This window comes from Diadema antillarum, unplaced genomic scaffold, assembly GCF_040938485.1.
Source record: "Diadema antillarum isolate AM-2024a unplaced genomic scaffold, OU_Dant_1.0 seq00000368_RagTag, whole genome shotgun sequence".
Lineage (NCBI taxonomy): Eukaryota > Metazoa > Echinodermata > Echinoidea > Diadematoida > Diadematidae > Diadema > Diadema antillarum.
In genome coordinates this window covers 3,065,267-3,348,418 of record NW_027271369.1, presented here as the reverse complement: position 1 = coordinate 3,348,418, position 283,152 = coordinate 3,065,267, and the positions used below count along the sequence as shown (strand labels likewise).

The following is a 283,152-nucleotide window of genomic DNA, read 5'->3' as shown; positions in this document are numbered from 1 at the left end:
GAAAAGAAACGAAATACAGGTATCACATCATGTTTTTGCTATCGTATCGATCTATAGTTATGCCTTTTTCATGTGGTATGGATTATAAATGACTTTAAAGCAAATCCCTACATATTTTTTTTTTTTGACAACTGATACGTAAGTTTCGTTCCCTATGGAGGATTTTTATCACCTTGATTGCAGATTGACGTACACGTGTAATGTCTATTCAAGATTATCTAAGGTTAATCAGTTATTGTAATAGATTACATGATATCGTCTTAAATGACCAATGTTATAATATTTTGTGAAAATATATTGAAAAAAAGTGTGCGTGTGTGTTATAACCATGTAACGGTAAAGGCATGGCTCACACATGAGATAAGTAATAACGTTCGACTTTTGGCTCTTGATGAGTCTTTAAGATTGTGGAAAATCATAGAAAAAAGGCATATTAGAGGCCTGTTTCAAAAGTACTGACGAATAATCGTCGCCCCCTGCATGCCCTGTGTGTATCTTTGTGTGCAGTGTAGTAGCATAATTTTTGAAGAGACAGCCGATAATCTGTGTACCTTTTACTAACAAAAATTTTTTCCTATTGATATCATCTTTTAATAATAATTTTATGGTAATCTAGGGCGAAACCAAGCAGTAATGAACTTAACTTAACTTATGATATACTGTTGTATTTTCTCCTCTGAGTGTTTTATTTGACTTCCTCCATGATTAGTCTTTTGGGGGGTTTTCTGGTATATAGAGTTATGTTCTCAGTCTGTATAACTTTTACTCAATATTTTTAAGATGAATTTCTTGATCATTTCACATCGTCAGCTCTGTCTCAAGGTGTGTCAGCTTAGTCCATCTTTACTTCTGTATTCCTAGCCTCCTTCTCACATAATCATTATCTTCCTGTCTGTCTATGTCGTTCTCCTCTCACTTTTCCAATGTCCCTCTCTCTGCTCTGACTCCGTCTTTTTATCTTTCTCTCTTCTGTAGTTCAGTCTCTCTCGCTTTTCTGCCTTTTCCTCTTTCATACGATCTCTTTCTATCTCTCCCTTTCTTTTTCTATCTATATGTCTCTGTCTCTCTGTCAGTTTGTCTGTTTGTCGTGCTGGTGTAGACTTCTCCCTTCACGATGTTCTCTAACCCAGATAATTCTGTCCTCTCGCCATCCTCCCTCTCCAAGGTTAGAATGATGGATTCCTCCGAGTTCCTCTGGGGGTCCCTCCGCTTCTCGACGTCGTCTCGTGACCATATTTTGGCCACTCGACCGCCAAGTCGAGCCCCATTCAGAGTCCCCTCCACGCTACGATATGCGGCGTGATACGCGAGCTGCCGATTTACGCACTGAATATTGATTGATCTGCGAGATTGGACAACTCGGCTCCGAAGTCACGACCAGAGCAGGTGAATTTTCTGTCTTTCCCTCTCTCCCCCCCCCCTCTCTCTCTCATGTGTGTGTGTGTGTGTGTGTGTGTGTGTGTGTGTGTGTGTGTGTGTGTGTGTGTGTGTTTCGATGTGATAAAAGTTCTCCCCTGTAGCGAATGATCGCACTATCTCTTTAAGGTTTTTGTTTGAAAAAATCTGTGCCTTTGAAAGAAAAGTCGTCAATTTTTTGTTTAACATCTGCAACGAAAGCTTAACATTTGTGAGAAAATGACGGTTATAACTGTGTGTGAAAGACTCTTTACTTTTGCGTAGGATCCTGGGCGTTGTTTCTTCTTCTTTTCAACACCTGCTCAAGGGATGGGAGCACCTTGGACAAAAAGCACGCTGTTACCCCCTCCCCTTCCTTATGTCATTACTCATATTGTCAATTTATGTTATAAAACCGTAAAATATTATACTATCATTATTAAAGGACATTCAGGACATCGATGCGTAGCATAGAAACAAGAAGACAATGTAGAATATAATGACGTACATGCAAGTGTTAGTTCCAGTAGTTAATGGAAGAATGACTATTGAAAGAACAGAGTTCTTGGAAGGTGGTTATTCGAGAAATCCGAGAGGTGATCACAATGAACATAAACACAGATTTTTATATCCCTGCATGTGTAATAGATATGCTTTTTAGTGAGACCCTCCATTTCCATTCCCATCCTTAATTTGCTTGTACTATATGCATATATATTTGGGGAAAAGAAATACAACTGTGTCTTCTTCACTGTTACTCATTTTCGCGTGTATTTTGTCAATTTACGTTTTTGCAATAATTGCAAATATGGTGTTCTGCTTGTACATTGTATATACTTTCTCTGTTTATTTTATGGAAATAAAAATAAATTTGAATCTTGAATCTTGAATCTTGAATAGATTGGATATTATGTGTTTTGACAAATGCTTTGTATCGAATTAATGCGAATTCCAATACAATCTTATGAATTTAATCATCATTTCATATTCATACAACTCTTCATCATACAACAGCGCGGGATATACAAGCACAGCCTAGCAATGAAAGTACATGTATTTAAACCGAAAGGCATTAGGCTAAATGTGATTGATGTTTTCATAACGAGCACAGTTCAGGCATATAACAATACAATTAGAGTCTTTATCAATTCAAAATGAGAAAACCGGACAGACCCACAAGGGATATTGATGAAAAAAGACGCTGTTGAACTCCAAGTTACACTAAAACATTTAGATTTTGACTGAGGTGATTTTTCTTTGTTTGTATCGTGTTGTGTTATGCCAGTAGTCTCTTCTAGTGTTGACGGAAAGTCACTCCAAACTTTGCAAATCGCATTATAACGACCAATGAAGCGCCCTTTGCTTCCTGTGCCACAGGAAAAGCCTTTCCCATGTGAGTGATCGAAAGAGCTCGAGTCCACGTCTCGCTAGGAGACTCTTGTCTCTTTGTAGCTGAAGGGAAGCTTAGGGCGAGATTCTGTTTTCTCCAGGTCAGGATAGCTTCTGATATGCATTCGACGGCACTCTCCGGGCCGATCCGAGCGGCGGGGAATTTATTCGTAGGGCCCTTGACGAGCTCGTAATTATTCCGATAAGTCGGGCTGTGGTCGGTCGTGGAGAGGGCCAAGCGGGCTGGGCAACCATCCGCGGGGAGATAGTGATCCGACAACGACAACACTCGGCGGTGAGAAACGCGCCTGAGTTGGGCCACTTGAACACGAGTTTACGTGGCTTAAGGAGTCAGCGAGAACAGTCGCAGAGAGAGTATTATACGCCAGTAAAAACATTCATTAGGGGGGCGAAGAGCCTATGGCGCGAATAGAAAGGCAGCAAGAAAAAGAAGACAGCTATGAGAAGAGAAAATAATGTACCATACTATATTCGCTGTTTTAAGGAATATCTTCCCCTAATTCAAACAACAAGCATGATGGATGTCAAGCAATGCAAAATCAAGACTTATTATCTGAGCTGGTTCGTACCCTTAAAAAGGAACCTGCGCAGATGATGAACGTCAAGAAAACCCTGCACTTGTCTAACTATATGTTTTTTGAGGAATAAAGACATGTTTAGCATTAGTGGAAATGTTAAAAGCCGAAAAGCGCATAACAAGCGGAGAATGCATTCTATCATTATTCTATCTATAAGTTTATGGAATGATTTTACCAGGAGATAAAGCCCAAAATCTAAATGTTTTAGAGAGAGAGAGAGAGAGAGAGAGTCTAAGGAAGTACCATACTCGATCTATACATGTGCAATCACTTTATCTCATGTTCATGCTCATGATAATCTAATTATGGAAATTATTATGTATATATCGATATTCACACATACACACATAAAAAGGAGAGAAAAATGAGAGACACAAACAGACAGAGGGGAGAGGGGCTGAAGTACAAGCATGACAAGAATGTAATAATTAAAAAGCATGAGTATCGGGGATCGATGTAAATGACTATAAATCCATGTTTCGTCTACCGTATAGATGAGTCTTTGTTTCCCCGACACATGATTTAAAGACTCATCTACGGTAGACGAGGGAACGTAAAGAGACGGAAAGAATGTGATATGTACAGAGTTTAGTTCTCATTGGTAGCTTAAATGGTCAGTATTATTCTTCCGCGCTCATCTGCACCTCAGCTTGTCATGACCATAGAATTTTACTGACTACCCACCACTAACCGCCCACAGTGGCATACAGCTCATCAACGATGTATTTTCTATTTCATCTTATACTTCACCTGAGAGTGACAACAGACTCGCAGTGACTACAGCTCTCATAGATATTCTTGCAGAGCAAGTAACAATAATAACAGGTTGTTTTATGTTTTATCCTTCAATAGTTTTATAAGTCTCCTATTATGATAACGGCCAAAACGATTCCATGGGTAAAGGAATCGAGCTATGCAGCCAAAAATTATATTATCTTGGATGTAGCTAATGTGTATTCTTGATGGCACCAGGAAACTGTCAGCACATTTCTGACATACCTGATTCATTCTTGGCTTAGCAGGTGTTACAAAATTTCATTGGGTGATGAAACCAAATGAGTTAGTTATCGATGAAAGTGTAATGCTTTGTGATTAGTTTCAGTCATAGCTTTACTCGAAGTCTCTTAAACTTCCCATCTATGATGGACTATTAAAAGTGAAAACTGCCTATGATGGGCAAGATAATTATACAATGTCTTAACCACCTTACGATGCGCTGTTTGAGAACTTAAGTCGCTACCTTTTTAATGGTAGTACATTTAAGTTGGTTGTATAAAATATACGTCGGGTGAACGTTAGTGTCCTTTTATGTCATTAGAATTTCAAGTGATGTTTGTGCAGTGAAATGTAAATTATGGAAATGTTTTGATTGCCCAAACAGACAAAGATGATGATTTAGATCATAGCGAGGTATAAATGTTGCTCAAAATGGTTTGACAGACAATTTCACGGTGATGAGGTGGGGTTTGTGTGTGTGTGTGTGCGTGTGTATGTGTGTACTTTTTCCCCTGAAAGCTCTCCAAGAGAAGAGACTAATGTTATGGCGTTGACACCCCGTTAGAACCCCAATATATCCATTGCTCAAACAGACACAGCAGCAAACCGTTAGCCCGTGACTCACAAAATGGGTCATGGACAAATATTTCTTAAGCAAATGTGTACGCAGAGAATCAAAAGTACTTTGCTTCGTTCTCCCTGCTCTCTCGTCTCTGCCCCTCCTTCTCAACGATCTGACATCGTTTATTTTTGTAATTTGTTGTTACCGAAATGATTTGTCAGGAATTAAGGTTCCTCAATAGAGCGGGCAAGTGGCATGGGAGGGGGTGCGTGTGTGTCTCTGGGGACCGGGACTGGTGTCCCGGAAAGTTTCGGCAAAGCTGTAAGTCGATGCACTCTTGTGGAAAAAGATGGAGGGAGGGAGGGAAGGAGAGAATGAGAGGAGGTTTAGAGAGGGAGAGGACTTGTGGTAGGCTTCATTTACAGGAGGAGCGATTGATCGCTAGCTCACAATACCCCTCTCCTGCTGCAGTGTCAAAGAACTCATAACAATGGAGCACCGGCTGGCTGTAAATGTTTACCCGGGCAAATCCATTTATTTCGCGTGTTGATCCCGACCCCGGGTCTTTTAGTGCTTATGTTGTTTAGGTGTTAAACCCCCCACAATAATTACCATGTCTTTTTGCAGGTGTGACGCAGTAATCGGAGAGTGTCAGTCATTCGCTGGCTGCCAAAGAATCTATTGATCGCGAGAAAATCCTCACCGTAAGCTAGTTTTCTTTGCACGACCGAGTCTTCTTTCATTGGTAACATAAAGCAAACACTTTGTTCCCTAATATCGGAGTATTAAATACTCCTTTCTGTTCGGCACACATAACAGTTATATACATACACCATTACCAGGGAGCGGCGAAAGGGGTGTAGGACACTAAAGACTCTTCGGCGCATTTAAATTAAATCTCGACTCTCGCCGTAAGAGTGTGAAAATAAATAGAATATGAGAAAGGCTTCGGTACTTTGGCATTTCATGCACGTTATCGAAGCGTCGTATTTTTCAATTGGCGGAACGGGTTAGATGTAAATCGGAGAAGGTTTGATCGCAGGGAAGATAGATTCAAGATGGCGGTCGCGTCTTGAGAGTGGAGGAGTGAGAGCGGCGGCTCGCGCATGGCTGCAAGCCAAGAGAGAGGCCCAGTTCTGGAGAGGCGGGATGAGTGCATGGAGACACCGTCACCCGGCCCCTCTGCCCATCTCACTTTCAGGTGTTAAAACGCATTACGCTGCTTGATCGCCATTACTGCGCAGAGCACGCGCCCGATTGTCACTTAAAGAGCCATTACCGCTTCCGCCCCGGCCCGCTCCCGGCCCGCCGGTACGCGGATCAGTTTCTCAAGAGCTTCTCACTCGGTGCTCCATGAAATGGCTGCTTTCTTTCCGGAATCAAGCAGCGACTTCGCGCGTCTTGGCCGTTGACCGGCCGTCTTCACTGCTTTCGAGTGGGGTACATACAATGCTGCCTGCATACGGAATGCATCTGAGCGGGGGCTCCTTCAAAGAAGAAATGAGGGAAAGATTCTGGAGGAGAAAAGAAATAGAAGCGAAAAAATGAATCAAGCCTCGGGCTAATCATCACGCCCAATTCAAAGGGCATCGAAATCATATTAAATCCCAATCTGAAATGAGGGTTTCCAGTGAATCTGCTGCCAGTATCCGTTACCAGCTGAAAGGCGCGGTTAGCCGTGGCATCCACGACCGGCGCTTGAACAAATCTTATCCGTAAACTAGGATAAGTCCACCGCACGTTGTCAATCACTGAATTTTAAAAAGGCGAGAGTAAATTTGCAGACCCGTCGATGGTGGGCCGCATGTTCCAGTTTGAAGGGGGTTTAAGCCTGGTATCCCTTTTCACCACACCCGAATCGAGTGCAGAGCCACTGTTCCCGCCGCAAAGTCTACATCAGGCAGGTGCGAGTAGCACACAGACGTTGACTCAGAATGTGGGACTGTTTCGAACAGTCTGATGCAACCATCTTACCCCTAGAAACCCAACAATGAGTCATCGCAAAACTTACAAAGCTACGTATAGCATCTCGATAAACCACTTATCATTCTCTCATCTTATAGTGCTGTCAGTTATTTTAACCGTACGCAATATGAGAACACTTTTGCAGTAAAAACAGCTGTTTCTTAGACTACCGAGTTGAAAAGTTGAGCCGACAAGCGCGTCAACCTTTAGTAACCCTCCCCTACCCCTGTGACTTTAGAAAACATTGGCTGATGTTAGAAAGGAGGCTGTGTTCAAACTGTAGTGGGAGAATGATCCAAACGTATCGGAGCGGCCTCATGGCCAGACGGCATCGAGAATGGAAATTGTGGCGGGAAAAATATCAACTACGTGCTCACACGCAATATACCTGAATGTGATCCAACGAAGTTTGTACGCTTACTTGCTTTCTAATTCTGTTCTTTCAGACACATTTCCAAATATTCATGAAAGCATGCTGTTTCCAAAGAGGTTAACAGCACTTCAGAACATTGGTTCTTTATGTGGCTACTCACAGAGGATGTAGAGGGTTTTCGCCATGTTTCATTATCGCGAAATCACGTTAAAGAACGGTATGAGTTAACCCTTTCGTGATAAGAAGAGGGACATTTATGATCATTATCATGTACATCCCAAAATGTTATGCCAAAAGTCCGTCAAAGCATGAGATAACTGTAGTAAAACATGGAAGAAATTACCGCCAAAGTCTGACAAAGGATGAGGTAACCATGGTTATACTGTCTAAGGTACATTGCCCAGGCATCGGTAACTACGACAAGTTCGTCCCGGCAGCGCTAGAGGTCTCTGATCTTCAGGAGTTTAACTTCATAAGTTCGCACTCGAAGGTGTAACGAAATCCTCGGCTAACGACATTTCCTCTTCGCACTACTATCAGTTACCTTCCACAGGAAAACATGAGACACTAAATGTCACTTCGCATTCACAGTGAGAAAAGTTCCCGCCCGAATGTCATTTGGGAAGAAAAGGAACTCTTCTTTTCCCCACCAGGAATGGCTTTACACGTCGGAAAGCACTCACCGGTATAGAATTGCTATTGGAGGATCACTCACTCACGCGCGCTTGCGCGTACGAACGCACACACACCTGAAAATACGCATTTAGACGTGAACACGTCATGTACAGCTATGATTACCTCTCTTTCCCTCCCCTCCCTCTCCGTCTCTCTAGCACACACATACGCACAAACACACACATACACACACACACACACACACCTAGAATTATAGATATTTATATAATATACGTAATTATGTGTATACTATTATGAGCATATATACTGTTTAGATAAATACTTCTCGGCGATTGGTCATAATGCAACCACATGATCAACTAATGGAGCGAGGATGGAAATCATTACGTTGCGGGCAGTGACAGCACGTCAGGAGGGAAAAAAATCCAGAATTTGACTGGCCGGCGGGGCTATAATGGAGGCCATTATGATAATGATACAACAAATGTTGCCTTGTCCATCGTGGTAATGATAACACTTGGTAGCCCCTTGGGAGCTATATACATTTCCTGACGCGCGCAGCTCTTCGGGAAAATGTAATCTCTTCGGGAAAAATATTAGTTCCTCGGGGACGTCAAGTGTTATCATAGTTGTTCCCAATTACGTATATCATATTGTATGTTATGTAAACAGTATGTATGTGTGTATGGGCATATAAATATAATAATCAATAATGATTATCTTCAAAGCACTATCTTGGAATGTATGGACAACAAATACATATTAAAATACATTGCTTTTTAAGTCATTGTAAGTGGTTACGCCCAGGCCAAAAGGCCTAGGTAAAATAGAATGACATGAGAGCAATTTATGCAGCTGGTGTGTTGCTTAGTCTAAACTGGTGAATGACAGAACATGTACCACTAATGATTTGCTCCAGTTAATAAAGTGTTTAAAAAATTCCCGTACAATCGTTGCAAGAAACATTATTACACTGCATTTATGTCACGTGATACGGAGTGATCAATGATAGGCAAAGTTATGAAATGCATATTTACAATACGTGGATATATATATACATATATATATAACACATTAATTTGTTTATGATAGCATGTAAGATGAAGTTGAAAAGGTTTCTGGAACCTTCTTGAAGAGTGGATGGTTTTTCTTTCGTGAAAGATAAAATAATATTTTATCCATAAATGAATGAGCCTCCTATCTTCTTTCATCTCTTCCCAACACATGGAGAGGTATTGAACACATAAATTTTCCCTTTGTACGTAATTGTTATGATGAATTCATTTCTATTATTCACGTCTCTGGAAAATTGTACCTGACACTTCAAAGCAATAATTGTTTCTACAGAAATACTCGTTCGCTATTTTCGATTGCTATATCATAACTCAAATAGCAGGCGACATTTAAAGGGGTTGATTCGGAAAAGAAAATCTGCCTGGAATTTACACGTGTACATGAATTTATGTGAAGTGTTACATACGGAGTATGTCTGACTAGTCTCTAAAGAGCGGAGTCTGATAAAGACGAATAAAGGGGCGCCTTTCTGTAGAGGAGTCGAGTGGAAAGGTTGATTAACCGGTATCGATTAAGGGGTCAAGTGCAGTGTGAACGCATTCGCGCCATTCGCCGCTAAATGGGGATGTGGATTGACAGTCGACACTCTACCGGAATGTTGCCCGGCTTCAATTGATCAACAATAACCGACCATTAGCCGCAATATACTATGCCATTGATCCGAAGGGCCCTCTCGGGCAAAACAGAAAGAATTTACCTTGCAGGGAAACCTCGCGAAATCCGCTCCTTTTCGTACCTTTTTCATTCCTTTCTCCTTTGAATTGTCAAAAAGGAAAACTACGAATTAGAGGAACAGCACATTCAGCTTTCCTCTAACACAACGTTCGAAAAGGTCTGGCAATACTGATAAAATCGTGCCGAATTTTTTTTTTTCAAAGATCTTTTGATGTGTTTTAGCTTTTTTTTAAATGTAGTTAAAGGTTGTCTGACATTTGTCGATATATTTTTACCTCGCGCTATACAATGAGCAAGTTTTCATATCAATCGCAACCATAAAAATAACCACCTGCTGCTGTGTTATCAATTATCTTAAAAGTATGAGTTCAGTCTTCATCGATATTAATCTTGGTGGACTTCATTTGAATTAACGAGAAAGAATGTTGGTACAACAATACTTCAGTCATTGGGTGACGTGTAAATGCACTGACATTCTTCTTGAATTACTTGAATTGCAAAACCGAGCAAAAATGAAATAAGAAATAAAAACAGCATCTTCTGTCCGTAATTCATCGCACTATAACATGGCTGTGAACTGCCATATTACATAACGTGCCAAGAGCAACTCATTATGTAATGTTCTCAATTCAAAACATGTAAAAAAATATGACGTGGTCCAAGGTTAAGAGCATTCCCCTAATCTAACACCTATAGGCCGCATTCCTTTAAAGGTTCACATGCGTTTTATTTCATTATTCTTTCTCTCTCTTTTTTTTTTTTGGGGGGGGGGGCTAGAAGGGGAGGGGCATTGACAGACTAGAACTATGTACAATGGAGTCAGCATTACATTGCAGTGGTGACAAACAGAGGGGATAGCAAAAAAAAAAAAGAAATGCAGAGAAAAGAACCACCAATAATGCGATTTTGATTCCCTGAAAGAGCCTGAATGGCTTAATCCGATCAAGGTATTGCAACAACACGTTTCGACCATAATCCGTATCGAAGCCCCCGGCTACTGTCAGATTAAAACCTCCATATAACCGCATAATTTTTATTACTATTTTTTCATGTCTTTACTTTTTTAAGGTGGTGGTGGTGGTGGTGGTGGGGGGGGGGGGGTCATTGAAGAACAGCCGTCGCTTTTGTATCAACAGTTCTCGACACAGCCCAAATATGATTTCTGAGTAAGAGAGCTACCACAGGAACCCATCTTATTGAATAAAGAAACCTTGTACATCCTGCTGTTCGCACCCTTGCGCCTGTATTGATATACTCATGTGAATCCCTGCCCGATTCTCACTTTGTTCTTTTGCTTATGCTTTCTATATCTTACTGAAATGTGTTCGATTCTTGTTTGCTTCAATCCAGTAAGGTCAATGACATACTGGAGATACTTTAGATGTCTACATCAGAAAAAGCTACTTCTCTCAGTGGTAAAGAATTATCTTGTCTCCCATGCATAAACGTTCGGCTGTATGATGACTACTGGCCACCGTACCATCTGGTTGCTGAATTCCTGATGGACTCCCAAGTTTGGCAAAAGGCGTAATGATAATGATAATAGTGATAATAATAATAATAGATATCACTTCTTCCTTATTCACCTTCAAACGTAAATTAAAACAGTTATTACTTAGTGGATACACACTACCAAGCTTTTAGCAACCTTTTTATGCTCTCAGTCTTTTGTCCTTGTCCGCAGCACCAAGTTATTCAAGTTATTTCATGGTACCGATACATCTTTTAATAATATAGCATTTTTGTTATTCAAACACTGCGAGATTTGTATGCAGTCTGGTTTGTGCGATACCTATGTGGTTTCATTAGTTTATTACTCATCGATTTTTTTGTACTGTTGTAATTTTAGTTGGTCAAGACAAACATATCCATTCTCCGTGTAAAATTATATGCCTATGAACTCGGGAACCTACAGTTTTACAAGCTTGAAAGCTTTTATGTAGGCCCAATCATATTTCTTATACTTATTAGTGACATTTTCACACGATATGACCATGTACATTTGTGTCAAGTATATTTTCTTTTTCTTTTTCTTCTACAATCAAAAGACATGATTGTATATATTTTGTATTCTTGTTTTGTTGTCAATAATTTTGTAATCTCATCATTGAGAAAATGGAAATGGAAATATGAAAATAAATTTGAACTGAATTTGAATAATGATAATGATAATAATAATAATGATAATAATGTATTATCATCATTACCATTATTATTATTATTGTTGTTATTATTATTATTACTATTATTATTATTATTATTATTATTATTATTATTGTCATTATTATTATTATTGTTGTTGTTATTATTATTACTATTATTATTATTATTATTATTATTATTATTATAATTGTTATTGTTATCAAAAACCATAATCATATATATAATCTTGCAAAAAGTTGAAAGCTGAATCCTCACCTCAATCAATATTATACCATCTCTTTAAAGTGCAATTTTACTCCATGCTCAAGTAAATTGCATGAATATACACCTTGATAAATCAGGCCAACAAAAACTACAAATAAAACGGGATACAGAATAAGAAAGTTATGGAGTCAAAGGTATTGCCGTTGCTAATTAATCTATACCAACAACATTACGTTAAGATACTTGTGTGTACAAACACAAAGGAGGAATCGTGGGGGGATGGTATCACTGTCCCTTCTGATTTTCATCCATATTCCTTTTGATGTCATATTTTTTCAATTCAATTCATTTTATTTTTATTCTCTTTTCCAACAAAAGATAACATAGAGTATGCTACGAATGATCTAATATGCATTTGACTGTATAAAATTAACTGATTATTAACAAATAAAGATAATACATGGATACCGGCAAAATACAAAGTTGTGTCTATGGAGAAAAAAAAGAACTGTGAAGTTCACTAAAGAGCATGCAAGTATATTGTGAACCACTCAAAGAATACATTCTATGAGAGTGCTGCATTGCAAATGCTTACACCAAATAATTCAAAACAGAAACAGAACAAAATAGGAAAAACACAACAGGATGACATGACTGTAGGGTATACATTATTTTTTTCTACAAACTTCCATGGTCAGCAAAATAACTGTCACGTCTTTACTTACTACTATTTCGCTCTCTGCAAAATAAATCGGAACACATTTGACGTCACATCATCACATCACATCTGATGCGGAAGTAGAGGACTGGTCCTGTAGTGTTCCTGTTTCAACATTCATATTGCATTCACACAAATGTTCAGGATGGCAGGGATCTATATGCAAAAACAAAGGCACCAAACGTTTCATGCCATTACCATCTGGTGCCTGAACAATGAATGCAGTGAAAACGACTTTCTTGCACCCCTCCCCCATATCTCTATCTATCTCTCTCTGCTCGGCTCTGCTCTGTTCTGTTCTGATGTCTTTGAATGTATCATGTAGTCAGATGGTGTCCATGATATAAGGTGCCGGATTGGTTGTTTTGTTTTATTTGTTGTGGGTGTTTTGTTGTTCTTTTCCTTCATAGAATGTGAAATACTGTATGCCTGCCCATCATTTCCTTTCTGATCCGACATTCCCAGCTTTTTTATTCTCCGTGATCGAATTTTTATTGAGAGAATAGCACTACCTCTCAAACACCCCGTAATCACGTCATCATCGACGGAAAGAATTTCCGGCAAGGCCAAAAATCAATGTTATTACAGACAAGAGGATATCGCAGACATAGCGGAATCGTAATGCCAAGATTCCGGCGGATTTGGGCACTGCAGACAATAGCGCTCGGCGCGGCCTAGTCCCACACGTATCGATTCGTGGTGGAGATTTTGGCACCTTCACGGCCCGTGACTAAAGCCGCACCTGCTATGGCGAGACAGCCGAGCTAGCCGCTTGCCCTTGCCCCCTCCGTCCTGCTTGCTTTGACAAGATTGGGAAGAGAGCGAGAGGGAGAGAGAATGAAAGAAAAGAAATGGAATGAATTATGTCTGCATAAAGGCTTGAAAAAAAAAATCGCCGGCGGATATACGAGTTATGTGAGTTTCATTGAATAGTTGAAACCAGATCTCTGGAGAGCGGTTCAATTGTGAGCTGGGTAAGTTTAGAGTGAACATGAATAGGAGCAGAGAGCTGTGTAATTGGGAGCTTGTTTACCCGCATTGTACTTGTGATTTAATTCTCTCTCGTTACCGGCACGTCATCTTCATTTTGGGGCGGAGTAAAGCAATTGATGTGGTTTATATGGGGTGACAACGACAAGTAGGCCTACAGGATGTTGGCAATGAGGGCAAGAACTAGAAAAAAAAAAAGATTATTGTATAAAATTAATGATATCATGTGGCGGAGGCAAATATATAGCTACATTGTTCAAGATTTGATCACACTATGATATTATGTTTTATAGCACTAATTTTTGATACAGTTTGTTGCTGATCGTGCTTCGTCTTATCGGGTAAAAGGAAATGTTGAAGAATTTGGTAATCATTGTGAACAACGAATTGATTCCGATTAGCATGAAAATACAATTATTAGAAGTAAAGCTGAAGATGAAAGTGCACATAGAACCTGATAATGTTCTCAGATTACGTCTGGTAGCTCTGTTATTAAAAGAAATGTTGAAGAATCACTGATTCATTGAGTGATATACGTTTTTAAAGCTCTATTTTCCAGTGGATCACCCTTTTCCCTCATCATATATTGTTTACTTTTCGGTCAACTCTGCAAATTATGCATTATTTCTCGTATATCATTTATCTTATTTGTAATATCCCTAATGACTCACCTTGTGCTAATAACGTGCTTCTCACATAATATTATTATCAAAACAGTTTGATTTATAGAATGTATTTTTGTATGATGTTACGCTTTTGTCAGATACAAATAAATATAATTAAATTGAAAAAAAAATGAGAATTGAAGTCTAGATTTTATTATGAATGGTAAGTCGAGAGAAAATAGTAAACAAAACTCGTAACAAATCAATATCATTATCTACGACATTCTATAGCATTTGCATTGAATTCGACACAATTTTCCCAGAGAAGATCAAACTCCGATGCATTTTTCGTGACTGGTTAATGCTACGATTTGTAAACTCTACTTGGATGAAGAAAAAAAGGCAACAAAAGACGATATATATCTTTATTTTACTGTTTAAGTATGTTTACGATATGATATAATAGTTACGATGCATATCCACATACGTGCGCGTAGAGTGTAATGCAAGCACAGCGTAACTTGAAAATTGTGGTTTTGTATCTCTTATGAATTATGAATATTCTATTCATGCTCCTACATAGACAATACGATTAAAAAAGCTGAAATGAGGTCTATATAACCTTCTTCCTTCAAAACAACAACAGCCACCTCAAAGATTGATAGAAACAAACAGCCCAAGAGCAAACCACAATTTTATTCAAACTTTCTAGTAATACAGATAGTAGAGACTCATTCTGGTCGGTTCAGGATGTGATTACGGTGGAAATTGCCCTGCTCAGTTCAACGAGCCGTTAGCCGCACAATGTACAGCAATTTGTCGCCGACTTGCCGATCAATTACTCACCCCATAAACCCGGTCCTTTTCAGATCAGTGTTGTCCTACAAAAGCAACCAAAGCAATCAAATATTTTACTCAGGTCTCACTCCACCCCTACCCCTCTGTCTCTTTTGCTGTTTCTCTCTTTATGCTCTTATTCTCTCTCGGAGCAGCTTGAAATTTGAACAACCAAACTTTGGGAAATCAAAAGAAACAGAAATCTCACGGGCATGCTACGACAAATATTAGCGCAATGTGGCATGACAGTTACTATTATAGCCCCTACGTATCATATCAATCGCAAACTGTCGTATTAGTATCAATGTGTGTGATATATGTTATTTTTTTCCCTTGAATCTCCTCCTTCTAATTCAACGGATGGTTGAGTGCTATAGGCTGATTATAATCTTCCAGGTTTCGAGGAGATTTCAAGGACTGTTGTTTAAAGAAGGCAAATCATGCATTTTCTTTGGTTCAATCTTATTTTGCCAAAAGTGATTGATTGCGATTTCAGCACGCTGATGGTTTCAACACGTTGTTGTAGTTTTTTTTTATTACTTTCAGTCACATCTAAATTCAGTTGTGGTTTTATTTTTATCTTTTTACCTAAAGTTTTAAATAATAGGAGCAAGTATGGATTCTTCATCACAAGTCATGGATAATCGTCAGTCATTGGTCGTAGGTTCTCGTCTCCCTGTCTTTTTGTTTCTTCTTCACGTTAGCGACGAGTTAACATTCAAAGGTCTCAGAAATCAAGTCATGGTGATGTATTGTGTATAATATGTGCTTGCGGGCTCACGCACGGGCTGGAAAAGGGAAAACTCTTCATCGATCTCCGCCATTCTACCTTCTCAGGATCCCGCAATTCACGCGGGCTTTGCAATCGTTTCAGATCATCGAGTCTCAGATACAGCAAGTCTTAGATTGGTAGCCTTCCAAACGATCGATTTGAGAGTAAGTGGAGAAACCGGAAAAAAAGCCGTATATGAGAGAATTATTCTCAACATTATAGTGTAGGAAGGAGCGAGAGTCTGGCTATAAACGGTTAATGTGTTGACAGAATGACAACAACAAAACATTATTTTGTACGCTAGATGTAGCTCTCTACTACAGCGTCATTTCGAACCAGAAGAAAGGAGGAATACCTGCTGCGTACTTGCTCGCAGACAGAATTACACAATAATAATAATGTCATATTCTGGCGTCATCTCTGATCGTCAAATCTAGCGCAAACTCTGTATAGTTTGGCGTCATGGTCAACAGCATCCTGCGTTCTTGTTGCTAAAGAAAGGTGGTAGAAAAAACAGCAAACACTGAGGTAGGTGTTTAGGTGAAGTACCGTGTCTACGTAACCGGCGATAGAAACGGGCGCCTCTCTTTACCTTTTCTTTCACAAAATATGACAGCAAACGGGCGAGCGAAACTGACAGTTTCACAATTTCCTCATTCGATTCGTCTTAGGGTCCCCAGATATCTAAAAAAATACAACATTTCCAAGCCTTTGGATATTTCGATTATTTCTTCTAATACATATTCTGGAAAAGGAAAGAAATCATCCATTAACATAATATTCACAGTACCGGAAAGACATAATTGACAAATCAGTCTATTCTGATTTTTATGTCTAAAAGCCAGAGATCAAAAGTGGGATGTAACTACAAACATAAAATGTTGACTACACACACTCAGAAAAGTGGTTGACAGGTATTTCGTAATTATCTTATTGGAAATATGAAAAGCATTTCATATCCATATTAACGTGTGTAAAATTTTGTGCACATTTGACTCATTATCACAAGAGGGTTAACGTGATCTTTAGTCATAAAAGAATTGATATATACTTCTCGGATGGAATGTGAACCTTGTTAGAGGTACGCCCATGCATCTCATGTATTAAGCATAGTTATCGGTTATACGTCCATTTTAGGTTCACCAAGCATGCCAGGCCTCAAGCTTGAAAACTGAGCGTGAGATGTACATGACAAACTTGTTTTGCACCACATCGACGTAATGTACATAGCTTGTAAGCATGTGACTTGTTAACACCCTTTTAATTTTCCTCTTTGTTTATCATTGTATGTAGATATTTTTACACAATATACACATGCATGCATAATGTATTAACAAATACGGTTAATCATAATCTTTATCTCTTCACACTGAAATGAATAAAAAAATGTTTCTGTGAATTTGAAAACGTTTCCGGTATTTCCTAGGTCCATTGCAGACATGGCAGGATATCCTATTCTGGCATCAGACAGGTACACAATGTAGGCATATGCCGAAAATTTACCCCCCCCCCCCAAAAAAAAAAAAAAAAAAATCATTTAAGCAAATGAAATCCCTTTATCAACCCTTTGTTTTCTACTTACAAAAATGTGTATCGAGCCATCTTTCTGCTCTGAGGAATTATACAGATTGGTTTATAAACAGCAGACTCAAATATTCTCATTAATGATATTGTTTGCATAATTCTTCTTAATAAACATATACAAACACAGGCACACACACAAACCCATTTCTAAAAGAAAAAAATACAGACAATACTTTTGTATACGTACAATTATTCAGATATTAATTCATAACAATCTTTCCAGATAATGAAAGTTCCGCTGAGGTATGCCGTACAATTTCTTTGAATCATACATTTTGTATATGACAGAAAACGGAAAGACGAAAACAAAGTATAAGATTGACAGTTTCGAGAAAGTCTGATGACATGATAAAGCATCATTCGGCTTTCATTTATATTAAACTTCTAACAATCTGATCTGTTTAATAATATTCAAATGGATAACATTTGCAAATTGAGAGTAACAGTTAAACTATATCATTTTGAGAGCTTCAGCATCCAGTGAGTGATAAGAATTCAAACTTTGCTCAAACCCTTTTAGAATCACGTCATCATTAATATACATTTGCTTTATAGAATCTTGTCGTCAACTGGTCTTATCGTGTTGCGAACGAAAAAGCAAAAGTCAGAGAACGAACCAGGAAATAAAAAGTTTTATGTCAAACTTTGAAATCACAAGGCAAACCGATGGTGAGAAAAACCTTTACATGGAGACGAAAACTCGTGTTGATTTTGACGATGTGTTTCTAAGGAACCAAACAGAAACAAAACACGGACCTTATGAATACGAACAAGAAGAGGAGGGTAGCTACGTTTTACATGGAGATATTTTCGTCAATCATTGTCATTTCTCGCGTGTGAATCTTCACCACGCATTTTGATCGCTGGGAATAATGGTTATTTTCTTCCAAAGATGACATTATGATAACTATACGTGGAAACGCCACCTCCGTCAAGGAGGAGGTGGGATTAGAGACCGATCACACGTTCCCCATTTTTGTCCTCCTTTTAACCTCGCCTTCGAGTCGACAGAAAAACGCAAAAACGGGGGAGGAAGCTAAAATAAGAGCCTGAATAGAGATTTTGATAGCCCGTTGTTCACCCGGTTTGCTACTCCCCGCATTGTGGTTTGACCATGGCCTAAAAACCGCAAGGTCTAAAAAGCTTCTTTGTAGTGGACTGATCATCATCATCATTATTATTCTTTGCCTTGAAGAAATTTTGTCCCCTCAACAATACAACGAGAACAATAAAGCGCCAACTCGATTTTGTTTGTGTCTGCTTCCATCAGAGACTGATGTTGCAAGACCCTTTTAGAAAGTCAGAAAGAAATCACGCAGAACATTCTCGATCTTACATAGAACCTTTTCAATTCTTTGATTTCTTTTTCTCTGAGGAAGAAGATTTTGCATAATCGCGTTAAAAGAAAGTGAGAGCAAAAATTAAGTAATGTTGCAGAAAAAAAAGTATGTAAAACATGGAGAGAATATCGGTACAGACCACATCTAACCTAAACGTTTGAAAGAGTCATCTTGACAGAGTATTATAGGGAACTTATTACCCTTGTGTAGCAGATAAAACGTTTTTTCGTTTGAAAATCGCATAAGAGCCAATGATTCATTATGTTCCAAAAATATGATAAAATATGCAATGTGTGTGTGTGTTCTTTTTTTAACAGTTAGTGCTTCTTCTCGGTCTATTGCTTTCCACCTAGAGTAAGCATTCTTTTTAAAGGCATGTTAAGAAGTTTATTTAGAACCTGACTATATCATGATGCATGATTTACTTTCTGAACAAATTATTTTCATAGAATTTGATAATCACCAATAACATCATTTACTACTGATCCATGACTAGGAAGATGTTTGAGTTTAATTGCCTAATACTATTGCCTAAATAACGACAAATCAAAGAGTGACAATTGCTTACAAAAAGATCAGTAGAAAAAAACAACACACAAATCAGTAATCAAAGACAGAAAAAACCTCTCTCTCAGACATCGCAATTATAGAACACGGAGCCCTTTTTCCCTTATGGTATCAGCATTGAAAATGACAATATTTATGTAGCATTCAAACCGATATTCATACAATGTGCGTGTTTTTTATGTGTGTGTGTTTAATTGTTTGTTTATTGTCTGGCGAGATATTTGCGATGTTTGTCCGATTTAAGGGGCTCCTGCGATGAGGAGGCATTGTTCGTAATTATTTTAACATGCAAAGAAGAATGAAAATAGGTGAAACCACGACGGCTTTCTCCCTCGACCTAGTTTGATGGGACACAGGGGTGAAGACAAGACAGGCGTCAGGGGATGTCGCCCCCTAGTCGGCTGATTGGTGGAAGTAATACCGGATGCCTGTCTTGCTTAGCCACCACTGGACACAAAAGATCCACTTATAGGGGTAGGATTATTCCAAATGTACCCAAAATAGGAAACTAGCAGGCAAGCGCCAAACTTCTTCTCATCGAACATCCGACTCATACATGAATTCCGAATGACTTCATGTAAACTATGTTGCTAGCAATACCTTTTTCATTGTGAGTTGGGAATTCACTTGTGATATGTAGCTTTTTAGTCTTGATGATTTTGAGGGACGGCGCACAAGACTCACCCCCTTATCGAGTCGATCAGTCCATATATTCAAAAGTGTCGGAGTTAATGAGGCGAAGCAGATGTGACTCCACCCCTTTCTAATGTTTGACAGAGAGTGAGTGGCTGTTGATTTTTGTTGTGCGACAGGCCGTCCGCGCTCGCGCGTGTATGTGAGGAAACGTGGATAGTACGCCGTCACACCGCCGTTGGTTTGGGGAGAAAACTAGATGAAGGACCGCTAACTTGCACCACAAATAGTCTGGCTGTCTTTGACTTAATACCCAACTCTCTGGAAGAAGGTTACTCTAACTTGTGTACCCATTTACCTTTGTCAGCGTCGACTAGAGAACACAGCTTCTGGTACAACAATTGCAAAGTCTTGGACGTACTAATTAACTAGCATCTCATACATCGCTTGACAGGTAAGTTCCAGCAATTTAATCAGCTGTAATTTCGTTTCCGAACTGGGGCAGGGAAACTTATAACAAAATTCCTTCCTGTTTCTGCGATAGAAGCGTTATGATTGTAATGATAATGCTTGGTAGAACATTACATATTTTCTGTTTCGCGTCTTGATGGCAAACAAGTTACCAAAGATTTGTATTAAATTAGAAGAAATGATTTTTGGCTCTCTTCTGTCTTATTTTTTGGTGCATTTCCTACAAGCAGATGCAATGAAGCGCACGCGGCCGCTGCGTCTTTACCAATGCTCTCTCCACCATCCCTCCCTTTCCAGCGACTTAACGAACCATGGTCAAAAGGAAAGCAACAAAAGAAGCGAAGAAACCGCTAAAACAATTAGTCTTCATTTGATTCTTGAAGCTAACGCGTCGGGGACGGTCATGGACGATTCTGGCGAATGATATTACTATTTCTTTCTCTTTTCTTAAAGACGATGATTCTGCGTTAAATATTCGAGAGAGAGACACCCGAGGCGAGGCTAATTGAATCGAATCTAATTTGGCCTACCTGTTTTCTTCCTCAGATAATATCATTACGTGCATTTGAGACATGTCAGCGATATAATTTACAAAGATGCAGCGGTATATGTAAGAGAGAAACAAACCGGCACCGAATTGGCGAACGCCGTTATTATGTACACTCTTAAATTCTCTTGCGAAGATGTCATCTTTGTGCAGTTTATGCGAGTGCATTTTCAACCTGGCAGAGATAAGTCTAACCAACAGTCAACTAAAAGAGTCAAAGAATCAAAATCTTAAATCGATTGTTTAATCAATTACCAAGCTGATGTCTTGATATTTGTTGTCTTTGTCAATTAATCCTTTTCTTTTATAGATGATAATCACCAAAAGATAATTAACTCCGTGTTGGTTCCAAATTCAAGATACAAGATCTCGTTTGAAGACCTTTCCAAACAAATGACAGAGACAGTTCGATTATATCACAACTGAATATTGCATGTTGATATTACAAACGACGTCTTCGACAAAAATGTACATAATAATCAATATGATTACTCGAACGCTTGCCTCACTTCACTGCAAATAGTTTAAGTCTGTCTTAATTCACAGGCTATTGTAGATCTAAAAGTCTCAAAGACTGTTTGTTAGTCGTGCAAGCGAGACATTCACATAGCTCATTTAAAGTGAATACAAATTCATTCAAAAAATGAATGTTCGACTTATTGATTTCAGGTATATAATAACAATTGATGGTAAGCATGTAATATGTTTGTTTGACAAAAGAAATATGAAATCTGTATACCTTTGTTTTTGTTTTGTGATGTTTTTGTATTTCTGGTAGCTTTTTGATTAGAGGAGAAGATCACCCAGATATTCAAACAGACACGTTTCGTCATCATCGCTTTCCTGTTCCATCTATAAATCATTTGATAATTCAGCGATATTCGTATTTCATCACCATGCCTTTCACAATGGTATATATTATGTAGCATAACAAAGCAGGCGCAAGTTTGAAAAGGACGTTAGAAACTTATATGGTTTGTCCTTATTGACTGCAAAGGCAAGATGAGAATTTAACAAAACAAGATTTTTATTTTTGCCATGGAACAGGTTTTTTTTAATACCCAGTTAATCAGTTCCTCCCTTGTGATGGGTCTACTGTATCTTAAAAGAATAGTTTGTACTATAAGAAGGCGTATATTATTGTGAGAGCATGAAAATATATAAACTTGACTTTGTTGAATCTCATTTTTACAAATTCACGTGAATGTCACACCAGTTTTTCATTTCTAATCACTTAAAGTTGCTCCGTATCCGCCGAAACAGAATGATACATCATACTTTCAAGGTTTAGTGCAACGTAGATATAGTTTCAGTTTCTTTATCTTGGATTATGATAATGGAATCTATGATTATCACAGCTCCTCCTCTTTCAGTCTACATCGATGACACAGTACTCCAGTAAAGTGGCATTTCAACGGGAAATCGATACCACATGTCAGACTGTTTTTCCCTTGTGCGAAATTCTAATATAGGCATGTTATCCGATAGGTATTAAAATATGCATATGCTTACACTTCATCTCCATAGAAGGCAGTTACCAGCACTGTCAGTGCGTATTATGGGTATATCCACAAATTGATATAATATCACGAGGGCCCTTTTCAGCAGTTATGGCCCTGTTGTGTACACAGGCTATTAGCTATCAAACATACCGCTCAAATGGTTGTGTGCCGAGAGCTACGGCGAGACGAGCCGCCGAGCGGGGCGACACGTTTAGCAACCCGCATGCAGTGCCGGGCATATTTGCCAAACGAGAAAGACCCCTCAAGAAATATGACAAGTGGCTCTTTTTTGCTTCTGCTATGCAACTCGGCTGTATAAACTCTTCAACAAATGCTTCTTCTATAAACAAAACGAAGTGTTTAATCTACTGATTCTGATTGGAAGTAATTAGTATGAGCATTGTGGCTTGTAGGCTTTAGAGGAGTAAGTCGCTTGGAGGGGGCGCTGCGGTGTGGTTGTAATCGCACGTGCATTTATAATACTTGTTGAGTTCCTTTCTGCTACCAATCGGCCGTGGCGTGTTCGAGGGGCGGTCATTTATCCACCAACCAGCGGTGGGTATACGCACTCTCTTCCCATCTCTCAGGCGACTTACAAACCACCGGTTATCTCATGCGTCTCACAACCAGTCACATTAATATCCGCATATATACCAAAGTATCTACTGTTTACGTCATTTGAATACCAAACCTAGTGCCTTGATTCTGTAACAGCGTGGAAAGAAAGCCATTTTCGAGCTTTGTCTTATTTTGTCTCCCAACACCACCATCACAGCGCCTTACGTGCCTAGAACCAGGCAGTCATGCAGCACTTCGGTGGATACAACCCGGCGGCTCTGGGCGCCATGTACAGCATGCACCAACAGGCTCTGCAGATGCAGGCCGGCTACCGACCCTCGACTCACGCCCTCTCTCTGGCGGAGCGTCTTGCAGGTTAGTACTCGACGCCCGTGAACCACGGGGTAAAATAGAGCTATATTTACATCATCCAGTCGGTTGAATAACTTGTTGATTCTCTCAAAATGATAGACGGCATACTTCTCTTTCTTATTCAACAGATCGTGGAATAAAAAAGCAGATGCACTTTACGAATTTCACCTTCATTTGAGAAGATCTCTTCATGCAACTTTTGTGGCAATCAACTATACGTTAATGTGCGTATACTAAAAAGCAGTCACAACGAAAGCAAGTTCATTTCTTGTGCTTTAAATCAAAAGGTTAGATAGTTATCTAGGAATTAACACGCTCAATGTTTCATTTCATCAGGCACCACACCCGATTAGATTAAACTTGTATCTACTTTAGAAATATTTGTCGCTGTGTCAGCAGCATTCAAACATAAGATTATTTTGTGATGACGCATCGGCGAAAACTTTTGTTGTTTGTTGATCATCAATCACGTGTGCCGTACTTTTCAGTGATAACGATCTTTATAATGGTTCCTGGAAGAGTCGTATCGTTGTGTAAATTTTGACAGAATCATCACAAACATCAATGACATTGTTGTAAACAAATATTAAGTTAAATATGTATGCTTCATTCACCGATTTTGGGTTAAATGTGCATTACCGTTCTGTCTCCTCAGAGAGGGAAATGAAAAAATTAAACTTACCTAACTGTCCGATGCGGAATAAATTGTGCTTGTATCTCTAAATACCTTGGGGGCTTTGAAATTCAAATGGATATTCAAACAGTTGTTTTCATTTTACATTAAAAAATCGAAACCCACGAAACCTCTGAAAAATTACTCAAAACATTTGCAGAAGAAAATTTCTCTATCTTTAAAATTTTGATTTTCAAATTCGTATTTGCATGTGTGTGTGTGTGTGTGTGTGTGTGCTACCGTAGTTTGGTATACTAAAAACATAATTTGCTTTTAAACCGACGATGTGATTTGGTTACGTTATCATTGTGTGTTTAGTCAAAGATGCAAACTTTTTCATTCATTCTTTCATTTTGTACAAAATATAAAGCAATACAATCATGACAAAAACAGATAATGTTCAGACCAGGACTCATGACAGGCTTGGAACTCATATTCTTACATTAAAAAAAAAAGCACATTGACAACTGTGACATGTCGAAATATTTATCTGAAAGACACACACAAGCACAAAATAATCACAACAGAATATGCATATCCATAGTTCATTTACAGATTGACAGAAGACATAAACCTAAAATATGCTGTGAAATTATGATAAAAAAGAAAAGCATTATCCCCTGTTGATTCATAAAACGTTAAACAAAAACTAATAGAGGCAACTCGCACATATATTTCTTTTACTATCGATGTTGTCGTTTTTAGCTGGAATCAGGAGAGATAATATTGGGTCTTGATGTGTTAAGTGTTGTCTAACTATAGATTGGATAAAGTGTGGCTATGACATTACAGCTGTTTAGAGAAATGTAAAAATAGATGCCCTACCAAAATCTCATTAGCAAATTTTGGAAAGGGCTTTATACTTCTCCGTTCCGCCAAGATGACGCAATATTTTCATTTGATTTTTTTTTCAATTAAGGGTCAAAAACTTTGTCTGTGTAAATACCATGTCGATTGTTCACAACAGCATATTCTGATCAAGATTGTTTTAAAGGTGCATTTAGATATTATATGCATGCATAAGCCATAAATTCTTTGTAAAAGGGGGATAAGTCTAGGATGTACTTGAAATTAGTTTTGTTTTCCAAACTGTTCATTACAAATTAAGAGTGGAAGCTGTCTATTCGCAGACGCATAATGTAATTTCTATACATAAGCTGGATGGCAACTCAATTCAATTTTACCTCAGAAACATCGAATCTCAATTCTGATTTTTATCTAAGCCTGATGTAGTTTATGTTCACGCTAATATCAATTTATAGTGGCTGTTTTATATACGTCCTACATCTAGCTGGTTCTCTCTCCGAGATACGTATTCGCGAAATAGATCTCAAAGTGGCGTAAAGATTTATCTGCAGACAAGTTTGAGGGGTAAACGAAATATAAGCAGAATTAAAAAGAAAATGTGTGTGTGTTTTCGGATTAATGAAATCAAAATGGACTCACACATCTAACTTCTTATTACACTGTTGTGTGTGATTGTCTGTGATTTTGAGTGGAAACGTAAATTACGAGGAAATTATGACATTCTATCGTCTCGAAAGTACAGTTACATTCAATATTGGAGTGCAGTTGCGTTGAACTATCTTTTCTTTTAAACTCTTCAACTCTTAAAGTCGGAATTGATTTCACACCAGAAGCCTCGTCTTGCCCTCCTCGTGTGTCCGTATGTGTTATTACATCATCAAAACTTTCCGTTTGTAATGCCTTGATTACAAGCGGGAAAATGTTTCATCATTCCATCATTTTGGCGCAATGTGTGATAATGCCAGCAAGACAATTGAGGAGGAATTGAAATTCAAGTAACTGATCCCTAGTAGGATTGTCCATCCATAAACATGAATTACAATGAAACAAAAGATGGTGAATTCGGAAAACTCTGCAAAGTCAGCATTTCTATTCCACATTCAAGAATATTTATGCTTTTTTTTTTTAAATGTCCTTCCTTTATTTTCCTCATCCCTCGTAAATTGTGCGTCTTTTTTTGGAGAAAAAAAAATGGACGTCGGCGCTATGAATTTACCGACACAAAGAAAGTGATTGTAAGTTGGAAACTGTCGCTGTGTTCGACAGGTGTTAGCGGTCGAAATCCAATGAAATTCTAAACCCCTTATGGCAGGCTTAAATAATATTAAGCCGGTTTAATCCGACCCGATTTAAGCCTAAACTTATTAATCAGTCTCTTCATGTGTAAGAAAAAGGAGCGAGGGTGAAACAAGAAGAGGGGCTGTAAGCGGTTTTCAATGGTCTTGTTTCATGCCCTGCAAGTCGTGCGTTTGATACACCTCGCCATATGCTCAGCACGTTTTTCGTCTCCGGATAGCGGAAAAACGCCTCGCCGATCAGCGGTACTGCCCGCTGCAAGATTAACCCATGGGACCATGCCGCACATCGCAAAACCGTTGCGTTTGAGCAGTGGATAGCTTTATTGCCCATTTTTCCCCGCTGCTTTTTTTTTTCTTCTTGTTCCCTTTTTTTTTCTTGAAAAGGGGTGGACACTTGTGCGTTTTTCTTCTCCTCTTTCAGTCTTCTTTTTTTTTTTTCGTGGAGTAAATAGTGTCGAGTTTGATTTCAGAATCGCTTAATGCGCGTAGATTGTTGGCTTTTGTGCAACGATATCGGTTGTTTGGCGGGGGTGCTGTATGTATCTTGATCATTGTAAAGCTGATGTAAAGATTGCTAATGGGCGAGTGATTTGTGTTGGGTGTGCCCATGGTCCCACTGCGAGAAGGCGACATGTCAGAGTAACATGTACATCGTGACTCACGTCAAGGGGCAACCTGACACGTACTTGTGGCAGGGAAAGGCATGGATGCAGGGTCGTGCAGGGCTAGGCGAGGGGGTAAAAAAAACCCACAGATGAATGGTATGAACCATGTAGAAGAATGGAATGACTAATCTGAAAGAGACAACTACTTGATTAGCAGGAGGAGTACTAGGGATATGGTTTGTATTGGGTCGGCGATGATAGGAGAGATGTATCGGCTACGGGGCTGGACTGGAGATTGATGCATCCCTTTCAGTGTGTTATCCCCACCCTCTTAAAAATTACAACATTGTCTGTCCACAGTGAATTAATATCATCAGTTTCAGTGACCATCCCCATAAGCAAAAACAAAACAAAACATATAAAAAAAAGAAGAAACACAAAGCTGTTTAGGTAAGTGGAGAAGACCCTTAATTCTCTCAAAACGTGAAGAGTTGAATAATTGAGGAATTTTGTCATGGTGATACGATGTAATCGCTCTGATTGTGGTGGTGTTAGTTGCACAGGAAATGGAGTTTCCCGCGTCACACAAACAACGACCATGGGGGGAAATCTGGGATGAATTGGCTGAGAAAAGCCTTCGACTTGCTCAATTTAATACCCCGCCACTAATGAATTGGATGATTGATTGGTGTCGTTAGCAAAGCCGCAACAAGCAGTCATCACTACATCGTTTATGACGCCTTGATGGATCAGGAGCTCTCAGTTTTTCTCTTTTAAGTATAATACATTATCAAGACCGACATGAGATCAATCTTAGGGCCTCCCCAAATCTCAACAATTACCATTACCAAGCATTGAGATGTTGTGGTATTTTACTGTAGTGTTACTCTGACATGTCGCCTTCTCGCAGTGGGACCATGGGCACACCCAACATGTCAAGGTAAAATCTTTAGACGTTACAGACGATATGTTTATACTTCCATCAAACAGTAATTGTATTTTTTTCCTGATTATGCACGTACATACTGTACTCTCTTACTCAACTCCATTCACATGCACACACACATACACACACACACACACACACTTACATGATATATATAATGTATATGTCAATTTGTATAAGACATTTATATAAACCATCGGAAAGAATATATTGGTTAGTAATGCTGTAAATCCCACAATGTCTGTCATCGACGTTAATATCACATCATTTCGCCAGGTGATTTCGTACAACGATCAACGTCAATGTAATATCGGCACATAAAAGGAATTACACCATCCTATCGTTCATTTGTGTATAATTATTTTCACTGAGTGGGAGACGGACATTATGATGGGCTAATGAGCCTTCACTGAATTAGATTAGAATCCCTCAAAGGCCGTGTTAAAAGATGAAGAATCGTTGGTACTCGGAGGAATTTAGAGAAAGGGAGGGAAAAAAGAAGAGAGAAGGTTCAGAGCAGAGAGAAGGGAATTTGGTGAAGCGATCGAGACACCTTCGATTTGAATAATGCATAATCATCTCCCTTCCTCTCCTTTCATTGTTCCCAAAGCAGACATCATCTTGGAAGCGCGCTACGGGGCCCACCGCAAGCAACGGCGCAGCCGCACTGCGTTCACCAACCAGCAGCTCGCGGCGCTCGAGAAAACGTTCGCAAAGACGCATTACCCGGATGTTGTCATGCGGGAACGACTGGCCATGTGCACCAACCTGCCTGAAGCAAGAATACAAGTGAGTCCAACAAGAGTTTTAGAAGAGCTGAGCTTGATTAAATGGGACGAAAATAAAGTTTAATCACTGGTTTGTTGATAAAATATGAAAGTGTGTCCCTTTTATTCGAGTATCTGTCCGATTTCACTGTTCTCATGGTTCTTATGGAATGGTCACATTGCGAAAGAAAGTTACGGCAAGTCGACAAACATGCGCAACATTTTTTTTTTTCCAGCGTCGCTTTATCTTTGGCGAGCACATTTTGTATCATCACCATGTCGTCTTTTTTTTCATTTTGTTTCATGACTATACACATACATCTAATTGCAAATTTAAAAAAAAAAATCAGCAAAATGGTCAAATGGTCAAATTTTCTTTAAGAACATCGGATGAAAGGATTTCTATACCTTTATTCATGATCATAACAGTGTTTTCCATCCGATTGTTGGCAATCATGTCACGATGTGTTTCTCGAGACACTAGCAATGTTCAAATGTTTCCTACACTGCTCCACTATGCTTAGTGGCGATGATTATGAAAATCACTTTGTTCTGTTTCAAAGGTGTGTAAATAAATTACCACAGTGCATGATTTTCCTTGGGAATTTAGAGAACAGAAGTTTGTTGAAGATCATTCAGATGACATGTGTTGTAATTTAACCGTCGGCCACCAAGAGCAACTTATCGAAAGATGACGTTTAAAAAGAAATGTTTGATCACCACTTCGTATTAAAATATTCAGCCAATCATACGCTCATGCTCTATCGACCCTATTGTTCATGTATCAGCTCAAGTCTTTGACCAAATTCAGAGTTACTTCCGCCATTAGACCATGCTCAGGGTTTTAGTAAAGCACGTTGAAATGCATACATTTTGCCGTTTTGTTATTGATACGTCTTATCTAGATTTGAGAAGTAATAGAATATTTTTTTGGCGACGAAATTGTTGTCATTGACACTTGCCAATTATGTGATGTATAGTAACATATATTTATGCTGTAAACGTATTATCATTTATCTCATACATACAACAAACCATGTTCGTATTATGACAGGTCTGGTTCAAGAATCGACGAGCAAAGTTCAGGAAGCAGCAGAGGAACAAATCTATCAACGACTGCGACGACGATTCCCACAGCAATGCCGACAAGACGGAGACCGAGTCGATGGCACCCGAGACCACAAAACTCACTGACGAAGACCTCGACGACAAGTGCCGACGACACCCGACGGAATTCGGCCGTGACCACTTCCGCAGTGCTATGATTTCTTCGCACTCCGATGATGTCATATCAAGGGACTGCGATGTCGATGTCGATGTAGATGGAAGTGAAAAGGACGATGACGAGGAGGAGGACGATGTTCGCGGTACTGAGAGTGACATGGAGAAAAATCGGAGCGACGAGAGGACGCGGTTGTCGAAGAAGGAGGACGACATCGATCGGTCGTCGATTTGCAGCGGATCCAACGAGAAAGACGGGGACTCGTTTTCGGTTTCGTCACCGGCTTCTACGTCTCAAGACAGTAAGTTTCTTTGTTTGTTTATTTGTTTATTTATTTTTATTTTTTTCACAGCTCCCTTTCCGTCAATGATCACCATTCATTTGCCGAATGATTTTTTTTTCATCTGCTGGTACAACGTGATCATGGTGACATGCATGTACACAATAATAATTGATTATAATGAAATACAAAAGTGATTACAAGTGAAAATTTAATTCGAGTTTGTCGGAGTGTTCATTTTGTTACCTTTCTTACTAATATCGTGACTTCAGTGTTTTCGCTTTGGTTTTAAGCACCTTTTATATCTCACATTTTACTCTCCAGAAGCAACAGACAAATATGAGACGAGCTCGGCTTCGGGACTCGAAACGATCACGACCAAGTCGGCTCTGAACCTGCCTGCTTTCCGTCCCCCGTTTCTCGATGTCAGCACTGGCGGCTTCTTCCCGCGATCGACCTTTGGAGCGCCGCTCGGCTATCTTCCGGGCTTCGACCGTCATCCCTCCATGCTTCCCGCGGCCTTCTTCAGCGCGCATCATCTACCGACAGCCCTGAACTGGCCTTCCGCGCCCTCAGTGTTGCACTCGGCGGTCTCTTCCCCTGTCGTGGGGCACAGCGTGCACGCCAGCAGCATCGAGAGTCTACGCATGCGCGCTAAGCAGCACGCTGCTGCTCTCGGCGTAAACATGAGTGACTAACATTGAACACGTGATAAGGAATTGCTTCATTTTCTTTCGGGAATGCAATTCTTACATTGTAATTTGAGAAAATATTCGAAAAACTATTTCACAAAGGAGGGAGAGAAAGAGAAAGACAGTTGCCAATCTGTCACTAAGACCACACTGATCTACCTATGTCTTTGTGACCGCCACTCGATATTGGACATTCTGTGATTCATCGCACGATTTTCTAGGTCACATAAAAGTTGACGTAAATCACCACTTGCTTGCTTTTAATGTAATGTTCCATTCACATAATAGGAAAATAATGTCAGAGTTAATAATGTACATTAAGAAGAGTTTGTTTTTGCTAGAACACCTCAGACCTTAACAACTTCTTTAAAAAGTTCTCCTGCTGTTGTTTTCTTCTTTTAGTGTAATTTAGAGGAAAGGGATACTTTTTGACCGCTTTAACTGCCACTGAATATTTCACATATCATCTCGTACAAAGAGTTTATATCAAACTATCTCTGGGAAAAAAAAAAGAGAAATCATGCTAGCTTTTCGTTCTCTGCAGAAAAAGAGCAATTAGTGTCGTACTTTTAGACAGTTGAAGATGAAGAAGACCGAAACCACACGTTTAGTAACTTTGGGGGAATTGATAGCTAAAAATATCATCGAGCGTTTCTTTGTTACATATGTTTGTTGATTATTTTGTAGTCTTACAGTTACGGCTGTAAGTGATATAATCTATCTAAAAGTTATTCTTGTGTGAAATATAATTTCGTCCGTCAGACTTATCTGTATGTGAAATCACGCATAGGTGTGTTTATATATATTATATAAATATATGTATATACAGCACCTGTGTATGCGTCCCTTGTGTACATAAGTACATAAAATATTTCTGTAAATGTTTGTATATATTTGGCAAATGCAGATTGCTAATAATTTAAGAGACATGTAGAATAAAACATAGTATACTATTAAAGAATAGCTGTCGAGTATCGCCCAGGTTTTGTACGTGGTTGACGTATGCCAAACAAAAGTAATTACATTCCGGAAGATTCTTCAGACACACAAACCATTATGATTATGATGGTGCACCATTAACATATTTACACAAACGTAGTGAACTCACAAGGCAATAATGAGTCAGGACATATGAAACAATTAAAGGAAACGGTAGGGCCTAATTACCCATCAAAATTCAAAGGCAGATTAGTTGATACCCGATACGGGATCTCTAGACAACTGAGCACCAGGGGGGTGTTTCACCAACGAGTTCGTCGGAGGTTTTCACCGACAAATTTGAAAAGCTACTGAAATCCTTGCGTCTGATTGGCTGATTGCAAATTTGTCGGTGAAAACCTCCGACGAACTCGTTGATGAAACGCCCCCCAGGAATATATATATAATGATATAATTATTTACATAATGTGTAATACAATTATACAATTGTATGCATATTACATTATATATATATATATATATATATATATATATATATATATATATATATATACATATATATACATATATATATATACATATATACATATATGTATATATATCATTATGTAATTACTTATAAATGATTACATGCAAACAGCGTTTTATGATAAAATTGACAAATGAAAGCAGTAAAGCAGGAACATTTCTTTGAAAGTGAAGTGAGAAAAATGTTAATGATATGAACACAATTCTTTGGACACATTTTGAAAAATCAATGTACATATTAATATCTCAATTTATGTAAATACGTGTTATATATATATATATACATATATATATATACTATATACACATACATATATACATGCAATAATCATTAATTGTATGTATATATGTATGTGTATACATGTGTTCGTGTGCGTGTATGTGTGTTTTGTTTGAGAAAGAGAGATGATATAAGTAAAATGAACGAAGAAAATTCAGAGAGGAAAATGATAGATTCCACGGTTTTACCAGGATGAAGTCGTCTAAAGCACCAACTATGGCAAACATCTCATATTATGTCAAATTATCTAATGGTTGATTGTCTTTCAGATAGAGATCTATCACCCTTTTCTTAAGTGACTACTACAGCCAATTTTGATGAGGATTTTAATTTCCTGAATTAATACACAGCATCTCATAATTTCATTTCAATTCCAATTCCCATGAGAAATTTAACTACTGGTTTCCAACCTCATGTAAATTTACATGTTGCTGTCATAATCAGGGTGGTAGTAGTAACAGCAAATAGTTAGTGTAGTTATAGCAGAAGAAGCAGAAACATATCTATTTATGGCGATTGGAGCCGATGGTAGCATGTAAATAGTTTAATTTTGGTAAAATCAAATGTTTTGTACATGTCTTACACTGCGAGTGTATTTATGTGTCTTTACTATCTACATTCTGCCATGACAACCCTTCCGTATGCTATTTCTTAATTTCTATCTTGACTCCTGGCTTTCTGATATTCTCTTCTCAAAATCCATTTAGTTGTTCCCACTGGAATGATTGATACCTTTCATCCTTTACATCTTCGTTGTTTTGTCATCCTCTTTAAAACACACGTGGGGTCTCTAAATGCCTAAGCCCTTTTGTCAAGAGATCAAAACTTCACGAAAAGCAGTTCAATCTCACAAATATAATCACAACGTTTAAAAGCCTTTCTCTAACTGCTCTCTTTTTGAACTCAGCAACTGAGTCAACACGAGGGTCACGCCCCTTCCTACTGGTCTGCTGATTAACAGCGTTAAGCCCCTCTTCCGATCCTACGGAGGGTAAACATATACCCCTCTCTACCACTCTCCCCTCTCTCGCAATGTCCACAACTTCACCGGGACTAGACAATACCCATCTAATAGCCTTAAACCTAACCAATACCCCCTTTTTAACAGTTGGGTGCTAAGAATCACCACCATTTGTTCAAAAGGGTCGAGACAACAATCCGGCGTTACGTCCATCCGATTTCTTCTTTTATTCTATTCAGAACCTAATTGACTTTCAAGAGCAATCCCAACCAGGGACCCACTCACGCTAGGTGAGCGCTAATCCCGGCTCTAGTATTTGCTCCCGACTTTGCTAACAGTTAGCTTCTAATTTGACATGACTTTTGTAATTATTCCTCTCTTTTTTGTCATTCCTTCTCGCCTGCTGTTAGCCACCCGTCAGCTCTTCACCACACAAAAACCCAACAATGCTCCCTAAATTCGTCATCAAACAATGACGAGGTCCCACGAATACACAAAGAAGTTAGCTAGCCTTCCATGAGGTAGCTTAAACGAGCACCATGATAAAGACAAGAACTGTCCAATATGGAGAGTATAATACACTTTTATCACGAATTTCAGACATCAATCTAGCTCGCTTTGAAATTATGACAATATTTAGATAGATTAATAAATAGCTTGATTTATCAGGTAATGTACTTATGAATTTATGGATGAATTGGTTTTCATTTGTTCATCATGGTTGTTTGGTCGTTTATCCGTTTATTTTTAAAGTCATTTAGTATCTTTATATGTACTTGCTGATCTATCTATCTATCTATCTATCTATCTATCTATCTATCTATCTATCTATTTTTTGTTTATCAATCTGTATATCTATTCATTTGATTATGATAAGTGTGTTAGTCAGTACTCTTAGCTAAATCATTTAGGGCTTTCATGTCAGCCATTGTTTTTCATTTATTCTGTGCATAAAAAACAAAGGTTGACGAAAAATACATTTCAAAACAGCCACACGAACACAAAAGTTATATGAAAACATCGGCATCATTATGATTAAAAAAATGTACATCTCATCTGATCATAATACTCGTAAAAATGTTCTTTATAGAAACGTTGACACATGACGGCATCAAAAACTTGGGAAACCTACTGATAAAACGTCTAAAATGATATTAAAAATATAATTTGATGATTTCTTACTTTAAACATCAATGAACGAAGTGCAGTGCAATGTATTTCGCCCAAGCTATTTGAATATTCATTAAAAAATTATCAACAATATGTCAAGCTGATAATCGAGAGACTTGCTTGTTGTGTAATAACAACCAACTGAACAAATGCACAAATTGATTTCAGTATTGATGTAGAAAATAAGTTTACGTTGGAAATAAGAACATCTCAAAAAATGAAACGTTTTGCAACTCTACTTATTTTAAGATGACAATCTGAAAGGGTGGTGAAAAGGTTCAGATTAAGCATGATGAATGAATTAGGATAAATATATACAAATAAGTTACCTATAGAGTGTCATGGTAACCTGTTAACTCTCTCTAACTGTGTATAGTAAACTATCACGAGAGGAAAAAGTTGTGAAAATTTTGTAGCTCAAAGAGCCGAAGAAAAGACAATAATTCATCCGTTAAAAAAAAAAATCAGCCGATTTGGAAACCTTCGAAAGGAACGAAAAATAAGATACAAAAGTGTATTCAGCATTTCGTCTCACGAGGGGGGGGGGGAGCACGTCAGCGTAAACTTACACGAATTGTACTTTGCAAGGTGTTCATGATTGATGTTCTAAATCAAACACTTTTCAGTATACGTGTGTATGAAAAAGGTTCAATTCACTTGGATGATACATCAGGAAAGGTGACGACAATAACGGAGATGAAGATGACGGGGGCAGTACAGATCGATGTCATCACAAACCAGCATCATAATCATCATCATCGTCATTAATATCGTATCGCAACTAATGATGATGATGGTGGTGGAGATGACGTTGATGGTAAAGATGATGTCGATGATGTCAGAGTACGATGATGATGCAGACGATGCTGACCACGTTAATGGTGATGCTTTGATGATGTTCAAGTTTCATGATGCTGTAATAATTTGACTCCAGTTTCAAGAAAATATGTATATGATGAAAGATAGGTATAATACATTTGAACAGAATCACATATGAATTAGTTTATCATTTGTTACTGTTAAAAAGGACAATTTATACACTGTTTCTGATGTATCGATAAATGTATGAATACGTTATAGTCCTACGCGACGTCGGAGTGAGTGACGACATATTCCGAATCATATATACTATTTGCTTCATCCGACACTAAAATCGAGGCATAGTCAATAGCATAGGCTCTAACCAACGTGTCTTTTTGTCCAAATCGTCTATAATCACGAACATAGAGGGGAGGAATCTGATAGATCGGCCGTTTAGGATCTTTCGATTTTTCTTCGGTCCATATTTGAGGACGCTTCCATGTGTCGCATAAAAAAATGCACCTGCAAATTGACTGTCCTTCCCTTAATCTTTCCCTCCACAGAATTGACAGACCAAGTTAAATACACACTCACACATTTTGTTCTGGAGTTTGAATAGGAAGTCTTGGTAAGAGGGATTATGTTCTGGCCTACAAACATTGTAAATAGCGGTTTTAGTTGCTACGCACTATATTTCTACGTAGCCTTCACTGGGAGAAAAAGACCCTTCTTCCATCAGAAGCAGTAAGACTCGGGTTCAATTCAATTCAATTCAATTCAATTCAATTCAATTCAATTCAATTCAATTCAATTCAATTCAATTCAATTCAATTCAATTCAACTCAATCCAATTCATTTCTATTTTATTTCCATCCAACAAAAGGTAATAAACAACACGAATTATATATTTGAAAAATTATACATCGTTTAACAATTTGTAAGGGTTGGATGGGATTGGGCAAGAGGAGTTTCTTTGTATGCTCATTCCCACTGCCTGTTTGTCTCTTCGGTGTGTGTACAAGAACAAAAAAGTGATTTCTCTTTTATTCTCTACCTACGATTTTCATAGAACAGTTTTTGAAATTGTTTCAGAGTTTAGAGAAGGACAGTGTGTAAAGTGATCAAGGTGTTCTGAGTCAAATCGGTATCCATGGCGCAAATATTTCATTCCAATAATTACGTCCTTGTGGCTGAACAGCATCCAGCATACTTTCAAGAACTTCGTTGAAATAATCATCAGCTCGCCCTTCTTCCTGAACGAGAGGAAATGCACAGCCAAGACAACCAGGGACAACCAGGGGACATCTTTTGTCGGAGCGGGTCTCCTTCCTGGGAGGCCCACGGTTAACAAACATTAGGCAGTTTCTGCGGATGGTAGGGCTTATCCGTCAATATTGACAGTTTAAACGCAGCCTAACGAAATGCGAAGCGCCTCCCACCCATCTCTCCCCGGAGTACGGCATCACTTGGGGCTTGGTGGCGGTAAGGATGTAGGAAAGAGAAGGAGGGCGGGGGAAGAGGAAACGACTTATTTATCTCTGTTACTGATCAAGGATACATTGTACACCACGTAGCACTAAGAAGTGTCAATCTTTATATTCCTGATATTTAGGACAGGACACTCTTATAAAGGGAAGGGTGGGGCATGACACGCAGTGAAATGTACAAAGGTGTCAGTTTCCTGCTCTGACCAACTGAGTACCAATACAATGTGTCAGGTGCTTTATGTCTTGTGTATTGTACCTAAACATTCCATTCTCACGAGTATGCATCGAATACAATACAACTATTGACAGGTAAACGGTCATCGTTCTCTAAACACCAACTTGGCTATTATATAAAATAGGCTCTTCTGCTTCGAACCACCCTCGCCATGTTAACCACATGCACTGACGTCACAACTAGAACAAGAATCCCCTGTTTAATACAAAAACCATAAATCTCAAACTTCCTCTAGGAACGTTCCCGCTTTCCTCTCATCAAACAAAGTATTCTTCCTTTTGCCGCACTCTCTACAACCAGACAAACGAGGAGGATGAATCGTCGTGTCACATCCAAGCTGCGCATGCGCGCCTGCGTATTGGCCTCTCAAGAGTCAACTTCACTTCGCCAGTCAGGCCCTTTTAATGTCACTTCGGCATCAACGGCCCAAGTGTATGCTCCAGGGGAGATTATCATCAATATTTGCACAATAATTACCAAAGTTTGACTTCCCTTTCCGCGCTGACACGCTGGTATTAGCTTACGATTTTGACGAGATTTGCTTAATTGTATTGGTCTCTACTCGAGTCGCCATATTGATAATTCCAATCGCATTCCAATATGGTATTCTATCGGGGAATGCCATCGCGAAAGGTCTGGCCATCGTTAATTATTTACGATTCAAACTATATTTGGGGAAAAAAAGAGAGACTTAAAGGATAGACAAGTCCATCTGTAGACACTATTTTTTCAGTAACTTGTGCTTCTCGGCTAGTGGCAATACATAGTTTACTTTGTTTGTGCTTCAAATTTGTCATTCCTTTTCGATTCTTTTATTGATGGATTGGCAATACCTTACTTTTTATAATACAAATTAAAGGGATTGTATCGTTTTTGTTGAGATGGGGAATTCAGATTTTAACGTTCTCAGAAATAATTAGCAACCACCTTTGAAATATTAAAGAACATATAGCATTCTAAGAAGAAGGAATATGTTTACTTGAGTGAAATCAGTTTTGATATGGTTGAGTAAAACAAAGTGGTCCTAAGAAAGGTGGGTCCCACCTTATATTAGGACATCTTTGATTTGGGATATCACAGCCATTTCAAACCAATTTTCATCGAATCTTCTTAGAATTTTATGCTCTTTCATATTTAATAAGAAGTTTCATAAGAGGTTTCTCATTATCTCACAAAAAAGCTGGAAACCTATTTCTCAACCAAACCTGTACCAACCATCGCATTTTAATGCTCATTTCTATATGTTGATTGTGTGGAATCATTCCTTAGATTTGAAAACATCATATTCAAATGAGTACGTTAGTACATGTACCTACTACGTGCTCCGGCATTAGATACGACACACACTCATAAACATAAACACTTAGCGGTTAGAGGGTAAGAAGTGAGACAGCGAGAGGGAATGACGAAAAAGGAGAGAGAGAAAAATAATGTGCGGGTGAGTGCGTGTGTGTGCGTGTGTGTGTGTGTGTGTGTGTGTGTGTGTGTGTGTGTGTGTGTGGGTGGGTGGGTGTGTATGTGTGTGTGTGTGTGTGAGTGTTTTGTTTTCTCATTAGCAATCACCATTACACGTGCAATACATCATCATGCGATAGTCACCTATAATTGCTGAGTTGAGAATCAGTTGGTATGGAATGAGAGTGGGATGGAGGCGAAGATGTTGTGATTTACAACCAGAATGTTATGGTGTTTGTTCTGAGCTCAGACTTCTCTCTGTACCCTCAAGTTTGGGAGTAATCTCTGACTCATAGCTATCCCTGTAAATCACTGCAGTTTAGGATTAGTTTGACTCATACCGTCTTCAGCTTTCTCAGATGTACGTGAGGGGAGAATTGTGATGGGTTTTTGAGGATCTTGTCCCAATTCAAAGTTGTCAGTAATCATGGTAATTCGGCGGCAAGAGTTGGACGCTACACGTGCAAAGTTGCGTTTTGATTCCACAAGATGCAAAGAAAACCCCATAAAAACTTTTGAGAAATACCTTCTAGATCAACAAAATTGCCTTATTGTTTAAAGAAATTTAATAGGAAAACCACTGTGATATGTATGTATATATATACATATAAATATATATATGTATTATATATATATAAATTAATGTATTATATATATATATATATATATATATATATATATATATATACACCATGTACATATTCATACGTTGGTTGATGTGTGAGTGTGTGTGCTATCTCATGAAGCTTTCCATGTTTGATTTGACTTTAATAGTTGTTGCCAACTTGTGTTTGAACTTTGAACGTTGAACAGCTGGATGGTGTTTAGAGGATATCATGACGGAGGTATTTACATACGAGAAGAAGAAAAAATCTACTCTTCCCAAATGATTGTCAATTTCTTCCATTTAAAAAAAAATCACACCACAAGATAAAAAGAAAACAAAACATGCATATCACATCAGGTGAATAGATAAGCGCATCGTGACACTTGACATTCTCCGCAGATCTTTAGTTATATGTTGATAAGAACAGAGCCGGTACCAGTACCTATCGGGATCCGTTTTACTTGCTCAAACGTGACCCTTACTCCAAATGCTCAATGCCTTCTTTGAAGTAATTTTGAGATCATGGTGATGCTGTATTTTGGACGGCTTCCTAAGACCTCAAACCTTGCTACGATCTCCTATATCTCAGTGTGTTTGGTCACATTTCCTATTGTCCCTTTCTACCTGTTTATATGCATTGATATCGCAGATATTTTTTCTTGAAGCAATGATAAAAGTCATCACACATTTGCCAGTTATAAAGTTTCGTCACACTGTTTCAAAAGAATAATCATGAATATTTGAATTATTGCAGACTTCCGACAGACTACCTTGGGTGAAATAACACAAAAGCACCTCAGCGAAGGAAGTGGAGTGACAAACAAGAAATTAGTCATATCGCAGTTTGTGGTTCGTTGTCAAAGTCCGGTACAATACAGCTACCGATATGCGTCATTGGTCGTTTAATATGTTATGTCGACCGTGTAATTCCATTTTCCTAATGCGTCCTTCCTACTTTTCTGGTGCCCTTATACCCTTATATTGAGGACTTATCCTGCCAACACATCGAGCGTCTGTCAGTAACATTTGATAATCCGAAACTTGTAACCATCATGTAACGTAAAAAGAGCTCAATTTCCCCCAACACACGCCAGGCCGTCTCTGTTATCCACGCCTGGACAGCGTCGTGCGTATTCCGTGTAACTGACAGATTAACGTGAAATGTAATTCATTCAAATTTACGTACCTATTCTTTATCGTCGTACAATATCAGAAACTATTTTTGTCTTCTGTCTGCTGATCACGTTTCTTTCCAGTGAATCTGAGAAGATATAATCGCAGCATGCCATTAGCTAAATCGAATTCTGGCGGGATTTTCATCCCTGCTGACGACAAAACGCCTTTCTCTTTTCTCTACCTAATCGAATCCACTTTCGAAAGCGGTCGTGATTCCCTGCTAACACTGCATGCGCACGTTTAACCAAAGAAACGTGTTCAGTTTAATCGCAAATCATTGCGATGTTGTTTATTTAACACAACGTTTTATCGGAATTAACAATCAAATTAATTGACATGATTTCTAAGGTCGCGTTGAGTTACAGACGGCCGTTCTGTTCTCGGGCACTTCTTTCTCCGCCTCTGAGATTGGTCGCGTGCGGGCGGCTGCCGGGTTTAGTTAACGCGCGATTTACCAGCATGCAGACACAATGACAAGACCGAACACTTCAACAGTGGTGAACGAAGGGAGGGACACGGTGAAAGGTTCGGTGAAGAAGAAGCTTATGATACGGCCCGCAAGCTATCAACGCCAATTATTACATAGTGCTAGAACAATATTTTAAGCTCATCATTTTCATGAAACGCGAACGAGAGATTTGTTCTGCAGAAGTCTGTAATATCAGAGGAAGTGTGGTCAAGTCCCCGCAAAGGCGATAGCGCGGTGCACTACCTACCAACTGCCACCAGCACGGCACACAATTCAAGATTGATATGAAAATGACTTAATTTGATAGCCAGGGAAGCTATAAGGGGAAGAATGGGACCTATGCAAACATTCTAGTGAAGTTTCATGCGGCCTTAATGGAATTACGGAATACTGAGGTTCCTTGGAAGGGGCAGCGACGGGGGTGCGCGGATGTCGCCAGCCCGTAACAACCAGAGTGTGTTTAATCTGTAAGTTTAGATTTTAATGTTAGAGATACTTGAAGCTGTTTCCGTTTGGGGGCGGAGGCGGGGGGAATGTCAGACGCGTTTCCCTCGGCTCGATCTGAGCAACTATTGATGGCCTTCCATTAGGATAATAACATATTAGCTGGAATTAAGTAACAGTAAACATGCGACAAACTCCTCACTGGTTATCGATGGATGAGCATACAGTCCCATTTTGAGAACCAACAAAGTGTCCCTCTCAATCTCGGGTCTTTTACTCTCTCCTCCTTGGTTGTACCCCTCCCCCCCTTTCTCTATCACTCTATCTCTCTTATCCTCTCATTTCTGCCAGTCCTTCTCTCTGTTTTCCTCTCCATCTTTCTTTCTATCTTTATCTCATGCTCTCGATTTTATACCAACAATGTCGTTTCTACTTTCTTCCTCCCTCTCTTTTCTACTTTGGGTCTCGCTCACTCATTCTCTCTCTCTCTCTCTCTCTCTTGTTTTTCTGTCTGTCTGTCTATCTATCTATTCATTTTTCTGTCTTAATATCTATTCACCTATGATATCTAACCATGTATGTAGGTGTGTGTGCATGTATGTATAGGCCTATGTATGTATGTATGTATGTATGTTTGTATGTATGTATGTTTGTATGTATGTATGTTTATATGTATGTATGTATGTATGTATGTATGTACTATCTATCTATATCTACGTATGTATGTATGTATGTATCTATGTATATGTATGTATGTATATATGTATGTATGTATGTATGTATGTGTATGTGTGTATGTATCTATCTATGTATGTATCTATCTATCTTACTAGCTGATATCTTTCCATCTTTCCATGCATCTATTATGAATTATGGATCTATCTTTCAATCCGTCTCGATATCATGAGTCATAAAAAAAGTGAGTATTGACATCTCCTTACTTGTCTGTTTATTCGTTCTGCTTATTTTTTTTCAGTCGTTAATCAGCTTTCGTTTCAATCGAACATGTGCTTTGCTCGTTTTGTTTTCAGACAGACGGCTTTAGTGTTTGTGTCCCTCGTTATTATAATCATATCGTGATAGGAAAGATGCTATAATAGGCATTGTCGCAAATGCTCAGAGTTGAATGATGTATACAGCACAATAAACACTAAATTAGTTGTCGTAATTGTTAAAGATCCGAAATGCTAAAACTTTCTGTAACAAAACATACAATGATGGCAGAATCGATCCAGTCATTGAATGCAAAAAAAAAAAAGGACAAACAGACTCTTGGAAAGGGATAAGAGGTATAAACTACAAAGAACAGAAAATGGTTATAGTTTGCTTTTGATCTGAAACGAAAAGTTAGAACAAAGATTTGTTGTTGTTGTTTTTCTGCTCGCGCGCGCTTAGATACAGACCTTTACACTTAACTGATGTAACTTTTTTTTCTGTATATAAAGTTAACCATATGTTCACTTTATGATATTTCTTCCATTTTCCTGTTTCTTCTTTTTTCCCTCTCTTAACCCTTGTCTCTTCCAGCCCGGTCTCATTCTACCCTCGTTCCCAACATCCCCTGGTCCCCCCTTAATGGCGCCACTTCCGTTCCTCGCCATCTTGTGCCGATCTCATCATCTAAGCCCACGTCCTACTGGTGATCAATGGATGGTGGAAGGTACTTAGAGGGTAATAAACGTCCAATGATTCTTATCGAGTTGCCTTTTAACTAAAGCGCTACTTCTTCCCCATATTCTCCAGATCGAGGGTACGGAGAAGAGTCAGGGAGACCGGTAGAGATAGAATGGGAGAGAGCGAGGGAGAGAAAGGAAGAGAAAGATAGGAGGCGCTGTAAGAGCCATCAACAACTTCTCCAGGAGAAAACACGGCGGCGGCGGTGGCGGCTGCAAGCGGTAGCGCCTGCTTCGCTGGTTGGACCTCATTGATCGGATGCGGCGCTGAGTGTAAACAAAATCTCGAGTCTCATACTCCGTGCATTGCTGCGCATAAAAGGCGACAATCTACGCGTCAAAGCTCTTCATTTCCAGCCAATCTCGAAACATTTTTCTCTTGACTGTGACTTCCTCATTCTCCCTCTCTCTTTTAATTCTCTCTTTAGTTTCTTTTTTTTTCTCATCGAGGCAAGTTGCTGGAGCGGCGGTTAGGAGCTGCGAACCGACCGGAAACGCATTACACAGCTCCGCATGCTATCAAGCAGCCTCTCTCGGGTCAAAACAGTTAGTAACTCTTCAACGAGAATGTATCTCCTCAGAAAGTGTTGTCTACTTTTAGCACACGTCTTGATATCATTCACCCCTCCCCTCTCCATCCCCCACCCCAACCAGCTCTAGTAGCTTTTAAAAGCATTTCACCCATCCAACTGCATATACTTCGCACATACATCATAACACTCCATGATGAGGATAAAGACGTCAGACTGTAAATAATCCGTGTGACAGAATTATGTGAAAACAGGGTTAACGTATGCCCAGAGTGGTCCAGCGACACTTATGGCGTCATGAGCAATTTGCTCCCAAAAAGAGGACAAAATTATGAGTCATTTTTAACTGTGAGAACTGCTTTCATGTTGATGCCTATGTGCCACTTACTCAAACAAGAAAATAATGGAAAAGGCGTTGAGGCAATTAGTATTTGGATGGATTTCCTGTTAGAGAACAATAGAAGCCACATCAGTTGAAAGGAGGTAAACCCAGAGGAAGAAGTTTAATGTAATTGTGTAACGTGTTCTCACACCACCTGATGTCATGTTAATAACAATATTTCATTTTTGGCAGCAACGCAAGGATATTTAGTTAGTCTTGTTGATCGATAAAGTCATTTTAATCGCAAGCATCGAGGTGATGAAAGCGATATAGCCCGGTATCATTGAAAGCAGTTAACGCAAAGTTTGCATAACCGACTTATGTCAATCAGCCATTTCACACGTCATATCTAACGCACCTTTTTTTTTCTGAACAAAATTGGGTGGAATTATTTCATCACTAATATAGAGGAAAATTCAGAATTCATGAAGTGATGATTATTTTTCATTATGAAAGATCAAAGACATCATAGCAAACTTAACATCAAGGTGACAGTTCGTATCGAACAAATTAGTTAATCTAGTTATCTAGAATGTTTTAGAGTCATTAAAGTTATAACAGTTATAAAAGTCACACTACATAATTGCATATCCGTTCACTCTATTTTCCTCTATTGCAGTGCTGTGTTGCTTTTGAATGTATATTATAAATGCTTTACTGAAATAGCACTTTTGTTAGAAATGAAAATAAATGCAATGAAATGAAATCAAATGAAATCAAACCATATCAAATCAAATCAAATCAAATCAAATCAAATCAAATTTCAGTTTGAGAGTTAGAGACTCCCGACTTCACCTCATGGGTTGGGAACATTTCAAATCTTACCTCAAATCTAAGTTAGAGTTTTAGTGGTCTGAATGGCAAAAAACAAAAACAAAAACTTATAATGACATCTAAAAAATTAAGACTTCTAAGAAACAAACTGACTCCCAATCCTTTATTTTACATGCACTGTTTTGGTGCGTCCCGAATAACTATATTGAGGTTTGTCTCTCGTCAGGTGGTAAACACAAGCTTGCTAACACAGGCTTGCAAATACAAAAGATAAACATCACATAGATGTCAAAAACACAATGAGAAAGCCGTTTATCTTTATCAATAATCATTTTTGTCATCAGCATTGCCATAATCAATACGGAAGCCATTGAAAGAAATTAATGTTTGAGACAAACATTGTCCCCAATCCTTTGCAATTGGCACATACGTAGGTAACCAAAACGAAAGGTGAGTGTTCTCTTTTGTCAATACATTTGAAAAATTAAAAAACAGCAGTATGGTGGACATGTCTCTCTGTGTGAATTGCGACAAAACCGGCTGTACGTGTAAACTTTTTGCTAACATCCATCATTTTGTCCACTGATTTCTCATGAGACTAATAGCCCGATCAAGAAGCAGGCGAGTAGAGCCATTAAGCCCCCGTTCCACTATGCCGTTCTCGCTACGATTTGACAATTTTCTCAGGTCGGGAAGGATCGGGTAAAACCTCAGCCGATCTGGACACAGTACGATGTTAGAACGCTCTAAGTACGCTGCAGTTACGACTACCAAGTGCTTGCTACGCTCTTACTACGATGATCGGGAATGAGACATTACGATCTCTGCCGCTGCCGGTACGCTTTAGAACGATGTAGCTACGCTGTTAGTGCGATGTTGCCGATGTTATCCGATCGATGCACGCTGCATCTACGCTCCGAACGATCTATACGATCTTATCACGCTCTTACCCCGTTCAGAGAGCTGAAAAGTGCCCGATGTGCCCCGATGTACCCCGATTCGACTGTCGGTCTGCAGTCAGTCAACTTTTATTAGCATGCAGAACCGAAGAAATATACTGTGGACCTCGAAGAGGCTCCTTAACTCACGGTTCTTTTGCAGCAATGCATTGTATAAACAAAGACGTGCTGATTTTTCCAAGGCTTTTTCTTGATGTCCTTGCTTTTATAGTCCGTCTTCCTCCAGTTGTAGATGATTTCATATTCTACTGAATTCTGCTATGTCCTCTTCCTCCTCTTTCAGCATCACGTGGAGTCTCTCTTTCTTCGCCTTTTGGGGCTGCTTCGCTGCTTTCTTCTCTTCTTTTTCTTCATCTCTTCTTCTTCTTCGAAAATTACAGCTAAAATTACTTCCCGTTCTTGTGCCGATGTTACTACGCTCAGAAAGACCTTGTTACGCTCATCCCGCTGCGTTTACGCCGTCACTACACTCTCCCCGCTGCGTTTACGCTGTCACTACGCTCGCCCCGCTTGCCGTACGATTAAAAATATGCCAATTTTGATCGGGGAGATCGGGAAGAAATTTTGAACCGGTTCAAAATTTCTTCCCGATCTGAAAAAATGCCCGCTCCAACCCCGACCTCCACACGCTGCTGCTACGATGCTTCCGATCTGCGTACGCTCTTGCCGCTCTCTCCCGATCTGCTAGATCGGGACAGATCGGGGTCCAAAATCGTGATAGTGGAACGGGGGCTTTAGATTGTTAGAGCGGCAGTCTCTTTACTAGAACCCGTTATGTACAGACATCGCCCGCGCTGCAGCAATAATCATTGTCACTCTGCGATAGAATGTCATTATCAGAAGAAATGTGTGAAAGAGATTTAATAGAGAGAAGGAGATACAGTGTCCTTCAATCTGATCATTTCTTACTAATGATATCATCGTTTCTATCAAACCAATTGAATGGGGAGGATTTTCCCTTCTATTAGTTCTGCGGTGGATCCCCGTAAAGCAATTCACAGGAATTGAGATATTAGTTGCTCATCTTCTCGCATCCGGTGACACAGTGAGCCATTAGTTTCGAACGAGTTCTGTCTATTTTGAGTTCAATAATAATGTTCAAAAGTTAGAGAAAGAAAAGAGAAAGAAATAAATTAAGATAGCAACATTGTTCAAAAAGTTGTCTCCTGCATGCAAATCAAGCAATGCTTAAGCTGTAGCCCTTCTGCGTTATTCACTGCATCACTGATATGTTCTGTCGTACATTGTAAAGGCAATGAAGAAACTGTATTGCTGTATATTCTAAAGGTAATGAAGAAACTTACTTTGGTAGCAATTAATGTTTATGTATATCCATTTATATAAGTATGGTACCATCAATGTACACCTGTATATGATACATGTGTATGTATCTGCACGAGCAATGATTTAATGCAGGAACCAATAAAATCAAATCAAATCAAAAGATCACTTTGCAGTCATTTTGGTGGAATATCATCATTTCTGGTCGGATCGAACTTTATCGGTGATGTCGTCTTATGTGGTCTTCAGTTAAAACAACATGACTGCTAGATATTATGAGGACGAGCGCAAATATCCACCATAATTATCTAAATGCTTCGTAATGCAACAAAATGTATTATGTATATAAACATTATATGTGAACATGTAAACATATGGATATCATGCACTGATTTCACACAGGGTCATGCATCCTCTGTGTGCGCGATATTTCTTTAAAGCAGTTCTAAAACATTAAAGGGATGATATAGTTTTGGCTTTGAAGTTCAAGTTTCCAACCTTTGTGTGAGATAATGAGAAACCTGACGTGTGTATTTTCTTCAATTTGTCTCCCTCTACAATTCACTCCTCAACCTTCACCTCTCTGATTTATATTAACCCTCTTATGATATATTAAAGAGCACACAAACTTAAGAGAAATTCAATTTTTTTTTTGATGAAAATTGGTTTTGAAATGGTTGAGATATCCCAAAATAAACACATAAAGAGGTTCCAAATGAAAGATGGGACCCACCTTTTATTAGGACCACTTTGTTTTACTTTGATTATTGATATCTCGTCCAAATAAACTTTGAATTCCTCTGATAATTGTATAATCTTTAATAGTCCATAAGAGGTTTTTAATTATCTCACAAAAGGTTAAAATCTGAATCCCCCATCTCACCCAAAGCTTTACCATCCCTTTAATGTGAGTAAGGTATGACAGGAAAGAGATTTTTTAACCTTCATAAATGTGGCCTCAATCATGAATCCTCTTCTTTCTTTTCTCTTCCTTTCTTCTTTCTGTTCTTCTTTTTTTGGGACTGTTTTTCAGGAATGCTTTTTGATTTTCTGTATCTTTACCCTTCAGTGCAAGGCTTCCCCAGCCATAATGTCAGCTTCAGGAGTATAGTCCTCCAACCATTGTGCGTCAGGTGGGAGAAAATTGGGTCAGAGTCTAATCTTCGATCCCATCCCTGAGCCCTAGCTCACGGTGTGACCCGATTAGATGTCACTGTACACCACCTCTACCTTCCTCACAAGTTCTCCTTTTGACCCCACCCCATCACCCCTCCCCGAAAAGCGCTCAACTTGTTGAGTCTGTTCTAGATTCCACAGTCCCATTTGGCCGAGCTCTTTCACCTTTCACCTTCACGCCCTCTTTTAATTCTCTTCTTCCTTAACCTACACCCATGATAGCTGTCCTCTTCTCCAACCCAAACGTGTGTGCGTCCGTCAAGCATAGACATCATTCTTGTCAAAATCTTCGCCGTTTGTTTCGTCTTCAGTTGACGATAACTATCATTTACTGAAACTTTGCGTGTTTGTTAGTTATTGTTGCCTTTATGCGTCTATTTTTCGACTAAACCAAGGAGGAATGCCTGCTTGACTAAGCGTAACCTGCTGATCTAATGACTGTCTAAATGCACAGCTTCTTCCTCTTGTGATGTGCTGCAGAATCATCGTCTGCCATTTTTCGTCATCCCCACTCTTTGTTCTCCCTGAGAATGTCGTCGTCATTATGTATGCCAACACCTGGAAGACGCTTGTGAAGGGTGTTAATGTGTTATCCTGGAGTAACCCGCCTAACCTGGGTAGCCATTTAAATGAACCCTACCTGCCAGATCACCTTTGCAAATTCACCTTCAGTAAAAAAATTCTATGCCCGGGAAACTTTCCACGCCTGGTTCGCTCCCCCTCCCCTTCCCTCTCCCCTCTCACTTTTTCTCCCACTTTCTCTCTGTGCTTGCTTTCTGGACCTCCTCGGGGACTTGTTCCTAATCCATTGGCTCTAATCCAGGCGACAATAACCAAGTCTTCTCTGATTACCGAACTTAACTCCGCCAAATTACAAAAATACCTCCAAAATTTCTATCAAAACGGGGGTTCTCTAGCTATCAGTGGGCCCGCCGCTCCAGAGAGCGCTATAGATGATGCTGTTTTCTTACGAAGCCTTGGTCAGCCGTAGGGTTCCCTTTCCAATCTGCGAGTTACTAATCCTTGTTGGCACAAACTAAACACAGCGGAGGATCTGGTGGACTTCTTTTCCATTGCAGCATTAGCCAACCATCTCGTCCCTCACAGGTAATACTCTTGTTAATCCCCTTTCCTTTTCCTGGGGCAGCTTGTGGGGTGGCTGTCTCCCTATTCAGGCCCAAACCCGTACTAATATTTACAGTGGGCTGTTTTCTCGTCTTACCTTTCCTGCAAGCTCAGTGAAAGGACTCGGCTTTGCATTCAGAAGGGGAGAAAAGCCCCATTCATGCTCAATGTTTACCCCTTACTACATCGTCAACAGCAGGCTTTAAATTGCAATTAAGCGGGTAAATAGGGTTTAGCTACCGCCCGGCCTGTCAATCTCACTTCCAGTATACTGTAATGGCTTTAATGCTAACACTTAAACAATTCCATTCAATAAGTTTGAAAAAACGCGTAATTTGATAAAGTCCCCTTTCTAATACCGCGGTCTTTATCCCCCCGTCCATGTTATCTTTCTGGTTGGGAATGAAACGGAATCTTTCTGACACCCGGCTCCCCTTCATTTTGTGGAGCATTGACCCGCTTTAACCCCCTTCCATCTGCACAACCTCCCTCGAAAACAGTCATCGCAGGTGCGAAAGGACGGATTAAGCATTCTACCAGCCGCGGCGGATTAACCAGTATTAATCGAAATTAGCCTGGCATCCAAATCACGAATGCTAACAGAAGCCCTACAAACGAGAACTTAATAAAACCACATGTGCCAAGTACACGTGATGGTAGCAGCCTAAAATATTGATAACGGACAAATCGACTTCAGTTATCTCCAAGGCGATGACAACACAAACAAAGAGCAACAAAGTTGGATGCTGAGAAGCTTTCTGTATCTCCGTGGTGAGATACTCCGCATCATTCCATCTTGTCCTTGCATCCATCATCCTACACACATTATCTATGTTGGTGTCACTAGGCTACCGTTGCTAGGCGTCAGCAGGCATCTTAGATTCCATGACAGTCACTGGGTTGTCCTCACCGCTGTTCATCTGAGGTTAGCATCTTCTTGCACGCATTGTGGATAATCTTGCCTGGTGTACCTGACAACGAGTTGTAAACTCATTACATAATGGACGTTGTAGATATCCCTTTTTAACCTATTACAAAGACAAATATCATCTTTATAATATGAAGCCTAATGTTCTTGATGTCAGGTTATTAAAGTCATCTGTGAAAATGTTCGATCAAAAGTGACAATATCTGCATTCTGCAGCCAGTATTGTGAATTGTTTCGTTACATACATACGTATGTAGCAGACGGAACTTAAACGTAAGTGTTGATTTAGGTATATCATGTAAACATCAGAACTTATATATAAATATATATATATAATTATATATATATATATAAATATATATATATATAATTACACATATATATAAATATATATATATAATTACATATATATATATATACGAATATAATGAAATATATGCATTTCTTTAGTATACATACCCTAAGCCAAAACGTACTTACTGTTTTCTGTTCAGCTGATCTAGATTCCACATTGCACAAACAATATTGGACTCTGTGTGACGTCGAAGGCTTATAAAGCAACGTTGTGCTTCTCATGTTTCGAAAAGTTACTCGTCAATTTGCAATTTTTCTCTTTGAGTGTGATGCTCCAACACACATCCTTACCCTCGGTTTGTTTATTCTTTGTTAAAGGAATGGTACAGTATTGATGGAGATGAAAATTGGGCTTTAACTTTTTTTGCGAGACACCAAGAAAACACTTATGAAATAGTACAGAGCATACCGTTTTAAGAGGAATTCAAAGTTTATTTGATAACAATCGGGTTTGGAATAGCTAAAACATCCAAAAACAAGGTAAAACAAAACGATCGTAATAAAAGGTGGGTCCCACACTTTATTAGGATCGCTCTGTTTTGGATATCTCGGCCATTTCAAAACCAATTTTCATCAAATAAACATTGAATTCCTCTTGGAATTACATGCTCTTTCACATTTTATAAGAGGTTTCTCATTATCTCACCAAAAAATTATAAAAACCTGAAGTTGAGTCTCAACCAAAACTATACGATCCCTTTAAAAAAAGGCAAGTTAACTTGATAGAAATGTTCACTTCATGGTTAGACCTAAAACGATTGAGCTGTACGTTACAGACGGATTACGTCCTGAATTCCACTCCGGCACAGGATTCCGATTCATTCACCAACGCTGCTTGTTGATGTGCATTCTTCTAATACGGAGACTGGTGCCGAGTGATCCTTGACTGTTAGCATGTATCACACGCGTGTGCCCGACGACTCTAGCCATGTTTGCTCGCATACGCAAGGTGAGAAACTCTTCAGTCCAGACGTTACAACGAAAGTAAGACATTAATGTTCCTAAGCTACAAGGCTAGACGTATCATTTTCACCGAACAATGGGGCCAATTCGGTTTGTACACAGTCCTGTGCGGACATGGTGTCATTTTCAATTGAGATTTGTCGCAGCGAAGTTTTCAGAGGGAGAAGGAGAAAAAGGAGAGCCTTAACCACGTTGCTAGGAACGAAAAACACGACCGAGGCGTGCGTGAATTGATAGCCGCTGTCACTGTGATACCAGCGGCCTTCGTTGGGTGTGAAGAGCGGCAGCTTACGGACCAGGGCGTCACCACACCGAGCCCACGGCCTTAAACTTAGGAAAATATCGGTAAATAATAGCCAGTTTAGCCGGCCGCGATCCTCTCCCTTCGATTTCTCTGCATTCTCTTCTTCTGCTGTCATGGCTGTATTGTTTATTCTGTGAGTAGGGTTATAGATGAGGCAGACATTTGGGGGAGGTTCCCACGCCGACCCGTCCAGCCTAGCTTTTCTTGTAGGCCTCGGTCTGGTGTGCGAGACCAAGGTCTAGTGGAAGGCTGCACGGCGCGTGAAAGGGATGCGTACAACAATCGGAATAACGAGCCGGCCTCGCTCGCTCGGAGCCGGCGAGTCGCGGGCAACGTGAGCGACAGACAGTGGTTGTCAAGCCCATGTTCTTCGCACGTTGTGCTTTCATACAGGTGTCGCTTCACACTGTTCTTTTATCCGTTCCCATTTTCACAGTCGTACATGATATGCCCCATTTGACCCTGTAACTCGGTGATGGCTCAACGGGCGCCCGATGGGGCCTCAAGTTCCCTATTGAGTTTGTGAAATCATCGGATCATAAGCCGTCGCACATCATTACAGAAAAACCAAGACCAACTCCAGCCGCAGCGTCCTTTGTTATCAAAACCTCCAGCAAACAGTCGGAACGGAAATAAAGAAACCTACAACAATGACAACAACAAGAAACGCATTTTCGAAAGAAATAAGGGGAGTGACTGAATCCGGGTAATCCAGATTTGGCTGGATTTTCTCACGAGTTGCCATCTCTCGCACATTTGTTGTTTGTCCGTCGTTTTCATGCGACCATGCACCCACTGCTCGTTGACGATCCATAGCGCAAGCAGTTTGATTGATGTAAAAAATTAGCCATGCATGATTCTCTTGCACTTATACACCCCTTAGCCCTAGCTGCTGTAACTGATGTGCACCGTTCGTGAACAAAACAAATTGCCCAGTTGTTTATGTCTCATTTGTTTCCAGCCATGTGCAGCCAATATTTACATCAGGGTAAGTTTTGACTTCGTGTAAACAAGAACACGTGTGAAGCATTTTATTCCGCAGATAGATTGTGATGTATGTCTCCATCAAGAAAGACAGGATAATTATTTCTTACACAGCTCTGCAGAGAAAACAAAGAAATGTGTTTTCAAAGTGCACATAGTCCTTTGTTATTAGCTTTACACTCCTTCGAGCCAAAACCGGCAGCACTACCAGCACTAACGTTGGTGTGAAGTGAAAGAAAAAATGCGCATGGATATTTCCTATAAGCCTCTTTTTCGTCTTTTAAGTTAAAGGTCACATTATGAATATATGCCAATGAATCAAGAATGTGCACAATTTTCATACACAAACCTATGGACAGGAGATGAACGTGGCACACAGTGGGTTAAGGGTAAAACTGGTATGCCCGTTTATCAATAGCAAATTTAAAGTTTCGGTGCAACCAGCGCTGGATGAGAAGACCACTACAATTTGTGACGTCACGTATGGAAAACACGATATAGAAAAAAGAAAAGATATTTCCAGAAAATGTCTTTTTTTGTTTTAACGGGTGTGTCCAGTTCTGGTTGAGGCGAGGATTTAGCTTTTAACGTTTTGCGAGATATTCAGAAACCACTCTATGAGACGTCAAAGAGCATGCAATTTTAAGGGGTATCAAAAGTTTATTTGATGAAAGTCGGTTTGAAATGGCTGAGATATCCAAAAACAAGGTGAAACAAAGAGAGCATAATAAAAGGCGTAGCCTGTCGCCTTTTATTATTATCATCACTTTTTTGGACATCTCGGCCATTTGAAAACCAATTTTCATCAAACAAACGTTGAATCCTTCTTAAAATTACATGCTCTTTCATATTTCATAAGAGGTGTCTCATTATCTCACTTAGGAATGTTCAAAACATGAATCCCCACCTCAACCAGTACTGTACAGTCCCTTTAAATGTAAGGTAAATATTCCTTTTACTTGTTACTGGCATACATGTCTTAAGAGTAATATTAGTCCTCGTGGTATCTGAAAGAGGTACTCTTTCATTATGCTAGAAAAGTTAAGATATGTTTAATTATCTTCATATTTTCTTCAAATCGCTGTCCATACCTGACGTCACAAAATGTTCCAGTGTTCTCATCCAGCGATGACGGCACCATTTTTTTTTTTAGATCGTAACATTTCAAAGGATCGTCCCATTCTCAAACTTTCACTGATTTGCTCGCTGCTATTATTGCTGCATTCATCCATATATACACACGCATAATGATAATAATGATCAATACCGATTATATTTACCTTAGAACAATCATTCATATATCATGAATAGGCCTATAACATATTTACCTTAGCGTTGTAAAAATTCGAAGAATAGATGAAGATGTAGAAAATCCTGTAATCTCCCTGCGAAGCAAACTAGACATATACTCGTACCTAACATCTGACTCGTCTTTTTTAATAATGGAAGTTCCTTTCCAAAAAGAATGTCTTTTCCAACTTGAGAATTTAGCAGTGGCATATTCAATGAAAGTGGACTTTCTAAAAAAAAAAAATCAAAGACATTTGGCAAAATGGATTCTATATTTCATGCCACCAATACAATAACACTCAAGTTTTTCCATTACACAACGTCAGTGATATGAATGTGTATTAGTGAATCCTTAAATTCAGCTTGAGAATTAAGGGGTAGTGTAAATGTGAATATTTTCTTGCGAGTAATTTTTCGCGATTGGCTGGGTAAGATGAATTTCAGGTGTTTTTAATTCTGCGGAAACAAGACATTCATTAAATTTTGTGGCACATAACTTATGACGTTCAAAAATATTCGCGTCTTTGTATTTTCGCGCTGGTTTCTGATCTGACGACATGCAGGAAAATTTGTACACGGCGAAAATTTCCACTTTTTACCAGACATTTCCCTGCAGTATGTCTTGGTCGAGAAACGAGAGTATTTGAAGTCGGCTTATAGTTGGCTTATTCCCCCTTCTCCGAAGGACAATATATATAAGCCACTTTCTGCTACACCAGTATCCATTGCTACCTTGGCATTCACAATAAACAAATGATAATACAATAATTTCAGGCTTTATTGAAGTAGCTACCCTCACGTATTCACGTGGGCTGGCACCATGATTTTAATATACAGTTTTAAACAATGACGCATAACTGTCTTACACACATGCATTTCATGCTGTATAATAAAAGTTAGTGTAAGAATGTGTGTAATTGCCATTCAATAGCAAGCAGCAAACCAGCTGGATTTCATATCACGTGACCTGACACATAGGATGAAAACACACAAACACGCACACACACAAACACAGACACAGACACACACACACACGACAAAAGCAATCAGAAGCAATGCCAACAGCAAAATGATAGACAGAACAATCCTTACAAATCTTTCCAATCTAGTGAGATTCTATTTTAGATTATGGGAGTTGCATTGAAGCAGAAACATTTGGCGAAAATAAAGAGAGAGCTAGAAGGAAGGAGAGAGATTGGGATTTTACAAAGATTCAGAGCTCCTAAAGTTGTCCTTGTATGAAATAAAATTGATGACAGACTTCACTTGAGTTCACTTCTGAGTAGTTCAGTCAGTAATCCTGGACATAGTGACCAGGAGACCCGTGGAGTTTGCACTTGTTTGCTGTCTGCGAGATGTCAGCGCCTAACTCCCGCGCATAACAAATCATTTAATCGATAGATTAATTGTGCTAGAACGATTCCAAATCGCCCCATGCAATTCCCTTGATCGATCATTCGCCTCAATCGCCTTGCGTCTTATTTGATTATGGCCAAACCCGATACGCGCTGGATTGGAAGCGCGGGTTCAAATTACTCTCCGATTGTTCACTTCTCCTACTTGATGCACTCTTAATTCATACAGAAAGACTTGAGGGAGAAATCCGTGAAAAGTTGGAAATGGAATTAGACAGAGGGAGGAAGGGGGGAAAAAAGCGCGAGGAAAACAATCAGGCAGACAGTCGAATTAGCATAGCACGCATTGAGTGCGTTTCAACCAATTACCTAATCCGCAGTCAACGTTAAGCAGATGAGGATGCGCCGCACCGTGGGTGATGAATCGACTGAATGTGAATTGGTCTCTAATTTTTCCCTCCTCTTCCTTCCTTCCCTCTCGTCTCTTTCTTTTCTTCTAAAATTGAAAAACAAGGGAGAAGAGGGATGGAGATTTTTCTCAACTATATTTACGTCTTCCCAGAACCTTTATCGACTAAATTCCCCGTCTAACTAGCCTAGCGTATTTTGTTATCCCCGCATTGTCAGCTTAGCTTCTCTGATTTCACGTTAACGATCAATTGAATATTCATGATTATGCAAATTTCAGTATTCACCCCGCAAACTGAAAACCGAACTGTTTATTTGCTAGGTATCAGCTCTGCATCGCGTTCACTTGATTCGGGCTATTTGGCTGTTTCTCGGCATTGTTGACTCTTTTCTACGACAAGTCTCGGGTAGCAATTGAGAGCATGGTATGAGGAATGTATGCAGCGCTTTGGTCGAGATTCATAATAGTTTTAGAGGGACGGGCAAGATGACTCGTTTGCGTGCACGATGACTCAAATTTAAAGACCCTCCTTGATTTCGTATCATGACCTTGAAAAATAACCTGCAAAGGCTATGATAAGACTATGGTAAAGATGGATTTAAAAAAAAAATCGACAGACGCCATGAATATCTGTGATAGGAAACGAATACATTTTCGTTTAATCACCGACATTATTTAGTGCAAGATTGAAATTGTCCTCTACATATCCCAGGAGATATCTATAGTAAAACCATGATTTACCACATAACAAAATAATGTGTAGTTAGTCTTGGCTCTCTGCTGATTTTAATAGAAATAAACACATTCAGAGCTCCTAAATTGTATCTTTCTACCATATTCGATGCTATATTGCGATGGTACATAAAGGTATGCTTTTGTTAACCATTCCGTTTCCATGTCACAAAGAAGAACTTCATCGGTTGATGTCTAAAGCGTGCAAAACTGTGGATGTTTAATCATTTGCCGTGTAGGAAACAGACATGGAGCTGATCAGCAGCACACTATACGTATAAGACACTTCGTTCATATCTTACGTAGATAGCCGCCCCGCGTGCGACCTAAGTTGCTATGGAACGTGTTGGACTGTCGTTCAGCTCCAAGAAGGTAATTTACAGGAAAGTAATAATCATACAAATCTCTCTCTCTCTCTCTCTCTCTCTCTCTCTCTCCCTCTCTTTCTATATTTATCTACTCTATCTACCTCCCATTTATCTTTCTACGTTACAGTGTGAGTAGGGAAGTGAGCTTACATATGTGGTTGAATGTACGAATCCCTGGTGTATGAAATTTTGTCTCAACCGTTTTGATTATAAGTTTAACTATAACAACACGCTGATACTGAAAAATTTGTCACTCCATGATGATTTCAAGACTTGGAGAGCTAACTACCTCTGGAAAAAAAAACAGTCGATAAGGAACATGTGCACAACGTTGAGGGGGCTGTTTTGTCCACGCTATTCGCACTCTTCCTTTCCTTTCGTGGTCGGAGACTTTGGTAGTATTTTTATACAGAGTAATATCGTGGAGATAGTTGAGCAACCACCGAGATTAGCGAAAAAGCTGACCAATTCATCTTGACACCAGCGTAAATCTGCAACCATGCATCTATCTAAAACGGTAAAATTTTGTGAGAAACATGGAATACTAAGCACTTATGAGATGGTGGGAGACGGTTGTATAGCATTCTTTATCTTGCTATTGTATGAGTTTTATAAGACCTTGGATAATTTGAATCTTATTGTGATGTCACATAATATAAACCCTCACATGAACACATTTTTTCATACGATATGGGCATCCGAATATCATGTGAAGTTTGCACACTCTGATTCTATAATATACTATTGAGTTTATACATGTACATGTACCTGCATAATTACTGTATGTACTTCGCGTGTTCTATTTATATGGCGTCAAATTTCATGAAAGGGACAATAACTTATGTACCTGTCTTTGTTACATTAAATCTGACGAAGGCCCGAGGCCCGAAAGCTTATTAGAGGGTTTATATGCGTTACAGCGACGTCCCCTGGTGTTATTTATTCTGCTGTCATCACATACAAAGTTAAGACACCATCCCCGCAATATATGTTTGTGATTTTGAGCTACCTGCTGCCGCTACTATGTACATATAATTGTATACGTACAGTATAAGTATATGAATATATGTCCATAATTATAGTATGGAATTATACGATATATATATATATATATATATATATATATATATATACATACATATTTATATGTACGTATATATATGGTATGTATTTATATATCTATACTTTATACATGTACATACATACACGTATCTGTATAATAAGAGAGAGAGAGAGAGAGAGAGATATGAAGACAGACAGACAGACAGAAAGACATATCTACTGTATATACCGACAAGTTTATGCACGTTTATTTTCTGTCTTGATATTCTTTGCTTGTGTTGGGTCACATTCTTCGCTGGTAGTCTTTCTCCAGAGCCATTCTATCGGGATGTCATCAGAGTGAGCATAGATGGACAACATAGGCATGCCGGGAAGACCGAACACAGCCTTGGTTCTGTTACCTTTTACAATGGTTATGCCTAATAAATGTGAACAGTTTGTTTTTGCTTAAACTAAATGTTTTCAGCATGAATACAATCTTAATCATATTGTTTGTTTGCTTGTTTTTGACTCATCAATCGTCCCCACTGTCATGTTTACATTTTTAGCATCTTAAAAAAAATGACAATCTGTCAAGTTTACTTTAGCACTACTTTACACAGCTTTTAGGTATGATTCAATTTCTTTGATGAATTTCTCAATTATGCACAATGTTCATGGAGATATCTGTTTCCTTTAATTCACTTCCGAATAGATCATATAGATAGGTGGATGAGAATGAAGTATCGTAGCCTAAAGACCCCCTCTTTCCTGCTGTTGCCATGTTGGAATATGAAATAATACCAACTCCCCCTCCCTCCATTTAGGGGAAGGGGTGTCATTTCACATATGATATCCCCCGCGCGTATTTGCCAAACGTCACTGATATTCAACGGAAGACACAACTCTGCCCAGAGGAGATTCTCTAACTGTGTACGTCAGCGGAGTGTAATATCATGGGAGTTTGTGCATCCGGCTGCGCGCCCGCCTCTCTCCCTACCCGCTCCTTACCAGAGAGACGGGCGCAGAAAATCATCGGAGTCCGGGGATCAATGTTACAAGGCATGTATGTAAACACGATAATGGCCTTCTTGGTATAAAGCTCACCATCCGCCACTGTCTACCCCTCCTCGTTTCGATAGTTTTATTCTCCGTTTATCGATTTTATGTGCTCGTTTCGCGGTTTAAAAAACGTATTTTGTGATATACCAAGAAGATGAGAGAAAATACTCTTCTCCGTCTCTCTCTCTCTCTCCTTCTCCTCCCCCTCCATGCGCTCGCTCATCGTCTTTGGTCACTGGTGTTGATTCAAGACGGTGTTTTATTTCTAATATTGCAAAGTAAGCAAACGTTAATGCAGACGGTATGCTCAATATTGACCTGAGGCGACGTGTTCAGTTCCTCCTTCGCGCTCTTCTCTTTTTCTTTTTCTTCTTTTTCTTTCTTTCTTTCTTTCTTTCTTTCTTCTTCTTCTTCTTCTTCTTCTTCTTCTTCTTCTTCTTCTTCTTCTTCTATTAAAGTCCGTTAATATGCTCTCTATAAAAACCCAGTGATGTTTTATCGTTTATTGTAAAATGGCACCTTCCCCCAATAGTTTTGTAGTCATTCGAAACAATTTGACAAGTAAACCTGCCATATTTTGTGGCCCCGCTTAGGCGACGAAACAACACATGCTTAAATCAATATTTTGTGTTTTTATTTCAAAATAATATTCTTTCTTGCAACTTACCTACACATAATATATAGCACGTACTGGGTTAAATTGGTGTTGTTTAAAGTATAGGCATGCTTATATTGCATATGTGACCGTGCACCTCAAAACAAACAAAAAGTCGCCAGACATGAATTTTTAGTTAAGACCATATTCTGAAAGAGCAGACTTTAAGCTTTAAAATGATGTATAACTCATATCAAATGGCCTCTCCTAACCTATCTAAATATTGGAAAGAAAGCACAAACTCAGGAAAAGCATAAACTGAGAAAAGAGGCTCTGAAGTACAGTGTCTATTCAAGCGCTTAATTTTTACCAAACCGTGGTGGCTGTGCGATGAATGGGACAAAAAACAGGAAGTAAACCACCAGAGTAACAACAATGAAGGGATTATCAGATTAAACTGGAATTAAACGTGCCTCATAACACATTCTGTCCATAATTAAAGCCAACTTTCAAAGCAGTAGCATTATCCTTTCAAAAGTTATTAGAGTTGAAAGTGAAGAGTGTGGACAAGGTTTTTCAGAAATGAATAAGGGATTCTAAAAACAAACCTAATCACACTATTCTACCAAAAATGTTCGAGATTAACTGCTAAAAAACACACTTTCCTGCCCGTTTTGTGATACCAAACTTTAGCACAATGTAAAAGAAGACCCGCTCTTTCAGAAAATATGAAAAAGTCAAGATCGGCTAGGTTGACCCATTTCACTTATGTTCAGTCCTCACGCAAAATCAGTGTGTGCGACTTAATGTTCGTTTTGAGGTGCACGGTCACATATAGTATATTAAGTATATATGGTATATATTGTAGTATATAGTATATAGTATATAACATTTGATATACAATACACAATATACATATTGTGTTATATATATATATATATATATATATATATATATATATTTAAATAGATATAGATATATGTATAAACACACGAATTCTATCTTTATTCAGTCATTCATTTCATTTTCTGTTATCACGTATTAAATGACTTCCCACTCCATTTAGTCTATACGATAAGAACAAAATATTTCATAAAGCGGCATCACTATAACCTATCTCTGTTCCCTATATTTCATTATGTTTCAGTTATCATGTCTGTTTTGAACAGAGGCAATTGTAAGTCGTGTTCAGTTTCACTAACAATATATACAACAACGAATAATTTCTCAAGTACTTTTTGAGGACACAGTGTGCAAAATACACAATGAAATAAACCTATGCCTCGTTCCATTCAATTAAAGCCCTGACAGCAGAAAATCAAGCCATGTGAAAAAATAATGGTTGAAAGAGAATTTCGAAACTTCTCCAAAGCAATTAGATATATATCTGTACAAATCCACATGTTTTAGGAAACTAAAGTGGGAGTTTGAGAAAGAAGTAAAAGGAGAGAAAAACTTGACAGCGGTTCATCAAATCTATGGCCTTAATTTGAAAAGAGATGCTTGAGGTCCGTCGAGGCCTTTCGAAAATTTTCCATCAGTGTTCGCGTCCTAGTGTAGAGATAATGTCATAACTGCATTGTGTTATCATCGGTAGTTGATTGAATCAAACAGACGAGAAATTACTGGAATCAGCAAAGGGCGGGAAAATGGGCAACTCTCCAATTCGGAGACGGCGCGCCACGGAGGGCTGCATGAGCGTATCACAAGCAGCATTATAAACCTACTTACAAAACACTGATTACATTACTGCTCGCACGTTCGAATCACCGAAAGGCTTTCTGGCGGAAAACCGCCGGATTGGCTGCGAGCACAGAGAGCAGAAGAAATGAAGAGGGAGAAGGAGAAGGAATAAGAGGAGGCGAATTCGCCTTCAATCGGCGTGGTTCGTTTGATTAGATTATAGAATAATTCTGGTACCGAAATGGTCTCTTTTTCACAGCACTCTGTTGAGAGAAAGCGATCTGAGAGAGGCAAATTATACATGCCTAGAGAGCGGATCAATCGTCTAGATTGAATTAGGAAAAGTTGAAGTCGGTTCCCGTCAACCCGAGTTGAACGTGCGACGTTTCCCAAACCGAGACTACAGGATATGCCAAAAGAAACCAGTGCTAGCTTAAGGGGGCTTTCGCGTATCGCGTAGAATGTCTGCAATTATATCATCTTGTTTCCTTCAAGAAAATCACTCTCTTGGCAAAATTGATCCAAGTTTCTATTAGGTAAGATGATTATTTATTTTTTCTCTCTTTTTGCCGCCCAAGTTCAAGAACCTAACAATATCCCAGGTAAAGCAAGGCGTCTCTTTGCATTGAGGTTCCGGGAACAAACTTCTTCACAACGAATCCGTCCAGCATAATATTTCAGAAGTTTGAAACCACGTGACCCTCAGCATGGAGGTACAAACAAAGGCAGTATTTTTACATGAAAAGGGGTAAACAAATGTATGCGCCATCTTCCTCGCTAAACGTCTTGCATACTCTTTTTATTTAATTTCCCTCTCTGCGCTATCTCTCTCTCTCCGCATCTCTCCTATCTCTCTCTCTCTCTCTTTCTATCTCTTAGCATTTACATATATTTCTCGCTCTCTTTCTATCTCTTAGTATTATTCTATCATCTATTCTCCCTTGTTTTCAACCCCTATCGCTCGTGATGTCACCACCAACCGCGCCATTTTCCCTCCCCTGCCACCCAAGTCTTGGAGTGCACCTTAACAACCATCGCTGCTGAAACTATCGGTACCCCCTATGATTCTCACGCATGGAAGGGCAATCAACTTAACAACCTTTTACCCCCAGCTTTCCCCTCCTTTCTTACTCCATCAATTTTCCTTTTTCAATGTCTTCCTATCATACCCATCTCTCTCACATTCTTTCATCCTTCGCTCTTAGTCTCGATTATCCACTTCTGTGACATACGACATTATATTCCTTCTCTCTCTTCTTCTTTTTTTTTTCAAGGGCTTCTCCCAAAAACTTCTTGTTTCACTCCTTCTTCTTGTTTCTTTTTCACCTTTTTCCATAAACCAATTAGATGACGACGATTTGTCGATCGGCTTTTAGAACTTGTCAATTCGATCATGCCATTTTAGCGCAGTTTAACCAAATGCAATAAGAGGTGTAGAATATCGGCACATAATAGCATTGACATGAATCAGACCTGTAACAGAACACCCGAGTGTCAGTGACTGCGGCGATAATGGTGTTTGTCGCGGTTTGATCTTTTATTGTCATCGGGGAAAATTAAATCTGATACCATTATTTTTCCTCACTTCGTTTTTTTCTCTCTGTGAGAGGGGTGAGGGAGTCGAGATGAAAAGAGTGAAAAGTAATTTGGTAAAAGAAGTCCTCAGTACACAACGTTAATCAGATTTCTATCCGCTGGTCTCCGTAGAACCATAAACCTTGTTATCTTCACTTTTCCTCTCTTCCCCCTTCTTTTCACTCCTCATCTCTCAGTCTGAATCAAATTCATGTCCAAGTTGTTGGACTGCCCTTTTGTTGTTTGACAGAGGAGAAGAGGAATACCGTCCCAGAAGAGAAAGAGTCGGTGGATTGTCTTAGCCCTTAGCAACGATTTCCCTTTCGCAGGTTGAGGTTTCGGTCATTCTTTTGTTCGTTTGATGACAAGAAGGATGGGTTAAACTCTGGCCTAAGCTTATTTTATCTTCGTCTTCTTTGATTTTCATGTTTTTTATTGCTGTAAAAATAGCACAAAGCATGTCAGATGGCGTTGTCAATAAATAAAACCATTATGATGTCTACTCTTGCACGTATTTGCTGAACTCCAGGTAACCGGAATGACACAACGGAGTAACAAATTTTGTACTCCCGTAATGCAACGCATCTATGCAAATAAGTTTATGTTAACTCTGAAATGCACTTCATTTCAGAGAGAACAATGCCATTTAAATGATTTCATTCAATAAGTACAAAATAACACTCCTTTCTTTGAAGCCTGGACGGACTTAGGGTGATATATAGTCAGTAAAAAGGGCAGACACTATCTGTTTGGCAAGATGTAGACACAGGTAATACTGTATAACACTTTTGTTGCTCTGCCCCCATAATTATCATCCCATAGTTTATGAATATGACTCACAATCAACACAATAACAGGTCATTACGTAATGCAAAGTTTAATATCAAACTCTGAGATACCATTTTCTATTCTTTGTTTTCTTGTCTTTCTTTTTTTGTTGGGGGGGGGGGGGGTCTGTGCAGTAACAAGTGACACTACTACGAATGTCATGTCATATCTACTGAAGACCCTACATCACTGCTTTTTTTACTTCAATTCTTTGATTCGATACAACTGTCGGAGTGTTGCATTTCTTACATCACTCTTCTCTGGAATCATTAAACAATGAACTCCCCTTTCCCACGAGTCGATTCAACCCTTTTAAGTGACCCTGATTTCGGGTTTATTTTGTCCATTCGAAAGAAAGGAGGGAAAATGCGGGGAGAATGAAAGAAAAGAATACAGCGTGAAAAGGGATGCAATGTGACGTGTACGCAGGAAAACAAGCTCCCTCAATGGTTATATTCTTATCTAGACGACAGTGGGTAATGTCACGCCGACCCGGGAGCGAACGGCGCAGCCACTCGACGTTGAACCGCAGAAAGGCACGGGCTAATGCTTACTTTATGGCGTGTGCTAATTATTAATGAGGTGTTTTAGTGCTGTATCGATCTGCGTAAGTGGGAGAAAGCCTCTCGCCAATCTACTAGAGCGGGAAGCCATGAGTAAAATTCGATTCGCAACTCGGCAGAAAGACCCTTTTTCGCTCTTTCTTCAGCTCCCATCCTTCTCTCCATTTCTCTCTCTGCCTTTCTCAAAGTATTGAATTTGAGTTCGTCTTCCTGCCCAATGCTGGATAAGTAACATCATTGATAGCGAGGGTTACGTTTTTGTTTTTTGGAGTGTTTATTGGGCACACGCGAGCTTGTCGCGTAGCTATCCAGGATTCATTACGTTTCCATCAATAATTCTTCTGAAATCGTTTCTGACTTCTAGCTGTATCGGCATCTATAATTCAGGACTCGCTGCAAAGTCTAGAGTTACAGAGGATATACTTCGCAAAACGAGACAAAACGATGGGAAGGCTTTCTCCAGGACCTTTGTTTTTTGTCGCAATTCTAAAATTGGAATGAATACTTCATACCTGCTCGTATTGACCTCCTGGAAAAGAAAGAACTTTTGCTTCCAAAAATCAATGCAGTCCCTCTCTGGGGGAATGGCTGGAAATATGAAGTATTAGAAAAAAGATATTGCAAGAGAATGGGTAACAAATCTATTGTATGTCCTTGAGATTGGAGTGTATCTATTTAAAGTTTCTCTTACTCTCTCTCTCTCTCTCTCTCTCTCTGTATATATATATTTTCTCTATATATCTATACATTTATCTCTATATATTTATACATTTATCTATCTTGTCATCTATCCATTTATCTATCTATCTATTTGTCTATCTATCTATTAATCTATCCATCTATCTATCTATCTATTCATCTATTTGTCTATCTATCTGTCTATCTATCTATCTGTCTATCTATTCATTTGTCTATATATCCATTATCTATCTATCTCTTGTCTGTAACTGCTCTCACGAAAACTCTTCCCGAAAGTCAAATAATCAACAGAGAAGTTATGTGGTTTGATTCAGGGGAAGATAATATGAGTCACCCGATATGTTATTATGAACTTTTGTTATATAAAAGCACATTTAAATACGATTGATCAATACATTTATAGAAAGACGGAGCAGATTTATTTATTTTATTTATTTATTCAGTCTTATTTAGAAAACAGGGTAGTCTTTTCAGAGCCAAAAGGCATGCTTTAAAAAAGAGCCCTGTTAACATGAATATACAATACATATCGGAACTTATTATTTGCACAGTGTAAAAAAAAAGATATTACGACAAAACCAAAATATTCCAAGTCAAACACAATAACAACTAAACAGGAAAAACAAACAAACAGAGACAATCAAACTAAACTCATAACAGAACAAGATACTACATAACAAGACAGGGTAACCAACGTGCAGACTAAGACTAAGAATAAGACTAAGAGTTGGTATTATTTGAATCTCTTAAACACATACCAATCTTGCACTAATTTTAAAATTAAACCGATCAAATTCTAGTATTTGTAAAGATGAAGTGTTGACCTGTCATGCCTATGCTGCTATTTACCTTCGTTTGCTAAAACATCAAAGATATTAAGAGGCATCACATATTTTCACATATTTTCCGCGGAATTTTCCTAAATTCACTTTTTTAAGTCTCAGCTAGCGATGTAATGTCTTGTCAACCAACATGGAGAGTTTCTACTGTTTGCAGATCGTTACAAGAAAGTTTTGCCAGTTGACAGACTTAATGATTGTTATGCAGATTCCTGGAAGACTTACAACAGCACAAAGTGCCGTAAAAAAAGGAAAACACAGGATAGGTCAAACAAAGTCGTCACAATAATGTTTCCTTTCTCAGGGCGCCCTCAACGAGTCAAAGAAACGACAGCATTGTACGACGATAATAAAAGTGTGACAGGCCTATATTCAGAAACTGGGATCAGTTCAAGCATTTCGATGTCGTATAAGTTATTATAGTAAATAGTGCTTTAAATAGCAAGATTTTTGATTGGTCAGATTAATACCACGTGACGTGCATAAATTTTGTTTTATAAAATGGGTTCAAGAATGTAGCCAATTGGAAGCGCTGAAATGAGTTACGTGTGCGTGCATTATTTTCTTACTAACATGCACGGCCGTGCAAAAAAGCGTAAAGTCACTGACGTCACAGTGTTTACACTAGCAGTGCACACTCAATCAGTTATTACAAGTGCGTCGCGGGCTACTATACGCGCTGTCAATCCTGTAAACAGCTTCTAGTTCGGGCTGCCAGCCGGCCTTTCTTGTGCATAACATGTGGCGTATATCGCGTACGTATACTCTTATACGTACAGTACTTATATGTGCGGGATTTCAGAGTGCGACGTGCGTAAATGTTTGGGACGAACATCTTCGAACATCTTGACTTTTGAGCGAGTGCTACATGTAGCTGACTGGTATTGACCCACAAAGGTACATGAAAAATGCTGTTAGTTTTCAACCCATTTTATAAAGCAAATAATACACAGGTGTGAGTTCGTGACGTTAGTGGAGATGCAGCTCACTCTCGGGTATTTACAATGTAGTGCAACATGCACTCAGCTTCGCCTCGTGCATGTTTCACAATTGTAAATACCCTCGAGTGCGCTACACTTCCACTAACGCACTCTCACCTGTGTATTATTTGTATAATAGTGCACGATGAATATAAGTATTTTGCACTACTGCGTAGTCATGGCGTACGTACAGTCGTAGTCCGTTTCGGTAGTACTGATACATGTACTACTCATACGCGAACAAAACTTGTAGTACACACATGTGATGGGTGTATTGCTACGAGCGTGCTAGCGCTTCATACACACTTCGCCTATACGCTGCAGCCACGCAGCGTATAAGGCGTAGTCACAATGACGTGTATAAGCGCAGAACAGGTTTCCGTGCGTACGCTCGGTCGGTATAGAGTAGTCGGTAAATACGCAACATCACAACTTTACGTTGTCCTATGTATAAGGACAAGCAGTCTGAACTGAAAGCCCCATTTTACTGGGTCGTAACTCAACAGTGGAACGTATCCGTTCTATTTTGTATTTGCGTATTTTATTTTTGAGGAAACACAGGCTTGGTTCTTCATGGACCGTGCAGGGTACGTAGTCGTAATAAGCTGAAATTCTGATTGTTTGTGTAGAATCTTCGGAACTAACGGTCCTGGCCTAGACCACCCTAGAGCTAGAAAAATAAGTGTTAAAAATACACTTTATTTATTATAACAAAGAGTACATGCTCTTTCATGCGCTGTCCTGCCCAATATACACTCCAAATGCCCAATTCGCCCTCGTGCAGTTCTAATTGTGCATTTGTCGCGCATATAATCTAGTACAGTGCATTCAAAGTAATGATAATGATGATGATAATAATAATAACAATGATAATAAGAAGAAGAATAAATAACACTTATATAGCGCTTAATACTTCTAAGCGCATTAATCCGAAAACAAAATTAAGATACAGCATTATACATTACATATAGCAGCAACAACAACAAACATTAGGATCGAGTAAACAGATAAGTTTTCAGCAATGATTTAAACTTATCATCACTTTCGGCTTTTCGAATATAAAGAGGGAGTTTGTTCCAAAGAGATGGAGAAATGACAGAAAAAGCCCTATCGCCATAACGGGGACAGTCATGATAAAAAGAAGCACACACACACACACACACACACACACATGTATATATATATATATATATATACAGTCAAACCTGCCTTAGCGGCCACCTCTCTATAGCGGCCACCTGTCTATAGCGGCCACTGAAAAATCCCCCCGAGAGAAAAGCCATGTTAAAGACCCTGTGTATAGCGGCCACCTGTCTAACGCGGCCAGCGGCCACAAATTTTGTTTCCCGCGGTAGATTTTAACCTGTCTATAGCGGCCAAAAACCCGATGGAGCCGTAGCCGAGCTGATAATTCAGGGTGTTTTTCTGCTTTTTAGCCGTGCCAGTCATTTCTGGGCAACATTCAGTGATCGCCACCGTTGCATTCATCACTTATTCAGTCACAACAATGCACTAATTCATGACTGTGCACATGCTACATCTAGTGTACTGTGCAACAATTTCATAAACACCGGCATTGTTCTATGCATGATACACACGTGTGCATACGTACACACATAAATGTACATGTATATACAACGATGATACATGTACATGTAGGCAATGCACACAAAGTTGGATTACCTGTCTATAGCGGCCACCTGTCTATAACGGCCACTTTTTCCGTATCCCTTGGGTGGCCGCTATAGACAGGTTTGACTGTATATATATATATATATATATATATATATATATTATATATATATATACACACGGTGATTCTATCCATCTATGAAGAGTGCTCGATATCCTCAAAGGAAGAGCTTTAGACAGAAGTATTGATTGCCTGATGATTGCGCCTCATGGAGGTGACATGAAACTCCGAGTAGCAATAAATACGGATGAACCTGCTGTCAACCGAGTGAACTTGTTCCAATACTTATATATATATATATATATATATATATATATATATATATATATATATATATATATATATATGAATACATATATACATATACACATATATATATACATATACATATATATATATACATTATATGTATATCAATGTATATATATGTATATATACATATATATACATATATATACATATATATAATACGCGCTCATAAAACGTTACATGTTAATACACTTATTTTCATGATGATACGGGGATGTTCTAGACGTTTAACTATACGCTTGCAGTTTCTTATCATCTCAGAGGAATTGCACGAAGTAAGCCTTCCAATAATGATGTCGAGATTGTTGGCTTGCGATTGAATAATTCAAGACCTGCTTACAGACAGCTTTAGGTGCAACCTTTCTTTCTCCATACTTTAAAAGATCTTGATTGTCTTTTTTGTTTTGTTTAAGCTCATTTGATCGTTTTCTGCTTTTTAGGCAGTGACATCCCGTAATGCAGAACTATAGACAGTTGTCCTAAGATTCAAAGATATTACAAAAAAAGTCTAATCAAATTTTCTCATTGAGGTATGATCAAAACTGCTACATTTTTTTTCTTCTCAGAATTGAACGATGGTTCTGTTTTGCTGTTATTGTTGCTGTTCAACCGTAGGAAAGAAACGCGCTGCACATTTTAAACAGTCGTCAGACCACAGTAGCTTCACGATGAAATTGTAAAAACCAACTGAGCAGGGAGATAAGAAATTGAGAGGGAGGTAAGGACAACATTCAGGACCCAAAGAGGGGCATAGAAAATAGAGAAGTTTCCCTCCTATTAACAAAACAAGACCGATACAGCGTAAAATGTCCTTGTTTATAATCCAATAATGCATTCAGCCTCATTACCCCGCGCTGGTGCGATTTTGTTAGCGGTTATGGCGCAAACAATATGTCATATGGGACGTTGTTTGAACTAGGCGCGGGGGACTCGCGCTCGTGTTCTTTGTATCGCAAATCGCGCAGACGACTCCAGCCTTTTGACTTCGGAGGAGCGCGCGCATTTTCCGCCAACAATGTAATCAAGGCGAGCGCACATCGTTCGTGGGACATCACGCTGTTTCCTGCCTTGTTACTCCTCAATGCTTCGAATAAGCTAGGCCTTTAAGTTTAAGCCACCACCCACGGCGAAGTCATCATGTAAAGTTGTCAGATCAATCCATTTCGTCCAAGGAAAACGGCGCTCTTGCTTCTTCTTCCTCTGCCGAAAATTTTCTAATTTTTAATTCGCCGTTTCATCCATGATGTAGCCATTATAATTCACCTTCGATTCTGGAGATGCTAGCCTTCTGCTCCCTTGGCACCAACAATAACCGCTAGGCGTTCCGCCACAATAGCCCGATTTAATACATTGTCACTTTGAGGCGACCCCATCCCCTTTCATTAACTTCTTTCCGCTTTATAATCGCAGTTACTCCATTCTAAGACGCTTTAGTCATACTTTACTAATTAAATTTGACAGACGATTTTATCGTCTCTCAAAAAATTAGACTTTTAGCGAACAGTCCAATTTCTGATGCAATAATGACATTAGGTAAATGTCTACAATTACTTCCTCCCTAATGAAGTTGGAGCTGGCATCTTGATAGCAGAGTAACAATTTTGTAGCGTCTAGTCATTTGCAGGGGACTACCACAATCACGGGAAACTATCACAGAAGTATCGAGATTATTTACTCTACACATTTTTGTACAAAGTGTGGTAACCACACATAATTGAATTGGAATATTATTTGCAAAGTCTGATAGGTAGTCCTCATACAAATTTGAAAATGAGTACGTTTTATATGCTGAGGGACTGAGAAACATAAAATGTGCGTATATAGTCATACACCTAATACATGTACATAAGTGTGATCCACACAAGTCTGTAATACATACAGAATACAATGCTGTAAACGTGCAGAACATCCATCCATCACAAACAAGATTTCGAACATGCATGACAGACATTGATATACTTTGCACAATGTTTATCTTCTCAAAAACTTCGCGGCTCTGGAATTAAGACCAGATTTCCATCATTGAGATTGATGTCAGAGTTTCGCTCACTTGATGAACATGGACAATTATGAATGGGATAGATGTTTTCTTATAGGTTGAACAATCAACTCGCATGAGGGGTTTCGCGCTCCTTGCTGGGCAACATATAATACAAGAACTTTCCTTTAAGTAAGCAGTCCAGACTTTCGGCAAGGTTTGTTTGAATATTGCATTTGTAATGCGAAAGACAAGTCCCAACTTTTAAGCCGAAAACCGCATCCGAAAAACCACGAACTGTAATGTTTTATGGAATGTCAAATGAAGAAGCGAAGAAAATCAAAGTCTGAATGAGAAACAGAAAGAGCAGGAAGTGAACGACATTTTACGCAAAAATGAGCAACATTTTACGATAAAAAAAACCACACACAACTTAATGCTAACATGATGAATTCTTCTGAACCTGGATTAATGCGACATTTTCATTAAGTGATTGCAATTTGTAAGATTGGTTGTTAACGGTGTGGAATAACAATGAGTGTCAAGAGCTTTGTATACTGCATCCATGCAGTAGATGGCCAACTTCGTACACATAATGCTGAGAATGGACAAAGAGGGCGCCGTTTCTCTCAAAATGTTTTCTTTGAATATTTTTTTTTTTTACCGGGAGATCCCCAAAATCAACTGATGGATACATGGTCACAGGCAGGAGTGAGTTAAACGCGAAAGCGAAGCTATGGACCCTCGGATTGGCGGGACTATAACTCTGGCTATCAGCCCGGGGATATTTTCAGCGAACCTGTCGGGGTTGACGTGAGACGAATAAGGCACCCACCTACTGAGCTGATTAGAGTGGGCAGGAAAAGCGATGTCTGATGCCATTTTCATTCCGTCAGCCTCATTCAACTCAATTATATAAGTCAATACGCCTTTCTCGTCTTTTACAAGTGCTTGCTATTTTTTTTATTCTTCTTGACGTTCGGAATCGAATACGAAATCACGTTGGAATTCTTTATTTTTGTCAATCATGGTACGTTGTCCCCCCTACGTTCTTACTATCCTTGGCAATGCTAGTGAAAGACTCTCTTTTTGTTCTGAGAGAACGAAAACATCATTTAGTGGATTAACACCCCCAGCACTTTGGCTTTGCCCTAACATGTCCTGCCAAGTAATGGGAGACTTCGTTTTCTATCTATGTAATCACTCATCATCCATCGTTCCCCCCCCCCCCGTCCTCCCTCTCCCCCTCTCTCATCCCTTCCTCTTATTCTCTCTCTCTCTCTCTCTCCCGGCATCTCGTTCCTTCTCTCTTTCTAATTTTATCTCTTAACCCTTCTGCTTCCATCTCTTCTGATTTCAAAAGTCATTCTCCGTCACTTAATTGTTTTCTACATTGCAATCGATGGTTATGCAAGCTAAGTCAATGCAATATGAAGTGCTTGGATACGTTTTGCACTGTTTACGCCCATGAGACAATTTTATTCACAATTAATAACAAAGTGCGTAATCTGAATTCGAGTAACTCACAAGACCGAGGATCATTAACCTTAAGAAACTTATAACACTAAAGACCCTATTAATATATAACGTCTGTTGTCTAAAACAATTCATATAGTGTCAATTGTACTCACTCCCGCTGCAAGAAATAGTTTGCTTAATTTTTTTTTCTTTTTTTTATGAGAGGTCGGGTACCTTCTCCGAATGGCGATTGATTGAAGAAAATGTAAAATGATAATGTTTCCCAGTGTGTTGTTTACAAAAATCACAATATCCAGGTGGATACTCACCTCAGAAAATTTGTGGATTATGAAGAAGTACGTACCAAATTACGAGAAGACGTATAGGTTTTTGTAGTGGATTATCATTGTTTTTGGAATCGAATTGAGGATTTTTTTTTTACTACGAATATAGGATGACTTTGGATATAATGTTTCTTCTTTTTCTCGACACCTTAATATATAATAATGTTCCCTCATTCGAACTCGAAAAAAAAAAAGAGATGAAAAGGAAATAACAATAATCGTTGTATACAGACATATCCAAATAGCAGCGGTAGTCCAGAAATGCAGGAATCTCTTTATATATAATATTATAGTATCAACTTTTATGTTTGTCTCTAACTAAAACACTCTAATGTGGTAATATCGACAGCAATCTCTCTAAATCATCATAACAAATATCGTTACATCATAAACAAGAAAGTTATATATTGTGCTTGTTTTCAATCGCTCACTTAATCCATGAATACAACAAAATGCTCACTTTGATTTGTTAAGCAATCCATTTTTTTTTTTTTGGTTACAAATTGATGACATTTATTCATTTAGCTTGCAAACTCATAACTTGTTTGATTATCACTATAATATACGTAAAATATTGAAGCAGTTAATGTTGTCATAGCCACATTGTTTACATATTGCAATCCACGGCCATCTAATCACAACGAAAACTGTTATTCTTTTGGATGTTCATTTGCTGCAAAGCTAATTCATAATCGAAACCAACAAGAAGGCAAGCGACAAGACAAAATAACATAATAATCATTGCGAACTTGATCCGTCGCGGTTTTTGCGTTGAATTTGATACAACTGAATAAGAACTGTTTGCATTATTAATCATATTTATCAAATTAAGTGTTAAAAACAAGCACATGGGAGCTTCAGGGACCACTGACTGCCTACATCACGTCTCTATCAACATGTCCGCAGCGAGAGACGCGCAGTAAGTCACCACGATCCGGTAACCCCACGGCAGCTATCGTAATTGGTATTAATTTCATCCAATTATCTATCTCGTTAACATAATAATGATTACCGGATAGCCCCTGCAGAGGACACGAAGACAACCACCAATCATCTCAGATGCTCCTTTTCTCTTGGAAGTTCAGCTTTGACACGGTGTTCTTTACTATACGTCAAAGGAGACTAATTCCGAACGACGGCCAGATCCGAAGTGATACCACTAGTATGGAGCGATGCGCCCACTTCTCCTCTCGCTTTTTGGCGCGTTTGTTCCTTCTTCCCGGAACGTCTATTAACTGTCCGCTTAATTCCCGCTGACTTCTTACAGGAGGACCCGGCGGGGAACGTGCAAATCAATTCATCTAAATCATCAAATTCGGTGAAAGGAAAGGGTTAGTGTACGAATGGGTGATTACTTTCCTCCCTCTCTTACGGATAGGTCCATTTCAACATTATCTCCCTATGTGGTAAAATCGCAACTATTACTACCGCCTCTCTGTGCAAATTGTGAAATATAATCACGACAGTTCTTAACGCCTTTGGGTATGAGACACCATCAGAATTAGTAGATTGCCATTTTGTTCTTTTTGTCGTATTCTTCCTCCGATTATGCTGTAGCCCGCATTTACTAAACTTGGAAATAATCGTAGCGAACATATTTCTTTTTTTCTAATCTTTCTTCATAGACACTTCAAGTTTCATGTGTTGTTGTTGTTTTTTTTAACTTGCATCGCACATGGTTTCTTCCAGAGTTCTGAGTCTAACCAAACCCTCCTTCAAAAGGCGTAGAAACAAAAGGTAACTCTGATGTAGATTTTTTTTTTCAATCTTGTCAGGTTTCTTATGATTCCCTGCAGTATAATAATCATGTGACATCCTTGAACAATGAAAAAAAAAATAAGTTGACAAACTCATGAACGTATCAAACACATTGTTAGCATGCTACCATCATTCGAAAAGCGTCTTCAAACAACGAAAAGGAAAGAGAAGCAACAATAGAAAGTTAGGTCATAGTGTAAACGGCATTACAGTGTATTGAATATCTAGGATATTCGATACCGACTGTAGAGTATAGCGGAGAGAGAGAGAGAGAGAGGGGGGGGGGGGGAGGAGGGAAGTAGACAGCAGCATCGCCAATACTCTTGTGCCGTGATCATCCGTCCTTTTAAACTACGTGTGAAAAGAATGGAAATGGCGAGGCGTTCTGGAATTAAGTGTACCAAACCTCTTACCATCTTAAAGCTCGTTCGGAATAACTTCGAGAAAATAATGGCAGAGCGTGACCGAAAGAGAAAATTTCCATCGATTAGATATTTGAAAGGCAGGTAATTCAATCAATTCTTACTCGCCACACGTTAAGCTAATGAAATTAGTCGCTGGGTACTGGCTCGCTGAGTCGAGATTTAGCGTCGAATTTCGTCCGGCTATGCAAGGCGCCAGACATGGGGGGCAAATTGTTAAGGTATACACTCGACTCGAGACCCGCGCTCCTAATCGCTCGCTCATGCTACCTGACAGTGGCAATAGGGCCCGGCTCCACACGATTTGTCTTTCTCATTCCCCCCTTAGTTCTTGTCATTGAATGTCGTCTTCCCCTGCCTCCCTCTCTCTCTTTCATCTGATTTCGTCAGTCTTTTCCCTCCTTCAGCCACCTTCTTGGGCTAAGAATCTCGAGAATGGATAATTGTGTACACGAGCTGGTACCACGCTCTAGATGGAGATCAGACGGAGGTAGCAATAATGCCCGATGTTGGTAATGATATCGGCAAACAACGATCTGTGGTGCCTTATCATGAACGGTGTAGAATTCTCCCCCTGGTGACGAAATCGAATGAGAAAAGGAAGACAGAAGAGCGAGAGGGACCAGAGCTGTGATTTTGAATGCTTGGATAGCTTCGCCATGTAATATATCTCAGGATAATCTGAGCTTGGAAAATATGTGTCAGAAGAGCGAACCCACTAAAAGGCGCCAATAACTTATTTGAAAACAGATGCGACCTCTGTGATGACTAAAACTGTGCTGACTACGTCGCAAACATTTTAACAGCGTCTTGGCGCTCAATGACTTTATCATCAATCGTCTACGGCGAAATATGTTATGTTGTTTCACCATGCAGCTGTGCTGTAGCTCAATGGTTTCACTAAAGGCAGATATAGAAACGTCGCGAAGACGAGAAAGGGAAAGTTGGGGAATAGGTGTGAGCAAGGATCATTTTCATCCCCATTCTTCCCCTCACTTCGAGCCAAATTTGAGAGCCTACCATCAACCCTTCGTACTGTATCTATGATCTTCTAGCCTAAGAAAGAAGCCACAAATACAGTATTTCTGACTCACTTCCACAGCCACCACAGGCATGCTTGCTGTAGACACCTTCAGCAAAAATCACCAAGAATATCTAAAAAAATCTAAGTCCCCATTTGATGTAAACTAGAGCAACACTAAACAAATTCTAGTCGTGTCCAGGGAGCAACACGCCGATTCCTTTCTCAGTTTATTTCCTTCTCATCTTCTCACTTCCTCTCTTCTTTCTTTCTTTCTTTCTTTCTTTCTTTCTTTCATTTCGTTTTCCTTTTTATATTTTCTCTTTCTATGTTGAATATTCTTTCTGACATTTGTCTGACATTTCTTACATATCTCATGTTAAGGTACATGTATGATGGGGGAAATGTGTTTTCAATAATACCCTACAAAACAATACTCTAACCTCTCTCGAGAGCAAGTAAAGTTTTCAGTGAGCTGCGTTTGGTAGATTATCTAAGTACCCTTAAAATTTACTTTACATGTCCACTCATATCAATGTCCTACTTACTATTACCGTATATTATAGTCCCCACGACTATGAGAGAAGCCTACATCTTCTGTAAGGCTTGATTGTGTGTGTTTTTTAAGGCTCAGAGTGCAACGAGGTTTTGAAAGGCAGGTAAGTAAAAGATAGCAATGGTGATGACGAGGATAATGACAATTATGACAATAGTAAGTAAAAGATAGCAATGGTGATAATGATGATGATGATGACAATTATGACAATTATGAAAATAGTGAGTAAAAATAGCAATGGTGATGATGATGACGATGACAATTATGACAATAGTGAGTAAACTATAGCAATGGTGATAATGACGATAACAATACTATAACAATAGTGAGTAAAATTGCAATGGTGAAGATGACATGTCAATTATGACAATAGTGAGTAAAAATAGACAATAGTGAGTAAAAATAGCAATGGTGATGATGAAAAAGATGACAATTATGACAATAGGGAGTAAAAGATCGCAATGGTGATGATGATGATGATGATGACAATTATTATGACAATAGTGAGTAAAAGATAGCAATGGTGATGATGAGGATGATGACAATTATGACAATAGTAAGTAAAAGACAGCAATGGTGATAATGATGATGATGATGACAATTATGACAATAGTGAGTAAAAATAGCAATGGTGATGATGATGACGATGACAATTATGACAATAGTGAGTAAACTATAGCAATGGTGATAATGACGATAACAATACTATAACAATAGTGAGTAAAATTGCAATGGTGAAGATGACATGTGAATTATGACAATAGTGAGTAAAAATAGACAATAGTGAGTAAAAATAGCAATGGTGATGATGAAAAAGATGACAATTATGACAATAGGGAGTGAAAGATCGCAATGGTGATGATGATGATGATGATGACAATTATTATGACAATAGTGAGTAAAAGATAGCAATGGTGATGATGAGGATGATGACAATTATGACAATAGTAAGTAAAAGACAGCAATGGTGATAATGATGATGATGATGATGACAATTATGACAATTATGACAATAGTGAGTAAAAATAGCAATGGTGATGATGAGGATGATGACAATTATGACAATAGTGAGTAAAATATGGCAATGGTGATGATGACGATAACAATAATATGACAATAGTGAGGAAAAAAAATGCAATGGTGATGATGATGACGATGACAGTTGTGATATAGTGAGTAATAGAAAGTAATCGTGTTGATGATGGCGAGGACAATTACGACAATAACAATGATAGTTATACAATAGCCATAGGTGGAATTAGCTTTTACAGCGAATAAGTATGTATCAAAAATGGTCAAACATAGGATTCAAGAGGGGAAGAAGTTAAGAAAACTCAACGTCATTTTCTTGGCACACCCATAATCTGTCGATGTGCAGTGGTGTTGTTTTATAGGGTCCCGTTTTTTTTCTCTCTCTTCTTTCTTTAAAACACAACAACAGTGGTGTGAAAATCTTCCACTTCATGGAAACAAAAAAGAGGCCTATAATTCCGTAAGGGATGTAGGATTGCCAAAGTATACAAATTAATCTGTATCTCGCTTCCTCCAACCTGTTTGTACATGATTCTCGAGGTACTTTCAGATTGTGTTCTATGAGGCATTATAATCCTATAACTCCCAAGGGCCAAAAGGGGACTAAGATTCACATTGCTATTGCACTTAATAGTTTTGCGTAGGTAACGATAGGATTAAAGAAACAACAGCGATGACCCATAACACATCAGTATCAAACATGTTTCCACGTTACTTTGCGCGAGAGTTTCTACCGTAGTATTACGGGGTCACCCAAAGAATGTTCTAGGATATAGAACCTCTTTGGCGTCGAAGTGCGCGCGCAGGTGCATTACGATCTAAGGAAGAGCCGAACATGTCCGGGGCATCAGCGCTTCGTCTGTGTACACTCGGAAGAAAGCGCCAACTACGAAACCGAAGACGAGAATCGAATTCGATGATTTACGTCACTAGGTTTGCCCGTCCCAGCAAAATGCATCCATGATCCCTAGTGTCTAGTGTCTACCAGTGAAAGTAAGGTTTTAAAACATGTACTAGCGTGAAGCAAAAATCGACTCCCATGTATTGGATACTCTCGCCTGCTATATACTTGTTTCTTTCTCGAGCTAACTTATAGAACTGAAGCATGGGATTGAATGTCTGGAGTCAAGTCAGAAATAAAGGCAATTTATTTCTAGGGGAAATATTGATGGAAGAGTTGAAAGGAGAGGATGATCACAACCAGAAACCAATCATGAACGCATTTCGTTCGTTATGTTCAATCTTTCAGCTTCTTCTCTGTCTTAGTTGGCCTTCTCGTTTCTTTCCTGCTCTACTCCCATCACATTCCGGTCAATGTCGAGGTGGTATCGAGTCAAGAAATGACATATACCTGATTGATCTTGTTGCAGTTGTAATTAATTGCTCCAGCACCAAACTCTTTGAAGAATACTGCAATAGAATAGGTCTCGCCATACTTCTATAACCGCTAGATACTCTTTGTGAATCTCTTCGGCTTCCAATACTCTAGAATGATTGGAAGGATGAAGAAAACAGAGGTTCAGGAAGACAGAAGAGAGGAAAAGAAGAGGGTCGCTTGAATAATGCAATTATTCGCGGCGCGATGATGCATTACTGCGTGTATTCGCCACAACCATGACAACCCGAAAGATTTTTCTATTCCTGAGAGAAACGCGCCATTGTATCCTCCAAGTCGAACTGATAAAATTATTAGCCATCGTTTAAGGTATCGCCTCGCAGGACTGGGTAGCCTTGCTCTTTGTGCACATCAAGGCATGGGCGACAGCTAATGGAATTGTGCCTTGTGCGAAAACTTGAAAAGACGGTTATTATATCATTTCAGAGTGGCCTTTACGTTGGAGATGGGGTGGAATCGATTGTAATTTCATAACGGAGGGGTTTGTGAGTTTCACGTATCTCATTCATTATAGAGAAGCGAGAACGAGGCTGGCATGAGAGGTCGCCCAGAGAAGGTGGTATCAATTGGGTGAGGGTGCATTTTCCTAAAGCAGCACCAACCCGACGAAAGCCGACGCGATTGTATAATGTATTTTCAGCGATAATTATACTTGAACCACTTCTTTCGGCACCCTGGCTCATGCGTGCCGTCGTCTGAAAAGACCAACAAAAAACCTCTAACAAAACATAACCACTTGTCCACTCTCCTGCATCACCACTGAAACATTCATTGGAACGTTTGAAGGCGATGCAGCACTGATACACACACAAAAAGGAAACTCCCGCAAGAACAAGACCAAAATGCAAGTTAATGGAATTGCCAAAGTGACCAATACATAGCCATAATCAACAAACTATTCTTCGATGTTTCACCTTTTTCCGATATTGTCTTTATATGTCACGCACTGGTTTTCAACATTTCCTTTCTTGATGGATTGTAAATGAATTCTTCAGAAATTGAAATGGAGAAGGCCATTAAGGTGAGGCCAGCAATAACAGGTTTCACTTCTCCGATTTTACCTTATTCCACACACTCTCTCTGGCTGTGAAGTAGTTTTCCTGAATTTGTCTTTTTATTGGTGACACAATTTCTGGAAAGCCTTTTAGCAAGGCGGGGAAACTCGTTGCGAAATTATAGTAAAGCTTTCGAGACAAGTAAATGAGTGCATTGAAACCACAAAGCTGTTTGTTGAAGCCCGACGAAAGTTTAAGGACAGCTTTAAATGTTTACTGCGCAGTCCATTCCACCCCGAATGTGAAGGCAATATCATACATCATGATCATTATTTTTGCTGTTGTTGTTTCCTTACATTCGTTTAAATTCGCATGGAAGTTCGGCTTACTCAACAGAACACCAGAACACACGATGAAAGAGAAAAATATAACTTCGTACTTAGTGTCGAAATGAGAATGCAGCAAGCGTGAATTACAAGTGTGAGACTTGTCTATACTTAGCAATACCAGACGTATTTTCGAAAACTATTACGTATGAAGACCCCCACCCTCCCCCCGCTGAATGTGGGGCAATCCCATAATTATACCAGAACAGAAATTAAAAAAAAAAGGTAGAATAAAAGAAACCACTACACCATGCTTTTCGTGCCTCTCTAGAGTAATATATATCTTCAGTTTTATGACGTGGGTATCAAAATAAAACCTTGATGAACGGGTACTTTTTGTGCTATTATATATCAAATCTAGTTTACGCACTATTTGCAATCACTGAATAGGAAATAAGAAGCAAGCTCTCAAATTTTCAGTTAATTTCTTTACTGCTACATTTCTTTTCATTGGTAGAAAGGAGTATGACTGCATAACATTGTGATAACGTGTCAGTAGACCCATCCATAAAAAATAAGTATATGTTTAATCCTCGTACAACATGTATAGACGTACACCTTGTTATGTCATGGGAATACAAGTTGTGAACTCTGTCCTATTGAAAGTCTATTTGTTTCTTTGGGAACTTTCGATAGAAATAGTAATACAATGTATCATTCTAATGGAGCCAGATTACAGGTATGACGTATACTCCAATTCAATTCAATTGAATGTATTTTTCGTTTTCTTTTTCCACAGAACATAACATAACATATGGAAATTACAAATACTCTTGAGTACACACTACTTGATGGTATACGATAAAATTAGAGGTATAAACATACAAATGGTAGATCTGAGAATGATTTGCAGTGTCTCAACCCAGTAGTATCATTAAAGAAGGACACCAATACCGACTAAACTAAACTACTCGAACGAAAGAAAAAAAAACATTCACAACAGATGGCGTCCTCGTACCAGCTCTCTGGGCGCCACGCTCTCCCCTGTTTCCACCACTGAAGTATATAGGCACCAGAAGTAAACCACGTGTTATTTTCGCGTAGCCCATTGATGTCTGTTTTGTACTACCATGGACCTCGCCTTGTACTTCCTTGGTACTACTAGCTGACTACTATCTAGAACGAACCAAAGATGACTACTGGGCAATCAGGTACACCTGAAAGAAGAATGAAACCCAAACATTATTATGTGGATTGAATGAATGCAGCAAAATTAGAACACATCTGTAAAAGTTTGAGGAAAATGGTTTCCAGTACTTCAGGTTTTGGTGCCGCCATCGATAGATGATAAACCTACTACATTTTGTTATGTCACATATGGACAACAATATAAAGAAAATATAAAGAAAACTCAACATATGTTTTTACTTTTCAAGCATTTTAAAGAGAAGTTGACTTACTGCTTTCAGAAAGCAGGGGAATGATATTACCATAACCTATATGTAAGTAACAAATCGAAGGAATGTGTACTTTTCATTAAAAAAATGAAATAATTGGAATTCTCTTCATATTTTGCTTATATCGTTTTCCATACGCGACGTCAAAAATTGTAGTATTCTCATCCAGAGATCGATGGCTGCACCGAAACTTTAAAAGTACATATTTTTTTAAACGTATTGTCCGATTTTCGTCAAACTTTCACTGATGTCTTTGATTATCATTGCTGCTCTCACTCATTGCACTTGTATATTTGGGCTTCATTCCTCTTTAAGCGTTTGTATCTACATGTATGTGGGCAGTAATTCACTATTTCAATATAAAGATGCGTGTGCTGGACGTTAAATCAGATGATTTAACAAGGATTACTTTTAATATTTAGATATTTGATGAAATCAGCGCGTTTCCTTCGTTTTCATACAGCAATGGCTTCATTTTCATTAACCAGTGGTTCACTGTCTATAGAAACTACACAAAAATTTTAGAAGTCAGACTGCCATGTCATTCATTTCGTAATTTACAACATTGTCATTGCCATTATCATTATCTTGTTCAAAACGTGTTCACGTTCAAGCGGCCAATGCAAAATACTAGTAAGTGTAATGATGATCTAAAGACTTACACTTCGCTTCCATTTGAGTAAAGTCCTGTCAAGTTAGCATCCTATTGTTGTTGTTTCTATTCTTTTAGATTATCTCAGTGTCTCTGGTGCCATTTCGCAGTACGGGCCAGAAAGGTGTTTTGCTTGAAGAGTCGGAAGACATCGAAACAGTGCACACGGCACTCACCGCTTGCTGCGTCACGATATTCACTTGTCCAATCAGGAATGAGCTTCCACTCCATCACAACAACCTAACGTTTGTGCATTGTTAAAATCTGCTTCTAAGCCCCTCCCACCTCATACTCGCAATATACACATGGAATTTTGACTTCATGAAAGGAAAAAGTAAAATTCGTCGTATGTTTGCGATTTGTTTACATCGTAATATATCTAATGGTGATGAAGTTCTCTTGGTATCCACAATACGAGAATACAAAGTACAAATATCAGTGAAATAAATGTTATTTGAAGTGATATATTGAGCCACACGAAGACATAATGCTTTTAAATTTCATGCTTTAACAAGATATCAATTTGTCGTTGTGTAGAGCAGGTAGTTCTGTCTATTATATCAGTTGCCTACCTCTGCACTTTGAGAATCATGAAATTGATCCTTTCCATCATGTCCGTGCATTATAAGCTCTATCAAAACAATGATAATCTCGAATGAATACAAGGTAGATAATCTTGTGTGATACCTTTTTTTTTTAAAGCGGGAATTTGCGATTCTACCCTCAGAGTGAACCTTTCAAACAATGTAGCCGAGTTAAGTATTTCTTTTCATTGTTCGAAACATTTTCATTTTTCCAACAATATAACAATACAGTATAATATTACAAGACATGCAATGTATATAAATACTACTTTGATGTGATAGCAGTAGATTTTAACACAATTTCCATAATAAATGGATCGTAGGGAAATCTCTGTTCGGTAAATACGGATGCGCAGAAAGAAAGTTGATAACCCCCTTCTTTGTGGCTGGCTGTGTTGTGATCATTTTCCATTTTATGTAAAATATAAGTAACAAACTGATTTATCATGTATGTAACTAAAACATAGAAATAATGGCAACTTGTATACGACAAATTCTGACCAATTTTCATAGAAACTCAGAGATGACAAATGTAAATAAGAGAGAAATATGATTTTATATAATGTAGAAACAAAGCTTGAAAGATAGGGAATTAAATGAAACTATGAGAGATAGAAAGGAAGAGATGAAAGAGACAAAGAGAAAGACACAGAGAAAGAAAGAGAAAGAGAAACAGAGATATGTTTATATATATGAGAGGGAGAGGAAGGGAGGGAGGGGGGTGGGTGGGTATAAGAGGAGAAATGTAAAGCTCCAAGAGAGATGCGGAGGTGATGATGATGTGGATTGAGATGAATTACGGGAGAAAAGAAATTTCCCACAGATCGATTAGTCCCGCGTATGTGGGTGAAAACTCGTGTTGTAAAATTTGATTTCTGGCATTGATCAAATTTCTGTTTTCAGCCCGATTTCACCGGGGAGCAAACTGGAGACACCCCCCCCCCCCCCGACCACCACTACCACTACCACCTCCACCAAATTCACTCCTCCTTCCTCGACCGAGTCGAGAAACACTGCTGCCCCAAGGTAGCTGGGCATCTCACGTAATTTCATTTCCCTCTGCCTGCCTGAAGGACCGCATTAGGTATATTACTCGCCAGTCAAAAGACCAGCCAAAATCGATTAAACCCCGTTACCGCTTGCTATTTATTTGATTGTATTATGACTCGGAGACGTTCATATCCCTTCAAGGAGGGATGTCTCTTAAAGACAGATTCGTAAAATCATCCAAAGCAAAAATAATATCCCTATTCATAGAATTTCTTTCACTCTCTCACTCTCTCGCGTTTCAAATTTTGCCCCATCCGTATCAACGATCGCATAGCGGCCAGTGCTGCATTGTCATGGTTCGCCGTGCTTGTTGTGCACGAAAGAGCAAGACCCGTATGGCGGATATTGCTAACGGTGGTATTACAATGGAAGATATTAAAGCCCCTTTGCCAAATAATGAAATCAGAGAGCATAAGAGTGCCTTATTCTGCCTCTTTTCTCGCTTGGAAGAGGTAGAGAGGGAGAGAGACAGGGCGTGCAAGCAATGATTAGAGAGCGGGAAGCTGCTTCAATAGGTGATTTGTTTTGGCGCGCAACAGGATTCGCCCTTGATACACTAAAGCGGATGTTGGAATACAAGGAGAAGATGAATAGAGAGGCGTGTCGGACTCGAAACAATATCCGTTGGCAGTTCGCATAGGCTGACTTAGCTTCCCTGGCTGTTTATAGGAGTCTTTTCTGCCCATTCTTCTAATCGTTGTACCCCTCCTCTCTCCCTTTCACTTCCTATCTCTCCTCTACCCCTCCCGTTCTCTCTCCTAGTGAGATGATTGTGTGAGCTCCGTCGATACAGGGCGAGATTGAGGAGGAATCAAATAAACATTCCATCCCCGCCAGGCAACGGGGAGAACGGCAATGGATTGGCCATCAGCATCTGAAGTCATATTCACACCCATACCGCGTTATCCTCCCTCTTCCCTCTTCTTCATCTCTCTCTATAACTCTCTCTTTCTCTCTCACTTTCTCCCCTACTTTCTATGGACCTCGTGATCCGTAGCGTCAAAGTGTTGCTTAGCACTTAATATCGTTATTCAAGAATTCTTCGTACCCTTTTACAGTTCGAGCATACCAATTCGATATCTAGATCTTTAAAAAGATTGAAACTTTCAGAAAGTGTTTTTAGTAGCTGATGATAAGTGAAGCCAGGCATTTCCGCAGAGTTTCCCTGTGTATACTGATCAATTTACCTCTGTGTATTTAAGGCCACCGTATGAAAAGAACGAAAACTAACACTAAGGCTGCAAAGACCAGCCCATACAGCAGTTGACTTCTTATCGAGTAGGCATCGATCGAACCCCCGAGCTCTATGGATGGCTTCAGCGTCAGCCTCACCCAGAACCTTAGATTTTACGGTCATTTTCCTGACTATCTGAGGAGTCAAAAAAGACAGGCTAACTCTATCGTATTCATTGGGATAGGTTAGTCGCTGCAAATTGCGAAATTTAATTTGGTAACTTTAACGGATTTTCTGACAGGCAGTGTGACGGGGACTTGAGGAGATTGGGACGGTGTCTCGATAATCATCATGACTTGAGTGTGAAGAGGGAGAAGACTTCGTAAAGAGTGAATTGGGTGTGAAGAATTGAATGCAGAATTGGCGATAAAACAAATGATCATCGATTTGCAGAAAAACATGGACATGAGAAGAGACGGAGAGTTAAAGTACAAGGGGAGACTCGGAGAAGAGAGGGGGGGGGGGAGAGATGGAGAGATGGGGGAGGTAAGGAAGGATTAACACGTGCCTCTGGAGAGGATGAATGCAGCGGCTCAACCGGTGTAAAATGAGATTAGTACCAAGAACAAATAGAATAATATGAAAGGTAATGACATTGAGGTTCAATACAATAAATATAATCTCAAATTATGATACATAAACACACGCACACACATGTATTAAATGCATATAAATACACACACAAACAGATACATATATGTATATTATATGTATACATATATATATATATATATGTATATATTAATATGTATAATACTTATATGTATATATACATCCACACGGTATATAGATATATCTATTTATATGTATGTATATATATATATATATATATATATATATATATACATAGATAGGCCTACATATAAGTATGTGTATACTGTGTGTAGGTGTGTGTGTCTGTACGTTTATTTAGTTATTCACTTTTACGGAGAGACAAAGAGACAGGAGAGAGAGAGAGAGAGAGAGATAGATAGAGAGGGACAGAAGAGATTTTTATCATAGCTATACACGCTAATTGCATTTGTAGCAAGAAATCCCTCCTGCAGATATTATTGACGACATTCTTTTCTGTTTTTTCCCTATTGCTGTACATACAGGTCGCATACAGATCGACACAATTTCTGCTTTTTTAATATCCTGAAAAATAGAGGGGCGGAGTTAGAAGTCCTTCCATTTGGGATTCATACGATTTTCCCCTGATAGACATATTTACATTGGAAAAGTATTTTCCGCAGCAATGCGATTTAATTTCCGCCTACAGGCTCCCAGACAACGTTCAAGCGATCTCTGCGTCTCTTTATTTCGCAAAGATATTTGCTACAAAATTAATGTAATTCTTTCATCCATGAAGCGCGGGCTGGTTTGGAAAATTTCCCCGCCATTTCCGAGCTATTCAAATCGAGGAGAATAACTTCATGGCTCAAAATCATTGGTCTTTCTGTCTTTTTTGTGGTCCAAGCATCACCGACATTTACTTTCTCACTTCGAGACTGATTCTTTGGCATTGCTTTTTCTGTGAATGTACCCGTAAAAGTAAGATATTGAATTGGCTCGGATAATTCCTTTTCTTTTTTCATTCCTGATCGCACTGTGTATTTGGTCTTGTATATAACAAATACTACATACCATATCAGTTGTTATTGAAGTTTGGCTACCACTAAACAGTGATTAATTCGGTGCTTACTTACGTCGATGAAGGGCAATATTTGTCGATCAGTTGCATTGTAGTTGTATTGAAACGCTTGAAACGACTTTGACGTTAGGGGATATTTGATAATCGCCATCAACTAATATGAACACTGTGAACTAAGAAGCAAATACACTTGACGTACCACTCATGGATTCGATTTTTGTCTGGCATATTTTCAAATAAAAAGTTTTACCCATGATTTCTCTTTTGATTCTGGTGTAATATGATGCAAATCATTACCAATATAATACTGCCTTTGACAAAGCACTTATCCAATCGATACTGATCAACGCGCTTTACGTTATGAAATTCCCAAAACAGCAAACCCAAAGAGAAAATGATAATTTCTTAAAAATTCCTTTTTAACACAGACAGTAAAAGTGATAAGTGGAGTTCCTTTGGCAATCCATTCTCACTGTGGACCCACAAGCTGAGAAACACAAGGACCATGAAGTTCTATAACAGAGTGATATGCTCCTCGTGAAGAGTAATGGTGGGGTTTTTTTCGGAGCTTTCCTAGTTATACAGGACCATCATTATCATTAATATCAACTTTGAATATGCGAATGATGTGCTATTTTAAGTCTCTCTCTCTCTCTCTCTCTCTCTCTCTCTCTCTCTCTCTCTATATATATATATATATATATATATATATATATGTATCAGATATATATATCAGATACATAGCAAAGTAGCTACATAGATAGATAAATAGATAGATAGATAGATAGATAGATAGATAGATAGATAGATAGATAGATAGACCGGTAGAAAGATGGATAGATAAGGCTAATGAATGGATACAAACACACACACACACACACACACACAAACAAAGAAATCATAATGGAGTAACTTTTTAACAAAAAGGTTTTGACCGAAGTAATTTGGCGGGGGTATAGATCTATACTTATTGACTAACTTCTGCGTGGAAATGAGAGTGATCTGTTGAGCCATGCATGAATTAGCACTCATTAAAGACAAAACTAATCACTTTTCAAAAGTCTTTATTTTTAGGATCTTTTAAATATTCTGATGATATTCTGATGATTCTGTTTTATCATCCAATTACCATAAGATTACATTTTAACCTTTCTCACTCCATCTTTATAGTGTTCTCACTCAACCACAACACAACGGCTCTCTCTCTTATGTTCACACAATCATGTGCTGTTACACACTGGTAACAGTACCTGGTGTCAATTCTGTCAGTAAATTGAATTGATTTTTGTTGCCATAGGAGTACTGAAAATAGCTACTTTTCACCTAAAAATTGTCATCATCTAACTGTGAAAAAAAAAATGACCAGTGTCAGGACAGTTGTGAGAAGGTCAAAGGCTTAAAGATAAAACAGTAACAACATTTAAACATATACACCAGAAACAAGATGTTTCACAGATCCTTCAAATGACTGTGACTCTTGCAAAACGACCATTTATAGCGTGTTTTTTTTTTTTGCTCACTTATAATTGTGTGCATGACAGAACAGATCATTCTCACTTTCACTAGTCATTCAGTGTAGGAATACCCCTGTCAAATTATTTTGCTCAAAATCTTTCGTTAAGAATTACACTTGATTGGGAGAATTCTTTCTTGTGATATATATCATCCTCATCATCATCATCAGTATCACCACCACAACCACCACCACCACCATCATCATCATCATCATGTTATTATTATTAGGTATCTCTCTCACCCTCTCAACACTTATTCAAAAGAACTTTCAATGATATCATAATATTGCGCGACATTACAACTTGATGTCTCCAAACCTCGCTGCGATGCAAACCTAATTCCCCCTTTTTTCCATTTTGATGGCAGACAAAATGTGACAAACAATAACAGAAGAGATGCCATGTCCCACTTCGTCGACCTTTCAGAGAGAGAGAGAGAGAGAGAGAGAGAGAGAGAGAGAGAGAGAGAGAGAGAGAGGAGAGAATATATAACTCAATTGGTAGACGTATGTAGTACAGCATTATTGAATTAGACGTTAATACCCGATCATTAATCCAATTCTGTGTACTTCCGACAGGATTCTATGCGCATTGCAAAGGGTGGATGATAGTGGTCCTCCTTGGAGTGGGATGGCATCTTCTGAGGGAGGCATCTTTCTGGGCAGCAGGTGTTCCGGGGAGCATTGACAAGTTTTGGTTGCTTCAGGAGGCAAAGACATCTGGGGGATGGTTTCTGAGTCCGGTGTCTGGAGAGATGAGAGAAGGGGTAATCAAGGGCACGAAGATCCGTGTCGTAGGGTGGAAATTAGGCGATTGGACAGTAAACTTACTGAGAGTAGATGAGGAAAACGCAATCATAGAGACAAGATGACTGGGAGTGCATCATATACTAGATTAAATATACAAAAAAGAATATAATCGTTTATTTCAAATTCCTGTTAGTGTATCCGCTCTCCTCCGCAGCTAGATTTTATCAGGGCTTGTTGAGTATTTCATTCTGATCCAATATAAAATGTTATTACAAATATTCGATGTCCGCAATGGAGCACGAGATATACAAAAAGCACCGACCTAGTTCATTAAAGCGAACAATGTTAGTCCGTTATAGATGCTATTCACTGGGGGTTACTGCATGGCAGCTCCCGAGTTCAGCAGAAAGTAAGAATATTTCCCTCTTTTTTAGCGTCGATATGCGCAGATGCATTTGCTCTTCAGGTTTGAATAGAAAGGAATATCTTGATGTATTGCGTTGTTAGGATTGTAAATTTGATGTCAAGGGGAGAGTTTGTCTTCTGTGTGGGACAACGGAATCTCAGAATAACACCCGAACTTTGCCTAGTCCACGTATGACGATCATGTACAAAGAGTACTGATGTATTCTTTTCAACGATTGAGCCATACATTTCTTGTGTAAACCAATATTCAATTCCAATTCGATTTCAAAGTTTATTTCATTTTTCGACAAAACATATATTTCACTTCCTTTGATAACAGAGAATCAGGTAAAATGAACATTGCAGAATAAAAAGACTATACAATAATTGAGGAACTGTAATATGATTGATATAAGTAGACTGCTAAGCCTGTTGGCCATCAGACATTTATTATTACCTATACTTATATTTGAAGTTTCAATTCTAAGCGTGGAACAAACACAATGTTTGTTCGTTTGTTGTACATGTCAAGTCCTCATTACAGTCTAAGTGGGGTTTCGCGTTATTTTTCTGAAATTGAAGACAACGTGCCTACCTTTTTCGAGGTTAACCTTCCTTGAGAAAGAATCATGGTAGTTCTATCGAGAAAATATAAATTGAAAATGTTGCTATATCAATTTGCTTTGAGATTTCCTATAACTTTCCCATTGAAATCTAAAGTGCTTCGCAGCTCCTTATTGTCGCTTTATAGTGTTGAAATGCTTTCTTTACTGTCATGACAAATTACAATTATTTTCCATGCCATTCAAGGCTATTTGAGACGAATTCTTCATATCAATATATTTACCCTGATAGTCATAGCAAGGTCTAGCCGAGGAAGCGAGCTCATGACAAGAACGTGGTCTCTAAAACCAAGGACCACATGACAAACTTCTTCATTGCGTAACTTTTACAATTAGTCACGCAGTCATCTGTGACACCCCGGCACTTGAACCCTTTCCCCTTTTTTGTGAGTAAATGCTTGAGAATAGTTTTCTAGTTTTGTCACGAAGAAAGGGCGATCATCTCATCAAGTACCATTAGACATTATTATGTTTATTGTGACGGCCCCTGCAACCTGGAACATGTCATGAAAGAGATAATGCAATTATTTGCTCTTATTTGTATATCTATATGATTTATTGTTTTAATTTGTTTACAAAAGTTGATTTTGCTTAGAAAATCTTAATTTACAAAAATCTCTGTTATCATTGTATTTCCGTTTGTACATTACATTCTTCAAATTAAAAAAAAAGTTGCGGAAATAAACTGACATTGAAATTTAAATCCATATATTACCTGAACCAATCATGATTATATCAAGGTATAAAAACGAAATGTTTCAACTACCTTTCTGTGTTTTGGTTTATTCCTCAACATCAGACATCTAATGCTCTTCCACCTGCTCACTCTATGTCTCTGTGTATTATCCTTTTTCAAAGCTTCCCTGTACCTCTTTATTTCCATTGATTCCCTAAACTTCGATTTCATCGTTTTATTTCTATCTTTCTTAGTCGGGGATGCAGTCACAAGATGTCAGTCACAAGATGTCACAAGATCACTTGTCGTTTTATTTTTGCCTTTGTAAGTTCTCATGTCATCCGCCTTCTCTCTTATCGAGCTTAGCGTGCCATTTTTGTCCTCAAAACTCATCTCATCGCTATTTCTCTCATTTTCCCCTCTGCTCTTCTCTCTTTACATCATCCGCTTTTTCATTTTCTACTTTCACTAACTGTGCTTTTAATAAATCATGCCGTTATAACTCGGGATGAAAAAGCCATAAATTTGTATTCCCTACAAAAACCCCTTCGAATTCAAGGATCGTCAAGGTTGATGAATTGTGCCGAAATATATCACAAATCAATTCTTTGTGGCGTTGAAAATGTTCAGCCTTTCGGCTGATTTGATGAGCTGGGATTCATAATTGACTTCCTTCCTTCCTTGTACATGGTGTTTCCTTTCAAAAATTGATTGGTGGAGGAGGGAATCACATTAGGACATCGTCTTCAAAAGGGTTTCCATCTAAATTATGCTCGTTAAAACTATTCCCATTATCACGAGGCCGAGGGAGAAAGCGTTTAGAGGCACAAAACCAAAATGCCTGACAGAACACTAGGGACCTTGAATACCCTGACTTTTGTCATGAATTCGTCTCTCACGCATGATTAAAGCTGCGCGAATTTGTCGTCGAAGTACACAAAGGCCCATCACAACAGTTTAGAAGATGAGAGATGGAAATCGTCAACATATTGCAATAAAAAATGCCCGGAAACTCGCTAAGCAATCAAAATAATTGTGGATGGAGTGTCACTTGACTTTCGAACAGGCACTGCATGTGTCGCTTGATATCTTACCTTGACCTCGGTCCTTGGTCGTACATGTGGAGTATGATTGGTTGATAATGATGTCACAACGCCTCTATACTTTCCGCATCCAGTCTCCTTCCTTCTTTCCATCTCCCCCCACCCCCCCGTCATCACTTCTTCCCATACTTTCTCTTTATTGTTCTTCTGTTTCCTTCTTATTCTTCTTCTTTTTTCCTCTCACTCTACAATCCATCTTTCTTCGCAAGTCTCATCTTCACTATGTGCTTCTTCTCACGTGTCAAAACGCACTCTTGACTTCTAAGCTTTGTTTAAACATTTGTGTCAAAATCACCAAGTACTCTTATCTAAACATTGTTAGTGCTAAAGTCACAAGATATTTCCTTTCATGTCTGGTATTTAATTTGATTATTTCAATTGATTTGATATAATTTTCCATAATCATTAATGATATACAAAGGAACCTACAATTAAAAAAACAGTAAAAAATATAGAAACGATACATATTAGACAATTCTTCTCGAACTTGAAAAAAGGATGCAATAAATCATTATGGCGGGGACCCTTAAAAAGCATATCTTGCATAGTATAAGTTACGCATGAATTACGTAATGGACATGATATTGACAAATACAATACATCCTCCTTCTTAAATGGATAATTAAACACAAGCTGAAATTAATAGTATTTTCGTCTGAGCTTAGTACAGCTGTCTGTTTAGTCATTTTATGACCACGCAAGCCCGATAAAATTCTGAACGAAATAACTTCAAATATAGAGTAGCTGGTCTTGACTAAAGCTTCTAGAAATTACCCAGTTAATTGAATCAAAGCGCTTCGAAAGCTGGCCAATCAAAGACGCCACTGTATCACGTGACGTTCCCATTGCGAACGTGTCCCGAGTGGTGTTGCCGAGGTTTTGTCACAAGTTGTTAGGAGTTGTGAAGTGATTATTGCATTCCATCTTTATGTACACAGTTGTCATCGCAATATTTCTGACAATGTTGCATCACTCTTCGAAAAAAAAAAGACTGCCTTTTAAAGCCTAAGCTCACCTACACTCAAAAAGTTAAAAAGTTATCTTCGCACTCTATTCGCACCCTCCAAAGTTATAACAGTTATCTATGTATATTTCATTTCTTGCATATTCATATTCAAAAAGAATAAATGCATTTCTTTCTCTCTATCTCTGTCTGTCTGTTTGTCTCTTTCTCTCTTTCTATCTCTCTCTCTCTATATATATATACATATACATATATATATATGTATGTATATATATACATATTATATATTACATTGTATTATATCACATTATATAATATCAGATCATATACAGAATATATATATACATATATATGTTATATATTACATTGTGTTATATCACATTTTGTATCAGATCATATACAGAATATATATATATATATATATATATATATATATATATATATATATGTGTGTGTGTGTGTGTGTGTGTATGTGTGTGTGTGTGTGTGTGTGTGTGTGTGTGTGTGTGTGTGTGTGTGTATGTGTGTATGTGTGTATGTTTATATTTCTTCTGGTGTGCTAAGCAGATGAGAACCATAAGATGGTTATATCTACTCGTCGCAGTAAATATCGCCGTGTTATCTGTCGTCAGTCATTAACATTGACATCTACCTAGCAGGGACAATTTACCCGAGCTCATCTCACATTCTGCACGCATCATCGCATTGCAATCAAACCATCAATACCAGGAAGAGGGAAATCCAGAGAGAACTGGGTCTTTCTTCACAATATTTCCCGCTAATCGCGTGGCGCTTTGAAAAATCGGTGATTAAAAGGCCGTATGGCGTATTTTGATTGCGCGACGTTATAGGCGGGGAAATATGGGGTAGAGTTATTGATTTCGAGCGGGGCTCAACCCACATCTGACTAGTATCTGCTTTAGAAGACTAGTTGGTAGAATCAGAGTGTGTTTATTGATTTGAAAACATGTGACATCGCCCTGAAAATGCGCTGATGAATTATCCATGGGTCTCTGCTATCACCCGCCCCGTAAAATCACGATTTATACATCCCTTGTAATTGTGTCGCGCAGGTAATGACATTAATTGCTATTAAAACGACCTTCCCTTATTCCCTTCAGAGGATGTGTCTCGCCGAATCCAATCTTACAGGGTATAGTCAATGTCATAACCGTCGTAGTTATCTGGGGTGGTGACGCGATTTCCCGCACATTGTTCTTAAAATGTCTAGCATGCTTAATGATCACTGATGAAAGTGTACTCTCTGTCATTTTCTGGCGCCAATCAATAGTTTGGCGCAATCAGGGACTTTCCATACAAGGTTTGATTCATCTCGATCGCTTAAAGCATACTGACGAAAAAGAGTGTCACGTGACTACCTGTAAATGTACAATATCGTAAGTTAGGTTAGAGCGTCGAAGCTCAACTAATGCATTTTCTTAACAGTTTGCAAAACTGTCTTGAAGGATAACGGCTTTATAGTTTACATAGCTACATTCTGAATGTGTTTTTTCATCCTTCCCTATATTGTCTTAAACTTTACTTGTAAACGTAAGAGTGGTGAGTTCTGATAGCTCTAACGCTGTTCGTGTCGTCTTATTTCTTTTCTCCAAGGAAATAAACATAGGAAAGACAATGAGACCCTCCACTGGGAAATAAATTACGCAGGGTACAAATAATTCATCAAAACAATGACGGAGAAACAAAGACACAAAGATGCAAAGATATATATATATATATATATATATATATATATATATATATATATATACATATATATATATGTATATATATATATATATATATATATATATATATATATATATATATATATATATGCATACATATGTAATAGGTAGGCAGGTGAATAGATAAATTGGTATACGAAGAGAGAGATGTTTAAATAGGCAGATGAATAGATGTGTTTGTATGCCAGTACAAAGATGAACAAATATAGATATTACATTTTTATTTTCCATCCGAGTGTGAAATAAAATACAAAGCATGCTCATGCATTAAGTCTATAGAAGTCTATAGAAGTTTTACGCACAGATATCATTTTTGATGACGTTCACTTAGAGCGTGTATCTCATACAAAGTTTCTCGGTATTACAGTGGACGATAAACTTTAAGCCTCATATTATTAATATTAGTAAAATAATTTCGCGTAATATTGGTATTATTAATAGACTTAAATCTCATATCCCGTTGTCTTCTTTGCTGACGTTGTATTTTTCATTAATATTACTTTATTTAAATTATGGAATCATATTTGTGACGTTTCTTCACGTTCCCATGCAGATCCATTATTTGTTAGATATAAGATTTTAAAAATCAAAGATTTGTTTTTCTTTCAGCTGGGTCAGTTTATGTTTAATTACAACACAAATGCACTTCCCAGCATTTTTGATTCAATGTTTCCACGAAATCAATCTTTTCATAATTATCCCACCAGGCGATCATATGAGTTTCATTTACCCCTTCTGAGAACGTTATTGGCTCAAAATACATTTATATACACTGGCCCTAGATTTTGGAATTCTTTAAGTTGTGATTAAAAAAAATCTTTATCTTTGCATTCGTTTAAGCGTAAGTTAAAAATTTTTTTGTTGAACTCATATTAAGATATATATGATTCCTTACTTAGCTGGTCTTTACAGCCTAAAGGTTCATCGTCAATCATTGATTTCATCATTGTGTATTTTTTACATTATCTGATCGAGCTGAAACACCTCAATTCCCTCTTCTGATCCAGATGTTCAGCGTGTTGGCTTTTCCTTTCATTTCCTTTTTCTTTCTCTCCTTTCTTTCCATTATTCTTTTGTGTTTTATTACTGCAATGGTATACCCTACTGTAAAGTCATGTAATGTCGTTGTGTTTCTACTGTCTTCTTCTGTCCTGTCTTGTTCTGTCCTGTCTTTGTAAAAAAAAAAAAGTTTAATGTATTCACAAGAATCCTTTGAGTGGTTCACAATTTACAAGCATGCTTCTCAGTGAACCTCTCAGTTCTTTCTTTTTGTTTTTTCTCCAAACATAACTTTGTATTTTGCCGGTATGCATGTATAATTTCGTATTTGTTAACCATTATCTACCATGTAAAGTCGATTACATGCCTATGTTATATCTTCTGATTCATTTCGTGTTATGTTTGCCGAAAAAGAAAGAAGAAATGAAATAAATGAATTGAAATGAAATGAAATGAAAATTACACAATCTTAAATTGTTTAATCAATTAAAAAAATCGCAAGACGCAGTGTGGATAGTAGAGTTTATGATAATTAAGTAGAATAACTAAGAAAACCATGTATATACTTTGAAGGTTGACAGAAAAGTAAATATGGAAAAGAGTAGTCCACTAAAAAGCAAGGCTTGTATCGTGGATCATTCAAAGCATAATGTATACTGTAACTATATACATCATCATTCTTAACGGTAATTATTTTTAAAGTTCAAAACATGTGTGGTATATCATAATACAGTAAACTGATATTGTAGAAAAATATTTTAATCCGAGAATAGATTCACCTCATGAGAATGAAAAAGTTGATACTTAATTTTTTTACACAATGACTATGAGCAGCATTAATCAACTAAAAACTTCTCTCAGTCTTAAGCATGTCTGTATTCATAAATATGTTTGTCTGTTTTTATATTGTGTGGTAAGGACTGTCATTGTCTCTGTAAGACACCCGACGGCTTTCCGCACGTTGTTAATAAATGGGTAAATCAATACGGCCGTAAACTTGTCAACTACAAATTAGCGCGCCAAATTTATTCCGGTGTTTAATACTCAAAACGCCTGTTAATATTTCTATTGATATAGAATTGCCAATTTGTGGGTTTTCTGAAATCAGATACGGTCGGGGTGCTACTACCGGTGACTGGCATGATCTTGATAATGTATCACTGTCCAAAAAGAAGCTAAAAAACAAAGAACTCCCCCTGAGGAGAGAAAAAATACGTAAACCCGATACTAGAGTCTCCATTTCTTGGCATTTGATAAGTTTTGGATCCAATTTCATCCCTTGTGCCTGAATACAAATATGAAGGGCGGGAGCGAATGTATGAATTTTAACGTTCATTGAGGCAGGTTTCTGAGCCATATCAATTGCGATAATTGGAGGTAATTTGAAATTCCCGTCGGAAGGGGTTTTTGGCATACTTTGAGGTTGAAAATAACAATATGAAGTATAACTGAGATACAAGCAAAAAGGACGTGTTGAATATATCAAGAAATAAGTTGTTGTTTTTATAGTACGTGTTCACATACATTGGTCTTGCACCTCTGAAAATATCAAATATCTAATGAATATGAATTAGCAGCATTATAACGCGGAAAAATGACACAAGAATGATGGAAAAAGAACATTGCAAAGTTCTGTGAGCAAAAAGAAAGTGAATTATAGTAATTCTCTCAAGGTTTTGTAGATATAATTGTGAACAACATGTAATTCAAATCGCCAGTTGTAATTTGTTACACACGTCTTGGTGTGAAACAGACATTGAACAAAGCAATAGGTCGAGGACTTAATAGCTTGACCTGTACTCTTGAAATGACATCACAAACACAACCGTGGACCCTGTTGCATATAGTTGAGATTAAACACACGTCAGAAAATCATACAGAAGTCTCTGAATACTCAGTTCTGATTGGCTGATATCTGACTTACGTTTGATTGCATCTTTTTTTTTTCTGAAACAGGGTCCAGATCCGTTTGCATCATAGATTCGTTGGTCTTTAGGTGTCTCCCTTCAAGAGTTTACAATACTTGCCTTCCTACGAATTTCAGTAACTCTGAGACTTATCAATTACTGTGCTTCCATGGTGAACATTTGTATCTTGTGCATCTGCTGGTTGTCTCTCTGTAATTATATTTCATGGATATGAATTCCATGCTTTATTTTGTTGACGGAAAAATATAAGAATTGGATATGAATGCAAATATCAATATCTCTGACTTTAGATAATGATAAGTAAATAAGTACATATGTACAGAAGATCATTCAAAGATATAGACATTGATAGATATAGAAAAACTGAGACAGAAAATAAGTACGATGAAACGCAAACTTAGTCTGAAGTGCCATGAATATAGGATTGGATAAAAGTGCGGAAAGGCGGAAAGGCATTGACGAGGCTTGACCGAAAAGCAACGCGTATCGCTGCCTTGACGGAAGGAAAAGGAAAACAACAACAGAAAGAAATTACGAAAGTGATTACGGCAACAGAAGAGCATGAATCGACGAGGAGATGTAGCTGGTGGAGGACCGAATCGGCACGATTTTTTAATATCCCTCCTTCAGGTTTTTGTGACGGTGGTGTGATCCGGGTTTTGACGGGCTTTCAGCGCCTCACGTTTTCTCACTGCCCCGCCATGCAAACATGGATCTGTGTAGCACCGGGCAGATGAACAACTATTTGCACTTCATATATCCACCTTTTCAGTGAGTCTACGAGTCCATGAGTCTTACACAAGAAATCCGACAAGATGACATGGTCAGAAGAGCTCTCCGATCTTCAAAATCAGTGAGAAAAAAGAAACGGAGACTGACGAACAGGCAGGATGTTGTACGCCTGAGAAGAAGATGAAATCTCTTCAACTTAATTGATAGCGATGTCTTGAAGTGACATTCATGTCAAGTGCATGTTGATACTGGATGGATGTAGGAGGAATATTTCATCAAAAGGGTGGAAGAACGAATATGATTCGGCACTTAGAACAAGAATAACTTGAATTGGATGGGAACAGTTTCAGTATAAAATAGAAAATAAACTCACAAGTGGTCAAGGTGATGATGAACGTCATTTGCTCCTAAAAATTACCCACCCTCCCCGTGCTTATTGTTTAACCTTTCTGACTCACCTATCTCCCTATCTCTTTTTTCTGACGGTGAATCCAATAATGTTTCATTCTCTGAAGAAGAGAGCTATGTGCTATATATAAAAAAACAACAAATAAACAAACATACAACATGTAACAAGAGGAGAAGAAACAATATCATCAGGACAGAATTGATTTTGTGGGATTGCATTCGTGAAAATGAAATGCGTAAAGTTGAAAATGAACAATATAATCAATGAGGTGTCAATAATCATCGGATGAGCGTACCATATGTTGTATGCATGAAAAGTTTGATGTGCTCAGTAAATTGTATTTCTTTTTAATGAATTGTGATCTTGAATTAACTCTGAGCTGTACTGACATTTCCACTTCCGTTTCACAAAACCAATTACGACTTTCCTTTTCCTTTTTTTTTCACTTTTGGACAATATCTCCAGCTATTTCAGTCACGATATGGGATGATGGGAGGTAACGCTCCGGGGATCGCCAGCGATACCTCATCCTCCCCGCAGCTCTGGGGGCTCCGAGTCAAACGACTCGCTACTGACATATCGATCGCTATATGGACATCTCATTTTCGAATAATTTGCTTCAAGAAGCGTGACAACCCACATGACAAGTCCAAGACTGGGAATAAAATTTCATGCATCGGTAAAGGCTGTAAAAAACGGGAGAGTCTTTAACAATGGGGAAAAGGGGAAATAAAAATTGAGAAGAATTTTGAGCGGTTGACACTGTTCGAAGCACGCCTTCATTGCGGCTCCTCGCGCAATCACCTCCAATGTTTGGCTACGAACAACTGTGCAAATTCCGTGGATAGTAATCTTTTTGAAAAGCGTTATTTTATTCATGATTTGCGTGCATAGTAACTCGATCGGGTTGTCTATTGGGGAGAACCCCGTTGAGGAGTAATAACCGCCAGCTTTCAAACAATGCTATAGGTCGGGTCTTATCTTAGCGCAGAACCCGGATTGCTTATTTGGAGAATTTCGGCTGCTCCGTGTGGAATAAACGACGCTTCCTATCGGGGGCACAACCCTTTCACACTGCCATGCCACATCGTCGTGTGAGCATAGATTGGATGGACAGAGAGTGTGGGGTGGTCGGTAAGTTATAAAACAAAACTTTTGCTTTTGTGAGGGTCTAGTCCATTGTCGTTTTCTTAAAAGAATAAAAACAGAGTCAAAGTGCCCATTTCGTTCTGAGAGTGATATCCATAGAGAAGTTGCCTTGCCACTCAACGCAGACCAGTGGTGGATACGTATCTAATAATAGTTGAAAGGGACCACGTCATAAAACCAATTGCCTCGTTTAAGTCCAAACTCTTGAATAGTATATCGATGTTTGGTCATTTAGTAAACGCTTTACGTATGTATCTTACAATAATTGAAAAGAAAGTAATTGTTTGTGTGTGCTGGCAAAAAAAAAAAATACCACTGCTTCATTCCACCATCAGCACAGATATATTTTATTTTTATTATTTTCTCATCAACATTCTCTAAAGTTAGCATTGTGTACAGATGAGTTAGTTTCTCTCTCTCTCTCTCTCTCTCTCTCTCTCTCTCTCTGCATCACTGTGATTATCATTATTAGCACCACACCCCACCAAGACCATCATCATCCTCGTCATCATCGTTGTCGTCATCATTATCATCGTCAACAAAGGACTATCCATTATCACCTTTCTCGTCAATAATCACCATGAATGTAATTTACAACAGCTAGTTTTCTCTGTGCACTAGGTTGATCATCATTAATAGCAACAACACCATCACAACTACTACCTCCATCATAGTCATCATCATCATCACATCAACAACACCATTACCACTACTACTACCACCTCCACCATCACATCATCACATCATCAACACCACCACCACCACCATCACCACCACTACTACCTTCATCACATCAACAAACCATCACCACCATCATCTCAACGTCATCAGCATTGTCATCATCATCATCAACACCATCAATATCACAACCACCACCATCATTATTACCATCATCATCATTATCAAGATCATTACATCAACATCATTATCACATCAACATCATCATCATTGTCATCATCATCATTAGCAGCAGCAGCACCATCATCCACCACTACTACCACCAACACCACCATCTCAACGTCATCATTGTCATCACCATCAACACTACCACCACTATCATTACTACCATCATTATCATCATCATTATCGTCGTCATCATTATCATCATCATCGTCGTCATCATTATCATCGTCGTCATCATTATCATTATCATCATCGTCGTCGTCGTCATCATCATTATCATCGTCATCATCATCGTCATCATAATCGTCATCATCATATTTCTACTGATATCCACAATCTCCTTTAGCATAACAGCCACTATAAATAACATTTTCTAAAGCTTAGTTGTATCTGTGTGTGAGAACTCTGATCATTATCTTTAAACTAACACGAACACCAACACAATTACAATCATCATCAAATCCATTTCCGCAAACAATCATAAGATGTGATTACACTATACAGAGACATCATTAACGACATAATATCCATTTTATTCATTCATTATTATGACACCCTCCGCTGGACAGTCTGCTCTGCATTTGCACGGCTTGTTTCTATTTTGTTTTGTGGACATTGCTACAGTAATGCCGAACAACTCTTGTAAGAAAGCGAACTGAAAAGGTCTCAATACAAGCTCTTATATACAAACAACAAGACCGAAATAATATGTACAATATTATTTTTTATCATTATAGTCGCACTCCTTACTATCTTAAGTGCACAGTGAAACCACAACGATTTCCCACAGATTTCCGGCGATCTTTCTTTCGTGCTCTAATATAACAGCCAATCTATCACCACATAACGTGTATTTCGTTATAATGGACTGCATAGATTGGCTGGGTCACATAAAGGGCCTTGAAAAAATTAATATGCAATGCTCCGAATGAAAAAGCGATTCTCAGGTTTGAATACATGTATTGCTATGATCGACCAATTCAACGTTCAGAATGATGATTTCACCTTATCATATTATTAAAAGATTATGACTGGCCTCATACAAAACATTCTGAGCAAGTTACTCGCTTTTGTGCAGCTGGCAAGAAACAACAAAAAACAAACAAACAAACAAACAAACAAACAAACAAACAAACAAAACAAAACAAAACACAAACCAATCCCAAAACAACAACAAAAACAACAACAAAACCGTTTGATGGATCATCTGGTTTGTGCGTGAGACCTTGTAGCTTTAGTTGGTTTGTTGTTGTTGTTGTTTTTGTCTCAATTATTTTTGCAGCAACGAGCAAGAGACAGAAGTATGCTCATAGATTTACCTTTAAAGATATTCTTTCTGGGCTTACTCTCAAAACAACTCTGTTGTTATACACCATAGTACACGAGTCCTGTAAGCGAACTCCTTTATAACCACGCAGTAGTGTTATGATTATAGGCCTTATTGTTCCTTCACACAAGAAAAAAATCGATCACCATTACGATTAGCATAACTTTGGGTTCATGGGCAACCATAAACATTATGATACTGTAATCATTATTTGTGTTATCGATTCTTTTCACAGATTGAAGAATGTTTGATGAACCTCTACCTGACCTTTTTTTTTTTTTCCTGCCATTTAAAAGGCAAAGACAAATATGAATTTTTCTACTCTACAACTTCAGGAATTTATGAAAAAAAAAAACAACTCTCGCAAGAAAGCGATTTTAAAAGGTCTCAATACAAACCTTTGTATACAAACAGCAAGACCTAAATAATTTGTACAATATCATTTTTTATCATTATAGTGGCACTCCTTAATATCTTAAGTACACAATGAAATCACAAAGATTCCCCACGGATTAACTGCGATCTTTAATTCGTGCTTTACCGTAACAGCCAATCTATCACTACATAACATGTATTATTTTGTTATAATGGATTGCATAGATTGGAAATGGTTAAGGATGGCTGGGTTACATATTGGGCCTTGAAAAATATGCAATGCCCCAAATGAAAAAGCGATTCTCAGGTTTGAATATTGCCATGATCGACCAATTCCACGTTCAGAATAATGATTTCACCTTATCATATTAAGGGATTATGACTGGCCTCAGACAAAGCATTCTGGGTAAGTGACTGGCTTTTGAGCAGCTGGCAAGAAAACAACAACAACAACAACAAAACAGAACAAAAACGAACCCGGAAAAAGCCAACAACAACAAAACCCTTTTACGGATCATCTAGTTTGTGCGTGACACCTTGTAGATTTTCTTTTTTTTTTCTAAATTATTTTTACAGCAACGAGGAAAAGACAAAAGTATGGTCATAGATTTACCTTTAAAGATATTCTTTCCTGGCTTACTCTCAGAATGACCGTTGTTATACACCCTTTAATAGTACACGAGTCCTGTAAACGAACTCCTTTATAGGCCCAATTGTTCCTTCATACAGGAAAAAAAATTCTATCACCATTACGATCAGCATAATTTGGGGTTTATGCGCAACAACGAATACATGTATAATAATCATTATCTGTGTTATGAATTCTTTTCATAGACGAAAGTTTGATGAGCCTCTACCTGACCTTTTGTTACTGCCTTTTAAAAGGCAAAGACAAATATGCTTTTTTTTCCTACTCTATAACCTCAGGAATTTATGAAAAAAAGGAGGAGAAACAATAATTACATAAAACGATATTCCTAGAATCTCAATGACCGCATGTCAGTGACAGCAGTTTGATTTCAGCAAGCTTTGAACGTAGATGGCGCCAACACACATTACGGGCTGGCAATGCTAAAATAAATAACTAAACTATTGAACCGTCGAATTATCCACAAAATTTACAATTCAAAGAGACAAGAGGAAGCAAGGAACGAAGTCAACAGAGAGGGCAAGAGTCAGACATACAGATAAACAGAACTTGCTGACCAAACAGTCGTCAACAGGAGCACACCAAAAATGAAATATAACTCTAAAATGCTGTGAATATAAAATTGCAGAGCATAAGGGGCATTACTTTGACATTACCGCTTACTTATATAACATGTACACATATCTATTTAATCATTACAGTATTATGTTTGCATTCATTATATCATCCTGCATTGTTGGCCTATTTAGATGTACAAAACTACTTTACAAAGAAACCCTGCAGTTTTACATGGATTCATACTGCATGAAAGTATACGGAACATTACTTACATAAATTAAACAAATCAAGTTACAAACAGAGATTGAATCAAACAATATACATTATATGTATCAAGCAGATACAAAGTCAGAATATCAAATATATTAGTTGAAGTGGAAGAAACCATGATATATGAACACACTCAAAAAAGGCAGAGGACCGAAAAAAAAGAGGAAGAAGATTAAAAAAATGCATTCATTGAATGGATACTGACTTGTGCATTTCCTTCCGCTCAAAAAAAAAAAGCCAAATTCTAAAGCTTTGAAATATTTTTTAAAAGTATGGAATGACGTGCAATTCTGAACATTATAGGGAGTGCATTTTATAAGATAGTGGCAACATATTAATAGACAATTTTCTTTTATATTCCGTCCTTGGACGGGGTACAGCCAACAGAAACAAACGTACCAAACTAGCGTAGCATAGTACAGTAGTATTACTCGTAATTGTGATTAGACGTATACAACCTTGATTAATGCACATTGGATTATCTAGCATGATAGTCGCCCAAGTTGCCTTTATAATGAAAACATTTAAATTCTTTACTGAACTTTGATGTGTCCTCGGTGTAAAAATGAGAAGGTTGTAATTTGATCGATCGATCGATCTATCGACTGGCCGTGCGTATGTTCAACACAAACAATAACAACAATAAAATCACTTCCTCTCTCATCATTGATATCTTATGTGGAAAATCTCTCTACTTAAAGAGAGCAGGGCGATCAATGAAACACTCGGTGAAAGTTGGGCAAGAAAAGTGCAAAACAGTAATTATTTCTTTCTTTTTTATCGCCACTCTAACAATGTGAAAAAGGCAAGAATCTTTTGAAATCTAAATTGTAACTGATATAAAAGAACAAAAAAATTCAACTCGATTTCAATAAATTGCACAGCTAGTATTGGAAAAGGACAAGCACACTCTCTGCATGCTCTGTTAACAAACAAACAAACAAACAAAAAATCAAACATATACCATGTTCTGCTGGACAAAATAGAAATAACTTAACAAACGAAGTAGAAAAATAGACATACTTATATAAATGACTTGTTAAATAGCATAATGAAAACGTGAATATATCTGCGTACATAATTGTGCTAAACTGTTGACCTGGCTATTTAGTGCTGCAATGCCCGTCACTCTCATAAGATTCATCTGAGGCGCCAAACACACATCTGGCTTTTCGCAGGCCCGGCTTTTCACTTGATTATGTGAAGGTGGCAAACAAGCATACTCTTATAGGAAGCATCAGCTGATGTACTGTATCAGCGAAAATTTGTGTGTGTGTGTGTGTGTGTGTGTGTGTGTGTGGGAGGGGGGGGTTCTCTTTTGCGTTAAGAGCTTAAAATCAAATTCTAGTGCAAAATCTACTTTAAACGTTGCCAGTATACTACTAGTATTTGAGCAATTGAAAAATCATCATATGTGGTTTGCTTATGTGATGTGCTATCATGGTAATTCTACAACCGCCCATACTATCATTATAGTTCATTGAGCCACAAAGGATCTGATTGTGCCCTGAAAATACATTCACAAACTTTATGTCTCACTTCAAAAAAGTGACATTACTCACCCCATGTTCCCTGCCACACCCTATACCAACAGGTCCTCAAAAGGATGAGCCTTGAAAGGTAACCAGTCAGTCACTCCGATGGTCGCACCGATGGCAAATAGGAAGTAATCAACAATCATTTGAGACTCATAAATTCGTTTCAATGACGACCATCTTGCCCAGCATTATGTAGAACCAACGTAGAGGACCCCATACCTAAGAATATGCTTGTGTTATTGATCGAGTAAGCAGTGATCAATCAATTATTGAGTTATCAATTTATTCATTTATCTATCTATTCTTTTTCCTTTTCATTTATGTGTTTTCAATTTATTTATTTACTTATTTTTATTGCAAGAGGGCATTTCGATGGCAATTCGTCTTATAATAATATGAAAACAAAAAATGTGAAGAATAGAAGAGTTATAAAGATTCCTCCGACAAATGTTCTCCAACTATCTAATGACAAGCAGTGAGTGATAATGACAACATTATTACAATGTATAATGATAATGACAACGTTATTATAATGATAATGATAACAACGATAAGCAGAATGTCATAATGATGACGGTGATAATAACAATCAGAAGATGACCAGAATGTGAGATTAATATAGGAGAAACACCAGTTTTGCCATCAAGCTCTTACGTCATCAAAATCGACATCAATCAGAAAAAAAAACAAAAAGATGATTACCTTTGATTCCTTGGTCTATGTCGTGATAGATTAATGATCTCGCGATAACAAAAGGTTCAGAGGAATAGATGAACTTGTCTCAAAACCCAACAAACACAAAACTACTGAAAGAGGCGATCAGATGGGGTTTTGACCAGGAATCACTCATTACATGTGTGTGTGTGTGTGTGTGTGTGTGTGTGTGTGTGTGTGTGTGTGCGTGTGTGTGTGTGTGTGTTTGAATCAATAAATACCGATTAATTTTTCTATTACGTCCATGACCATGCTCGCCCAAAATAATCATTATATTTATCAATGCGTTCAAACAGGTTGTTGTGGATAGCGCAGTGCAGCTGAATAGCGGTAGATGACGAACTGTAAAGGAAGCGTACTGATACTAGAACAATCTTGCACATCTCTCAAAGTCTTGTTATTCGTTTTGTTTTGTTTTGTTTTTTCATTGTTCTACGGTATCCTTTTATCTCTGAAAACGTAATACCACACCAATACGCCTATGACTGCGAGTACTAGGATGACGACTGAGACGATGAGAGCGACGCAACAGCAGCGATGCTTTCTGATGTAATACCTCACCAGAAGTTTCCGTCCCGTCCGCTTGAACTCACGTGCCTGTAACCATGGTAACAGAAATAAGGACAGGATTATTGAAACTTGAACGTAACTGACTTTAAGGAAGATCACACATGCACAGACACCTTGTGCATTTAAGCTCATTTGTGTCAAAAGCAGTGTCTTTGTCATGATTTGTTTGTAATTTCACTATCTACAACAAAGCTACCCAACAGGGACGGGATTGATATCAGACTGATTTCAGACTGACTGAATGAAATGTTAATCCCCCCCCCCCCCCCCCCCAAAAAAAAAAAAAAAAATGCTGGGTAAGATGGGAGGCTAATATTATCAGAAGAGTTCTAGATGTTTTGTTGCTTTGCACTTTTGTTTTTTTCCCTTGCAAATCATCACCACTTTAAATGTGATTCTGCCTCATGCAAACAGAATATTTTCTTTGGAAAAGGGACGCCCAAGTAGACAAAAAGCTCAACTGCATTTTTTTTAATGTATGTCTTTATTGATGTTCATAACAGTTGCATAACAAAAATAAATACGATCAGAAATCACAGAATAATAATAGTGTAAAAAAGGGGGAGCGAAAAAAAAAGAAAAAAAGGTACAATATTTAAAAATGAAAAAGGGGGGTTGGGCCAAGTAACATTAGTTCAACTGCAATTTGCCGTTTACTGTTGTACATTCTTGTTTTAGATCAGTTCTAGCATCCAAGTGGAATTAACACCTTACGACTGTACCTCTTTGAATGTTTACAGTGTTTAGTATGTTTTATCGGCACTAGGGGGATTTATGATTATTGAGCATTTCATCTGGAGTGCTGCATAGCCGTCAAACATAAAGATAAGTTTAGGAACTGCACATTGATCTGTCCTTGATGCATTCAAAACACCCATGGTATCGTATGTCCCCCCCCCCAAAAAAAAAAAAAAATGAAAATAAAATAAAAATAAAAATAAAAATTATACAACGGTACCCTCAGCAATGATAACTTTAAAAACAGTGCTCAATCGAAATACAATTTCAGGGTATGAAACTTTAACTCATTGCTCACATCTTACAGACTTGACAGAAGACCACATTCGATTTGCTTCAGTGGTCAAAGAGAAATGAGGATCTTTGTAGAGGATGTCAGGAATCCCTTCCATCCAAGTTATCCAAGTGTTCACACATTAATGTGCAGTTCCAAGAGCATCCAAGTGCTAAACTTGAGAGAAACAGACCCGTGAGATGTTTGTTTTACAACAATCCACATTTCTTTGTGATCACTTAACCAAACTGAATGGGGTTTTCTGCAAAATATAGGTAAGATGTTATATTTTTAGACCCTGCAATAGCATTCATAAAGTTTAATCACATTGAAAGTTATCAATGCGGAAATCCGTTGTTGTTGTTGTTGTTGTTGTTGTTGTTTTTTTTTTTTTTTTTTTTTTTTTTTTTTTTTTTTTTGGGGGGGGGACATACTGTATATTGAAAAGTAAAGGCCGTGTCACACCTTTCCGGGTAAGCCTTGCGTGCGACTTGCGAAGAACAATTTTTACTACCCGGGGGTCCCCGCAGATGACCCGCACATGACAGTACCTAGCACGTATGTCACCCGTAGTCGCCCGGAGGTGTGCACGCAAATCCTTTTTACCCGCAACCATGTTTAGGCCCTGTCACACCTTTCCGGGCAAGCTACGCGGGCTTGTAGCGTGTGGGGATTTTCCAGCATACCGGACAATTTCTGAGGGCGGACAAGGATTTGGGCGAGTTTTGCATGTGTCTTACTTGCTGGACGCGTTTTACTTAAGTTCTGCTTGCGGGTATTCTGTGTGACCTGCGTGCCAGGCGCGTGGAGGCTGACAACTCAGTGAAGGAATTCCTCTGAAGGAATGGCAGAAGTCCCACAGAATGTCATTATCTTGGCCGCATAAGGGGACTGCGAAGTACCTGCGTGGGAGTTGCCTGCGAGGTGCTGCCGCTAAGGGCCTCCTACTGGCGTTCTGCATGGACCTCTGCGGGCAATCCCCGCGACTCACCCGGAAAAAGTTTTGGTCATGCTCAAAACTTGGCTGCGGGTAAATCGGACTTGCGTGCGCACTTCCGGGCACCTGCGGGCGAGATACGCGCTAGGTACTGTCAGGTGCGCACCAACTGCGGAGAGCTCCGGGTAGTAAATTTGTTTCCCCGCAAGTCAACCCGCAAAACTTCCCCAAATGCGGTATGACAAGGCCTTGAGCATGCTCAAAACTTGTTCCGAGTGAGTCGCGGGGGTTCGCCCGCAGAGGTACAGGCAGAACACCAGTAGGATACCCTTACCGACAGCACCTCGCAGGCAACTCCAACGCAGGTACTTCGCAGTACCCTAAGTGGCTCGTAACAGAAAACGGATCGGTTTAAAAGCTGTCACGCAGGTCACACGGAGTACATGCAAGTAGAAGGTAAGTAGCACGCATCTAGCAGGTAAGATACAAGTGCTAAGCTCGCAAACATTCTTGTCCGCCCGCAGAAAATTCTCCTGCGTGCTGGAAAACCCCTACTCGCAACAAGCCCGCGTAGATTGCCCGGAAAGGTGTGACACGGCCTTTAGAAATCTTGCACTTCATGTGGCATGGTTTGTTCAAACATCTGCAAATCTTAGAACAAGTACACTGTATACGAGTCTATACATCAAACCGATCCAACAGCGCTATAAGCATAACCAGAACTCACGAAGTTATCGTACAAGGTCTGTCTCTAGGCACGCGCGGGACGGGCCAGGCCACAAACTTGGCCAATTCGAGATTTAGATATCATAAGGAGGTATTCCTCACCGCCTGGACAAGGTTGTCTGAAGCAAGCTCCAAGTTATCTATGTTTTCACCCCTCTCTATGATCCTATCGACGCCGACACGCATAATGTCGACAATCTCGTCGACGTCTCTTTGCAGTTTTTCGATCGTTTTCCGATCTTCAGAGCCCGTGACGATGAAAATGTATCCGGGGTCGGAGTCGGGTTGCCTAATGCCATCCTTGGCATGAGCTTGATCTCCGTTGCAGCTGCCATCACCTGTAGGATCCTCATCAAAGGCTTGAATAGATGGACTTCTCACATCTAGTTGGTCATATCGCTCTTTCGATGTCTCCGGTACCTTGGTATTCTTCCTGTCCTACAACAACAAAATTGTGTTAGAAGGCGAGAAGATCACGAGTTATATCTGACACATGATAAACATAGAAAAGACACCTAACCTACGGTGCGGTGTCCTAGATTTACTGACTCTTTGGTCAAACTGCGGATCGCAATCAAGAACAGATCATTTCTCAAGTCTTCATAACGACCAGACCCAAGTTGACTGAGACCTGGCGACACGAAGTCAAGATTGTTGTAAAAATAAGAATTGCTTTGTCAAGAAACCAAGGTGAGGATAGCAAGTGTACCGAAATTTAGTACAAGGGAAGCCTAGCGTTGGATCTATTCACTATTCTTCGTAATGACCCACGAGATGAATTTATGTGAAACTAGAAACTTCGTTTGATATTTAAAGATATACTCAGAATTCTCTCAATAAATCTTTATACTTTTTTCTTCTCATGTCTTTTAATTGGCAGTACTATTTATTCTCAGTAAGATTTTAGAATGTTGAAGTATGTGTTTTAATCATGCAAATCTCTGTTGTTGTTGTTGTTTTTTCCTACCTGACGGCGACTGATACAACTTAATCTGAGGCATCGCAGACGACAATTCAACTTGGCGCGTCGTGTTTATTGTATTACTCTGTTATGATCTATTAGTCGAGTTGTCAATGGTATCCATCACAACGCAACGTTGTTGTGACACATACAAACGGAGATATCATTATCAAACAAACATCAAGCAGCCTCTATTCATTCCGTCATTAATAATGGCGCCGTCATGGACTGCACACGTCAGGGAGTTTGGGGTTTGAATGGGCTTTGAATATCAGAGAGGGCAGCATTGCACATCGGAACATAGGAGATGGAGGTAAGATTTGCGAATTCTTTTATGCAGTTCCCGAAACGCGGATTTAGACGAGAAATGTTAGAGGTTGCTTTGCAAACAATGAGACTCAATATAATGACATTAGAATCATGAATTGTGTAAAAAGATACGATATGTTTCTGTTGGAAGTAAAGAAACAAAAGAATAAATGAATGAATAAATGAATGGATGATTGATTGCGATATGATAATTAATAATGATAAAAATGATAATCATAAAATAAAATCAAAGTAAAACAGACATCTCAACACGTTGACAGAAAGAGATATACAACGTAAGCTTTAGTAACCCCCCCCCCCCCGGCCATATACAACGTTATACATACATACAGTATATATATTATATATATATATATATATATATATACATTAATGTATAATTAAATATGATATATCTATATATATATATATATTTATATATGTATATATATGTATGTATATATATGTATATACATATTTATTTGTATTTGTGGGTGTGTGTGTGTGTGTGTGTGTGTGTGTTTTATGAATAGGACCATACCCTTCCAACCTCCTTTTCTGGGCCGATTAGCCTATTTCGACTGAACAAATTTCACTACGTCATTTTAGCCTGCAACATAGGAGAAAAGCCTGTCGTTTTGATGGTTCATGAGAAATGCAATAACCTTTCAGTGCTCATCAAGAAACAAATACAGAAAAAAAAAGTTCCAAAAAGGGTTACGTTATCGCCATGAAAATAAAAACACAAAAATAATCATTTGAACTCACCGTTGAATTCACCCAAAAATTCACTTTTTTTAAAATACTTTCGACGATGCTTTAACTGATATGCATTTATATAACATATGTGATTATATATATACATAATTACATATGTGTGTGTGTGTGGGGGGGGGATATTATGCTGGTCAAATAAGTGAAACGCTAGATATTATCGTCGCATGCAGATTCGATGCGGTAGCCATTGAAGTGCATGATTATTTTCATTGTCTTGTATGATTGCACTTGTACCGCAATATACCTGTGTACATGTCTAAACAATATACGGATAGACAGACGCATAGATCTGTTGTATATGTCATTCATAGCCGGAAGAGAGGAAGGAATTTCACAAATTGTCACCACCCCTCTTTTTTTTCCGCACCCCACAATTTTGATGGTGATCCAACAATTAGTCTACTCCCACTTTGTCTAATTGTTTAGTCTCGACTCATATGGTCTAATCCTGTTTCGTCTGCAACCAGCACGTCTAATGACCGTACAGTCCAATTGCCACTTAGCCTCATTACCAGTTGGTCTACTTTCAGATGGGTTATGCCCATGTCGTCTAATACCAAAGTATATTAGACGAACTTGGAAAAATCCAAAATTGCCATTATTACACCATCTGGTCATTAGAGACGAAACGGAAATTAGCCAAAACTGGGCGTTAGACAAAGGGAGGATTGGACCAGATGGACACTGGACAAAATTGATAGTAGACCAAGTGAGTTTAGCTTTAGTGGTGTTAGACGAACTTGGAAGCAGACCATTTGATAGTAGACCAAATGATTAATGACCATAAACCATTTTTAATGAAGTGTGCACATGCAGTAGACAATACGTGTAGTCTCTTTCAGCTCTGTGTGCTCGGGAACCTGACTAGAGTGGTAAAAGACCGTCAACATCACTTACCGATTTTCCTGGCATGGCGTCGAGCTTTCTTGCAGATTTAAAGTCCTCCTGCTCAGCTATACTTGTCCAATATATAGAGTCTGTGATGTCGTGAAAACACGACCAAGATTCCAAAGTGCCGTATTTTAACTCAGAAGCTCAATGTTATGACTGCCGAATGGAAGACTTATCTGCGTATCGTGAGGTATCACCGTGTTTGAACAGGGAGGTGGTTTGAATCAGTCCTGTGAACACACTGTACCACGCAAGCTCAGCATCTCATTATGGAAACTCGGGGAATTCCAAACCCAAGAGTTACCGCAGCATGGGCAACTCTGTTTTGATCGGAAAGACTGCAGACTTGGGAAACATATTACAGACCAGGAAGGCGTGAAAGAATCGATCGTGATTCCTCGTTGTACGAAATGCACAATCCGAGTGTCAGGCACATTATGCACTTGTTTATGGCTACAGAGAAAAACACTACTGCCTTTTGCGGTTTGGAGGCATTGTGAAAGTACATGCATATATCCTGAAAAACACATTAATTAAGATAGATGAAGAAAAAAGAACCGTTGGTTTCGAAACTTACAGTAGGTTTAGCTGGAGACCCATTGTTCTGCACACCCGACAGAAACAAACAAAAACAAACAAACAAAACCCCGAATGCGCTATTGACAGGTAACTTTGGTCCGACGATGCCTGCACATTTGACTTACAAACAGTCAGTGTCACAGATGCGCATAAGAGTAATCAAAGATAAGGAAGAAATCTATTTTGTTTACACGCACCTGGATGAAACAGACTATCACATTAATCCTCCGTATCGGTCATGTTTCCAACAAGTGCATGCGCTGCCAAGACAAGCATGCTGTTAGGGGAATCCCCGGCGTTACGTCATATCTCACCAATGAACATCGTCTCACCATCAAGCATTCCTTGAAGGCATACCAAGGAGGTTAGGCATACCATGGAGGTTGGCTAACGTATGCTGGATAAGGAATCTGCATAAGAATGAGTTCAAGTGTCAGCAGGAAAGGGGGGGGGGGGCAAGGGGTATAAGCATAAAGGACTATAAATTCAAAGGTTTGTTTAAAAGGACATTCCTGACAATTTTTATGATTTCACATCATGAAGTATTATGTTGACAGTGCCATGTATAGATTTGTGAAATTTATTGCGATCTTAGAGCAGAAAAACCATAAGATATAATACACTGAACAAGGATGATGACACAGGAAGCTCACATATTCCAGTAATGTAGCAATGTAATTCAAGCATATAATACCCCTTTTCCTCAACTTCACCTTTGTAGAATTTATGCATGCTTTCTTCTTTTGTTCTGCTACCTTGAGCACCCACTGCTGTGTCATCATCCTCAATCACTGTGATTTGTGTAGCTATGCCCAGTATAACCGACTGAGAGATGTTCAGATGCTAAAGTCTGAAAATCATCCCTGAGTCTCATTTAAGTGTCATTTGAGATCACTAACCAAAATTCAAGATATCAATTTAGATTTTTGTTTTCATATTTCAGCCAACTCATTTGCATTTTTCTCGGTTTTAATGCTTGCAATAGTTTTAAGAGCTTTATCAACACACTGATAACGATTCAGAGTTTTCTCTGATAATCTAATCTATTCATGAATGACGTATATGATAATTTCGTGTTAAAAATGAATTTACGTCAGAAAAGGAGGAAGAGCTCGCTTGGGTCCAAGGCCGTCACAGCTTGTTGAGATTTGTTTATGAGTTTGGTTTTGTGTTGGCGTTGGTAGTATGGCAACTGATAATCAGAACGTGGGTCGTGCAAGGGTGTGTACTCTTGGTGTCCCGCGCAGCAGGCTACTAAAACACGGTTATCGCACGGGGATTACCCGCAGATGGCCTGACGGTCCCCAAGGCAGCCAAGGAAAGTTACCCACATTTTGTGGGTTCATTGAATGCAGAAATATTAGTCAGACACATAATGATAATGATGATGATAATGATGATGAAGAGGATGATGATGATGGTGGTGGTAGTAGTAATAATGATAATATCAATAATTATAATGATAATGATAAGAATAATTTGATTTTATTTTATTGTTCCACATTTCAAAACATCAAACATGATACGATCGATTGAACATAAGATCGAACATAGCGTCGTAATTACAAAGAATACAAGAGAAGACAATTTAACAAACATGAAATGTGGGGACCTACTAAAAAGCAAAGCTTGTAATGTATAGGTCCCTGTATATATGAAAGTGTTGGTCTTCTTAAACAACCTAGTAAAGAAAACTATGAAAGGAAGGAAAGGGACGTAAAAGAAAAGAGAGCGAAAAGAGCAACAGAAAAAAATAAAATACACGAAAGCATAGCGAAATACAAAGTAGCCACCTGTAACGCACTTACAAGACTCCTTGTCACCCGAGCAACACAGTTACGTAACTGTAAGAATGCGCAAAAATGCACATGATACATAATGATTCATTAATTCAGGAATAGCCTTGACATGACTCAGTAAAAGCCTTGACATAAATGACTCAGTAACTCAATAATAAAAGCGATAATAACAATAATATGATTTATATTGCGCCAAAGCCACTGTGTACAATACTCAAGGGATCAGTGAAATTAATTTTGATAAGACGGATAAAAAGGCTGCAATAATAACTTATGTCGGAGTACAAAGAAAATATAAGGAGAGTTTTATAATATCTCTACTTTTCTATGAAAAAGATAATAAAAGGGCTCTTTACTTTATGACTTCAAAAGGTATGATATTTTTGTGAGATTCCAAATTTTCTTTATATCACCCTACTATTGTGTCATCACAAATTGTTTTAGTATTCTCATCCAGCGATGACAGCGAGTGAATTTAACCGAACATGTAAGAGTTCATTACTTTGATGTATTTCTGAGAAATGTCTGCATTCACTGTTTGGAATGTGACCTTAGCGTCAGGTTTAATCGCGTGATTCGAAGCCGATCATCTTACAATACTATGTCGCAAGACTTTGAAAGCTTGGTGTGTTATTCCTCTGGAAATTCCTCGAGATATGAAACCAATCCTATTATCATTTCTGTTGCTTGTTACAAAACATAAAAAAACTGTCATCTCTTTTTTCCACGCAAAAGAGTCTTTCCTGAGATCTGAAAAGAAAAGAACAAAGAAAATGACATTTTCAATTTTTCATGTTTATGTATGCTGTTATGATCGCTATTCACTGAAATCTTATGCCGCATTCAAACACACACACTTATAATTCTCACTTAATGTGTCTTATCATTTCAGTCTAAAAATCAGTCTCGTAGATTTCAAATTTTTAACTAAATTATTTCATGGCAATCTCTAAGATTGAATTCTTCCAACTTTATCAGCATTAGGGTACCGTGAAAATGGTTGTATGTGTGTTTATATAGTTATGTTTTCATAGAAGGGGAAAATGTAGGCTAACATTCTGTTAGTGACACAGTACAGAAATGATGTTCAATAACGTGTCTGAAAACACTTTTCGGCACAACGTAGGCCTATCGCTAATTTTCTTGAAAGTTTTTACCAAACTTACTAAAAACCCCAAACAGCCATCAGCAAAACAGTCACAATCTTTCACAGACAGCAGGGAAACTTTTAGTTACTCAAATTGTTTGTCAGGAAATAAAACAAAAATGTCTTAACACGCCTTACACTTGTAAATTTTTGCTTAGCCCCGGACCAACGGTGGGGCTAAGGGGGGGGGGGGGGGCCCTTAGCCCCACCGTTGGTACGGGACTATCCTTAGCCCACTTTCTGTTTACACTCGTTTTTGCCAAAGTGGGCTAGCCCCACCGATAGTACGGTACTATCTGGCCCTGCAAAATAGCAGGGGTTAGCACCGCAATTGCGGTGCCAAGCAAGTGAGTGTAAACAGAACGAAAAAATAATCCTGGGCTAAGCGACGGAGACGAAGTCCGACCCTCACTGACCAATCAGAAACGAGGTAATCAAGTGCTGCCGGTGCGTGCGTGTACGTGTACAGTACACAGCGTAATTATGAATATTCATGTGGTTTGGAAAGTCCGGGGCTAAGAAATACGAGTGTAAAAAGGTCAGTTTTCTCCTTAGCCCCGGACAAGAGATAGTACGGGACTAATTGGCGAGTGTAAAAAGCTGAAAAAATTGGTACGGGACTAACGATAGTCCTGGGTCAGAGAAAGTCCGGGGTTAAGAAACACAAGTGTAAAAAGCCCTTTACATCCTCATGACCTATGACATCCAACAAGTAGTTGACGGTTTGAATCTTTTCGGGTCAAATGACAAAATATTGTGTAATTCCTGATCACTGGTTGTTTGGCAATCGGCAACTCTTCCAAACACACAGCAGCCGCTCACCAACAGATAACTCGGCCATCAATTGTGTGTGCGCGCACACGCGCGTGTATGTGTGTGTGTGTGTGTGTGTGTGTGTGTGTGTGTGTGTGTGTGTTGGGGGGGGGGGCTAATTTTCATAATCGTGATAAGGGCAGAAATCGGGGAGGGGGGGAGATGACTTGATCATGAGAGGGCGCTACATGATTAGCTGCAGTAGAGAAAGGACTTTGCCGGCACACCGTCGCCGTCGGCTCTGTCCGAGCTTTGTTCACTTTCAGAGATGAAGAAACAAAATATTGAAAACAGGAGGTTGTCTTTTCACCTGGTCGCTGCGAGTGGTTATACTGGGAAAATTATCGGTAAGAATGGGAGTTACTTTTGTTTGTACATGTATGTATTTAGCCAGGTCTCCACACTAACTTTTTTGTTTGGTGGCCCGATGGGACCACCAAAATCCTCAATTTCAAATTTTTGGTGGCCCGAGAGAAATATTTGGTGGCCCGAAAGAAAAACAATTAAAAGCATTAAAAGTCCAGTTTTTTTAATGAGCCAAATATTTAAGTTTTATCATAGTAAGAATTGGAATTTGGACATATCTACTCATAAATAAACCTCAACAAACTCACAACACTCACTCTCAGGCATTCATTCAGTCCTTCTCATCCATCCTTTAAACAAATTGATTTAAATGCTAGTTTCCTGCGCAAAAAGTAACGAAGTTTTTCAAAAAAATTTAGTGGCCCAAGGTGGGCCACCAAACTTGACCTTTTTTTAATTTTGGTGGCCCCGGGCCACCGGGCCACCGGGCCACCGGGCCACCGGGCCACCGGGCCACCGTTAGTGTCGAGCCCTGATTTAGCACATGATAAAATTCTTCTTTCTGTCGGTGATAGGGACAGAGACAGAGAGCAGAATCCAGACATTTAAGACCAAGTGCATGAGGAGACTGCTCTACATTTCCTACTACAGGGAGCACAAGACCAACAATTACGTGCGGAACCTGGTCACAAACCGAGTCGGAACCCCTATGGACCCCTGCCGGCGACGCCGGTCAGACGACGGAAGTTGGCATGGTATGGCCACGTCTTCCGTCACAGCACCCTATCCACACCCACATTACAGGGTACTGGTGAAACAGGGCGCAGACGAGGACGGCGGAAGAAAAGCTGGTTGAAACGATATAAAGGATTGGACCAGGATGACGATGTCGGATCTGACGACCAACCGTCAACACCTACTAACAGAACGAACTGGAGAACGACTGCTTCATCTTTCTCACTCATACTTCCCCCACAACCCCAATATTGTTATGGGATTGAGTGAATGAGTGCGTGAGTGATAGCGACATTGGAACTGAGTGTTTTAGTGTATTAGAAAAATCAAGGAAGAAGAGGAAGAAAAAAGAAAAGGAAGAGGGAAAAAAGGAGTAGAAGTGGTAGTAGTAAGTATAGCAGTAGAGTGAATGGAATAGAAGACGAACGCGAAGGAAAAGTAAAAGAAAACATTGATGGTATTGGCATCATTATGGAGTACGTGACGTCATATTGTTACACCCGGTGAATCAAATAACAAAGACCTGTCAAAAAAAGAACATCAAAGCGATGAAACCAAACGGCTTTTTAAAGCATTATTATAGGTCAGCACAAACGTGGAATCAAAAGCTCGCTGCCATCAGAAACTTCGCAATGTGTACCTGGAACGAGGAGAATTAAATATCTTCTCTTAAACGTCTGCTTTTTGATTATAAACAAACAGGAACATAATTTAGCAGCACGCTCCCTTTTCTAAAGGATGCTTTTAATGATATAATCCTTTACTTTTGAGGTGCGTGGACTTTTTGATTTTGATTTAAAAGGCAAAATCAGTGACATTTTCAGATCAAACCTTTTATTTTCTTTTTTCTCTCAACATATGTATACACAATGTAATAACAAGTTTAGTTTAAAACTTCGTATACATGCTCTAAATTAGATGATTAACTTTAATTTTCATCATGCTGTCAACCTTTGTGTAGTCAAGATCATTTGTAACTTTCTTTTTGATATATCATATTCTGTGAAAGATAAAAACATATAACTTGGATTAAATTGAGTTGAATTAAATTGAATTGAACTGAACTGAATACCACAATAAATGTTTTAATCATTATTCGTTTGACTGGTCTCATCTATTCTTTCTTTGCTTCTCCATGCCATTGCAGTAAAAATAAAGCTACCATTTAGCAGATTTGTCTTTGAGGTTCATGAATTCGAGTGAAGGGCATTACGACCATGGGCACCATTCGAAAAGCATACATGCATGTGTGTCCCCACATCAAAAGAACTCGAACCCCAATCACAGCCAAAGTTGGTACAACACGATATTGGCAACAGCGCCACCATGTGAACTTTTTGGTTCGCTCTTCGCGAGCCCGGCTCGTACTTGAATGTTTGGTGTGATGGTGGTGATATTAAAGATAACAACGCACTGACAGATTTATGGTGCGTATATCATAAAAGTCACATTCTAATGTTTTTTCTTAACCACAAGATTATGTGTGTGAGTGGTTTTAGTGCGTCAGATTATGGTATTGAACCTCTCTCTGTCTTCGAAAAAAAAAAGCCTATAGGGAATGGAAAGAACGAGAAAAGAAAGTTTCTTGACCTCACCAAGCAACACTTACAGCAATTTTCTTCTTCAGCAGATGCAACTTCTAACGATCAAGACTCATTCATTATTATTGTTGGCGAAACTAGAAAGGATCTGGAAGATGACGGAATATATCTTACAAGTGTGTATATCTCAAGTAACCCTTGAACCCACCGCATTCCTCTATATAGTTCCTGTACAAAGCACGAGAAAGTTTAGATTCTCATGTGGAACGGGTTAACTCTTGTAACTCTGCAGGGACAAGGACATTTCAATCAGTTAGTAGAAGTGTGTTCAGCAACGTCTGATATGGTACACTCTAATCCTTTCTAAGACAAAAAAAAAAAAGAAAAAATGATAATCTATGATGTCATAGAACATATATACAAAATACTTTAAAAGTGCAGCACGTCCTAGTCATACCTTGAGAATTGAGACGTCATACAGGAGATTCTTTATCAAATCTTGTTTTGGGAAACAGAATATACAAACAATTTTCTAGGAAGCAATCTACTCACTCATTTGCGTCACTGCTTTCTGTTTTCTGTCTTCTTCTCTCACTGTGGGATCCGAGCACGTGGGTGGAATCCCAAATCCAAGATGTTCTTCCCTCAAACCGCTCCTTTTCATCAAGGCCAGGTCGAAAATGTGACATCAACGATGAGCGGCGATCGGGTGACAGGAGAATCTTAATCTTGTCGAGGCTTGAATATGATGCCCATGACGAAAAATAGGGGAAAAGAATCGAGGAGACTATACCTTGGGAAATAGAAGGGGCCGTCAGACGCTATATGATACATGACGTAAACCTCAATGTTTGTGGATGTCTTAAAGAGAGGAACCCAAATGTTGGAGACATTGACTGAGAGATTGACTGAGAGATTGACTGAGTGATGAGGTGTGATGTGAGTCCAACGGACGGTCATTCACCCCGTTTAGCCGTGAGCTGAACGACTTTTTTGTTTTGTTGTCTCGTTTAGCGTTTTCCTTGGGCTTGCTTCCATCTCGCTCCAGTCAATTTGCCCATGAAGATACTATATGGTTTGACTGTTGATCTCACTGCATAGCATTACTACAACAGCTCGGATTAATCTGTCTAATGCGTCAAAAATTAGAGGGCATTGCCCACAAAAAAATACACTAGACAATCACGTCAGACTTGGGGTATTTCGCTCAAACAGAAACGATAGCCAAACCGGAAATACATGTAAGATAATCATATCCGACAAAAGTGTAGATTATTTTGATTTTCCAATCCTTTGTCGAAGTCTTGCAGTTTTGTTGTATGTGCTGTATCCATTCATTTATCTGTCTGTCTGTCTATCTATCTATCTATCTATCTATCCATCTATCTATCTATCTATCTATAGTTGGATAGATAGATAGATAGATAGATAGATAGGTATCGATCGACCTGTATATTATATACATATATATTTATCAATGCGTCTGTGCATGCGTGCTTACGTGTGTGTGAATGCGTGTGTACTGTGTATTATTGTGTAGAAAGAGAAAGAAACATCTATAATCACTAGCCATTCAGAAAAAAAGAGATGCAATCATGACACACAATGCGTTAGATTGCTGCTGTCACAAATTATCTGAAAATTATCATATCAAAAATATCATTAACATTACTATATTGACTCTTTGATTAGTATCCCCTCTTTAACTCAGATATCTTAAACTTTGCGTGCCATTTATATTAACCCTCCGTTTGCCACATTATATCACCTGCCTCTAGGTTTGTGTGTGAGAGTTGTGTGCATTTGAGTAATTATTGGCACAGGGAGTGTTAAACATGCTGCTGTCATAGCCATGGAAGGGTTTGATTATTAGTGAAGAATGTTTGCTGTATACTTCTCTTCTCATGAAACGTGTATCCATTGACTGCAATCAAGTGTAAGTTATAACGAGAGCACAAGGTGCACGTGTTTGACTTTCCAAGTTGCCCGGATGCCAAGATGGCTCCTCCCCTGGGCGAATTCATGTTTATTGAACACTTTTTTTTAGGGGGGGGGGAGGGCTAAGAGTCACATGACCACACGGCATCCCTATAGCTACCACTGATCTCTCAGCCAGCAGTGTTGTTTTAGAGATCATTATCCATATTTTTAAAAATCCCTGCGAGATATAGTAAGCCTCCCAGACCGACCCAGGGCCGATCCCAGCCTTAGCCCGCAATTCCCGTCATGCGCTTGCCATCTGGAAGACCAACTCCTGCTGACTTTGCTTGATTTTCGGAAACTCACTTTTTTCCCCTCTCCACTTCCCCCAGATTTTTACCCTCAATTCACTTTGACAATCTCTCTCACTCTGTCTATCTTTCTACCTCTCTCTCTCCCTCTCTCTCTGTGTTTTACCTTCACAGATTCTCATAATCTGACACGAGCCTGCAAGTGGACTTCCTATTTACAACTTGAAGCCTTTCATTGCTCCGATTCCGTCATTGACCCCTTAGCTCTTATTCCTCCTGTCTTTCTCACACACACACACATTTATGTCCCATTCTCCCTTCTCTGGTTGCCCCTCCAGATCTACAGGTACCAGTGGTGGAGAGCTCGCGGATGTTGCTGCGTGGGACAAACGACCGACTTGTTGTCAGCGAGACTGGCACGCACAACACTCCTACTCGTACTCCCCAGCCCACTATCATCATTTCGAGCGTAGCTGTCACTCCGACAGCACTTCCAAGCCTGGGATCTCCTCTGGACACTCATAATCACACGCATGCCGCAACCTTGGGATTTGCCGATGAGATATCGCTACACTATATGACACCAAACTTGCTCAACGTGAGCCAACCATTAACAGCGTGTACTTGCAAGTTTCCGTTTTTCCGGAAGATTATATACGAAAAAAAAAATATCGAAAGTAACTTTTCCATGACCGTGTGTTTTTCCTCATTTGGAACTACCATACTTACCACACAGCTGCTAACTGTGTGTCTGCCGCCTGTACTCTGATTGGCCTGTAGAGGAGAATGAAAGGGCGAACAACTTGGAAGACCGGTATACATGGTATAACACACATAATGAGGATTGTACTGTGTTTTGTGACCACATTGCTTCTTCTTGGTGTTACAAAGGTGAGTTTAGTGATTGGAAATCATAGCCCTGCTCTTCCACAAGAAAACTTTCATGGGAGATGGTGTTGACTCGCAGCATTACATCCTTTGTCACGTAGATAGTTCAGGAATGATATTGGGATACACGTGTCGTTTCGATGCGCGTTTTACTCGCTGTCTTCGCTACATACGTACGATAGTCACAATCCAGACATGGTAGGCAGGAGGTGTTTGGGTTCAGACCGTTCCGTGTCACAGAAAATTGAATAGTCTTATTCAAAGTCAAGACTTAATCATGTTATTGGTAAGGTTCTCTTGCAGAATGCTGAGGCAGGAGAAACTGAAAGGATTCCATTGATTTGTCTCTCCAAAACAAAGATTTAAAAGATGAGAAGGGGTCAGGTCTGATGACAGAGATCAGGGTGAATTATGACACGATGTTGCTCTCATCCAACGTGATATGCGGCAATGCCATAGCCAAATAAACACAGGAATGCTTGCTCCCGCGATGTAGGACCCCCCCCCCCCCAACCGTATTCTGTATGTTTACCAAGATGTGCACTTGTAAAATGGAGGCAGATATGCTGTGTCACTTCGGTTGCAGCATTCCAATATGAATATCAACTTTCACACAGAAAAGAAAATGTATTTGTACATATAATATTGATATAATGTTTATATTTGTTGAGATCCCCTCTCTGCGTTGTCGGTAAAAGTGCAGATCCTAAATATCATGGATGCAAAGTTAGGAGATGGGTCAGAATTCAGAAAAGAGAATTAGGGAAATGCCATATCACAAAATGATGTGCTATTTATGATGCTCAACCATATCAAACGCTGCTCTTTATGAACATGATGAATTATCCTGTAGAGGGTGGAGACTACCAGTTCCGAATATTAACATCTGTATTATTCTGTAAGTTTTCCACTTAATGTTTGATGGACGAAAGCTTGGTAGAGGATGAAATTGAGGACTTGAATATAATAGTAGCATAGCGGAAGATAATGCAGTACCAGTGGACATATAAGCAAGAGTTAACCCGTCTTTATAAGGCTGCCCTTTTATAAATAACCAAATGACAAAAGCAAGCAAGCAAGCGAATGTCCTATATAGTTCCTAACAGATCCATTTTATCGCTGACAAGAATTGAATTATAAAACATTCGGACTTGTATTTCTTGCTTTGGTTTGGTGTTTTAACTTGTACGAACAAATTGACAACGCTCTTCGCAAATTTGATAGCACTCTGCTGGCTGTGGTCTGTTTCTTGTTGTTTTGGTCGTGTGTTGTACGTTGAAATCTTTGTCTGGAAATCTCGCTCCTACGCATGTCATCATAAAAACCCTAAAGAAGGAAAAAGGAAGCGGCTTCAAGATAGGAGAGTCAGGTGGTATTACTGTATAAAGAGAGCGTGTGGTACTCGTACTCGTGCGAGCTGGGAAGCTCAGTCGTATTTTCCTTCCCTCGAGACAGGTGCATGGGTGACAGTGTTCCCCTCTCAAAGTTCCTGCCAACCTTCTTCTGGAAGGAAAACAGGTGAACTCAGTCAGCAAATAAGTGATTTTGTTTAATACGCTGCTGCGGTGAACAAGAGGAAGGCATTGCCTTATGTTATCATGTTGATGCTTTTTTTTTTAGTTCTTGAATTGTTGTTGTTGTTGGTTTTTGTTGTTGAGGAAAATGGATTGGGGAACTATGCGTGAACTCTACTGAGTATAACTATTATGAACGCTTTGAAGAGTCTTTGCTTCCGTACATTCGTTTGATTGAAGACAAAAACGTGGCAATTCCCAGTGTGCCCGATAAGTCCGTATCCGGTTTCTCATTCGCTCCATGGTACAACTTGGCTTGTAAAGTACTTCAGATATTTGAAGTGGAATAACAGGTTTATCTTGTTAATTTCACTTCAAATAACGACATAATAACTACCTTAAAGGGGATGGCTAGTAACCGATCAGTGGGAATCAGTGGAAATGCTGAGGGATGATTGTTCCAATCCTTGTGGGATTCATTTAAGAGGACATTATATATCTATTCTTGTGTGAAAATTATTTGCTTCAGAATGGTCTCATATTCAAGTAATGTGCAGATTAATGCCCCGTCACTGACCAGGGACGCTTGCCTAGAAACATTAAACTGCACATTACTTGAATATGAGACCATTCTGAAGCAAATAATTTTCACACAAGAATAGATATATAATGTACTCTTAAATGAATCCCACAAGGATTGGAACAATCATCCCTCAGCATTCCCACTGATTCCCACTGTAATATTAAACGTATGTGTATTATGATATACGTAATTATGGAGAACTTTGCGACAAATCGTCAGTGTTTGCTGAAAAAAAAAACCTTCAAAATTCAAGGTATTTCCTATTTTAACGAATCTTCCACCTTGTTGAATGATAGTATAGTGATATTATGCTTGATAGTCAGCTTGCATGAAAGAAAGCATGTATGGGCTGAGAAGCGACTTAGAATGAAATACGTTGGAAGTTGCTTCAGTTTCTCTCTCTGTTATCATTGATTATTGTGCGGATCAAATACGTTCGTTGGAATTGGATGCTTAATTTACCATCCTGACTGCGTCACAAGTGGATGTCTTTCATAATGCCCTTTATATATATATATATATATATATATATATATATATATATATATCGATTAGAATGTAATTACACATCAAAACTGGCGTAGTGCTATTTCATCATCCGGTTTCAATTTCCAAAATTTCCAATTTCCAATTTCAATTGATTTGCCACATCACCCAGTGACAAACTCAACAACACGACTGAAACTTGGAAGGGCAAAAAGGGAAAGGGAAAACCTATGGGCCACATTTTTTTTTCATTAGTGTTAGCAGTATTTTGTTTATAGGAATTTGATCAAACTGTGCGTTTTGACTTTTGACGAGTGCGTTTTGTAGAAGCCGATTCTTCTATTAAAGAAATCTCTCCGTTTAGTCTATTTCAAATGAGAAATACGAACGAATGTTGGGTTTTGTAGATTTTCTTTTTTCTTTTTCTTTAGTGTCGCATGAAAGATGAATGTTGCTCGTGACAAAATGCCGTAACAATGACGTCCTAGATCAGAATGTAAACATCACGTAATGGGGGCAATATCATGACGCATACAGGGTTAGAAAGCACATGAAATACATCAGAAATATCTTTATGTCTCAGTGATTGATGATCTAAACACTGTACTGCTAGTCACGTCCCCGTCATAACACTGACTACCCATAGGACACATTTGTTGCGAAAAAACCCTAACAACCCGGAAGTGACTGAAACACAGAAAAACAAACAAACATCAAACAAAACAACCAAACAAAAACAATACAAAGTACAAACAGTAACAAAACGTAAAACACAGACAAAACAAAACAAACAAAATTATACCTATATAGTGTTTTGACTATATTAAACGTGTGGATATCATTGCAATCTATTAGTATAGTAAAAGGCAACGTAAATGTAACGATTATATTACAGTTACTCATATTTATGTTTAAATACGTTCAGTTGAAATAGACTGCGAAGGACAGGCGTAGGAAGACAATGTGGTAAAACCCAACATTCAAATTTATGATGACTTTAATAAACGAATGATTCTTTAAATAAAGAGCATTCAAATGAACGGAATGGTCCTAACATACTGTAGCAAGAAAGCTGTGAGTTTTTCAATACTTCACGGGTAGTTTACACGATAATGATGCAAAGGCGCAACCATGCGATGTGTAGATGAAGCTGTGAGTTGATGATGTAACTCCTCGCAATCCATTGTCTCCTAATGACATCCACACAAACCCTCACTTATTTTTTTTTCCCAAGTGACATCGAGGAGAAGAACTTCGTATCGTTCCCATCAAATTTTTAGTGTTTGGTATATACTCAGTGAACTCTATCTATGGTGTATTTTAGGGGTTAAGTGTGTGTTTGTTTGTGTGTGTAAACGAATGGGAAAGTTAATGAAGAGTGACATTATCACCTCATTCAAATTTCATAGATAAAATGTGGAAAATATGTGCAACTTTCACATTTCAAAAAGTTTGGGATTTCATGTCCAATGTTGAAACCCTTATACCATTCAGTCTACTTAATTTTACTTTGGTTTAAAATCTACATGACAATGGAGGGCACTGATAGAGAGCACCGTATTTTAAAGCGGAAGAGGCAGCAAAATAGAAAAAAAAAGAACAAAAAAGAGGTTTTCACAACTAAACGAGAGATAATTATCCTCGTGTTAATTCCCCAGACTTGAATCTCTCAAATTTTGAAAATTACTCGATATGGAAGCGACTAATATGAATATTTGCTGTCGTAACACAAATTTTCAAACGGATGGAGTTGTGCATGTCCGCCAGTAACGTAGGATGCAAGTTCCAATAGCTTGCCCATAGTCTGGCTGTGTGTAAGTTTATAGTTGTATGATTCGCTAAAGCATCTATTTGATGTCAAGGTTGTTCATAGATTTGTGTAATACAATCCGTCCTGGGTTTTTTTCTCTCCTTTGAGAGAACCGTATATACTGAAAAAGTCTACACACTTGATATACAGTGTAATGGCAAACTGAAAACGGAAGATGTAATTGCGATTATCTCTACTTGACGAAAGGTGGCACCTTGATTATCTCTAGCTCCGATGGCGTTACGTCAACAAAGAGGTCAGGTCAAACATCCAAACTTCCAACAATGCTATTGTAGACTGGCAGTTTTGAAATTTGGGCTTCTGAGTAGCAGGTAGCGAGAGATGACTTCAATTTTGGTGTAGAATATTCATGTGACATGGGAGGAAAATCCCAATTATGTGATGACACGTGGTATTGTTTTGTGGCACTGTGTATTACCGAATGCCGGCTGTTCATTCATGTTACATCCGCACAGTGTCAATCTTGCACTTTTCATCAAAGAGTATTCTTTATCCAGGGGAAGAGGAGTAATAGATAGGGAAGGGGATGTCATAATCTCACGAGAAATGAGAATGCTCGTTGTCTATTTTTTCCACTCTATAAATTGTGCTTCAAGCTGCCATATGCAGGAGAATGCACCTTCGGACTACCACATACTGGCAGACATGGTGACTCGCTTCGCGCATTTTGTGGTATAGCGCGGCATTACGTAATTTGCGATAATGCACTGTTACAGTAGCAATTATCTATAGGTGAAGAATATTTTGATAAGGAACAAAAAGTGACGTAACAACTTACCACCTCCTGACTTGATCGGACATTCATTGACTGCTTCAAACCATGGAGCTATTATGTATAGTTACATGTTCAAACCAAGCTCCAAATGAAGATGGGTATAAGTAGAACGCTTTATCAGCTGATGTTTTTTACCAGATTCATAGTGCTCATTTTTTCCCGCAAATCATTCTCCCACCTTTCTCTCTCTCCTTCTTCCTCTTCTTGGGAATGTCGTTCACTGGGAATCGAAGCTGATATCTCAAAGTTAGCGAACAAAACAACATTAATTGAGTGATTTTGGAATGGTCTAAGAATTATGCAAAACATTACATGTGTATACGCGGTATTTGTGTTTGGCAAATGAATTGTGTGAGTGAAATGATCCATACAAATTCTGCTCGAATCTTCCCTCTATTTCTCTTTTTCTAATAAGTGCAAAAATGATGTTTAATTTCAGATAGTTGCTCTCAAATCTATCTGTCTATAGAATGGATTAATATTGGTTTTGCTATGATTAATGTCTAGGTATGTCGAAATAAATCATCGCTTTAAAAAAAGGAAAAAATATGTTCCTGCATCGTAAAGAGAATCATCACCAAATCATTAGAAGTGGGTGTTATTTCGCGTGATTCTCTTGGATTAAAATGGTTGTGAGTTGTGGTGTCAGCTATTTCCTACGCACGACCTCGAACACTGCCATCAACTCGGGCTACATTTTAGGCCGGTGTCCCGGTTTTTTTAATTGACGATTTGTCATGAATCTAGCCTTTTGTCAAGGCCCTCTCGCTGTATGGTGAAGAGAGCCCAGCTGAGTGGGGTTGCGCGAGGCGCGCTCGGCTGGGCTCGCTTCGCTCACCCATTACAGCGAGAGGGCCTTGACAAAAGGCTACCATGAATCAGGCGAAAGCTGTGTTATTTTAGGACGGAGTCATTGGGCTTGTATTCCTGGTTCAAGGCTTTGCTTATGCCATCACTACAGCTTAGGTTAGATGATGTACAAGTTGCAAACCCTTAATGTTTGATGAAAGTACTTCTTGCTTTACTATGCGGTCTAATCTCATGAAGCATGTTCGTGAGAATTAAATGCGTGAGATTAAAGGCATTATTTACCATTTGCAGATGAAACAGAACCCAGCTTTAGTGCTTCAAAATAGTTCCAAAATGTGAGTTATAGGGATAGAAACCACCAATGTGAAAAATATGTTAAGTACTGTCAAATACAAGCTGTAAACAAAGATTCAATTCCATTGTTTCTAGAATGAACCATCTACAGTTACTGTTTATTGAGAAAAATAGTGATAACTCCTTATATTTTAGGCTGTATTGCTAAATTTTAATATGGTAGGATGTTCTGTGATACAACTGATCTACACATGATCATGCATCAACTCGAACATTTTTAAATCTCTGCTCCCAATCCAAAATGGTAAACAGTACATTTAATACATCATCTCATCCACTCTGTCCCCTGTGGACTCTTATAGAAAGAATGAGATCATTACGTATAACTTTTCATAGTTCGTGTAATCATTATATGCGTCGATTATTCTGTGTTGTTTCTTCGTAACACTGCAGTCTCGCCCGACACTGCAGTACTGATATTATAGTATGTAGTGACTTTCCTTGGGCAGCTGGCAGCAGTGTATTTGATTTAAAAAAGCTTCCAAATTGTATGTAGGCATATGTATATTGCGTAGATCGCTTTTTACCTATATTGTTACGTATGCATGTATCAGTGACTCTCAATAATTTAGTAGGAAACATAGTGCTATCCTTCTTTCTTGAATCCGAATTACGATTTTTTGGAACATACACATTCATTTTACAATGCAGGCGTCACACTGTAACGAAAATTTTTGAGCAACGATTGACATACGATAAAGAAAATATTCAAATTCGGCTCTCTTCGTATAAACATCTTGTCATTCGTGAGGGCTGTAAAGTCATCGTATGACTACCGGTGGATTTTCTCAGGCTGCTAAAAACCGATCGTACCTGCTTCGGCCGTTGATCGTCTGCTAACCAAGTTTGGACCAACTTCCCGCGAAATTTACAATTCCACGTCTTATGCCAATTTCGAGACACCGCCTTAAATTGTAGAATCTTACGATTTTTCTCTTGTGGTTAATGTCCGTGGGAGTGTATACTTAATTCAAATGACTGACACAGTTCACGACTTGATGTATACCCAAAATTATCAGCAAAGTTTACCGACTTTGTAAAACGCCTCATTTACACACTTGACCCAATTTGCAGATTATTGCGGTAGTAGCACTCCCTCTAGGTGTAATGCTAATCAGTATGGATGACTGTCACCATGGCAACGAAAGTAAACTTTCCTTCTTCACTCATTCACAACAAAAGATCGATTTCACACACTTTTATTGTTATCATTATTTTGGATGGAATACAATACATGTAGTACAGGTCGTATCAAATCTCCATGAATTGTGGTTATTACATTGACCAAAAGAAGATTATGTCATTTTGCCCACGCGTCTGGTCACGTCGGAAAAGCAATAGTAATCTCGGACCGTGTAGCCGGATGTTTGGTCTAAATATTCGATACAGGAGGATACACCCGAAAAGTGTTTTGCATTTTGTTGATCATTAGTTAGCAACGGTAGAACGAAGGTGATAAATTCCTAAAATTCCTAAAAAAATATAATCTTGAGTGTGCAACGTATTTTATTAAAAGAGTTTTCAGTATATAGGCCTATGTTTTGAAATTAGATTCGATGAAATGCTTGCTTATCAATGGCTTACTTTGACAAGACGTATTATGAAGAATCCTATCTTCATGTTCAAGTCGACGTATAAATGAAAAAAAAAAGTTGACGTAAAAGATGAAAATACATTCACACAAACAAAACAGCAAATGGAAAAATGTGCCGGCAAAAGTACCTGACTCTGTCTTAGTTTAAATGATTTACGTCTGAAAAAAAAGTCGTATCGCTCGAGCTCGGATTTCACCTGTTAACGTGAAAAAGTTTGTTTTTTAATTGTCTTTTTATTTTCGATGTTTGCTCTCTGGTATGAATTCATAGTCATGACGCCACCATTTTTTGTTCAGTAAGTAAACACATTGAGTGACTTAACTTAAAAGACTATTACTTAATCCAATTAATTGCCTCGACAAGTGCATAAAAGTACATACGAATGGCAAATTAATGATTTGCATACTTACAGTACATTTAACACTTTGTTTGTCTTTTTTTTTTACTTTACTATCCTGAAAACTGGGTAAAATGTTAAGTTTCTAATCCCAGAGTACAGTAGGCCTATAAAATTCAATTCAGGTAAACAAAATATATTCTGTAATCAGCCCAGGCCCACAACCACATTACTTACAAGTTTAGATAGAGTATCCGATCAAAACGAGGAAATAACAATTATGTGCATGCATGCAAATATAAATAATGTTTTTATACTTCCTTTCTGCCTGTGTATATCCAGCTTTGATAGAATACGTGATGCTACATTTTGGTAAAGGTGTCTATACGAAATGACAACATTTCGTTGACTAATCAAGCACACAATTACTCTCCAGCAATATAGAATTTTCGTGTTGAAATTATCCCATTTATATCTTAGCACGTTAATACAAAGCAGAACTAAACCCTTACGTACTATGTGGAATGTGAATAACCTGATTCCGTTATACTTTTCCACATTATCATGATGGTTTATTACTTTTATTGTAGTAATTTTGTATCTACTAGTAAGCTACAGGTAATGACGAACACTGAGACACTGATACTAAGATCTTCTGTGTTTGTTATACTCCTTTCTCAACCTTTCTCAACGTTTTCGCTAAACTATAAGTTTGAATTGAAACTAGAATGAAAGCTGTGCCTGACAAACAAAATTTAGAATGATATTTTATAGAGCTCAATACACCAAATTCTTTGACACTCTTCCATTCAGCATATTAAAGCAACATGAAGAACTTACTTTAGGTACTTCAATCCACTACCTCCTAGGCGGCATCCGACTGAGAAGCAGTGGATCTGCTTATGTGTGTCTGCCCTGTGGTCATTTTCGTGGTGTAATTAGTATCTCGCTGAAGCTTTGCTGTTTTACACGTCAGCATGGCTTTGAACGCCGCCTTGTAGTGTGGATGCTTGAAAGCATACAAGAACGGATTCACGCAGCCATTCATGAGGAGTAAGATGCTGGTGTACAGGAGTCCTTTGTGACGCCATCTAATGCAGAAGGCGACCGAGGAAGGCAAGACGCAGCAGAAGAACGCGCAGACGATCTGGAAGAGGTTTTTGGTAACCTCGATTTCCCGCCTGTTGATTTGGACTCGCATTCTTTGCGCCGCAGTATTGCTGTCCCCCTGACTGATGGTACTCACCGATCCGTTCATGTACTTTGCATCCGGGGAGGGGATATCACTTGCTGTTGTCTGTAGAGTCATCGTGCTCGCTCCGTGAGGCGATTCACCTTTCGTGATCGACAACAGCTGTCGATGATGACGACGGATGTAACGCAAGATGTCGATGTAACACGCAGAAGTGATGATGATTGCCGGTAGTAAGGTCATCATGGCAACCACCAAGGAATAGGAATCGGCCCAAGTACCATTCTCTCTAAAGCTACACAAATGTGGCAGGTTGCTGTATCCCAACTTGCCTGGCCCAAAGTACGGCACACCAGCACAAATGAAGATGCTGTAGGACCAGACGAAACTGATCATTAGTGCTGTGTTTCTCTTGTTGTAGACTCTTGCATACACATGTCTTGCCTTTGTGATGAGGAACCAGCGATTGATTGCAATCATCAGGAGAGTAAGGGCGCTCGTTCCGACTGCACCCATCACAGTACCGCCAATGATCTGACAGAACCAGTCCGGGAGAACTTTCCCCATCAACAGTGTGACAGAGTGGAACGGCATCGTCAGGCATGACAGGGAGTCGTTGATACTGAGGCTGACGACGAACACGTTCGTGGTCGTCCGGAGCTGGGGAGAAAAGACAACGGCGAGAGCAACCAGAAAGTTTCCGACGATGCCGCAAAGCGAGATCGCGGAGTAGGCTGCGGAGATGAAAATAAGTTCCGCTGACGAAAATGTTAGCGCAAGGTTTGGCAACGCGAGAATTTCTTCTACTGTGACATTTTCGAAGAGTGTTTCCCCTTGGCTGGAGATCGATGTAATTTCAGACGCTTCCATTGTCCCTGTGGATAGGTTAAAACATAACAAAGAAGAGATTTATGATTATAGCAAACATTGAATTATGTTCGATCTGCCGAAAAACCGTGCTGTGCGTTAAATCATGTGCCTACAGTAGGTCCATTTTTAAATGCATCGTGCTCTTTTTATGCTGTCAGAGCAAACTTGCGATGTTTAATAAACAAATCTTACGATGTTAAATAAACAAATCACTTCAACAATCACATCGATGGGGTATGATCAGTTTATTGTTATTTACAAGCCGGTGTTGCAAAGCTTTCAAAACTTAAAAAACAATTCAAATCTTAAAAACTCAAAAATGAAAACAAAACAATCAAATTTCATGAAAAAAAAGTTTACTTAATCAATAGTGGGTAGATGTATATACATAGATCCAAATACTGGGTAAAAAATGCCCTTGTGGTTTTGCTATTTAACATTTTACTGAAAGCAAAAATAACTTAGAATTGACATCATGATGATGTAGAGAAAATCAAGCTCTTCAACGTGATACCAATAACTCAATGCTGTCAAAGTTGCAATAGCGCCCTTCCGGTTGTCAGCAAACGATATGACATATAAACCTAAAATTATTCGCAATTTTTTTCTGAGACTTTCACAGTGGCTTGCAAATGAAGGGAGATCACTAATGTCGCTACGAAATTTCATTATACGAAATGTCATTATATAGTACGAAATGTCATTTAATAATTTTCGCTTGGACCAGTCATGTGTAACAAAAGAAATTAAATGAGGGATGGCGTAAGGTTGTTTAAAATGAAATTTACCGTTTGGAATGTGCTTACCGTTCAAAATTCTCCAAGTAAATTGAACCACGTCTGGTTGATGAATTGACACTGAAAGATATGCTGCTTTGATGATGATCGAAGCGTTTAAATATGACTCCGTAGTTAACAGCTCGATAAGTCACGTGACAGAACTATCTCCCCCCCCCCCCATCTCTCTATTTGTCATGAACAAAGCCTAGATGAATGTCCCTGACTCCTGATAACTATTTTGTTTAGTGCGCTATTAATGAGGAACGGGCGTGTTGAACACCCTCAAACGTCAGAAATGGTAGTGAGTAAAGCTCCCGGTGATTTAGAAATAGAGCAGAAAAAGAAGAAGAAAGAGAAGAAAAAAAGAAAAAGAATTCCATAAGATATACGCTTCCAATAGTTCTTGATATTTTGCAGTGCATTCTTGAAGAAGAGATATAGTTTTTTATCTAAAGTCAAATGACTTCTTTAGGATTGAAGCAATAAGAATATCTTTTTAACGGGATCATGAATAAATACTTTCTGTATTTGAACGAATTATTCAGCACTCATATACTTGCAATTTGAAAGCGTTCTGAATCTTACTTTTAAAGGGAACTTTATTTTCAGTAGAAAACCTTTGATAGTATAGCGTGAGAAAAGACTGAAATTGATTTTTTTTTCTCGGTGAAAGATGTTCACAAAAGACTAAAAGGTTTGGTGAATTGCAACTGGAAGGTGATATGCCAAGAAAGAAATTTACTGTAAAATTTGTTTCCCGGAGAGACGTATACCACTTATTGAACTCAGTTCGGTTCAAGACTTGAGAAGGAATCCTCTTCCTTTTGTATTACAAATAAAGTGGTTCAAATATATCTTTCTCAATAGGATCTGTTGAATAGCATCTAGAGCTCTGCCTTTTTCGTAAAGTAAAAAGCTGAGGACATTGTGTGAAAGCTATTTTGTACGTGCTCTCTAACGATGATCTCTATGTATCAATTTTCCCCTATCTCACTACTTTATAAATAAAGCATTTCACTCATTTTTTACATTCTACTTTAACTGTCCTTGGCAGTTTTTGTATGAGACGATCGAATACCGAGCAAAGAAATATAGTGAACATAGCCGTTAGTCCAATAAGTGGTTCGTGCAGAAATGTTTTTTAAATGAGCATCTTGAGGAATATGTTACAAAAAACACAAAAACGCACAACCCATTTCTTCAATGTTTCTTGGTTAGCCTGATTTTCGATTGAGCTGAATGCCGTTATTGTGACTGTAGGGAGGTGTGCTCGTTCTTCCCTGTGACAAAGCATTTCGAGAATTTTCACATTTTCTTTTTAAAAGGCACGAAGTATTAAAGATGTAATTGATAGTCTGTTTATTTGAGTCTCGCAGTTTCTGTCTGTTCCTGTTTTTAATTTGTAGGCGGGACGTTGGCCTACGAAATAGAATAAGAAAACAAAACAAAACAGCAACGCCATAGATGTTTACCACCATGTTTAAACAAACCAAAATATATTGGCTCCGATATTTCAATATCCATCGCCAGAATTTCCGCAGCACGGTTTATGGTCCAGACATGAACGCAGTGATTGTCGTTGCAATAGACCAATCAAGTCAAGTACTTGGATATGAATAAATAACTTTGCGTGATTTAACGAAATTAATTTTCGAACATGGAGGCCACATCATAGCAGACTTAACGATTTTAAAGTCCTGCTGCCCCAAATATAGATTGCATAATGTACTTCTTTTAAGGTTTCTGGCGTTCATGGACACGAATCTTCTATAAAAAAAAAATCTTTTCTCGCAGGAAGTAAAAATAAAAATCATGTATCCTTCGCGTTCATTATTTGATTTTGATGAGTTTCAATTAACACAAGCCATAATGACATGGGGAGGGTTGGAGTTAGTGATAACGCTATGACCTCGGCTTATTCGAACGTGTGGTTGCTTTCAAAATCGCTAGTCGATAAACACATTTGAAACTTGTGAAGGTTGTGAAAGTGCCCCAACTTTAGCATTTCATGTTAGCCTTCTGATGGACATCTAAACATTTTATTCGTTTGAGATCTCATTCTATTAAATGTTTTGCTTGTTTGTTTGAGATATTTTGTACTCAAGTCCGCTCCTTCCTGCCGAGACTTCACCCTTCTCCACTCCATCCCCGATAAGGATGATTTTATAATTTTGTCATTCTGATTTTGATTGTCAATTCACCATTGAAGTCTGCGCTGGACCTTGACAGTGTGCCTGTGAGTTTCTCGTCCTTCAACCGTAGAACTGAGATGAACCGTGCTATTGATAGGTTTGACACTCACCCTTCACGGCGCTATGTGCAGCAATTATCACCATTTCTCTATGAAGAAAGAAAAACATGATTATTACATCCACATGATAGAGAGCGAAGGGGAATGGAGTATGATAACATTATTGATAATATAGTAGAAAATATCTTTTATTTCTTTTTTTTTCTCTGAACACATTAACCGTGGATGAGGGGAGTGGAAATGGCTTATCCGTATGAGTAGTGTGAATGGCTAGCTGCAGCCTATAAGGTTGTGAGTGCAAGACCCAACTCCTCAATTCAAAGGCGATGTCACTGGGTGATTTGACTAGAGCGCTGATCGCTAGCGCAAAGCAGTGGGATGTTTAAAGATATTGTACAGTTTGGTTGAGATGGGGCTTCAAGTTTCTACCTTTTTTTGTGAGATAATGAGAAACTTCTTATGAAATATGAAAGAGGGTTTCAAAGTTTATTTGATGGAACTTTGTTTTGAAATGGCTGAGATATCTCAAACAAAGGTGGACCCCATTTTAATTATGGTGGTTTTATTTTACTTTGTTTTTGGATATGGTGCCTATCTCAACCATTTTAAAACCTATTTTCATCAAATAACATTTCATTGTAGGCCTAACTTAAGTGGGCCTCTCTCGCAAAACGTTAAAAGGTCACTCCTCATCTGAAGCAATACTACACTTTCCCTTTAACATACACACACAATTTAAGGACATTGAAAGTGTCGCCCAATGATACATGATTGGCTCTGACGTGTAGTGGTATCCATACTGATCCCCAATTAATTTCCCCAGCTCAGAATCAGGCGGCGGTATACAGCGTGAGCAGAGTCTGGTGAGAAAACCTGTGACCTCCCCGATATGAGTTAGATTTGAAATGGACTCTGAGGTTGACATGACTTACAAACATTAAAGGGGAAATCCAGCTCAAAAATAAGTTAGTCTGATAAAAAAGTAAAATCTTACGAGGTCAACGGTAAAAATTTGACTGAAATCGGATGAAAAATGAGGAAGTTATGAAATGTTGAAGTTTTGCTAATTTCTGCAAAACAGTTCTTGTACAGTGGATATGAATATGAAAATGAGTGAGCTGACCATGTCATAACCTCACAATTTTCCATTGATCGTGTACAAAAAAATGACGAAAATTCCATGTTTCTGTCATTGAAGTCTGAAACATAGTGTTATTCCTGGTTGAATAACTTCAGAATAGTGATCAGTTAGATATATCAAGATTTGAGCCTCGGGCATAATCGCGTTTGAGTGAAAAACTGGAAATTTCACAATTTTATGTACAAACTATATTGCAAATTGTGAGGGGATGACACGCACACTTTGCCGTTTGTATATTCATATTGACCGTTCAAGAATTGTTTCCTCAAAGATTAGTGAAACTTTAAACTGTCATAACTTCCTTATTTTTCATCCGATTTCGATCAAAATTTTACCGTTGAACTCGTAATAATTTACTATTTCGTATCAGACTAATTTATATTTGGACTGGATTCCCCCTTTAAGTAGTGGTTATTGATGATACATTGTATTTCCTAGTGAAGATTTTATGAGATAGATCTGTTTAAGAGCGTTTTGAGGTCACGCCAAATTACTGCGATATTCATGTCTGTGTCATTATGACTTTCAGCTGGTCCAAACATTATGTGTTTTATTTCTGTTTCCATTGGTTGTTATTATATAATGGGTGTCAGGGTTCTGTTTTTCAGTGGAATTATCCAAGAAGTATGTTTAATATTTCGAAATAATTTTGGTATTGCCTGCCTGTGTTTTGACGAGAAATGCAGACGAGAGCCCGAGACAACCCAGTTCCCACTGAACGACCTACCAGCGCAGTGTCCTTGAAACGTTTACCTGCTGACTTTTCTTGACCTTGTTTACATTCTGGCTTTCATTCCATTCACAACGGGGTCATAGACTTCGTATGATTTTCGTCTACACGCACGCAAACACACAACACACAGAAACAATCACCAACACCCACAACCCCCATATCCACGCCAACTCTAGACTCACTTTCTCTTTTGTCTTTCCTTTAATTTCGTACCACTCTCTCCGTCCTTCTGCCTTCTTAATTCCCAAACCCGTGCATGAATTTTTCTTCTTTTATCTATCTTATTCACAAATGTACTAGGCCTAGTACTGCACTGATCATTGTCCAAAAGCTAAGAAACAGAGAGAGTAGAAAATGTAATAATTGTCTGTCTCCTAATTCGTCTTGGCCACTCTAATTGCCTGCAAGGCCAGATGTAATGAGTTTATTTCGTATAGCATCGAGCGAGACTAGAGCTGATTCATGTAGCTTCCAGGTCCATATTGGGAGAAGCGGAACTGCATGGCCGGGCTAGGCTCGTACTAGCCGCCAGCCTTGCTACAAAATGTGAAGCCGGTCCTCAGATGCCATGAATGACATCGGGTTGAGAGTTAGTCTCCGCACCAAGACGTTTTAATCCTTGACTTAATACATAATCATGTACCGATACTATATTTCGATTTTCATCTGCACAATCGACCAAGGAAACCTTTTAGCGCGTTTATAGCCCGCCGTAGCTCGCATTGGTAGTGTTTTTAGAAGTTTAGGGTATTACCACTTTGATTTTCATCAAGCAGTGGGATTGAATTAATGATAATGGGTAGTGAGATCCGTTAAGATATATAGAATGATAAAGTACAGCTGACAGCACGCCTAAACTAATATCCATCAATCTGTATTTCAGGTTCTGCTCTCGCGATGTTGTGCTCTAAAAAAGAAGACATATTTTTTTATACATATTCATATATAAGATAGCCCTATTTCTGCTACAATTTAGCCTCGTAGTCTTAAAGGGAAGGTCCTGTTTTGGTTGATGATGGCACGTCGGGATGAAATTTATTGGCAAGATAATGAGAAACTACTTATGAAATATGAAAGAGCATTGAAATTTATGGGGAATTCAAAGTTTGTTTGACAAAAATTGGTCTAGAAATGGCTGAGAAATGCAAAAATACGTCGTCCGATAAAAGTGTGGGACCCACACTTTCCCCCGTGATACGACCTTACCTCCCTCTACCGTTTGAATTTGACTACATTGGGCTTGGGGCTTTTTCAACCGTTATCTTCCGCACACGCGAGCGATGTGTACCGCACGGCTTGGTCTGGGAGGTTGACCTTTTCACCTCCGTGAATTTGGGAGAGAGACGGCGCGGCGAGGGAATATTGCGTAATCATGGGGGTTCATGGCACATTTGCAGACCTGTATGCACGTCGTGTGTGCGTGGAGTTCTGTGATCGCACTGCGCTATCAGCCGTCGCGTCGTTCCGTTTGTTTACTTGAGGGCACATAGTCTCTTTTCCTCGGTGTGATGCTGCGTATAGAGCTCTACGGATTCCGACTCGAGAGCAACTAAAACAGTTAGGTTTTGCGAGACGAGGTGTACATACGTCTCCGACCCAGAAATCTCGCAAAAGAATATACATGTAGAATCTTTCGAAATGAGGCGTAGGGGACAACGAAGGGATCGCGATTATTGAAACTGGACAAGATGCCTTCATCCCGTAGAAATGAACCGACGCGACACCTGGATCTACCGACCCCAGCTCGCGATGTCCTGAGTGAAAAAGTGAGTATACAGGCATTTAGTGTAGAAGTTAGTCAGTCCGACCCATCTTTATCCGTAAGTGCATGATGTGAGAGCTTGAAGTTTATCTCGTGAAGAATATCCTGTGCCTGCTAGAAAAGATGTATGTAGGATGACCCACAAAAGACTTGATTACTTTATTTTTTCACCTTGATTTTCAAGGTTTTATGCGTGTAAAAAGTTCAGAAAAATAGATTTCTGAATAATGAAATTCGCAAGGGGTAATCGGCCAAACGGGAATGAAGTAGGGTCCCTTAGTGCCGAGTGTTCGTTGATCTGAAAATGAAATAAATTTCCTTATTCTGAAGCGTCCATAGTATTCTCAAGATTATGTGTATCGATCCGAAAACGAAATAAGGCTCGTTATTCCAAAAAGGAGATTCGTTAGTCAAAAATGAAGGAATATTCGTTATTAATTCTGAAAGTGAATAGTATGTGCCCGAAGAGAATGGGGGAAGGGGTGATCATAATTTCTGTCGAGTATAGTTTACATGAGATTTGGAAGGGGATGATCTACACTGTATACTACTAGGTAGTATCAGAAACAGGGGAACACAATGGCGCGGCAGCATTGCACCCTCGTCGTGTCATTTTCTTTTCCCTACCTTTGAGTAGCCCCTATTTATAATAACCGTTTCTTCATCATATTACATAGCTCATCCTTATGATGTAATTAATCTGTCATATCATAATCATAAAAATGAAGTATACAATACCTGCAACATAACGACTAACGCTGGCCGTTTGGCGGAGGTTCAGTGGTCCGATGCATCATGATAATGTGCGTGTGTTTACGTATCATTTTCATTCAATTTTCTCTGCGAAGTATCCTATATACTTTTTTAATTAAAGTCTTATATGTATTTTGATTTGTATTTTGATTTGTTTGCTTTTGTTTTCAAAGCTCTTCAATTACTGTTTGTTATTATTAAATTGACTGAGACTCTTCATGATTGTATATGCCGTAGAAGACTGTAGGTTGTTCATTCACTGTGTCAGTTTTGTCCATCTATGTAGATCGTACATGTTGTACATAGATCCATCATGATGAATTGCTGTTTGCTTTGATGTGCCCTTTTCTTTGAAGTACTGAATGAATATGAAAGTTATGATAAATGGAAATATGAAATAGATTTTGTAATTTGACAAGCTATAAGATGATTTGCAGGTTGCATAATTCCATTTCCATTTCATAATTTGTTATCACAGTCAGTGAGAACAGCTTGATGTCAGGTTCTAAAACTTTTTAGGATGCTATGATTATGTTCCCCGGATGAATCCCTTCTGAGAACAAAAAAAAAAAAAATCTTCAGATGTATTTTTTTTTCTCAAAAGGGATTCATCCTGGGAACAATGCGTGTATAATTTTTCATAGATTGTCGGTTATGAATGCAACCAATGTCTTTTCCTTTTACACTTTCAGTAGGCTATGGATACTCTACATCTCAAGTGGCACTTTAGTGGTTTCTCGGGACCTCTGAAAATGAAACCAGACCACCTAACTTCTAAACAGTTTATATTTTGACGGTTCCATCGGAGAACTGTGTCGAAAAAAATTTTTCCTTTCATTGGTAGGCCACGATACATTTCTTTTTTCGGGTCATCAAAATTCGAATTGAACGTTTTTGTAAACGATCCGAACAGGACACCAAAAATAAATGAATAAATAAAACTCAAGTTTGTCTCGGAATTAACTTGTGAAAACTCAATTGATTCCATTAACAGGGAACGCGGGATATTACGATGAATCATGGTAGTCAGTAAGATACGTTGTATGACCCGACGTTACTCTTTCAATATACGTTTACGCGTGAAAAAAGAATGAATCTCTAATTCCACTGTATCATTTTTTTTATAGATCTCAGGAGCAAATCGAGAAAAGACAGGAATGCGCATTGGAAGCCAGTCAACAAAGGTAATGTTATTCTAATAAATATATCAACAAACGTGACCTGTTCTTTTTCGCATTGGGTGTGTGTGTGTGTGTGTGCATGTGTATTTGTGTTTTTGTTTTATTTTGTTTTGTGTTTTTTTGTAGAATGTGAAAACACGTAAGGCCTATATCGGCCTATATGACGCTTATTTTTATTCCGCGAATTTCTTATTAGTCAGAATGGAAGGCATTGTGTGAATATCATTTTACTCTGGTACATAAACTACAGGATGTGCAATTGAATCGTATATTAGTTGAAGAAAATGTCTACTCATGGAACCATGGTAATGATAAAATTATATATGAAAATGTTTCTGTTTTGTTCTTTATTACACAGGCAGATGTGTTCAACAGAATAACAAAACCAAAACCAAAAGCACTAAAAAAATTGGAGAGGTTCGGACATGCCGATTTTCTATTCCCGGCCACGAAGTATCGCCAGAGACAAGTCGCTTTATCCATCTGTCTTTCTCCTGAAAAGTTTCTTCCTCCGCCTCTCCGAAGTTCGGCTGAGCCCCTTCACAGCCTGAACGTTCCTGGCGAAAACCATGCCCAGCCCGAGGCCTGTCATTCCATCTGGCCCGCTGCTACCACTGCCCACCTGTCTAAAGAGTTGATCATTGGGGAACGACGTTGATGGCATCACAGCGAGTATCCACGGTGGTTGTTCAAACTGTATGAACAGTTCCTTTGGTAATCTACTCTGCTGTGGAATCGGCAGTAGACTATATCATGGTGTACTATTAGGCCGTAATTTTTTTTTTTTTTTTTTTTTTTTTTTTAAATACAGTGTACTGTACATTGTTCTAAGTTTTGCACACAACTATATCCCCACAAACACAAGAGCCACTATTAGGGTTCGCGCGTATGCCAAAAAGCGGGATACAAATCTCGAGATTTACATGACCATCGTAATCTCGAGATTTTTGCAAATGTGCACACAAAATCCCACTAATTTGCGCGATCAGCATCGCGACGGTACCCCCAACAAATCTTGCACTTGATTTCTGAAATAGTGCGCTGATTTGCTCCCGGTGACCGCGTAAACGGCTGACCGAAAATACTTTACTCATCTCCAGATTTTATATTCCATCATTCAAGCGAGCATCACAATAATGGGTAAATGACAACATCACACTACTGTGTGGCAGCTGCGTAAATATTGTCGGTACATGCAAACGCGTGAAGAGGGGGAAAAATCTCGAGATTTGGAGTTCAATCGTCATCCTGGGTCGTCATCCCGCTATGTTGTTATACGTGTGGCTCCGGCTAATTGCGCGTAGATATTCTACATACTGGAAAGATAGTAAACACAATATCAAGACATGCATGATCATGAATGCGAACGATCCGGGTTGTTTCATTGTACTGATAGGGTATTATGAAGGAAATTGTACGTATAAGGTCCACGAGTGTAGTAGCCGCGTTTGTACGTACCATATAGCGGGTTACCAAGCTCCCCGAAACTCGAGTTTTTATTTTGTTTTGTTTTATTTGTTTTCTTTGTTTTTGTTGAAACCGTTAATCGACACTCTCCAAATTAATTGGTTAGTAGAGTATACTATGCGCTCGGAAACTAGAGATTGTTGGGCTTTTTGTCTGTTTCTTTATTTGTCTGTTTTTATTTTTGCAGCCTTTCTCCCTCACAGAAATACTAGTAACTCGCTAATTGCCTATCGATAAATCGATAAAACTACAAGCATTGTTCTTGAACCTCACATACATTGTCGAGTGCACGCCGTTGTGGCGTGCGCTATGAATGATGGGATATGAAAGATTCGAGTTTTTGTGGTCGACCGTTCACACGTGTGTAGTGTATTTGCGGGACAAAGATTAGCGCGCTAATAACAGCAAGATTTCTTGGGTTTAGCATTGCGCTGCTGACCGCGCTTTGTTGGGTTTTTGTCAACTCGTGCAAAGAACTCAGTTTACTAGCGGGTTACAAATTTCTCGTTTTGTTACCCAGTAATTTTTATACGTGTGAATCCCCCTATAGGCGTGTATAGATGAGTAATGAATGCCAGCGCGTTTTCACTTATTTTTCATGTTTATATAGGCTGTATGTTTGTTTATTATTGCCCTTGTCATATTCAACAAAACAACAAATTACGATACAAAATAATAATATTATACTCAGTATACATTACGCAACAGTCACTCCAAAGATATTACCCTGAATGCCCATCCCCCGTCACATGGACGTAGGGCCTAATTTACACTGTACAGTGACGTTCAAACAGTAAAAACATTGACTCAACGATCAATCATTAGTTCACACATTGTATACACACATGTTTACATGTATGCTGGTTAATTTCTTTGGTAGTGCAATACGCTGTACAGGCCTGCTGGTAAATTCCCACAAGATGTTCGTAATCTGTCCTTTTTAGTACCTCGGATAAGCTTGATTTTCAGACATTTCCTTTTTTATGTCGAAGGTATATTTTTTCTCTTCCTTTTCTCATATTATCCCTGTGAATTATCCCTGTATGAATTTTCTTTGCAAATATGTGGCTTGACCGTAAGTTTCTTATAGATAATCTATTACATCGGTAAGTATGTAAATTTTGCTATTAACAAACAGGCAATGTTCGCACCTCTTTAAAATAATGGCAGAGAGAAGTTTAAATTTGCGCTTTCAAGCACAGCGATATGCTTGACGTGGAATTATTATAGGTGATATATATTGAATACGACTGGGAAGAACACTGTCAAACCGAAGATAATGATAATTCACATGTTACTGCTCAGTATTATCAGTGTAATTCATTTTTGTATAATATTCACATTATTAGTATTATGTCTCGCCATCGTTGTTGTTCCTGTTACTGGTCATTGGTCATTGGTGTTTTTTGTTTTTGTATGTGTGCTATATGCCTATATCTCGCAAATCGTGAAGAGGCTAATGGCTGGGAGCCAAATGATATCAGATAATTATTGTCGATAGCATTAGCACTAACTGGAACGGATTCCACGTACTCTGGCGTTATGAGCATCGTCAAAATATTCTTGACAAAACATATTTTCTCCTCAATCAAAACAGAGGTTCTCGGGAGGTTTGTAATGACAACTTATATAGAGAATGAAATCATTTGTGATGATGATAATAGTACAGTATTCATGATAATCATTACAATGGTATAAAAAACGGTAACAACAAAGGCAACAATTTCAAGCGGCAATACCAATTCCAGGAGTTAGCTGTTTTGTTTAGCAATAACCTCGAATTTTTTTTTAATACCACGAACTGCGTGTTTGTGATTGATGAAAAAAAAAGTTAAGTGCATTAATTACTTCACGCAACCACATTGGCCTCATTAGCTGTTATACGAGTTGATAAGAATAATCACAGAAATATTCATTTTCAAAAGTGATCGACACTTCGTCTTGTAATTGTACTTACATTTCCCTTGAAATGTTGGTATGTACGGTCCGATATCACCATCTCCGGTTCTGTCCGAGGTCATAATGTGCAGTAATCGTGGATACTGGTTAGCTCGGTTAGCTTCAAGAGGGATAATTTTAAAGCGAGATGCCGATCCAGAGCACTTGCAAGATAAACTTTATACACTGACGAGAAACTAACTGTAAACAATCGAGGGAACTTGATTAACCACAACTGAAATGCTCTTCCAGGGAATATAAAGCATATGAAAATATGTATGTATAGGGTTCACCTTCAAGATCAACTCTTCTTGTTTTGTTCTAATTTATTTATATTGTAATTCAATTATTTTTAGTGTCTTTTTATTGCACTTCATTGTACTTGAATGATGGTGAATAAAACTAGACTGAACTAAACTAGAACCGAGTTTGTAATCCTTGACAAGATCAACCTTGTTTCGTTCGTCAAGTTCACAGCTTTGTCGACCTCATGTTTCAGCAAGGAACTGTGAACGGAAAGATATCTCCTCTCTCTCTCTCCCTCCCTCTCTCTCTCTCTCCTTCTCTCTCTCTCTCTCTCTCTCTCTCTCTCTTCTGACCTTAGTTTCAGGCTTACCGTGTTGTTTTGTTTCAGTTTTTACATCAGAATTGTCGGAAAAGATTTGAATGTAATCCATGGTCGGGGAGGTGTGCTGCCGCACAGTTTCATCCCTCGTCTTGGTGCATCCGATTGAAAAATTGCCTTTTATACATCGACGTTTATAAGCATTAGAAATCTGATCAGTGTTTTTGAAGTATCTTTGACAAAATAAATCATGGATGTACATAATCGAAAGAATTCAAACCTACGACCTCCTGATCTCCGGATTTTCAGGAATATATTGACATCTTATTCCTACACAAAATTTTGGTACACTGTCTTTTACATCTATGTATCTGTATATGCCCGAAATGAGTTGGATGTGATGTATACAATTTCTATAAAATGATACATGTATCTATAGTTCACACCAATGTCTCATCTGTATTATGGTTTGCGAATTGTCTCCATGTTGATACTTTATAGTTTTCCCCTCCAAAATAGCCCAAAAGAGTCTTGCTATTTAATTTAAAGAGAATTGCTGCAGTCTGTAGGCCTATCGTTGTATTTTTATACTATGTGAAAATTATTTACCATAATACACGCATTTTTTTTTAAATATTCCAATGTTAAGATCAACAGATTTATCATTATTTATTATAAGGCTTGTTTCTTATGCTACTTACCTTTTCACATCAAACAAGATACATTGTTTAGCACTGTCAGAATTGTGATTGAAAAAAAAAATATGTGGTGTGGTTTACATAGGTACATGTATACAAGTATTTGTTATATATACAGATATATATATATATATATATATATATAAAGTAAAGAATTAGAAGAAGAACGCCGTAAAAAAAATAAATCATAGATCTTGAAGATCTTAAAACGGAGCATAGCTCTCAAATACTGAAGGCAAGGTCACACTCTTCATCAGTTCAAGAGTGTGACCTTGCCTTTCAGTATTTGAGAGCTATGCTCCGTTTTTAAGATCTTCAGGATCTATGATTTTTTTTTTTTTTACGGCGTTCTTCTTCTACTAATTCTTGTACTTATTATCATCAAGATGCCGAGCAAACCAATTTTCTTATTACAATTCTGTATATATATATATATATATATATATATATATATATATATATTTGGCCTCTTGTTATTACTATTTCTATTTCTGTTCAAATGCATGCAAATTGGTTGCTATTTTGCTTTTATGTTTATGTCTCATCAAGCCCTTGAAAAAGGCTGGTGAAACAGCCGAAAGTTTGGGGAATAAAGGCAAGACTGAACATCACTGCAACGTCTATACTGCAAGTTTTCCTTCCGTCACACACACACACACACACACACACACACACACATATATATATATATATATATATATACGTAAAACTGTCTCGAAATTACTCAAATTTCCAGTTCTATTCTGAAGAATGGGAAAAGACACGCGAATACAAGCGGTGTTCAAAATTTACAATAAATACACATGTACACACATCTCTGTATGAACACTGTCAAACACTGTTTGTGATATGATGGTCACTGCATGTTATAGATTTTGCTTGTGGAGATAGATTGACAAGAGTTTTTGCTTCACGGCATCGTCTTCCATACGGTTACAGCTCGTTATTCCGAAGGGTCGTTATTCCGAAGGCTCGTTATTCCGAAGGCTCTTCAGTCCGAAGTTTCGTTATTCCGAAGGTTCGTTATTCCGAATTTCATTTTCGGATTAACAAAATCTTCGATAGCGAACCTTCTGAATAACGCTACAAAAATGTTCGGATTAACGAACCCTTTTTCATTTTCAGATTAACCAACATCTAGGTATAGGGAATTTGTGTGTTTCGCATTAAGGAACCTTCGGAATAACGAACCTTCGGAATAAAGAACCTTCGGAATAACGAACAGCACCCTTCCATGTACAGCCAAGATTTCAACCTGCAGATGAGCCAAGACACCTTGTTTCATACGTGAGTATATAGGTATAAAAAGCTGTCATTGATTTGAAATTGTAACACGACATTTCCATATAGAATAATGTAAACCTAAATATAGAATCATATAAAATGTCTTTCAGGGTGTCTTACTAAAAATTTTTGATTAAAACATTGTTGATTTCTCCGTACCGAAACTTTTATGGATCATCACATCGCCTCCAATGTATACGTTGTTTATAACAAACGCTCAGTAAGATTTGTGTAATATGAACCATGACTCCATTCTGTCAATATATTTCGAGTTTCGCAGTCGAATTTCACTGTGGGGTGCTTGAGAGATGTACATCATGATAACTGCTAGGGAGTTGAATGTTCCAGCATGATCCTGTCGAATTCACCTAGGTATACATCGGAACTCTATTGTAGCTCGATCCACTAAACATGGGCAAGTCAGTTTGCATGCTATGCACAGTGAAATCAGTGAAATTTCGGCCACTATAATTATACTGAACAAAACATACGATCCCATCGCTGACAAAAACCTGACAATTGATATTATATATAGCATTCTAACTAGAAGTTTCCATGAAGTATAATACAACATAGATATGTAATCAAGTCACTGCCAGGGGGTCTTACCAAAAACAATTCTGAGTAAAATATTTTTGATTCAATGATTCATCACATCGCGTTCGGTACGTGTTTACTTATTTTGTTTACACGCGCTAAGCAGAATAAAGCAGAATGAACCATTTGTCAAGCAGGTAAGTCATATCATTCATGACGTGATTGACAATACAGACTTTGCCACAATAGTTCCGTAACGGTAAATTAACACAAAATCTATGATCATCGTTTGATGATAAGAAACCAAGTGTTGTCTTTATTATATTCCATGAATACTTCACGTATAAAACGTTGTGATACTATATACGTACGATACCTGCCCGTAATATGGATCATTCACGTAAACAAATCCCCGCTCTTATTTTTTTTTTCGGCAGTTGTAACGGGGAAGTGACTGTAGGTGTATCAGACACAGCTATTAAAAAAAGGTGATTTCATTCATGCAAACGTGTATTATTACTATTTTGTCGCATGATTTCGGACATGAATTTCATACATTTCAGAAGCAGCAGTGAGATTGAAATATTAACATACCTATATAGAGATGACCCTTGGTTGCTAAACATACCGATTTGGCAGTCAAAATCAAGGAACCAGCCAATAAATGGTATATATTTTCCTTCTCTAATTCAATTCAATGTATTAATTTCTTTATTTCCATCTTTGAAAAGACATGATTAAGAAAAAAACTTTGAATTTCAGAAACTCAAGTCCTACAGGCCTACCGGTAATTGCAGTGTCGTTGATTTTCAATTGACAATTACAAATGTATGTCGCATAACTCACATTATTATCAAACATAACTCTCTAAAAAAAAAATTGAGTGAAAATATTCACTCTCGAAGGAGTGAATACAAAAAAGAGTGAATTTAGAGTGAAATTGGAGTGAATTTCGAGTGAACATGTTCATTTTCACTCATTTTGGAGTGACCGCAGGGATCACTCGAAGATTTTGGACTTTGCCACAATAGTTCCGTAACAGTAAATTAACACAAAATCTATAATCATCGTTTGATGATAAGAAACCAAGTGTTGTCTTTATTATATTCTATAAATACTTCACGTATACGTTGTGATACCAAGGAGGTACTACGTACGATACCTGCCAGTAATATGGGTCATTCACGTAAACAAAAATCTCGGCCTCGAATTATACGATTGGTAACCCGCCAGCTATCATTGATTTGAAATTGTAACACGACATTTCCATAAAGAATAATTAATAAACCTAAATAAAATGTCTTTCAGGGGGTCTTACTAAAAATTATTTGATTAAAACATTGTTGATTCCTCCGTACCGAAACTTGTGTATGGTTCTATCACATCGCCTCCAACGTATACATTGTTTATAACAATATAACGCTCAGTAAGACTCAATAAGCGCTTTCACATCAGCCCGATGTTTCGAAATAGCGCGCTATTTTCTGACTTGGGAAATTAAAAAATATCTCGAGCTCGGATTTTTATCGGGCTGATGTGAAAACGCCTATTGTGAACCATATAACTCCATTCTGTCAATATCGCCGGTGGAGCTCTTATAGCTCGATCCACTAAACATGGGCAAGTCAGTTTGTATGCTATATGCACAGTGAAATCAGTGAAATCTCGACCACTATAATTATACTGAACAAAACATACGATCCCATCGGTGACAAAACCCGACAATTGATAGTATATATAGCATTCTAAGGGTGCTGTTCGTTATTCCGAAGGTTCGCTATTCCGAAGGTTCGTTATTCCGAAGGGTCGTTAATCCGAAACACGCAAATTCCCTATACCTACAGGTTCGTTAATCCGAAAATGAAAAAGGGTTCGTTAATCCGAAAATTTGTGGCGTTATTCCGAAGGTTCGTTATTCCGAAGATTGGTTAATCCGAAAATGAAATTCGGAACAATGAACCTTCGGAATAACGAATCTTAGGAATAAAGAGCCTTCGGAATAACGACCCTTCGGAATAACGAGCTGTAACCGCATTCTAACTAGAAGTTTCCATGAAGTATATACAGCATAAATATGTAATCAAGTCACTGCCAGGGGGTCTTACTTAAATTAATTCTGATTAAAATTTTTTGATTCAAATTATTCATCACATCGCGTTCGGTACGTGTTTACCTATTTTGTTTACACGCGCTAAGCAGAATAAAGCAGAATGAACCATTTGTCAAGCAGGTAAGTCATATTATTCATGACGCGATTGATAATACAGACTTTGCCACAATAGTTCCGTAACAGTAAATTAACACTAAATCTATTATCATCGTTTGATGATAAGAAACCAAGTATTGTCTCTATTATATTCTATAAATACTTCACGTACAAAACGTTGTGATACCAAGGAAGTACTCCGTGATACCTGCCCGTAATATGGATCATTCACGTAAACAAATCTCTGCTCGTTAGCTTTTTTTCGGCAGTTGTAACGGGAAGTGACTGTATGCGGTAAATTCTGATTAAAAAATGATAATAAATGACCGGACGATAGATTGCCTGAATTTCACCCCAGCAATTTTTTTTTTTTTTTTTTTTTTTGGGGGGGGGGCTGTAACTTCACAATTAATTTCTATAAAAATGTAGTGTTTATACTAATGTATTTTGGCTCATTTGGAGGTTGAAATCTTGATGCAAACTTCTTTCGTTTCATGTGTGTGAAGCTGCAGACTGCAATATAGGTGTAGCGTTTCAAATATTGGCGTCGTCTATCTGTTTGGATACTTTCTGTAATGTCTTGACACACACACACACACACACAAAAATCGGAAGTTACCGATCGAGTTTTTTTCCTACTTTTGGGAATTGTGAGGGTGGCTAGTCGCGATTATTCAATAGTGCCTCACATGCGCTGATCAAGCCTGTGTCAAGACAGTCATAAACATATCTCTGAGCTGGCGGTTTGAACATCAAAAATTCAATCGAAATCCATCTAGGATCTTTTTTCTGTGAGTGTGTAGTAGCTAGTACACGTGTGTCTAGCTTCAAACTTTCATGTTCGAATAGATGATAAAATCGTTGATGCCGGTGGGCTCAAGTACAGACATACGTGAAATATCTACAGTCGGTGCCATAACCATTCAATTACTTTCTTCGGACTCACAAAGTTTAGTACCCAATGGCACAACCTTGGATACATAGTATTCAATGGATGGAGCTGTACATTACTAGACATTCGGATCATTTCCATAACCAGGTAGGTAGGGATACTGGTATCGGCGACCCAACACGTTCAATGGGGTTACGATACCGGTGTGTGTTCCACCGTACACCAAATGAACAAGTGGCTGGGCATCATTGGGTATTGGGTGTGTTTCTCTGGTGTGTGTAGGTCTGTACGGCGAGAGTTGGGAGAAGGGGAGAGAGATTCTGCCGAGAGTCCTTGGGGAGCTCGCAGAGTGATAGGAAAGCCTAAAAATAGATGTGTTTCGGTCAAGGGGTCAGGAGGGCCTGTCGCTTGGAGGAATGGAAGGCGTGGAAGGTGGCTGGAGTTTGGCTCGCAAAACGCAGAGACAGTATCGTATTGCAATGGAAACGGCAGGTGGCGCTCTGTATGTAACGGTCATCCTGATAGATGTTTGAAAGATTTTGCCTTCTTGCAGCAAATTACTATGTACTAAATTCGTAATTTTCTCATCTATTTTACCCTGTAATGTGAAACGAACCATCGTGGATGTTGATACTATCCTTCCTCAACACAATTTCATCGAGTATTCTGCAAATACTAGCAAATAACATTCTGATACGCCACATAAACAGGAACAGGACCATCCCTTTAACTAGAGGTCCATCATGTTGTGGATATATAAACTATTGGTATTTTTGTTTGTATTTCTGACTGCTTCTCTCTACTCTCCGTATAGCCATGGATAAGTCCAATTTCACAGTGTTCTGTATTAGGCGCTGCAGCCAGTGCCCTGCCGCTGTAGTAAGTGCTTAGCAAGCAACCTTGGCGTGAACTTGCCACCAAATCTCCAATGTGACCCAAATGGAATTTCCGGATACATTCACAACTGAGGTGCTTCGGGAAGACCCGAACTTCCGATTTCACTCGATCGGATTTAATTGTTCATAGTCGGGTGGTGCTATAGTATGACCGGTTTAGCAGGGAGGTGGAAAGGAGGGATAGCGCTGCAGCTGCAGCAACATTGAAGCAACACGGGCAATTATTTGACCATGGGGGCAACCAGCGTTAGAGAGAAGCGGTTCCCTGGCAGAAAATGTCAATTCAATGATGATTGTGAAGTTTGGGTGGATTAACATTACTTAGATTCGGTTAGGCTGACGTTTTGCCACTCTTTTGAATGGGTATGATTCGTATGTGTTGAGGGTATAGTTTTTCATTGATCAAACAAGCAGGGAAAGATGCGTGATAGTTGTCTTTGGTAGATGAAGAACGAGTAGAAATGAAATATCACTTTCGTGATATTCTTTTGTTTCTAATGTAGTACATTAAATTGATTTCATGAATTCTACTGTTACAATATTGCTTGGTCTTCTTTTATTTTCACATTTTATTATTAATGCTCAAGAGATCTGGACAATGCATGTCGCTCATTACAATGAAAATGTGGTAAGATTACGTATGCTACGTTTAACTTGAGCAGTAGTTTGATAAGATACACAACTTAAAAATAACAAGTGTGCGCAAGGGTTAACTTAATGGACTGACAGTTGTTATGGTAGTTGGTAGTTAATTTCTGTTTAAAAACAATGAACAAAATATACGTAGCAATAACGTAAAATACGGATGGAGGGCCGTACTCAGTGATGACGACATGTCTAAGATGTTTTTCCAGAGGGATTCACTTAACAGGTAACCTACATAATTATAACTTGCTATGTCACGAAAATGCAAAACTGAAATGTATAAGAACAACCACAAGAGGGCACAATACATTAAACATTTAGTTCATAATGATGAAAAAAAAATTATTGTAATCCATAAAAATGCATGTGCATGTCCTCTCCGAAAGACTAGGCCGTTTTCCTCGGTGTTACTGGCAACAATGGGCTCGAACCTAGAACCTCAAGTTTGAAACGTCACTTTCTGATGCAACTGACCGGGAATTCTTCCTCCTCTTTCTGTCACTTGTGAGTTTCCAAATGACAGGACCATGCGCAGCTTCATCAACGAGTCTTTTGCCTTTCCTCTACCATTAGCACCAACTATTGAAGGTGTGTCATTTGTCGTATTGAATGCCGCATGTTCTGTCCACATTTGCTGCAGTTGAGATTAGAGAGTCCTTCATATAATATTATTACTCCCCCTCAATGCACAAATGCGGGCATCAATCGCAAATTTGTACGGTGATTGCGTTAACCTTACTTGTACTGTATAACACTTTTCGATTCTTTGTGATTAATCATTATAAAAAATAGAGTCAGTCAACGAGTGCTACTGAAAGACTTGTGTCTATAGATAACAAGCAATTTAATCTCAAGAGCTGTTAACAATAGACCACTTATATTCATTTTAGAACAGTGAGATATTATCAAGTGACAGCGCTCTCCTCCTTCGCATTTATTCAGCACAGGTTTGCAAAAATTGAGCAGACAGTTGAGGATGTGAACACAGCATGCATTGTTACTCTATCCAAAGTGTGCGGGATTGTGGTGTATTCAAATTGGTCATCATTTTCCCTGGGAGCTTGCACAGCAAAACGGGTCTTTGGATTGATTAGGGTCACCACCCGGAAGTTAATGCCACATCCACGTGTAGTTGCACACCTCATCGACACTTGTTCTGGTGCATGTCATTAAAAATTTCCGTCCACCTCTGTACCTAGTCGAAGATGAGAAGCACTCTACATTTCCAAATCAGAAGGGTGATATTGCAAACCTATCCGCCACCATGTGTTCGATTGACATTGTATTTTAATTCAATTCGTATATGACATCGGTAAGACACTGAGCATGAATGGATAGAAAACATGCTCGAATTTCTTCTAGATTAAGTTCTTGCCTGCTCTCTGCATCTTCCACGTGTTTTTTTTTTGTTTTTGTTTTTGTTTTTTTTTTGGCGTGGAATTGAATTCGCTAAGGGTACTTTGCAGAGATTCTGGGAGATGTTCCTGGGAGGCCATTTCCGAATTCCCTACAACATATAGTAGGTAAAAGTTTCGATTTGCTTCATGGGCTGTCTTGTCATGCCATTAAGCTTCACCAGCTCCATGGTCATACTCGCAAAGATGTGTGATCTCAGCATATGAGAGTAGGCCAACTTTATTCTTGGTGATTTGTAGGGGTGCTCATACAGTATACTGATCAAAAAGCATATTTTATAATCTATGGGAAATTTTGAAATGTTATAGAACCTTGATTTTTTTTTTTTTTTTGGGGGGGGGGGGAGGAAAGTCGTACCCGTTGGATAGGAAGAGGAAGAGGTTTTTCCTAGAGGGGAAATTTTTGTGTTGACATCACCACCTCTTCTTCATATCACCAACAGTGACATCATTGTGCCAAGGAATCACAGTGACTCTGTCATCATTGTCTATAAGCTCTGGAAACCTCAACATAGCTGGGCCAAAATGTCATCAGTGTCGAGTGACTGGTCGCTACCCGCAAAGACACCCTCAAATCCTGGAGGAAAACAATCACAACAATGGGGGTACAGGTTGACGGGTTTGCATAGAATGACCTCATTCGGTCATTAGAATACAGACAAAATGTGACCAACAGATAGGTCATTGTATCCACTCTGCTCAGTCATCATGTAAAGCTAATATATACTTTGCGAAGAGAATAAACACTGCCTTATTTGTTGTCATCTCGCCTCCCATTAGAACAGTGTTGATGTTGGAATAGTTGATATTACAGTAGGACCTCGATTATCCTGCCGTCGATTATCCGGATTCTCTGTTATCCGGACGTCGATTGGCTGACATGTCTTTTTATGTTTTTATGCATTTGAGTGCCAATCTCACGCAAAATAAATAGAAGTTCAATACGTGTTAATACGTGCGAATACACGGCGGGACATTACTCCAATGATCACAGCGGACTGTAACTTTTAAAGGGATGGTACAGTATTGGTGGAGATGAGAATTAGGCTTTTAACTTTTTGCGAGATACCAAGAAAGCACTTATGAAATAGTACAAAGTATATCATTTTAAGAGGAATTCAAAGTTTATTTGATGAAAATCGGGTTTGGAATGACTGAAACATCTAAAAACAAGTAAAACAAAACGATCGTAATAAAGTGTGGGTCCCACAATTGCTCTGTTTTGGATATCTCAGCCATTTCAAAACCAATTTTCATCAAATAAACGTTGAATTCCTCATGGAATTACATGCTCTTTCATATTTGATAAGTGGTTTCTCATTATCTCACCAAAAAATGTTAGAAACCTGAAATTAGGTCTCAACCAAAACTATACTATCCCTTTAAGTCAGTTCGTGACTCTGAGACGATGCTAATGACTGGTGTCGTGCTTGTCACTAGCACTGAGTGCACATCAGTGGTTACAGTACAATGCAGCGACAGTATTCGACGAGTCGCAATATCGATCCCATTGTCTCAGTCAATATCAATCAAACAATCAATACATGAAGGGATATTATAGTTATATTTCGTTTCATTTCGGTATGAATTTATGAAGTATGAAACATGATAATGATATGCAGATAATCATAATATTAATGAATTGGTAATACCATGTGTATACCCCCAGCATAATAATTAATATGCTAGAAAGTTGATCTTTATCTTCTAACAAAATAACATGGTAATTCCATGACGACGAAAGACTAAACATCAATCATCGATTGATTTAGGCGGCTTGTGTACGATGTCGTGTTTGAAACCTTTAGAGAAATTGCCACCCCACATACTGATTACTGTCAGTTGCTATCCGCTGAATCTAAAAGTACATTAGCCTGCTGCATATGCTATATTATATACTATGAATGGAGAAATATTTGAACATCAGTTTCTAGGCAATCATCAACCTCTAATAACCTTCATCAGGGAAACTTCAAGGGGAGTGCACCAACCCCTAGGTGCGAACTCAGACCCTGATCCATCAGTACGCAGCTGTGATCTAACTTAAACTTTGATCCTCTGTATAGGTGTCCCTTTATTTACAGAAAGTCTGGGGCAGAGACAGAGAGAGGGAGAGGAAGAGAGGCTGACGGAGTTGGAGAGAACTGCATGCGCGCACGCGCACACACATACAAAACACAACAGCACACACATGAGACACATGAAGGGGGGGGGGGGGCAGAGATCATGCCATCACACAGGGGAGGTGACCCGGTGGGGACAACCCCAGATGTCATCCCCATGCAACCTGTCCCCCTCATCATCTACACCCCCATCCTCCATCCTGCCGATCCTGGAAAATTGGAAGTTGTACGAAAACTTGGCAATGTATCCCGCAGCGTATTAGGGGAGAGGAAGGCAGGGGAAGGCCAAGCACTCCGGAGAGAATTTGATCAAAGTCCTGCCACCAGCGAGCAAACCATCACATGGTGGGGTAAACTCTTGCGCAGCTGTTCGCGAGAAAAGTGAATTCCAAGAAATGAGGACCACTTATAAGTCTTGCTGTAAAGGGGAAAGTGTCTTCTTTACTTCTATGTTGCTATTGTACGTTTGTCATATTTACCGCCTGAAGCAATTTGATCATGGAGCATGGTTTCTGATTCGTGCACATTTCCTGACAAAATAGATTAGTATTTCCAGTACCCTGTACGCTGAACGAATATCTGTGTTCAGCTAAAATGGATGACAGTGATTGTTTAAGACAGGCGTGGGTGGGTGAAACGAATACTGACTATCCCTGTGACCCGAAAGCGCAAGTAACAACAAGCAGCAGATTACAATGTACCACTACAGGTCTGCATGAATTTTATCTCACACGGCTTGTAAAGTGCTGTCAGCTGAAAATGTAGGCCTATTCCCATTTGAATGAATCGGTACAACAAATTCAAGTTGACATGGTTAAAGATGTAAGTGGAGGGCCGGTATAGTAATCTCATATCCTTGGATTAGAACTCATGGATTTCGGGGGGGGGGGGGGGGGTCGAGAAATGTATGAGATTCCTTTCAGTAGAAGTGATGCCATACGAGTAGTGTTCACACTTTCCTACTGATGATTGAAACCTCTTTATCAATATTGGAATGTTTGAAGAGAATTAGGAGAATGACCAATGTCCTCAACTTCTGTTTAAACCAATTAAACTGTAAAGATTAGGTATGAAACAACATTTTGATGCATGATTTCATTTTTTGTTAACCTTGGAGGGTGAAGAGAGTATGTCTGCTTTGATCACGAAAACTAGTTTATGATTGCGTCATGGAACAGGCATACTGAATGCTACCTTAATGCCCTAAGTCTTTTCCTCGAGTCTTGAAATCCTCTCGAAAGTCTTTATGCTTCAATTATCATTGACAAGATTTATTGAGAGAGCTTCCTCCCTTTGATGTCCATCCGATTTGAGTCTCCAGAGTTGATCTTCAGCAATGATCTTGTCGGGTTTAATTGGTGGAAAATTGGGAGTGTCCATCAAGTTTGCCCTAAATACAGTTGCTTCCACAGAGTATAAAGTGATTCTCCACTGCGAAAAAAAAAATCTTCTAATTTTTAATCTGCTGTCACGACATGCTCGTCTGGCCGTCGGTCAGTACAAGGTGATATGACTTAAACTGGAAGAATGCCAGGGAATTCTACTCACGTTCGTGACTTTCGTTGAATCTTCCAAGCGGATGCGTGTATACTATTGATGATATCAGTGTTTGTGACTTGTGCTCCGATGAACTGAATGAATTGGGTCAGCCATTTTTCTTTTAGTTATTTTTGTTAGTTTAGAATGTCATAAAGTCTATACATCAATTTGAACTTTTCCACCACGACAAAAGAAGATTTATGTTCTCTGTGAAGAGGTTCTAAAACCCAGGAGATATAGGCAAGTACATTCTTGGTAAACCTGGCTATCACCAACAATTATGATTGATCTTCTGCGGCACCTACGTTATCACTCAAACAAGGGAGGTATTTCATCGCTGAATATCGCAATAAGCCACAAACAAGTCATCACTTCAAACTGCTGTCAAACACAATTTATTTGTTTCGGAAGTGAATATCTTTGCGGAGTTCACGAACTCCCGATTGGACTTGACCAAGCTACTATAGTGAAAGGTTTCACTTCCGCTTGTGACGGACGGAGTGGTCAACTCCTATCGAACTCCAACCAAATCAGGTGCGGATCCAGGATTTCTGTAAAAAAAAGGGGGGCGCCTTTACAAAATTAAAAGGGGTCGCACGCCTTCCCCTCATTTTTTTTTTCTTTTTATTTCTGTTGTTTGAAGAAAACAAAAGGGGGCGCGCCCGGTGCGCTCCCCCTGGATCCGCCACTGCTGTCGTCGACCTTGAGGACAAACCACTCGTCATCTCCTCCTATTCAATACTTCGTGTGCCCGAGAATCTCATGCGATTTTGTACATAATATCTATGCACTCAACAGATGATATCCCTCCCCCGCCCTCCCAAACCCCGATCAACCGCTTCCCACTCCACAACAATCTCTGCCGGTTTTGTGGGATAAGAGTCTCCTACGCCGAATAGTTTACCAATGACTAATTCGATATCAGGCATCGTAAACGATTACGATGTCGTCATTTTAATGCGACAATGAACGCTAGTTCTGTTTTTTTGCGAAAACCAGAATGAAAGAAGTAGAATCAAGACACTTTTCTTTTACTCTCATCATCTCTCTCCGTCTCCCTCTTTTCCTCTCATCCCAAATGGGGGTAAAAGCTTTACCAGAAATGCTCTTTCACGATGGAGGTAAAAACGTTGACTGCGCAATCATTGGGTCGAGAGGTTAAACGTAGGAAGAATGACTCATGCAGCGGTGGAAACCATCATGGTAGGAGATAACTATGGGAAATCGTTTGACATTGTGTGAGGTGGCAGTTTTATTTGTATGAGCATTGTACCGAATACTTTTCACAGTGGATTTTCTCTTCCTATTCACGCCGGTACCCCTCATCCTGACGTCGACCATTGTATGATACTTCATGAAAACTATCGACCATGACCATTGATTCATAGAATTTGAAATATATTGAAACGTGATTGCTCAATAACCAATTGATATTTTTGTTTTGTTTTCTTTTCCTTTTCAAATGATGTACGCAGTGTTTAAAGCTGAATATCTAGGTGAAATCTAATGAGTATTCGTACTGTCGTGTGGATCGTACAAGTGGAAGGAGGGGGGGGGTCGCCTTGTCTGTATGAAAGACGCTTATACCGATGCAAGTGTGCATGACCTCAGTGATTTCACGTCTTTTAGTTGAGAGATGATATTAATCAGCAGTTTATTATGAATCACTTCTCGTCGAATTTTTTCATGCAGCCCTATTCACTAGATCTTCACCCCCCTCCTCCTCCTTTGCATCTTGTACTTTTGTTGTGTATGTTTGTCTTTCTTCTTTTGGAATCATGTCAGCACGACGAGCAGTGTTTCACTAAGTAGTATTATTAATACTTCTTTGATCTCCACACGCTCAATTTTTCGTGGTTTTTTTTTTTGTATACATGTTGGCCATATTTTCAGCGATTTTTTTTCTCTCATTTTCCCCCTGCAGGTACAGGGTGACTCAAATCGTAGACTGCACCCTAAACATGGTAAGTTATGTACCACGTAAGATAATCCTGCATTTTTGTATTCGCATTTTAGTTTTCGCAACAACTGATGTTGAATATTGTATCTTTTAGATTTGTTTTGTCTTAGATTCCACTGAAATTATGCCGAGGAAATAGTACGATTGGAAATTAAAAGAACTCAATACGGGTGATTATTGACGAATTTAGAAAACGGCGAAATGGATATAGAAAAGGGGATCTTGCAGAGCGCAGATATATTCCTTCTAGTTTGAAAGGGAAAAAGGAATTCTACACGGATTCAATCCAAAGGAAGAAAAAGTACAGTGGTAAGAAATGCTGTGCTTATGATGGAGATGACGACATTGATTCATTGACTACAGAAATCAGCGATGATGTCGATATTGTAAAATGATAAACCAATGACGACACTGTAATTTTAGTGCGTCTATTATGATCTCAGTATTTCGAAGGGAAATTAAATTGAGAATCCATTGACTTTTGTTCGTATACGAAAGTCAACGATAACACTTCGAAATTACGTTGTAATCCTGTGCACAACCTAGTCAATCTGTTGTACAGTTAACGGATTCAGTTCGTTATCCCAAAGGTTCATTATTCCGGAGGTCTTTACATTTTCGGACTAATGAACCTTATTGCATTTTGGATGAACGAACATTTGATATAACGACCCCCATTTCCTTTTCGGATTAACGAAGCTTCAGAATAACGAACGTTCTTTCATTTTCGGACTAACAAACCTTCAGAATAACGAACATCATCCCCAAATAACATTATATGTGGGCCTTTTAATTTTCCTAATTATTTTCCCAATCCTCTGCAGAACATCTATTCTCAAAGCTAGATGATTATCGGTTAGTACGGCCATATCGTTCGACGGCGGACGGAGGATTTCTCACCCATGACCTCTCCACGGAAATCGAGGAGGATAGACTGGAATACCTCCGCATCAAACGAGATGAAGAACGTCATCGTCGAAGAAGACGCGACGTCAACGATGAGAGCGATGTATTCGTCGACGAGGGAGACGGTGTTGACGAGGCGGATCCCGTTTTTCACTTCTCGGTGGAAGCATTTGGAGCACATTTAGTCCTGAATGTATCAAGGTTTACCCGATTAGTGTCGCCGAGATTTCGGGTGGAGCGTTACCTTGACGACGGCAGCGTGGAAACGTTCACGCCCAGAACTAACTGTTTTTACAAAGGCGTCGTGTCAAACACCACAGTCTCGCGCGTTGCCATTAGCAACTGTCAAGGACTGGTAAGTTTTTTACATGACATCACCCTCTTCTATTTGATAGCTGGGAGCTTAGATTGTCACGCTTGATCCGCAAAGAATGTTTGAGATAGTGAATGAATTAAAGCCACTGAGATTTTCACACCATCATTATTGTAGATGTAAAAGTCTAATAGAATCTGTCTCTGGCTGCATTTCTCTTCGGTTTCCTCATCATGATTCTATCATGGTGAAGGCCCCTTTTCTCTCACATATGAACACTTCTGTCACTTTGCTGCCATACTGATGCACAACATCCCTTGGAAACCGTTGTTTTATCTAGCAACTGTGTATGAGTTTGGATCGGACAAGGTTAAGGTTCCGTCACGTTTCCCGTAGGTCATTATTGCGTAGTAGCACGACGACGTCACATTCCAAATGCATAATGTGCAAAACACAATGTCATGTCTGATACATATTTGAGTAAAACGATTGTTATTGTGTTGAGAATCACGAGAAAACCATCTACTCACACAAAATTTAGTGTCAGAAGAAGACGGCAACGGGTCAAAACCAACACGGACACACACAAATACCCACAAAAAGATCAATAACAAATCAACTAACTTGTCTCATGTTGCTGCAACTTCGCATCATATCTGCTGGTGTGCTTAGTTTGGAGGATGTGAAGTAAACTTGACGGTCATGCCAACTTAACACTCTCCACGACCTAGGCGTCAATGTCTTTCCACACATGTGTAAGAATAGACTGGAAGGTGTTTTGCTAGAGGCGACGAAGCAAGGGTGAATTATGGCATCCACTATCATGCGCCGCCTTCCGATTACGATACGGGGAAAATCGATAGGTTGAGTGAAGCGTGGCAGACGACACATCCTTTGACCTTAACCTTCACCCGCAACGGTGAAGCCATTCCTTGATTTGAGTGGCGCGCGTTTGTGTGAGAGCTGGTATACATCCACATCTCGTCAGCGGATGTGGATGTCAAACGTGGTTAGGGGGATCTGACCAATGCTGATGATTGATATCAACTTCATCTCTCCAGGTCCGTCCTCAGAGTCAGGGATATGTGACTTAACCTGTGGGTTATCAATTATTATTTCTTAATTGACAGGAACCGATGCGATGTTATAAGTCATTATGCTTAAAGACAGGCAAGTTGCTATTACTGCAGTAAACATTGTACTGATGATGATAATTTGGGTGATATCAATGATGAGAGTCAGTTCCTTATAATTGTCATTCTTAGTATGAAGTATAATAAAACCGTATGATTTGTGTAAACGCTGTAGTATTGTTATCTTTACAGGAATTGCGATAAGATTTCACAGAATTTTATCATAACTTTAAGCAATTCTAACCCCTTTCCCCTTCTAAAATCGGCCTGGTTACCTGCCGGCATGTCAGTGGGAATATCACTCTTTATGTCAGTGGGAATATCACTTTTTTTTTAACCATTATTGCTCTTGGGCAAGAATTTGTCAATTTCCTGCTCAGATCATATTGAGGAAGCCATTTGTCGCTCATCTCCAAATTCTCAACTGCCTTGTTTCCTGCCGCCCTTCAAGTATGATGTCTCCTGCATGTCATGTAGTGGACACTAGCAGACGGACGGATGAGGGAGGTCTCCTCCCCCCCCCCCCCCCCCCCCCGTCCTGAACAGAGGAAATTCTGTAGCATTTTCTTTCGTATATAAGTCCAAGGATTATAAGGAAAGAAAATGATCGGAAGAGTGTTGCGGTAAGAAAATGAACAAGAGAACGACTTAATTGTGACGACTGCACCCCATGGTCAATATTTGAGGATTGCAATCTTGTTCAATTTGTTCAGATATGGAAAAAAAAAGAGGAAAATTTATTTTGGTCAAGAGAGATGCAGGTTTGTTGTGATTCCTGAAGCAATTTAACCCTAACTAGGCCGGGCTATTTAGGTAGTTGATAGAGCCGGGGGGGGGGGGGCCTCCCAGGCCCCCCCACCTCCAGATCTCGGCCGTCGACCGCGCGATCGCGACGAAAATTGGCGCACACATTGCCTATGATGTAATCTAAAATACCATGAAGTTAATTTTTCAAAAAAAATCATCATTTATGCTAAATTATGCTAATTTATGCATGATGATGCATAAAATCAGACTATTTGTTATAAATCAAAAAAAAACTCAAAACAGGCACATTTTTTGTGTAAAAATATTCTTTTTAGTGTCCTTAGCAAATGTTATTTAAAAAAATTGTGATATCAGAAAAAATTCTTAAGTATTTTATTGTTTTTTTGAATTTCTTATGTATTTCTTTGTTTTTTCGACTTAATGTTTTTCATTGTTTTTTCGATGAAATTTGTCCGCGACATCGCTCCGAACAAGAAAATATGTTATTCATTGATTTTAATCAATAAAACACCAAAATAATCATGCTTTTATGAAATTTGCTAGTAAGCACAGTTTGCATTGAAATTGTACACGAATTAACGTTTTTGAGCAATTTTTGGTCTGACATGCATGTACATATTTATGCATAACTTCGGAACCGCGCGCCCGGGCGTCGCAAATTTGGTGTCAAAATATGCGGGAGACTCGAAAGAAAAAAGTCATGAAACGTCGCGGCGATAGCTTTTTTCGATTGCGATACATCGCGCGGAACGTCGGGGGGGGGGGGGGGCCTCGGCGGCCCCCCCCCCCCCCCCCCGGCCTAGTTAGGGTTAATCCTTAAAATCCCTAGTGCATAAAATCATCATTTAGTCATCATGTTAAGCAGTGATTTATTACATCACTGGTCACTCACTTCGGATTAATTTTCGATTTCATGATTAGAAAAGGATCCCCAGGTGTACGAGGATACGGAAACAGAGAGCAAACTGCCCATCGCAGGGGATGCCAAAATATCTACTCACTGTTTTGAAAGTCCGACCTTATCGTTAATATTTTTACTCTCAGTAATCACCCTCAATTAGAAAACTCATATTTCATGACTCTTCTTCGACTTCAACACCCAGTGGGAGATTACTTTCTCAGAAAGCGTATAACAAAAGTCAAACATAAATTCATGTCGAAAAAAATTGTGTCATAATAATCCATTTTTGTAAGAGATGTGATTTTGTTCTATTTCCTCTTTATGATGCTATACGATAATGATTATTATAAACAAAATCTACAGGAAGAGTGAGAAAGGGGGATGGAGAGGAGAGAGTGGAATGGAATTCAGTCTCACATGTGCATTCCCGCTAAAGGCAGTCCCACAGGGCTGCAATATTTTTTTTAATGGATGTTTCAATCTTGTTACGTCTAGTTTCGTCGAGCATCATCGCTTCACGGTGGTGTTTCGGGTTTAGAATAGGTTGACAGAATCGAATAAAACGGTCGTTTGTCAATATGCATAATTGGTTCTATGAGTTCGTAAACTGATAGGTTTTCACGGTTAGGAAATATCCAAGTTTTTCCAGATTGAGGAGAAAACAAACTCTCACTGTCATGTTAATTTGCAGACGATATCACCTGAATTGGATCCTAGTTTCCCCTATGTTTACGTTCAGCAAGGTAATGAAGATACAGTCAGTCGAACATCTGGGTGTTCTTGCGGTACGGTATAAGACACACCATGGAATAACATTCTGGGCAGGTATACCTGGCGACCTAACTCTGTGACTATCGCAGGTAATGCTAGCGCGTGGGATGCAAATGATATTTTGATGTGTTAAGGCTGTAGAGGGTTAGCTTTGTGGAAGACATCTTTCCCTGCTTAGGGAATCCTCGACGACTCTAGTAGAACAAGTGCGTGGTCTTCGTGCGAGCAGTTTTAAAGAAACGTCACTCCATGTTCCATATTGAATTGTATTTATGACTTTTAATCAGGATGAGTTCATGACGTCATCGTACCGTAAGTCTCCCATTGGCTTGCACACGAATGCTTCCCATATTTCTTTGCTTTAAACTATTCTGATGTGGTAATGATAATGTAATGAGGAATCTATATGAGGTATAATAGTACAATAGCAGTTTTCCAGGGTAGTCATCCCCCAAGGCACGCACCCCACCCCCACCCCAAAGGAAAACATAGAATTATGAGCAAACAAAAGAACGAACAAGCGAACAAATGAAAATATAATAAAGTGTTATAATTATGTCTGATGCCTACACCTTTATGAAAATTAGTGGGACGAAATATATGAGGGCCTATTATTGTTCTTTCCCGGCACTACACAAAATTTTAATGCCTAAGCCTCTTTTGTTTTAATGTCCCATTTCATTTCAACCATTTGTTTGAAGTTATTATATTGATCACAGTCAACGAGAAACATAGTGTGGAATTTTTCTTTTAGTATGCATGCAGTAACGTTTTGAACAGTCTCCCGCAAAAGTCGCTACGAATTGTCCGTGTACACATCTGAATACTTGAACTTTTTGACTTAGACGTCAAAACACAAGTCGGATCTCAGTATTTATGCATGTCTCCAGACATCTTGCTCGTTTTTTCCCCGCCGAGATTCCCCCGAGAATTTTGATTAGAGTTCTGACTGACAAGTGGAGAGAGATGCTGGTTTGTTTTAGGTAATCCTAGCTAAGACCCGGCCAGTGATGGCGAAAAGTTCTTAAGAAGAAGAACTTAAGAATGTTAGTTGCACGCATCATCAGATAGCGATGTTTGATATCATATTCATGATCTTATCACTTCTATTGATCGTTACAGGGTCATGGGATCTAACCACACACTCTGCTACCAGCTGCGTTCGCACATTCTTGCGCGCAAATTATGTAAACCCGGAAGTTCTTTTCTAGGAACATGTTCTTTCTCTCTTATATATTTTTCTCACTTACTCGTAATTGAAACCATCCAATTTTCTGAAATTGTAGCTTAATGTAGTTTACAGCTTGTCCGTAACTGTTTTCAACTACTGTCAAATGTTATGGTTCGTGACATTTTACACTCTAAACTTGTCATCACGCGTAACCCGAGTAGAGAGATAGGCGGTAACGTGATAAGAGAATTAGGAATGTTTGAGCTTCAATCTCTTTGCCCGTTGTCAGTTTCTGTCTTCGAGCTATTTTGATAAACTTGGTCATGTTCTTTGGGTACTCCAGTTCTTTTTTTCGTTTAAACGGGCGGATTAGTCCCAGCGGCCCAACGTGCCCATTGCAACGTCACAAATATTTGAATGACGACATACGATGCTGGGGTCGTGACTTTGGACGACAACCTGCAGGCAGTGAACAGAGTACGGAATCTCACAAACAGAGGAGAGAGGGGGAGGGGCAGAGATAGATAGAGATATACACTGTAGTTAACTTTGTTTGTCAGTGTTTGAATAAAACTTGCCATCACTCTGACTACGTAGGTGCAATGTTAAAACCTCTAAAGTCATTAAATTATGCAGGGAAGAATGTAATGCTGTTGCTGATGTTTTAAATTGTTCAACCAGTGGCGTGGAAAGAGAGAGACTATAATATAACGTAGAGATTAAGAACATAAACAGTGATGTGATCTACGTGAAAAAAAAAATCCATTATGTTTTTGGTAGTTATACAACGGTTTGTATGAGTGTTGCAAAAATAATTTCTGAGGGAGTAATAGTATTAACGATTAAAACATTTCATAACCTTTGTATTTTTCCGATATCAGCAGAAATTTGAGCATTCTGCTAGTGCGGCTTCACTCTTTTCTATAAAGTCCACATGAATATGGAGCGGACTGCTAGATAGGATTCAAATTTGGGTTTACCAGATAACAAGAGTAGTGATATGTGGAGCCAACTTTCCTTGCTCTGAGACTGAGAGGTGTGTAGCCAGCTAACCTTAAGAGTTGATAGGTCATTCTCTCACCGCCATTAATTCCCTGTGACTGATGGTCCAACAGGCATGGGTTATCTCTGGTTTCCGACCTTTGACCCTTTAGACAGATCAATCTCCATTATTTATATTTTTGTTCATGCAGCGACAGTTATTTTGCCCCATGATGGATTGCGTGCGAGGATCCGCATGTTAAAGAGTCTATGTCTCGCTGTTCAACGAGGGAGTAAACTCGGATGGAGATTTGTGTTACCATGGTAACGTCTGAACGGTCAGGTTTATCCATCCTCGTGAGGAAGACATAGGGAAGACAAACATCCGAACCAACTTTCCATACAGGCTTTGCGCCAACCGTAGCTTGGGTATGCAACATCCAGAATAGCATAGCACGGAATTTCATGTTTGCTTTGAATTTTCATAACAACTATTGACATTACAATCATCAACATTTCATCAATATTTTGAGCACAAATTTATTTGCTTCCTACGATTGGTCAACTGTATAATGGATCTTTTCATAATGTCAGCTTTTATGATGATTTGGTTCCTGTGAAATATACAGTAATATTTTACTGCTTCTGTAGGTGGATTGGAAGAATATATTGTTCTTCTTGTAGTTTTTCTTCGTCTGCATCTTCTTCTTCTTCGTCGTCTTCATCTGACTAACCATGTCACATGTCTCCTCTTTTTATGGCTCTCGTGGTGCTCTCCACCATGCGCTTTTTGCTTTTTTTTTTTCAAAGAAAGGAAACGACCAATGCAATCTGTAATTCGAATCGGATGACATTTGTCACTTCCCAACGATGAGTTCACAAACATTGTGTCAATCATGCTTTTGAAAGGTGAAGGTTAGCGACGCTCACAACGGGACACAAAGAGGTGTTAGGGGAGAAATAATGAGACTGATCCCAGAAAGTTTGATATTCACTTAGGAGAAAAAGTTATGACCCAGTTGTAGAGCAGCGAGCATTTGTGGTGAGGTTGTCCATTCGCTAAGAGCCAGTTATAGTTAGTGTGTTTGTTTGTTTGTTTGTTTTTCACATGTTTCAATGGCTCGAATTTCTTCATATAACCATCATTGGTGGCGTGAGAATAGGTAGCCGTTTTTTTTTTCGTACTCTGCATTGCAGTTACCTTCCTGGTTTTATGGTGAAATTTCCTTGAACAAAAAATTCAGTGATTTTCTGGGTTTCATCATAATTCTTTTGGTTTTTTAGGTTAACAATGAAAGTGCCTTGGACCAGAAGAAGAAAATGTATTCTCATTTCAGTTTTGCAGAAATGTTGTCAATATTAGAAGCACATTAAAAATTTGAAGTTGAATAGTGATGTCATATAGATGACGCAGATTTGTGATTACATACATCAGATTGAAATTCACACCACCTCAACCATCAGGTGTTCGTGATGATATTGGTGATCAGAGGGATTAAGCTTCCACAAAGTTCTTCGTAGTGATGTATCATGTTCTTTGTGGTAATGCTACGCTCGAGAATTATCCGCCGATTTCTAGGGTCTGTGACAGGGTCAAAGGCATTGTTGGTTTCTGCGTGCTTGTCACCCTTGTCACTCGGGGAGGCACAGTTTGAAGCAGGTGCACAATGCAAGTTATTTTCAGCCACGTTTTGTCGAATCGCATTAGACAGACTGTGGGGGTTTGAGCGGTCCTCGTCTGACCCTTGAACGCCTGTAGGGGTGCACCTTCTAAGTCAAGTACACCAATCTTTCTGTAAAGTACATACATGTAGAGTAATCAGTTGCCTCCACTAGTATACTGTAGAACGACGACCATCACGAGAGTTCACTGATCATGATTAAAGCATTGCCAGTTTGCATTGAGCTGGAGCTTGCAAGGCGGGTCAGAAGTTCAACGGTAATATAGACCTGTCGTAAATCTCAGTTTATTTTACGCGAGTGTCGACTCCACTGGATGGATGAACGGTTGTCAAGCGAAATCACCCGTGGAACAAGGAGACGCTCGTGTCTTTTTGTGCCAGAACAAGAACCCCTTCTGTTTCTAGTTTGGTTTCCCGGCACACTTCGAATCAAAAGACTTCAAAAGCACCGCGCTTCTTTACTGAGTATGACGGCTCACAGCTCCATGACGATTTATACGCCCATTTATAGTCCATTAGTAGGAGGGACCTGAGCATTCAGGTCTATTGTTAAGACAAGTTAGTGCCACACTTTTTTGTCTCCTTCTGAAGTACAGACCCCTCGAGTGAAATTCGAGGACTTTCTTTTGAATGTACTGAAATGTGACAAGCATAGTTCATTCATGACTGAGTAAAAGGCAATATAAACTGTCAGTTTTCAGAAGGAAGTTTAAAGTAAGACATCAGAGGACTTGTGCACAGACCCTATACGTAACTTGTCAAACACCAATGGAAGAACTGATACCGGTGGTTCTAATCTAAGAGCTCGTCCGCTGATGTCTTACGGCAGCTATAAAGAAGGATGACGAATAGATTTCATAGACAAACCCTGGATCAGATTTATCCCTGGCGGAATAGCTTGTCAATATAAACATCCTCCACTCAAAAACATGAAGGTCTTATTCTGATTATGACTTTTTTATGGAGTTGAGAGGAAGAGCCCTTTCAAAAGAGAGATTATGATAACCCTTCAAAATGATATGAGATACGGCTGGTCAGATATCGACAGTTGTTAAAACCATTGTTTCAATGTAATCATAAAGTAGGACGAATGTGATTCGACGGGAACGTAGCTGATCATGATAGAAGTCATTTCTTCAACGCTGTCTTTACCACTATCATTAAGAAGACTGCATAAAAATGATCAATCATGGGTGTTTGTTTGTACCTCCATGGATTAATGATGGTCAAGGGCCTTTCAACCTGTGAAGTGGTGTTCTGGGGATGAGAGCATGGAGGTACCTCCGTGCTGAGAATGAGACTTGGTTGCCTGGTGAGTACGATATGTCGGCCTACTTTGAAGTTTGACTCAAGCGTATCTTTTGCAATTATATTGTATCAGGGAGATGACTTCCACCTCGGTCACAGGGAAATAGCGCTTGCCTCTCTCGTAAGGATTGCGACCAAAGACTAGGTTCGAAGATGGTTCGAAGATGTTGACCTCTGCCCCATCTTCGGCCAAGTCATATCGGCTCCAGGCAGGTAGCATCTCGTCATTCTCCCTCAGAGAGAAGAAAAGGGACACGTCTCGAGCTGTCGTGTCGTATTTATCACTGGTCCTGGATGTTGATTGGAAAGAGACGTCAGATCCGAATCAGGGGAACGCTAATTGGGTAGCGGACCTACCCTCCCATCGGGACGGATCATCAACCTTTTCAGTGTGAAAAATGCATCTCTTATCCTGCGTGTCTGTGCGAAGCGTAATGTGATGTTTAATTGGAGTGGGATGGCTGCTTTGAATTAAAAAAATCGAAGAAGTTAATCAACTTGCTAATGCCCACATTATTGAGCCAATGTGTGTTTTTTCCACTTTAAAGGGATAAATGACTTGAAACTTCACAACTACTTTTTCACGTTCTTTTTGCAATAGACCTACTTCTTTTCTCCTCGAGTTACCTTCTTGAACAAGTTCTTCCTTCACAATTTATTTGAACGGTGTCTGCAAAATTATTCGGCAGGTATAACAACTCAGTCTGGGGACATTGTGTTTTGATGTGCCCCAAACCAAACAATTCTAAAGGAATGATTTTAAAAAAAATCCATTGTCAGTGTAGACGTGGATTCATAGATAAAAGGAGTAGTTAGAATTAGCATAGAGCTAACTACATCAAATAACTTGAGATGATAAAACAGCAAGAATTTCCTTGATTAGATCTTTGAGTAAATCCATGAAACCACGATGATACACACGTCAGCGAAAGTGGCTTGGAAAACCAAGCCCAAACATCCGGAAGTAATATTGTGTGGTATTGGGGCTTTGAAGTAGCCGTCTTGGGAAGGTAACCAAGTGGATACTTTCATAGAATAGAAACCGAATTTGTTTGGGAAGATGTGAAACAATGTGATTACCCTCCAGAACTCTCTCCTACACAGTCATCTGAAGAAAAGCTGAACAGCCGAGAACGAACGTTACGTTGTTCGCAGATGACGTCATTGTCCTGGGAGAAAGAGGACCTTTTTTTTTCGAAGTACCCTTTAAATGGCAGCATCTTGCCTAGCAATTTTTTTTTTCATTTTAATAACAGTAATTTATATTTGTATGTTCTGTTGATGTTTACTCACTGTTCTCGTAAATTAGCAACCACTACACAAACAATGTATTCACATCTACATGTATATAGTTTCAAATAGTTTGATAACGCAATGACTTGAAGCAGTACTAGAAAAGAAAATATAGTCCTCAAATACAATACAACTAATATCAGCAGAGCGTTCACAATAAACTCTGTTAGATTATGATTATGTCTGAATCAACGGGATTTATGCAGCTTGTAAATTACTTTTCAATAGGGACGGCAGAATTCTACTGTTCAAGATTAACTTTTTAAATCTTCTGTTGTTCCCAGTATGTACTCCCGAATCGTCCCGCTGATTTTCCAAGTGCAATTAGAGACCAATGTTGACGATAGAGGGCTTCTAGTTGTGACATAAACATGATTCTTTCATCTGACTTTACGCAAAGTACGTGCGAGATAGCGCTTAGCAGCGACACTTTGAGCAATGTATGTTTTGATTCGTGTGTAGGGCCCTACATCACATTGCAGTCTAATATTCATGCCGCACACAGGGGGTTCAGTTTTGCACGCTATGTTGCGCGGAGAATTTGCAACATGATTTGAGTGTGCTTTTGAAGTTATGAAATCCTTAATGACGGGATAGGGAGTGATGAACAGACATCGTGTTTCCTTTTCTTCCAGACGTGAACATCTCCTGCGTGTTATTGATCACAGTTTGTCATCCAGCTGTCGGTGCATCCCAGGAAACGAATTATGATCTATGTAGGTGGAGCTATTCATTCAAGCTTTCTCTCTTAGGGTTTTATTTTATCGCTGAGGATAAACCCTCCAGCTCTCACAAATCTTAAAAGGAAGGCTGAAAAGTGTAGACCTAATAGAAGAAAACCTAATGTCATTTACCCCTTATCGCCTTTAATGGTAGTTCTTCGTGTAATGTTGTTTTGTCTTTGTGAGTGTGATTTTTGTGCATGGCATTGAACGAAATTCGAATAACGGATCATTAAAAAATCAGAAGTGTAACAATTAATTAACATAGGAATTTGACTTATATATTGCAGTTTATGTCCATTTGATGAGAAAAACTAAAAGCATTCTAATCTTTGAGAGACAGTTTGCTGACTTATCACCTTGAGAAATAAGAGAGGCATTATATAGAAGCCCTCTGTGAGATTCCACGGATGCCATGGATAGTCCTGACAGCTTGTTGTAGGATCCAGTGTCGGATAGAGTCCCAATGTATTGCAAGATTTATATAAGTCGACGGCTGAATGTGCACTGAGCGATCATGTGCAGTCCTTGGGAAGACAGGATACAGATAAAGCAAACGCGACAAACTGCTACGACAAAAAATGCGTTTTTTTTTGTGTGTGTCTGTGGTTTTGTTTTGTTTTGTTTATGTCCTTGTTACGCTGTTTTATTATATTTCATTTCTTTGTTTGTTTTGTTTATGTTCTTGTTCTTGTTTTTGTAAAACAGAGCTATCAGACTGAAGCCCAGACATTCAAACTATCCTGTATGAAGTCAGTCATTTTTGACCAACTTTAATAATGTTTGAGTTTCTTGAAATATTTGTTGCGTTTTTATGCAAGGTGTATCGTCATCTTCAATCTCTATTGTTAGTATGCATTGTCAGTGATAATTATGTAATGATGAGTAGTCTTGAACTAACCTCAGAGACATTTTTTTTTGCCAATTATTAATTGATTATGAATTAATCAAACATTAATAATATACTAGTATTAGGCATATATTGTCAATCTTGTGATGCTCTGAGTTCCAAACGTGATACGTCAGATCCGTCGCAGGAAGGATACATACGGGCATCGGATTAGGGTAGCAGTGTGCGTGCCCCCCTTCCCCCTCCCCCTTTCTTTCTCTCTCCCTCCTCTCTATCCCCCCCCCCTCCCTTCTCTCGGTGTCCCAAGAACTAACGAAATGTGAACACTGATTGATCACAATGATGTGATTTACTTTGCCAAAAGCACACAACTCCAGCGCAGAGTGTTTTCGCACAAATGAAGTACAGAAAACACTTACTGATGAACTCCATTTACGTCATTTCCTCTTTGCTTTGCTTTCTTTAATTCTATGACAGGATAATACAACAATTCCATTGACTCTTTACTATGAATGAAACGGAGGATTGAGTGTATCAAAGCTTATGGGATTTATGACGAAAATAAAGGACAATTATTATATTATTACGGTCAAACAAAAGGGATGATTTCTGAACAAATAAAAAAAGGTTCATTCCTTTTCATTCATATTTTGTTGTTGAAATTTTTATCTGCTTAAAAGCAAAAAAGGAAAAAAAATACAGCTTACGTTTCATGTTCGGCTTGAATTGATCGTGCAGAGACTTGACGCACATTCGTGTCTGACAAATCCACTAGCTTTACTTTCGTTCCCCAAGCATCCCGCAAGTTTGCGGGTCACTGTCTGTCCATGACCCGCCTGAAACGCGACATTTTTTTTTTTCGGGATAGCACTCATAAGAACATCAGAAACACTCAAATAAAGAGCGTTCCTTTCTCTTTTCTCTACCATTCCCAAGAAGACATCATGCAAAATGTGTGCAAGGAGAAGTTGTTGAAAGGAAGCTCCGAGAGACTGAAGTTTACAACTCATATTGTTTTTTTAACCATTAAAAAAAAAAATCACGTTAGCCAAATGCTGCGTTCAGTGTTTGTGCGTGTATAATAAAATGTAGAGAAAGTTAGGTGGGACCTTTTTAGCTCTTATAAGCTACTCCTTATGATCAAGAATGTGTCAACAGTAATCAACTTTTTCAAACTTTTCCAAACTACACCAAACGGGAGTAGCTTCTCTTAATCAAGTTTCGCCCCAAAAACTTTACACTCAATTTTGGTCTTTGATCATACATGCTATATCATCCCAGCTCCCTATGCTCTTCCCACCTCCCTGATTGACCTGTACTCAACTACATTTTTTTTTCTTGGTGTACATGGCGCCCCGTTGCTTTCCCTCCGGGAGAGGAGGCTCAAATCTTTCTGTTCTCCACGAATTTCCGGTTTGTGTGTGTTTTCGTATAGGAAGGAGACACATCATGTTTGGATGACGTTGAAACGGGCACGCCACATATTGCTGGTGAGGCAATCCTATTGCACGCGCCTGACACGCATGAAACTCACTTCTTGGTTCACTCCTTGGTTGTGCGTGAAAGCCATGGTTCAAAGTTAACATACTTTTTGTTTTTAACAGTCTCCCTTTGATATCCCGACAAGTGGGCCATCACCATGGAGATTACGATCTCCGTGATGAATTGCCATGGCAAAACCATCGAGCGAAGAAGCTGCTAGTGATGTGCTTGATTTGGTTTCTATGTTTTTCCTCATAGATAGTTCGTAGCCTCAAACCGCAAGAACCCGTCCACATGCGACGAAGAACCTATCTTAACTTTCAATGTAATACCACCTAAATACACTTTCATCCCCACGTACCTGTGATGTCCCTAGCTGTGTCACAACGAGACCTACTTTTGAGAACGTGTATTTTCCAGTCTCTTTTTATTTGCAGTTAAACTTGTGGTCAGCTAGCTAATTACGTCCTTTTCACTTGTATTGAAATTGAGTGATGCTGAACTTGTCAAGCAGCTTTATTTATTTATGTATTTATTTATTTATTTATTTATTTATTTGTTCATTTTTGTACAGATATGTCAAGAAATTGCCTCCAGAAACCGGATTTATTTACGAATTGAATGGAGGGAAACAAACACGTGATTACATGCACCTAACATGCCTATTTTATTAGGTAGGCATTATGCCACATTAACATTCGTACCGCTACAGCTCACCAGACAGGTCCGTTTAGGAAATACATTCAGATCAGATCGAGGAGTAAATATCTAGCTCCTTGGTCTGACTGATATAAAAGCGTGGCTGGGTTGCTTCCCACACGACAAACTGCGCCCCCGTATTTCCAGGGTGCGCAAAGATCAAGTTCTCACAGGTCTAATTGATCCCAGCTGATGACGTGACGCAGCATTAAAAAAAAAAGAAAATCAAGGTTGATTTCGATCATGTTAGTTAACGCTTGATTTTGGATGTGCTTTAGCAGGAACGACGATTACGGCACTGCTCTTCATATTGTATTCGATCTGTTTAAAGAGTTTCATGCGTCTACACATGAAAGTTTTGCTGAATAAATATAGGTAGGCTTACATGTTGTTATTGTATATGATCGCATCGTAAACCCTCGTAAGTGCATGCTTCTTCTGTCGCATGTTTTCCTAGACTTGTGCCATCCCCACGGTGTCTGCCAATGAAGTCCTTTGTGTTGTAACATGTGAGTCCGTGGTTGAATATCATAAGCCAGGAGAATTCCATATATGTTGTCTCCTTCAATTAGAAGAAAAAAGATAGATAAGTAGGTAGATAGATAGATAGATAGCTTGATAGATATATAGATAGCTAGATAGATGGACAGATTGATTGATCGACTGACTGAGTGATTGATTGATTGATAATTAATAGATTAGTTGATTGATTGTTTGTTTGATTGATTGATTGATTGACCGACCGACTGACTGGTTAATATTGGATTAATTGATTGATTGATTGATTGATTGATAAATATCTGGACATTTAGACGAATAGGTGGTAAGAAAGATGGAGACAAGAACAATGGTATAATAAGTTGATTTTGAAAAAATTGATGCACCATTAATAGCTCATAATGGACAGATGTTTTACACATATCCACGGATCTAGTTTGTGGTTTCCTTCAAGTGACTCATATTCAAGACTCATAAGGCAACAACATTCATTTCCGGAAAACAGACATGCACGGTGCTGGCCCCGAAATAGATCTGAACAGATGTACTCCATAAATCGGACAAAAAGTAACATGGATGGAAAGTAAAAATTGCTGGGAGGCGATATCACCCGTATGGTTTATATTCGTCGTCTTCCCGTTGGTAATACATGTTAATCTTCAGATATCATGAATGACCTCAACAACACTAATTTCTGTTGCCACTGTCTCGATAGAATGCCGGCATGTTGCTAGATTTCTGAAATTTAAAAATAATCAATTTTTACATGGACTTCCTGGGTTTTTTTTTCTAAATACGCAAGTGCGAATCTTAGAACTCATCGCCGAATGCTTCAGCTTTTCCAAGTTAACATGGCCATGCACAATAGAAAAGGAACTTACTAATATCGCTTCATGACGTTTGGTGTAGGCATTTGGAATGATTGTAAAAACCCCTCATTCTATAGTGAAATCATTGTAATATTTTTTATTCGAAGCGGGACCATTTTTCCGACAATGCGGGCGCCATACAGATCATTGAACTAGATTCCCTTTATACTGACTCTACATGGAACCATTGAATTTTAGTGTCCCATCCCCTACATCACGAAAAGACAAGGAGAATTGGGATGAGAAGAATACGGGGTATGGGGGGGGGGGGAACACGGTGAAGTAATACGATATTTCTGAGGGAAAAGAAAATATTACAGTGTACTTCCAATTACTTTCGCATAAGATTACATCTCTTGATAAAAAAAAAGCAAAGAAATAATTTTATAATCACGGGTTTCTTGGCTCCGTTAGCGTTTCACGAGTATATATCACTTTGCTAGTTAAGACAACATGCACCTGTTGTTTGGTCACGTTATAAGAGCATTGCGTTTCATTCCCTTGGAGTCGTGTTTAACCAACTCTCTCCCTCTCTCGTACCGTCTCTATCTCTCTCTTTAGAACTCATGTGACACTGCATGTCACTCCCCTGCCCTTGCTTTACCCTACGGAGAAAGTTGTTTTGAATGAGTGACGATTTCACTTATTTAAACAATAACAACAACAACAACAATAACAAAATAAGACTGTGAGACGATCATGACCATTGGATCATGACCATTGATTGCCAGTAGGTCAATTGCCTCCATGCTAGGAGAGACGCTCTAGTACTGGCACCTGCTTAGGACCCCCACCCCCCTTGAACCATGCTTACAGTTGTTTTGAACACATGGACAATTTTAGGCGAATTTCGGGGAAACAAAATGATATTGTAATGATGAATGTGTACAGGCCTATCTACTTAGCATAGTAACAATACAGTATGCATTGGCAAGGTTTCCATTAATTTTTGTAACTTTAGCAGAAATATGGAGTTTTGGAGAAATCCTTGAATTTTAGAAATAAGGAAGGAAAAGTGAAAATAAGGAATTTCTTGGCATATAACGCATTGACAGGTGTGAGGCCTTACATGCAGAGAGATAGAAGCAACAGGTACCCCGATACCTGGAATAGCCTAACTATAGAGATAGAGGTGCAACTGCCATTTTGCCATTGTTTTCATATCAGCTGTGGTCCAGCTCATAGCAAAGGATGGATTAGACACAAAACTACCATATTCCACGAGAACATCAGCAGCAAAAATCAGAATACAATACATTACGTTGAGGGCAGTTTCCGTGACGAACAAGAACAAAACATCTCTTGAACAAAATCAGAAATTGGGGGATTTCCATCATGCACCGCTTCCTCGTATCAATATCAACTATTATACGGTTGTCAAAAGAGATGAATAAATGCGCAACAGATTCCTTCAACGTTCAGTTTAAGCATGTTAAGAGTCTCACATTACTCCTGCATACGTTTGCCTTTGACCTCCAGAAAAATGTACAGAAAAATAAGAACAAAGAAGTTACAAGAAACGCATCCTGTTCACAGATTTGTCTAAACCAGATGTGAGCCTTTCGCAGAAAACATTTCGCGGAATCATGTTATATTCCAACTAATCCATTCATCCCCACTGTCTGTTCTCTGTCAAAGAGTTATTAAGGTGTTGTGCCAAACAACTTCTAACAGGCCACAGGATATAGCATATCTATTTCCGCCACCCTTGAAAAGATAGTTATCTGTGAACTCAAATGAAATAGACGCAGACATTTCGATTATGAGATATATGCACCATGCAATTGACTCTGAAACCCAGAGAATTGTCATCCCATGCTCCTATCATTTCACCTTCGAGCTACATGTCGGGATAAAGATTATGCAAGATCATCGTTTCCCCGGAAATCATGAAATCATTGACGGGTCAAGGATTTGGCATCTTTCAGGATAATAGATAGAGTACCGAAGTGTTGATGTCACAGCCTTTTGCTATAGTAGGGAGGTGGTCCCTCTTCCACCTCCCTGGTTATAGCTTGGATCGGAACGAGGTGCGAGCATGGTTAGCAACAATTGTTTCACAGATACTCGGACCAGGTGATGTTCCTTGGTACCAGTTTCAATAGTTATGAATGGCCATGACATCATACTTTGTTGTCCATAACGATTATGATCTAATGAGCACGTACGCATTTAAATTACTCGGCCACAAAAGTTTTCTGGGAACTGGAGGAAAGATTTGTTTGCACTAGAAGCAACAGTTATCTCTGATTTCTTTTTGGGTCATAAATGAAATTATCCGCGATTGGATGGTGTGTTTCTCGGCAATTAATACAGAGAGTTCTGAATTTTACTCGTGCATGCGTGCGCGAGACGTGTGCGTGTGTTTGTGTGTGTGCGTGTCTGTGTGTGAAGAAGTATTTCTTTTCATCAAGTTCATAACTAATGGAACACATTTTAATGTTTTACGTGGAAATGAGACGATGTAAAACCCTTATTGAAGTAATGACGACATCTACGTTCGAGTCCTGCAATGACCGCAGCTTTTCTACCTACACAATCAGCATTAAATATAACTTCTTGTTATATTCCGTAGAACTACTAGACTCTGGCGCCACTCTGTAACATGTCATAAATTGTATTATCATTTCTTCGTATTTCTAGTCCTTGGTAAGATAACGATGACGATTTTGTTTTTTGCTTGCGTCTTTGAATTGTGTCGTGCACCCAAGATTTGCTTTTCCAGAGTCAAATGTGGAGATTTCAGTTGCATTTTTATTGAAATTGAAAGATTCTAAGCCCGACGAAATCCCCCTGGTCCTTTCCGACAGCGTTTAGAGGAAAGATGAATGCCTTTCTTAACGGATGTTGATTGAAGACCCTTTCTGTCGATATCAAGTAGGATCAGACAAAATCACCTAGCTTCGTTTAAGTGGTATTATCTCTGTCCAGTCTGATTCGGGACTCTGTATTAATCGTGACAAGAAATCTTGTTCCAGGGGTGTCTCAGGTTGACCGGGAGTAAACGCGCCTCCTCCCACTGACTCAACCGCAGTCCGGAGGCAGAAATGATAAGGAGATTTACACGATGATCCACCGCCTCTTCACTCCTCCTTCCGCCCTCTCGCCCCTCTAGCCCCTTAAAGGCGGTTTGGAATCTGGAGACTTCGGCCGAAGTCCCATAAAACACTGCAAGGCAGTCCCATGCATCAAAGGAGATACCGACCCACTCATCCTTGGTTTGAATTCTCTTTCAGTTTGTCGCAGAAAAACAAAACACAATATAACACAAAACTGACGTGAAGCATAAACTTAAATATTTCTAGGAGAGAGATAACTTCCGCTCAAAGGTCAGGAAGTGAAAATACTGACATCACTCACGTACTAAACCTTTCTTACTACGTACTACAAACACAATTACCGTCACCTCCACTATCATTCATGATGCTCCTTTTTCTTCATCATCAGCATCTCAGTCTCCTCTTCCATCGTCTTCGAAATCCACTCCGCCTGCTTCTTGTGCTTTCTGGGTTTTGTTGGGGTTTTTTCAGTCGTCGATTCCTTTCTGTAGATTAAGAACATACTCCTAATTAGCGATGTATGTCTCGAGTTTCAGCAGGGAGCTACTCTCTTATTTCACTGCTGCTTGTCAACATTAAAATACCATATCACGCCATGTTCGATATGACACCAGCTTATCAAAAATAATGTCACCAAAACGAGACTACTTAATGAGAAAGTTATTGAATGATAAACTTCTTCTTCTTTTTTTCATTGGCTACCACGCCGTTACGTTTCAAAAATTACGTTTGTGTTTTTTACAGTCTTTCATGTTGATTTTATTTTATTTTCTCATATTCCATCCACTGGTATTATCAGCTCACCAAGATATATTATCACGAGCGTGATCAAGATTGATTTACACTCTTACCGTTACTATCAATGTGTGATCAGGTAACCTCTAATGCCAAGACATTGCAATGAAAGCAAACAGTCGTCATACCTGCCTGTCCCGCGTCATTCTCATATTTCTCTCGTAAACTTTCGAAAGAGTATCAGTGAGAAAATTATGAATGCAAAGCCCTTAACATATGACGTTTATGTTCAGACATGATGACAGTTTGATGAGTTTCACAACGCTACGAGTGAAGATTCATTGCGCTCATTGTATGAGAACAAAATCTAACAGCAGTACGAACTATTGAGAAATGCAATCAAGGCGTACTGGCATATTGTATTATTGTCATAATCACCATGATTATTATACTTGTCTCATGACAGAGTGGCTACATTCAGACCGATGACGATGAATACGTCATCGAGCCCCTCGAGGCAGACGACGAGACGGCTTTCAACCTGACCGAGGGACACCTGCACGTCTTGTACCGAAGGCGGGACTTTCGGTCCAATAGCACTGGGCTTGGTACTGCCAGTGGAAGTAAGTCGGCTTTGCTTTTGCTCTTCTTTTCCTGACTAAAAAGAAATTCTCCCCTCCTTCTTTCTTGTCTTAGTCGCTTCAACTCTACTCCTCTTCCTCCTCCCCTTCTTTTCCCGCCAGTAAAATACTTGACTTTGTTTAACCTCGTCGCTTTTCACTTGATTTGCTTTGCGTTTCCTTCCTTGTCTTCTTGGAAGTCTTTTCTCAATTACCTGAAATGTTGAATCTTTTAAGATGAAGCTCAAATTGTAGCATTGCTACAGGAACGTAAGGTGTTGTTTTTCACATTTCTACAAGTGGGCACATGAGCCTTGCTATTCTTTGGTTGAAGATGAATAAGGGAAGATGAAAGCTTTTTCTTTCTTTCGTGTGAAGTGATAGAATGACATGATATGTTAACGTTCTAACTTGTGTTGGAGACCTGCCCGTAGATCAGTAAAAGGGGGAAATAAAATCATTACCTTTAACCAGGGAAACGATGCAAGAGTCGGGATCACGATATCTTCATTTACTGACTGTCCTTTTCTCCCTCGCACACTATTCTGTTTTCATTAGCAACATTTTCTAGCAATCTCGTCAATGACACCGATACAAACCTGTCGGACTTCAACCCGGAGGACGATGAGTACGACAGGCTTGCCGAAGAACCGGCGACCCAACGACATCGTGAGAAGCGACGATCACGATCACGATATGCAGCCGGGCGACAGAACTTCGTAGAGACTATGATCACCGTCGACCACGCCATGCACTCATTCCATGGCGGCGGGGCGGTCAACATCTACCTCATCACAATGATTCATATTGTAAGTAATCTGGCAACAATCAGCAATGTGCAACCCAGTGCTTTGCGCGTAGCGCACGATACTTATGCGGGAGAAAGTGCAATGATAACTATATCTTCACTTTAAATTGTTATCTTTAATTCGTGGCCTTGTTGTAAGACCTGTAGACACTACAGGCTGAAGTTTATATGTTTGTTTGTATTTGCTCATCCTCCGACCCCCCCCCCCCCCACAAACATTTTGTATTTTGGTATCAATTATAATTTGGTGTCAAATAAGTTCGAATGAAAGCATTTTTTTTTGTTTTTGTGAGAATGCCTATGAGGTATTAGAGGCATCTTTTGTGATCACATTGTTCCTTAAACTCATTGCATGTAGTCGAATCCTCCATTCTTCATCAGGCGAATGATTAACGAATAATAGTCATATTACGACCATATTACATCTGTTGCAAAGGGGCAATACAGCAGGCCATATTTGTTTTATATACTGATTCCTGTCTTACCAAATCATAGACAAGAACGACAAGTATTTTCGCCTTTTTTCGTATCTTTATTGTGCAAGACAATTATATTCCAAGAGCAACCAAGTGGATCGGCACGACAAGCGCAGCTTAGTGCCAAACGTCTCATCAAGAAATTGACAAGATTTGACAAGATGCACGAATGGGACAATTCCCTTTAAGCTATTCGTTATCTCTTGGATGTTCGGCTCCAACATCGACTGGTATTCCCTAACGACCAACCAGTTTGTCCGCGCTAGCATTCCTCAGATGCCAGTGTCAATGGGGGATTTGGTTAATCGCGTCGCGGATTATGAGCGGCAAAACATTTCTGTGATTTCTAACATACATCTTTTGTGTGGATAAACGATCCACGCTAAATCGTGATACATAATACCTCGGGGTTTTGAAGGACATCAATCGATTTCCGTCCAAATGGTACAGACTCGTCCTGAAAGATTTGAAATATGAGCAGGAGAAAGTATGTCAGCCATCTTAATTCAAAGTTGTTGACTGACTTGTCCTCAGCCGGCCGTGCACGACCTTTTGAAAAGAAGCTAAGCACTATTGATACGGTGTGAATAGACACGGTGCATCATTACAGTGTGAACAGACATATCACTTTCCGTCCACTATTCAATGTCAATTCACATGACGTACACTGCATGTCGATATCTTTAGTGTTAATATCAATCGATGGGCACTGTAGTGTTAATCAGCATTCAATGTGAATAGGTGCATTACTTCATTATAAACCGTGCAGTATGAACACGTCTGAATACTAAGAAGAAAATATGAATATCAATGCTGTGTTAAGCTGTGCGGTTGACTGTGTAGTGTAGAACGATAAACGCGGTGGACCGCGTGGAACTGGTTCAGTCACATATAGTTCAAAGATAAATTCTTTGCTTGTAATGAAAAAATGAATTATTTGATTTCATTATTTCGAGTGAAAATTTGTAATTGACGTTTGAAACCTCCCATTATACCCAATAGTGTGTGAAAATCAGAACAAAATGATTAAATGGGGAATTCCCTATAGCAATCGTAAGTGGCCAAACATAACACCGAAAGTTTATCGATTCTTTTCACGACAAGACGAAACTGTAATAATATGGCCAGAATCGAATATCCACTTTATCATTTTTATGTGATAAAAAAGGATGTCATCATATCAATCAATGTCAAACATAATGTATTCAAAATATAGCTGTGTAACGGGATATGACGACAGATTAAGTGATAATATGCCGCCGACAGAATATGATAGCTTCGGAAAAGCTATACTTGTCTTTTGTTTGGTTCCTTTTGTTTCATTTCGTTTCGGGTGATTTTCAATCCATGTCTTATCCAACTTATTGTAACTCCTCATGGATTCAAGAAATGGCGCACCTGATTTTACATCCTGTAGGTTAATTGATTCGTCCAATGTTCTGGCGTCATCAGTTTTCACGACTTGTCCGAATAATGACCGAAAATTTGTTACCACATTAGAATTGATCACTTGTTTTTAGGATGAACGCTGTGAAGGGCAGAACGTTCCAATGTAAGGATAATGCCATACCAGTAGATAACCACCTTGAATTATTTTCATCTGTAGGAAAAAAAACAAGAGAATGAATAAATCAAATGATTATTATGCAAGATTTCTGGCATCTATTCGAATGTATGACCTAAATGTGCTGTAATTACATCGGTGCCAAAAGATATGAGATATTTATTTTAGTGTTCAAGCAAGAATTTGAAACGTTGTACAACTACATAAGACTTTTAACTTCACCCTTTTGATAGTATGGAATCGGTACACAAACTAAAAGTTTTAGTTAGATTTCACAAAATATTTATCAGCTCGACAATTTCCCATTGTACATGTAGTTCCCCACGACAACTGCACAGAGAGCGAGACAAACAAACGTGACACAAACCAATTCTAGAAAGTGACAACTTCTGCTCATTTCCCCCAGAAAGATGTTACAACTCCTTTACACCCTTTAACTCGTTCTTCTTTTTAACTTAATACCACTCCACAGGTAAACACCGCGTATGAACACCATACCTTGGACGCGAACATTCAGTTTGTCGTGGTCAGGATCGTCCTACTCAATAAGCAGCAGGTAAGAGGACCTCTCCCCGATCAGTTCGGGGATGATGGTGACGGATGATTGCTCGGGTTCGGATTTCAGCAGCACTGACAAACAACCCTCTATCTGGGTGGCAGGCATTGAACAGAAGATCTTGCTCCAAGAAACGGGTCAAAGAGATGGTAGTAAAGCAACTCTTGGAGGCATTTATGTTGACGTCGCTTGACAGATCTTTCTTGAACGGAATGTTTACTTCGTCCAGCACAAAATGATATTTGGTCTTATGAGCTCTTCTAAACTACTACTTAGCATTTTATCGATGTGTAATATGACGATGCTTATTTGTATCTTCATGTTTGCTGTATGCATTGTTTAAAGTAAAATCATAGAAATTATACTCCGGACTGCGAAAGGATTTGGTGTGAAATGTTATATACCGTGGCGTTTAATGGATAGAGTAGTTGCGATCTTGTCACCATAGCGGTGAATGTGTAAGTTCTTTCTCAGCGGTTTATGTTGAAATCGTCTTCGTGTTTCATTGTATTTCCCATGTTGACTTCATCGTTGCATTTCCATCACGTGATCATCATTACAAATTTCGTTCTTATACCTCACCCTCTCCCGACTCTCAAACAGTCCAGATATATGGTGGTTGAGAACAATGCTCCGGCCAGTTTGACCAACGTGTGCCGATGGGCAGCCACTCAGACCACCCGTGACGACTCTGCCCCAGAGCATCACGACCACGCCATCTTTGTGACTAAAGAAAACTTTGGTCCTGCTGGTAAGTTGCCATGGAATCATCATCATTTACTCAATCTCAACCAACCATACGTTATATATCTTCAACGCTCGCTTCCTCTCGATTTTCAAACCCACTCAAAAGATTGCAAACTGGATTTTTATGTCCGTGTTAGACGGTTAGGCCTACAGGAAAGGGTAATTCAGAGCCTTTCGTGGTAGGAAAGGCTGTTATTGGCATCCGTTTATGAGGCTTTGGAATCTGTCAATTACATGACGAATGCCATCATAACCATAGGAAAAGATAACTTCACATCGTTCCCGTAGAGATGAGGCAGAGTTATAGAATGCTGTGACGGTCCATCAAACGACTGCTGACCTAACCTTTGATTGGGTCGTTATAGATGTGAGATATCTTGCAGCTACGAAGATGGAACGTGAGAAAGCATTCCAGCCTGCAAGTCAACATTCCAGACAGGGACTGATAGATTCTATGAGCTCTCTTTGGAAACCTCGCCATGTGTATGTTGACTGTCAGCTTTTAAACGCCGATCGCCAGAGGCTGCCATATTTATGGCCCTATTTACACACTCCTCGATCCACGCACCGTGTTTTTACCGAGGCGAGACGAGGCGTGCTTTTTATCATTTATTTTTTTCCTGTATATGAAGGCTTCGATACAGTATCACAAGTTTTGCTCTAATTATACATAATTCAGGTCACTGAAGGAAATTTAGTGTTATTGATGATACTGGGTGATGTGACATATGCCCCAACCTATGTGACACATCGCGTTATTAGACCTGGGCATGAAACCGTTCGTTAGAACTTAGCTATTAAATTTCCGTCCCATGAATTCAGGGAAATTTTGGGTCTGCGTTTTCCACATCTCGTATAATTCAATCCAGAATGACGATGTCTGGGAGATGTCTCTGACATTAGAGGGCCAAAAGTGGCCTTTTGATTCCATTAAATATTAAGAGGGGAAAGGAAGCGGACACGATCATTGAAACGACTTCCCAGCTAGAAAACATTGCTGGTCAAAAGATGACTATCCCTCATCCACTGACCTCGACACTTGCAGTAAAAACCAGTCGCCATGTCGGAAACAGCTGGTTCAAAAACCCCGAGCTCTCTCAGGCTGATGCACATAGGAGCGCCCTCCAGTGGAAAAGGATGTTAAATCGTAGTTACGGCCAATCGCCTGCCAAGTACCGCCAAACCGGGGGCTCTATAACTCTCTAGAACTAGACTGGTGATGATAGCTTTCCCGTCCTTCTCAGAAGTCATGTATATACCACAGTAGCCTGACGTCATTTTTGTCGTCGCAACAGTTCTTAGCGACGTCGTCTTAATGTCAAGAGACATAAAACCTAAGTAGGTCAAGTGTGGGCAAAGCGCTTTGAATTATTCGTTGGTTGCCTTATATTTGTGTTTATTCTCCGATTTCTGGAACCACGGGGGGCAATTACTTGGCCCTCCCGAAACTCGTCTTCGTGGTTTGACAGTGAGAATGGCAGGATTGTTCGATTTGCTCTGTTTGCTGTGTGTTTGTGGATATGCATAGTTGCTGTTTTTCATGGTAACAGTGCTCATGTTCGGAAGGATGTGGCTAAGATTGAGTCATCGGCCAGAAGGAGACGTTACTAGTACTCTGCAAGGCGGGCATGTTCATGCAGTTTGCCACTCGGGGGTCCAAAAACGATGTTCGGTATACTTGGAAAGAGTTCACGTACAGAAACAGCTAATGCAATGTATTGCTTGAAACTTGGTGTTTCCTCAATCATTGTGCGGTTTTTGTGGAACATAATAAAGTAATAGAAAGCTAGAGATTTGTGGGGAAAAGAATGCATTCACATTTCAAAGAATGAGAAGCGATTTTAATCTGATTCTTCAGGAAAAAAATAGTGATGAATCATGTTCTTTAGTGCTCTGTAATTTCATGAGGTGTATAGAAATTCTGCCAACTAATATCAATCATGAAATAGGTTTTGCAGAATGGGTTTAGATTTTTATCATAATGTATTCGGAAATTTTCAAAACAGAATCAATTTTGCAACGTGCACTTTAGGAAAGATCGACCGTGCTTCTCTTCAGACAAAAGTTAGAAGCAGATGTTTGGAACAACGCCATATTTTCCTCTCTCCTTTCATTACCTCGTAAAATGGTGTTTGAGTGTGTATGCTTGAAAAACTGACACTGTTTAAACGTACATAATATTATAACAAAATTATATCGTGATTTGTGCAACACATTGTCTGTTACGGACTTGGTGTGTGCCATCGGCTTGTATGATGTGATGCTGCACATGGGAGTAATGTAAGTAGGTGTGTACTGCCTTGGTTACAGATATAGCAACAACAGCTGCAAAGGTAAATCAAGGTCACCTGGACACCACTGAATATCTGAGATGTTATTAATTCTGTCAAATATAAATAGAGCAAGAAAGATGTGATTAGCTTAGTTCACTGAGAACGGCAGCCAAATGTTGTGAAAATAAGATTTCCCAGCAGATGAGTATAGTAATGAAAATATACTAGTATATACCTTTCATGGGTTTATAGGGATTCAATTTGGATTGGTTTATTCTTGTTGCCTAGGTTACGCCCCTGTAACGGGCATGTGCGCCATCACACGGAGCTGCTCACTGAACAAGGATGAGGGTCTCCTATCCTCTTTTGTCATCGCCCACGAGTCCGGCCATGTGTGAGTTGAGAATCGGCACCTCAGCTTCATAATCAGGATAACTCCAGGCTTCATAGCTGCAGAAGTATTTGTTTTAGTCCTTAAAATTAGTCCTTAAAAAGAGTAAAAGCAATATGCTTCAGAGTATAGGAGGAGATCCAGGAGGGGAGACGAGAGAGGGCAGGAGATATGGAATGATAGGACTGATAGGAGTAAGAAAGATAGACGGAGTAGTGGTAGTGTGGAAGAAGGAGGAGGAGAAGAACAAGAAATAAAGAAGAAATTAGTAGTTGTAGTAGTAGTGGTAATGGTATTATTATTATTATTATTATTATTATTATTAGTAGTAGTAGTAGTAGTAGTAGTAGTAGAAGTAGTAGTAGTAGCGGTAGTAGTAGTAGTAGTAGTAAGTAGTAAGTAGTAGCAGAAGAAGAAGAAGTAGTAGTAGTAGTGGTAGTAGTAGTAGTAGTAGTAGAAGTAGTAGAATGAGAATAAAAGTTTGTAGTTTGTGATGTGACTGTAACAGAAAATATAAGAAAAGAAAAAAATTGAGAGAAACTGCAATAATGAATGCAGCAAAGATTCCTAAACACACTATAATTTCGAATAAAGAGGCAGTTCATGATCGTTTCCTCTCGACTGCTGACCGTCACGTCTTTCATCTTCTTGACAGGTTTGGCATGGAGCATGACGGACAGGGTAACGCCTGTGAGGATGATGCCACCAGGGGATCCATCATGGCGCCCGTTGTCATATCAACCTACATCCACTACTTCTGGTCTAAATGCAGCAGACGTGAGCTCCATCGTTACCTGTCGTGAGTTTCCTGGGTTTTTTGTTTTTTATTTCGGTTTTTGTTTTGTTACAGTTTATCTTTGTTGTTGACTTGTTTTTCCTTTCATTATTTAAGTTCAAGTTCAAGTTCAAGTTCAAAGTTTATTTCATTTTTCAACAAAAAACATATGTTTCACTTCATTTTGTAACAGAAAATAAGGTAAGTAGAACATAGTGAAATAAAAAGAGTATAACAATTGAGGACCTAAAGTAATCATACATTGTATTGCAAGAAAGAAACATAAGTGATCAAAGCGAAATACATGTATACCGTTGTTTTAAATGCGAAAAATGGAGGGACCCACTAAAAAGACAGAGCTTGTAGTATGTGGGTCCCTCTGGAGAAGAACATCAACGAAAAGATCCTAAATTGAACCGTCGTATATACAAACAGATAACAAAGTGGAAGAAGTCTGGAAGCCCACTAGAAATTAGATTAACAAATAAATACATTTACATAGACGCGAACTAACATAAAACAGGACTAGACAGCAAGACAACTACTAAAGAAAAGGTTGTAAAGGACAAAACGGGCGGACAAGACTGACGAACTGAAGACAAAATAGCAGACAAGAACGCAAACAAGAGACAGAAACAGTAACAGAACAACAGAAACAACATAAACATAAACAGCGATCTTCGGCAGAAGCATGCCGAGAGAAACAGAAGATAGTTGCTGGGGAAAGCGAAATTTTGACGCCTTGAAGAAAGACAAGAAAATAGAAAATAGAGGGATATATGAACCGAGGTAGCACACGGAGAGTCATCTACTAGACTCTATGGGTAAAAAATGGCATAGATGACAACATTGCAAACCTCTTCGAGTAGGGGGCAAAGTAAACAGGTTAGTATAAAAAAAAGCCAAAAGGTTAATTCAGTATTGTAGAGTCATACGATTGCAATAAAAAAGACTTCAGTCTCCTCTTGAAAGAGTATATGGATGGAGCATCTTTTAAGTCATGATTCAAAGAATTCCAATAATTTGGGCCTACATAAATAAGTGAGTTTTTAGCAAAAATCGTTCTTAAAAGAGGTAAATGAAATTCACCAGATCGCCTAGTGGGATATTTGTGAAATGATTGATTTTTGAGGAACATAGAATCAAAAATAGATGGAAGCAAGTTATTACAATACTTGTACATAAATTGCCCTAAATTAAACAAAAACAAATCTGTCATTTTTAAGAGCTTGTTGGAGGCAAACAACATATTTGTATGAGAACATACAGAGGAATTACAGATAACACGAAGAGCTTTCTTTTGTAAAAGAAACACTTTGTCTAATAAATTCTGATGAGTGTTGCCCCAAACTAATACTCCATAATTAAGATGAGGCAATATTAACGACGAATATAACATAAGTAATGATATTTGTGAAATATAAAATTTCAATCTATTTATTATACCTATATTACGTGATACTATATTACAAACATTATCAACATGTGATTTCCAGGAAAGTTTGTCATCCACAATGACACCCAAAAATTTGGTATGTGAGACTCTTTGTAGATGAGAGTCATCTAATACTATATTCATACTTAAACTGTCAACAGTGTTACTAAAAAGCATATATTTCATTTTTTGAGCATTGAGTGATAGCCTATTGGCCCTGACCCAATTTGTCACTTTCTTCAACTCAATGTTGATTTTATGAACAAGAAAATCAATATCATTATGGGCAAAAAATACATTTGTGTCATCTGCAAAATGAATAAAAGAGAGGCTGTCGGATACGCGACAAAAATCATTGATATAAATAATGAACAATAACGGCCCTAAAAGACTTCCCTGTGGGACGCCGCATTTGACTTCTCTGACATCTGAATCATAGTTTTTAATTGTTACAAATTGTTTTCTATCAACTAAATAACTCCTGAACCACTCCAAGGCCTTCCCACGTATTCCATAATGCGATAACTTATAAAGTAAAATATCATGATTGATAGTGTCGAAGGCCTTGGAGAAGTCCAAGAAAATACTAACTAAATGAGAATGGTTATCAATTGCATGAACAACTCTATCAACAAAATGCAAAAGAGCATGCGTAGTACTATGTTTCTCGCGAAAACCAAACTGATAATTCGTAATAACCTCATGTGCCTTCAAAAAATTAATCATTCTCTTATAAATGAGTTTTTCTAAGACCTTGGACAATGACGATAATAATGAAATTGGGCGATAATTGCTGATTTCAAACTTATCACCTGCCTTAAATATTGGGATTACTTTAGCTAATTTCATTTTATCGGGAAACACACCGTTAAGAATTGACAAATTGAATATATGAGCAAGTGGATCAGCAATCGAGGAAATAACACCCTTAAGTACAAAATTATCTATCTCATCATAACCAGAACTACGTTTATTTTCAAAAGAGGAAACTATATCAATAATTTCAAATCTGTTAGTTGGTGTGAAAAATATGGAATCAGAGTTACGATGACCTAAAAATTCAGTAAAATGAGTCTCTGTTGCAGGAATATTATGAGCATAATTTTCGCCTATTTTTGAAAAATAAGTATTAAAAATATTTGCAATATAAAGGGGATCATTAATCAATTCATCATTCACTTTAACTCTATCAATGTCAGAGTTTTTACTCGGAACATTCATGGCCTGTTTTAAAACTTTCCAGGTATTTTTCATATCAAACTTATATCTCGATAATTGCTTAGAATAATATCTTTTCTTTTCAGAACGTAAAATCATTGTCAAAGTATTTTTGTATGATGTATATCTATTCTTCGATCGCTCAGTTTTTTCAATTTTGTACTTATAATACAAACGATTTTTCCTATTAATTGAACGAAGAATTGATCTTGAAATCCAAGGTAACCTGGGTGTTTTTTTATACTCGGTTCTATTTCTTTGTTTTGGAATTACATCATCTAAATGATGATTGAAAATTTCCATAAAATTATGAAAAGATATATTAACGTCATCGCTGCCAAATACTCCTGACCAGTCAGCATTCTCGAGAGCCGCATCAAAACTTGCTAACTTTTCAGGTGAAACTCTACGTCTGAACAAAAAAGATGAAACAGGTTTAGTATTAGCTGGTGTTTTAGGTGTAAAACAAGTCATTATTGGAAAATGATCGGTCATATCTGAAAGAATTATAAAAGAATCGGGGAGGGGTAAAATATTACAAAACAAGTTGTCAATGAGGGTGGCAGAGCGATCTGTAACACGTGTGGGTTTAGAAATAAGCGGAAGAAAAGACGAGGACAGAAGTGTATGGAGAAACTCACTAGAGATATTATCATGCTCAGACTTCAGCAAATCAATATTAAAATCGCCGAGTAAAAAGCAATCCTTATTTTTAAAAACGTGTGAATTAGCCAGATCTGAAAAATAATCTAAAAAATCATTAGAATTTGAATTAGGGGGTCTGTATATAACGCCTACCATAAGATTTCTACATCCTGGGATGAAAATTTCTATAAACAAAGATTCAACAATATTGTCCATTCTAGAGATATCTTCATGAATAATAGTATCATAGGAACGTGCTACATACAATGCAACCCCCCCTCCATTCTTATCAGACCTATTGTTAACAAATAAATTATAACCCTCGATTGCGAAATAATTTTCTGCATTGGAAGCTAACCATGTCTCACTTAATCCGATAACGGATAGCGACTGACTTGCATCAGATTCTAATAAAAATTTTAAATCATCAAAATGTTTATTCAAACTCCTTATATTTAGATGCAAAAAAGAAAATGTATCCTCAGAAACATTCTGAATTATATTTTTGTATTGATTCACTGTAATATAATTGCACAACCTATTTTGGGTGATATGATCATTACTAAAATCAAAAGGCAATTCATTTGCAGCAGTGTTCAGGCTATCGGTAACAATGATGGATGGATGTGGAGGAGAGCCGTCTTTTTATTACGATTATCTTTCTTTTTTTTTTAAAATACACTTCCATCATCTTTAAAAGTACTCTTGTCCCTTATTAACCTGAGTGAATATGTATGTTTCCGTAGAAAAAAACACACAACACTTTCAATGAGTTGTGTGTTGGTTTAGTGTGAACCACATGCTAAAATTTTTGGATGAAGATGTTTTGCTGTGCTGCTGTTATCGCACAATGTCATCGGTTTGCATGGCTTGGACAACCCCCGATGAACGAAACAGTATTCGTGTGTAAACATTTGTGAAACCGCATTGAAATTAATGTATGTTACTGAATAACGAATGGTTACCTTAAACTAAAAGTTAGTGCTATTTTGTACAAGTTTTCCCATTTCAACAGTCCTTTTTAAGAACTTTTAAAACTAAAAGTGTGGGGTTTTTTCACTCCATCCCCAAATTTCTCTTCTTACGAAGTCTATTATAAACATTCTTTTCAGACGATATTACTGCTTATGGGACGATCCGTTTGATGGTGGATATCCAGAGATACGCGGTTATCCGGGCCAACGCTATACCATGGACGAACAATGTCGCTTTGATTTCGGACATGGCTATCGTACGTGTACCGCGGTGAGTAACAATCTGAAGAAGAATACCAAACACATCAAATTGCACAAACATTAATGACCACGGGACGTGTTTCATAAATATTCATCCCCCTACTGGGGTGCTTCTTGTTGTAGAACCTTTCTTCTTTTAGCAGTGGGACATCATTGTTTACGATAATTGATTTGCTAACTTCAAATTAAAACCAATACTGTGACTGAAAGCAGTCTTGAAGCAATAGAATTCAGAGATTTGAACTGAGAGCCTATAGTATGAAGTGATTAACTCGGTGTTTCAGTCACAGTCACAATCTCTTCGCTGATTTTCTAAATTTCGGAAATAGAATATGGGACCAATGTTTCTCAAAGGATGTTAGTAGTCAGCACAAAATACATTGAGCAGGTATCGAAACATACGAAAATTTCCCCTAATGAAGCTTTTCTGTGCCCTGAAATAAATCGAAGATAGTAATTTTGCGTATGGCAATGGTAAGTTTCACAACTCCCAAAAGGTAGTGAAAGTTTCAATATCAAATTTGTGGAACAGCGCAAGACGAAGAATGAATGGAATACACACTTTTTTTGTGAATTCCAAATGACAATGCAGTTTTGAGACAAGGAATCGGAGGAATGGGGAGGGGTTGTGTAGGAGAGAGAGGGCAAAATAGACAAGTCAAAAAAGACCTTTGAATACAACAATTGATTAGTCGAATAGTTCAACTTTCATTTAGAAAACTGGCCATAGTAATTATAGAGCATGTTTTTCCTTCCACTACCATGGCATTTTAGTTTTATTACAATCCCTGTGAAGAGCTCTGGTGCATGCATCCCACAAGCTACAACTGTCGATCGCGCAACGGTCCTCCCCTCGATGGCACTGCCTGTGGACCCGGCATGGTAAGGCAGCAGTGTCTGCTGAAGTTCGGTGAAAGGGTTCTAGAGCCAGATCTACGATGTGAACTAGACTGAATGCAACATTTCGCCAAAAGGAAAACAAATGAACTGAAATGAAAAGGGAAAGCACTTGAAGAGTTTGTTCGCAAAAAACGATAAGTCCATATTTGCCAAATGGAGATATTTGCGATTAAAGGTCAAGAAAAATAAAGAGAATAATAAGAATTTTTTTTTTACCATAACTTCAAAAATGTACCGTTATATGTAGTGACCAATATATCGTTTAAAAGGTATTATTTTGTACTTTATGACAGAGAACGTACTTCAAAATCTTCAAAAATGGACTTATCGGTTTTTTTGCGAACAAACTCTTCACTTCTAGTGTTTATATTGCAATATACACACATTTATTTGTTTCTCAGAGCAACCAACAACCCTCGGAAACACACCGTTTATTTTTTGAAGCCAACAAACGAGGATTCTAGTCATTGTAAATTTCCCGAATGTTTTTCTTACAAGCTTTATATTCTTCCATGATTTATGTCCTATATCTGGCTTTACAACCTTTTTGCTGCTTGTGTATCGATGTTGAGATTATTATGTTTCTGTATTGTTTGTTTTTATATCCATTTTGTCTTCCTTAACAGTTCAACGATTACAATCGCTGCGAGCAGTTGTGGTGCATGCACCCACGCAAAAAGTTTTTATGTCGGTCCAAGAAAGGGCCGCCCTTAGACGGATCTACATGCGGTCCGGGTATGGTAAGATGGCATGCGTATTTGTGCACGCTGGCCATGCGAATATTGTGTATGGTGTTTGTCTCCTCGGAATGCCGCATTGATGAACGTGTAGAATAGTCACCATCACGTGATGAATGGTATAATATTTAAAACATATTTTGTGATTGGTGGAATCGGGACCACATGACATTCCCTGTTGCTGTTATAGTGCACTAGCAAGTAGCAAGTTCTAGCACAGTTAGCATGCCTGGTCAGTGACGGGGCATTAAACTGCACATTACTTGAATATGAGACCGTTCTGAAGCAAATAATTTTCACACAACAATAGATATATAATGTACTCTTAAATGAATCTCACAAGAATTGGAACAATCATCCCCCAGCATTCGCACTGATTCCCACTGATCAGTTACTAGCCTTCCCCTTTAAGTAAACCTGCACTCGGACAAATTAGGCGGTTGTCGTGTGTGAAACCTACAATATTGTTCCTGCGAGATCGAGCTCAGTGAATTTAAGGAAGCTAATCCCCATTTTGTGGCTAACGTTTGCCTATCACAGCACTACAGCTTCCACTGAAGTAAAATGTGAAATCACATTATAAAAGTGAGTAGGATATCACATTATAAAAGTGAGTGGGTCTGTAACCATAAACTGCTCTAATATTATGTAACTAGGTGATTAGATGTCCGTGACTTTGATTCTGACTTGTTTGAGGTACTTATGCATGAGTGATATTAGCACTTTTGGCCCCTGTAGAGATAAATTATGAGCTGATGCAATCAATGAATTTAGTCAGTGAGAGCATAGATGTTGTTGGAAATGGTTATAATTAGATAACGGAATAAATACAAGTAATCGCTTCCAATCTAACTTCGAGCCCTATGTAGAAGCATCTACTCAGTTTTAAAGGGACACACATCTTTTTTAGAGCATGCTACTGGAATGTGATGGGATTACTGTCAGAATTGCACGTATAGCACGAGAGTGGGAATGTGTATGCTTGGTGGAGATAAAAGCATCAATATTGATCAGACAACAAACAATCTCAGCTGGAATCCGGCAAAGAGTCAGAGAAAATGTTTTCTCGCCTTATCATCATCCAGCATGCCACAAGGAGAAGCTTTTTACATTGTTGTCCTGAACTATTATCACTCTATTCGCGCCATACCCATAATTTGTACACGAGAAAGTGTGCATTGAACTTTGTCTCTCTCGAGGGAGAAAACCGACTTTATAGGGCCAGCAAATCGATTGATGTGATAGAATGGGGGAAAATGAAATGCAAATACATCTTACAGTATATCATCAATCACAATACTATGGCTGCGTGGGAGCGCAATGATTGTTGATAGATTTTCCAGCACCTGTAGATTTGTCACAATTTCCACCTTTCTTGTGAACGTATTAACTTTCCGAGGGATGCAACCACTTGAAGTATCCTTTGTCTTGGTGTGTTTTGAGCAAGAGGATTATTTGGAGCACGATTGTTTGCGCGCTGTTTGGGGCAAGAAAGGAGAGGCTTTGATGCATCGGTGTTCCGAAATTATTCACAACTTATTCCGTCGCTGGAAACAAGACGGACGAAAATCAACGGAATATGTCAGGTTTAATGTGCAACTCCATACTATTTTCAAATTGACCTCAGTAAGTGGAGTGAACTTAGACGAACAGAGTGATAACAAACCGGACATATAAGGAAGTGATCCTGGCACTACAAAGTTCCATATGTTTCATTATTTCAAAAATAGTGACATTGGGTCGCAACCACACTGATAAGTCAAAACAGGGAATGATATCACTATCTCCCCACACTCTGATTGGTTTCTACACAAAAGAAACCTTTCTCTCTGAAATTTGTCAATGCTGGGTATCACAAGACTTCAATCATATGGTGTGAAAAAGATGACAGTATATAGCTCTTGTTGATCTTGTATAAAATAAGCTCCACAAAATGAAGCGGAGATTTATGTAAAGGTCAATAAGAGGCTCTTTTTGAGGTGATGATGTGGTCAGTTGCTGCTAGTTTTACTGTTCCGTATAGATATTTCCAAAATGTGAACTTCCATAACTTTTCAATTCAATTCAATAGTTTATTTATTCCATCAAAAAACAAACATGATTCAAAGCGGTACATGTGTCAATTTGACTTTCATTCAACTTGCCGGTAATTAGATCCGACTTGACATCTCAACCATTCTCTTTGTTTGGTAGTTTCGCTATATCTATTTAAGCCAACGTGAGCTTGAAGTCGAATTGCACTTTAAGGATCGACCCACTTCTGTAACCCATGGTAACCTCACGAATGAAAGTTGAGAATGGAGTCGTGTTCAAGGACTCAAGATACTCTCATTGAAAGCGCAGTGAGGAATCTACTTAATCACGTGATCTCCCAGTGATATCGACGCTCACAAAGTACATTAGCCTAGCATGTCGTCTGCAATGCACTGTCACCATGAGTGTGCTTGGAATAACCTTTGACCTCTGCGTATCTTCCAGCATCCCAACCTAAACCATTGTCGATGGTCATGTCGTTAAACCAATATTGTATTTCGTGTGATTTACCATGCATTTATACGCACCGTGCAATGTCCTCGTAACAGTGATGCGTTTACAGTTTTCTATGTTATTGTAATACATAAAAAGGGAAGCTCACTGCTACGAGACTACTCTCCAAAAATGTCTTGCAATTTTCCTGAAGTGTTGTGTATAGGTTGCAATAGACGTGTTTTAACCCTATTCCAACTGGGGGGGGGGGGGGGGGTCAAATTGACCCCCCCCCCCCACGTTTCGCGCTACGATTCCGCAACGCACGACGATTTTGCCGCGTCGTTTCATGACTTTTTTCATTGAAGTCTCCCGCATATTTTGAGACCAAATTTGCGACGTCCGGGTACACTGATCTGAAGTTACGTAATGTTTTGCGTATGCATGTCAACCCAAAAACGGCTCAAATTCATGATATCGTGTGCAAATCCAATGCAAATTGTGTTTTTTGTTAAATTGATACAAATTAGATTATTTTAACTTTTAACCACAGAAATGAATCAATTCTAATGTAGATAAGTTTGAAAAAGTGCCCGCAACAAATTTTGGCGAAAAAACAAAAGAAACAAAAGGTCGAAAAAACAATAAATACATAAGAAATTAACAAAACAATAAAAAACAAAAGAAATTGATTTTGATTTCGCTATTTTTTTAAAGAAAATTGTTCGATGTGTCTTGAGGAACTCTGACACATAAATTTAGGGATCCTTCAGTCATTTTAATGGAGTTATAAGTGAAAATATGATTTCATGCGTAAATTTGCATAATTAATTTACTAAGGATAGAGAGCCAATATTTTTCTATTGTATGACCATGTAATCTTGTAGTTGACATCCGGCTCTATCTTAAGGCAAAGTTTCAAGGCGATCGCGCGATCGGCGGCCGAGATCTGAAGGGGGGGTGTCAAATTGATCCCCCCCCCCCCCCCAGTAAAAACTTGGGTCTCAAATAGCCCAGTTGAAATAGGGTTAACGTAGATGTTGCATAATATTATGCTAAATGGATGACATTTTCACGCTTCCGTTTTGTTGGAAATATTGTTGGTCTGCGTTGTTAGTGTATGCCCTACGGCGTTTTAGACAATCATTGATAACACAGAACTGTGACATTTTGAGTAATCTACATATGCGTCAAAATTTAGTTGTACTTTCACTGAATAGAATGTACCACGATATTTGAAAGTTATTCTGAAAATAATCTATAAAGGAATTTGATATATAATCGAGAACCAACCACGCAAACCAATGAAGACAAGTGACATTCGTGTGGTATGGAAACTCGTCTCTTTGGTTGAAGTTTTATTAATCGCATAAGTCGTTCACGTGTAGTATCCGGACAGGAAAATGCCTCTTTCCTTCGATTGTGATGATCAAACTCCACACACCCCCAGAGAGAAATTGGTGAATTCATGATTGAATTATCTGTCATTGGTTTGTCCATGTTCCATTCATTATGCGCTGAATTCGTCACCACTTAACGTCGTAGTGTGCATCGTCATCCCGTCACTCAAACTGATGTTTAAAGTTTTCTTCTTCTACCCCATCAGTGGTGCGTGCAGGGGAGATGTCGGTACTCCCAGAACCAGATAGATGGTCACTGGAGCGCTTGGAGCCAGTGGTCGGAGTGTCCGTACACCTGTGGCACAGGGGCTCAGTACAGGTCCAGGACTTGCGACAATCCCAGGTCAGTGAGGGTCGAGAAGCCCTGTAGCAGTTTATCTCTCCTCTTACGAGAAGATGCCAATCTCTGCGCTTCGATCAGTGCCGGAACATGATTCGTCTGAAGAGTTACTCGAGTTCCGCTGCACCCCCAAGTTTCGTTTCATTGGTTAATAACGGCAGTCTTGTCATACAACATTGCACGAACAATTATACATTGTACCAAGGTATTCACTGTTTACTGGCTGTGGCAGTGTATGATGCTGAACAAATGGAGAAGTGTAATGTTGATATGAACAATGAATAACTGGAATTGGAATACCATCAATCCTTTGAATTATGAGCCATCCATCCATCATTGATGGCAAGTTTAATAAAGGTAGCTTGTTTGGATTAAAGGAATGATACGATTAATGAAGTAGATATGATATGTAAATTTTCGTTTAAGACTGTTCTTATCAAAGTCCAATAACTTCACAGTCCTGTGCTATCGTCCATGTCTGACTCTTATTTGTTTACATTCAACACGTTGGAATGATATTTACCCTTCCCTTGGTCTATCATAGTATGTGCGAATTCCTTTCAAAAAAGAACGCCGTACTTCTGTCACACACATTGTTTTACTCCTATTACTACATGGCGATCCTTTACTTATTGGTAGGCTTATCATTATTTTCAGTCAGAAGTACTTTGAACACATTATCTCGTAACTTTCGTTTCTTATTACCACCTTCTCTCATTTCTAGACCTCAATATGGCGGGCGAGACTGCGTCGGGAAGGCCGAGGAGTATCGTTTGTGCAATACCAGGGTACAGACTAATTACTACCATTTTTATAAATAAGATGTTTCGTACGTATGGGATTGTGGTGTGTTACTGATGTCAGTATGAACTCAAATCAAATCTTGCCTCGTCTTTTCCGAGCTATGGGTGTTGTAAAGTGAAATAAAATCTATTTTTGTATAAACTAATGCCATTTCACAGAGAGAGAGAAGTATATACTCATTACAGCTTGGTTCCAAAATTTCTCTTAGCTCGATAGTGACTTAGGGTAGATAGTTAGTCTCCTTCCACAACCCTGGTTTGGAAATCTCGATAGAAGTTACAGAAAAGCTATTTTACCAACTGGAAGATTTACACCCGCAGAGGAATGTTACAGTCACTACTTGATACTTGTTTGTTTGTTTTTTGGGTTTGTTTTTTTAAACGATCTGTCAAATTCCCAAAAGCTGACTTAGTTGGAGATTTGTCAATAATAGTGAAACAGCATTGATTAGTTAGAGGATAATGTAAGATAAATTGTTTGGACCATCACCTTTTCCAACAGGAGTGTCCTGGCGGGCCCGTTGACAAGCGAGCTGAGCAGTGTTTGGCTTTCTTCACAAACTGGGTTCACCGTAGCAAGAGGCACGTCTGGCTACCTTATGAAAACAGGAATAGTAAGTGATTCTCTTGTTCGTGATGAAAAATGTTATTGATCTACAAACAAAAGTTGTGGCTCTTTTCACAGTTCCCTCGCTACATAGATATTATAGATGAATCTTTAGTTCCATAGAAACCAACCAAAACCTGATCTGCGGTTTCGTTTCATTTCGTTTTGTTTTGTTTTTATAAAAGAGGTACAGCAAACATTAATCACAATGATTGCAAGGTAGGCAGTAAAATTGCCTTAAATATTTGGCTATATCTCATTAGAGAAGTTAGAAAGTAAATGATATGAAAATGAATACTTATCACAGTAGCTCTGTATGATTATGTGATCATTAGAAACACTCCGATGTCGACTGACGTGTGCTTCTGAAGAGACGGGCGAGGTGGCGATGTCAGAATATAACGTGACCGACGGCACGCCGTTCTCGTACGATAACCCGGAGAGCATTTGCATCCAGGGCAAGCAAGTCGTAAGTAGATCTCAGCTCCTCCTCAGTAGCGATGAACAGTGTGTGTGTGTGTGTGTGTGTGTGTGTGTGTGTGTGTGTGTGTGTGTGTGTGTTCTATATCGTCCGATGATGATAACCTGTATCACTGCCTCCATATTATGACGATTTGATTATGGTTCATAATTAGGGTGCTTTATCTGTTCCTACGTGATTTTCTCATTTTTCTCAGTCCGTGGGTTGTGATAACCGGCTCGGCTCCAAAGTGAAATTTGACAAGTGTGGAGAATGCGGCGGGGATGGCTCCAGCTGTAAACGGGTTAAACTAGATATCAGCGACGATGCCTCGAAAAAGAGAAGTGAGTTTTCAGTATTTAACAATACCGTAATTATTAGTATGTGCATCCATTGTAATGATAAAAGTAAAATGTGGAATTTGTAAATTGATGGCCAAATAGAGAAATTGGTGCATAGAGTTATACATACACAGAGTGATTCATCCGTCGATTAATTGAGAAATGAAATTAGAACGTATAGTTTCTTATCGAATATCAATAGACTTCTTGCAATATTTCAACGTTTACGCACTCTCTCTTGCTTCTTGTTCTCATTTTAATCCTCATGTGGACGATAATCCACCTGGTGTAATCATTTTGTCTCGGCTCCCCAGTGGTTGTTGATGAACAGCCTGCAGAGAGCATTTTAAACAATCTTTATTCCTTTCTGTGAACTTTTTCTGTTTCAGGGTACAAGAAGATTTTCTCGCTCATGCCAGCTATACGAAGCGTAGATGTCAAGAAAACTGTTTCATCAACTCACTTTCTAGGTAAGTATTTGTAGGTGCAATACTTGGTGATCGAGGAGTGGGGCGATTGATCCTATGAATAAATTACGTTTCCATGATTTATCAAAATACCTCTGGAGTGTTCCGATTCGTCATCCTTACAAAATAGAATATCCCGAAATATGTAGTCCTCAATGTGACAAGTCAATTTTGCAGACACCATGTTACCACTTCCACGTCAATAACTGCAGAGTTGTTTGTTTATACTCGTCTGTTTACCGCCACATGTGTCCAGTAATAGCTACCATTAATTGCAAATTTGTATAATAGCAGGTCAGTCAGGCCGACCTGTCTTTATGCTGTGAACGTGTATTACAATGTGACAAAGCACATACAGATATCAAATTATGTCTTCATTCGGAAGCTAGTATCTTGTCTTCATCAAAGTCAAAAGCAGAATAACAGGATATAAAAGCCCGGTCACACAGCGCTTTACGGCTTAATCACGGCCAAAACACGTCAAAAAGTGGTCTCCTGTGAAGCAGACGATGTTGTTCGCGTTGATGTCGAGTTTAAGACGAGCTACAGTCGATTTATAGACGTGGAAGGACGCGGGGAAAAATCGGAAGGGCGTCGGACGCGGCAAAAAGTTTTGAACTGTTCAAAATTTTATTCCGCGGACAACCACGGGCGGCACACGTGGTAAAGACGTGCAACACACGTGAAACACACGTGATAATCCGTGTTCCGGCAGTGATTAAAACTTGGGGAGACGCGGTAAGACGCGAAAGTTTAGCGGTCTGTCACGGGCAGAGCACGGTCATCTGACGCGTGTTACGCGTTGATATCACGGGAAATAGCGTGTGTTTAGCGGGTTATCACTGACAAATGGATTTTTCCGCGTACATACACGTGGCTGGACGTAGTTAGCCGTGCTTAGGCAGTGCTTCAGGAGTGGAACAGCCGCCAACGGCCATACCCCGTACAAAGCACGGCCAAACCAAAATTGACCAAAAAATTACCACTTACGACCACGTCCACCAGATTTTCATAACTTTTTATACGTGATTTAAACGTGGAGTGCTGTGTGACCGGGACTTAAACTGAACGAAGAAGTGCATATCACCATGATACGGCATGACTTTCTTAATCAGAGAGGATGTAAATCATGTAATACATTTGCAAATTCCACTACCATACTCGGATAACACGAAATATCCACAGCTTGCAGTGCTGTGAATCCACCTAAAGTAAACAAATCCAGGACGCACTACCGGTACCGTGCGAAGTCTGAGTAGTATGGATTCCACCGCCAGGTTTCTTAACTTTGATTCCATTTTCTTCTAATCATGCAGCAATAAAAACCGCGGACTCAGGGAAATATGTCCTCAACCCCGGAAGGAGAAGATCCGAGCCCAGGGACTTCGTCATAGATGGCGCCCGATTTTCCTATGACGTCAGCGATAATCGTGAAAGGCTGGTCAGCAAAGGACCAATAGGAAAAGAGCTCTATTTGATGGTGAGGGCAAAATCTTCATGAAGTGTTGATAGAAGAGATGGTTTATATCAATCAATGCAATTTCTTTAAAAAATTATGGATGTTTGTAAACATTTTCTCCATAGTGGTACTCTAAAAACACAATAAATCATAAAGTTATCTTGGCTTGCTCTTTTTCTCGGGAGTTCATTTTTATCAAAATGTAATTTTCGACATAAATGTATGCTTCTTGGAGTGGAACGGAATAATAGACAAGAAGATGCTTTAATACGCAAACTTGAAACTAAAAATTTGTGCTGTACAGGCTCATTACAATTTCAATGACAAATCACGATTGACTTTTATTACCCCGTAATTGTGTTTGTCCGTAGGCCTACATCACCAGGGATACCAATACACTCAACTACAGCGTGACTTACTTCGAGTCGCGAAACTCGGCAGTCACTCCGGAACCGGGGTCGAGCGTCGATGTCGCCGTTGACGGTAATACCCATACAGGGAACACGCCACCAATAGTGAACGTGATCGATCCGTCGATCGGGCCTGACGAACCGGAATACGAGTGGCGCGAGGTTGGCTGGACGAAATGTAACAGAAAGTGTGGCGGAGGTAAGCCGGAAACTCGTCTATGTAGTGTCCATCTAATGCTTTTGGAGGACATTTTGCAACACCAGTGGATGATTCACTGATTATTACTAATGAGTGAAGATGATTATGGATTATGGGAACACTTTTATGGTGGGTATGGATCCGGATTCTTGACCCCCTCACTGCCGGTAACTTTGGAAAGTATGTGCTGCGTTAAGGGGTTTTCTGTGCCGATCGACGCTCAAAGCACACAAAGGGTTAAACACGGGATCCTTGGTTCAAATTCCGTTCGTATCCTCTTTGACAGGATACTTTGATACTTCATACCAAGGTACGATTTGATAGTTATATGAATGGATACTGACCAGGTTGGAGTAGTGATAATGGCAGAGCTCTCTGGAAAATCACTGCTAATGTTAAAGAGGCCAAATTTGGTAGTTAAAGAGGGATTGCAAGTTCAAGCAAAATTTCAAACTGTTTCAATTTTTCGAAAGATCAACTCTTTAGATGTAGTATAAAACATTTATCTTTCACTACATACGTAATTATGAAGAAATAATGGCAGTTTCAGAGAGCGCTTCCTCGCCAAAATTGGAAAACGGCCCTTGATCTAATTTATGAGATGTATTTAGATGTTTTGCGTTCTGAGATGTTTTTATGCGAACATGAAATCCCCTCTACCACCTGCGATGATCTGTGTTACTAATATGATGTTCACCGTAAAATTACTCATCACTGTCTAAGACTCATCCAAACGTGCCAAGTCTCTCAGAGTCGGTAATAAGCTCCCTGAAAACGTGAATATCTCGTCATGTCCTTGCCAGAGAATAACTATCCTTTCGTTTGGAATCATTTTATGAATAAATAGTCCCGTGAAATTTCCTTGATTCTGATATATGAAAAACCTAACGCTAACTCACTGACCTACAGAAGTCATAGATCAGACATGATACAAACCTATATGTAAAATTGTACAGGGAATGGATGCTCTCCAGTCAACTGAATTCTTTGACTTTTTATCCTGCAGCCGAAGAAGAGGACATCGATTTAAGATTTTAAAGGAAAATGTCAAGGAAAAGTTAGGCAATCCTCTTATTCTCGAAGAGTAATGTCAGAATGGAACAGTCTACCATCCTATGTAGTAGAGAGCACTTCAATCAACACATTCAAGTTCCGGTAAGATAGATGACTATAACCCTGATGAAGTTCTCAAATGTCCATGTACTCCAGCTGCACAAAGCCTATCACACACAAATTAATCATCTTAATGGTGCAGAAGGGCAAACAAGTTTGGTATAACTTTAAGCCCACTTCCAAGGTATGATTTCTAAGGTATGGATATTGGCACCCATGTATCGTCGTTATAAACTCAAACAGTGAAGCAATTTTTTTTTTTGGCTTCCACAGATTTGTTGTTGTTGTTGTTGTCGTTTATGCTCTCCCATTCAATAATTACATTATATACACAGGTTATTCTTTCTTCAGACATCAATGTTTTCGACGGGCCACTTCAGTCACGGTGAAGAAATCATTTTGCGGGATGGACGACTACAATCCCAAGGGTCAGAGAAAGCGGTGTAACACGCACGAGTGCGGCGCAACGCCATCCCAGGACGCCACAACTTCCCAGCCACCGATCCCCAGAAGTAGGGACGGAGTGGAACCAACTACGCAGCTTCCTACCACAACCACGCAGCCACCAACTACAACAGAACCTCCTACAACTTTGCCTCCACCGACGTAAGTAATTTTTCCTTTGTTATGTATTTCGAAAACATATTTTAAATCACCCACCACTCTTCATTTATATGTGATACTGTTAACTCAGACAATACAATAACTGCTTGTGTCTGGATTCTCTTGGATATGTACTAGGTACGAGTGGAGTATTCTAGATTGGGGTGACTGTTCTGAGACATGCGGTATCAACGGGTTCAGGCGGCGAGAGGTGCAGTGTGTGGAAGTTCGGGACGAAGAGCGGACGGGAGTGGATCCCTCCATGTGCTTGCCACCTCAGCCGTCAGACAACGAGGCGTGTAACAGGGGGCCATGCCCTGCTGACTGGGTCACAGGCACATGGTCAGAGGTAAGTCTGCATATCAGGTGTAAAACTTGTGCAACTTGTGTGGGCCCTTATCCCAGATGTGTGGCATTTGTATTGATGCTTGACGGGAGTAGGGGTCCAACTGGAGGTACCATGTACCTACTGTTGAATTTAGGATTACTGTTGGCTTTTAGAAGCTTTGTAATTTGTGGGAATTAACAGAGTTGATACTGTAGTTGTGTATATTTGGCGTACGATCTTGTTCTGATGGCTGCTCCTTGATGTCATTCCTTCATACCATTCCTCATCCCTTTATCCATCTTGTGGGTATAATTCAGTATACCAAAAGTCACTACCAAAGGTTTCACTGAAACTGTTTCGTCACCTCTGCCGAATTTTCTTTATTCGCCTTAGCCGTTTGTTCTTCGTTATCAGTTGTCCTTTCTTTTTGATGGTTTGCAGTGCATTACGTAGATATACATTTGGAGAAGAGTGTTTGGCGTTTCGACCAGTATATTTTGGTCTCCGTCACTGCCACAATCAACCAAGAAGGAATCTACATGTACATCGCAAATTAACAGAGCCAGAGCCTGTCACCATGTAAATTAAAATATACATTTCTTCTGTGTTATCGTGTGTTCCCGATGATGAGGACATGCTAAAGTTGTCCATCGAAATACTCATCGATATCTTTCCTCTTTACTAATCATGAGATCCTCCTTTGCTTATGTTTTCAACAGTGTTCTGCTACTTGTGGAACTGGCACCAAGACGAGATCAGTGACGTGTGAGCCGGCAGACGGTGGGGGCGTCCCAGGGTCCTTCCATTGTTTCACAGAGCGACCACCCTCGTCAAAGTCATGTGAGATGGACCCGTGTGCGCGTGAGTGTTTCCCCTCGACCTTTGGTGTTTCCCATTTTTATCACATTCAGGTTAAATCAGCTCAGTTCATTAGGTGAAGTTTCCATTTGTAGGTTTCACTCAGCGCCTTGTTTTACAACAGTTTGTGCTGAAGGAGCTACTAAGTACTTCGGGACATGGGTGATTCTATATAAAACAGTGGAATCCATGAATTAATCCATAGCACCATAGGAACTGCTAGTGATCTGAAAGATGATTTTGATGATGGAAGCTTTGTTTATCTACGCCATTGAAATATGGTAATCTTCATAACCTTGTGATTTCGACTGTTGCTAATAAATTAGGTTGTGGTGTTTGTTGCTCTAAAATTGTACGCTGAGTTAAATGTGTACTGTTGCTCTATTTTGTTGTGCAGACAATCATTGTTGGTCGTTTTCTTTCCTGTCCCCCTAGCTGGAGAATGTCAGCCGTTGGACTCGGTCATCTGCAAACGCAACAAATATAGGATATACTGCAAGATGCCACGCTACGAGGAGATATGCTGCACCACGTGTAAGGAGCAGAAACAATTGTTACGTCAGCAGCGGTCTGGCAACCGCGAAGCATGAACTGGGCCAACAAAGTGATGAGCTGAAAGACCCATGGAAACCTCGCTGACATCACTGTAAGGCACATATTTATTGACTGTATTTATTATTTGAAAAGTTCTCCAGAATCGCCAGTGTAACAGAGGATGTTGTCTCCTTCATCTTTCAGCTGCGTCATTTCGTCTGTCAAGATCTGAAGGAATACTAGTGATCATAATCACGTGACTGCGTGACCTGATTTAAAAAAGAAGAAGAGAGAATTAATAGGAACTATTCTAGATAACGAGATTGACTTTTAATGTTTGGATAAGTTTCTCTCCTAGGTATTTTGCTTAAATTACCTTTTTATTCTTTAGGATTCTTGGTTTCTTTGTGCTACCCAAAATAAGGGGTATAGGATGGTTTTGTGGCATCATTTTGGCAAGTAGTTTATGACAATTACTTCATTTTGACCAAATGTTCTTGATCTGTAACATTTGTATCAATGCTGACAGACAAAACAACAGTGTAACATTTAAAACAACAGTTTCTTTTTATGTGCACTCTCTATTAAATGTCAGTTAATGGGGTAAGCCATGATAGCCGGATTTTAACATTTCTATGATGTCACGACAGGCTATGTGACGTCAAGACAGGTCATGTGGTTATGTATTCTTTGAAGGTGGTGAGATATTCTCTTTCAGTGTGCGTGGGATGGAATTTTCGATTGAGTGTGGTATGTACATTGTACTAAGCTATACAGAAGAAAAAATAAAGTTGATGCAAAGTGTTATACTAGTATCCTGTGAAGATCTAGTTGTCAATACCACGATCATTGTGGAATGGGGGTGATAGTTGTGAATTTTTATATCAAGAGAATTATTTGAATTAAATAGAATTTCATTCTTGAGAATATTTCCAGGAAACCTCAATTTGATGTCTCTCTCTTCATACATGTAGAGTCATCATGATGATGGCCAATACAATGCATGCCTGAGGCATGGTCTTACAACCCTAGTTGGTGTTCTGACCTCGGCGGAAACTGCGTGCGCTCATTTTTCATATTTCACAAATATTGTGTGATGTTATATATGAACAAAGTGATCGGATTATTTTTATTTTTCACGATGCAACCACATTTCCATGTGTTTTTGCCTTGAAATGAAACAGTGGAAACATTCAGGGAGATTTTCTCTGTACTGAGCAATACTTTATCGAGGTCTTTATCCTTGTAAATCATTGATTCATCTTTACCAATCGGTTGGTCGACAGAAAGACGAATACCACGTTATACTGCTGTGCAGTAAATTATATTGAATTATCCAGTTGGTGCTGGACCTAATAACGCGCGAAGTGCCTCTCAGAAGTATTGTCTTATCTATACGTAGCTGGTGTTTTAGTGTTTGTCCTAGGTTTTTTTTCAGTCATCGAAAATAACCTTTTATAATGTTTCTGTTGTTTTCGTAAATAGCACAGTATTATAGTAAAATGTAAGCGAATGGATATACACCGTACTTGGTCAAATCGCTGGGTACATTGCAAATATGCTGGCTTTCGCTAGCTACTGTGTGTCATGGGTATGTCCCCAAAGAGGAATCTTATGCAAACTGTGCTTGTCATTGCACACAACGTTACAAACTTGGACAATGCAGTAAAACAAAACATTGTAAGTTTATATTTTGACTGATATACCATTTTATACTTATCGAAAATATAAATTTGAAAAGGTTAAAATCTTGTGAAAGATTTCGAGTAGCTTGATTATTGGTTGTCTGAAAATGATTTGAGCTGAAATTTATAACATCAGCTGTACAGAAAGTTTAATTGGGTGGAGATCCATAAATCCATGTCTCACAACACGCCAATTACAGCAAATGGGGCTTTAGGTTGCACAATCAAAACAATATATATATATATATATATATATATATATATATATATATATATATCATATATCATATATATATCATATATATAATATATCATATGTATATAATATATCATATGTATATAATATATCATATATATATCATATATATATATATATATATATATATATATATATATCTTCAAATGAAATGACAATGAATCATTAACAAATAATTTACTTAGTACTGTATTTACAGTGATTTACAGTTTATATCGATACTTTCTTGGTGATTTGTTTGATGGTGATTATGGCGTATTCCATGGTATTCTTCAAAGAAAAATAATACTGATCGTCTGCAGAAATAATTATGTAGCAGAAATTAGATTTTTTGAAGAATGAAATCTGTTAGTATGCCTCTACTCATGTGATACATTGGACCAAGGTTATAGGTTCTCGTGAATCGAGGAGACAGAAACATTTTACGGTCTAGCTTCTGAATCCATCATTAACTATCGTGCCTGTACTTGTGTTTGTTCTCTCGTATTAGTATACCAAACGTTAGTCATCGGGCTGGAGGCTTTCCCTCAGCATAGGACCGTGTATCGCAGTGAGATAATCAAGCGCGAGTGAACGCTGCTCTTATAAAGCAACTATTGGATGTAAATACGTGTAAACTATAACTTAAATTCATAATGTACATTACATTGTAGACACAAGCAAATCGTAGATTGCTGCGCTATTCAATTGCAAAAATGCAAAGAACTTGGCCTTCATTAACAATTTTGCTATGCAAAGTGTATAATACTTTTGTATTTTCCTTTTGTTCATCTGCTTGTGGTCTTATTGTAGATTGTTGCTACACCTCGAGCAATTAGCTTTGCGTTCACGGCTTTGCCAAAAAGGGATTCTCATTTACTAGTAATTGTCTTCCTATCGTTGTTCAGTTTCACTTGTAAAAACTTTGTTTCGTAAATTTAATCAAACATTTTGATGAACAGGAATAAAATCCAGGCATATGAGAAATACTAATTGTTTTCCTATTATTGTCTCTATCTGTAAACCCCGATTTCATGGCGACAAATGTTTGCAATGAAGTGCACCATTGTATAAAGACTCAATGCAACCGATGTTAGATCACACTGGGACAGCAAGAACGTTTTAAACATTTGAATGCCAGAAAGTTCCTCGTCTATAATGTTACAAGTCGAAAGTAGACACGCCTAGATTCACCTGTGTCGCTTTCCTCGTGTTCTTCATGCCAAAAGAGCAGACATTTAGATTTTATATCGATATACTCACTCTAGATCTAGGCATGTCTTCTATACAAGTTTGTTTCCTTGCAACTGATTGACAAAGTGCTCTACATCGACGTAAATAAGCACCGAATTAAACAGTGTAGCACTGGTAACCAACATCATGGGCATACATACTTGGGCTGGAATCAAACCAACGACCTCCTCATCACTGGACAGGTCATTGGTTCGAATCCAGCCGGAGCATGTATGCCCATTATTTAATCATGGCTACTATGCTAAAACACTAATTGATTCGGTGCAGAAAACAACTCGGCGCAAGAATGTGATTAATTTGAATAAGTTTGTTTCATTTATTCAAGAATACTATTTTTCATAGAATTTCTTAGTTTTATCATGTGATGGCGTATTACACACATTACATGTGCAAGGAGAGATACTTCTATCTTCTATTTTATCAGTTTCTTGTTGATATCATTACATTTTGTATTATTATTATTATTATTACATTATTGTTATCATTATTATTATTATCATTATTAGTATCATCATTATCATTATCATTATTATTATTATTATTATTATTATTATTATTATTATTATTATCATTATTATTATTATTGATCTAGAATTAACAGAGTCGAGCTATTAGCGCAGAGTTTAAAAAGGATGCAGGGGAAAATAATGCAATTTTTAAAAGGATTGTGACTCAAGAAAGAGGTGCGTTTTAAACATTTTCTTGAATCGGTCTAATGAATACGCAGATATAAAACATGTTTAGTTTATTCCATAATGATTAAATGTATTTTTCTTCAGAAGAACAAGTATTAATGCTACGGCTCAGAGATGTGGATTTTCGTGCACTTCTTATCCCAAGCATCTATTTCAAAAATAACTTGATCAGTTCTGTGTGTTTGCTGCATTTTCCTTACTTGTGCAGACAGCGCAATGTTCAAAACATTCATGAGGATGCACGTACAGTTCAACCAGTTTTATCCCGTGATGAGAAAGATAAAAGATAGATGCATGGATATATAGGTAGATATCATAGCGGGGGAGGGAGAGGAAGCTACATAAGATATGCGTATTCTTACCATGGAGACACAAGATATGTTCATACTTTCAAAGGTGAAGTGTCAAGGGAATACCGTCAGAGGGTGGATAACTATCGAGATTCCATCAGCGAGGAGTGTGCATATAATGGATATCAAAATCATGTGGCAATCAAACTGGGATAAGGCCCTCATCGGACGTGTTCAGTTACTCATGTGATATCATGTGTTACCATGATGTACAACCACTGGCAAGAAGTGTAGATTCGCATCCAAAACTTGAGTTCCCTCAGTTCCATCCGCAATACACTATCTCTTTGTACCGGAAGTTCTCCAATTTTGCAATTTTGTGTGAAAGAAATGGAAGCGTTCAGTTTATGTTCTCTCTACCTGAAGTCAAGTTTAGTAACCTTAGCAACATTGAGATGCTATGTTATATCCTGGTGTATTTGCCAGGAATGTACAAATGTAAAATAAACATTTCATATCAAGTATTAAAATTTTGAATCACTACTTCTGTCTGTTATTAATGTGCTGTCGCATTTTCTTTTCTTTTTTGTAAATGACTTTGGTCTATAAAGTTCCAAAATCTAAGCTTAACTGAGCAATAAATTTGTTTTCATCTCACTGTGTAGATTGATTTAACCCTAAAAAGACTGGGCTATTTTGATAGCTCGAAAGACTGGGGGGGGGGGCCTAAAGGGCCCCCCCTTAAGATCTCGGCCGTGGATCGCGCGATCGCCGCGGAAATTTGCACAATCGTAGTGTGCGATGTAATCTACAAGATCGTATATTTAAATTTTACATAATAGTCTTCTTTTATTTTATTTTGATTAATTATGCTAATTTATGCAAGAAATCAGACTCTTTGATCTAAATCAGTAAATAAAGCTCCAAAAGTGCTCATTTTTGGTCTAATTTTTCTTTGTGGCATTCTTAGCAAATGTACTTGAAAAAAAATTCGGTATCAAAATTAATTTCTTATTTATTTTATTGTTTTATGAATTTCTTATGTATTTCTTTGTTTTTTCGACCTTTTGTTTTTGTTAATTTTTTAAACAAAATTTGTGGCAGACACTTTTTGAAGCATAATACTCCTAAAACAAATTAATTTTAGCCATTGAGAGTAAAAATAAGCATATTTATATGAACCATGTGAAAAAACTCAATTTGCATTGACTTTGTACACAAAATCACATTTTTGAGCCATTTTCGGCCTCACGTGCATGTACAAAAAGTTATGTAACTTCAGAACCGTACCCCCGGGCGTCACAAATTTGGTGTCAAAATGTGCGGGAAACTCGAAAGAAAAAAGTCATAGAACATCGCGGTGAGAGCATTGCGTGTTGCAGAGTAATCGCGCGAAATGTCGAGGGGGGGGCCTTTTAGGCCCCCCCCCCAGTCTTTTTAGGGTTAATACTGTGATGGTATAGTTTTAGTTGAGATGGAGGATTCAGATTATAACTTTTTGAGGGATAATTAGAAACCATTTACGAAATATCAAAGAGCATACAATTCTATGAGGTATTCAAAGTTTATTTGATGAAAATCGTTTTGAAGTGGCCGAGATATCCGAATACAAAGTAAAACTGAGTAGTCTTAGTAAAAGGTGGGTCCCATCTTTTATTAGGACCTCTTTGTTTTTGGATATCTCAGCCATTTCAAAACAAATTTTCATCAAATTAAATTTGAATTCCTTGTAGAATTAAATGTTTTTACACATTCATAAGAAGCTTCTCATTACTGTATCTCACAAACATGTTGCAAACCTGAAGCCCCATCTCAACCAAAGTTATACCATCCCTTTAAACATGTACATACAATGTATCTTGAACCTGTGAGACAGAGTGGTGGCTTGTTCTTACAAGCCGAAAGAAAATACTTGCACCTGCACCTAAACTTGCGCAATAATATTCTCATTGCAGTCTTGTCTGTAGAGATGTAGTTGTGATGATTAGTGATAGGGATGTGTACCGTCATTCTTGCATCTGATCAACAGCATCATTTTGCATTAAGTGGCAGCAACCTTGCTGTAAGGGGAAATGTTGAAACTCTACCCGACACTTCCTGCAGTAACAAATAACCAACACCTGCTCTCAACACTTCGTCCTAAATTCATGCCATATTCATCAATAGTCATTTTGACACAAAGAACATCTCCCTCTTCTCCAGTGCAGCTAACCATAATTCCTGCATTTTTTTCCATGCTTTGTGATCGATATTCTCAATTAGACACCCAACCACTCATACCATATCGTTATGTTTCAAATACACAAGACTACAAGCTACGCTCAGACAAGCATTCAACTTACAGGTCTGACACAGGCAAATTCTGTTATAACAAGCACAAATTTACATTCTTCAGATACAAAGAGTAACCAAAAAAAAAGTGTGAAGATGACTTTTTATGACATTTCACTGTGTTGAGCAAATGTAGCTATTCCATATAACCACATGATAACAGAGTTTGCCTGTACATCGAAAGACTGAAGGAAAAAATCAAGACATTACATGATTGGCGTGTGACAAGGATTTTCCTTGTTTATTCATAGCTTGACACAAAATTGCTGTGACAATATACAATGTACTTCTCTTCTGAACTCCATTGTTATGTGTCGGTAAAAACAGCCAGCATGCAGGCACATCTTTCTTGAGAATGGACAATCGTCTCCTAGACTGGACTTTCTTTGCTCTTTGTAACTCACTGAAGTAGTCTTCCTTAAATTTGAAATATATTGTGAAACTTATTTGAACTTCGGCTTTTTTATATGTGCTGTAGTAAAAAGGCTTGAAACCATCCATCCAAAGGCTCTATGAATGTGTGTAGAATAATAGAATAGTACTTCAGTAGATCATATAACATACTGCCCCTGGCCAGAGCTTTTGATCAATTAGATATGGATATCATTCAAGCAATAATACAGCTCATGGAATTGGGAGTTTCTCTGATGAATGAACTAAAGGGAAAAATCATGATTGGCTTTCGCTTGTGGATGTTCCATGATGTCCCCATCAACAATGATTTTCTTCAAATAGCCATGGGCTTTGTTGACATTGCCCACTGGTTTCGAGTTTCACATGTGGAATTAGTGGAAGCCTATGCTGCACACTTTACTATGGATGCTAGCATGACATAGTTGACTGGGCGATCAATTTGAGGGATGGGAAGCAGCAAGCGTCTAGCTGCTAGCGATGGTGACCTGCCACACACGGATGAGGTTGTCCGTGTATCCGGCAAACAGAGTCTGGCCGTCAGCTGACCAGGCCAAACTGATGCATTCAGTCCTGCGGTTTGAGGGTCCAACAACCTCTGGTCGGAGCTCATCCACAGTCGACTTGGTCTCCAGATCCTGCAAGCATTCAGAAAATCAAGACCACTACATTAAAATGTTTTCTACAAATGAAAATGCAAAACAAAATACCATCCAAGTACTGAATCCACACCGATTCGAGAAAGGCTTCAATTTGCTAATGTCAAGAATGATCTTTGAACACAGTGAAACCTTTTGTTAGGGAATGACATAGCCAACCACACTACTCAGATAATGTTTTTGTGGGACGATGACTGCACACATTTGTTGACAGAACTTCAAAGCTTAACATTTATCAGGTGATTTTATAAGCAGACTAATAATAAGCATAATAGCTACAGACTGAGAATAGTTTGTTACGTTTATGTTGTCACAAGCTTGAAGCACAAGCTAAATAAACAAAGAGTGTCATACAGCAGTCACACTGACAGAATACTTCTCACTTACCCAGATCTTGATGGTGGGTCCAGCGGCAGCGCAGAGCCAGTAGCGGTTGGGGCTGAAGCACAGGGCGTTGATGCCTTCCTGACTGTCCAGAGTGTACAGATGTTTGCCCTCATTCAAGTCCCACAGCATGGAGAGACCGTCCTGACAGTAGCAGGGGGTAGCAGGGAGAAATTGCAGAGTCATGAAATCCATTTACAATTACAATAATCACTAGGACTTGCCCACTTTACAAGCACTACGACAGACTGGACATGTATTACAGAAATACCTCGTTACAAGGTACGCCTGTAACAAGGTGACTTTGGCGGTGAGATAACTGTATTCTGCTGTATTTTAGTGTGTTAACGAGGTACTGGATATAACAAGGTAAAATTGGTGGTCCCAGCAACCATGTTAGAAGGGGCTTCTGTGTTTTACATATATCTGCTTGTTATAGCTACACCTGCACTTATAGTGTCACATGCCTTCTCACCCCTTTCTCATCAGAGCTTGCTGTCTGCATATGTAGATACTTCTTTTGAACATTTTGTGATGTCAGTCACTATCTCAATCATAAGTGAGTCATATGCCCTTCCAGTTCACAATGAAACACGTGGGGAAATCTTTCGAAGTTGTAACAGGTCAATTCATCACAGCCAAGCACTGCTTCTGAGGAAATATCGCTTCGTGATTGTTTCCCTGTTGGGTTGGATAACCATTCATTCGCAAGGACAGTGGTACAAACCTATTAACAACTACACATATTCCTCTTCTATCCCTTACTACTATGCAGTCAAAGGCTGTATTCAAGTGCTCAAAACATGAACCGAACCAAGACGTAACCTAACCATACTATGCCAGATGGGAACATTCAAGCGTTCTGTAGAGATAGAGCACCCCATGAGCTATTTTTGGACTCCAAGTCAGAGGTGTCACACGTTTTGCAGCAACCTACATATTATGTGCTTGTTGATGCAACATACAGATGTCCATAAGATGGAGAATCAACCCTTTGTATTGTGACATAGTGCGTGCCAGGCGCATTCTTTCCATGTCAACAGCTTGTTTGGTACGCTTTTGGACTACTTTGCGTTCAGAGCGCTCTTCGGCATGGTACTTTTGGAGAACACTAATAAGTGGTCCACTTTGGCGTCGGCACGGTACTGTACGGTATGCTTTAGGAGAGCGCTGAAACGCACCAAAGTCATGACTAGCTCTCACCTAGCACCAGCGTAAATAAGCATACTTTACTCACACACACACACAAAAAAAAAAAAAACCCCAACAAATCAGGACCTACCTTGCCTCCTGATGCACAGAGAGAGCCATCTGGTGAGACTGTCACACAGTTCAGGTAGCAGTGGTGACCGTAGTGGTTGGTCTTCAGACGACAGTTGGTCAGGTTCCACACCTGGGAAAACAAGAGAAATACAGAGAATTAAAGACACTGTCTAATATTCTCAATGGTACGTCAATAGAAAGGTCAAACTTTGCTCACTAAGTTGTATACTGATGATTAGATGGATGAAAAAGCACTCAAGTATACAACATTCTGGAGCATTATGCTGTCACTACGAAGCTATCTCTTAACAAATTTTCAATATGCCAATTTTACAATACAGTTTCTTCTCACCTCTTGCCATGGAAAAATTAGCATTGCAAATGAGGTTACTTCAACTTTTCACTCTTTAGCAGTACCTAGCATTCATTTTCAACAAAGCTGTTGCCATAGCTTCATATTTACTCAATATCAGCAACATCAGTCACGTGTAGGGAGCATGCAGCTATGATTTCTCAGATTGAAAACGTTTTTGGAGCCTTGAACGCTGGTCTAAGTGGCCACAGAAAATTAAGACTATAGCGAGACACTACAGACAGTTCTGACACACAAAACAGGCAAGCTAATACAGACATGGTAAATTTGATACTGCTTCATGTGAACTTCAAATCACAGTATTTGACTCCAAAACCAGTCAGTTTCCAAAAGAATGGAAAACGTAATGCCGTTTTCAAAGCATTAAAAACCATAAGTCATGAGCATTTACATGTTTATATCCTTATTACCCAATGATAAGGTTCATTAGTCCAGTGCTTTGAACTATCACACTTTCATCAGCATATAAGTTTACTAGAAATCAGGCACTTAAACCATTCAAAAAGTTCTGTGACAAACAGTTTGTGGGACCAAAAACAAAAATAACACAAAACACCCTAATTCTAAACTTTGAAATTTAGCAACAATAACAGTAATATACGAGAACAGGGGCACTAACTACAGTAACCTTTGTATTGTGCTAACAATGATAACACTAGTGTTCTGGTTCATAGCTGATAAGAGATGACAAACACTTGAACACTTGCAGGCTATAAATGTCCATATAACTTGCTAATATCAGTACATCACTTGCAGCATAGAACATACTCTATCACAATATGTTTATACCAGTCACACACCAGTCATGACTGAAGTAAGGATTGCAAGCTACGTACACTGTTCTTTCCTTATCTGAACATCACAACATGACGTGGAAATCTGAACATAATGGCAAGACCGACACGGACCGTCCATTCCAATTACCTTGACAACCCTGTCCCAGCCACCAGAGACGATGATGGGGTTTTGTGAGTTTGGAGAGAAGCGTACACAGGACACCCAGTCTGTGTGGCAATCATCCTGTGAGAGTCAAAGAGAACAGCAAGATGGCATTCACGTTAAAACAGCACAAAGAACTTCCAGCTTGGCATCAATTATGTCGTAAATTTGTATATCACTACAGCACATGGACTCCATACCATTAAAAGCTTTCCTACTTCCTTTCTCATTTTTTCTATCATTTGGCTCATTTTTCCTTTCCATACATGAAAAAAAAAAGTTATATGTAGGCTTATGATCATATTTATCTTGCTGTTATTTGTGTAGGAAATAGCAAAAAGTGGACATGTGGGAGTGCATTTCACACGCTTGTGACACTTAGTTCCCAGAAACTAGGCACTTTGACACAAGCATGCAGACAGACTCCAGTTTTCTTTGTGCCCATCACAGCCCCAGAAGGACACAGTGAACAGCCCTTTTGGGAACGCCTCGATGGGCAATACCTTAATCAGTACTGATCAATTTACAACTGGCTAAAATCTAACTACACCACATCACTAGACATTAGTCAATCCACAAAGCTGTACCAACAGACATATTAGCTATGTTCAAACATCTCATTCACTTTCAACCACATACATTAATTGTGCTGTTATTTTATTTTGTAAAACCATTCTTCTCTACTTCTCCTGAACTGGCATTCAAGTTTTAATCACATGTGAAACATATTGTCGTTTTCCTTACATAGATGGTGTACTTGCAGACGCCCAGGGTGTTCCACAGCTTGATGGTGTCGTCCCTGGAGCCAGACACAATCTGACGGTTGTCAGCTGAGAAGGCAACACTCAGAACGTCCTTGGTGTGACCCACAAATCTTCGTGTAGTCTTGCCACTACCCAAAAGACAGGAGAATATGCAATTTGTTATTCACACTACTATACATAAAGGCAACAATTATGGATCAATGGACAAAATATAAGTGGTGGCTCAATCAGGAAAGGCAATGAGTAACACATATAAACTTGCAGTATGTAGTTCAGAATTCTTTTAAAATGACATTTCAAATAATTTTCTGTCTGCACAAGATTTCAACTTTTATGAAAAAAAAGACCAACAAAACTCATCACATAGCCGGTACAGAATTTGTCCAATCGAATAAAGCCATGAGAAATAAGAATGCAAAAAAAGAACACTCCTAGTAAAACAATGCAGTTCTCCCATGGCAAGCTGTCATTAATACTTGTATATTAACATTATCCTTCATTCTTGGCAATCTCTGATTTTGCGAGGGCAGCAAAACGTAAATTTAACGACTGTGACCCGTACGCCTCACCACCCAAATATACAGCAGTCCATTTACGTGCTTAAATACTGTATAGCTATGTATACACAACAACGAAAAAAAAAAAAAAAAACATGTAAAATCATTACTGTACCTATTGAGATCCCACAGACGGAGGGTGGTGTCCCAGGATCCAGTCAGAGCAAATTGGCCATCAGAAGACATGACCACATCAGACACAAAGTGGTTGTGTCCACGCAGGGCTTTCCTTGGGGTTCCATAGCTCATGTCATCACGAGGAAGGTCCCACACTATCACCGTCTTGTCTGAAATGATTTTCCATATATAACATTGTCATACACAAGCATGGACTAATCTGAATTGATTTCACATGAAGCATAGTTATGACAGCATACACCCATTTTTTCAAAAAGTGAATCTCACTTGAGTATTTCATAATGAAAAGCAACTTAAATAAAGTGGCTAATGGAAATGTTAGTCATAAGGCAAATGACATCTCAGTGCTTTAGAGAATTATAATCAGATTTACTGATAAATCTTACCATACTTTGAAGAGATTATTGGAAGAACAGGATGTTATTATTAAACTTTGTACATGTTTTGTACATTGTAGACACTCTACTGTCATTATATTGTGATTGATAGCAATTGATATTTGTCTCTGAACAAACCACACTAGCTTTTACAAAAACTAACATCACAAACAAAAGGGAAGCTCATATATTGGAAACTATTGCAATATTTGTATCATAGCCAAGTGATATACTGTGTATACAATGTAGATTCTAGTACTTCTACTCTAGATAAGCAATGAACGTTTTGATCTTGTCAATGGATCAACACTCATGTAGTTCATGGTTAGCTATAGAACCACTCTTCACCATCTGATGCTGTTTTCTTCATTTGAAAATAAATTTGTGCTGTGGTGTGAAGCACTCCCTGCACCTAAGTCTGCTCAAGTCCTGCGGGTAATGCACTTGTCAATGTAAAGTCCCACCCTGTTATCCATGGGCATGGGTGTGTCATTTCCTGGTTTGGTCAGTCAAATTTGTGACCCATGTGTGCGTCATTTAACAAGGTTTGTCTGTTAGTGTTAGCTATGGAAAAGATTACTACATCTCTTCACGACAAAAAAAAAAAAAAATCAATCAAATGTCCCCACAACCCTTCAAATACTAGACGGTGACAACTAGTAGTATGGCAAAGCCATGTTTGCATGCATGCTGGAGCCACATGTTAGAGTTGGTGAGAGCTTCTTGACAATCTCAAAGCTGAAAGCTTCTTGTGGTTTCACACTTGGCAAAACAGCATGATACTTCTAAAAATTCCAAATAACTTTAATTATCTCTGAACCATGATTAATTTTCAGTCTATCTAATAATCAAAGGATGTTTGTCTTCTGCTTGTAAAAGACACGATTCCTTTGTAGAACGCAAACTACAGTACATGTAGACATTGTGTTCAACCGAAGAAGAAATATACACACAAGGCATGCCTTTCGCACATCGGCACACAAACAGCTGGCATGTACAGATTACACAGAAAATGGATTATCGTAGTGGATGAGTGACTGATTATGGAAAAGGGTAGGGGAAACTGGAATATCTACAAATCATATTTATGAACCCAAAGAAAATGAAAACGCTTGAATAATGCTTGAATAAAATGCCTGCAAAAGTCATTTTCATATTTATGGATGTGTGTCAAAATTTTTAATCTGGTGCATGTCATGTTACCAAGGATGTCTGTCGTATTTGTGATTGAGGTGTGCATCACCTTTTTTTTTTCCGTGAAAAAAAAGGTGATTGGCTTAAAGGGGTGCGTCAATTTAACCCAAGTAACGTCAATTACAGTGCACTCCCGTTACAACGAACACGGTTATAATGAAATTTCGTTATAACGAAGTAAATCTTCTGGTCCCAGAATTATCACCATTAAAGTCTACGGTGCAAAATTCGCTTGTAACGAACACAGTTATAACGAAATTTCCGTTATAACGAAGTCTTTTCCGAGCGCCAAAGACAAAGAAAAACAAAAGAAATGTGCTCCGTTATAACGAAATGCGAATTGCTTTCGAAAATACGTAGCGGAACAAGCATTTATGGCGTCTCTGCATGGGTGAACGCTTCACACCACTGTGTGTTCGCTCCTTGTGTCATGCACAGTTTCTGAAGGGAACTTGCATTTATTATTGTAATACAGTTATCCCATCACATTTCACATAGCTTTCCAGTGTATGATGAGTATTCAGCAAACAGAATATGATATATATACAACCGTACATGGTTTTCTTGTTTTCATTATATATTGTATTTGTTCGGTTATAACGAAAGAAAACTGCCGGTCCCGAGCATTTCGTTATCACGGGAGTGCACTGTACCGTATGGTCGCCATTGCGGTAAGGTCGCCAGACATTCACATCGCATGTAACGCGCGCCGCGATCGGAGATGACCTTGGGCGACGGATTTTCATCACTCTCAAAATACATTCGTAATTCACCTTTTTCCTCCGTAAAAACTCAAATAATTGTAATCAAAATATATTTTACCATATGTAAGAGGTGTTCAAACCATTTTTAATGCGAGGATTTTTTGATTTAGAATGGATTTCACGTTGCAGACTGAGGGAGGTTTTCAAATGCAGTGACTGACAATGCCTCCTTCATTGAAGTGTGTGTATAACACACACGCTAGAATATGTGGCAGGCTATCGGCTATGGGTGGCGAACTAATTCAGTGCCGATATTAGTTCGCCCACCCAGAAGTGCATAGGAATTACACACAAGTGGCGACCATACGGTAATTGACGTTAGAATTGTAGAGTTTCTACGGTAAACAAAAAACAAAAAACCGACCATGACGCAGTACGCACCCAGGGGTCAGGGGGAAGTGGGGTGGGCCTTCAATACAGACAAGTGCATAAGTCCAACTAAATTTACAATTGTAAGATACCACATTGATAGCAGCATATTTCATTGTCATGATTAATATGACTAAAGTTTACTAGTTTCAGTGTTCTACATCCCTTCCCTATTCCCACCTCCAAACATAGGTTCCCACCCATTTCATTGCAGTTATGTAGGACCGATATCTACATGGGTTTATACAGTACGCGCAATAAGAAACGCCTCCGTCAATTTCGTTTTCCAACGAAAGTTCGTTATCGATCCAGTAGCAACGAAATCTGGACGAAATTTGGACGAACTTTCGTTATCGATCCAGTAGCAACGATTCTGACGCTTTGTGGACGCTTTGTGGACGCATTTCACGCACGACCGCCCGCTCAATTCCGTTCGGCAAATGCGTTGCTCGTTCGGAAAATGCGTGTTCGGAGCTCGGCAGTTTCGTCCAAATTTCGTTAGAAGCGTCCGTGATCCAAGGCGCACTTATGGAATACACGTGTGTGTAGTGGCCACATCCACTAGCCAGCCGGCAAGAATCACACTGCAAGACTCAGCAAGTAGCACAGCGGTCGGAATGAGAACTGTAGACAGGCGTGGAATTCACCTGATACACATGATAATATTAAAATGGTAACATGTATACATATATCGATGCCGTTTTCATTGAAGCAATTTGTAAAAGTTTTAGTTTCCCTTACCCTAGCTGTAAGTACGGTACCGTTATCACTGCATTTAGTAAGTCACCTGATACATCACATTTCATGCTGCATGCTGGCTGCATGTAACCGTATTAACCAGGGAAAGTGCACGTGGTGGGAAAGGCGAGTGCGCCGTGTGTGCGTCGCCATTGCTATGGCATGGCTCGCTCGCCTGAACCACGTTCTGTGGGCTGAACCAGGCAGGTGAGACTGGCTGAACGAAACAGAGATATGTACGATGTACTAGTACGAGTAGTTCACGTGGTGTTTTTTTTTTTTTTTTTTTTTTTTTTTTTACAAGCAGAAAATAAAGAACTGTTGATCATGAAATAGACTAAATTACCAATCAGAGATCATTCGGGTTCATAGTATTTAAGAGAAATCACGCAATTTTGGCGAGCGGGAACCCACAGGAACCTTATCGTAGAATGCCGACCAAAAAGAAAATGGTTTCACTAAAATTGCGTGTACGTAAAATCCATTTGAGTATTAGAACGAAAATTAACCCCAAAAAGAGGAAAAAAGAAATTAGAAGGATTTGTTCGCCGTTATTTGGTCATTAAATATATTTTCTTTCTTCAGCAATTGCGCGTTACATTGCCCGTTTTTTTATTGAATCAGAAAAGCAAAAAAAAAAAATATTTAAAACAAGACAATAAGTTTAATTCTCAGTTTCATATCGTTTATTTCTTTATTGGACAGAGAGATAATTCAGACGGTACGTGGAATTTTCAAAGCGACTAATTCTGACTGATTCTTAGTTTGACTAAGCTCTTTCTTTCTTTCTTTCTTTCTTTTTTTTTGGGGGGGGGGTGAGGGTCATGTTCGTTGTACCCATGCACCCATATAAAGGTTCGTTAGTACGAAATTGAAACGTTCAGATACACGCGACTTCCCTACACGAAATACTAGTATAGATGTTCGTAAATGTGATAGTCAAATTATATTATGATTCATAATCCGAAAATGCACGAATATTTGTGATTGGGTAGGTGCGTTATTGTCGGATAAGCAAACCTTCGTAGTACTGTAGTATCGAGCCTTTTGTATTCACGGATAAACGAACTTTTGGAATAATGAATTCTATATTAGAGCAAGACAATAAGTTTAATTCTTATATACTTGTAGTATGACATCGTTTATTTCCTAGTTGTGAAGCGGGAAGCGAGAGATAATTCTGAAAAGAAGTATAATATACAGACGGAACGTGAAATATTCAAAGCAGCTAAATGAGATTAAATCTTAAGTTGTTTATTTGTTTGTTATCTTTCTTGTTTGTTGTTATGCTCAAGTGTTGGTGTAATACTTTTTTTTTTTTTTTTTTTTTTTTTTTTTTTTTTTTTTTTTAGGGAGGAGGCATTTTTGTATAGTACCCACGTAAAGTTCGCTGATGCGAAACTGATAAAATGTTCCGTAACACGCAAATTCCCTACACCTTGCAGACGTTCGTACCTAGTGTGAAAATAAAATCTATTATTATTATTTTTTTTTTTGTCATTGTTCGATTAGCAAACCTTCGGAGTGTCAATCCTTTCGTTTTCGGATAAACGAACTTCCTTTACTCACAACACCACTTTCAGAGTAACAAACTAGTCATTATTTTATTCGGGCATTGGGAATAGTTCAGGAAAGAAATATAGAAGGGAGGAAAATCATTAAGGCAAGAATTACGTTGGATTCTTATAGTTTGAAATAATTTATTCATTTCCTTGGTGTTCATTATTCCTAAAAAGAAAACGGGTGCGCTATTCCGATGGTTACGGCGTTATTTCGAATCCGAAACACGCATATTCCTTGTGCCTATCCATGTTTGTTGATTCGAAAATGTAATCATGCTGCGGGTAATTGCTATAGGGCCATATATTGTTTTATTTCTGTCTTTTGTTATATTATTATTATTATTATTACTATTATTATTATTATTATTATTATTACTATCATTATTATCGTCTTTCACTATTATTAACCAATAATTTGATTAACGAGCATTTTGTGGGCTGTTTTTTTTTTTTTTTTTGGGGGGGGGGGGCATTGTCCGATTAGCAAACTTTCGGAGTGTCAATCCTTTCGTTTTCGGATGAACGAACTTCCTTACCTCAGAAGAAGAAATCAGAGTAACAAACTAGTCATTATTTTATTCGGGCATTGGGAATACTAGTAGTTCAGGAAAGAAATATAGAAGGGAGGAATCCCAAACACGCATATTCCGTGTGCCTACTCATGTTTGTTGATATGCTGCGGCTAAGGGCCTATAATATTGGAGGTCGTTTCTCATACCTCTCGTTTGGTATACGATTTCTTTCGTTTCATATCACTTAATTTGTTCCCTTTATATTCTGAAATATTTAAAGGTAATTCTTTCAATTGCCTCGCACTGTGTACATATGCATTTTAGTAACGGCGATTTCCCGCTTTGCTGCAGTATTTCGAAGGGTGTTTGATCCCAGCCGCTTCGGTGTGCTCTGTGGTAATGTTTATGTAGTTGTCGGGGAGGTTGTTGATACTTTGTTTGTTGTCATTTATTTTCGTACAGGCAGGGGCGGATCCAGGAATTCTGTAATATTTCTGGTGCCACTTCCGGGTTTCACTTCTTTTTTTTTTTTCTTTTCTTTTAACGATAAATAAAGGGGGCGTGCGCCTCATGCGCCCCCTCTGGATCTGCCACTGCTACGTGTTTATCTCGAGTGATGGTGATCGTGTTTCTAAATGTTTATAAGAAAAGGACAAAATTATGGAGTGATGCCTGATGATGGTGATGATAATCAACGATGCTGATGTAAAAGACGGCTTGCTGTGGATGCTGAGCGTACGTGCCCTTCGTTTATTTAAATGAGTTTTCCCTCTTTTACTCTTCTTTCCCCTCCCAAGAATGATAAAAAAGAAAATACCTACACCTCACAACAAAAGGAACCACGTGTGAACAACCATCATCAAGTTCAACCTAAATGTTCATTATTAGCAAAGAATAAGGGGGAAACACAAGTGACGGAAAATAATAGAAGCGACGAGATTGTCTTCTTGTGTAATGCGGTCTCTTGGGATTGGAAAAACCCCACCCTCTCCCTTTGTGGAAATTTCCACAAAACCAGGTGCGTGCCAGACCCCAGGTGCCAGTCGAAAGAATGCGCGCACTGGTCTAATATCGATCGAAGAACTCGCTGGTGAGTTGAGTTAAAGGAATCATTGCAAAGATGTTCTGATTCTTTCGCCTTTCTTTAGGCGCATACATCGAACCGTCGATTATTGTGTACTTGATCTAAGTACAATGCATTTATATGTTCCCGAACTGTTAAAAGGAATTGATTAATCACTCAAAAATGCAATCACAGAAATATATGAAATGTCTCATATGCCTAGACAAATTCACTGCGATGTCCTATGTGATGCAGCCACCACCCGATTAAACAGCAAAATTATGACAATTAATTTCACGCTCATCAAAACTGCCTATTACTTTTCATTATATGAATTTTGGTTATCAACACTCGTTCGTGATTTTGTTTGTTTGCATGTTTTGTGTGTATTATTCCTCGATCCTGAAAGACGTAATAATCATTCGCATCGAACGTAAACTGTTTACCGTAACTAAGCCTATGGCGCATTCTATCCATTAAACTTGCAGTAGCACATGGTGCATTCCTTTGAACCACGTGTTTCCCATATCGGCACATCCAAACACATTAGCGATCATCGTTATGGCGAACTTTCCGATTACAGTCAGGGGAGAAGAAATCGTAATACTGTACATGTACTTACGAAAGTGATTATGCTTAAGATCAAATAAAATGAAGAAGCTTGAAAACAACTTGGCAACACTCAATCAAGTTTTGCATTCTCTCACACAAATGCTCTCTTGAGAAAATGAAAGCATTCCCCCTCCCATGCTAGATAATGAAGTTTCCATTACTACAGCCCAGCAAGTTTGGGGAGTGTACATGAATGTTTTTAGGATAGAGTCAAAAGGGACCTAAGCTTTCGATCATAGCAGAATCTTCGTCAGAAGCAAAATGGCAAATAGGCAGAAAAAGCAACCACATACATGTAAAGCGACTTCACACAACAAGAACAGTCAGGAACAGGCAAGGGACACGAAACAAAGAAAACAAAAGGAGAGGGTAGGATGTCATGGGCAAGGAGCCCAACAGGTAAAGGGAGGGGGATTAGAGCAGGAGGATGGACAGACAAAAGGCAGGGGAAGGTTAGTAATAGTCGTGAGGGCCAGGGGGCAACCATTGAAGGAAAAGGATGAATATGGAGGCAACATCAAACAAGATAAGGAACAACAGAGAGATAAAGAAAGGTAAAGAGTGAAATAGCAACAGCAAAGGGGGGGGGGGGGGTGAGCAAACAGCAAGCCCTAGAAAGGATCTGCACAAGTACCAAGAGGAGGCAACGAAATGAAAGTGAGAGTCAATCAACAAATGCAATTAACCATATCAAAGTATGGTAATAATGATACAGCAATAATGATGATATTGACAAAACAAACTAGAATAATAATCATTAAAGCACATAAAAAAAGGGGGACACAAAGTCCATGGGAGAGAAAACGTATACAGTGTACTTGCAAAGCAAGTATCAATAGGCAAATTAAATACGTTTCAAAGAGCTGGTTCATATGAAATCACCTTTGATTTATGATTTTACAAACAAGAATTTTCATCGCTTTCCTATTTCTTTTATTACTTTAGTAATGTCATGATATTTCATGATGGTATGTGTTCTGTCTTTACATGGCAAGATAGGGTTTTTCTTTTCCATCCAGGGTCAAAGAAGAAAGTGATAGAAAGATAATTGAAAGGATAGAATGAAACACCTACTCAGCAGGCTCTTGATATAACACAAAAGCAATTCATCAGAAATGCAGTACAGTTCTAAATAATTTATCAGTGGAAAAATGAGTAAAGAAAATGGGATTTCGAGTTAAAAAGGAGTAGGAACATCGCAATTGACAGACTTGGGCTTGATGTGCAAACATATTGTCTAACTTCTGGTTGAGTTTCTTCAGAGACATAAATTTTGGTAGCAGTAAACCAGAGTGAAAAAGGCAAAAGGATACCATTAAATGAAAAAATAAAATGCAGGTCTCTAGACCACTCCAGTGCACGATCGAGCGAGCCAACACTAAAACCGCCCCCAGGGCCAGGCCATGTCGTCAGTGTCACTCTCGTCTTACAGGCCTACATTGTACATGTGTAGGCTACTCGTTTCGTACTCGTCATCGCCAACGTCATGATGGTCGGTCACACGAAATAAATTGCATCATCAAAAGAGCTCGTATATCAACACCACTAGATAGTAGAATCATTATTATTATCACTATCATTCCAGTCAATCTCATCCACCGCGAAACCCTCAAAATCCCTCTCAAAACAAACCTGTAAACGATTCAGACATCGCAGACCTAGCTACACATCTGGCACACAAAAATGAAATGGAGGTGGAAAACTACGATGAATACACAAAAACTATCGACGATGGCATTTTACCGTAGCAGAAAATACACAGAGTATCTTGCACCGGAAAAAAAAAATGGATGTGGAAAACTACGATGAGGAAAACTAGGTGAAAACCCGATGCGTGAAGACGAACGATGAAGACACTTTACGGTAAAAATACTTACACGGAAACAAACGAGTGGGTACGATGTCCTCGCACACACGAAGATAATCGACAAATCGTTCAATCGAAAAACTCAACAAACACTCGAACAAAAACTCACCCCAAATTGTTGCAAACAAGGTAATCACTTAATAAAAATGAGAAAACTAAACTCTCAGAAGTATGATTGTACTCTGAAAAGAAAGGGATACAATGATACGAAAGCAAAAGAGAGAAAATGAGAGAAATGGACGGGAAACCTAGACAACTTCGACGAAGGGAGAGCTAGCGATTCGCGATTCGAGCTAACTTTGTATACAGTGTAGCTGTGTGTGTGATGTGTACAGAGGGTTGACAGCGTTGAAAGGGTTGAAAGCGTCGAAAGCGTTGAAAGCGTCCACAGCTTCGGAAAAGCGTTCGGGGATTTCGTTGAATTCGTTGAATTCGTCCAAAATCCGTCCATGAAGTCTGGACGAAAAAAGCGTTGAAAACGTCCCCGACGAAATCAACAACGAAAAAAGCGTTGGGACGAAATTTGGACGCACTTTCGTCGGGCGTTTTCTATTGCGCGTACTGTATGTGGTACCGGTAAAACTACACAAAAAAAGTTTAAAATACTTCACACCACCATAGTCCATACAACTGGCACCCACTACTTTTTTATCATCTCGTTTGGCCAATGTTTCAGCGCATGTCAGTGCTATCTCTGACACACTTGCTTCCAGGTTTGCATGTGGACCGTGTTTTGTGGTAGAGTCTAGCAATGGAATGAGTATGACGTCTATGTAGTACGTGCATGTGTAGGCGTTATAGTGTAAAGTGTGTGTGGCAAAACTTCGATTTACGTTGTTTCATTCATTTACAGGCATGACACAGGCATATGTGTAACACTGCTATCATTTATGGCTGCTGCTCACCTCGGGACGATGACAAAATCATGTCAGGAACCATGGGTGTCGTGGCAATCTGGGTTACCCAGTCAGAGTGCCCTTTCAGGGTTCCTTGAAGACGAAGTTGTTCTGGTGGTCCAGACATTTTGGCTGTTTTTCCAACAGATTACGATGGATTTTGAGAAAGGCAGCGGCCTTTCAGTATTGCAGGTTCGGCTTGCCTGTAGAAAAGACCGATAACGTGTGATTGTTCGGAACTAGACAGTTCCTCCACTGATGAGATGCACGAATCTATGGTGGCTGTCAAGGGTAAAACACAGAAGAAAAATCGAACGATGCGTTAAAATGCGTTTCGGCCATTGAAGAGCAATTCTGTATAGTCTTGTTTTGGGTCTGCTACAGAAGCAGATCTCAAAGTTTAACATTAGTATTGTACCTTGGTCGCTGATGAAGAAACCGTTTACTAACCTGCACAAGTCTCACGCGTTAGACGTGAGCCTCGGGAGTCTCTCTCACATTTATACCCCTGACAAGTTTTCCACGCCTCACAAAAAGACTTCCCCCCAAAAAAAAAAATAAAAAAAAAAATATATATATATATATATCCTATATTAGAGTAAGCTAAAATATCATATTTACTATGTGCCAGATCTCACAATTTACAGCTAAGAAATGTGAAAGCTCCGTATTTTTGTTTTTGCTTTGTTTTTGTTGGAGACGATAGACTGCCAAGGTATAAAACTAATGTGTATTGAGATTTAATATCTCGAGACAGCTGATTTATAAACGTATGATATCGTGTGGGTTAGTTCAAAGTCTATTGTTTTCATATGGCCAAGCTTCGGAGGAATCATCTCCTACACGTACAGAGAGTACCACATTCTGCTCCAAACACTGCTCATTATCATGATGGAAGCTGTCAGAAGTTTCCAGTCATGTTCTGGAAGCCCTTTACAATTCCTTTGCCAATTCTATTCTCTGCGTCACAACTTGAAATCACAAGATTTAAACTCTTTTAAAAAAAGAAAAAACGCCAACAAAACACATCAATATACAGCCAGTGTAGAATTTGTCCAATCGAATAAAGTCATGAGAATTAAGAATGAAAAAAAAGAACATTCCTAGTAAAAAGCAATGCAGTTCTCTAATAGCAGGTTGTCATTATCATTTTTATTAACATTATCATTAATTCTTGGCAATCTCCTGTTTTGCTCCAAACACTTCTCATTATCATGATGGAAGCTGTCAGAAGTTTCCAGTCTTGTTCTGGAAGCCCTTTATAATTCCTTTGCCAACTCTATTCTCTGCGTCACAACTTGAAATCACAAGATTTAAACTCTTTAAAAAAAAACGCCAACAAAACACATCAATATACAGCCAGTGTAGAATTTGTCCAATCGAATAAAGTCATGAGAATCAAGAATGAAAAAAAAAAGAACATTCCTAGTAAAAGGCAATGCAGTTCTCTAATAGCAGGTTGTCATTATCATTTTTATTAACATTATCATTAATTCTTGGCAATCTCCTATTTTGTGAGGGCATCATTTTTCCATTTAAAAGTAAACTTAACGACTGTTACATGAAATACATTTGTATGTAATTCAAATCATGGCATTTGAAAGTGTCACATATTTGCAGAAAAGAGAAAGTTGCAACCAAACAGTACAGTAGTGATGACGTCACATCACGGAGGTTTTTCATTTCTGCACACTTATATTGTCACTCTTGTTTTTATAGAATAAAAGGGAAAATCCAGCATTACCAAATAAGAATTGTGTTTGCAGAACTAAATGATAGAAATTCTGGGGTGAAGTGATCTGATGTTTTTGAATCATTTATCTAACACATTTCTACAAAACAACGATTTTGTATCGTATATATATATATATATATATATATATATATATATGTGTGTGTGTGTGTGTGTGTGTGTGTGTGTGTGTGTGTGTGTGTGTGTGTGTGTGTGTGTGTGTGTGTGAGTGTGTGCGTGTGTGTGTACTGTTTATTCAAACAAATGGAAGAATAGTAATGTGGTGGGATCCTCATCTCATCTGATTTGTATAAATGTGGTTATAAAAAAAGTGAAACACTAAAATTCTGTTACAGTATTTTTATTTTGTGATTTTGATGAAAATTCTGTCATTTTGAAAGCCTTTTTATGTTATTATATAGATTTATTATCATCATTTTGAGCAGTGTCAATGATTACGTTTTCTGTAAAATGTGACACTGTGACCAATGTATGCCATGTATACGTTTTCCACAAGGGCACTCGGGGGGGGGGGGGGGGGTGTGACTTGATTATCAATGTGAAATGAAGTTTATGTACACAGCCCAAAGAATAGCTGCTACCAATCTAGCTGGGAGGAAACAATCTTGTGCAGGAATATCATTGCCGCTACTCAAAATGTTATGTTCAGCCTGACTTTGGTGTGTTTGTCTGCTAGCATCTAGCTTCAAGCAACAAGGTTTGAAATGGATTTGTACATTTGCAGAGAAGGTGAGAAATGTGCCATGCAACAAATAAATACATCGTACCTATGGTTGTGATGACTTATTAATATTCCACACATTACCACTCAATAATGGAAAGAAAGACCAATAATTCACACTTAGAGCATTGCTTTATTTTTTTTCTTAAACACGTGAAAACAATTTTCTCTCTCACTCTCAGACCTAAATGATGTCACAAGCATGGAAAGTAACAAACGTTTTTGAATAAATGTAATTTGATGGTATGCAATGCAATTACAGAGGGGTAAATACAAGTCTGTTACCAAATATGAACATAGAGAGTATTCAGTCAAATATACACAAATGGACACAAATTTGGGAATTACACAAAGTTTAAAACTGCCTCTACATAAATCAATAGTTCCTTTTTTTTTCTGATGTAGCTGAATGGTGTCCTTATTCAGAAGCATCTGGCACATTAGCAAATAATGATAACTGTCAACCTTTGTATATTTGCAAGTGTCAGTCAGACAGAAAATCTTGAAAATAAATCTGTACTGCACATAAATTTCTGGAAGTAGTGTGCCTCTTACGTGATGAAGTGCAGAAGAAAAGGGCAAAGTTTGCGCATAAATTATGAATGCGACAGTGCTGGTGATGTTCATGCAATGTACAGGTGTCTGTTTTACAACCTAACCTGAAATAGACTGATGCACACATACGGTCAATCAAAGCATATTGTATTGACTTGCTGCCTTGAACCTAATGAATGATGTTTTCTTGAGAAAAGTAGCTACTTAATATTCCTTCTTGGGAGTCAATTAAAGCTTCATGAAAACAAACTGTTCTGCTGATATATAATGTACTTGAGAAGTTTCACTAATGTTACTTGTGTTAACAAAATACAATGTCACTTGAAATTATTCATGTCATAACAAGAAAAAAAAAAAGGCATGGTGCTAAAATAATGTGCTTAAGCATTCCAGACATACAACATACTTTGGATATGAACAAAAATACTGACGGCTCTTACATGAATTCGTAGGCAGCGCAGGGTAATCCTACGGCAATGACGCCCTGCTCCAAGGAAAAACAGAATTTATTGGCTACCACTGGACATGTAATATCAATGGAATTTACTATGACTTTCACCTACATGACTTTCACTCCCACAAAGGAGAAAGCACTCAAACAAAAAGATAAAACACTGTGTGAGTGTAGCACAATGAAACACGGAAGAGTCAAATTTTGAGCAATTCAGGACATATTTGAAGAAAGATTTGAACATTATCAAGTTCATCGGTAGATAAACAAAGCATTTCAGGGGCAGCCATGATAGCTGTCTCAAGACTCCTACGCTATCACTGCTTGTGTGATACTCATTAAACCCAATGTTTTTGACATGAAATGCCATCATCTCTCAGAATACTGTTTTAAAAACAATTATTTTTATACCTATATAATATGATGAACACTATGCACTTACAAATCTATCTAGATGGAGGAACTGATTCCTATCTCATAAGAAAAGACTAATATTTGAGGTCTTTTCATCCGTTGTAACTTGACAAAGATTCTAAATAAGATGCATCATGCTTAACACACTGGACTGCTGTTTCAAGGTCCCCTAGTAAGAATGCCATTTTCAAAGATTACTGATAATATTGAATAATTCAAATTTTCTTGACATTTGTCTGGTATTGCTCAAACTTTTGCTGAACTGCATTTGGTTTCTTTGATATCAATTATTCCAGCTTTCAAAAGAGGTGAAGTCTCCTCTAAAGTATACATTGCTGACACATCCGCATTTCTCATTGGTGAAAGAACGCACGCTTGTAGTATGTTACACAGCTCTGTGCCTTGAACTTTGTTTTAAAGGCATTTTCCAATTCACAGAACAGTAAAGTTCATTCCTTGTAACATGAGTGCATTAGATAGCATATACGGATAAAATGACAGAAACTGTTCTGCAGAGTGATATGAAAATGTGTGCATACAAAGTGGGAGTGAGTAAACATGATTACTGCTTGCACAATGCAGATATTCAATATGAGAATCCACAAACTAAATTCTTCCTTAAACTGAACCAGTCAGAAAGGACAATGCCCACATACTGTGAGTATGCATGCGGATATCTTTCACCATTTCCTAAACTTCACTGGTGTCTTTCCATCATTCCTATAGCTGATGCTGATGAGTGAGCACTGCTACCTACTTAGTAATGAATAATAAAAACATACAAAACTTCTTATCTATTTTTTCTTAAAATCACGCTGCAGCCTGCAAAGATTATTCTTTCACATGTGTAAATGCACTTCACATGGATCAAATACACAGTTTCTGTAAAGCTGCTTTCTATTTCACAGCTAGGCTGCAAGTCATTACATAGATATGTTCACAAATGTATTTGCCTTTGTTACAGCTTCTGGACAATTGCCACTCACATAGCTGGCAAATAAGAAAAATAATAATGAAATTAAATATCCTCAATGTGGCTCAATGCATTACAACACCAATACTTCATACATTAAATTTGTTCTTACAACCCATTCAGCAAATACATTTGTGAACATTACAAACACTAAAACACATAACACAAAGACATCTTTTTACCAATGTTTAGTTCTTATACAGCAAATCCCACCTGGCAAATCCCTTTCAAGACAGGTCTCATGTGATCTAACAACTTTATAAATACACTGTAATAAGTAATTGCAATAAACACTTTCTTCAAGGAGCAATCCTAATTCATTTTCCCTCCTCGATAACATATTAAGGATTTTCTTTTTTTTTCTTTTTAAGCCACAATTATCACTTAAAACAGAGTACATATGTAGCATTTCAATATTACAAAATCAGTGACATTTACGATTCTTTGGGAACAGTTTCATCTTACACATGTAGATGTCCTTCAAACATTCACTAATATGGTGACTTGAGTAACTGTCAGTGCAGACTCTGTCTATATGAAACTGAATTATGATTAAAATACTCATGGAATGAATTTACACCCACATTCCACTGAGTAATGTCAAACGAATAGTAGTTTATTACGTACTGCAAAACATTTTGACTCAAACTGCTTAAATCATTGCCTCTACAAGTCGTTTCTATCCATTCAATGTTATCTTAACTTGTCACGGAAGGAAAACTACCCTACACCAGAAGAAGAGTCAAATCTCATCAACAAAAGTATCATGGTCTACTCGCACGTATCTTGAAAAGATGCCAGATACACTGGACAGTTGGCAAATTTATTTCTATTACTTATACTTTTTCATTTACATGGTGTGTTGAGATTATCTGAAACAGTAAAACAGTGATAAACTGCTGCACATCACAGGAGGAAACACGTCAACGGATTCAACTACACTCAGTCCTTGGAAATGTTTACCAATTCTTGAAACAAAACCAAAGAAAAAATATCAAAGTAAAAAGAACTTACAATTAAGATAGACATTTTGTGTTTTTAGACAAATGAATCTTTGTTAGTCTTTAACCTTTTGATACACACCAACACATAAGCATTGAACTTCTCATATTTGTAATTACCTTTCAAGTATGTTTTACAAAGGGATTGATTCAAGTAAAAATGCAGAAATAAGACCTGAACTAGAAACCTGTTGAATGACTATGTAGATGTCAGTATCAGTATTAGTATGGCAGTATCAGAGAAACTTGTATTAGATATCAGAAATCAATTCTGCTTTGGAGGTTCCACAGATGCTGAAAGTAAAGTTCACTATCATCTGTTCTTACCAGAATTTCCCACATCTAATTGTTGTTGTTGTTTTTCTTCTCCTTATTTTAGAATCTGTCATGAAATTGCAAACTTTTCATCTAAAAAAAAAATAAATAAATAAAACTGAGCATGGTCTCACTGGTATCATTGGAAATAAAAGAAAAAATTACTATCATATCCCCTCCCCACCATCCAGTTGCATATTTATCTCACAAAGAATTTTAAGATCATGCCTTTCAAGGAAGGACATACCAATCTCTTTTTCTTAATTTAACTTCAGTCTCGATACCAGTTTGCAGGAAGGACACATTTTGACGGGAACAAGCATCAGTACAGAAATTTACTGATGACAATAGAGGGTGTTAAAGTTATATTTGGTAATCATACCCTCTTTGTGATATTCACAGGTCATACCATGCAGACATCATATGAAATAATTGAAACATACACATTCATTTCCAAATGTAGAGATCAATATTTGGGTACAGATGTTAAAACATCCTTGGATAATCTGAGAAAAAGAAAAAAGAGGAATACCAAATCAGCATACTAATGTTTCTCTTAGCTTCTCTGCAACTAAACACTTGTCATATGGTAATGATAGCATTATTCCCACCTGAATGCCAAAAAGATATGTGGACACATTAGCCAGTATCACATTACCATGAATAGTTACTGTCAGTCGTGTCCTGGGCACTCCACACAGCGGAACTGACACAACCTGGATATTGATATAGCAAAGAACGACTACAAATGATTTTAAACAAAACTCTTTTCATTTTAGTCCATAACATTCTTTGAACAAACAGAAAAACAAACGAAGGAAATTACCTTCTGTATTCAATTTGGGGAGAAGCTAAAGGAAACATTGTCTAAATTTGTACTGATCTCTCTTTGAAGGATTACCAAGTGATTGCCAAAGAGACAGGGAGATCTAATAATCCATGTCATGTTAGTCTGAAGGGATGATAAGGTCAGATGAGAACCCTTCAGGCTGCTTTTCCCCTCAATCTTCTCACAGGAAGTAGTCTGGGGTACGTCGGGTCACGTGGGGCTCTCCTCTTCTAGGGGCTGGGTCAAATTGCAAGCTGAGGGTGAATAAAGAGTACAGGATCAGTAAGCAGCAACACTCAAAATCACAGAATATGATGGCAGCTATTGAAAAAGCTGTTATTTTTGCAAATTTTGCAAATTCAACAATACATGAAAATATCACCACACGCTAGGGTATTAGTGCACTTACGATAACCATGAAGTCAAATCGCGAAAACAAGATTTCATGAAAACGTCTGTGACCTCCTCATTCGGGAAAATATTTGTATACAATAATTACAGCTTTTACAGTATATTGGTGCCGATTTGCAGAAATAGAAAAACTTCAATTTGTAACTACTGGGGAAGTTTGAAAATTGTATCTGAAAAAAATCTCCAGAGCTGGCAAAGGGTCTTGTCACATTTCCAAAATAGCTTTTCAAGCCCAATGATGCTGATTTTCTGTGATTCAGGCAAAAAGTAGGATTCATTAATCTATACTAAGTGTGGTGTGCAGCGCAAATTGGAAAAAGAACTTTTTCAGATATGTCACAAGTTTACGAGCAGATAAGCACACAGAAATTCTTGGTACATGCCAATGAGCACCCAAGACTCATTGTCAACTAGAGCACACTAGGCCTTTGATCTACAGTCTTTCATCAATAAAGACATGACTGTGGTTCTTGTACAACATCTAAGTTAGTGTGCCAATGCCATCACAGAATCTCAGCAGCTATTAGGACTTTCCTCAAAAGATTTTTGTAAGTTATACCCCTTTCATAAACTCAATAATGCGGATAATATCCGCATCATTTGGTCGTAAAATCGGAGCGGGGGAAGAATAATCCGTTTTTTTTTCGACCCTTCTATTATCCGCATAATAGCAGCATCGGGACCAGATTTGGAGTTTATGAACGCAAACCCAAATAATGCGGATAATTGCCGGGGTGCGGTCAAACGTCACCTGTCTTTCCCGCAAGAGGGACGTGTGCAGTCTCCATGACGATTATCCGCCTTTTTCAGGACAGGCGCTCGTAAAAATAATGCGGATAATTTTCAGAGTTTGTGAACGCATTTTTTATTGAAATGTCCGCATTATTCTTAGGCGGATAATTGGAGGATGAGTTTATGAAAGGGGTACAAGAGTTGGGTAATACTGTAAATGTTTAAAAGAAGATATTACAAAAAGAGGGTTTTGTTTTTTTTCAATACGTGTATTATCCATAATGAGTTCATTTGTTTTTTCCCCACTGAGCACCTGGTTCCTGAGACTACCCCTTAACTGTTTAAATCTTCACAATTAAGGCAATTCAATGCTACAATCATAGAGTCTGGATGTCCTCAAACAAGGAAATATGAGTTTGAATGGGGGGGGGGGGGGGGGAAGCAGGAATCATACAAGGTCAGGGATCGATATGAACAACATGGTCCTGATCATTTATACAAAGATTATTCATAGTAATGTAGAGATACTTACAAGGAATACTTCAAAGCATCATCCAATTCCATGATAGCTGCCTGGTTGCCACATCTATAGCAGTAGTTTGGAGCACTGAATATGGTCACAACATTCCTGTCATGACACCAGTTGTAACCCTAGAAAAAAAAAATACAACACATACAAATCATGAACATCACTTCTTCCTACATTCACAGACAAACAAAGCAATCAACAATTACACCATTCACAATATTTCCTGAAAACAGTTTTCTTTTCATTCAGTATTAAAGCATCACATTTTCAATATATCTATTCAAAACAAACTTGTACCTTTGAAAAATTCTCTACCAATGTGAGTATGCATCAAATCACATCATTTAACAATAGCTTAAAAGGTCTTGATTCCCATCTACAATAGGCTTTCATAATAATGCATGGCATACTAAAAAATATATGAAAATAAGATATGGAAAACAATGGCATATCAACAGACTCCTTGTTTATCTCTGTACTTGTTCACTTAATATCTGAACATATTTGTTCTTTTGTTTTGTTTGTTTCTTTGGGAGGAGATATAAGCATGCGGATACGAATGCACCAAGTAACCAAAGTAGGTCATCTCTTGATAGACATTTTTCAGTACTATTTCCTCAAAAGATGTTCAAGAGCATCAGCTAGCAAAAAAAAATTTGTCATGTTTACCTCCATGACGAGTTGATGGGCTCTCGAGATGAGCGTCAGTCCATTAGTGTGGTTGAAAGTCTCTGAGATGTCTTGACCAAATGTATAGCCAGCACCGCGAGGAGAGATGCCCCAGCCACCTCGGTCATCTGGGTCTGACCACAGAAGGTCACACATGGGACCCTGTTTATGTAAAGATGAAAAACACATGGTTATGCTGTGAAAATGCACACAAATATTCTAATAAATTAGGAATGAAAATGATGTATCACCAACAATGGTTGTATATTCAGGTGTGAATTGCATGTACTGTGTCATCACACACAATAGACAGCTATTGTAATGACACATAACTGGACTGCATCTTCTTTAAGGTAACAGTAAATTTGAATATCACTAAAAAAAAAACAACAACACCACAATATGAGAAAGCTTCATAAAACAAGAAAGGGACTCAACACTCATTCATACAACTAATAAACATTTTAAAGACTAATGCACAGCACAAAAATATCAACAAAATGAATAAAATCTTTTTAATGAATTTGAAAAGAGCCAATTTTTACATCAACTTACCTCATGTGGTACTTCTTGGATGCGATCCAAAGCACGGATGTGATCTAAAGTATCAATGGAGGGCGACAGACCACCATGGAGACAGAATATCTGAGCAGGAAACAAAAACAACAGACAGCAAATCATAATTTTTTGCCATTACTCAGCGTTCATCATTAGAATACTCTGCAAAAAAATCATCACAAGAATAATATGCTAAATTGCTATCATATTCACTACAGCAAACAGAATGGAAATAATAACTAATGAGAGTAATTGTATGAACAAGAAAAAATGTACTCTACATGTAAGCAATAGCTTATTCTGTGATGGCTTATGGGTACAGTGTACATGTGCTTCCTTCGATGACACTCATTGCTGGATATCAACATTTTATGCCTGTTTATCAACATTTCGAGTAGAAAAAAAACACACATAAAAAACATGAAAGCACTACATGCTCATACATTGTAAATTAATAAAGGTACGACACAATCCGCTTTGGTTTTAACAACTGCTGGCTTCTTATCATATACAGCAGTGATTGACTCACAAAGGTTAAAAGAGCAAAGCATTAAGTTGGTCAAGTGGCACACTGCCAAATGAACTTTGATCAGTTACAATAGTGTGAGCTTATTATTTACATGCTAAATAAAGAGTATGACAACAGCGTCTTGCGAAATACTTGATCCAACATGCAAACTTCAGTGTACACTACACAGCATTTGCTGAAATTGCATGCAAACAGGGCATGAATATACCTTACAAGTATGAGTCATAGCGAAACATAGTACCCTTTGTTTACATTCTAGACAAGTCCCTTGATCACTATTTGAAATAATTTCAACTTGATATACTGTACAATGTATGTACAACCACCATTTCATAAAATATAGTCAAAATCTTTTATAACATTCATACATTGTAGAAATCCCCAGTGACAGTACAATTGTAGCTAGCTGACTTGTTAATACATGTCCAATACATGTATTGTGCACTCCCGTTGTAACGAAATGCTCGGGACCGGCAGTTTTCTTTCGTTATAACGAAATTTCGTTATAACCGAACAAAGACAATATATAACGTAAACAATGAAACCACGCATATATATCATATTCTGCTTACTGAATACTTATCATACACTGAAAAGATATGTGAAATGGGATGGGATTATTGTATTATATTAAATGCAAGTTCCCCTCAGAAAGTGTGCGTGACGCACGGAGCGAACACAGTTCGCCCATGCAGAGACGCTATAAATGCTTGTTCCGCTACATATTTTCGAAAGCAATTCGCATTTCGTTATAACGGAGCACATTTCTTTTGTTTTTCTTTGTCAGTGGCGCTCGAAAAAGACTTCGTTATAACGTACATTTCGCTATAACCGTGTTCGTTGTAAGCGAATTTTGTACCATAGACCTTAATGGTGATAATTTTGGGACCAGAAGTTTTACTTCGTTGTAACGAAATTTCGTTATAACCGTGTTCGTTGTAACGAGAGTGCACTGTAATACATGTGTACAATTGATTGAATGAAGCCAGGTATACACTGTACACTCACCGACAGTACTCTGAAATTGCAAGACAATAGCATTACACATAACGGAAGGACATGGAGCATTTAAGTAGTCAATAAAGAGAAAAATTGATCACCACTGAAATGAAAACAGTCATGCTAATGAAACTCTTACCTGCCCATCTACCAGTGCTGTGAGCGGTAAAAAGTCGAAGAGATCTGTGAAGTACTTCCAAACGTTGGCATTGCCATACTTCCGTAGACATTCGTCGTAGAAGCCATAGACTTGTGTGATCTGCCGGCTCTCATGGTTGCCCCTCAAAATAGTTATTCGTTCCCTGTACCTAACCTGTTGCATACAGAAAGAAGGTCGTAATTCCCATTAATCACAGGCACAAAAACACTATACACATTTCTATGCATACACTTTATGAGTCTGCAACCCGTTTCTGACATTATCACAGGAATCTGCAGTTTCATCAAATTCTAGCCGTAAGCCAACATCTTTCCTTTATAAGCCCAAAATATAATGGCATTTAGGACAGGGTAGGCTGATGAATGTCTTTGACTCCATTTAAATTCACATGCTAAGCAGCTTCATCACGTAACATGCACAGATTCTGGTATACACGTACAATGTAGCACAGGAAACAAACAATACTGGGTACATCTGGCATAAACAGATGAAACTGACAAAGATTTTGCAATCTTACAATGTATACACTCAGCAATAAAATAAACCACATTTTAGTCAGCCATACAGGAAGTGATGTGGTGCATGCATGCAGTCTTTTACCGATAAGTAGAATAACATACATAATGTGTATAGGCATTGTATACACATTGTTACCTCCGCCAAGGGAAGAGGTTATGTTATCGTTACTGTTGGTTTGTTCATTCGTTCGTTAGTTCGTTCATTTGTCTGTGCGCAAAATAACTCAAAAAGTAGATAACGGATTGGGATGAAACTTGCAGGAAAGGTTGAGAATGACACAAGTAACAAATGATTAACTTTTGGTAGTGATCAGAAAATTTTGGGGGAATCTATGAAGGATCTTTGATATTTCGGCAGGTACAGGTAGGGTCAATGAACTTGCAAGTTCAGGCTGCGCGTATTTGAGGTTTGCATGCGCACACTAAAGTGCGTGCTCTAGTTTCTGCTAGGGTGAGGCGCGCTGTGCAACTGAGGGTTTATGACGTAACAAAGGCTTCTACTGTACATTGGGAAATCGGGAGACTTTCAGCACACTATTATAAACACTTTCAGCATAACTACGTATGGGTGGAAATCACTGATATATATGGAAGAACAAGATCAGTGATGGAAATGAGCTGCATGCTTGGCGGAGGTCTGCGCTCTTAGAGTGCTTCTCTAGTTATAGATGCGCTTAGTCCCTTATAAATTTCATGGGCATTGGGAAGTGTTGTACTTGTAGCTACAGATGTAGCCTTCACATGGGTCTCACAAAGGCAAAGGAAGTGAACTATGAGTCACAATCAATTACAGGCTCTACACAAATACTTCACCAGACAATTGCTTTCCTCTATGGTAGAGGCTGACAGCTGGAGTACACGTAACCTAGAACCCTAGGAGTAAGGCTTTTCCCCCCACTGCAGTAGTGCAAAACTGCACATATTACTGTAAAACACATTTTCGCAGCATGAAATTTTCGCAAATTGGAGCCGACAGCCTTTCTCGCGGCATGAAATTTTTGTGAGTTGCCTCTAACATTTAATGCGTATAGTGTAGACAAGAACTTTCATGTGCATTTTAATTTCGCGAATCTTGGCTCTCGCGAAATTTAAAGGCGCATAGTCCTGGTAGTGTAGAGGGTGCTGTTGATGATACTGCCGATCACTTGTAGAAGTATACGAAGATTGCCAAAGTTGAGCAGTCATCAAGAGTAAAGCGCGTAGGTGTTGCTGGTTAACGTTGCCTTCGTTGTCTTCTCTGCGCATCACGCAGTCTGTAGTAATGCCAGGGTGCGTGCATATGTGCTTCTTAGTACAGGCCTCGAATTAACCGATGGCCACTGACGGCCATGGCCATCGGTGCCCCTCTCGTTGGCCGTAATGCCTTTTTTTCCTTGATCAAAGTTACGGCCCCAAAAAATGTGCCCTCTTTCTTGTGGCCGTGGTGCCCTTTTAGAATGAAAGTTATTATTTATGACGTATAATATGCCCTTTCTCAAAGTCTACACTTTAATAAGCTTGAACAACTTTCCTGATCTCAAATATCATACCTTCAGTTCAATCGCGTCCCAATATATCTGATTCAAACTCAAAGTATCTTTCCGAGATACGAGACGACGTGTACGTACATGTACGCCCGAACGGCTTTTACCGTCCTGACTGCCTCCGCAGCGCAGCAGCCATAGAGTTACTAGCTAGGCAGCGGCGGGCTGGAGCAAGTGGTCGCAAGCCATGCTAAAAAATGCCAGGCCTGTCGGACGGCTGCAAGCATTGCCATCTCTCTCGCTCTGCATTCATGCCCACATGCTCAAAGCAAAATGGCACCGGAAGTGCTCCAAAGCGAGCGTGGCGTATGCGTTGAGAACGTACTGTATTACAGAACCTACATCGTATTGCGTATGGCCTACTGCCTAACGTCGTCTGCTGCGGAGAGATCTTATGCGTGCTTGCGCTGCTGGAGTGTAGCAGCACGGTCCATAGCATACAGCTCTATGGGGCATTCACATCACGTATAAACACTCAACATGCCCTTTCCAATGTGGCCTTGGTGCCCCTCTGACTGACATAAGTGCCCTTTAATGGCTAGCCTCTTGGAAAAAGTGCCCTTTTCTAAATGGCCTTGCCCCTCCAAAATCCTATTTCAAGGCCTGTTAGTATGACATCACAAAAGAAGTTTGCTAAAGCTGTCATTCCCCTCAGCCGAATCATGAGCCGAACTGTGATTGCACCACTGACTACAGTGGATCGGACTTCTTCGGGCTTGGGGAAATGGGCCAAAACGTAAACGCTCAAAAGAGTCGATAGCGTAGGTCTCTATAAGAAACTTGCGCTGTGCGACTGCGTATGCATTTGACCTAACCACAGGGACCATTTGCATTTAAAATGCATGCGAATATTCCTCATTTTGCAGTATTTGATACAATTGTGCAACGTACATGTAGGTGGGCTAGAAATTTCTTTCAAATACAAACAAATCTAGAAGTTTAATGCAAGTGTAAGAGATCTTGGAAAAGATCTTGACAAGACTCAGGAACCATCTACTTATGCAAGTTATTCTTTGAGGTTGAACACATGTTTCTTGATTTTTTTTTTTCCCCAAACATGTCTTGTTAGTACAGTTTGACCTCGATTATCCGGCCATGTCGGGTCCGGCGCTCATCCGGATAAGCAAATTGGCCGGATATGGGAGACACAATGTTAATGTATTATATAGCTGCCGTCCAAGCTGCCGTCCCAGTGCACTGGCAGCTAGGCAGGTAGCGTACCCCGCAACGGTGGTGTAATCTATGCTAGCCTGCGCAAAATTGTAGTCCCTTCTTCACAAAAATAAAGTATATCTTTACATGTATGTGAAAATCATACATGTTTTACCTCATTAGATATTGAGAAACCTATCATGCACATCTTATGAAATTAGTGAAATAGATCCATGAAAAGATGTTAAAGTCGCAGTTTTTTCTCAATTTTTGGATGAAAAAAAAAAATCCTTCATTGCGTGAACGCGTCCCGATAATAGAGATTTCCGGATAAAAGGAGGCCGGATAATCGAGATCGAACTGTATCATGTACTGTACAACACCCCCCCCCCCCCCCCCTCCCCTCTCCTTTTCCTTCCTCATTATCATTGACATTGCTTTTGTACTTTAATAGTGCATCCTTCATGCTCATGATATCATCATTATACCTATTTTACTGCTGCACTCAGGGAAAAGGTGAACACAGAATGATATCAGTGAAGTATTGACTACAAACCTTTAAACAGACCAGAAGTGTCACAGTTTCCACAGAATAATAGCCCCTATCTACATAGTCGCCCATGAAAAGGTAGTTTGTGTCTGGAGACCGTCCTCCTATACGAAAGAGTTCCATGAGATCATGAAATTGGCCGTGGACATCTCCGCAGACTGTGACAGGGCATTTGACTTCTTGTACATTGGACTCCTTGGTGAGGATTTCTTTTGCCTGTTGAAGATTAAAGAAGATATCCAAATCAGTTATTAAATATAACCAATAACATCAACCCAGCAAATAAATACAGTAAACAGACACAGACACATGCATATTTGTAAAAATTATTCACATCAGCAATTCAATTTGCAACTTTATAAGTAAATGTATTTCCAGTACTATCATTTGGAGCTGTGTCATAGAGCATGTTCATGAGTGTACACTAGAGTTTGTACATGACTGCAGTGTTACACACACAATGTATTGTACACAATGTACCTCATACACATGCTCACAGAACATGAGCCTAATCTGAAATCTTATTGACTCCAAGTGTCAACCTGAACTTTATCAACTACATGTACAATAGAGATACAAGTGGCAAAATGAGCTGAAACGTCAGACTACGAAAATGGGTACAATCAAATCAACATGAAAAGATATAAACCATGAAAACAAACGGAAAATACATGAATTAGACAAATCAGTTCTTTTTTTGAGCACAAGAGTGAAAGTACACTTGTATCTTTGACAATCTGGACTATAATTTTTCATCAAAAAATAATCTCAGAAGAATGAAATCTAACAAATAATTCGTACAGATACAGAAGGTGATCCAAAAGGATGCTCGGATCACCTGATAAAAAGATTCAATGTCATACAAGTATCACTAGATACAGAACCATGAAACTGAAGAGAGTGTTCATCAAAAATAAAGCTGAACATGTCAAATTGTAGTAGGTGTACTTTCATATACAGTACTGTACAACAGAAGTTGTTCACATGTACATGTACTGTAAAAAATTTTCAGCCAAAACTGCCTTGTATTGTTCTGATCTTGGAAAATCTGGTGTAGTCATTTGATCTTACCCAAAACATGTGGCATTTGAAAGTGAAAGTATATATACATGTACAACTACAGTGTATACATGTAAGTACTATTACCAAGTACATGTGTACATACTGTACATAGAATAAAACAATTTAAATTTATACATGTCATATATGAAAGCAGGGCTGCCAACTCTCACTCATTGAGAGTGAGACTCACTCATTTTGGTCCTTTCTCACTCTAAAACTTTATGTCATTTGCATGCATTTCTATTGATCTCACTCATTTTGCCTCCTAAATCATAGCATTGGCCTATGGGAGTCTCACTCTCAACTTGTTTCCAATGTTGGCAGCCCTGTGAAAGTAAGGTCATTTGCAGCAAAAAAAAAAAAAAAAAATGAAATGACTATAATATGGACCACATATTAGTGGTGAACAGGTATACAAGTACATGTAGTCAAAGGATTGAAGTATTTGTAGTATGTACATGTAAATGTACAACTGTACATGTATAGCCCAATCCGCAGAGTGCATATCACATACTACAGTACAATCATGAAGAAAATAACCTAATTTTTCTTACAATGGTTTTCAGTTCACTCTATAGTTACGATGCACAAAATATTGGTATCGTGACCAGACTTGGGAGGGCATGAATGCAATTCAAAATAATAATATAATGCGGATCACTTTCAAGGTGCAATCAACCAGGTCACCTCCCCCTCCCCATTTCCATCCCTCCCCCCTAATACTCAGGCCCATAGCACCCAGCACACATCATCATCTGGACATATGCAGTAAAAACTAAAATTAAATATGATTATCTGCCTTCTCCAGGCTGCTTTTGTTTTTATGGCACTCACAAAAAAACAAAACAAAAAACCTGGGTATTATTTTCAGAGTTTGTGAATGCGCTCTTTATACTTTTTAAAATTGTCCACACAGTACAGATAGAACCTACATTACAACAGAAACTTATTGGCAGAGCTGCCCATGCATAGTGAGGGAGAGGTAGGCATGTATGTCTCACACTCTCTGTAATTCATGTCATTCACTTCCTTGACTTCTGCTTATTATGATGTCTTTGACTCGCGAGATTATGGAGATGGTGTTGTACTAGGCCTAGGCATACCTACATGTAAATACGGTATTTGAACGCTACTGGACCCAGTCGTCCCCAACCCAGGTTAAATTACACCTTTTTCTAATTGATACTAATGATAGCTTTCGGACAGACGTCTAACCATGCTATTGCTGTAATCATGAATGTAAATTATTCTGTGTGTGACTCACATGTGTTAAAGTTACGCTCGGATATTGCCGTGTTCATACGCTTTATTCTATCAGACTATAACAAGCATAAATATAGACTAGGCCTATTTCTTTTTCCTTCCTTGTTTGGTTCGAAGAAGTGCACCGCAGCGCAAGCAGCGTATTAACACTTGAAGAATACGAAACCGATAGTTGGGATTTGGAAGGACATGCAAGATGCGCTTTCTACACACGTTTTATACGTTTACACACAGTAACAACGCGTTACCACACCGGCTCTTACCAGTTCACAGAGATGCTTGACTTGACTCTCTGGTAGCTGCTTGCAATCGTTAAGCTGTTCAATAGCTGCGTCTAACTCTTTCGCAGACGCTGTATCCGTCATGTTGATTATTAGTTGTATTTCTACAATCCAAACAACTCTTTCGCACTATTTATCACGTTGTTGGCACACGAAATGATGCAATTTTGCAGGGGGTAGGCCTTATATGTGTGGAGGGACAGCCACTACGCTTCGCGACGAATTGTACCAACGGACTATCAAACAAACATGGCGGCGCTAGCCTGATTGACCCGCCGTTCCTCTGACGTCACCGGTGGCGAGGCGGATTACAAGATGTAATGCGTAGTGTGTGTATCGCGTACGGGAACTAGCTTGGTGAACGATGTGAATGAACTTCGCCAAGTGCGTGTCAAAACCGTGTAACAATCAATGAGTTTTTGTCTATGATGAGTCACAGTTTATTCAACGGATTCAATAAAAACAAAAAATGATATTGCGAAATATTTAGGCTTTTAGGTCTTTCTCTGTCTTGTGTTTGTCGTGGTAATAAGGCTCTAATATTATTCTCTTTATCTCTCCCTCTCTCTCTCTCTTCGTCAAACTTTGGTGCATGTGAAAGGGGATTTATCTAAAAATTGCGCTGAATAAAAGAAGGGTGCTTTTACCGTCATGATGCCGATCAGGCCCCGTCTTATAGAGACTTGTGATTGATTCAAATCAATCGCAACTTTACGATTAAATGCAAATCCATCTTATAAAAAATTTATGATTGAAATTCAAGTCAGATTGCTACTGATGTAATAGGCCTACACCTTGCTTGTTAGATATTACTCTTTTAATTGTGATACAGCAAACTTAAGAACGCTGTGCATGCGGAAGCACCTCAACTTCAAGAAAAGCAGAAAGATCACAGTCCGCCAAATTTTATTATCGCTTTTGACCTCTCATGCTCAATATGGAATAACGCAAAGCATTTATATCCGAGATTGAAATGAATTTGCAGAGGACTTTGTACAGTGCTGAGGGTGTTAATGACACCGACTGGCCTATTTAAACGTCTAAAGTCTGTCACAGTTCATCTTATATAGTTGAAGATTACTCAGATTACAGTGTATCTCAAATTAAGATTACATTGAAATTTTGAGAACTTTTGTTAAGCGCATTCAAGTTCTCCTCGTCAAAACTGTGAGAAAAGCCTGAATATCACTGTGCTTTTGGAATATAATCTCCGTCTATCTAAATCATATTATGACCACAATTTTTCAAGAATCAGATTTCAGCAATTCAAAGTATAGTCAGGTGATTAATCACCCCCTCACAGTCTTGCAATCAATTAGATGTGTCTATTCTTTTTTAATTATCAAAGGACAAAATCATTTTCTTCTACATGTGAATTGAGAGAAGGCAACATTAGTGAAAGTTTGAGGAAAATCGGCAATCTGCTCAAAAGTAAGGGATTTTTGTTTTAGTACCGCCATAATTATGATCGCTGGATAAGAAGACTATATTACGGCTTGTGACAATGTGTGACAGGTGTAGAACGATAAGGATGAAGAAAATTCAACGTGTTTTCACTTTTCTCACATAATGAAAGAGCACTTGACTTGCCTTATTCAGAAGGCAGGGGAATTACCCCTTACAATAATCCATGACTGAGTAGACTGCTTGCTACCAAATTTCTCCTTCTCTTCACTTCTCTGATCCTGACATTGCTACTGAATGAGTGTGTTGGGTGTGCGCTGTGTGTGTGATAAGAACGTGGTGTGTGTGTATAGTGTATAGGGCTGATAAGTTTTTTTGTGTACTTTTTTTTTTCTTTCTTTTCATTTTTGGACAATATGCCATTGAACAACTGTATATTTTGTATAATCTTGTTTTGGGCCCCAACAACAAGCACCAGATGCTTCAAAGGGGTCCCGGCATTAATTTCCATACCATGTGCATGTATGTTTATACACATTGTTTTTGTTTTCATTGTGTATACATAATGTACTTTTGATTTATTTTGTGCCGAATAAATTGAATTGAATTGAATAGGTCGAGGAAATGTGTAGGCCTACACTTTTTTTTTCACACAATTTCATTTTTTTTTTGGGGGGGGGGGAACTCTCTTTATATTTTCCTTATATCGTTCAACGCATGTGACATCACAAGCTGTAGTAGGATAGTCTTCTCATCCAGCTTGCAGTGACTGCGCAGAAATCTAAAGAACAAATAACTTTTGAACGGCTTGTCCTATTTTCCTCAAATTTTCACTGATGTGCCCATACACTGCATTCACTCCATCCACATACGAAGGTGAATTGTTGTTTAAGTAATCATTTTCCTATAAAGCTTTAACTCCATTTCAGAATACCAAGGAGATTTAGGGCATTGGCGATTATCAATAGGAGATATTTTCGAAATAAACCAATGACATAAATTATAACGACAGGACTTATTTTGACAACAACGTAATGAGAGAATTGTCAAATGATAATAACTCAAATTCAAACTCATATTAACTTATTCAGAATTTACTTATTAAACACTTACAAATGGAATATTACAGTCTTTCCTTCTTCCATTAATATGGAAGATATTAAATATCCTAATGATGATCGATGATAATAATGATTCTCAAAATAAAATGATATCCCTCCGTCGCATATAGGACATAACTTCAACGGGGTCCCGTGTGTGAGAGAGTCGCAACTCATGCATGTTAAAGATCCGGCTTCATTCTTTCATTTGAAGAGCAGGGTGCTAACCCAGTTAAGTTGCAATCCACCAATACCTACCCACACAAAAACAGTGAAGCCTGCGCTCTCCGGATACAGAAGAAGACGAAGAAGATGATTCACCTCCCTAAAAGAAATCGAGTGAAAATGTTCATTTTCACTAATTTTGGAGTGACCTCAGGGATCACTCGAAGATTTTGGAGTTATCCCTGAGGTCACTCCAAATGAGTAGAAATGAACATTTTCTCTCAAAATTCACTCCAATTTCACTCTATATTCACTCTTTTCTGTTATTCACTCCTTCAAGAGTGAACATTTTCACTCGATTTTTTTTTTCAGAGAGTAATGATAATTTCTTCTTTATCCATGGCACCCTCTACAGTGTTGCTATTGTTCTACCACAGGGCCCTGTCATTATTATTAACCTAACATTGCTATAGGTAGCTATTTATACACCTGTGTTGAACGGACACGATGGGTAAAAACATCTTGCGGAAATAAAGACGTAAGATGCTCTGTGCTTAGATGGGATTCGAACTCGAGCCAGTTGATTAAACGTTACTGGTCTTATCCTCACATTGATGTCAGTCACAACCACAATACAAATTATAATGATGAAGATGCCATAACCTCACCATCAGTCTCTGAGGGAGCTCTATATAATATACACAAACTTAGTCAACACGAAATGTCTTTTTTTTCATAGTACAGAAAAATATATTCTATGTAAGGCCTAATCATTATTGTGTTGTACCAAAGGTAATAACCATTAATCGTATACACAGGGCCGGCGGAACGGAAGTAGGGCCGGCGGAACGGGGGTGGGCCCAGGGGAGCTATATTTTGCGCCCGTACATGCAAAGGAACACAATGATGGTGTCACCAATTTGCCCCCCCCCCCCCCACTTTTTTTTTTACCCCGGTAGTGGCACAAAGGTTTTTTTTTTTTTTTCGCGCTGAAGACCTTTTGTTTGTTTGTGTTTTTTCTTTTGCTTGGATGCGCTGAAGGCGGTTTTTTGTGCTTGTTAGCTTATGAAACCCGAAAGTGCCCCCCTCCCCCCACTTTTGAAAACGTGGCGCCGGCCATGATATAGTTGTGTCTAATATCACCCTTTCAGTGCAAATATCTTGTAATACGCACTAAAGACATCCACAAAGTTATATATTTGCCCGATTTTGATGAAACTTTTGCCATAACAGTAGTTCGAAATAACGTAGCAGACAAGTCAACTTGAACATGGGGTGCAACGGTTGAGTCTCGAGACAAGACATCAGTTCCTTTAGCAAAAATTGAAGAGCGCCATCACGTGTAACTAAACCGAACGATGATGTCATTGTGATGTGCGTCTGTCGAGCTGCGAAAACAGGGCCTACATCATGTACAGTGAACCGAGGAACTCCAGTATTTTCACTCTTGTTGGATAAACCTCTCAGGACCATAAACCTAAACGCTATTGACATAGTACGTCATCATTTTCTGCCGTGGGAATGAACTAGTTAACTGCTGAATTCTACTACAGTCGTTAAATAGATACGGGCGAATTTTGACACCCTGCTTTCAGCGTTGTTTAAGCCACGTCAAAGAGATCAACCATTTCATTTGAACAAAGACGATTTGAATCTGTCTTATGATCCTTTTTTTATCAGAGAAGATGAAAAGAAAAATTGCAAGTTATCAATAGTTTCATGATTGGCAGTAATATATAACTATAAATATAGACGAAATATCCCATTATGTGGCTTATTCATCTCCCCTTGCATTTTTTATCATTACGTAAAATTTCATTTTCAGAGCATTCTCAAATTTTCTTTCTTTCTTTCTTTCAAGTTTACGACTGAATACTCGTTCCCCAGGACATGGCGCAGAATAAGAAATCCGCGCCAGACCAGAAAATACATGCATTTGGAAGTGGCGCCTTATTTCTTCTTGTCGCGTGACTTACTTCTTTTCTTCTTGTGCTCTAGAACCATCTTCTCGTTACTCGTTCAGTCTCTCAGACCTCTCCCGAAACTCCTCGGGCAACGACGACGTATCGCCGGGAAAGAGACCAACTTATATATGCACGAGCACAATCTCAGTGGGTCCCTGAATTCGTTAAGATTCCAACTGCGCAAATTGCGGTATGAAAGGCACTTTACTCAGGGTTTTTTTCCCCTTCCCTCTCACCCCTTCTCTCTCTTTCTCGTTTTCTTGTCTTTTTTTTTCTCTGTCGTATGTAGGGAACGAATGCTCACCGCCTAGCCATTACCGCGGAACTTCGTTCGTCGCACACCGCCCCGGATTTATTGCGTATTTATTCTAATGAAACGGAAAGGAGCGAGGGTTTTTCAGAGCTCGCGGACAGAACCTATCCGGAGGGAAAATTGCCATCACGTACCCGCTCTTGCGGTTCCCGTCAAAATGAGCCGTTAGTTTCTCGTTCCCTCGTTGATTTGATCGCAAAAATAATGTCGCATGAACAATTTTGCGCATTTCAGTACACGAGTGTCCTCTTCCCGTACTTTCCTTTTAATGATCATTTCGAAGCAGACGAATGACAAGGAAGTCAATTAATGCAAAGGTGATTACTGGTATTGGTGCTTTCATTGCTTTCACCATTTTAGGCTTGCTTTTCCATTTTAGAGAGGAAATTTTAGCAAAAATAAGAATGGAAGGTAACGGGGGTAACAATTTAGTCATTAACATTTCGTCTGCCTAATACTGACCTGGTGTTGTATTCATCTCAGAATTCATAATGTTGATTCAATTATTTTGAATGTCCGTATGAAAACAGAGCAACACAGGAGTACACTGAAAAATGTGTCGCCGAAATAGAGTTCTTGATAACTACTGATTAAAGGGAGGGGCTAATATATTCCTTCAAATGGTCCTGGTATGTACATTCACAAGTGTAATATAAATGTGCTTCTTTTTTTGACCAACGATTTGGGCTTTTACCGTAGTTACTATCTGAGGTCATTTTTTAAGCACCCGAAGCCTGGTGCATCTGCGCTGATCTGGCTGATGTTTTCTCCGACACTTTCTTCGCCGCCAAGCCGGGGCAGGTGAAACTGGAAGCCCTCTATCGATTTGCGAGTTGCTCTCGGATCGCCGCAGTACGATCACGTTCCAGCGCGACGGAATTAGATCGCCCCGCGCTCTTAGACGGCTTGAAATTCACAGAGCGTTACTCTACGCCAAGCCGACGTGACGCTGCGCCGAAGCTAGACTGACTTCCAGACGCCATTTGGCATGTGTATCTTGATTTGTATTGTTGGCAATTGGGCAAGTGTACGTAGTAATGTACGAAGTTCATATCTACATGAATAGTCAAAGTGAGTTCATTTGTAAACGATAGTAGAAGGGCGTCATTTCTTTTTTTCATGGCGAATGAATGTTTTCGTACATAATAATTGCGTTGGTGCAGGCAGGCGTATCGCTTCACAAACGATTGTTCGTTATCAATGTTTGGAGAAAAATGTAATGTGCATACAGGAACTTCCTTCTATAATATATACTATTATAGACCTAAGTTTTCTCCGAGTATTCCAATTTGAAAAAGAAGGTATTTTATAACAACGAAAACTCACAAACATCATCGAAAAAGAGGTTGTGTTTTACATGATTGTTACCCATGCTTGCAGGTAACATTGCGTATAGGATCAACCAACCGACCCTCGGGGAAGTTTGAATCGAGGACCTTTTCGGTCATCACCATCACCTCAGGGGCATCATCAAGCCAGCGATCCGTCGTCTGGTAAGGAGGGCTGCATGGCGTGAAGCGAATCTCTGGCCTCATCGAGGAGTCTTGAAAGTCTTGGGTAAGCAATGTCACAGAGCCAACTAACCCATCCAATTGACCTCGGGTGTTACATTCACTCCATTTGACATTAGTTATCACTATTATGTGATATAGGTTGAAATTGCCAAATTATTCTGCGGTCTGGATTGTTTTTATTGTTCCATATTCCACATTTTACATGTAGATCCAATCAAGAAATTGACTGTGCAAATTTTAACGAGAATTCATCCATGTGAAATTTGAGGAATCTACGTACAAACATTGCTTGTAAGACGTATAGATTCCCAGTAAAGTGAATTCTTACATATGATTAAGAGTTGTGAGAATGACAAATCATTAAGTGGGGAAAAGCATATGCCGAAGAATATATTATTACGTGAAAGAAATGAAAGTCCGTTACATTAAACTACAAAAGAGCGGCGTGACGCAATGAAGGAAATGCAAAGCATGGAGCTACAACATCCAACGTGCAAAGTATTAAAAGTGTAAATTGTATGATGTACATGTAACGCACATAGAATGAACGCGAAACTGAAAATTGAAACTGCGCTATCATTATCAGCAATGTCGGAGGGTATGGCTCGTACATGTACACAATATCGTAAATAATGTCGTTATCAAAGGGATCGTACAGTTTTGGTTGAGACCTAATTTCAGGTTTCTAACATTTTGGGTGAGTGAAAGGGATGACATAGTTTTGGTTGACACATAATTTCAGGTTTCTAATATTTTTTGTCAGATAATGAGAAACCTCTTATGAAATATGAAAGAGCATGTAATTCCATGAGGAATTCAACATTTATTTGATGAAAATTGGTTTTGAAATGGCTGAGATATCCAAAACCGAGCAATTGTAATAAATTGTGGGACCCACACTTTATCACGATCGCTTTGTTTTACTTTGTGTTTGGATGTTTCAGTCATTCCAAACCCGATTTTCATCAAATAAACTTTGATTTACTCTTCAAATGGTATGCTCTGTACTATTTCATGAGTGTTTTCTTGGTATTTCGCAAAAAGTTAAAAGCCCAATTCTCATCTCCACCAATACTGTACCATCCCTTTAACGTGAGTGTCATCTTTCGCACGATTTTCATGAATAATTGAAAGATTTGCTACGGACTATGGACACAGTCCTTTATGAAGGCATATAGCTCAAGGTTATAGCGAGTTTGATTGATGTGCATATAGGCTATATTGTTGCTGGAGAATAACGTTTGTCTTTCTCCCAAACACGCCTCCTCACCACACCCTATGCCCTCTTTCAGACATTCTCCGAACTCAGATCTCACCAGCCAGACCCATGGCCAAAGTCGCTGCCTGTCATGCCTTTGAGCTTCGCAGGGACCAACTTTCTCATGGGGGCACTATGCGCCGCCTTCCATATTCGTCCGAGTTCAGAATGGAGATGAAATCATTACCAGTTTCCGCGATCAGGAAAAAAAAATTACAAGATGAATTTCGAATTCCTGTTTGCTATCATAAAAAAAAAAGATATCGATAAATAGTTGGGTAAAGACATTATTGACAACAGCGTATAGGCCCTATATTAATGTAAGACTACACGGCTACACTTCTTCACACACACACACACACACACACACACACACACACACACATATATATATATATATATATATATATATATATACGCATACACTCACTCAGCCACACATGGATTAAAATTTAAAAAAGAATTAGAAGAAAAAAAAACATTTCTGCCACAACAGGGATGATTGTGGAGCTGTTCCGGTGTCTGGATGAAGGAAACAGAGTTAGAGCATGTTTTATATGCGAGGAGAGCAGACGCATAATGATCAGGAGTCTTGTCCGCACACACATAAACTCTCTCATTTCGCCCACTTGTAACCGATTGGTATTCCAATCTTGTTCCACAGTGAATAAAGGGCAGGGAAAATAATAATCGAAATCGGCAGATTGTGTCTCCAAGTCCGAAATGAGCAGTAAGAACAGGCGCACCATTTCCTAGGACGTATACGGGTGGCGCGTGCATCGGAAATGTGATGGGACTGCACTGGGAATGGTAGTAGTTTTCTCTCAAGTATATAAAGACAGGAGTCGAGATGATAGGGAATGGAGGTTATCAATGCGGGAATTGTGGGTTTATGAGTAGCCAAGAGCACTGGTCTCATGGTTTCTGTGGCTAATTACGAACGTGTGAGGCTGCGTCTTCCTAAAATCAAATCAACTTTTGCGGGCAGCTTGCATACATGCAATGATAAGGCGAATAGATAAGATTACGTGTAATAAATCCACAAAATTCAGTTTATGCAACTATAAATGTTGTGATGTCATTTTCAAATTAAAACAATGGAAACCACAAACTGACAATTTCTTTAGTAAACTATTGTTGTCTGTACTTTACAGTTATCTCTTTCTTTCGAGTATTTTTGTAAAATCATTATTGTTATTAATGACATTACGGATACAAACCGGAACAAACATTCATGTCATTTGTGTTAACGTGTGTCCATTGCTGCACAGTCTTTCTCACTTTAGCGTGGCCAGAATTTTAAATCATTCATTGCCATTATATATATATATATGCCTATTTATATACCCACAGGATATTGTAGGAGAAACCTTTAACCCTCATCCAAGTCTGGTGCGCTATCCTTTTTTTAGTATACACAAAAAAAAAAAATCGAACAGATAGCTTTAGGAATTACTGGATGGATAAGATGAAAAAGATAATAGCCAACAAAATGTCACGAATCGCGAATAAAAACAAAAACGACAACAATTAAGCAGATACGTGAACACATACCATAATGCACTCACCATATTTATTTCCAGAGTGCATGAAACAAACTGCATTACTCCATCACATATTTCGTATTTCAAGTGCACTCTTTATAGAAGAGCACGAATAACTATTTAGCCAAAGAACAACTCGAATTGTATTCTGAGGGAGGAGTAAGGATGCATTCGTGAAACTTCATTGACACAATAACATACATATTTCCCGTCCTCAATCCCCCACCCCCTCATTTCCCCCTCTAACTGTATTCCCCCCCCCCCCCCCCCACTCGCTCTTTTCCGACGTCTCTCGATCACTTCGCTGTGAGATTGGACAAGCGCAGAGAGGCCTCGTATAGAGTTCGAGATGGTAAAACGCGTTCCGCTCTCGGCGACTTGATACGAGAATCTAGGAATTGCGTCCGAGGAATAGCGATTTCTAATTCCACACCACTTGGTGGAGAGCCGCGCGGAAAGGTTAATAGCTTTCTCTTAAGAGCTGACATTAAAAATGAATGATGACACCATCATAGGCTGACGGATGCCCAAAGGGTAAGCAGAAGTCATTAACCACTAACGGCCCAATTCAAAATCGATAAGAATATCGTCTAAACAGAAACATTTCGGGGGTAAATAGCATCGCTCTTCCCCGTATTTATAAGCAAAACGCGTTTATCATTGCGGTCATTACTGGGCACGCGTAAAATCATTGCGCTGCCAATAGTGCTGGCCTCTCTTACACTGACATCCGCCTTCATGCCATTTCACTGTAACTCGTAAGTAAAATTTTCTTGCTTGAGCGTTTGCGTTTGCGTTTATGACAACTTGTGATCTTATGCAAAATCCTACAAGGGGCCAGGGGTTGGGGAGGAGGAGGTGGGGTGGAGACGGCAGTTCTACAAATTTATCATTTCCCCCGAAGGATCCCGAGGAGCATAATATCTGAGAGCGTGTTCACGCGAAATACAAGCCGATGCCAGTCAGTTTAGTTTATAGGTTACACACCTTTTGCAAGTTTCCGGACAATTAACCCGTTCCATATGGGAACCTGGTGGCCTGTGTATTAAGTCTATGGGGATTTCAGAATTTAGTATGGAACGGGTTAACACATAAAAAGCGTCTTCAAAACTAAATTAGTTAAATTTCTTTCAGGTAGTGTGAGGTAACCAGGAAACGGCAATGAGACTAAGAATTAGATGATGTTAAATCAGTAGAACCTATTAATAGCAACGCTTAAACCAATTATGGCGGCCAGCTTCATGGTGAATTAAGGCTGTTTCACGTTGAATTACGTTGTAGACGCAATAAACTATTGTTATAGTGTGGACAAACGGAGGACGAGAACGTGAGTGCAGCAAAGTGAAGCAGAATTTATGCGTCGATAAAACTTCGTCGAAGTGAAAGAAAAAAAATCAATGAGACCATGTTCAATTTGTAGAAGTTATACGACGTCATGATGATAAAACATGGTAGGAACAACGCTGGTGAGCTTGATATAGTCAGGGAGGTGATCACTTCCCTGATATAGTATACCAAGTCAGAGTAATATTGACTGAGGAACCCAACACATAGAAGAAAAAAAAAACACGCACAGAAAGAATTCGTATTCGTGCACTGTTGCTCATCACGAGAAATTACACCCAAGTGCGGAAAAGTTCGGAAGAGGGCGTGATTGTAATCGTGCGACAAGAGCTCACGGACAGCGGTCGAGGCGCGAAAAACGGTCATAGCTTACAGAGAACAACCGAGGGGCGCGTCGAAGACATCCCATCCCTGTGGGCACGGGGGGCGGGGGGGGGGGGGGGGTGCATTTAGCTCCCTCGATCACATAAAGAAATAGTGTGATACCCAGAGTGCAGAGCTTGTGGGGGAAAAAATGGGAGTCGGAAACGGCCATGGAGCTCCCTGGCAACATTATCATATTGAGCGCCCTGCCATTATGATGTAGGAATACAGATGAAAATGATGATAACGATAATATAATGACAATAATGATTATGGTGATAATGATAACAATAATGATCTAATATCACGCAGCATTGTTATCATCATCATCATATAACCTTTGTTATTACACTTTTTAATAATATCATTACATTTTATACTCATCATAATCATCAATCATTATTGTAATTATGGTTAATTCCCATCCTCTGTTTTAGTTCTTACAACTTACAAGTTACTACTACTACTACTATTAATACTATTTCTATTACTACTACTACTACTACTACTACTACTACTACTACTACTACTACTTCTACTACTACTACTACTATACTTCGCCTTGCTGCAGTTGATGCCTTGGCTTCACCCAGTGCGGTTATTATTATGCGGAAGCAGTTCCCCGCAAATATAATTTTACCGGCCGCATCACTGCACCTGTAATGGAATAAAGAGCGCGTAATACTGAAGGCCACAAACCACATTAATGTTCTTTTCTTGTTTTAATGCTTGAATAACTGCGTTTTTTCTCACTCTGATTCCGACGAAGATTCTGGATTCCTTTTACTCACTCCATGCTTCAACTCTCGCTCTGACGATTTGTGGGGAGGAACCTCTCCGTTAGAATCATAGCGATACTTACAGCTACGATAGAGGAGTTGTCAACGTCTTAAAGATCGAGGAGATAATTAATTTGCTTTGATTTGATATATTGATTCCTGTATTATTGTACATGCACATTCATGTACATGTATAAATACAAATGCATATTGAACAAGAGTGGCTTTTGATTGGAATAGATTGAATACTGACATAATGAATCTGTATAGGCTACTTGAATTCAAATTCCATCACATATTTAATCTGTACTTGAATTCAATTCCATCACATAATTATCAAATCTATACTTGAATTCAAATTCCATCCCTATAAGAGAAAGAGAAAAAGTTAGTGCATGTTCATGACCTGGAGGGAATCAAATTCAGGTCATTGTTGACTCTAAGGTCATGTGATCAGGGTCATTGAAGGTCATGTGATCAGGGTCCCTAAATAGTTGAGACCTAACTTCAGGTTTCTAATATTTTGGTGAGATAATGAGAAACCTCTCATAAAATATGAAAAAGCATGTAATTCCAAGAGGGATTCAATGTTTGTTTGATGAAAATTGGTTTTAAAATGGCTGAGATATTAAAAAAAGAGCATTCCTAATAAAAAGTGGGACCCACCTTTTATTAGGATCGCTCTGTTTTACTATGTTTTTGGCTGTCTCAGTGATTCCAAAACCAATTTTCATCTAATAAACTTTGAATTCCTCTTAAAATGGTATGCTCTGTACTATTTCATAAGTGTTTTCGTGGTATCTCACAAGAACTTAAAATCCCAATTCTCATCTCCACCATTACTATACAATCCCTTTAAAGGAATCACTAATATTCATGTAGTTTTTTTACGTTTAATGTCATTATAATCCAGATTCGATTAGATTTCCATCAATTCACTGTTTGTAACGTATTTCAGGATGGAGTAAAAAAAAAAATAGATATGAGATTCGACTGATAAAACAAGCAGTGTAGGCATAGGTTACCAACTTGTGTCTATAGAATGAGCCAAAATTCCAATTTCTATCAACTCTCCACTCCAGATTTTCAGCCCAAGTAGGCGCAGGATCTGGATACTCTACATTCATTACTAGCAGAGATGAGCCGTCGTGACGTTTTAAACAGGTCTGGTTCTTGCGTCATTTTCTCGTTGTAGCCCTTAATGCGCGACTTCCGATTGGTTCACTTCTGTACCCTCGATGTAACAGTTCGAGCAGCTAATGACGGAAATTAATAGAAGGGAGAAACGCGTCGAGCTCGAGCGAGCTCCCAAGGAAACTGTGAATCATCTACCTTCACGCGGCACACTTCATGCATTTCGTTTACCGCGTATACGATTATCCAACTGTGTCTAAAATAACGGGGTTAGAGAGGGTCTGCCAAGGCGTGGGTGAATTCGACTGCCACGACAAGGGGCCGCAAGCACGCATCTTCGCCAGAGGGTCGAAAGTTCACAGTCCGTTGTGCCGGTCTCAGATTTGAACACTCATACGCCTCATTACGATATCTTTCTTCTTCTTCTTCTTCTTCTTCTTCTTCTTCTTCTTCTTCTTCTTCTTCTTCTTCTTCTTCTTGTTCTTCTTGTTCTTCTCCTCCTCCTCCTCCTCCTTCTTCTTCTTCTTCTGTTCATTCTCCTGTCCAGGTTACAGTAATTTCCCGTCGAGGTTGGGGCTCAAACTCTCCCGAGATTTCTCGAAGATTACACGCTATTATCTGCCAAAATTCCGATGACGAATCGTCAACGACTCCGAATCTTTAGCCACGTGGGTTGTAGCTCCATGAACATACTGCCCTTTCCATCAACCAAAAAGTGTATTCCTCATACAGAAGCGGCACTCCTTAGAAGTTAAGCAGTGAAAACAGCATCAAAGTTTGCGGAAAATAGATATTATATAAGAAATGATTATCTACATTATCTGCCAAAGCTTTTACTGGATGATTATGAAGCGTTGTGGTCACGTGACTAACAAATATCTTGCGTCGCAAGACTAAATTTAGACTCAATTTTGTTTGAGAAGGCATCTGATTGATATGAATTAATATGGACGTTCTTATAAATAATGCGCCTATCTGTGACATTCAAGAAAACGACATGGTTGGTCACAAACACATGGCATAGGCTTATACAGATGCTAAATTCAATACGGCTCTCCCACGAGATCAACATCACCTACGAGTCATACGGCCCACAAGCTAGATACCATGTAAAACCGGCCCACCGATGTAGACACTAAAAACAAAACCAAAACAACAACAACAACAACAAATCAAAAACAAAGCTGGCCCATGAGCCACTACGTACATTAACCCGTAATGTTATGTCGAGCTTGTATAGTCCTTGTTTGCCAAGTGTCTAGCTCATGAGCCTTATTTGCCTAGGGCCTATGTGTCTATATAGCTCGTGGACAGTATAACTGGTGAGTCTACTATAGTTGGTGTCGAGCTCGAGAGCCGTGTTCACTTAGCTCGTGGGCTGTATGACTCGTGAGTTGTATAACTCGTGGGCAATGTGACTCGTGGGCTGTATGACTCGTGGGTGTTGAGCTCGTGACGTGTACCCAATTCAACAGGCTTTGTCGTGGGAGGTTTCTCACTAACTTTCAATCGGAACTTTGAATCATTCTGCATCCACTGCGAATTTATTTAGACATTGTCCGTTAGGCTGCCAGCTTTCCGACAGCTACAGAATTGAAGAATTCGTAGGGTTTTGATGAATTCTTTTTATCGCTACATGCTCTCAGTCAAGTTCCTCTTTATTCTTGAACCTGACAGTGATAGCCCTGACCTAGCACACACGAACGCACACAAAACACACCCGCATATTATATACCTTTAGTATATATCACAAATAAGCACATTACACACACATTAGGTATTTGAGTGGGCTGTGCAGCCGGTCGAGACCTCGACATGCCACAATTGAGCACACAGACAGTGACACAAGCACGTCAAACAGGGAGCGGAGAGGGGTAGTCGAGGGAAGAGGGAATGGAGAAGAGAATGGAGGAGGGAGGTGATGGAGGGTAGCGGATGAAGGGGGGGGGGGGGGGAGAAGGAGGGGAACCGAAAAAGAGTGAAAGAGGGCTTAATGGGATTACTCATGATAAACTTCGAGAATAGCTGCACGCCCAATGTGTCGGGGCAAAAACGAGGGAGTTATGAAGGTTTCTTGAAAGCGATTATTGAATAACTTGTGGGTTCATGGTCGTGATCAGACTCTACTCGAAGGCTTGTCAGATTACACTCTCGGCCGAGGACTCCAAGTTCTCTCCTTCGTCATGCATGTGCGAAGAAACATCGTGAAAGTGGCACGTGATAAACTAAGAGGGAACAGAAGGAGGGAGAGAGATAGAAGGAATGGCAAAGAGGAGGAGATACTTTGACTCTCTATATTCCTCGTCCATGTCTGTGCGGGATCCATGAAGGTGTACCAAAAGTTCAGGCGTACCCTCAAACCATGGTGATGCCGATAATCTTGGCTTCGTAATGTTGAGGCAGATTTCAACCCCCATGGCGAGAAAACCTATAGCATCTGAATTACAGTACGTTCTGGACACGGACGCGATCCAATGACGAGATGTCAGTCGATCATGTAATCGATATCCAATCGATGCTCTGACGAGGTCTTGGAGTACGAATACTAGTACCTTTCCATGTGTCTTGATTATGCATGGCATTGTGATAAAGCCCTCCACTGACGACGATGTAAAATTTTAATGTTGTTAATGTTGTCACGTCTTTTCGGAAGCTAAAAGGTCACCCCAAAGCATATCAAACTGCATGTTTTAGACAGTGATGAAACCCTTTTCTTTATTAAACGTTCTTCCATTGGTTTCCACAGCGTCTTTCGTATTCAAGAAAAAGTGAAAAAAAGGTCGCATATGATAAAATGAACCGCAAGGCTCCATCATAAATCCACAAAAACGGGTCATGGTGTATAAGCAGGTTAGACGTATTATTTGCTATTTGCAGATGAAACAAAAACCCAGCTTTAGTGCTTCAAAATAGTTCTAAAACGTGAGTCAGATATAGAAACAACCAACGTGAAAATTTGAATCAGTATAATCAATGTTAAATATTGTTAAATATACAAAATGTGAACAATAATTATAATAAAACTGTTTCTAGACTTAACCATCTACAGTTACGGATTATTGAGAAAAATAGTGATATCTCCTTATATCTTAGGCTTTATTGCAAAATTTTTATATGGTAGGATGTTTTATGATACAACTGACCTACACATATGCATCAGATGTGATGACTCGAGCATTTTTAAAATCACTGCTCCCAATGGTAAACAATACCTTTAATCAATAGGCCAGAAACTATAATTGTTGTTTTAAGCATCAATTCAACAGTCTCAATTCCTTCCAGGAAGGAACACCATCGAGAACAGTCAGCAGACACAATGACATTGAAAGTTTATAAGAAGATGATGATAATGCATAACTCCCAAGCGAAGCAGATCTTCCTGATGCGCATGCGTCATCTGTTCGTCATCGCCATCCTCTCTGCTGTCACACAGGCTTGCTCTGCTGCAAGTTTCAGGTCCAGGATCTGTTTCAGGCACTAGTCGAGTGGTTTCAAAGGGTAGTTCACTATGGAGCTGGTTTCACTATGAAAATTCGCATCACGGTATATGGCGCTCACAATCCATTTGACAAAGCCCTATTTGTTATTTTTCGATAGTACACGAGAAGGGGCCGCGGAACGTTTTTAAGGGGGGGGGGGGTTCAATGGTACCCCACCCCCCGGTTTTTGTTGTCATAGCTACAAAGTTTTGCACCCAACAAAATAAATGACGGCGACGAGGAGAGTCAGTAATGCCCGCAACCAATTAAATCACATTATTAGAATAACCATACATGTCACGGAGAAAGACTTGTCTGAAACTACAAGTTATTTCACTCGAAAGACGCAGTCTCCCCCCCCCCTCCCTCTCGTACCTTTTTTGCCCTTCTGAACATTCTGAATAGTGATGGCATAAAGACACCGATAGAGATGATAATAGTGAAAATAATAATAATGATAATAATAATAATAACAATAACAATAATGATAATAATGATAATAATGATAATAATGATAATAATAATAATAATAATGATAACAATAATGATGATAATAATAATAACAATGATAATAATAATACTAACAACAACAATAATAATGATAATATTGAAATATTCTAATAATGTTCATTGCACGGGGAATCTAACCTGGGGCCAGAAAACACCAATTCACTGCATATTATTTTTAGCAACTGTAATATTTCTAGTATCCTTCCTTTTACCACGAAGGACAATTCGTATAAATGACAATTGCGTCAAGAATTTTGATTTATAAGCAAAGCCACCGAAAGACACCCAATCTGAACTACACAGTAAAGCAACTGTCTTAAATCGCACTCACATTACTTTTGAAATTGAGGCAAGTTTTTATAAGGCTTGTTTGACTAGTGTAACTCATGGAAGTTTTTACAAATAGTTACCGTGGCAACAGTAACATCATCACCTGAGGTATCCTCAATATTCGCGATTTGCAATGATAAAACGCCTGGGGGAGATCTTGTCTTCCCTATATGCCTTAAGAATCTATTGACGCCGAAACACTTTGCTACCTTAGTTATCATTACACGATATATATATTTTTTAAAGTCTGCAAGAAATAGCGCCTTTAGAAAAAGGAGACATTTCCCTGCATTTTAGGGAACGATTGATTAAGACTTACTTGACCTGTTTTCTATCCATATTTACTATTTATGTGTGATAATGATTACATATGAATAATATCATCAGCGATCAGACCTTTCTTCATTATTACGCAGATTATGATTCAAAATTTTAATCAGCTCCCTTTGGGTTTGAAAGTTCCGCTTGGCTTGAGGCCTGTAGTTTCGGTTGAGATGGTGGATTCAGATTTGAACTTTTTTTGCGAGACAATTAGAAACCAGTTATGAAATATTAAAGTTCATACGATTCTAAAAGGAATACAAAATTTATTTAATGAAAATCGGTTTTGAAATGGCTGAGATATCAAAAAAACAAAACAAAACAAAACAAAACAAAACAACCCCAAAATAAAACAAAGGGGTCCTAATAAAATATGGGTCCCACCTTTTCTGAGGACCTCTTTTTTTTGTGGACATATCAGCCATTTCAAAACGAAATTTCATCAAATAACTTTGAATTACTTTTAGAATTGTTTGCTCTTTCATATTTCATAAGAGGTTTTTAATTCTGTCACAAAAAAGTTGGAAACATGGAGCCCCATCTCTACTAAAACTATTAATGTTGTGTGTATACATCATGGCCAGCGACACGTTTTCCAAAAAGGGGGGCAGTATATATTTCTGATGCCACTTTCGGGTTTCATCAGCTAAGTTAACCCTATAAAGCCCAAGGGGGGCACATTGTGCCCACCTACCATATTTTCGTTTGCCACTCCCACACCCTTTACTCGATTTCAACCAAATTTGGTGACTTTTCCTAGAATCTTATTGCAAACATTAGTATATAATTTAGCTATGTCCGATATTGCTGGTTGCCATGGCAGCAATAAACTGACAACCATGTTCGTCAGATTTTGCATGATTTTCTGTTCCAATTTCAGTTAACAGTATAATAATGGATGAAATAGGTGTTTTCTTGGCTGTAATTTGCTGAAGGACCAAAATGTGAAGTAATAATGGTTGTGAATTACCCTGAAACGCTCTTCTTATTATTTCCTTTATTTCTATACGACATAGGCATCAAACAATAGATATAATAGAAATAATCGAAAATGCAGCATTTTTCAAAGACTACCCTTTTATTTTGGGTTATTTTCACACAAGCTTTGCCTGTAATATCTTTTGTTTATCATATTATCAATCTGCAAACTCAAAATTTCAATATTTTGGAAATATGAAATGTGATACCACGTACCCATTCCAAGCAATACATCATACTAGGTTTCATAATTCTTTATATTGTAATGAATAGCGCCCCCACATATTGACCTTGAGAAATTTCAACCATTACAAATAGTGAAGGTTGACTTGCTTTTCCTTTATGGTAAGTATGAAAATGATTGATATAAAATAGAAACATATATACTGGGGATAAAGAAATAAAAAGAAAAAACATGATTTTAGCATATTTCCTATGTATTTCTTTATATTTTGGTAAATAGCGCCCTCAGTGGATGACCTTGAGAAATTTCAAATGTCGGGTCATGTAGAGTATGAGTTGCTCTACCCATGTGCCAAATATGACGGTCATATATCATAATAAAGAAGTTAATAGGGGGCACAATGTGCCCCCCCCCCTTGGGCCTGGAAGGGGTCAAAATAGCTTGGGCTTTATAGGGTTAAAGAAAAACGGGGGGGGGGGGAATGGTTACACCCTATGTATTCCTATATGTTTTGCAAAACAACAACAACAACAACGTATATGTGCGTGTGTGGAAGGGGGGGGGACCCCCCGTTCCACCGGTACTGTATATGAATTGATTTAAATAAAAATTTCCTGGTAAAAATACGGATGATGACACACATGAATATTTGTTAAGAACTAGTCTAAGCAGTTCTCATGATTTTGATAATGTCGCAGTTCAGTGTAGGTGAAATCACAACGAAATTGGTAGTGTGCGAAAATGTTGGATACAATCATGGAGCTACGCAATGAAACATTAGATACGTGCGTGCGTGTCTGAATGTCTGCACGTACGTGTCTATACGTGTCTACATGTATGAATGAATGTGTGTGCGCGCGCGTACAGCGATGAAGGATGGGGGGGGGGGTAGCATTTTGGTCGGGTCTCGAGAGAAAAGTAGCTTCCTCCCCACTATTCCGTTGTCAGTGTCATCATCATGCTGATCGTATCATCTCCGACGAACAACTTCCGTTTTCTCCGCGGGCCATTATGCAGTTCATCCGCTAACCTTGCCCATTTTTAGCCTATCGCCCCTTTATAAAGGTAGATCTGCAGCGGACGTTACAGGAGGCAAGATTGCTTTAGATTGAATGCAACGACAGATATAGATATTTATAAAAGGTCCCCTCTTTTTCATTTTTTTTTTCATCACTGTCTGCGCACTTCTCACGGTGAGACCCCACCCCGCCAGTCTGCTTTTCATCGTCAGAAAGAGGGAGCTTTTGAAAGTACCGGATTCGCGTCTATCAGTCGTAACATAGAGAAAAACACATTCCCTGATAACACTAAACCCAACTCCGGTGTGTATGGCTTTCCCATTGGGTCCGAATGAAATGATATTTTATGCTGCTCTTTCAATTTCAGATTTTTCTCGCTACATGATTCGGAAATGTTGTGCGATTGTTTTACCCAAGTAGGATTTCCGCCACTTGCACGTGCCATAGTTCTGCAATAAAATTATAAGGAACTCTGCGAGACCCGGAATAGACACTCAAAATATTTTCCAAAGATTATCCGCACGTAATACAAGCGATACTCTTCAACAAAATTCATCAACGGCAAGGCGAATGAAAAAAATGATGACTGTAGCATGCAATGCGGAGGAGGGAAGTATGCCATTAAAGTTGATGATTTGGCAACAGGGATGATAATCGATCGGTCAGACCAGTGAAGGGGAACGTGTGTTAGGTCCCATCATACCATCAAGAGAGGTTCCTATATACACTGAATAAGTCTCACACATGCAAAACAATCCCCATAGACACGTGTACTAAAAGTAAAGAAAACGGGGGAAAACATAGAATACAGAAACGATTCAACACCTTTGGTACTGGTTTATAATGTGAATCACCTTGTTTCGGTTTCAGCCATTACATTTTCTTTCATTCTTTTTATTTGGTCTGCTGAAGCTGAAGTTTTCCACACGAGTCCTTACAGAAGTAGACTAAGTGCCATTTCAACAGGGAGGTGGTTTCATTCAGAAATTGCAAGCATTAAGTATATACCTGCACCGTATATAGAAAATAAAGTCATAAAGTTAAGAAGGAGAGCTCCTGACAATGTACATAAATGGGATTCATCTTGTGGACAAATTTTAGTCCGCATGCACAACCAAACCTATAAAACAAACTTATACCCCCAGTTCTTTTAATCATTTGGTTTTGTGTGCTTGATGGGTTTGTGTTTAATTCACAGTGCGAGTAAAATTGGGCGATTTGTAACGTAAGTTGTTTTGATGTCACTCGCATGAGGTATATAGTACATGTATTTGTGCTTTCATTTCTCATCGTGTCGGATTGAATGATACTGAGTCAAATTACCAAGATGCTAATATTGTCTGAGCGACCGCTGAATGGATTGCTACCCTATAACGAGGATGTCAACAGAGGCATATCAAAAGACCAAAGCATGTTGCGTCTGGATCAGCTGTACTAATCAGACCATGGCTGGTTCGATCAACTACTATGTTTAAAGGACAAGTCCACCTTCATATACATGTGGATTGAGTGAATGCAGCAATATTAGTAAAACACATCAGTGAAAGTTTGAGGAAAATCGGACAATCCGTTTAAAAGTTATGAATTTTTAAAGTATCTGGGTAGTCACTGCTGGATGAGAAGACTACTACAGTGTGTGATGTCATATGCGTACAACCATATAAAGAAAATAAAAAAAGAATTTCACAAAACTTTACTTTTTGAATAAAGTGCACATTTCTTCGACTTGTTACTGACATATGTTAAGAGTAATATTATTCCCCCTGCCTTCTGAAAGAGAGAAGTCAAGTTTTCTTTTGTTATACGAGAAAAGTGAAAATATGTTGAATTTTCTTTATTCTTTCTTTATATCGTTGTACTCATGTGACATCACAAGCTATAGTAGTCTTTTCATCCAGCCATGACTGAGCAGAAACTTCAAAAATGCATAACTTTTTAACAGATTGTCCAATTTTGCTCAAACTCTCACTCATGTGTTCTACTAATATTGCTGCATTCAATCAACCAACACGTCTATGAAGGTGAGCTTGTCCTTTAATACCCTGTTTTGAACTTGTTTCAAGCGAGACTTTAATTCTGCGAACTGTGTTAATCCTCATCGACCACACAGTACACTTCATAGTGCTAAACCGGAAACTTTCCTCATGGGATATCACATGTTTGAAAAAAATATTTTTCAAAAAGGAAAAATAAATATCGTTTTATAAGACATAGTCTTGAAAGCATGATTTGGGTCAGGATATTTTCGTGAAAATCAGCACGAAAGGTAGGAAATCATCTTTCATGGCGGCGTCCTGTGAGCATCATATCGCCACTTCCCTGGTCATATTGGTCATGTCTTAATTGCCTTGCTAAAAAAAATGACCAAAATGTAAAATTTGCTTGAATTTGCGTGACGTCCCTACTTCTTATTTAGTCTTGAATAACTTAGAACATAGAGGTGAATACACCTTTGTTTCGTTCATTACAAAAATAGGAATCCATAATTTTTCACAGCCGTAGTAAAACTTAACTCCGCTACTATAAGAGATAATTATGCAGATAACATTCCACTGTAAAGGAAGCATTTCACCTGCGATTAAAAACCCAACTCTACTTCTTTCACAAGGTCATGGTAATTGATCGGACTGAGGAGAATCCAACTCCTATATGATAGAACAGCACTTACAAGATACAGAGCATAATAAACAACTTGGTTGAATTTGATATGTAAGACAGGCTGGTAAAACGCACAAACAGACCACAATTATCTTTTGATGCGGACATTTTCTGTAATACATAATAATAATAGCCGCCTAGTTTCTTTCTATAAGCTGCGCACGTAACCACCGCATGCACCTACAGTGATTAAAGGCATAATTTACCATTTGCAGATGAAACAAAAACCCAGCGTTAGTGCTTTAAAATAGTTCCAAAATGTGAGTTTGGGATAAAAACAACCACAGTAAAAATTTGAATCGGTAAAATCGATGTTAAGTATTGTTAAATATACAAAATGTGAACAATAGTTATAATAAAAATGTTTCCAGACTAAACCGTGTACAGTTACGTTTTATTGAGAAAATACAGATATGTTCTTATATTTTAGGCTTTATTGCGAAAATTTTATATGATAGGATGTTTTGTGGTACAACAGACCTACACATATGCATTAAATGTCATATCTGGAAAAGAAATTTAAATCATTGTTCCCAAAGGTAAACTGGACCTTTAAATACTCTCTACAATATCTCATTGAATTCGAGGCAAGCAAACAGAATTGGTGATTAGCCTGCGAGACGTTAACCGTTATGTTCTTATATCCCATGTTCGATATTTCTTCTTGTGTACCAGCTTCTGTCTCCTGATTTCTTCCCTATTTTTCATCCTCTCTTAATTATTCCTTCCACGTCTGTATGCCCCTACCCCCTCCACTTACCAAGCCTTGTCGATTCTTTGTTTTGGGGACAATTTTCCGTGTTCGAATGATGGAGGCCTCGACAAGTAGTGATAAAATAGATAACCGAATTGTCTCAAGTATGGATAAACAGTTACTGTTTATCATCGTTTTACTACACTGTATATCGGGTCACACAAGCATTTGCGTGGGTGATAGCACCATATATTCAATGAGTGAACTCGGAAGAAAGTGATTGGTTAATGGACGGAGGACGTTGTGGTCACTTCGCTGGTCATCTGAACAACTTCCGGTAGACCTACATCACAAAGTATCCTTCTCCAAAGCCAAGTGATGTTTCCTCCTTGAATACGATGCGTTCTTCATCACGATAATTTATGTCTCAGCAAGTAATGTTTTACATTTTTCGACGTAATCATTACCACTTGGCGGATATATCACGTCTTTGACCCTTGATTTTTCATAATTACGAGAAACATTGTTTTCGAGGAGGCACGAATCGACAACGGGCGAAGTAGACCCTGACATCTCAATCCTCCTGGGGTCTACCGAAGATCCGACCCGCAGAAGACCCGTCTCGAGTTCTATGATGGGGCGACGACTATCGATAAAACGACTGTAAATTGAGACTGAGTCGATGTGCGTGTGTAACCGCGGCGGCTTGAATATTTGCCAGTCTTTTCATTTTCTGCTTTATTGCTCTGAGCGATTGGCGAGTACGTGCCGCGAGTTGATAGAGCGCTTTACGACTCTACAGTCAACGTCGTTCTATCCGGGACCGACGAACAACCACAGTTCGCACGACAACCCACAGCTAACCACTAGAAAAAAAAGAAAAAAAAAAAAAAGAATAGATAAATAAAACATTGATCAATAGGAATTACGCGCTGACCTCATTCCTTTGTTTCCAGCGAGTTGTTTCATATCGCTGGCTATGCACGAAATACCGATAAAAGGCTGCTTTGGCAGAATTTTATGACACAAATTATTACTGCTGCAGGCTCCGCCTCGCGGTCGTAATAGCTATGTTTGCCTTCTACGTGACGTATCGTATACTGTATCTACGCGTGATCATGTAACTGGGACTTGGCGTTTTTCCAACCCTTAAAAAAAACCTACATGTATTTATATGATCATATATGATCATATGATCATATATATATATATATGTATATGTATATACTCACACACACACACACACTCTCTCTCTCTCTCTCTCTCTCTCTGTTAGGATTTTTCAAGATAGGCACCTATTCAAGATGGCCGCCAAAATGGCCACCAAAAATCTCGAATATCCCAAACCCTTAATGGATGCAAGAGTTACATAAACCAGAGTCGGATTCTGCTCAGGGTAAAATCATGAATTCATTCTTGATTTATTCACCTTTTAGGGCCCTATATGGAAATGCTTATGTTGGAAATGGAATTTCAATATTTGGCGACCATCTGCAGTGACGGGATTTACCGCACTTACTATTTCCCCATAGACAGAAGTGCAGCACGGTAATGTCAAATATTTTGTTAATTTATCTCTTGGTAGTGACAACATAATTCCCTCAACATTTTGTATGCTGGAGATGTGGATATTTCTCAGCGCTTTTGAATATTATCATGCATCTTAATTGGTCAGCAAAGTTCGACAAAATGTCTGAAATCGAGCCACCACAATGTTTAAACAGTGTCAAATTCTGAGCGTGGACTGAAATCTTTTTATTTATGTCAGCGTTTCACAGTTAAATGTTGCGTATATAAAGTCTTCGTTATTTGTCTGTCTATCCATTGTGTGTAAAATTGGACAGGGAATTTGGCATCAGCTTAGCGCTATTACTTCAAATTTTAGCTCACTGTCCCCTGCTGCCACGAGGAAGTATGAAAATGTTCCAGATTATCTCTCCATCCTTATGTGTTCAGAATTTACGGCGTCTTTCAGTTTCCTTGGCCTCACTTACAAATCACCATGGTGAATTCGAACAAAGATGGGTTTTTGTAACCTAAAATCCCGACGTCAGACGATGTATCTCTTCGTGTAAACATATCTCGTCATTCGGATTGTATTCCAAACAGATCAAACGCTTGAACTTTCGGTGTTGGGGAGAGGCGCACTGTTCACTTGAGGGTCACACGAGACCTTTCTCTCCTCTTCGTAAAGTTGCGTATAATAGGTTTTCTCCTGTCTTCTCCCCCCCCCCCCCCCTTTTCGCTCTCTCTCCCAAATCTCCCTCCCCCCCCCCCACAAATGCTCTTCTCCCTCTCTTTCTTTCTATCATCAATTTCTAGTCATTATAATAATGACAGACCGTCTGTGCCTGTTAACTACTATATTTCCCTATTAAACAACAACAACAACAGCAGCAGCAGCAGCAACAACAACAACAACAATAAAACCCTTCTTCTCCTGATATTCAAGATGGCTTAAAGGACCAGACCAAATCACCCAAACTTTATGGTGGCGGTCTCATCGAAATTGGACCTTTAATTAAAAAGATGTCATTAAAAAGTGAAATTGGTATATTAGAGCAACTATGCTTAGTATGTAGATTGAATGAGATGATGATGCTGTGGCTTTTTGAGTCTCATGTTAACCCACACACAAATCTTCTTTTGATTGATTTTTTTTTTACTTTGATGCTAAAAAGAATCACATGTGCCCTTCCCATCAAATCTTTTTTGTGCTATAACGTGTACAACAACCAGCTATGACTTTTAAAGGGAAAGAATTGCAAGTCATAGATTAAGGACGAAAATATGGATTTTGTCATATTTTTGTATACACAATAAACCGATGGGAAAGTGATGAGTTGTTAGCATCGCCTAAACTAGTTTGCACATGACTGTTGCTGCGACTAATTACAGGTCTGTAAGTGTTCAGTGAAAACATGTTATACTTAACAGTTACATAACTTCGGTATTTCACGTCCAAATTGTGATGAAACTTCGCTTTTAGTCTATGTGTCATTTTATCTTTTCATTTATTCATTTATATTGAATGTGGTATGGAATCTAACTCTAACATTATTTCTTTGCACTGTAGGCCCGACGTGTTATGTAGGTCTATTGTATAAGGGTAAGCGTACCGTCACAGGAATATGGGACGATAAAACTTGCCGCACTCGTTAAATAAATATATCGTTATCCTGCATGGCTTTCCCGTGTCTGCAGCAGTTTCCGTTTTCATTCTATATCTTACGTGTGTCATATTCCCTTGTCAAGTGAAATATCAACGGCATTCATTAAAAAGTATTCAAAATGTGAGTAGCTAATGAAAGTGACAGTATATGATATGGTTCTTAATGTTGTTCTGATGAAATAACAATAGTATTGGTAGATGAAGGTTCCGACTGAAATGCTATATGGGTGGTAACATCGAATCTAATAACATTATGATTTCGATGGTAGAATAGTATAATTAAGGCTAGATTTTTCTCTCTTCTCATTAAAACTTTTGTAGCTGTTGTTGTTGTTGTTGTTGTTGCTGTTATTTCCTGCTATAAACGTTATTGAAAGTGCTAGAGGGAGACTTGTTAAGACTTTCGGAATACTCTGACTCTTGATCCTTATAACTGGAAGTGAAGTTCTAATTCATTTTACCGAAAGCCATGAGCTTCTAAAACAAAATAAAAAGAGTATTTCGAACAAAGAATTTCAAGTATAATGCAGGCAACATTGATTATCATAATATCTGATGATTATGGACTGTGTTTTCTCTTCTGAAATGATAATTTCACATCAAGACGAGAAAAATGAAGAGTACAGTGACGAGAAACGGCATTGTTTCGCTTGCTTTTATTCTCTGCTTGTATCTGGTATGATTATGCTGAGATGAAATCAGGTTGTGGTCGGAGCTTAGAAATACATGTAGTATTATACAGGTAAAGAAATATAAAACACGAGTAAAGTTTTCCAAGTAATTTAGAAATTTTTACTGGGCTGTATTACCGTACTTAGCAATCACATGATGACATGACTAAATAATGAAAGCAGAGGAAATTACTTTTAATGAAAAATTGTTCCATTTCGACAGCTCTCATCCAGATGATAAAACATCGTACTGGAATATAATTTCTTTGATTTCCTGAGAAAACTGCACATGGCGTGGTGGAAAGGCACTATAAAACAACTATTATATAACGCATCTTGAAGGATGTGCAGCTACATCTTTGCTTGGTTTGGTTTGGTTTCCTTTGGCTTCATGACTATATTTTAGGGATATTTTTTTCCAGGCTGCAGTAAGAAATAGATAATAAGTATGTCAAGCAAGTAAAAGATACAAGTAAATACTAGTATAGAAAAATGTCAATTCCGTTACATCAGTAACCACGGTCAATATTGTTCCTGATAATGTATTATATCGGGCAGTAGCGATACTACTTGCGATGACAAAAGGAATGGTTACGTATAATCATATTTACCTGTATTGTGTGAATATTTTAGTAAAGTCTCGAAAAGGAAAACGTCTGTTGCAAGAAGATATGAGCTGGAATACATGTCCTAAGTTTAAAAAAAATAACAATAAGCCAGGAGCTATGCAAGCCAGGCATTACAAGTGAGCACGTCTCAGCGAGCACGTCGTATGGCTCTTCCCCATTCAACTGGTCACGTTATTGTATCGCATAATTCGATTACACTTTTAAACTGCATTTCTGTGCTATCAATTTTGGTGGATTATAGTAAGACAAAGGCAACATTCAGTTTTATTTGAGATGACATTTAACTGTAAATTATGTCGCCAAAGTAATGACGTTCCCCCAACGTCATTGGTATTAGGATATAGGCCTAATGATCTATCAGATTTAGGAGGAATATCGGGCTATGAATTACAGCGGGCGAACATTATGGTTACAGTTTCTGCAGGGAGATTTGCAGGTTGATAGTAGTTAGCTCGCAAGTGGTGAAAAGAAGATGTAACCTTCTTCCGAAAAAACGACATGACATCCACATCTTGTTCAGCGGAATGTGTGAGTATTAAAATGATAAGGAAAGAGCCCATCATCAGTCTAGGGCTGGGAGACTGACGAGCAACCAACGCAATGTTACTCCAGTGCACCGTCACGCAGGCGAGTTGTCACCTGAAACCTCAATTCGGATACCGGGTACTCGACTGTATTTCGATTTGGCACTGTCGGTTCCCTTTATCTGTCCTCCGTAATTCTCACCCACACAACACAAGCAGGGATCTCTCTCTCTCCTTCTCCACTCCTCTCTCTCTACACACACTCCTCTCTCCTCTCTCTGTGGCTGACAAACGCCTCTTTCCTTCCTCTCCGACGTTGAGCTTGGCCGTATTTCGCATTCTTTTTACCGTCTATGATTTTTTTTTCGGTCGGTGCGTCTACTCCGTCCATCAGCGTTTCCCCTTCCCTCTCATTCTGTTCCTCAGCGAAGCGTTTTCTTGTCAGCCCTCCCTTCTCTCCTCCATCTCCCACTTTTTTATTTTCGTTTTTTTCCCTCGTCTCTCCGCTCACTTCATTGTTTACCTCACTCACAGTCCTCTCATCACAACTTCAATACCCTTTTCTAGCTGCTCCTCCCCTCCCCCACCCCTCCCGATCACGGAAAAAAAAAACCCACTCCCATTTGCTGCCTGCAGTACTTCTTCCTCTCCCGTTCTCGTTCTCCTCCGCTCCCCTCCCCCTCCCTCCGTATCTCTCACCTCGCTTTCACCATCATTCCATCTTCGGCGGCCTTTTTAATGACCGCATAGCTGGCACGACCAGCGTCGGGGGTAGACAAGTAAATACGCTTCAATCCAGCGGGCGCAGCCACGTTTATTATGATTTTTTCGCACAAAATACAAACACAGAGCTTAAAGGCACAAATCACGCAGATACCAGAAGCATCATTTGGCGTGAATCATCTGTCTGCAATATGCTCCCAATTCCGTCTTGCAAGAAGTCTGCGTCGGCAATCGTGTATCTACGAGGTATACATTATGTGAGTCACAAAGTGAATCACAGTCCAATCAGACGTGGTGATTAATGTGTGTGTGTGTGTGTGTGTGTGTGTGTGTGTGTGTGTGTGTGTGTGTGTGTGTGTTTGTGGGTGTCTGTGAATGTAGATACATTTTGATGAAGAGGAACAAAAGCCATTATATCATTGAATCCCTGTTAGTATACATAAATGATCAAACATAAATATTATTAAAAAAACAACACGCACTATTATATAATACATAGTATAATTACGGGGCCTACATGATATCATATTTCATCATATTTTGAAACATGCAGACTTGCCATGTATGATGTAATCCTATTTATCAAAGTTGTGGTTTTACCATACCGATGTTCTCTCGCTCCACATCACTTAATGGAAATAAGCTCAAGAAGTATCAAAGGCGTCGTGTTGGAGCTGTAGCAGAAGTATGTCGCTCTTTAGATGTATGAAAAAGGCGCCAAATAAGTAAATTCGGCTCCAATCTCGTCCCGGGGAGAGCGAGATTGTTTCGACATCACCCCCTCCCCTCCACTCAACTCCGATTATCAGCAACATACTAAAGCTATGTATCAGCCCTGGCCATCCCCCCCCCCCCCACTCCCATCGAGACATTTGTTTCGTACGGTCAAATCAAGGAGCGTCTGATCAAATGTAACAAGAATGATATAATCCTTGTTCAAATCCACTGTTCCCGGGGCTACGACGAAGAGCATGCTCAAAATAGGTTGAAGTGTTCCAGCAGTGTGTACATGATCTCTCCCCAATGCCTTCCCTGCAGATCCTACTTCTCCCGTCAGTCAGTCAGTCAGTCACCCCCACCCAGGGGGTGGGGTGGGGAGGGGGTCCATACGCCTCCCCTCCTTTACCCCAGCTTCTGGGAAGGTACCCGTGAAGAGATCCTGGCCTAATACTATCAACAATCTATTAGTCACGTCTGGTCGTTGCCACGCTCCTCACAGGCCGCGGCGGCAGAAACACCTAGCTTCCGCTTCCCCCACCCTCGACGTGACTCCTAGCCAGCCAGAGGATCAGTCGGTTCACCTTCTTCCTCTTCTTGTGAATTGACCCTCGGATCATCCATCCATCACTCTACCTACAGTCGCCGACGTTGAGGCGCAAAATGGCATCTCATAATTTTTATGATTGGCATCGCAGAGGGAAGGTTGTAAGGAGACCAAGTCCCTGAGCTCAGGGGGTTCGACTCGTCACTTTGCAGTACGTATACGTGCAGAAGCAGTGACTGTTTGACGTCAGAGTCGTATCAATGCTAAACATCAGACTTGTTCATCCATCCTCAACCAAAATGACGAGATGGTGTTGAAATCATGAACACATGATACTTTCACCTGGCATTACACAAATGCTAGCATTATTATTCCGCAGCCAGAGACAGACCAAGATGATTGTTCCTGTGTGGGACTGTCTTATCTGCGTCCGTTGTAACGCATAACTAGTCTGTTGTGGGCGCATGGCACCACGAGGGAGATGGGCTCTTCCCACCTCCCCCGTACCCTGTGGCTATCAGGAATGTCCCCACAGCTCCTATAGCGCGCTCTATAGGCAAATCACGCGGTTTAGTGTTTAGTGTGTAGCATGTTTAGCATCTCCATGGGCAAATCTAACGCCACTTGCGAAGTATAGAGCTCTGTAGCTCCATTAACGAAGTGTATATCCATTTATAACCAGTGAGGTAATAAGCTTGTGTGACCTGACCTGCTCTGAATCACGATGTCCAAGTTACAACAAATCACAGTCCAGGGAGACGGCGCGCTCACTTCGACAACCGGCAGCATGTACTTCAGCAAGAGTATTCCGGAAGGATACCATCCTCTAACTAGTGAAGCGTGTTGCACGCTGGTTCTTTGGGATGAATGCCAGTAACTTCATGAGTAGACAGACAGGACAGACCCAGATCAGCGGTAGATTCAGGAGAAGGGGGAATCTCTGTCCCTCTAGCTTTCTGGGAGGATCGCTGCAGAGGAAGCTTATGTCATCTGACTATTCTGAATTGCATCACATTAATCACGTTACCCGACCCTGGCATTTAAAAAGACGAACTAGAACTCTATCCCTGGAGATGCCAATATTTTACATTTTGTTCTTACCGGCTGCTACCTATTACGGTGGAATGTGAAAGAATCACCCATGCGCGCGAAACACCTTGCTTCTTATAGCAGTTTCAGTGACGTGTGTGGCAGGAAGCTTGGGCTCGGGAGACATGCTCTTTCACTTACCCTCTTTTTTTAATCAAATCTGATCATTGAAAACACTAGGCAGAAGCTCAGTATTCCATTACATCGTTTACGATGGTCAGAGAGAGGGGGAATGTCAAAATTTTCAAGCTCGCTCGCTTCGCTCGCTCGCATTGAATCGTTATGCCATTCTCCTAATGTTGCTGCCAGTAATTGCCAGTAGTTGCGCCCGATGCCCCCACCCCTTAATTTCCAAAGCGAAAGATAAATGTAGCTACAAACGGGAGTTTGGGGACTGTAAAATGTCAAAATTTTCAAGCTCGCTCGCTTCGCTCGCTCGCATTGAATCGTTATGCCACTCTCCTAATGTTGCTGCCAGTAATTGCCAGCAGTTGCGCCCGATGCCCCCCCCCCCCCTTAATTTCCAAAGCGAAAGGTATAGTTACAAACGGGAGTTTTGGGACTTTAACATGTCAACATTTTCAAGCTCGCTCGCTTCGCTCGCTGGCATTGAATCGTTATGCCACTCTCCTAACGTTGCTGCCAGTAATTGCCAGCAGTTGCGCCCGATGCCCCCCCCCCTTAATTTCCAAAGCGAAAGATATAGCTACAAACGGGAGTTTTTGGACTGTAAAATGTCAAAATTCTCAAGCTCGCTCGCTTTGCTCGCTCGCAATGAATCGTTATGCCATTCTCCTAATGTTGCTGCCAGTAATTGCCAGCAGTTGCGCCCGATGCGCCGCCCTATTAATTTCCAAAGTGAAAGTTATAGCGACAAACCCCAGTTTTGGGACTGTAGAATGTCAAAATTTTCAAGCTTGCTCGCTTCGCTCTCTCGCATTGAATCGTTATGCCATTCTCCTAATGTTGCTGCCAATAATTGCCAGCAGTTGCGCCCGATGCGCCCCCATTTATTTCCAAAGCAAAATATATAGCTACAATTAAAACTCCAGTTTTGGAACTGTAGAATATCAAAATTTTCAAGCTCGCTCGCTTCGCTCGCTCGCATTTTATTGTTATGCCATTCACCTTATGTTGCTGACAGTATATAATTTGTCGATCGTTTCACACCGTCATTCCATAATCCATGTAAGGAAAACTTACAATGTTCCTCAATGACTGCGTTGTTGAATGTGTGTGTGTGTGTGTGTGTGTGTGTGTGTGTGTGTGTGTGTGTGTGTGTGTGTATGTGTGTGTGTGTACACGTGTCCTAGTGTAAAAAAAAATACAGAGAAAAAGTGATTAAGATCTAATCGTAATAGGATCATGTTATGCCTACATTGAATCAATTTGCTGAAGTTACTGGTACATCTACATGGATTTATCGTCTAGGACATAATGCGGTTAACATTCCCATGATAAAAAAAAAGCATAAATAAAAAATGAACAGGTCGAAGCTACTTTTTGAATAAACGCAGGGAACCATAAGCAACAGCACTCAAAGGTTAGCTTCAAAATAGATGTAAGTGAATATTATGCAAGAAACATCTGTGATAACTGGCATATCAGTTCATCAAATAGTGTGTTCTAACTGCATTTTTGAAAATAGATAACAAAATCACGAGACAGTGAAGCTACTTGCGTATTTCTTCTCAAAAGACGTATAATGTAGGCAGAGGAATATGTCATTTCATTCTCTTCAACACTTTTAAGATGTGCTAATAAAGATATTTTCTGATAAGTGTGGATAGAGCTGATAAGTGTGGATAGAGGTATGATAAACATATTGTGGTCTTTCTTGTAGTAAAGACCACCAATAAAGGGAAGTTACTATCACTCAGCAAAGTAAGTAGGTCTGTATAGTTTTGTCACAGTACAATGTACAGTGTATGCACATTATGACATAACATAAGACGCATTGGACGCTGAGTTGGACGATTTGCTTGCCCCCACCCCCCCCCCCCCCAAAAAAAAAAAAAAAAAAAATCTCCAGTACTGTTCAGGTTCGTGAAAAAGTTAACTCTTTAGTGATCTGATCAGCCTTCATCAAGACGGCGGGGAAACGCGACATGGTATCGCTCACTGCATATAGGCTGTCACGTGACTGCATATAGACTGTCACGTGACTGCCGGGCTGAATTCTTACTGCCTTGCGTGCGAACGTCTTCGCAAGAGTAGATGTGACGTCAGCGCACGCATGTCAGCTCTTCAAAACATAATTAGACGCGTTTTCACGTGACAGTCTTCGAGGCAAGAAAAGACTGTTCATTTGTCGGCATTATTCATGCAAATATCGAAGCACCATTGCTGTTTTTGTTGGTGTTGCTTCCAGATAGCTGTCCCTCTTTGGAATTCGAGGGAGAGTGTAATTACGTTTACCGGTACCTCTTGGCTGGGAGAGAGGAGGGGTGCAATGGATATTTGACCCCTTCTTGATCGAAGCTGCCTTACCGACCCTCTGTCGATGAGTCACTGCCTACCACAACTAGACTAAAGATTTCGAACAGTCTCTCAAATGGATACTTCTTTTCACAGAATAATCGTGTTGTACTAGTCTGCGCTTCCAAACGCCGAAATTGTATGCACCTTCAGTGCGCAGGCACGACCAATCACAAACAATGACTTTCTTCTCATGAATACATAAAAAAAAAAAACCAGAAGTCACCTCGCTGAAGAATTTTTCCATGAAACGCTGCAAAACAAGGACAATATGTCGGTAGACACATGTGCGACAATCTTACTAAAATCTCAAAAATAGTACGATAGTCTAATGTCGGTCAGTAAACATGGTATTCTGTGTCTACATACCTAGAATGATATTTCTCACTGCGATCGCGTGATGATTTATCGGTGAAATGTCATATTATACTAAATTAACCGATTGCTTTGAGACAACATTTAGATAACAATATTTGAAGATGCTGTGTTACTTTAGAGCAAGGCAGATAAATATTTCAACTTCAAGGAAGCCCCTACTCTGTTGCATTTGTGTATATAAACAGCAAATAAAAATGCTACTCATGACATCGTGACGTCATAGTCGGATGGCAAAGTATGTCTATCATAAGAGTCTGCAAAACACCCTATGTTGTTACGTTTTTATGGATCTATTTAATAAAACCGTACAACAGTATGGGAAAGGTTCCATCTAAATTGGATGAAGAATTAAAAAAAAGTTATGGGACTTGCAGCTTCACTCGAGTCATAAGAAAGTGATAGGCCTATTAATAGCAACCACATAATACAGAAAAGATTTGGTGATAATGGCCTCTTAAATCCCTATCAATCAACAGACAAATTTTTCTTGCCTCTAAAGGAAAGTCCTTCACCCGATAAGATGCAAAAAATTCTTTCTGTATTGTAATAACTTAGCAAAAGTATGACTCCCAAGGGGCACTCATTGTATACTTGTCAAAGGAGAAGTTTTCTCGCACACGGATTTATTCATTGCAATAAGATTCGGGGAACAGTTAGTAAAAGTTTGAGGTAAATCATACGATCCGTTCAAGTGTTCTGAATTTGGACAATTTTGGTTAATCACATTACATGCCGCCCTCTCTAGGCAGGATCTCTACATCGTTTCCCCAACAATACCGAGAAAAGATGACATGAACTTCGCAAAATCCACCTAAGGTTAGAAGAGTACTATTATGTTGTATGTCCGCAGGTCATATTGGTTGATATTGACAAGTCCTTGGGGCATATTGGTCGATGGGACCAACAAAGCGCAGTAAAAAAACGGTTATTATTAGTGACTGTTCCTGTGTGATGTCGACTTTATTTCTTCAAATCGAAATTTGAAAGTGACCAACTTCAGGACATTGACTGACCATTTCCGCAGTACCTCCTTGCGCGTATAATTTGTGGTGTGACTCTTTGGGGGTGATTCCGCGTGGAAATATTGCACGGAAGCTGTCGTCTCTCATTGCGACCTGACTTCTGGGGTTATTTTTGGTGGCGCCCCATAACGATTCTAGTCTTAGCTTCTAGACTCTTTATCAAATCTTGGCGAGGTTCACATCTATATCATTATATATATATATATATATATATATATATATATATATATTTTTTTTTTTTTTTTTTTTTTTGGGGGGGGGGGGGGTTCTTGTCCTTAAAAATTTGGTATCCGATGAAAAGTGAGAATTCAAATTCATTCCTGAAACGAGCTCAACGTCGAAGCACGTTTTTATTCATAGGAGTTAGTTTCAGATGTATGGTAGAAAACAAAGTGTATACCTCTTCGCTTGTTCTCTCTCTGTTTTTAAACATCGAGGGCTACTGAAAGAGGGAATATTGTAATGATATGTTATGACACATACTCACTGAAATTTCTATAACATTTTATTAACTTTTGAAAGTTATTACGTCACTCTTTATTCGATTCCGTCCGTTCGGTCGCAAGATAGAGAAAATAATCCGACCAAATTAATCTGCGCCGCCAGGCGCGTGTGTGCAGTTGCCTCTTTAATACGCAAAACGCCAAAGATAGATTTTGTTCTGGAACTAGTACGAAGAAATTACCTTTATTAACGATTTCCTCACTCAGTCTTTATCGTGCAGCATTCTAAAGAAACCAATCTTCGCGAATATTTGAAAATCACGGCATTACGTACACTAAGCATGAGTAGGCCTATACACACACATCAGAGTACTATTACTAAGCAAACGACATGAAGTTTGACAAATGTGTATCGCTTGTGCAATGGAGGTGATATTAGACTTTGGCCATCCCCCATGACTATTTAGAAAAGAGCCAAGTTTTATCAGATTATCTTTATAGCAGTTTGATTCGCCTATTTTACTGCATATTTCTCCGCATTCATAACTTGATGAGAAATTCATTTGATTACACAGAGAAACTGGAAAGATAGTATTAAAAAAAAGGAAAAAAACACACTAAAAAATCTTATGTAAATCATAATCCCAACATGATGATTAATTGTCATGACTAAGGTAAATGGATTATCTTCAAAATTCTTTTTAAAAGTATTTTGATAAGATCAATTATTATTCGCAGACAATACGAATCGTCACACAGACATTAATTTTGTTTGATTGATCCCAAAAAGAGTAACAATGCTGATGACCATGTACTATGTACACCGACCAAGTGATGTCATTGCGATGTTCGTTAACGTATTGATAAACATGTGTAGCTATGGTGCATCCTGGTAGTGGTAGTAAAAATTCTTATTTTATCCACTTTTTTTAGAGACAAAACGAGAGCTCACTTCAACATCATGGGCTCTTCTTGAAACCTTGAGGTTGTGCGATATTTACGTCTTGGCTGCATTTACTCTCAAACATGCAAATTTTACATGCAAATTGCAATTAGAAGTTTTGCGACAGATTTTCCGCGACCTCCTCTTCAGGTGGGGGGGGGGGGGGTGGTGGTCACCAAATCCGGTAGATCCTCAAATAGAAGGTATCAGTGCTGTAGAGAAGGATGACTACATAACAACAACTACTACAGCCGCGTGGGAAGTTAGTGTCGAATTAATTTCGAGAAGCTCTGACGGTTCCAACTCCGAAGTCCACCTACCCGTGGTTTCATTTTACGACTCGTCCACGTGAGTATCGGGGCAACGAGCTCAACCAAGGAGGTTCATAGGCTTCAACCCTGAAAATTCACGATTAACGACAAAACCAGACACGCACGGTCCAGGCAGCCGCCTGGCAAACAGTCCGTTCCTGGCCGTCAGAGATGCGTTGTCGAACAGGACACGGTTGAGCGATAGGTAGCGGGTAGCTGATTACCCAGCCAACGGGAGTGAATTCATCCAAGACCGGGCCTTCCTCAGAGTCGGA

The 283,152-nt window shown here is 38.9% G+C and overlaps 3 protein-coding genes, 1 non-coding gene and 1 pseudogene across 4 annotated transcripts; 2 read left to right on the top strand and 3 right to left on the bottom strand.

The window, feature by feature from the left end:
• Positions 1–23,400: 23,400 nt before the first annotated feature.
• On the top strand, positions 23,401–30,823 carry LOC139731302 (diencephalon/mesencephalon homeobox protein 1-A-like). Its single transcript, XM_071642190.1, has 4 exons — positions 23,401–23,530; positions 28,470–28,645; positions 29,678–30,146; positions 30,450–30,823. Exons 1-4 carry the CDS (start codon positions 23,401–23,403, stop codon positions 30,821–30,823), a joined length of 1,149 nt encoding a protein of 382 aa, XP_071498291.1.
• Positions 30,824–117,423: 86,600 nt separating this feature from the next.
• Positions 117,424–207,581, top strand: LOC139731378 (A disintegrin and metalloproteinase with thrombospondin motifs 3-like; annotated as a pseudogene).
• A 5,418-nt stretch (positions 207,582–212,999) lies between these two features.
• Positions 213,000–228,428, bottom strand: LOC139731333 (small ribosomal subunit protein RACK1-like). The gene is made up of 7 exons (XM_071642226.1): positions 228,237–228,428; positions 218,251–218,422; positions 217,559–217,706; positions 216,800–216,895; positions 215,522–215,632; positions 214,243–214,383; positions 213,000–213,834 (listed from the first exon to the last, which is right to left on the bottom strand). The coding sequence occupies exons 1-7, from the start codon at positions 228,352–228,354 to the stop codon at positions 213,664–213,666; spliced, it is 957 nt and encodes a 318-aa protein (XP_071498327.1). The 5' UTR covers positions 228,355–228,428; the 3' UTR covers positions 213,000–213,663.
• LOC139731383 (small nucleolar RNA SNORA17) lies at positions 217,160–217,315 on the bottom strand. The gene has a single exon (XR_011710960.1). It is a non-coding gene; the product is annotated as a small nucleolar RNA SNORA17 (small nucleolar RNA).
• Positions 228,429–230,772: 2,344 nt separating the features above from the next.
• On the bottom strand, positions 230,773–246,397 carry LOC139731332 (serine/threonine-protein phosphatase 2A catalytic subunit beta isoform). Its single transcript, XM_071642225.1, has 7 exons — positions 246,158–246,397; positions 243,576–243,785; positions 239,806–239,979; positions 238,136–238,225; positions 237,581–237,742; positions 236,915–237,033; positions 230,773–235,493 (listed from the first exon to the last, which is right to left on the bottom strand). Exons 1-7 carry the CDS (start codon positions 246,257–246,259, stop codon positions 235,421–235,423), a joined length of 930 nt encoding a protein of 309 aa, XP_071498326.1. The 5' UTR covers positions 246,260–246,397; the 3' UTR covers positions 230,773–235,420.
• Positions 246,398–283,152: the final 36,755 nt, after the last annotated feature.

What these genes read in the sequence shown, in the direction of transcription:
- LOC139731302 (XM_071642190.1), top strand. Translation starts at nt 23,401, where the DNA reads ATGCAGCACTTCGGTGGATACAACCCGGCGGCTCTGGGCGCCATGTAC. An exon ending in TGCCTGAAGCAAGAATACAA is followed by an intron (nt 28,646 to 29,677) that starts GTGAGTCCAACA and finishes GTATTATGACAG; the next exon opens with GTCTGGTTCAAGAATCGACG. An exon ending in GGCTTCTACGTCTCAAGACA is followed by an intron (nt 30,147 to 30,449) that starts GTAAGTTTCTTT and finishes TTTACTCTCCAG; the next exon opens with AAGCAACAGACAAATATGAG.
- LOC139731333 (XM_071642226.1), bottom strand. Translation starts at nt 228,354, where the DNA reads ATGTCTGGACCACCAGAACAACTTCGTCTTCAAGGAACCCTGAAAGGG. An exon ending in GATTTTGTCATCGTCCCGAG is followed by an intron (nt 218,423 to 228,236) that starts GTGAGCAGCAGC and finishes AAATCATTTCAG; the next exon opens with ACAAGACGGTGATAGTGTGG. An exon ending in GCTGGGACAGGGTTGTCAAG is followed by an intron (nt 215,633 to 216,799) that starts GTAATTGGAATG and finishes TTGTTTTCCCAG; the next exon opens with GTGTGGAACCTGACCAACTG.
- LOC139731332 (XM_071642225.1), bottom strand. Translation starts at nt 246,259, where the DNA reads ATGACGGATACAGCGTCTGCGAAAGAGTTAGACGCAGCTATTGAACAG. An exon ending in CCCATCAACTCGTCATGGAG is followed by an intron (nt 237,034 to 237,580) that starts GTAAACATGACA and finishes TTTTTTTTCTAG; the next exon opens with GGTTACAACTGGTGTCATGA. An exon ending in GATGCTTTGAAGTATTCCTT is followed by an intron (nt 235,494 to 236,914) that starts GTAAGTATCTCT and finishes ATTCACCCTCAG; the next exon opens with CTTGCAATTTGACCCAGCCC.